Genomic DNA, 288,358 nt, shown 5'->3' on the forward strand with positions numbered 1-288,358 from the left:
TCACTCCATAAGCTTAGTCTTATTGATACTGGCTGTTTTTCAATTATGACTGACTGAATGCTCCCCCTAATCTACTCATTCCCCTCCTTTCTTAATACTGTTCTGTATTCAGTGAGATCTGGGATCTTTGAAAGCTGTCTTAGCAGCTGTCTCAGCAGCACAACTCAGAGACAACCGAGACCTTTTTCTTGGATTCGTCAATTTAAGTGAAAACATTCCTGATCTTACTCTAATTGATACAAACAAGAGCCAAAGGAGGACGGGGTTCTCATCAGTCTGTATGTCCCCATTCTTTAACACAAGTAATGTAGAAATGCTGGGCCCACACTCTGTGACAGCACAGGTAGGATGGCATACATCCTTTTCTGGATTTCATGGGCATCTCTAACCTCCACAGCAAAGGAGGTTGCTTTGCTTAACTGGCAAACCCCACCCTCTGTTTGATCAGCTTCTGATACAGTTCTACATCCCAAACACGAGCACTTTTTGAACTGCTTTACCTCTGTAAGGAGAGACTGATCAATTGCTACTCACAGATTTTGGAGGATTAAATTTTCCATCTTTCCTAAGCAGAAAATTCTGAATATGCCAGTTGATACTCAGATCTAGACTGCTGTCTTTTAAACAAGAAACATGGTGCACCACTTGCTTTTCCCAAGGAAACAGGAATGTTGCAGAGACTTGCTAGGTGTACATGGTCAGTTCACTTTATTCTTCCTTTCATCAGCAGTTACAGCCTTCCAGGCCAAAGCAGTCTCTGATCCCAGCTTTTGTGAAGGATAGTGAAGGTACCGTTGAAGGGGTTACTTTGCAGAGGCATTGGAAAGTGCTCAGCCTCAGCAAAAACTGTGCACTTCTGTTGCTGACCTTTAGAAGATTTCACTTTGGATGTTGACAGGACTCATGGAAGAAAAATGAAGAATCTGGTAGAAAGTGTTTAACCTAATACAAATGAGAACAAAGAAAATTCTTGTACCTCTTATCTTTGTCTCAAGTAAACAGATCAGACCTAAGACCTTATTTGCCACATTCTTCCATCATGCAGTCTTACTTGTCCTCCAAAGTAATACAAATATTCTTTTGTGCAAAAAACTAGCAGTATTTATGTAAGAGAATCTCATGTTGCTGCAGAGATCCTGAGTACTCTGGACCCAGTCCTGGAGAGATTCCTTAAGAAAAGGAGCACAGGTCTGTTTGTACTACTGGGCCTCAGCCCTCCAAGTTCCTGTAGTGTAACACTAGAGAAATAAGTGGTACCTTGGTCTCATAAAGGTTTTTTAATTTCACCTTAGTTTTCACAATATCCCTATTATGCATTTCTGGGAAAGGCAGAAGGGCACAGTTACAGCAATGCCCTTTTGCTTGGAGTGCAGGTTTGTAGGTATTCCACATGCCTTGGACCACTGAGCTAAAAATCTTGTTACAATACATCACCTCCCTTGTTGCCAAATTATGTTTCTTTACCACTACTACAAAAAAATGGGTACTAACGGGAATAACTGAAGAAGCAATATTAGATAATTAATTTATATTAAGTCCTAAAACGCTCTTTTTCTTCTAGAAACTTTCCCTTATTAAAGCTAAGGTTTGGAGTGGCATTCTCAGGCTGCCATGGGGATAGGTTCCCCATCTCCTCTTATCCCAGACAAATTCACTCCATGTGCCTGAGTCTCTCGATGGGCGTTAAGGAGCACACGTCTGAAAATCAGACCTGAGCCATATCAGTTGCTGAATGGAACATACATTGTTATTTAAACAAACACTAGTTAAGTCCTATTTTCTTAGCCAATCCTAAGAAAATATTTGCTTTGCTCCCATTACATGTAAGCGTAATATTGTACTTCTAACCAGTTCCATTCACTACTGTATAGGCAGGTGACTCTAGTCTGGATATAAGTAATGCATTTTCTGTGGTTTAGGGGTGATACCACACTTCCACGTTCTCAAGGAGTATTACAAATAACACTGTTCAAGCTTTTCTCAATTTTTGAGATAGCTGATATGCTTCTGGGACCTGCACTTAATGAAAGTATTAACAAAATCAGACAGATACCATCTGTCTTTATCATCAGGAAAATAACCATATTCATTCATAATGCAGGCCAGACAGATACGTCTTTTTTATCAAGCACATACACGTGTTAACAGTGACAGTTAGGGACTTTGGTGTATGCATTAATGCCACTGTATGAGCAGTATTTAAAAGGAAGCAATGTTGTAAACCTGATAAAATATGCTGACAAACTGCTGTTTGGCCAATTAGGCCCTCTGGCTTCTGTCCTCGGACTTCCAGAATATTGCTCATCCCCGGGCATTGGTGAACGTATCGATACAGATCTTTTGAGTAATGGAAACATGTCTGTCTGAATGCTGCAGATCAAATGAAGATGCCACATAAATCATATTAACTATCTTGCTTCTTTCACTAGCAACCACACAACAAACATGTCTTAACAAATCGTGTTCGCTGGCCAAAATGCCAGGAAGACCCTGTTACCAGTTAAGACTTCTGTTTTACTGAGAAATGAGGATTTCAGCTGAAAAATCTGAGATGCAAACAGGTTAGGATATAAGAGAAATGCACTAGTATTAATAAACTTTTTACATTTGACACATACTGTATTACAAAGAAAATATCCTTGTAAGACCATTAATTGCTGGGCCATAGGTGACTTCTGTCTAGTTTACTACAGTAGCTAATAAAACTTGTATAGAGCCTTTTTTAGATAATGCTTACATGTATGAAAATGTATGACACCCTTGTACTATGGCTTGCACTTTACTTGCATTAAACTGTGAAGTAGGCTGTAGTAATGTCTTTGTATATTCAGGGGTTGAAATACCAATGCACTAGAGTATCGTACTGCTGGTATTCAACCTGTACTGTTAATTATATCTGAACATGCCGACAATGTGTGTTTTGAAAACCCCACTCACTTAAAATCTTTAGCAAATAATGCTATGGGGTCTCCATGGTCTTTGTTTCTTTGTAAATATAGTTCTTACTGTTTCTGTAGCAATAGGAGATTATAAACCAAACTTTCACTAGGACTGTTTTCAATAACAAAAAAAATCTGTAGCGCCTTGTATAAAAATCATGGAGACTCCATGACCTGTGGGTATTTTTTGTTTACAAGCAGTATGTATATATGTATTAGAGGCAGAACTGTTATTTATCACAAAGTTATGTTGTGGATGATTCTTTCTAAAATAAATATACGTTTTCTGTCATTATGAAAAACCAGTATTTTAGAGCCATCTTGCAAAGGTTGAAGTGTCCAAGCTTCAAATACGTGTAATCTTTCCTGTTTCCACCTGGGTTTTGTAATCAGCTGTGAGCTGAGCTGAGAGGTGATGGTGAACCCCTGCCCGGCCAGGGAAGCGGGCTGAGTTACATCACAGCTTTTCTATAATCACCATCTTGCTGAAGTGTTTTTAGGAGCAGATGCTCTCCTGATACCGTAGTGAAGGCCTGCAGCTCGCTGATGCTACAGAGAGAGAAAATGAACTGCTCTAGACCAATACAGGTAAAACTAGGTTTCAACCCCTGGATAATACAGTATTTCTTCAGTTTCACAACAGTATTTTTAATTTTATACTTGTCTATGTTGAGAGATGATCCAATAGTTTATATAGGCAATGATCGCTAGGTTTCTTTTCTCCCCTCTTTTCAGATGAGTTCTGTGTGAATTACCGTAACCGGCTGCGTTTTTTCTATCACAGATTAACTTGTTAACTTTTTGTGCGTCTACAACGAAAATTTATGAATGGAAAACTTCACTGTGTGTTGCTCACTGGGCATATACCTCATGGTACATTGCACAGACGTGTAAGTTGTAAGTTGCACTGCAACATTAAAAAAGGAACATATTGCTCTTTTTTCAAAGATATTAACTTATTTAAGAGATATAGTCTGTACATTATTAAAAAGAACATTTATTCTTCCTAAATTGAAACAAAGCTTTTGGTTTGGGAGGGGGAGGGAAATAATGTTGTAAACTTCAGTTGTAAATTTGGACTTCAATAAACGAAATTATCTGCACTTACATTTTGTGCTCGTGTGCATGTGTGCGTTCTCCAGCACCTGTAAGCAGGAGGAGTCATTACAGCCAGGCATCACACCTGGATTTGAGCTGGGAGACACGGAGCTTAGGGCCGAGCCATTCAAAGGGCAGCTACAAAGAAGGCTGAGACTCCCTTTTTACAAGAGTCCCGTGGTAAAGAGGGGCAACGGGCACAACTAACTGCTGCGGGGATGCCAGCTGCACACAAGAGGTAACTCTTCCCCAATCAGAGCAGCCAGCCATTACAGCAACCTCCCTAGGGAAGCTGTGGACTCCCCAGCACTGCACACGTTAAGAGCTGCTGGACAGGGTGCTGCAACACCAGTCTAGGTCATGCTTGGCCTGGAAAGGTTGGACCAGATCGTCCTTGCGGTCCCTTCCAAGCTGGGATTCTGAGTTATGAGCTGTGCCTTGGGCAGACAGCACCTCCCGCAGCTCGAGCTGTGGCTGCTGCACCCGAGCAGCCCACAAAGAGCTTTTCTGGCCCTTCCCCTACACTTACATGGGGTTTTTCTTCTGTTTCGTGTTCTAAGCCGGGGACACTTGGGATTTGAGCTTTTCTGACCGGAACAGAATTAGTTACCTTGTACCCTGGAGCAGATGTTGAGGTCAGAACGTTACAAACCCCGAACACAACCAACCGAGCACCGGGGAGACGCCACATTAACACCAGCAACTTCCGTGCCGCTCACTGAGCGACGGCCCGTTCCGGTGCGGGAGCTGCAAGGCCGGCAGCGCCCGCACCTCCCTCCCCGCGCCGGCCCCGGCCGCTTCCCGGTCCCGTTACTACCGCGGCGGCCGGCCCGGCTGTGGCCTGAGCCCGCCCCGAGCGCTGCGGCTCCTCCCCGCGGGCGCCAGCCCCTCCGTGCCGGCTGCAGGCGCCGTCGCTAACATGGCGGCCAAGGTGAGTGCCGCCTGGCGCAGAGGAGCGCGGTCCGGCTGCCCTTCCCTCGGCCCGACTCCGGCTCTGAAGCACCCATGGCTCGGGGGCAGCCGGAGGACGCCCCGCGGAGACTTCCCCCGCCCGTTGTGAGCTCCACACGGGGAGCGGGCCGGGCCGGTTTGTGCGGCCGGGGCAGCGGGGTAGGCCCACGGCGTTGAGCAGTTCCATGGCGGGTCGCTCCCTCAGACCCTCGGCCGCCGTGCCCGGTGCTCCCCAGGGCCGGAGTCGTGCCGGCGGCACCCTGCGGTGCTCCAGCAGAAGGTCGTGGTTTGTCGGAGCAGGGACATCCCCGCAGGCTGTGAGCCAGGGCTCAGCGGGAGGAGGAGGGAAGGACGAGGTGTCGGGGTTGTGTTCTCCGTTGCAGGAGCAGAGGTAGAAAGAGGTTCAAGAGGGCAGTTCAGTGGTACAGCACGGAGAGAAAGAAGTGTTTCTCTTGTGGTAGTTCCCCACCTGCTTACAGCCTCTCGCTCCGTAAGAGATCGCATATGAACATAACTTATTTTCTGTTGGCATTGTAAAGTCGTGTTATGTATTCCTGAATATTAAAATCACGCTGTTACAAGCTAACAGTCACAAGTATCTTAAAAGGTTTTCCATTGTAGAGATAATGCAGTGTCTTTAAGCAGGGAGGGAACGCACCTGCAATGAAGGAGGCTGTCTCTGGAGTGGTTGGTTTTCCAGGTTTCACAGTGGATTTGATAAATAGGTTGCTCTCGCATGAATCTTTATATTTACTTTTGCAAAGTATTTAAAATGCCTGTGAAAAACGTGATGCAAAGAGGACAGAGGAGTGAAAATGAAGCATCTGACCTTAGTTTGTTACAAGTACCTGGAAAAAGAAACTTTGGCTTTGCTGTGTGGCTGGGTCACCTTGAAGCGGTGTAGTCTGAACGATTTGGTACCTCTAGTGAAGTGATGGACTTTTATGTGTGTTCTTTATTGTTTACTACGAAAAAGTAACAGTTTTATGTTTAAGGTTTTACTTTCCATTGGTTACCATCTGGCAAACGACGATTAAAAACGAACCCATGGAGTATCAGGAAGTCGAGTTTAAGCAGGAGGATGTTTCTGTTTTGAGGCTTCTTCCTACCTTTAGGGCAAGTTGCTTTACTTGTGCTTCCAGTTCTTGAAGCAGGTATACAGGGTTTGCAGTTTCAGTGGTACACAGTACTTATGGTCTTGGAGATGAGCATAAATTAAATATCTGGGTTTATTATGCTTTAGTTTGTGTTCTGTATCTTTTGAGTTGATCATGGTGAATTCTTTGTCGCAGTGTAGTGCTTTTAACTTTATTGAATCTTTTATCTTCGATAAGATTCTAACACTTTGAAATAAACTGGTTTTGAAATGCAAAGACTTGAAGCTAAAATCATCCAGGTACATTTGGCAGTTTTATTGTTACTTTTTGGTTACTTTTACTCTAGTTCTGCTATTAAAAGGCACAGCTGCAACAGTTTTCTGCTAGAGAGCGTGTGATAAGTTTCTTCAGCAAATAACTGCAGTCTCCTCATCAGAAATAAAGCTGTGCCTCATCAAAAATAAAACTCTGTCTGTTGGTAGTGCTTTGAAACCACCATTGTGCTTTTTATGCCACGCTCAGGTGGCACGTGTTGCAATGTGATGGCAGTGTTAGAGGTGCACAGGAATAACCCTTGCCACTGACCAGAGCATTAAGGCGAATGATTTCTAGTGTCTTGATTCCTGTGATGCTTACTTAGGTCAGTGTTCGTGTAGAACCTTTCTCCAGAAGATGCCATCTGGGCTCCTGGCTTTTGGAGCTGTGGATCTGTGGCCATTAAGGGCTGGGTGATTTACTTTTGTTAGCTTCATAGGGCTTAGGTTTGAATCAGTTACTGACTGACCTGGAGACATTGTGCTGGCTGACCATGCAATTCCAGGATTTTTACAGCGTGAGCTTGTTGCAGATGTTTTTCTTCATACTTCTTTCCTAGTCTTTGACATATATGCGTGATTCTTCCATTTCTTAATTCTCAGCGACTTCTTTAGACCATTTCATAGGTAAAATGACTTTCAGTTTCTTTAGCTAAACAATGTATGCTTTTCCTTGTTTAATTCGTAGTATCCTTTGACGTAATTTGTGTAAAGTAGATTTAATAATACTAGCTAATTGAGGTCTTTTTCATATACCTAGGCATTAGATAAAGAGGATAAGCAACTCAGTGCAGTGAAGCCTCTTTAGTGTAGTCAAGGTGACATTGCTTTTGGTTCACCTTGGTTCTTTGTGATTTCAATGGGAAAGAGTGAAACCTTGGAATAATTGTGCCAGCATAAATGTTAGTACAGATGTTCGCTTGGATTTTAAACATTTATGCATTTGTCTTCAGGCCTCCAAAAGCAAAGCAGTTACTGTCAGTCAGGAATTGAACAGCTTTCATCATTCCCAGGATAGCTTTCTCTTTTAGCGCAGTAAACTCTGTTGTGACTTTTTAAAACACATTAATCAGATTTGTTAAATGAACAGTATAACTTCCTCATGCTTTCTCACTTTTAAACTTGATTTTCCTTCTGGTATCTACTGAAAGTCAGTATGGTGTCTCAGTATCACCTTGTGCTGAAGTAAGTGATTATGATACATTAATGCTCAATGAAATACATTAAACCTTTTGTCAACATGTGACTGAATTTTTCCACAGTGCTGGTCAGCCTGCATGGTATCAGCATGGCTGTAGTTTCTTTTTGTATGTGTAGGACTTTCCTCTATGGATTTTCAGAGGTGGTATCGCCTCTGTCTTCCTTCAGGCTGTATTCACGATTCCCAGTATAGTTAGAGGTCAACGTGGGAAAACCAGAGTTCTTTGGTAACATGACTTTTGGGTTCTCCCCCTCTGCCCTGCTTCAGACACAGGTGTGCTGCTGGTTTAACTTGCAAAGTGTCTGCTCTGCACCTGGGAGCATTTTTCATCCTTGTTTTCACGTTTCTAGAGTTTCAAAAATCCTTCAGGTGGAAACCATCACACCAAAGTTGCTGGTGCTTCAACATGTGGCAAGTTTTTGAATGTATGCAATGCCAGTGTGCTTAATGCCAGCTCCCACGGGAACTGCGTGGCAGTCAGTTAAAAAATACTCGTGTGAAGCTGTATTTGAGTGTTACCTTTGTGAAACATACAATGTTTATTTCCAAATAGTGTTCTAAGTAGACATCAAAGTCTCATGACCAAAGCTGGATTTCTGTAATTGACATTGTAACATACTTGATTGTATGTTACAATGGTAATTCTTAGATTCAGTTGCTGCTGTGTATTTTCATTGACCGTCAGGGCGCAGTTATTCCAGGCAGACAGTAGTTGAGTCATTCTCTGCGTTGGAAAGCAGATAACATTTTTTTTGTGATGCCATGGAGAAGTCCTGTAAATAAAACCTAGGTTTTGCTGAAACAAGAGTCATTCGTTGCCTTGGAGCACCTGTGTGTTGTATAGATTAGAACTTAATTTACATTAAAGGGTGATGGAAGGATCAACATGGCTTTGAACATAAAATTCTTCCGGGTGTTTTAGACACCGCTGTTGCTGTCCATGATCTCTCAGCTTTTTCTTTACCATTGTGATTTGAGAAAATCTGTGTGTATGACAGAAGAGGTTCCTAAAGGGCATACTGGTGTAAAAAGGTTTTAAAACTCACTTGCTTAATCTCATATTTGATCAAGCACGACACGACAGTAAAATCCAGACTTTACTGGAGGGCAATTCTAATTTCTTCATTAAGACTCCCTTTTTTCACCTGTCTGTCCCAGGTGGCAAAGCTGGCAGCTCTTTCTTCGGGTCTGCCGTTTGCATGTTTTACTGTGTATGCAGCAACAGAGAAGGAATCAAAAAGCCAGCTGGTGAAACCAGATCAGGTAAGAATCTTACTGTGTGTCAGCCTTTTAAATAATACTAGGAGAACCTATGAAACACCATCTCTTTCCATTGAATTATATTACCTGGTATATAAAATGCATAGCTAAATAATGTGATAATAAAAGTTACCTCCTAAATAACTGACCAGTATAGAACAAATAAAATTGTTATACGTGAACTGTAGTAAAGTTTTATCTCATTTTCATTATTGTGTTATTTCCAGGCTGAAGCCAGCAAAGATAAAAGAGTGTAACACTGATCATGATAGTGGTTTTCTGTTGTACAGTTTCTAGTAATATGTGTGTGTCTTCCAACTATTCTTGGTCATGCTTTTTGCGAATAAAAGATTGCTTTTATCATAGTAATTCTATTACTCAGAAGCTATACAGTACTTTCAGTTTTCAGTTCTGTAACCTGTAGTCATACTTGTGTAAAAGTAAGTTTGTAAATACAAAAGAGTGCAATTCAATATAGAGCTTTTGGCTTGGGAACACTAAGGATTTGCGGTCCTGAAAAACACTAGTCAATGTAAATACGAAACTCTCCCTGTAGTACAGTTACACTTTTCTTTCCAGCTACCAGTTTACTGTCTACCACCTCTGAAATCGAAATACATTGAAGAACAGCCTGGTTACTTGCAGAAGCAATTCTCTTCAGTAAGACAGACAACTGGCCACTATATTGGATGGTGCAAGGTAAGAAATTCCTGCATCCAAAGTTTCCTACAATTCCAGACAGAACTAGAGTAAAACTTTGAAAAACCAGCATGCCTCATCCTGGAGTATTTTTTGCAGTTCCTTTTATTAACATACACCTATAATTTAAGACGCAGAAATGAAACTTTCTTTCATTTTTCTCTGCTGTGCTTGTAACAGGGAACATGCATGTTCTCTCTGTTTCCCACATCCAAAGACAGCAAGAAAAACAGGTTCCCTCCAGCCAGTGCTAAGCTGGATCTAGGTCAGCCCACGATGTCAGGTTCAGAATGTCTCTTGGTTAACTTCTACAGCAAGAGTTGTGCAGGTAAATTCTTGCTGGCAGAACTTGGTAGTGTTTCAGAGTCTGAAATTCCAGGTACAGACCACAAAAGAGCTGCTTCCAAAGCATGGGTTAAAAGACCTGATTCAGGTACTTCAGGAAAGACAGAGTGAGTGCATCCCATGTAACTGTTAAAGCAGGCTCTTAATAATTAGTCATCAAAAATGCCTGTTACTGAATAGTCTGGGCGCAGGAGAAGATGTGATGTGATACCTATCACCATTCTCTTAACGGCTGGTAAATGACAGCTTTACCCTGGCTGCTGTTACTATGCTTTTTTATGCATGTATTTTTCTCTTACAAACAAAGTAGACTTTATTATTTGAAAAGCCAAATAAATCAAAATGCCTTCCTGTATTTGCTGTAAATTCTTATTTTCTTGATCTGAACATTTTGTCAGTGACTGTGTAACTGAAACCATTTAGTTCCAAATCTGTATCAAACTTCTCCAGGCCCTTCATCATTGTTTCCGAGATTGACTAGCAGTGACCTCTGCTGGTACAAATTCTGCACTACTCCAAACAAATGATTTCGGTGAAATAACTCAAGATGCTGTTCTTTTCATTAAACTCCTTTACAGAGTTTTACTCAATTAAACTCCATTAAAGAGTTTGGCTCAATTTGTTTAGCAGTCTGAGGACAATGATACTAATAATATGGTAGGAGAAGGATTTTTTCCTTTATAAAGAAAAAACTTGTAATTAAATAAAACTCCTTTTAAATTGGTCAATTTAATTGCAAACTAGTTGAGCACATCTTTGTCCTAATCAGTATTGCTTATCTTTAGTGAAGGTGAGCGCCATTTTTACAAACTAAAAGACAAAGTCAGTTTTACTGGATAAGTCTCTAAGGAACAGGAGATTATATTTTATAGTTGAATTTAATTCTGTTATACAGCTGGTGTCCAAAAGTTTTGCTACCCTCCAGTTTTGTTCCTGAGATGTTAATTTTGAAAGTGATTTTGCTACATTAAAGAGATTTTTTTTTAATGAAATATGGATGAAAGTGTGTGTGTGTGTATATATATATATTAAAAATATAGATAGGGTAGTCAAAAAGGGGCTAGATATCCGCACACCTCTGTAAGAGTTCATAGATCTGGTTTGGGTTTTTTTAGAGTTACCTCCTATTTCTTTGTCTCATTATGCTAAGCCACATGTATCAACCAAGTAGTTTTTTACTGAAAGCATCTACTTTTGCAAAGATTTTACATTTGTTTCCTCTGGTTTTGTTTTGTTTTTTGTTTTTTTGGTAGGATGCTTTTCTCTTTGTTAAAAATGGAATCATGGATTCAGTTCAATTTGGGAAAGGTAGGCAAGTCTCATATTTCTGAATTAGGCATTTTCTGTTGTTTCTTCTTGTGGCTTAGATGGTTGAAACAGCAAATTCCAGTTACAGGAGGAGGAGAGGTGAAAGGGGAGTGCACGGAAATGCTTTCTGCAAGTGTGGAAGAAGCAGACCTGCACTACTCTTAATTTATGGTGGAGTTTCATTTCTGTTCTCAAATGAGAAAAATGACCAATGAAATAGTACTTCTCATTCCTTTGATTTTAGCATTGCTCTTAAAATCATAGTATCTAAGAACTGTTGAAGCTGGAATGTCTCTAGATCTGTAGGTCTCCCTGTAGAGGCACTTCTATAGATTATCTAGTCCAGTCACCTGCTTAGAGCAAGGCCAAAGCAAGTTGGTTGTCTCTGTCCAGTCAGGTCTTGAACATCTGTGAGGGTGGAAATTCCACAACCCATCTTAGTCATAAAAATGGCTTCTTAATTCTAGCACAAGTTACAAGCAGTATTTGCATTCAGGTTCAGTATCAGAAACTCTTATTTTCAGATAATTTATTTTCCCTAAAAACAGTATACTGGGAGATGCCAAAATATGTGTTGTCTCATTTAATGTATACTTACTCAGAGTGAAATGAAAGCTTAAATCGCTGCTTTCCCTATTAATGGCTTCTAAAACAAAAAAAGTCTCCAAGGAGAAAACTTTGTTGTTGTGTTTTGGGGACTGTGATTTTTAGTTCTGTCTAAAGGGCTGCAGAAGTGTGCATCTGCAAAATCAGACATCTTCAGTCATTATGGAAAAAAATCCAGCTTTAGACTGTTTTCAGTTTAAGATACTCAGCATTTTGCTTTTATTTTTATTTCTTAAGTGGGAAATAAAGGGTTAATACTGAAATGCTATACTTTTTTGTTGTTGTTTTTAATTCTAAGATGCTTACATTTACCTGAAGAATCCACCACCAGAATTTCTTCCCAATGTTGGTATCATTACAATGTCAGGCTTGGCAGGCCTAGCGCTGGCAAGGAAAGGTAGGGTTTTTTGCTTGTTTTCACTATTGGTGTGTTGAATATGTAGCATGTAATAATTTCAATGGTCAAAAGGCTTTTCTGAAACATAGGTAAAAAACTATCTAACTGATAAATTGAAGAGACATCATTAAATGCTGTTTTTAGAAGCTGCCTAAGACCTAATAGAACAGGATTATATAGACATTTTCAATGTGGTATCAACAGAAATTCTAAGTGGGACATTTGTTTTGAGTTTGCTTGTTATTGGTTTTGAGAAACTGTATGGTAGGAAATTGGAGACAAATTAACAACTAAGGTTACCGAATGCAGTGAAAACTAAGGGAGTTCAGAGGGAAGATGCTAAAGGGTGTTGGCATTTGGCTAACAAGTATAAGAGAATACATGTCAGAAGGCATGGTTTCAACAGTTTTGAAGCCAGAAGGGTAATTTTATAGACAGAGCTGAATGACACAGACCTTCTTATAGTTTTCACTATATTGGAAAATCTAGTTCGGGCTTTGTTCTCACTCAAGAAACCAATGTTCAGAGTATCAGTGTCTCCTACAAACATGACTGTACTAAACTATTATCACACCCTGTATGCTCTTCTCCAGCTGTTACACGGGTAAGTTTGATATAAACAATGGTTAGGGGTTAAACAACTGCACTTAGTTGATACAAGTACTTCACTTTACGTTTCTTTGGCATCTGATTATTTGAAATATTTGGCTTTATACAGGTTCTAGATGGAAGAAAATTGTTTATCCACTGGGACTTACTGCTTCAGGGATTTCTGTTTGTTACCCAGCTCAGTCAGTGGTATTTGCTAAGGTAAGTTTACATCTGTTTTAATACTGAATTAACAGTGAATTTGGTCTTAGTATTCCGATTTCTCTTGAATTGCAAGTGTCGTGGGACTAGGAGTCAGAATTAACATGCATCTTTGTTAAAACGTGTAATGCATCACAGGTGTTAATTGCATAATTATAAAAAAGTAATAAAATAACTGAATTTTAAAATGCATTGTCTCACTTTTTAATGGTCATTTCTCAAATAAATGAAGATGACTTTATCCTGTTGAAATGAAAATAAATAAAAAATAAAGCCTTGCCAAACTTGATAAACAGCAATTTGAGATACTATAGGATAACATCTGTAGAATTTCTTGTTTTCCAGTTGTTGTCATCTTGATGTTGTCTACTTGACATTGCCAAAAAACTGTTGGCTGATCAGATTTTGATTTAGAATCACAGAATCATAGAATAGTTAGGGTTGGAAAGGACCTCATTTTGAGTAGGTGGATGTAGCATGTGAGTGCTACCTGTGGATTTCTAGCGCCAATTTGAACATTATTTAGGATTTGCTTGACATAAGAGTAATATGCACTAGATCTTGCAAATAATATGAATTTAATTTAAATGGTCTGTGTATTTTTTTAAAAGCTGTTTTTAATTTACATTTTTTTAAATAGGTGGCAGGGAAAAAGTTGCTTTCTGCAAGCCATCAAACCTATGGGGCTTTGCAATCACTGTGGGCAGTAAATGAAGGTGTCACCAAGGTAGGCTTTCTCAGTAATTTCTGTAACTCATAAATGCAGAGGGTGAAAAAAGTACATTAGAAGGTCAGGTACTGGTTGCTCATACTGTTAAGGTCACTTAATTGTGTTAAGTGAGGCACCAGAACCCTTTTATAACTTCAGTGTTTTATCGATGCCGTAGCCATTACGGCTTTTGCACCAGTATATACCGAGATCTCTTTTGTAGTCCTACAAAACAGACAAGATGCACAAGAGAAAACCAAGTTTCTCTTACAGCTCTTTTTTGATCTTAACAAAAATAATCCATTTGTGATTCCAGCTTTGGTTCTAAGGAGACCACTGAATTTAGGATAGAGATACAAAGAATCACAGTAGGTATAACTGGCTTAATGCTTAAACATGTCAGTGTAAATTATATATGGAATTTGGGTTAGTACAATCTGGACTTAAACATGTTTTTTCTGCAACCTGAAAGGGCTTTTCTCCAGTGAAAATTTCAGCTTTGCACAGTGATTTGTTTCTTTTTCTCTTTTTAAAGAAGATGCAAGTTTCTCATTTATATTAGCATTTAGAAGTATTTTGCTTTAAATTTATGGTGTTCATTTGTATACAGCCCTCACCTTATATTTTGACTGAGGAGCACAAATGGAACAATGAGTTTTCAAAATGAGATTCAGATAAATGTCATTAAACTGAGAGTGAAACAAGAATTGATGTGATAAAGACAGTTTCTATCAATTTTTTTCCCCTCAGTGAAGCCTGTTCCCAAAACAATATATTATTTTTCATTACTAGGTTATTACCATGACTTATCTTTCTGTTTTCTGTTAAATAAGGGAGTAAGTGTTCTGAAAATAACTAAATGCTATTCCGGTCTTGTGCAAGGCTCTAGGTTCCTCATCTGTGAATGAACAGTGCCTTCCTAGTGAAGGACTTTGAGGGGGTCAGGTAAAAGCACAGTGTCAGACTGAAGTACGTACTGATGACAAAGTAAATTTCCTTACATGTGAATTTGAAGTTGTATGTGAACTGTGGGGTTCTTTCGTGCGTTTTAGTTTCTCCATCTGTGTCCCTTGCTTGCAGCTGACTTTAACATTACTAGTTGAGTATCATTGTATGATATTATATCTGAAAATAATGTCATAACAGATAAGCTTTCAGACTTGAAAGCTTTGTTTTGCCATGAAGTATTAAGCATATACCCTTGTGACTTTTTCTTAATTTTTGGTTCACAGATGCAGCAAGAGTCAATATCAGTTACTGGGGAAGATAAGAAAAAGAAAGAAATTTCTAGTACAAAACCTGAGTCTGCTATTGAGTCAAGATCATTTAACAGAACAGAATCTTCTCCAGTAGAGTCTTGGAGTAACGAAGATCCAGTGCCTTCATCAGGTGAATTAAACATTTCAAGTGTAATCTCAGGGCACCTTGCAAATCCAGTTACTTCATTTTGTAGTTACCCTTGCTTTAAAATAGAGCAGACTGTTATAGCATATTATTCTTGAAAATATATTGTAGACACTGTTATTTAGTACATACTTCAGAGCCTCAGGGGGATAATTTTCTCACTGTGGACCCTGTCACACTGTCAGAATACTTATATATTTGTTGTTCTCTCTCAATAATGTTTTGTTTCATTCCATATGGTGTGGACCATATCCCACATTGCTAGTTAATGAGATGATGTCAAGTACTTCCCTTAAATACCTACTTTAAAGTATCTTTCTGTTATCAGACTACCATAAGTATAACTTACAGGATTACTGCTGGACTTGTGTGAGAACATCTAATTTGAGTTACTGTTCACTTCTCCATATGGCTTCTGTATCTTCAGATACTGGTAGAAGAGGAATGTGTAATTGCCAAATGAGGCACTGGATTTTATTTGCTAGGTTTTTTGCAGTGGTGTTCTTTGTGCAGCTCAAGTGGTTGAGATAATTGCCTAGATCATGTAAAAGCATATTTAACATATGACTATTTTGATAGGCCAGTTGCTAAGAGAAATAGTGCAATTACCTATTAAAGGAGAACTAAATTAATTTTAAAATAGTTGCCTTTTGTAGGGGCAGTTTCTGACTCTGGTTGCTGAAACTTGCTTCCTTCTTTTTCCTGTGTTCTTTACCAGAGCATTCATTTTTTTTAAGCAGAAAATACTTGAATGGGGGTTTGATTCCCTTTATTTTCACTATAATATACATTCACATCTTTCTTTGCTTTGCATCCGTATTTTTCCTGATTTAGTTGTGGAATGCTTTGATCTGTTTTTACATTGGCTTCAGGCCGGACTGTCTTTGATGGTTTAACGTGTAGACATATCCTGTGTCTTTACTGTCGTGGCATTAGTTCTTGTCCCTAATACAGCCAAAAATGCCCATGTCCTAAATTAATTTGTGCTGTCAGAGATATTTATTTTCACTAGCCCAAACAGGGCAGAGCTTTCAGGAGAGCATGGCACCCTTGGCTAAACCAGCTGATGTAGCTGGAAGAGAAGCAGGCTAGTAGTAGGAGGTACAGTACTAGATACCCTGCCTTTATATTCTCTGAGACCTTCTGTATCACCAAGTATCACCAAGTATGTCATTCTTTGTGCATTGTCATTCAGGGTGAGTGTGAGGGTTCAATGCTTTAGTAAACAGTTCATTGGTTTTGGAAGTCATGAAGTGAAAATAGGTAAGAGTTTGTCATAATTTGGAATTCTTGCCATCTGGCAGCAGCTTCAGTGAAGATACTGATGTGGTTGGTTTTGGGAGACAGATCTGCTCCTGCAGTTAACAGGACAAGACTAGGGATTTTTTTCCATGTCCCAAACTTTCTCTTCTTTTTTAACGTGTAGGGCAAAGCCATCACTATTTATTCTCTCATTCTGCTGCATTCAAGAAGTAGTATTAAGGTATAGAGAGCAGAAGGAAGAGTGCTCCCCATCCACTGCTGTATGCTAATAATTAGAACATACCTTCATCATCCTGAATCACTTACACAGTTTTAACTAGAATGTACATATTTTGATCCTTTGTGTTTGCTAATACAGTAGTTCTCAAAATGTGCCAATATGTTGGGTTTTTTCTACAGCTCAAATACGTATTTTAATTAAATTTCTTTACTATCTCTAACAGGACCAGTGAAGACATCAAAATTTAAGCCTGATCCAAAACTTATGGACCATGGTCAATCCAGCCCAGAAGATGTGGATATGTACAGTACTAGAAGCTAAGAGAAATATGCTTACAAACCTTTGCAAAGTGTTACAGATAGGGGGAGGGAAAGAAGAGAAGGAATATTCCTTATGATACGTGCTCTGTGATGTATAATTTCATCAGGTATTTTCTTATATCCCAGTTTGTATTATTCACTTACATGGTTCTTAGTGGATGTTTTGTTTCTCACTACCTGTAAGTGGTGAGAGTTCACTCATTGTCAGTGTTGTTAGTGAGACACTGCGAAAGTGACCTTTGTCAGGGTCTTCTCACAGTGAGGTTTCTCTTTGCCAAGCTTGTTAATAAATGTCACTTCACAAAGGATACTTGAAAATGTAAACCTACGTCTGTAGTTCGGCTCAGATGTTCATAGATCTGAAAGAAGAATGTGATGGATGGGGTTTGCAGAAGCTTCGTTGTCTTTTTCTTCTTTCAGCTCTGGAATGAAGGGCAAGAGATTAGCACTAAAAAGTCACTTGTTAACATCATGCCAATAGCATTATCTTCAGTGCTTGCATAAACAAGCCACTTTGTTGTGTTGCTTTTTTTTTTTTTTTCATTTTGAAATCATTTCTTGTCTGCTCATGTTCATTTTCTCATCACCAACACCCCCAAGTCCTTCTCCGCAGGGCTGCTCTGAATCTCTTCTCTGCCCAACCTGTAGCTGTGCCCGGGATTGCTCCGACCCAGGTGTAGGACCTTGCACTTGGCATGGTTAAACTCCATGAGGTTGGCATCAGCCCACCCCACAAGTGTGTTGAGGTCCCTCTGGATGGCATTGCTTCCCTCCAGGGTATCAACCGAACCACACAGCTCGGTGTCATTGGCAAACTTGCTGAGGGCGCACTCAATCCCGCTGTCCATGGCAGCGATGAAGATGTTGAACAAGACCGGTCCCAACACCGATCCCTGAGGGACACCACTCATTACTGGTCTCCAGCTGGACATTGAGCCATTGACCACAACTCTTTGTGTGCGGCCATCCAGCCAGTTCTTTATCCACCGAGTGGTCCATCCATCAAATCGATGTCTCTCCAATTTAGAGACAAGGATGTCGTGTGGGACAGTGTCGAACGCTTTGCACAAGTCCAGGTAGATGCCATCAGCTGCTCTACCCCTGTCCATCAGTTCTGTAGCCCCATCATAGAAGGCCACCAGGATTTCCCCTTAGTGAAGCCATGCTGGCTGTCACCAAGCACCTTGTTGATTTTCATGTGCCTTAGCATGCCTTCCAGGAGAATCTGCTCCAAGATGTTGCCAGGCCCAGAGGTGAGACTGACTGCTCTGTAATTCCCCGGTCATCCATTTTCCCCTTCTTGACAATGGGGGTTATATTTCCCTTTTTCCAGTCATTGGGAACTTCACCTGACTGCCATGATTTCTCAGATATGATGGCCAGTGGCTCCACAACTTCATTCTCCAGCTCCTTCAGGACCCACGGATGGATCTCATCAGGACCCATGGACTTGTGCACGTTCAGATTTTTAAGATGGTCTTGGACCATATCCTCTCCTACAGTGGGCGCAAGGTCTTCATTCTCACAGTCCCTGCATCTGCCTTCCGAGACTTGGGTGGTTTGGTCAGAGCCTTTGCCAGTGAAGACCGAGGCAAAGAAGTCATTCGGAACCTCAGCCTTCTCCAAATCCTGCGTAGCCAGTTCTCCTGAGAGCTTCCTGAGGGGGCCTACATTCTTCCTCTCTGTTTTTTATTTGCTATGTACTTGTAGAATCCCTTCCTGTTATCGTTAATACCTCTACCTAAGTTTAATTCTAACTGGGCCTTAGCTTTCCTAACCTGGTCCCTAGCTTCTCGGACAACATCCCTGTACTCTTCCCATGCCACCTGTCCTTGCTTCCACTTATTATAAGCCTCTTTTTTCATTTGAATTTTCCTCAGGAGCTCTTTATCCTTCCGAAGCAGGTTCCAGAAGAAGCCAAAGTCTGCTCTTTCGAAGTCCAGGGCAGTGAGCTTGCTGCACGTTCTCCTCAGTGTCCTGAGGATCTCGAACTCGACCATCTCACAATCGCTGCATCCAAGGCTGCCCTGGAGAGTCACATTTCCAACGAGCCCTTCCCTGCTGGTGAGCAGGAGGTCAAGCATGGCACCTCTCCTTGTCACCTCCTCTATTACTTGCAGAAGGAAGTTGTCCTCTACACAATCGAGGAACCTCCTGGATTGCTTGTTCCGGGCCGTACCGTCCTTCCAACAGATGTCAGGGTGGTTGAAGTCACCCATGAGAACAAGGGCCTGTGAGCGTGAGGCTTTTCCTATCTGTCTATGGAGTGCTTCATCTGCAGGTTCTCCTTGATCAGGCGGTCTGTAACAGATCCCCACAGTAATGTCCCCCATAGCTATATTCCCTTTAAACCTGACCCACAAACTCTCTGTTAACTGCTCACCTGTCCCCAGTGACAGTTCCATACTCTCCAGCCTATCCCTAACATAAAGGGCAACTCCCCCTCCCCGCCTGCCAGGCCTGTCCTTCCTAAAGAGCCTGTAACCTTCCATTCCAACACTCCAGTCGTAGGAGCCATCCCACCATGTTTCTGTGATGCCTATTGTATCATACCCCCGTAGACATGCACACATCTCTAATTCCTCTAATGTATTCGTAGTGTTCAGGAAGTTGGAAACCATCTGCAGTTTTGAGGCTTAAAGTGCTCACAAATATTAAAAATGCAGAATTAATAGCCAGCCAGTTGTTTCCTCCCAGAAGTTTGTAGGCAGTGCCCATTGATCTTGGTAGGGTTTCCATAAAATTCTGTCATTTTCCATCGGAATGAAATTAGACACTAAATGTCCTAGGATTAAACTTTCCAGCACTGCTTTTATCATTGTGTATGGCACTCTACTGCTCTTCGATCTCCATTTCTCTTGGAAAGCACAAAACAACTCATATAAAGGTTGGAACAGATCTGCTGGCCTTCCTTGAACAAAGTGCAACTCACAGTGATGATCACCCTGCTGCATAATCTCACCTGTATCTACTATGGCACTTCCCTAACACTTAAACTGCAAAAGGACACTGTGCTTGTACTTTGTCCTTTGATCTGCTGAATTCTGTTACCTTTCATGAAAATACATGCTTTGTTGTAAAGTTGAGGGGGAAAGCAAAAGCAAACTTAGACAAACACTTAGTTTGGTTGGATGATGAATGGGATATGAAGGGATATTTGCTCATGTTCTCCATAAGAAGAAATTTTAGAACCTTATTCCTTCTTCTGAGGCTTGTAAAGGCAAATGACTAGTGAAATACAGGCAAGCAGTATTCCTAGTGTCATTGAGGGACTAGCAGAAGTTGTAAGGAGATGCACAGTGTGTTGTCTAGAAAGTACACGATGAATGAGCGAAAGAATGAATAAGGCTTTTGGGATGTGTCAGAAACAGAGAAGTATTGATATTTTGGAATCCAAATTTCAGGCAAAGTGTTGAACTTTGTTACAGAGTCCAAGTAAGGTGAAGTCAGTAAATGTGAGGTTTAAAGAAAAATTCTATTAGTGAAACTTGCTTAGGACAACTGACCTAGAATTTCATGTGTTTTGTTTCTTTAATCATCTCTTAAGGTCCAGAAAACTCAGAATTCAGGCAGCAATCAGAGGATATCAGTCTTCACAGAGCTCCTGAGCAAGACACATTTAGTGTTCCATCACAGAGAGAGGAGTAGAAAAATTAGTATGTGGGCTTCATATACCATTTCCAGGGAAACGGATGAAGATGTAAGGCAGGAAGTGAAAATGGGGAAGAAATTACTACTTACAAGTGCAAGACTGGATGGCAGAAATTGCATTATCTGTCTACCTTTTGGTCAGATTCTGGATTAGAAAACATGATTCAAAAACCATCTGCTCTACTCCTAGATTCTGTTTAAGTTCTAACTTACGTCCTTTGAGTCAACAAGAAAGGTAAGATGATGCAGGTTTGAATGGGTTTAGTAGGGCTTTACTGTGGTGATGTTTTTCAGTGGGGAACTGCACACAAGAATTAGTCTCCTGGGAGCAGGGAGAGAAGGTTCCTTGGGTAGCTGTTAAGGAACACGCATGTCTGCCCTTTCCAGGCAAGAGTAGGCCTTAAAGGAATCTCTGCCTGCAAAAGCTAGTCTTGTCCTTTCCGTACTTGTAAGGTTGTTATTACTAAGGTCTCATAATACACATGAAAGGGTCTGGTCTGCAAAATGTATGTTGGACTCTGTGCTGGTTAGGCAGTCAGGAATTAGATGTTCCGTGCAAGCAGTTTGTATTGCAGCCCTTGGTCTTAGAAGAAGGTTGTGCTATAAATGGACATGATGCACAAAGCTATCCTTAGGCTGTATTTTGGTCTGAAATGACTCCTTAGGGTAAAACTCTAATAGAACTATACCTTAGAGTTGTCATTCAGAAGTCTTAAATGCATTTTCTGGGGCATAACTTAAAATTAGTGCTCCTACCCACTTCGATGGGTGAACAGTATGAGTGAAGTGAACTCTTCTGATAAAATGGTATCCCTGTGCTGTGTCATATCTTCTTGGATGAGTGAGCGGGCACAGGTTTATTCCAGTACAGGGTTTGCCTGCTGCTATCACTTCTTGGTTAATTTTTTCCATCAGGTGACATTTCTCTTTTTCAGGTCTTTTCCTACAAGACAGGGTATGGTTTTGTTTGTTTTCTATCAAGTTTTTGTTAAATATCCCCACACAGTTGAAAAGCTGGGAATAAAATTAGTGCCTTAGGTGCTGGCACTGGAACAGCTACAGCCAGAGATGACTTTTTCCTATCTGCAGCCAAAGGAAGTGGGACAAAGTATTGAGAGGTTTTGTATCCTGACCAGGTGTGTTCTCTGCTTTTCAGAAATGCCATAATCGAGCTCTCAGCTGGTGTTTCTGTCCTGGAGCATAGGTTTAACAGTAGTGGGAAGGGATTTTTGGTAAAGCCTGGAATACGGTATATTGCAGTGGTTCCTTGCTAACATGACTTCTGTTGGAGTCAGCATTGTCTTGTCCACCCATGTGAGATACTTGATGAGAGAAATTTCTAGAGGTACCAAAAAAGATGTGGGTTATTATAGAGAGGCTTGGAATGTATTTGCTGAAATGAAGGCAGCCCAGATCAGGTTACTGATCTGCTCTTGTGTGAGTATTGGAATGGTGACTGTGAATCTTTATTCCTTGGCTGCCATTTCCTAAAGCGTTTCTGTGCAAAAAGGTGCCTGCTCTCTTCAGACACCTGAACCTCTGCTCTGCAAATGGCTTGTTCCCGATAACTACAAGGAGCTGTAGCCACATCTCCCTATCAATAATTTATAGTAAAGGTGCTATGCAGTGGCTTTAAAAAAGCAAATTCAAGTCTCCGTCGTGCCATGCTTGTGAGTCTTCATGTTAAATGTGTGCCTGACTTGATCTCAGGATCCCAGCCGCGGTACACAAACCTGTTCAACAGTGAAAAACTAATGTGGATATGCAGGGAAAGTTGCAGTGCAAGACATGGTTTTATTAATTTATACTGAAGCACTGAAACGCCTCTCCAATGTGTCATGAATGGTCACTTACAGTTTCTTTCATGGTGCAGTAATGCAGTAATATAATACAAGTCAGAATATATACTGTAATTTTTATATATTTGTAAAAAGTTCAAGGTCCTAACTGGGTCACATAATATTTTATAATATAGAAAGTGCTAATTTAATGCATGTTTTTCATTTACAATTGGGTATATTGAGATCTGGAAATTGTTGATATTAATTTTTTATTTGCATAAAACTGATTGTTATCCTTTATTTTGTCATATTGTTGTGAAGCACCTGAAAATAAAGGGTGATGTGATACTTTTCAAAGGTTAAGCTTAACTTTTGTGTGTTTTCTTCCTGTAGGGAAGATTGTCAATGCCCTGTCTCTAAAGTACATATTAAGAGTTGATTTGGTAAACATGACTATGTCACAACTGTTTCACTTACATTGGGGGGCAAAAACTTCACCTCTGGGGTACTGAAACATACGTTCCTGGTTGAAATCACTGCAGTAATGTACAGCACATGTAAAATCCGGGATGTTGAGCATTAATGTCTCTTGAATTTTGAGGAGTGCTTCCATTTTCTTTTCATGGTGATTTCTTCTCAAGGCTGCTGTAGCTCAGAGCTTGGGAAGGAAGGCTTTTATCTGTGCTGGAGGAACGACAGAAGCAGATAGCAAATACATTTCTCTCAGTACAACTCCATGATAATCTTGCAGGTAAAGTAATTTGCCAATCCAGGGGTCATAAATAATGTAATACATGATGTGACCTACAGTGTAACTACTCAAAAGAAGAAAAATTGTGTGAATAAGTAACGTGGCTGTTTTGATGGCAGATTATAGTTATGATTCTTGAGTAACTTAAGAAATACTGTAAAGATATTTTAATGCATCGGTGTAGTTACCTTGTGAAAGTTCAGAGTATCTGTGAATACACTGAAATACAGAAAGTGTATTTTAAATCTAAAAAGAAAGTGGGGTCCAAAAAGCCTGGACTTCATAAAAAGGAACACGAGTATGCACAAGGGTGTAGGTTTTATTTTAAGTTGCAGAGATTCTAAGAAGCAAAGCTCAGATACGTGCTGATGGTGAGCTGCTGTCAAGAAAGACCGTCACTGAACCATTCTGGAAGTTATGGTATCATTTATATTATCATGTGTTGATGTGCTCTTCAGAGCAAGCATACAAATCAAACTGAAATGCTAAGGAGGAGGAGATCTAGAAGTTGGGAAATCTTGTTACAGTTTTCATTTGAATTTCAAAGTCTGCTGGCTGGATCTATTTTATGTTGCAAAAAATGAGTATATGGGTATGTACTAGCACATTATAGAAGAAGAGAGAGGGAAGTGGAAATTTCATCACAGACTCGGAAGTGGTGAAAGGGACATGCACTTGGGAGTTCTGAGTTCACTGCAGGGCAGAGTCGGAACACAGCTGATCAAGGTGCAGTCAGTTCTTTGCCCTTCTCGTTTATGGGCTGGAGGAGATTGCTTTTACTCAAACAACGAAAAGAAACTCCTTGTGTTTCCCTTGCTGTGATCAGCTGAGAGATCTAAACTGAGGCTAGCATGGGTTTAAGTGTTGGTAACTTTTTCTGTGCTTTCTTTGTCGTAGTCCTTATATCAATATTGGAGAAAGAAGTACCTTGCTTGCTTTTTGTGCCTCCCTCTGAACCTTGGCTACACAATGGCAGTAGAAAGTATTCTCCAAAGCTGTCTTGAAGCAAATCTGAAATTAGTTAAGGTTAATGAGCAGTTGACTGGCTTCAACCATGAATTTTGGTCAGTAACTTTCCTTTAGTTATAGCTCTTCATTGGAGGAAATAAAATGAATTTAGGGGTAGTCTACCTGGACTGTAGTTGTGGAATGCATAACTTTACATTTGATTGTGCTGTGTTCCAGAAACTAAGAGAATAAGAGACAGAGCTGGGTACACTGTAAAATGTAAAGGTCATTTCTGTTTGTGCCTAATGGCATTTGTTGTGTTTGTTGTTACCGAAGTAGGCACTGTAAGAAGAAACCTGCTGATGGCCTCTGCAGCCCATTGTGAGGCCTGGTCCAAACCTGTTGCATTCAGCAAAATGCCAACAATATCACAGAAAGGCGATTTCTGCATCCCTGTCTTAATCCAGTGTCAGAGCCCCAGGTAAAGATGCTTGTTTATCACACAGCCTGAAGCTGCACTCGGCAGCTCTGAGCTGGAACCAGAGAGGACATTCCCTGTCAGCTGGAAGAACAAAGCATGTGTGTGAACACACGTTACGAAGGATCACGCCATTTCTTTTACTGAGGTGTATGTTAATTTCTCTGTTCTTTGTGAGTGTGATTCTGGGATCTGTTATAAAGAACTACTCTGACAGGGCTGAGGATCACTCATTTGTGGGTGGCTTTAACAGTATAAATGACAACAAAATACTTCAGCAGTAGCTGGGGTAGATGCTCACTTTGGAAATGATGAGCAGGGAAGATTCTAGTAAGCCTTTAAGAAGTCATCTAGGGAAGGCAGTATCTTGGGAGAAGATGTCACATTCCTGTCCATGATGGCTTTCTCCCCGTTATTCTTTGAGACACTTTCAAGACAGTCGTGAGGTGTTGCTGGGCACGTTTCAAAGCAGCTCATGGTGCAAACATCAAACCCAGGCTTGGAAGAAAATGCTGCAGCCAAGAATCAGAAACTTCCAGGTAGAAGGACGAACCTCTGGGGTATAACTTGGGCTATTGACTTTGTCATTCCCTTCTTTTACCCAAAATTCATCTCCCCGTTTTATGCAGGCAGATTTTTACTTTTTATCCCTTCTCTTTATATATGGGTATATACTGTTCCATCTCCCCATTTTATGCGCTCAGATTTTTAGTTTCTATCCCTCCTCTTTATATCTGGGTATATACTGTTCAAGGTCTGCTCCTAAAATTAAACGTGGGGAATTTTTTTTCCTATCAAATGTTTTTATTTTTAAAAAAATCTATATCTGAAAGAGAGCTGCAGCTTCCACTTGTGCTACATTTGGGTACCCCAAATGAAACAGCACTGAGCTGAGTCACTAGCAACAGAGAATTATCATTTAAGTTCAAGCAGTAGTCTTGGTATAGACTCCTATATCAACACTATTATTTGAAATACTTATTTCTCCTAGCTGTTAACAAATGTTCTGGCAATAATGAGGAGGAATATGCGTGATCCTTCATGGCAAACTGGGGGAGAAGTTTAGGTAAAGTCATGATACTGGAAGTCAGGAAATCAAAAGAAAACCAGGCATTGCAACCATGTTTTGTAATGGAACAGGTGGGTTGAAGGAAGAAGTGTTGGCAGTGTTCTACGTGCTGCAGCTGTGATCAGAGCAGCAGTAAGTATTGCAGCAAAACCTCATTTTTTCCCTAGGAGCAAAAACATCTTGAGAGCAGCCTGCTAATAACCTTTAATCATAATTTTTATACTCTTGATCCAGGTCTTTGATGTGTCTTTTAAACCAGTGTATATTCAAGGAATTTCATCGTCGAATACATCTGAAGTTTATCTTTAAAAGGTAACATAACCCTAAAATGAGACCAGATAAATGCTTGTGACAGACACTTTTGTGTGCTGAAGCTCCTGTCGTTAAAGGAATACTTCGTGTATGTATTTGAAAATTCAGAGATAGCAAGATTGATGAGACATTCTTATGGAACTACCCAGTTGTCAGAAAAGAAACATGCTGGAGAAGTTATCAGGAAGTATCTGCTCCAAGTTAATTAGTAATCCTTTATAGAAGAGGATGCTGTAAAACGAGCTCAAAATCCATGATCCTCACCTTGCTACAGTAAGGGTAGCAGAAAGGAGGGTGCGTTTTTCTTGCAAAAACGGGAAGAAACAGCTTCAGGATGTGTGCTCTGAAAGCCTTGCTGTTCATCCTCTTTGTGGCCAGCGATGCACTGGATGAAGAGGCTTTAGAACGTAAGGCATGGCTGCTTTGTGGCTTTAGAGCTTGTCAGAATAGGGACGTGTCTGTCAAATTCCGGGCTTACCTATGGTAGTGCTGCTGTGGTATGGCAATCCCAGGGGTATTGCTTCTGAGGGAATTCTCCTTGTGGTTTAGGTGGAGTTTATTTTGAATACCAGGAAGACAGTGGAAATGTCAAGACCTCTGTGTGACAGCTGCTTGCCTGTTTGCTGTTAAAAAGTGTTTCCTAGTTCTTGGGTTCGGTACTGCCAGGAGCATGGGGATATTTTACAGACACAGCTGCGTGAGGCAAAAACGCTTTTGCCTTGGCCAGTGGGGAGGAAGGGGGTTTCCATCTTTTTTTTGAGGTAAAGGCTGTTCATAGCATAGTTCCTCTACCTAATTATGCATCAGTCAGGAGTGTTAATCCTTTCGTTGCTGGTGGAAAATCTCTCTTACAATAGCAAACCGGTGATACTAACGATGCTCTGGTACTGACTTTCCCCCTGTCAGTTGCCAGGTAGGCTCAGAATGATCTGCTCAGAGATCTCTGCCAGTTCTAACTTCCTGGCTTCATTCTAAATGTGCATCTTATGATAAAAAATTACACAAAATGTTATTCAGCTGTATTGGCTGTTTTGGGGTTTTTCAAGTATCATAATGGTGCTTGGCCTTACAACGTACAGTCAGTTTTGGTTTTTCTCCTGGGCATCTCCAGTGATGTCTTGCAGTTGCTTGTTTGGTCACACGTTATAGGTCAGGATGTCAGGTTCATCTCCCTAAGTCATAGACTTCAGTGGCTTTGCACCAGAGCCTCTGTGTCAGCTCGTAGCTTGGTGGTGTGTGTACAACATTGTCCTGGTTTCAGCTGGGATAGAGTGAATTTTCTTCCCATTTACATGCTGTGCTCTGGCTGTAGTCTGAGAATGGTGCTGATAACACAGTTTTAGTTGTAGCTAAATGGTGTTTATACTAAGTGAAGGACTTCTCAGCTTCTCATACCCTGTCAGTAAGGAGGCTGGGGGGGGAGGACAGACATCTGCCCCAAACTGGCCAGAGGGATATTCCAGACCGTGTGGTATACTCAGCATATAAACTGGGGGAAGGCTGGCTGGGGGCTGCTGCTCAGGAGCAAGCTGGACATCAGCTGGCAGGTGGTGAGCAATTGCATTGTGCCTCACTTGTTTTGTATATTCTGACTTTTATCACTGATGATATTATCATTACCGTTTCCCTTCCTTTCCTGTCCTGTTAAACAGTCTTTATCTCAACCCACGGATTTTACTTTTTTTGCCAGTTCTCTCCCCCATCCCAGTGGGCTGGGGGAGCGAGCAGGAGGCTCTCTGGTGTTCAGCTGCCTGCTGGGGTAAATCACAAGCAGCATTCAGTCTGAATCCCACACTGGAAAGAAACAGGTAGGAGAGAATGCAGTGCTTGAGTGTCAAACATGGTGACTTTTGATGTCTTTATTAGCTTGCTGATGAGGAAGCTATATTTAGACAGCCCTATGCCTGTGAAGTACTGTTAGCACTTAACTTCTGGAACGTGATTTACAGCCCACAGTGTTTACACAGCAAAAGAGATGGAGGAGAACCGCCAGTAACACAAAACAAATCCTTTTGCAGACCAAAAAAGGGAAGAATCCCAATGCACAACACACAAAAAGGTTTTAATTTGGGTTATAATTAATTAGAAGGTTTGAGTCTCAAGTGGGTTTCATGAGTTTTAGCCTTTGCCAACGACAATCCAGAGATGATACATAATGGAATTCAGATACAACCATACTTCACTGATGCGATAAAAATCCTAATAACAGAAGCTGTACAGTTTACTGGCTAACTGGAAGATGGGTACAAGCCAGGGGGAAGTAATTTCAGCTACACCATTTCTCAAATGGTTTCAAAGCTTTGAAGGGGCAGGTCACTGGAAAGCAGGATTTAATATCCAAATAGCCAGAGTTTATCGTGTGAATTACATTTCTGAGGCAATTAAACCCACTAAACGGTATGTTATGGTGTAATTGCAGTAACTAAGTATTGGGTTTGTTTTCATTCACAGCCAGCTGCACTGGAGTTAAGGACTTTGGGGCCTGCCTGGGTAACACAGACAACTTCTGCCCTACCAGTATTTCTTGCCAGTGTAAAAATGAAAAACCTTTCTGCAGGTAGGGGTGGTGGTGGTTTCTTTGTCTAAATATGTACTGTGCAAGTGCAGCTCTCAAATATAGTCTGAATGATGAACTAAATATAGACTGCAGTGTTGTGATCCATGAAAGTAGATGTTGCTCATCATTCACGATCTGTATAAGCTCGTACAAAGCATCAAATCTGGGCTCTGGGTGCAGCATTTTCTTTTTAGAGTATGTGTAAGCCATGTGATTTATTAGGTAGGTAATCACTGTGATCCTCAACTTTCACAGCTCGCTACTGGCTTGGATATTTTACCTTAGAACTGAGTTATGCTGGGTAATGGCAACTTAACTTTTGCCTCCGGCTGACCAAAATTCCTTGAGAGTTAACAAACCCTCCAGGTATCTTCATCCTGTTCTTCATTACGTAGCGTTTTCTTCGTCCTTGTTTTAAAACAATCCAGTCACCTGAGCAGAGAATCTTGTTCCTAGATCCAGCATATTTCTTTTTTACATATGGCTTGACCCCTTGACAGGAAATTAGCAAGAAAATTATGCAGCCCATATGATTACCTGGTGGATTCGAGGCAATACTTTCTCTGTGGCAGTCTGTTCATGGATGTGCAGCTAGCCCCCAGTTGTAGCCAACAGAGCACGCTGTCTGAATGTTAGTGCAACTCCAAAGAAATGGAAAGCTACATTCTTGAAGCTATAATTGTGTTCCAGTCATATCCAGATGCATGCAAATGCTGCCTATGAAGAGAAGAATTTTCTGTAGTGGGAGATCAAGGGCAAACTTTCAGAAAAGGTTCCCCAAATCCAGCCTGTTTGCACTAACAAATGTTGCAAAATGCCCATCGAAAGAACCTTCCCATCATGAGAATTGCTGGGACAAAACCGGAATGTGTTCTAGTGATGTCCTTTGTATTAGCAGAGGAGGTGATGCTTTGGGAGAGCAAAACGAGAAGCCCTGAATTAATGAAAATAACTTGGCTTAAAAAAAAAAAAGCACATTCTTATCCCATTTGAAGTCTTGCTCTTAAAAGCAGAAGGGACATCATAGTCTGTGATCTCCTGTGGGTGGTGGTGCTGCTTTCTCATAGAAGGTGCACAGTGTTGTAGTGATAGGTAGAGTGTGATGTCTCAGTTACAGCTGTGTGGACTGGTTTGGAAGTGCAGAAGCTTTGCCATGCTTACAGCTGATAAAAAAGAGATCTTTGACCTGAATCATGACTCGAGCAATATACCCTGTTCTCAGTGAAGCTTATTATCTTGGACTTACCGGAATGCTAACTTGGACTTGGTTGACCTAGAGCCTGGCACAGTGCATTTGCATCAAATCTGGAATAAGTTGTATGTTACTAAGAGGAGTAATATCTTCAGGCAAGCAGGAAAAATATGGAATCCCTTGACCTCTGTGGCATTCAATAATAAATAATCATATAGCAAAACAGGTTACTTTTGTTTGGTATTGGTTATTTTTAAATTAAAAGAATGTTGCTAAGAAAACAGTATTTTCATTTGCAGATGTGATTACTACAGAGTGGACTGGCAGGAATATTGGTACATGGGCCCCAAATGTAATCACCGTTGGAACACTCTAGATTTCATTTTAGTAGCTACTCTTCCTGCAATAGCACTGGTTATCATAGCTGTTGCAATATTCTACTGTGTCTACCACTGCAAAAGCAAAAAGGCTGGGTAAGTTACTCTGGATGCAGTTAAAAGGGGTTTTATAACCAAATTGGAAGTAAAGCAAAATAAAAAATATAGTGGTGTTCTGATTAATTCTTAACCTCTGGATATTTAACTCAACATCTGGCATCCTCTGCTAAAATACTCAATTTAAAATCAAAGCATCTTACCAGAGCATTTAACAGTTCTTCAGCATTTTACCATTGCATACAGAACTTCTTACCATTGCTTCTCAGAATAGTTATGGTTGGAAAGGACCTTAAGATCATCCAGTTCCAACCCCCTGCCATGGGCAGGGACACCCCACACTAAACTGAACCATGCCACTCTTTTCTTCAGGGCTAACCAGGCAAGCTTTAAAATCAATAAATATGTCTACAACTTTAACTCAAGGCTACCAAATCTGTCTTGCTGATTTATCTGCTGTTAAGGGTTGCCTTTATCTCCACAAGTGTTTTGGCTGTTATTCCTTCTCTGGAAACAAGCAAAAAGCAAGACTAGTAAACACTGACGAGACTCTTGGTGATTAAACACAACTCCTCCCATTCTTGGGTCCCAGGCATTGGAAATTTGAGCTGCTTTTTGATTTCATCACTTTATCTTTTTCCCCCACCGACACCTGTCCCGGGTGTGTAGACACCATGCTCTTATTTCTTCCTTCATTGAGCCCCATTGGTGTGTGTCGCTGGTACTTCCTCTGTCATAGAAACTGTAGTTAGACATAGCTCTCGCATCGCCGTTGCCACAGCACATCTAAACCTATGCTGTGGCTGTTGAACCAACCAGCAGGACAAAATGATTTGTCAAAACCCTCAAAGCTGTCACTTATGCTCTGAATTCTCCTTGTTCCTCCAACCAGGAACCAGATGAATTCTCCATACCGAGAAGCACACCAGAACCATGCGTTTACTCCTGAAACAGCTGGAAACTTGGGGCACGGTTACCAGCAGTCACCAAGGGTAAGAGATGTTGGCGTGTGGGGATGGCAGAAGGCAGGCAGGGTTTTGTGAGGCAGCAGAATGGGTATGCAATGAGTAGCAAGAAAGGGTCAGCTGGTAAGATTAAAGGTAATCCGAGTTTCCTTTTCCTGCTGGGAGTGATGCTTTCCAGTGATGTTTTTGGAGGCTGGGGGCATCAATGGAGATGATCAGAAGGATATGGCTGTACTAAATGTGTTGTCATCTCTCAGCTGCACGACCTGTGAATGACAGCATGTAACTACTTGTAGCATGTAAACCCTTGCAGAGTTCTAGCTGTATTTGTTTAAAATTCACTGCCTACACCTGAGTCAGTTTTGGGGCTGGAATATTTGGCCATTTTCTGATTATTTTTTTTCTAGAAAGGAGAAATTGCCTAACTCAAATCTGAAATGAATTCCCTGCATCCCCTTTGTAACAGAAGGGTTTACTGGGACCTTTGCAGCATTCCTGTGGGACAGAGTAGACAGTCATCTTTTCCAGGGTTACACAGGTAATGTGGGACCGAGCTGGGACTTGAATGTTGGTCCCCACAGACCAGACTGTGAAAGCAGCCACCTTTGTGGCCAGGCTCGGGTGCTGCCATGCCAGCCTTTTCCATTAGGTGACATGTGCTTCATACAGAGATCATAGCTTGAACTAGTGGAGATCAGAAGAGGGGTAAATGCATCTCAAAAACCATACAGGAAATACGAAATACAAAGCAGCTTGAAAGGGAATGAATTTGTGTCTGTGTTCTTGTCCTCATTCGGGACTTTAGTGGTTATTCTACATATGAAGGAGTGAATAGCGTTTGAGAAGAAAACATTTTAGGCCGGCTGAGAAAAGAAAGAAACTCATCTAGTCTGATCCATCATTTCCTGTTAAATACATTTGTCAAGTATTGATACCTTGGATGCGCAGTGGGGAAAAATGGGGCATGAGCCTCCCTTCACCAGGAGATGGTGCTGTTTAATCCTTAACTAACTGAGCGGGCTGCAGCGCGTCCTCCTTTCTCCCGCTCCAGGCTGCACGCTGCAGTCCGTGAGATGTTTCTGCCTCATCTCCTGGTCATGAAAACGGGGGCTTGTAAAAAGCCATTGATCATTCTCTGAGCTTCTGCTGTCGTGCCAGTCAGGCAGCGGTGTCTGAGAGAGGAAACCAGAATCTGCATCTGAAAGCATCAGTTCCTGCAGATGAGCTCCCCTGAACTGCTGCTCTCCGGAGGGTACACTGGTTATGAAAACTACTTCAGGTCATTCTATTTTTAAACAAATGAATTTTATAAATTTATCTATAATATATATATTTTATAGATAAATTTATAAATTTATAAAAATTCTATTTTTAAGCAAATGAACATCACGTACTAGTTTTACGAACCACATGGAACACCTTGTTTCTTCATGGTGTTTTCCTTCTTTCCCCAGCAGTATGTTTGGTAAGCCAGCAGCCAGTCTGTAAGCCACAATATTCAACTGATCTTAATTGTATTTAGTTTAATTTTTGACCCCTTTTTGCATAAGTCGGAGAAATTCCCTGTTACTTGTGGAGTAGCAGCATCTTTCTGAAATGTGTAATCATAAAAGACAACAAAACGCCCAGGCCTTGCTAAAACCCTTAAAACCTGGTTTATTTAATTGTGCAGAGTCTTACTGGGCTGGATGTTTCTGTTATACCTTAGAGGTACGTTTTCTGCACTACCCAAGTATGTAAGGGCTTTTCTTCTGCTGAGTCTTTTAGGTAAACTGCATTTATACCTTTCAAAATGTCTCTAACAAGCATTGTATTTAGTAACTGATAAATGGGTTTATACAGGCTTTTTATCCCAAACACAACTGCTGACGTACCCAGTGAGCTGTTCTCTAACTTGCTGTCATTTTGCTCTGTAACCACCTGATCCCCTGCATACAGGATGTCTGGGTTGAAGGAATTCCAAAACCCGTCCTGAGAAGGCAAGATTTGGATGATGTCCTAAGCCTGAATCAAGCAGAGAACTGCAGGTAAGCTGCTGGTTTGCTGTCCTTTTGCTCATTTTCACTTCAGCTCTAGTTTGGAGACCTAAGAATTACTTCGTAGCTTTACCAGTGGTGCAGCGACTGACAAAGACCCAGTAAACAGTGAAGCTGTTGATGCATTATTCACGTAACTTCTGTGGCTTGAGGCTTTGATAGACGTTGTTCTTCTGGATATTTCCTTTGTTCTCCTGGACCCTGCATAATTCCAGCAGCACCGCTGCAGGAATGCTGGGGCTGTTTTGTACATCATTACTAAACGTGAAGTAGCACACGGGACCGGACTTATCAACTTGCTGCCTAAGACTTAGTCTGCTTCCCCAGTGAAAAAGGTGTGTTTACCTTGTTTCTGAAGCTAAATCCTGAAACAGGATTTATCCAAAGGCTCACACGGCTTTCCTCTCATAATTAAAATGGATTCATTTTCATTACTTTTTGGAAACACAAGTGTCCTTAGTTGTGCTGCTTTAAATTCACCTCTGTTTGCAGGATGAGGGTTTGACAGTAAAATGAACTTTAAAGGCAGAGCATTTACATGTCTTCATCTTATTGCCTCAGTGTCATGCATGCAGAAGTGAGCTTTGTTATTTTTATACTTCAGTTGAAACTAACCCTTCAAGTAATCTGCAGTGTATTATTCCATGTTTTTAATAACCTCTTTCACCTGTTTTGCACAGCCCCGTGCATCTTCAGCCATTAAGCAGACCAGATGCAGCAACAGACTATTTTTCTAACCAGCGACGTCCATCAGAGAGATTTGGCTATCCAAGTGCTAATCTGCCTTATGCAGATTATGCAGCAGGGAGACAGTATCAGGTATGTATTAATAACATAGCTATTTATATATTTATATCACCTTCTGTCTTGGTACTGAGTATGAATTATCATAATCCAAATTGTTAGTACACTAAGGAAAGATGTGAACTAATAAAAAGCCTAAACCCCATCTTTTACTATATGGGTGTTTTCTATAGGATTATTTAATACCTACTAATTCCATTCTAGACTAGGTCAATTCTGCAATGTTTCAATCATTTTCTGAGTCATTTACACTTAAATACTACACCTCCTGGTAGTATTTAAGTATTAACCCCAAAAGGGTTTTCACCAGAGAGCCCCCTAAGAACAGCCACTGCAGTCAATATAGAGATATCCCTGCAGCACTGGCAGAGGAATCGCTAGAATTCTATGCTCTCACTCTAAATCCTGAATAATGATACAACAAATTTCCACTGCTGCGTGAAAAAGATGACTTCATAGTTCTGTCAGGTACTTTCCTCATAGGAAGCATCCTTCCTTTGAGACTCTGAGGCTTCTGTTCGCCTCCCTCCAACACTTCATAATTCAAACTTATTAAAGCTTAACATGAAGTTGCTACCGTGTTTTACACACAACTAGTGTGACACACACAAATTATTTATTCCAGAATAACCAAGTGATCTACCAGGCATTTTTACCCCCTAACAATTGCATGATTTATAGACAGATGTCCTTACTGTAAGGAAGACCTTCCTGTGTCTAAAACACTCAACCATACCAAAATTGCTAAATGTGTTAGTCAACTACCAACGTCTGTCTGGCCCAGCTCTTGAGAGATCACTATTCAATCATTACAGTTGGTTTAAGCCTTTGTGTTACTTCTCTATAGAAGCTATTGATAACTGGTATAAATTATCAGTAAAAAAACAGGCATTTTTTTCTTCCTAATGGAGTGCAAAAAAAGACAAAATGGGTCGAGTTTATTGCAAAAAAGCATTAACATTTACAAAAAGAAACCCCACGGTTCAGAAAGTCACGTTTCAACTGCAGAAAAGTATTAGAAGGGTGGGGGCTTTGTAAGTGAGAGAACACTTAAATCCAAGGGAGTTGTGGTACGCTTTGACTGTCTTTAACGAAGGTGAGAATATTGCCGGTGTATTTTATTGTACAAGTAAATCTGTTGCAGCCATGCATTGTATCAGAGCCTGCAATCTGATTTATCCATCTGAGGGATGTTCTTCCCCTCTCCCTTCCTTAGTTTGTGTGCACTGTCTTAATACGTTCTGTTATTTGCATGAGTATCATCTCCCAAAGCTCTTAGCGAGTACCCATTCAGAAGCAGCACAATATTGAGATACTAATAAAAGAAACATCTAGATCTAATTTGATTAGACACACATTATTTTAATGGCAAGCAGACCGGGGAGCCTATGTCATGCTACTGATTTCATTCTAATCTCTTCACAGAAATACTAAGTACCAGTGCTTCTTATATCTAAAACGTTGTGGAATGCTGCATGATCAATGGACAATCCAAATGCTGAGAGATCAGTAAGACCCTGTGGGCTGGGACACAGAGGAAATAACCATAACTATTAGAAAGCACTAAAAATGATTGCAAAGAAAAGGCATGGAAGATAACTGGAGTCTGCTTTGTTTACTGTGTAACTGTTGACAACTTTTTGTGCACACCTGTTACACATGTGCTTCTAGGTGTTGCTTAACTTGTTGCACACCTCCTGGGACACGGGGTTCTGCTGTTACTAACCGCATGTCCTGTGCCTAAATGATGTGAAGTACCTGTCACAAAAAGCTGCCCTTACGCAGAAGAAACTCATGAGAATTCTTCTCAAATTACAGCATGAGAAATGACAAACACACACGTTAATCATCATTCTTCCTTGTTTGCCTCCCAGGATGGTTAACCTGTATCAGAAGGAAAGGGGTTGTGTGCGTTTGTATTTCTCAGGAAGGCTTGTCAAAGGCAGCTTTTGCCAAGTACAGTTTTTGTTTCCTGGTGTCCATTTGGCTCACCTGTTTATTTGTGATGTTTGTTCCACTCAGTGTCATGATCCCCCTCTGCATGCTGGTGAGCTGCGATTCCAAATGGATGCTCTTCGTAGGACCATGAATTTCTCTTAACTGTAACTATGACGGTTGCAGCATGCAGAGCCTATGCATGTACCAGCTGTACCCTGATTGACAGTGATTTGGTTTTCCCCTTAAAGAGCCAGTGTTTAACAAAAGAAAACAACAAATCAGACACAGTTTTGACCCGTGTAGCAAGATCTTAATCCTTGTTACACTGATCACCTGCAGAATGAGGTGGAAGGTGAGGCTCTGTTCTTGGGCAGAGCCATGGAGTTTCACTGACACCGGCAGCACTGTACAAATGTGACAGAAGTACTGGCTAATGCAGCAACCTCAGCCTCTAAGCCCATTCACTTGTCCCTTGATCCTTTTTCACTTTGTCGTCCTTTGTTATCTTGTTGATCCTTACAGAAATGGTTTGCCTTAAAAAATGCAGTGGCTTTGTCTGTAACCTCTTTTTGTAACTAATGCCAATAAATGAAGCTATGGAACAGCGCTACCTTCAACACTAACAAACAAATTAAAGATACTGAAGTCCTGGATATACCTTATCCATTTTCCCAAAAGTCTCAAGCACATTATTTTAACATTTCTATTAAATGGTTATTTTTCCTTAGTTTCACATATTACCTAATACTATCAGACAAAATCAGGATCTATGTTTTTAGAAAGGTGAAAATATTGGCATTTCAATTTGAATTTCCAGCACTCCTTTGAAAAGCAATGGGAGAAAGAGATAAGGCAACCCTGGCAAATACACAGATAACCTGGCAGGAGAAGCTACCTGGAAGGAGGGCCCTCACGCTGTTTCAATTGTGTTTACAGAGAATTATCAGTCAAATAAAACTCGCTGGTTTCTTTTTTTCCCCTCCTTAAAATCTTTTGCTGAAGGGCCCTGAAAGCTTTCTCAAGACAGAAAATTAAAATGTAAAAAGTTATTTTATAACATTTTGATGGGAAGAGCAAGCTAAGAGTACATCTCAGTGTAAACTGAGAGCAGTGTCTATAAGAGCCTGGGCCTTCCCAAGTTTCTCAGCTGTTTTGTGTTCTTGGTGCCAAACTGCTGACCCTTAGCTTTGATTTTAAAATACTATTTACAATAGTAATTCATTGCTTGCTGTCACCTGAGCCCTGTCTAAGGAAGAGTTTGGCCCAAAGAACTGGAACAGCCTCTAACCAACGAGCTTGTGAGAAAGAAAACGATGGTTTTAAAAAAGGAAAGCAAGTTCAGCTACATCCATGTTTACAAAATTGAGCCTCGAGCTGCTAATCTGGAGTCTCAGTTTAGAAACTGTTCCATTAAATCCTTCAGTTTGGGATGGGATGGTACTGTACCTTCCTGGGGCAAGGCAGCAATGCTACAAACAAAACAACCCAGCCAAAATGTTACTAGAGTGTTGTAAAGTGATTGATAGGAGTGTATTGGCTGATGCCAATAAAGCATTTTCATGGTATTTAAATACACAGAGGAGAATAGAGAGAAAAATCTTGAGATATTGATAGAGGCAATCGGAGTTACAGATAAGTTTAGGATTTTGACTGTATACCAAATTGTGGCTTTCTGCCTCTGTCCTTTTATTAAACATGAGTGGACCCCTTTTTCTATGGCTGTGAAGGAAAGAACAGCTCATCTGTTTACTAAGCAAAGCAAACCAGATTAATCTTTGAGTCATCCTAAGTAAATCAGTTGCCAGCCGTTAATGCTCAGTGCTTCTAAGTCACATGCAATACATGGATGAATTGCAGCTAGCTCTGTATTTCATAGGAGAATAAGCCTTCATTCCCTAACACTAGACCAAATACTGCTTGCAAAGACACCAGTAAAGCGTAACTTTTGGTAAGTCATATGATCTTGAAGGCTCATAGGATTCTATGAGAAGTCTCTCTTGGACAGAGGAGCGGTGCAATGAGAGACATCAGCTACTCTTCAGTCTGAATAAGGAATGCGCATAGTCTTGCTGAGGTAGCCATAACTGAGGGGAAAACCCCACTGCAGTAAAAGCATAGCACCATATTCCGTGAGAAAAGAGGTTTCGGAGCACTGGTGTTTCCCTCCTCTGTGTGCAGTCAAACTCCCGGACTTCACACTTGACTGCTGTAGAATGCTGGCTGTCTTGATTCACCCATCAACCCCACACAAACAGGTCTATGAACTTATCCTCCTTCACTTCAGGGGTGGCTAGTCTTAGGTAACAAAGGCTGTTACTGCATTTTGGTTACTACAAGTTCTTCATGCACACTTGGCAGCGGCTGACCCGCGTTCGAAGCTGTCCTGCTTTCAGAGTTTCTGAGGGAGGAGCACTGACAAACTGCTGCGACTGCTCAACCGTCGTCAGCCAGAAGCTGTACTTGTTTGCAAAGTAATGGCACGTTCCCCGCGCCCCGTTGCATTCAATGAAGGGAGTAGCACGGAAATCCTCCAGGCAAGAGCCAGGGGAGACGAGGGACTGGCCTCCACCTTCTGCACCAGCCGCGGTATGCTGAAAGAAAGATGGTGATTAGGAGGAGTGTGAAGGAACAGAGTGGGAGGGAAAGAGGGGAGTCCTCCAGTTGCATTGTTAAAAGGAATAAAACAGTCATCCACAGCTACAGCTGGGCTGTGTGTACCTGTTCTGAGTCAGGGACAGAGGTAAATCATCACAAAATCCCAGACTGGTTTGGGTTGAAGGGGCCTTAAAGCTCATCCAACTCCAACCCCTGCCATGGGCAGGGACACCTTCCACTAGAGCAGCTTGCTCCCAGCCCCTGTGTCCAACCTGGCCTTGAGCACTGCCAGGGATGGGGCAGCCACAGCTTCTCTGGGCACCCAGTGCCAGCGCCTCAGCACCCTCACAGGGAAGAAGCAAAGGCATGTGCATGGGCTGAGTCTACAAAGGAAAACCAGCTCGTCCCTTGCAAGATGGGAAAATTTGGGAACAATAATGCTGACTTCATTGTTTTCTACCACTCTTAACACTAATAAGCTTCTAGGAGAGTGCAGTGGAAAATGTTCTACTTTTTCTACTAAGAGAGGGGATTAAGACGATGCAGTAGCTTGATTAGCATTTCCATATTTAAAGGTTTGAAGAGCAAAGAGTATTTGTGACAATACAGTACTATGTCAACGGTACTACTGAGCTTGAGCAGCACAGTGAATGAGAACAAACCTGGAAAGCCTGCAGCAGGCCAGCTGATAAGGAAGACATGCATGAGGTGAGGAAGTTACAGGGCTCTAGTTCCCTGTAAGCAACTCACAGAATACAGTCTCAGTCACCTAATCAAAGAGGACATCTAGAAGTGTTTAAAGCTGCCTTTACCTTAGCAACAGTACCCTTACCATAAGGAAGGAGTATCCTATCCATAGGCTGCGCCAACCGAGGGGGCACTGTGGGATGGTGATGTCCTGGCTGTGCACAGCCACGGCCTGGGACGGTGCCTCACACACAGAGCAGCGGCTGATGTACTGCGGGATCTGGCCGCTGTCCACCGGCATCATGGGGATGGGAGCAGTGGTGGAGAGCCAGTAGGACTTGTCATTGCGGCTGGCGTAGTAGCACACTTCGTTGACGTTGCAGTAAATAAAAGGCATGGTGCTGAAGCGAGGCAAGCACGAGCCAGCAAAACCTGGAAAATGGGAGGAGTGGTCACACTGAGCATCTGCCAGTGCTGCAGCTGGGACACACCAGAGGAGTGGTGGGGGACGGCACAAGTGATGCTGCTCCCAGCAGAGACTGCTCATTTGAAACAGGGTTTTGCCCTACATTGTTCATGCCTGAGAGAAATCTGTCAGCTCACCAAGATCCTGGTTGTGTGACTTTTCCTGCCCCTCCACGTACAATAAGCTGTAGCCATCCCACAGCTTATTCATTCCTGTGGGACAAGGTGGGATTTGGTCTGACTGGCTGTGCTTCACTAACGTGTATCCAACACCCACGCTCCGACCGGGCATTCCTGGCAAACCAAGCAAGCCCGGCTTCCCAGCAACACCTAGAAGACAGAAAAGGAGTCGCTGTTACTGATCTGCAGTGCTCACATCAGCTGGGTCTGTACCCAGTTTTGGCATTGCTGCCATTGTGTTCATGTCAGTCTGGGACAACGAGGAACCCAGGATTTGATGGTTGTTACATAAATAACCAGACTTTGCACTTCCAAAAGCAGCCATTTCACAGTAGCACCTGCCTGTTTCCTACCTCGTTTCATTTCATCTCTTTGCCCCCAAACTCTGGTGTCACTGTCTTAGCACATATCCACACAGTACAATAATTCTCAGGATCTCTAAGTACCAACCAAAACCTAATAAATTCATTTTTGTTACAGTGCTCTTCATGATGATATTCCTTTGATACAGAAAGCCAAAAGTTTTACAAGTCTATGGCAGAATCCAACCCTTCTCTCTGTCACTGTGCCTTCCCTCTGCTACCCACCCCTCACAGCAGTGGTCACTGTCAAAGCCATATGGCTCCTTTAGATCTTCGAGGTGAGTCCCACATCCGCAAAACATTAAACCCAAAAGATGCTCAGAACTGTACCAGGGAAACACCAGCAGTGACAAGTGACATCATCTTCCTCACTGAAGATTTAAATGACTTCATTGCAGATACAAGGCACAAGGCCATGTGCATCCCCTGGTCTTCCTAAGGCTGCTGCTTGCTGGAGAGGGTCTCTGCAGAACCGGGAGCAAACGGAACTCTACTGATTGCACCCCTCTGATCTGTGCTCCCACAGCATAAAATTACCTTCAAATCCCTGTGGGCCTGGGGCACCCGAAGGTCCTGGATCCCCAATTGTGCCAGGTGATCCAGGTAAACCATCACGTCCTTTCAAACCTGATCTTCCTGGCAAACCTTTTGCACCTGAAATCAAATACAATTATTGCTATCATTGTTTCTTCTTCATACTAATGACTTCACTTCAGCAATCATATTCCAGAAAATATGATGTATAATTAAAGCCATTGATTTGATCTCAATGAACCTGTCTCTTCACCTTTCCCAATATTCAATGATGTGCATCTGACTGACCAATCTCTAAGAAGTCTCAGGGCAGTGAAGGGTGTTCAAAATACAAAGGCTTAGAATTTAGTGGTATCTAACAGGAGGTGTCTGCCTATGGATGTTCAGAATCCATTCAGGGCTGTCCTGACCCCAAACCAGAAAGCTCTGGCATGGGTTGGACGAACCAACAGTAAGTGTTCAGGAAGTTACAAGTTAAAATACAACAGAATGGTATAAAGAGGAGGGAGGGAATTGCACAGAACCAGATACTGAGCGTGTGATCAGTAATGGGGAAAGTTAGTATAAAGAAACATGGGAAACAGATGGGTGAACATTTGCACAACTTCTGTACAGACTGGGCATTAAAAATAGTATAAATCATTTCCCAACACACCTCTCTTTTCCCTGCTCTGCAGCACCTGTTACCCAATTGCCTGCCCAGCATTAACAAAGGCTCACTCAGCGGTTACTCCCTATACTAACATTTAAACTCCCTCAGTGGCAGAGCTGAGGAAGGAATCGTGGGCCCAGGAGAGCCACCTGGTGCAGGAGCCACCCAACTTGCTTTGCCAAACAGCAGGAACCACAGTGGTGCAGGCTGAAGCTCCCAGCACTTCTCAAGCTATAGCATCTAAGTGGCAGTTCAAATGATTCTCAGTGGTAAATCATTTTCATGACCACTCCACCTGCTAGTACCAAAGCTGGCATCACATCAGCTATGGCACAGGCTGCTGCAGCCAATGCTGGAAACCTAATTAAAAACACTATAAAAGTGCATGAATGGAATTTATCAAGTACATTCTAATAATAATAAAACATGCTATCTGTATTTTGCTGGAATTACTTCCTTTAGTAGGAAAACCTGTAAAGCTTTCTAAATCATTTGAGAAAGTGGTGATGTTCTTCCAGAAGGCCAGCATTTCAGTGGTCTGAGTGTACTTCTTACCTGGTTTTCCAGCTGGGCCCTGGAATCCAGGATCTCCATCAAAGCCAGGCACACCATCAATTCCTGGCAGACCAGGTAAGCCTGCAGGGGCTGTGACTTCTTCTGGCTGTGGGGTGATACCTGGAGCCCCTTGTCGGCCAGGGAGACCTGCACATGGTGCAAATGACAGTGTAAGTACCCCACATGAAGATTCAGGTTTGGTGATAACACTGACACAAAGGAGCAGTGTGTTAACCTGAGACTGCCTTAGTACATCAGCACTGGGCATCTTTGTGAGAAGTGGCATGTCGAGCTCTTTCTGATTTATTTCAGTCTCTAAGAAACTAAGTCCCCCAGGTAAGCCCATGAAGGGAGCTCTGAAATCTTCCCCAGCCCAAGCCATGTGCAATAAAGTACAAGTTCAAACCCCCAGCACTCACCTCGACGGCCCATTTCACCTTTCAGCCCAGGGTAACCAGGATCCCCCACAGGCCCATCTTTACCTGGCATCCCCATAAGGCCAGGCTCACCTCTTATACCTGCAAAGAAACACAGCTAAAGACCTCAGGCACTAAGCAGAGGGTCCTGATCCTGACCCACAGCCGGGGCACTGAGAAACACGCTGGTGGCAGCAATGGCAGCAGCATTTCAGCTCTGAGATGGAGAGGGACCATGACCCTAAGGAATCCTGTGCCCATTCCGATGTCCAGAATGGCTGCAGAGCCTCAACACAAGAATTTCCACTGCTACATAACCACACTTTATTGAAGTATTCTTCCCCTTCCTTGGGTAACCAGGGAAAGGTTTTGAGGAGTAGACATCATTTCTACTTGTAATGCATCTCTAGGCACAGCACAGAGGGATGGGGATCTGCCAGCCCACAAGGGCAGCATGCAGTTCTTCACCTTGCAATAGTGAAGAACCTGGCTTTTGAGGTGTGTGGTTTCTTTGAAACCTTGCTGCTAGAGTTTGTTTGCAGCTGTCCTCTCATCTTCCCTGGCAGAGACCAAAGAGAAAGCAAGCTGCTCTCAGCCTTAGCCCACAACAATCCCCTTAGCCTCTTGTGGAGAGCTAAATCCACCACACTATGCCTCTGAGCATACATGATAGGTGGAATGAAACAGCATATGCAAGTGAACAAAGAGAAGAGAAAAACATCATTAGGAACACACTGAAGAGCAGGTGGAGCTGCCCTCACTCTGCTGCCTTTGGAGGCAGTAGGTAAAACCTGCAGGGGCTGAAAGGGACGACTTAGACAACAAGCTCAGCAGTGCTGACACCTGAGCAGGGTCACACTAACCACACGACAGCCATTCATACCATCAAGGTGACAGCTGCCAGACCATACCCAGATCCTTTCAGGGCAGGATTACCTTTGAGTCCAGATGCCCCAGGGAGTCCAATTGGGCCAGGGGGTCCCACATCGCCCTTACTGCCTCGCAAGCCAGGAACACCAGGGAAACCTGGGTTGCCAGTGTCACCTTGGTCAGAAGCTGGGCCAGGGGGTCCTCGTGGGCCTGGAGGACCTGGAAGACCTAGAGACAGCAAAGGTAATTCACACAATTGCTCCCGGGGCAAAGTAAATGCTGGTGCCATCTGGCACCACAATGCTGGTGCGTGTCTGTAGAGGACAGTCATTGCTTGGGTGTCTGTATTTCCAGAGGTGCCCTCCCAGAGGAAAAGAACCAGACCCCAGCACCTACATCCACTTAGATCTCAAACTTTTAAGCCCTTTTAACAACAGTTATTCAGCAAGTGCCTCTTAAGGAGCAATGAAGCTTTGCTGCTTCCCAGATCAGATAGGACACTTCTAAACTTCACACAGAGCCTCTGCTTACAGCTGTGGAAACCACAGTCCAAAATGGAGCTGGTGTCCAAATTTGGACATACAATGCTGGACCAAAGTCCCTACCTTAATGCCCAAATCAGTACCACAATAGGTGAAATGAACATGGACCAGAGAGCTTTAATAACAGGCTAAATTATACCAAGATTCAATAAGAGGAATTGGAAAGAGAACTCTCTCAATCCCTAACCCAAAACCCAGGGTATTAAAGTGACAGTACTCATCCAAGTCATTTCCCCTTAGAGCTCTTCAAATGAAGTACATAAAGGAACAGTAATCGTCTCAGTTAGTCTGCTCTGCTCAAGAGGCCTCTCTTCATACCTGAGCTCCCATCAGTTCCTGGATGGCCAGCATCCCCAGGTCTGCCACGTATATCAGAAGGAGTAGAAGCTCCAGGTGCTCCTGGCAAGCCAGGCAGTCCCACAGGACCGGGGGGACCTAGAACAAGAAATGCAAAGTGAGAGCAGACCCAGAGCTCTTCAGTGATCTTCACAGATATGGACAGAAGCAGAGGCTGAATAGCATTTACATTGAGGAGAACAAAGAGACATCTCACTGCATGAGGGGGAATATCACACATTCTGCTGTTCAGGAGAGATACAGATACTGTAAGAACTGTGTAACCCACTGCTTCTCAAATATATAGCCACATCACAGGTTTAACATTTACCTGTCAAACTACTAACCACCTCCGTGGCTTCAGGAGTCCTCTTTGGTAATTCTGCTGACCATGCCACACATTAACCTGAGCTGCAATACTGCTAGGCTTCCAGAACATCAGCATTTACCCGTGTCTCCTGATGAGCCTTTTGGTCCAGGGAATCCTGCAGGTCCTCTGCCCAAGCCTGGAGAACCCTCTTCACCCTTTGGACCTGGGAGACCTGCAGGGCCTTTCAGTCCAGCTTCACTCAGACCTGATTAAACATGGTTAGCAAAGATAAGAGATCCCATTCAAATTGCCTAGTAGCAGCTAAATTACTACAGAAGCTGAGCTGCAATAAAGCAATTCGCCTTTTAGTACTCTCTCTGCTGTTTTCAGTAGAGCAACAGAAAAAGATTTGATGCCTCAGGTTGTGCAGTGAACTTACACAATCTGCAAGATGCTGAGAGAAGATATTGCCCTGCTAAAATCAAACATCCCTTGAAAAGGGAAGAGTTCTGTGATTTCATCCCATCAACTTTGCAGCAGTGACACAGTCCTTCAGGAATTCAAGGAGAACCGTCACCAGAAAAACCTCTTCAACCCCACAGGCTGCATCTGACTCTCACTGGCATTAAAGACTTTGTTCATGCACATTTCTGTATCCTGATGGTTTTTTTCATGTTATGATTAAATCCAGAACTGGGTGAAATAGGGGAATTTTGTAGAGAAAAACCTGCTCTTCTGATGGACCAGTGTATGCATTTCCCCAGCTATGACTTTACTACACATTTCCTTTACCTGGTGTTCCAGGAGATCCTTTTGTGCCTGGCAAGCCATTCAGGCCATTTAAACCTGGAAATCCATGAAACCCTGAAGGGACAGTGGGGAAGACAAAAGTGAGCAACTAAGCAAATAATCCAGGTAGGATGTTTTGTGGAGACTACAAAATATATGAGAAACCTGACACACAGGGGAAGGGGGACACCATGTAAAGGGTTCCCTCACACAGGCTCCCGTCATGGAAACTCTTCCCACTGCTCCCGTTGGTTTTACCCTCAGAGAACACCCATCAGTGATCCAAATCACGGGAGAGCCTCTCCCTTTCCAACCACTTCTCTGCTCATTTCAAGCAGCTGGTGCCTGCACTAACATTGCCAGGAAAGGAGCTGGTTTCCCACGCACAGCTGGCCCACACATCAGAGTGCTGTCTGCCTGCCTGCTCATACGCTTGGCTGAAACCCTAGTTTTCTGACCCAGTTTCTCCCCTCCATTTGCAGGCTCCAGATATACCCTTAGGTCCTGCTGTTCCACGAGCTCCAGGGAATCCAACAGACCCTGGCTGCCCTGGAGGTCCTGGTGGCCCAGGGGTTCCTCTCGGCCCAGCATTTCCAGGGATTCCTAAAACCAAGAAGAAAAAAGCCCCTGTATTACACATGCAGGCTGGAACAGCTCATAGCTCCCTCTTACAGCTTCTGTTCCTGCACTTAACTCGTAAGATGGGTGAATACACTACTCTTTAGATAAAGTAAACTAGATCCAAATCTCTCCTCACTACCACTACCAGCAGAGCACTTTCCAAACTGTTTGATAGCTTTTTCTTAATCATAGCAACGACATTCTCCACCATGCACTGAGTGATACACTGGAACAGTTCATGTGCTGAACCATTGCTTTTCAAACAAAACATTCAATAACTGTTCTCCCACCTTTAATCTTGATAACAATTTGAGGATCTACCTGTCACACCACGACCCATAGACACTCGTAGCCATCCCTTTGGGTGAGTTTGGGAGGGAATGAACAGAAGTGTTGCAATGGAAGATTTTAGAGCAGCTCCAAAGAAGCTGCTACTGCTTGTATAGAATCATAGAATAGTTAGGGTTGGAAAGGATCTTAAGATCATCTAGTTCCGACCCCCCTGCCATGGGCAGGGACACCTCACACTAAACCGTATCACCCAAGGCAAGGGGGCCTATAGGGATGCTGGGGAGGGACTCTTCATTAGGGACTGTAGTGACAGGACAAGGGGTAATGGGTTAAAACTTAAACAGGGGAAGTTGAGATTGGATATAAGGAGGAAATTCTTTCCTGTTCGGGTGGTGAAGCACTGGAATGGGTTGCCCAGGGAGGTTGTGAATGCTCCATCCCTGGCAGTGTTCAAGACCAGGTATCTAACAGAGGTCTTCCCTGTTTGCCAAAGGAATTCCTTTAGGTTTCGATTGTGCAGGATTTACCACATGTTTGACCCACAGGATCATTCACAACTGGATAAGGTGACACCTTACACTGATGTCAAAGGCAATCCTCATCATCTTGTCAACCTGCTTGTTTAAGCCTTGGCTAAGGCAGACCAACCAGGGCTAAGGTGCTGCTGTTCCACCATCATACCCCGAACCGCAGAACTTAGATGCCAAGTCCCATACCTGCTGGTCCTTCTTGGCCAAGATCTCCTGGGCCACCTTTGGGTCCATTCACCCCAGTATTTCCTGGGTAGCCTGGTTCACCCTTGGGTCCTTCTCTCCCCCTCTCTCCTGAAAGGATAAAAACAAACAGCATGGTAGAGCACAAGTCAAACTGGGGGAAGGTGTGAAGAGAATGAGAAACACGTTTTGCTGAGGCTGCAGCACGGGTGTCTGCTCAGCCATGGTCTGGGCCCTGGACTGGACTCCTGGATGACAAATACCAGTGTAAGCTCACAAGTTCCACCTCAAGAAGTGAAGTGGGACCCAGCACTGGAACTGGGCTGTTCTCAGACGTGTTCATCATAATCCAGTTATGTACTCCTCCTGGATTCTAGACTCCTTAAATCTCGCTTCCAGGAGAGGATTAAAGTTTTTGAATACATCGATTACAAAAATGCCCAAATTGGGCAATGCTAAATCCTGTTTAAACTCTAGACGTTTTCACTCTTGAAGTGAGCAATCAAGAGCTACTTCACCTGGGAACCCCGGGTCCCCTCGCTCTCCTTTTGCTCCAGCAATGCCAGGAATGCCAACAGTCTCTCCCTGGTCACCTGGAAGAGAAAGAGCACAACTGACTCTGGGAAGCAGCTTTCAGGGCTGCTCAGTACCCTTATTTATGAAAATAAACCATGCCCATACTTCAGATCCAAGGAGCAATAATAGTAAGTGATGTACCTGAATTTGAAAATGCTCATAAACAGCAGTGGATGCAAACTCACTCATGCAAATGCTTGATAAGACAAACATTTCAGGCTAATTCCACAACACCCTGTCTTTTACACTTTTGACACAAGGAGAAGAGAAGGGTGCCCCTCATCCTGTCCAACACGCTTCACACAGTGCTGTGGCCATAAAGTATTTAGGCTTGGGACTGGTCTCATCTGAATGAAGCCCCTTACAAGCGGACATGAACTTCAGAGTCAAACACTGAGAGCCATTTTTAGAACACTACTCATTCATTTCAGTCATGAATATTAGTACTGTGTGTACAAAATGATCATGTACACTGTGAAAGATTTCTTACCCTTTGGGCCAGGGAGGCCAATAGGTCCTGGGAATCCAAGTGCTCCTGTGATACCATCTGAACCCTTAAAAAAACAACCAAAATTAGCTCTTGCTTTTTATTCTTGCTGTTCCAAGTCTGGGTTGTGTGGGATAACAGACTGCAAAGCTGGAGGAAGAATGTCCAAATTGTCCTTCAACAGTATGAGCCAAACAGAAACAATCTGGAAGCTTTGTAAGGAAGCACCAATTAGAACACAGGACCTTCCTGAGACTACTTGGAGAAGAAGAAGATACTTAATAAGGTATTTACCCTTTCTCCCGGCATTCCTGGAAATCCAGTGATACCGTGTGTACCCTTCTGTCCTGGCAGCCCAGGCTGCCCAGGTGGACCAGGGAAGCCCAGGTCACCACGAAGACCTCTCTCTTTGCTTGCTGACCCAATTGGACCAGGGAGACCAGGCTGTCCACGGCTTCCTGGGATTCCTTTATCACCTGGTTTATACAAAGGAGTGTCACTTCATTTCATTAGAATCATAGAATAGTTAGGGTTGGAAAGGACATTCAGATCATCCAGTTCCAACCCCCCTGCCATAGGCAGGGACACCTCACACTAAACCATCTCATCCAAGGCCTTGAACACTGCCAGGGATGGAGCATTCACAACCTCCCTGGGCAACCCATTCCAGTGCCTCACCACCCTCACAGTAAAGAATTTCCTCCTTATATCCAATCTAAACTTCCCCTGTTTAAGTCTTAACCTGTTACCCCTTGTCCTGTCACTACAGTCCCTAGTGAAGAGTCCCTCCCCAGCATCCCTATAGCCCCCTTCAGACACTGGAAGGCTGCTATAAGGTCTCCACGCAGCCTTCTCTTCTCCAGGCTGAACAGCCCCAACTTCCTCAGCCTGTCTTCATACAGGAGGTGCTCCAGCCCCTGATCATCCTCATGGCCTCCTCTGGACTTGTTCCAACAGTTCCATGTCCTTTTTATGTTGAGGACACCAGAACTGCACACAATGCTCCAAGTGAGGTCTCACGAGAGCAGAGTAGAGGAGGATCACCTCCTTTGACCTGCTGGTCACGCTTTTACTTTTATTTCACTTCATTACACAGACATTTCAGCATATTTGGACCAACCGCCCTGTTCCCCAAAGCTCCCCTTAAGGAAGAGGAAGGACGGAATTAGCTTTGCAGAACAGAGCCTCAAAGCAAAAGTGTTTTCTCAAAATTCAGAACTGCCATAGGCAAATCTTGCTAGAATGTGAATGGCAGAACAGAAAACAGTGCTACTGCAGGCACTGTCAACAGCCAGACCACACTGCAGTGAGAACAAGCAGTTACTGAACAACCAATACCAGCAAATAACTGCAACGTGAAATACCTCTAGGCCCAGGGAACCCTCCAAGTCCAGCTAATCCAGGATCTCCTTTGTCCCCTTTGAACTGCAGTGCCTGCTCTGGAGGCCCAAGGACTGGAAGACCAGGTGGACCCACATCACCTCTGTCACCTGAAGAAATAAGTGAGGAAATCTCCTTGCAAAATAATCCAACATAGACAGGGTACAACACTAGGAGCTGGCAGACAAAACCAGAACTTCTGTGTCTCCAGATGTGAATTCACCAGTAAGTGCTCAGCATCTTCGGCAACCAGGCCAAAGTACTTCACCAGGAGGAAAAGAAAACATTATCTAGAAGAAAACATCAAATACAGAAGGAGGCGGAAGGGCCTCCTAAGTCCCTCTCTGCACAGCCACCTGCTTCTCACCTTTTTGACCTTGAAGTCCTACAATTCCAGGGCTCCCTTTTCCTCCAGCTGTGCCAGGAGTTCCTTTAAACCCATTCACGCCAGGGACACCAGGCAGGCCTGGCATGCCAGGGAAACCAAGCAGGCCAGAGGACCCTTTCTCACCTGCACAGGGAAGTTGAGAAACGGAAAGGGAAAATTAGTTCTTCCGGTACACTGCACACTCACCTGGCTGGTAGGTGAAGGCAGCATGGGGCTGGCCAACCACCCAATACTGGGTGGTTAAACTTCATGGCACAAGCACATAACGGCCCCTTCTTCTTACAGGTCTCCAAATGATGGTACTTTTGACCTGCGCTTTCGCATTCACCTTCGAGAGCCTGGTCCTGTTTCCACTGGAGACCAAAACCCAATTGATTTCCAGTCAACATGCAGTTACATAGCCCTATTGCTCTCCCCCTCAAACAACTCTGAATTCTCCATGTAGCCAACTACTGCATTGCTGCTTAATGACCATGCAGATAGCAAGGCTGTACTTCCCATTTGCTTTGTGCTTCATTCTCTCCCTTCTATACATTTTGTTTAGTGCTTGTCTCTTCTTCAAATTTCTTGATTTTCTACCTTGATTTACACAATGCTTTTTCCATAAGGGCCTGAGGCCTTTAAGATAGATCTCCTTATGACCACAATTGGATAATTAAAGCTATCATTTGTAATTCATAACTCAGCAGCAAAACAAATACCTTCCACCACTAGTCGGGATTCTCTTCTGACAAGTCAGGCCTAAAATCAGTATTAACAAGGTTATTTTTTCCATGGGCCCAGTAATCCCAGACTACCTCCATAGCAGAATACATACCTTTTGGCCCAGAGAAACCTGGACGCCCATCTTGACCAAAAGGCCCAGGTGGCCCTAAGAATCCTCTTTCCCCAGGAGATCCTGGAGCACCATCAAGACCTGGGAAGCCTTTCATACCAGCAGGGCCTTGTGGACCTACATCCCCCATCAAGCCTTTGATTCCAGGAAGCCCTGAATCAATCAACAAGAAAGAACTCAGTAGATTACCTCAGACAAGCAGGAGGACAATATGCGGACAGCTTCTCAAACTCTTTAAACACAGCACTGGTTTAATGACAAATCGACCTTATGGCACATGCAGCCTACTAGAAGGCATAAAGCTTAGAATTGCAAAAGCATTAGTCATCTAACAATAAAATACCTAGGAAGAGGGTTACTGCCTACATCACTACACAACTGGCAAGAGTGAAACCCCTTATGGTGTGTCCATTTTTGTCTCCTTTACCAGACCCTAAACTGTAGCTCACCAGTCTTACCTTTATCATCAAGGCTGCCAAACCAGAATGGGGAGCATCACTAATGCCAGCTTCTGCTACCTGCCCCATCCTCTGGGTGATCAGTTGGAGAGGCTTTTTTGAACAAGTTTCTTTTCCACCTTGGTAGTTGAAGCGTAGATCTCAAGAACAAATTGCTCACTAAGCGAACAAGCCTCTGGTTTTGCTGTCACAAAACCAACACCACACACACTGGTTTGCCTCTAAGTGTTTCAGAATGTTTCTAGCTGAAGCTTTGTAATGGTTTATCATTTTGAAGAAAGGCTCAAACCATTGAAAACAGAATGCTCAGGTCCAAAAGGAGGAAGAGAAGGAAAAATCAGGTGTCTTCTGGAAAATGGCATTCACAGCTTTAGCACCCAATATGTGAGCTTTGTTATACTCAGGGCTTAAATGCTTAAAGCTACAACCAAGCAGAAGATGAAATGGCTGCTTCATTTAAGACAAAACACACACAATTCAAATCTGTACATATTAAAGATTTCCTTATAAGCTTCAGGCTTTGTTACCGTCTGAGCATTCTCACTACAATGGTTCTTTGCCTGCTGGCTTGATTAGCAATAATAAGGGGTATCACCTATAGTCAATGCAATTCTCGTAGCATTTAAAAGCTAGGTTGTTAGTCCATGAGCTTTTATGCTACACTGCATTTTCTCACCTTGACAGCCTATGTGAAGAACCCACAACCAAACAGTGTGACATCAGAAATGGAGAGTTGATGATAAATGGAATAGAAACATGGTGAAGGAAAAAACAGACAAAATATGTAAACAGAAAGAACAAGGGTACAAAAGAAATTAATGATTCAGAGAGACAACAGCTGCAAAAAAACTTCATCATTTAGAGTTTACTATCCTAGCAATGGGAGGTTTTAAAAGCAGTTGAAGGAATGTCCTATATAGCAAACACTCCAAAAATGTAAAACAATGGAGAGGTAAACAGAATGTCAGTACCTAAATAATCTTTAAACCTCTATGATTTTCATCTCATATGACATATGACTGCTTTCATTCCTTTGCTGTCACTGTGCTCCAGCACTGTCATTCTGCATGTCAGAACAGACAAGTTATGTCACAGATCATTATCTACTAATTCCCAGGTCCCTCTTTGCTTGGTTCTCAAGTCTTGCCTATATTGTCATCATGAAACACTTCAGTCAGTGCAGCTTGAGCAATACTGCTGAACTCAAGTGGTGGGGTTTTCCCCCCTAAAAATGAAGGGAAATAGCTTTTTCTTCTGCCCCAGAAAAGAGAAAGAGAGAGGAGACAAGTGCTTGTTCTGCTGAAGCCAACGATTTTTCCATCTATCAGAAGTCACATTTCAAGCAACCTCATACATTAGATGTGCATCGTCAAGAAAATGGGAAATAAGAATTAGTCAGTGATACAGCAGCCAGCATGTGAGAGCAGAGATGTTCAAAATGTGAAGACATTGAAGATGCTTTCTCCTGCCTTGGGGCAACTTTTCTAGGCAGGAGCTGTCCAGCAGTCAAGAGGCGAAAGGCTCTAGTTCTGCCTTCTATTACCCCTGACCAGATAGGAGCTCACTCCTAGCACATACCAAATCTCTCCCACACTTCCTCAACATTACAGCATTCATCTTAGCTATTTGTCTTCATTTGAGGATGTTACATACCTGGTGCTCCTGTAAGGCCAACTGACCCCAAGGGTCCTGGTTTTCCCTTAATGCCAAAAGGGCCTCCAGGACCAGGAGGTCCTCGCAATCCAGGGACACCCACGTATCCTGGATTACCCTGTTCTCCTTTAATACCCAGGAGGCCTGGTCTGCCATCTAACCCTGGGAACAGAGAGGTGGGAGGTTACAGAACAAATAAAACAAAATTCACACTTTTAGTTAAAAACTGAGTTTCAATAAAAGCGTTTAAGTTACATTAGATTCAAAGAGAAAACTAGCAAACTGCCACCTGTGAGCAGCTTAGAGGACACCAAACACAGTATCTTAAAGAGAGGTAGGAAAGAGGAAAGCTTTCTGATAGGGAAACAGCTTGACATTCCCATACAGAAGCAGTATCAGTGTTTACCTTTTGGTCCTGGAAATCCAGGATCACCTGTAAGCCCTTTGTCACCTGGGTGTCCAGGTCGGCCACGCTCTCCCAGGGCCCCACTGTCAGCACCAAACACATCTCCAGGAGCTCCTTTTGTCCCAGCTAAGCCTGAAGCACCCATTTTCCCAGGGAAACCATCTGTTCCATCCAGCCCTGGAAGTCCCTGTGGGCCTTGCTCTCCTCGAGGCCCAGGGAAGCCTTAAAGAGAAAACCAGAAAATGTCACTCAGCAGAAGTGCAGATCTGCTTCCCACTGCATCTCTAACACCAAAATCAACAGCTTAAACATTTATGTGCAAGACAAACTTGTTTGGAAAGTTGCAGAATGTTTCGGTACCAAATTAGAAACAGTAATTGGTGACAGAAAGTGATGAAACCGTTTAAAACAGCTTTACAGGCTTGGTTTCACTACATGGCAGATTGGGCACAAAGGACAAAAAGGAGGAAGATGGCCATTTCAGGCTACGGACAGGCAGTATCTCACTACCACTATCAGCCACAAAAGCTGCAAAGAGGTTATATTCATCACTTTCTAACTTATTCATCACTTTCTAACTAGCTTTCTAACTCTGTCCTCTGTGCCAGACAAGTTCTGGCTCTGTGCAGCAGAAGACACTGGCAGCCTTGGTACCAGTAGAACAGGAAGTGCTCTCACTGTACTGGGCAGACACTAAACGGCACTGCTGTGTGCATGTGCCAGCTGCTCAGGGGTTATGCCATGAAATCAGCAGCCTCATTATGATGCCATCTCCCTTTGATAAAGTGAAAGGATAAGAGATTTCTTCAGCCATATCCAGAGAAACCTGATGGATACACAGCAGCTGGGCTTTACGATGCTTCCCTCACCACCTCAGCTTCTTGCTCTTTATTTACACAATCATCAGAACTTCCCACAGCTAAAATGAGCCCAAACACTCTGTGCAGTGTGCCTTTACCAGAGTACCACATGGCTTAAACAAGTGTTACATTAAACTTGTAGTTAACCGGAACTACAACATAGCACATGACTATGGTCCCTGAAGAAACAAACTGTGCTGCCTGCCCCCTTTCGTTCCAGCAGCAATGTAATAACGCTATAGGCAGGTAACAAGTATCTTGAATATTACTTTGGTTTTTTTCCAAGCTGCAACCATTTGCTTGCAGAGATTGGATTTGGAAGGAGCACAGTGGAACTCTCAGTGGAGCACTAGGAATGTACCAGGCAGAAGAGTGGCCTAGAAGGTCACACAACTCTTTTGACAGAATACTGTACACATTAATCAGACAAGAAAAAGAACTCCAATAACATCCCTCTTACCAGGTTCCCCTTGCAAGCCTACTATTCCTGGAGACCCTGGTTGTCCTTTTGACCCATGTAATCCAGGTTGGCCGGGAATGCCAGGAAAGCCTTTGATGCCTTTGGGACCTAAGGGTAAAAATATATTAATAAATAATATTAATGAACAAACAGTGGAAGACAAATGCACAGCACAAGAAAACAGGATCAAATCTTTCCTGCAAAGCTAGCGCTGAAAACACTTGCTGGATACACAATTTAAGCTAAATAAAATGTCTCAAAGCTAGGGCAGTTTCATCTGCTACACACACACAGAAGGAGAGGGGTTGTGTTCAGGGGCTACTAGAAAGGGAAAGAATGGCACAGTCATGATGATCCTCCACGGGATTTAAAACCAGTCTGAACAACAATAACAACAGGAAAGAACATGGTTGTGCCAGTTAACTCTCTGGAATAACTATCACTCAGAGGAGATTAATTAGCAGGTATTTTCTTCCTTGAGGAATAAGTGCTTCCTGGTAGTCAGCCAGTGCCTTACAATCAGCTTGTCCCCTACCTGGCAATCCTGGGAAGCCGGGAGTCCCTGGGGGCCCATATGCTCCAGGAACTATGCAGGGCAAGGTGATACCTGAAACAAAGAAACACTGACCTTATACACATCCCCTTTCAGAGAGACTGTTGGAAGAGGAACATTCAGATCCAGATGTTTTTTGCAGGACATATCAGAAGTGGCTGCGAGTGAATTTACATCAAACAGTGCTCACAGTTCAAACAGGCATTTGGAACCTGGTGAATCTCATCCCTACTACTTACTGGCTTACTGCATGACCACTGACAGGTAGCAGCTACTGCTGTGGACTACTTGTAGCATGATATCCATGGCTCCTACTCAGCAACTGGTCCTCTCCGTGGTAGGGGCTGGGACTCAGAGAGCTTAAGACTTTCACATGAATGGCACATGCAAGGTAAAATACGTATCTAGGGAATATAGACGGGTGTTTAAAAAACCTGTCACCCAAGAAGTTTAGGCCAGAGAGATGCACGCATGGAAGCTGGAATAGCAAGGGGTTTTATTACAACTGTACTCAAACTGCTTCTTCCACAGTGTGTCAGACTGAGAAATAACCACAAGACTTAGAAGTTTATTAGCAGCAGATAAGGCTCAGCAACTGCAGACTTCCACCTCTCTGTACCAGCAATGCCCCTTCAGCAGAATGGAATTTATGTGGCATTATTACAGTTGCCAGCACATCAGATTTACCCGAGATCTCAAACGCTTCCAGCATTCCTCCTTGCAGGTCACTGACAATTTCAAGCCACATTCCCAGAGTCACAGAAATGATTATCACAAAACCTGATTTGAGACTGTGAATCATGAAATGCTTCCAGTTACTTTAAGAGAAGTCTGTGTGAGAACTAGAGAATTAGCTCCTATGCTGTAACAGCTGGCTTAGCCTTAAACCCTCATACATGTACTAAAACTGAATCTAAAGGACTTTAAAAGCTATTTAGAGAGATTACATACAAAAGATGACTATGAAAGCACATCTGGGGAATAGAGGTGGGTTTTTTCATTACTCTGAGCACTTCTATATGCACAGAGAAGCACCTGCCTAACTGCATTGCTGCCCAGTATTTGCTAACTCACCTCTGGCATTAACCACAAGGCTGATTAAGGATGAGATAATCACGTATCACAGACACATTGTTTCCCATTTCCTTACAGCTCTCTTTGCAGGATCCTTCTATTCAAGCCCCATTCCCAGACTGAGAAGCAAAATTTAATTCATCGAGCACTCCAAACCGTGACTGCTTTCAGCCCTGAGGAGGTCATCTGCTCTAAACCAGGCAACACTGCCAGTATTTCTTCCAGCACAGCAGCACAAGTTAAACATTTCTGTTCAGAAAAGATTAACGTTTTCAGTTGATTAACAAATTTTATTCATCAAAGACCCTGAGTCAAACTATTTCCTAGCTAAATCCAAACAAATCAGTGCACTAGGTTCCACTGTCAATGTGGCTGACAAAGATGTTAATCAGCGCCAGTCCCAATATCAACCCGAGGAACACCACTTGTCATTGATCTACACTTGGACATCAAGCCATTGACTACAACTCCAGTCCAGCCAATCCTTATCCACTGAGTGCTCCATCCACCAACTCCATGTATCTCCAATTGGAGACAATGGATTACTTGAGCAACAGATATTTCATGTGAGGATAACTGAAATGCAAATAGGGCTGTTTCCTTGTGTGCTTTGCAAAACGATGTAAGCAAGGCTTAGTTTAAAATTACACAGGGAAAACAGTGTTGCCCAGCTACTGAATACCCTCCCTTACCACAGTTTACGCAATACTATTCCAATACCAAGCAAATGAAACAATTACAAAGAAATCCTGTCAGACATAAAAGCAAAATATGGGTAATTCCAACATTTTTAAGTAATCTCATAAGACCAGGTAAAATTAGTCTGGGTTTTTACAAAATACTGAGTTAGACCATCCCAAAGCAAGGCTATTTCACCCCAGTTTAACACACGTGGCATGAACTCAAGCAAAATTCCTCAGTGGTATCTTTGACATGGTAACTTCAGTAGGTCACAGCCTCTTTTTAAGTGTCTTTCCTCATTTTCATGGTAAGGCCTTTCAGTCTGAGCAGTATAAGAAATGATTATTTCTTCAACCCACACACATTTCTTTAATATTAGATGAAACTTACTACATCAAAGGGTCTTTTAATGTATGCAAATTATTTCGTAGTATGGAGGGAATGATGCATTCACAAGTTTTCTTACACATTTCTATGGAGGTGCAAACTGAACTGGCTAATGACTTAGTCACACTTTCCCACATCCTTTGACTATAGATACTCTTCTACAAAGGACCATTCAGTGCTAGCAAAGCTTTGATGTAGCATTCATAATAAGCTGGCTTCTGATGTGCTTCTCAGAATATCTAGAGTTCATATCACACATAGAGCATTTTACTTTTATTTATCTTATAATGCAGTTTTAATTGAGGTGGATTTTGTAGGAGGCAATTTACCAAACAAAGATGTATGCACTCATAGCTATGAATTAGTAAAGCCTTTAGCATTTAGCATGTGACCTGAAAAAAAAGCTTATGCAGACTGTTCCAGGGGGACATTAACACTAGCTGTCTCCTCACCCCATCCTAACAACAACCCAGCATGACACTGATGTGAGGTAACACGCCACCCAGCATGTCTGTGCAACCTTCCCAGTGCTATTCCGGCCTCACTCTCTGGGTTTAAATTCCCTCCACCAACTCCTTATACTGCCACGGTCTTACTGCCAAGGTTTCTGAATTCAGAACATCAGTTTATCAGCCCAGAAACCAATGCAACAATATTATGCTTGCAAATATATTACTGATTCTGCATTATTGATACTGAGAGAATTATGAATCTAGAAGCCAAAGTATACATAGAATGGAAAATACACTGAAAACCAGCAGCAGCAAAGAAAAAAAAATACTGTTTATCTTAAATTACATTTAAATGGCTGACATGGAATCAAGACATTAGGTCTTGCTCTCTGTAGTAATTTTGTTAGGAAAACATTTCCCATTAATGTTTAGACATTTGATTTTGTAAATCAAATGTAAATCACTTTGAGAATGAAAACAAAACCTTATCAAACCTGTATTTACTTATCACTTGTCATTATGGTATGCTTTAGGTACATGGAATGACGTACCAACTGAACAAGCTGTAGTGCCTCAGGAAGCAATCAGCTTCAGTCATAACTGAACTCCCCCCAGACCGGCTTATCCTGGCAATGTTTCATTCCCCAGTGCCTGTTCATACATACAGTGTGCTACAGTTTAAAGAAATCTGGACCTCTTCCTATTTCAGTAATAGCTCTGAACTGAATAGCTCTGAACTGAATAGTTCTGAACTGAACTATTACAGCAGTTCTGAATAATGCTCCCCAAGTCTCAGACACCAGGGAGTCACTAGTTGTATCTAGGAAGTAGGTTGTGCTTTTTAAAAAGGTCATTTTATCAGTCTTCCTAACTGCTGTTAGTGCTAAATGGTGCTCCAGCAGTAGGCAGTGGGTAGCTCCATCCAACACCGAGAATTTGAGTACCATTCAGTATTTGTTGCTTATTATCTGTGTCCTCTTGAGCATGACAACTTGAGAAAGCTGTGACTGCTGTGTGAGGTCTGGGGAGCTCACAAACCAGTTTCAATTAATTTAAAGAGAAATCTTTAACACAATCTTCTGGCCTGGGTACAACCATAGCAGTAAGCTGAGTGCCATTTGACTTGTAGCAGCTTTGAACCTCTCCAAATTAAGAGCAGACCCAGCAACACCTACCTGGAGGGCCTGGAAGACCTGCTTGTCCTGGAAGCCCATCCACCCCTGGGTCACCTGGTGGCCCACGGAGTCCACTGGCACCTGGATATCCAACACCAGGAGAACCAATTTCTCCACGATGCCCCTTGGAGCCTGGTAATCCTGGCAGTCCTTTTTCACCTGGGAAACCTAGCCCACCATCACCCTGTGCACAGCAAAGACAATGACGGCTGAAAGTCAAAGAGATGCAAAAGGATACCACAGCTATCATTTTAACTAGAGTTTAGCTGGTTCTGTGCAAGGTTCAGATGGGCCTGGGAAGGTACATAGAAACCACTGTACATTATCCATCATTATTTCAAAATGCAGGAAAACTCAGTGACTATTAAATATAATATTTTATATTGGTTTTGCCAAAATATAAATATTACATATTCTGAAAGACATTTAATTTCTTTTTAACAAGAAAGATTCTGGTATGATTTTTTTATTCCAAGATTTGACTCAGAATTACACCTACAGTTTCATTCATTTTTTAGGACACAACATAAACCAGCACTAGGGTCTACTCCAGTACTGGAAGTTTATCTTTTGAGTGGGCAGCCAAAGGCATAATGAATGCCAATTATTAATCCTGACCAAGACAAATCTGTGCACAGGGACTGTGAGCTTTTTATGTATTTGGAGACTTACCACAGGCTAATCAGGCCTTTTCTATTGTCTCTGATCCTTATGTGAATTCTGAAGCACTGCTGCTAAACCAATGTGAACTTACTGGAGGGCCTGGTGGGCCTGGCAAGCCTGGAAGTCCATCCCTGCCAGGAGTTCCTGGGATGCCTGAAGGTCCTCTGGGTGCTGTTGCACCGCGGTCCCCAGGAGCACCTCTGCCTGTTGCATAGGTCGAGTCCCCTTTTTCTCCCTTAAGGCCTGGAAGACCTTGCTGACCAGCTGAAGCCTACAGACCAAAAGATAAACCAACAGGAATATGAACGTGCAGAGAAAGCACTGAGTCTTCTTTCCTGTAACTTGGTGTGCTGCATTTACTGATGCTGATAAGGATGCTCCGAAGACAAAAGACTGGTATCTTTGTGGACTATGATTTTCAAAGTAAACACTGCCAGTGAGCAATGCTCAGCACTTTGGAAAATCCTGTTTGTTACGGGTGCCGTTTCATAAAACCACAGCTCAACTCTCACTAACACACATAGCATACAGCAGTTGAGAAGGAGACTGCATCTAGGCCACAGTTTTTACAGCTATGAGCAATGATGTGGAAAGATCCCACCACTTGATTTTCCAGGTCTTCTCTCCAGGCAGTTGTAGATCTGCTTCCCCAGCCAGCCCTTATTTAGGAAGACCCTGGGTCTAATCCATGTATGTCTATTAGCCAAGAAGCCCTGAGGTGAATAACGGTTACTGTTTTTCTCTTGACTGCTAAACACACAGTTCTCAGAACTTAAGAACAGCTTTTTCTCCCATTTTTTACAGGTGAGAATTTCTCTCCTTTCAGTTTCTTTTCACAGATCAGTTCTGGTTTGTCCTTTTTCTTTTTTAAAGATCCAAACAAGAAATTATGCTAAGAACTGTGTTCTGCTTTAACTACAATCAACACCTGCAATTGTCAGGGGCACTTTTCCTCCTCCAATTCATGACCAACAATATAAACTCTTCCTGCCTTACCGGAGGGCCTCGCAGTCCTGGTGCACCCACACTGCCTGGGTCTCCACCAATGCCTTTAGCCCCTGGCAAACCAGGGCTTCCTGATGGACCTGGTGGACCTGAGATGCCTTTGAGACCAGTTCTTGTAACTCCTCCATCACAAGCACAATCACCTGGCTCTCCTGGAAAATACAGTGAACACCCCAAATTCAGTTTCATTTGAATAAAACTCCTTTTCAGTTGCAAGAGCTCCAAAAGCAGTATTTCATTCCATTAGGACAAAGCCATTCTCATATGATTTGATTTTGTGCCTACTCTGCTCAGGTGATGTGTCAGGCAAATGGAGCCCAGGTTTTGTCCAGGTTAATTTCTATGCAATGCCTACCATCAAATCAACATTTACAGCATCAACTTCAGCACTTCTTTTACCTCTTCCCAAAGGTTTAGACTCTCCTAAACCCATCAGTCTCCTAAACTGATGGGTTTAGGAAAGTTTTAGGACAGAAGTCTTGCATGTTTTTAAAAAGGTTGTATGTTAAAGAAAGCAAATCCATACTCCCACTCACAGTAGGTTACAATAACCTTCACCTGGATGCATTTGTATTTCCCTGAACTGTAACTGGATCCAAACAATCACAAAGCACAGTGCTATCTGCATCATCATGGCTTTTGCCACTGGTTCTGTCACACGCTGGGACCCAAAGTCTCATCATTTTTAGCACAAGGGAGAATAAAATTAAGTTTCTCTGTCACTTCCAGCCTATATAGCAAAAAGCAGTGAACAAGATTTTATTTCCAAGTCTCATTACATCTCATGACTTTAAAGTACAACTTACTTGGCTAATTTTCTGGGTATGAGATGTTTATCTGCCATTTGCCTGAGCAGAGTAGGAAGTAGGAAATAGAATTTTGCTGGGAGTGCTGGGCACAACTCTAAATTGTAAAGGCTGTTGGCTCTTTTAATCCATCTCAGCCTCCTGTGATTTGTCATAAAGACACTTCCACCTCATCCCTTAGGATATTAGCCACATGCAAATATCTTTCTGAGGCCCAGTGACTGCTAAAAGGCTCTTTCCAAAACACGAGTCAATTACCTTTATACCCTTTTGGACCCAAAGCTCCTGGTAGCCCTCTTTGTCCAGGTTCCCCCGGGGCCCCAGTCCTTCCATCCAGGATCATGTCAGGGGGGAATGAAGGGCCTATATGTAAAAAGAAGGCAAGCAAAAGCCATGAGAAGGCTGGATTTCCAGCTCATTCATTACTCACAATTTCAGTTATGCAACCAACAGAAATGGCACCAGATCAAACTGCAACTGCGGAAGTTAGATGAGGAGCTGGAACCAGGGTTGGCATCACAAGCTGCAGTCCTTTGCCCTGTGTTTGCTTATAGCGTCTCATGCAGAAAAGCAAAAAATGTGGATGCAAGTTTCATTCCTTTACTCCTCTTCCACTGCACTTTAAAGAATTAACAGTTGGCTGAAGAACTCACCAAACTGTGAATAGGTTGCATAAAGAAAAGCAAATGACTCAGTTCATGCAGATGTGCCTTTACAGCTCTGGGAGACAGTGAGACTCATATGGATAGAAGCTGAGGGGACATACTGGTTATTGCAATGACTGGCTATTGCCCTTTTTGCTGGCACAGAAGCTATCACATGTGAGCAATGTCTCTGCTGCTTCTGGCATGGCAGAGCCATCCCCAGGGCTACTACCCTTTAAGCATTAAGTTGCTGCAGCTCAGGAAAGAGACTAAATGGCAAAAAGGTTAAGGGCCCTGTTCCTCACTTTGTAGCTGTAGCATTATTTTCTACATCTGTTTATATGCTGAATAGAATGAAACATGAGCTCACAGAAACAGCAGTGGAAATTGATCTAACAATCTAAAACTACAGGGTGGGAAAACCCTTCCCCTCAGTGACAGCAGTAAGATGGAGTGCTGACCAGCACCCATCTGATGTTCCATGAAACAAACTGCAACCATCAGCTAAAACCAGCTACAAGAGCTTTACAGACTCTGCAGAAAAACAAGCTGTATTTGACTAGCAAACAGTTATTGATAAGAGAGCATTTATTTCTTCTCCACAGAAAATCATTTCAGACCATGCTCGTTGGCTCTGTCTGGGAGTGTGCCCAATTTTGAAAGGCTGGCTCTCAAAAATAGAACTGGTTGTTTCAATTCAGCTTATGCCAGAGGGTAAAACACAGGGTTTGTGTAAAATCAACCCTTTTAATGTAATACTCAGCTTCTGAGGAAAACAAATCTATGCATAATTAATCCAATCACAAAACATGTAAAAAATGAAAACACATTTCCTTAGGCCTGAAAACTGTCTCTTCAGGCATCCTACCTGACTCCTGGTACCCAAATAACCTACTCACAAGACTAGACATATACCCTAGGTGCTCATAAGATCATGGTCTAGTCTTTATCTAAGCCAGTAGGAAAGTACTGCAGACCTTCAATGTCCTCTGTGTCATAACTTGTGCCCACACAGCCTTGTGCCCTGGTCTCTCAGGAAACGCTCCCCCAGACAATAATCAGCTGTATTTTCTTACCTCAGAGGGGTGGCTGCTGATACATATATTTAAAGTTGTGAGTTACGATCACAGTAAGGCGTCAATCAAACATTTGAGGTTTACAGATGAATAATCCTCACTGGCAAATAAATAACTTTATAAATTATTGTCCTGTTTCACTCTGAATCCAGCAGGAAAATAGACAATAAAATACACATACGTGGTGATCCGGGCAATCCTGGTGCTCCCGGCAGACCTGGTAAACCACCTCTGCCAGGAGTGCCTGGTAATCCAATCGTTGCTCTTCCTGGTTCTCCCACTTCACCCTTCACACCTGGAATTCCTGGAGACCCTCCAGGACCCATTCCATCTAGATAACAATGACACAACGATCAGCTCTCCATCAGCAAACACATTCTAGTATTTAATGAGTAACTGCTGTGCCCTGAACTGCACTCATGTTGGCACAGAACAATTTATAACTGCACGCAAAGGAAAACTCCCTAATCAGAGGCATCAACTGGAAAATCTTCACAGGGCTGCATTTAAGTCCCACTGATCAGTCAGACAATGAACTATATAAGACTGAATTTTATTAATCTTTGAGTGAGATAATATCCTGCATAACACCTAGTCTCTGGATCATTGCAGGCAAGGAGCTCACAGATGACATTCAAGTGAAACAGGAACTTTCACGTGAAACCTTTGATGGGACAAACGGGTTCCACCTACAGCATTTTTTTCCTAGCCAAATTGCAAATATGAAAAGTCATTAAAAATATATTTCAAAAACATTTGCTGTTATTTAAAATATAGGAAAGGTTCTGCCAATCAACTCATTTGAAATGGAAATCAAAGAATCAACCTCCTCTGTGTGCTGCTATATCACGTGTTCACACCTGAAGCCTTACTTGGGCTGTAATTATTGTGGGACTAATTCTGCTTCCGTTCCACTTGGTTTCCCTGTGTATATTCCTGCCTGCTATGTCTCAGACATTCGGAGCAGTCTGCAAATCAGGCAGCTGAAGAAGCAGGGAGAGGCTTGCTCCACCAATACCTTCACCATCTCCAGGTCACTACCCAGAGTCTTCTCAGCAACAAACACAGAAAACAGCCTGCTAAGGGCACTGTCAGCAGCTGCTTTACCTCTTTCCAAGCCTGGAAACCCTGGAGCTCCTGGAAAGCCTGGTAATCCACTGATCCCTTCATCTCCTGGAGGACCAGGTATTCCTGGGTTTCCAGGGTCACCCTGGGCACCTATTAGACAAATACAGAAAACAAGAAGGAAAATCTCATGAGAATTTCTGCTGAAAGACTGTTCGGTCAACTACTGATCTCATAGACAGCAAAGGCTGTAAAGCTGTTAGCAGTTGCCTGTTAGTCAACGTTAACAATGGGAGAATTCCTTCTGACCTGTTAGAGGTTGTTTCAAACTTGACTGCAAGTGAAGGAGGAAGAATAGGAGAGATCATATAATTTGTCCCCTTACCTTTATAGCTTCAGAGGCTGTTCCCATCCAGGTCTCATTCAGCTCCGGTGTTATTTAAGCTCATTTTCTCAACAATATCCTTACCACATTGTATGACAAATAAAAGCAGAATGACATTCAGAATACCTATTTCTATGCTACACAAGGAACCCATTTTTCATTGATTGATGGCTTGGCTTTGCGAACGAAGATTTGGGAAGGGCTTTACCCACGCTTACTACAAGCACAATGATGACTACAAGGGCAAGGTGGGATAGACAAATCCAGATGGAAAAAAGGCTGCTTGGTCATTCAGGATGTTTCCGAACAAGACTGATCTCCTGAGTCAACCTCGAGCAACCAATGACACCTTATCACCTGCCATTTCATCCCTCACCTGTCGCTACAGGGCTTTGCAAGTGTGAGTAAACCCACAGGTAACTATATAGCACTTCTCTGTGCTCTCACAGTCAGCCTCCTAGGCACTAAGTTTTGTCCTGCCTTGAAATATATCATTCTGCAGTGTGGGGATGAAAGTTTCATTGCAAATTCTGAAGCTATAAACATGGGACAATGGTATGTGTATACCAACAACACAGAAATGAAAGAAAAAGTAAAAGGAATGAGTTAGACCCTTGGGAAAGTGGTAAGAGGGAAAGCTGACTCAGAAAAAGGGCTTTAGAGGAGTTGCAAAACAAAATGGAAACATGTACCTGAAATGACTAAACCTTCCCTGTCAATAACAATAGGAGGGCCTGGGGGACCGGTGTCACCTAATTCACCCTGTAGAAGAAAACAGATTCACGCTGCATTCAGATGGATGATAGAGGGGAAGACTGCTTGTCCAGAAACAGACTGTATTATGGTAGCAATGTCTGTAGTCATTCCCTGACTAACCATTACTCTTTGTCTTGGTGAAGAATATACTTTGTTCTGCTCTTAACCACCATCTGCTGTCCTGACTGACCTACTTCCTGTCAGATGAAACTGAGGACTGCTTCAGAGAAAGTGTTTGCTGCTATCCAACTATCTGAAGGCATTCCTTCCTCTAACAGTATTGAATCCTCTTTGAAATAGCAAGTGCAAAATCTGTCCAAATCACTGATCATTGTCCAACCTGCCATCAGATTTATAATATAAACACCAGGCAGTGTACACGTTGTTGCTTCTTCCAGTAATACTCTTCAGCCCATAAACCTGTATTACTACTACTTCCACGTGCTCTGCACAAAAAAAAGGCCTTCAGTACTAGCATTTCACATGTATGCCAACATATACAAATCTTGGTAGCAGTTAAGTGTTTTCCACAACAAACTACTACCCAACCATTTCCCACTCAGTTTCCAGATGTCTGACTGCCCACACTGTGAGATACCCAGCAAATGTTTGCTACATATTGCCTATATATAGCACAGAAATGGAAATCCAGTATTTCCATGCGAGAAGCTACCTTCATGCCTTCAACTCCATCCAGTCCTGGATAGCCTGGAAGACCTGGATGACCCTGGGAAGTCACACAGGGGAACATTATTACACAGTGAGACAATAAGACGGCAGTATTCGTTAGCTGAGACATCTGCAGCACCTAGACTTGAATCACAAACCTAGTTCATTGTCCTACCAAACATCTGCAGAAGAATTAAACAGAAAACTGATTTGTCAACACTCACAAAATACAGGATCTCCTTTAAGTCTCCTTGTGCTGCAAAGATGGTGAGAACTGGTGAGCAGGCATGAAGAGGTCCAAATCAGGAGACCTTGGAGTTCTCACACAACTGTGGGAACGCTTGTGGAGTGAGGAGTCTAGAACATTATTTTCCTTGTCGCCCACACTTTCCCTTCCACAATATTCCCTTCCAATCAAAGCATTTAAAGTGACACAGGGAGATCCAGCTCTTCATTTCCTGGCAGCATTCTCAGGGACACCAAAATTCCCCTTCTGGTTGTGTGACTAGAAATTACACAGAAGTGATACACTGTTCTCTGTTGGGTGACATACTCAACCTGGCCCAATACGGACTGCATATCACACTGCCACTGCAGGCAAAATGGGATATTCCAAGAGCTCTGGAGCAGAGAACCTTAACTTTAGAGCTTGCCTGTGATTCAGAAGTCTCAGACAGCTGTAGGCCCCAATACAGACTATACACAGTACTGCTGAGGAACCTGGATTATTCCAGGAGGGAATTACAATTTCCAGTCTGTGGAGGTGGTCCTCTAGACATCCAGGGATAACTCAACAGTTAAAGGGATACAGAGTTTTACATGGACCTTCGACTTAGCTCTCACTAGTTTAATAAGGCAGATGCATTAACCTGTCAGAGAACTTGAAGCCACTACATAAGGAAGTCAGTAGATCTTAAGCACCTGGGTGGCTTCTTCAAGTACAGTTAAAAAATAAAAGAAATTTCACCTTTCTCCCTGGAATCCCATCGGATCCATCCAGTCCTAAAAGACCCTGGGAACAGCAAAAAAAGATTAACTCTCAGAAGCTCCATCTCAATCTGGTCTTATTGTATCAGGCTCCAAATATCTCAGCACCAAAGAATGCAAAGGTAAAACTTTCAAAAGGAGAAGCTACCACTGACTTTCCATACAATATTTTCCAAATACTAACAATCATAATCGAGAGAATTCAGCAGAATAACTGATACAAAAAGGCTTCTCTTCTTCAGCCATTGTCTTTCTAATCAGCAGCTCCAGGTAAGTAAGTCATGGAGTCCCAACCTTCTAGGAAGTCTGCACTTATAAAGCCACAAGAAACAATCAAGACTTTGTAACTTGACAATTTACTCTACACATACAGAACAAAGTGCCTTGGTCTTCCTGTTGTGTATAAGCCCATCTCTGCAGGGTCATGGTGCTTTGAAGATTCTATGACTGGCATGGGACTGATCATGCTGTTAACTCCCAGAGACTGGTTAGACCAACATCTATTGCCAGCTTGCCCATTTCTCCCACATATAGCTGTGTTCTCTCATGGCTGATCTGGTACTGGTTAAGAGCTTCCTAAAACCTCTGCAAGGCCCCTTTATTATCTTCATTTGGACCTCCTGGTTCTGTTGTTGTATGGCCCTGACTACTATGGGATAGAGTCCTATGTCTGAGACTCCTACATGCTTTGGGAATGGTTCTGCTGATGAAAGGCCCATTTCATGTGTTGGAGAACGAGCATTTAAGGACTTTGCAAAATTACCTACCCTGCCACCTGGTAAGCCAGGCACGCCTTTTTCTCCTTTTTCTCCAGTACCTCCAAAGCCCTGGGGAAAAATATCAATGTTAAATCTGAGATATATTTGGAATTGAATGGCACAGCCCTACAACTAAATGAGCACAAACCCATCTATTAACAGAGAGACAAGGGGGAAAGACTGCTTCTGCTGGGACTCTTTTGGTCCAGAAAGAAAACCTGTACCAACCAAATCGGCAGTATGTGCAGTACATTATCTTCTTCATTCCCATGACTTCTATCCACTTAAACCATGGCAGATCTCTCAGCAGCAAATGCAAGTAACCCCATGCTATAAACAGCAAAGTTCTGCCCACTGCTACTCTGTATTATATGCTAGATTTAGAAATTATTTCAAATCTCATTTCTTAACAGCAGCAGCTCAAGGGACTGCTCAGAGCACTCTTTTCCATTTCTAAAGCCTACGAATGACACAAACCAAGCATTTTCACACTCAACAATTGAAAACCTTTGGTGTTTTTCCAAGTCAGCAAGAAATATCAAACCCAGAGAGAGAACACCAGGATTTAATTTCAGGAGAGTTACAGTAGTTAAGCAATTTTCAGGCTTCAATCTTGAAATATCTTATAGCTATGGTTAAATTCACACGTATGTTCAACCCCACCAGCTAAAATGGGCCTCTTGTGATGCATAAAGCTAAACATGCAGATAATGGCACCTTTCCAGAAAGGCTAATAAACTGTGCTTCATGTACAGTTTTCTCTTGCACGTCCTACTAAAAACATCTGTACATTGAAGGAACTGGCAAACAATTTATCTTATTAGTCAGAAGTTCCACAAAATATTTATTCCCTAAACTGATCAAATAACCTGTGTTTACAAAAGGTTATAAGCTGGGAAATAACTCTCTGGAATCCAGGGATAAACTGTTGTTCTTGATTCATACAGAGAAGACACTACACATTGCTAAGTTTACGAGCACTAATGTTAAACAGCCCATTTTAAATCTGGATATATATCTAGACAGAAAGACCCAGATGTGCTTCACAGCTTTAAAGTAAAATAACAAGAATATGTTTAGACATAATTAAAAGACTAATTTTTGTTTTAAATATGTCTAGCTCATCAACAAACACTGCCATCAAGTGGCCACGTAAAGGGTACGTCTACTTGCAGGTCTCTAAACTGCAAATTACATGCACTTGAAATAACAGCTGCTTTGTAACGTCTGTAGTAGGACAACATTATCTTCTTTCGGTAGTAGGACGTTATCTTCTTTGTATCTCCAGGATAGAAAACGATCAGATTGCAGTTACACTCTTCAAAAAGTCTTGTGGACGTTTTTATCAGATTTTCAATGTATTCTGGTGCCTAGAAACTCCTGTAGAGACCCTGTAAGCTATTCACAGGGTGTTGTACCACCTAAATCACATTAGGCAGGTATCAAAAACTCTCCTCTGTCTTACCGGGATGCCAGGCAATCCTTTCTCTCCAGGGAATCCTTGGGGGCCTGGCTCACCCTGACAAGGCGAAGAGGTAAACACAATAAATCACTGTGCCTTTCCCCAATCCTCCATCATGCTCCTGACTCCTAAAGTAAGGCCTTGTAATTTATTTCTCAGCAAGTATACTTGACTTGTGTCATCATGTGTCAGATATAGCGTCCCTCAGCACAGTGCTGGTGCATGGAACAAGTTCTCTGTTACTACATCTCATGGCTTTAGAGACCTCTACTTGGGAGTTGTTCTACTGCCCTCCACGGCTAGAAGTCAAACTAGAAGCATTTCATAATGTCATCTAGGGAATTGGGACGTACATGATACTTAATGAAAACCAACAAAATAACACATAATAAGATAAAATAATGTCTTCACAGTCCTGCCTACAAATTCAAGAGTGAGCCAAAAGGAATGGCATTTGTTTAAATATCACCTCACACTAATGCAACTCCACCAAGCAAGACAGTATCTCTCATGACTTAGGCAGGGGTTTAGGCAAGCTCAGACTGGGCTCCAAACCAGTCCGTATAGGCCCCACATTAATTCAGTATACCTAAATTTCATGCATGTAAAGGATGTTTAACTCAAGATCTATACAGCTTCTATAAAAAAGACTGATGAGCTAAAAATATGTATCTCTCTAAATGCCAGGATAACAAAGTAAAGGAGAGAAATCTGATTATTTCAGTAGCGAACATCATGCCAAAGCTGGAGCCTTCTATTTGTTTTGCTAAATGGATTTAGGGTTTTTGCTTCAGTTGACACAATTTTACAGGTCAAACAGAAACAAAATACAGTTCATTTTGTTTTAGTATTAATAATGATACTCTTAAAATAGCTTCCAGATTTCTCCATCTGAGAGGTATGCATTCTCCAGTGGTCTGCAATGCTCTGAGCCAAGAAAGTTTTTATCCAATAGCCACCTAGCAGATTAAATTGGTACAGAAAATAATTTTGATTTAGAAATATAACAGCCCTCACTGTCTACTAACTTCATTCAGCCTTGAATGAAGAAGCATGGGGAGGGGGAGGGTTTGCAAATTGCATTTACAGACCTTTTCTCCTTGCTTCCCTTTTGGAAATCCCATGAATTCCAGTATTCCAGTGGATGGTGGGGGACCTGGTGGGCCAGGCAGCCCTACATCACCCTGTTGGCAAAAGGGAAAACTATTAACATAGGCAGAACATGTTTGATTTGAATCAGAAAAAGCCACTCTAATTATATCCACATATTTAATATCTGTGCTTCCGAATGTTAGCACAGACTTTGGTCATGGAAGCCATAAGATCAGACTGAAAATTAAAGTGAAGAGGAAAACATTCCAAAAAAACTCTGGGGACGAATATGAAAGAAAACAATAAACAATTAGAGATGTAGAATGTAAAGTGAATTAAGCCCCAGATTGAGAACTTGGAGAAGCCCATTATGCCAGTGTAAATTCTCACACAGTCTGCAGGACACCATTTAGGATACTCAGACTATAAATTACACATCAGTTGACCCAAAGAATATTCTGAAAGCCAAAAAGAATGAAGTCAGTAGAATAATTCAATACAAGAGGTGAGGGTCCAAAGAAATGGAAAGACAGAGATTCAAGATATCAAAGGACATCACTTCTCCATAACCATGAAAATATTGAACTGAAATGACATTTTCCCCCTTCCTCTCTTCATCCAGAAACAAGCTCCCATCATTTTGTGGTGTACCAACACGTAAGGAACCAGCAAGACTCTCTGGTATTTGGACTGTTAATCGGTCAAAGAGAAGAAAAGAAAAAGAAGGAAATGCTAGAACCTACCCACTTTCTAAAGGACCAAGCTATGATGGGAACACTAGAGTATTAGTTCATGCTCTTCCCATAACAGAACAAATTCACCTACCTTTTCTCCTTTCTCTCCTTGAAAGCCTAATCCCATGTTACCCTAGGAGAGAAAACCACCAATGATGAGCAAGCAATAAAACAACAGCAGCACCATCTATGCCTACAGCATTGTTAAAAAAGCCAATGATCAGGAGTAGAAAGAAGGCAGGTAGGTACTTACTTTTGGACCTGGTGGCCCAGGGGGACCCACTGGACCCTAAAAGTGAACAAGACCAAGATTTTATTTCTTTTGACTTCATTAGGAGGCATACAACTGGAGCAATGCTGGGATCTGCAGTGGTACCTGCATCTCTTGCCCCAGAGCAAAAGTAACCCATACACATGATCTTCAAGTCTTTAATAGACAGCATAGCCTTTTGGTGCTGTGGTTAATTAAAAGCAAACTTCAGTTCAAAAGCAACAAACACGTGGTTTGTTTTTACCTCTGCCCATTGGAAACTCTAGCAGCACCTTGAAAAATCATCTCTTTAGCACATCTCGTGATGACAAAGGTTCCAAACATGCAAAGGTCAGCATAATCCCTCTACTCCCAAAATAAGGAAGTGCTCACTACAGTATAATGTAGTGTTTGTAGACAGCACTCTAGGACTTGCTGGAGCCCTCATTCATGATTGCTGACCTGAGCACTACTCCAGAGAGAAGCCTTCTCTCTTGTGATTAGATTACACTATCTAAGTTCAAGTATTCTGTGCTTGAAGTCAGCTGTGCTCAGTCCTTTTAGATGCGCACACACACACACGTTGTAATGACAAACACAAGGAAGGAAAACTGCAAACATTTTGAACTGTTCAACAAGTGCAACAGGTGAGGTCTCTTACCTGCAAACCTGGTAATCCTATAGGGCCTGCAGAACCTATTGGACCTGGAAAACCTTTTGGACCCTGCAGGAAGAACATAGGGCAAATACAGAATGTGTAGCACTTACCCTATCAAACCCCAACAACGTGAGTCTCAGGAAACATTAAGCAATATCCCCTAATTAAGTATGCCAGTTAAAATACTGTAATAAAACCATTTCGTATTATTAGATGTATTTTGAAAATCAAAGGAATAGAATTCAATAGTAGAATGGAGTTTGATTTGAATAAGGAAAAAGTGAACAGATAATAGCAAAAATCTGAGTCCTTCTACCCTACTGTGGATTGACTCATACCACCACACATCTGGAACTGCTCATGCTAATGGTATCACACATGTAAATACATGGCCCACTAATGTGAAAAGCACCCTTGAGAACCAAACAAGAAAAATTACCTACTTAGTATTCTTTAAAATCATTATTCCCCAAATTAAGTAACTTACAGAAATTCCATCCAATCCAGGAAGACCATTTTCTCCCTAAAAATTATAAATGCACAAGTGAAAATTACACCATGTTATTGCAACAAACTATAAGGAACATTAAATTTTGTATGAATAGAAGTATTTGCTGTTAGTTAATATTAGATCAAATGTATACAGGAAAATATTTTTACACCTGTGCTTCCACATTTAAATTAGGTAATGGAGAGGTTCCAAAACTCCAGAGAAATTACAACCATTTTATTGATGGGTAACAAGAGAAACTAAAGTGGTATGCAGAAAAAAATACATTGATTGTAAAAACACTGAAAAATACACTACAAAAGATTTCATTACAAAACCAATATACATATCAAATATGTAAAAGCATTATTATACCAAATTATCTCTATTTCCCATAAATATTGAAGAAATAAAGATCTCTAACTTTTACCAACTACTAAGCATATATAATGTGGGTAGAATGCTATAAAAGTTCTTAATTTTGACCAAAGCCATATGACAGAACATTTCTTAATATTTTCAGTATTTAACAAAGCATGAGGCTGCTAAATATTGGGGTATTCAGTCCTACAAGAGATACTAAACCCTTTGTAGATTTATTCCACCTTTTCACAGCTCTGTATTCAGACATACCCAGGACAGCCATGTCTAACATCATGAGCAACCTGATCTGCAGCATCAGCCCTGCAACCTGCAGGACATCAATGTGCTTCTTGTACTTCATCTTTTCCTACATGATGACAAGTCTTACCTTCATTCCTTTCAGGCTGCCTTGAGCAAAAACAGGTTCTCCTTTAAGTCCTTTTGGGCCAGGGCGACCCTGATTAAAAACAACAAAAAAATCAAGTCACAAATAAATTCCAGGAAAAAAATACTGATTCAGTTTTGAAAGCCTTTATATTCAGCATAATGGACAAGGCAAACTCCTGGCTCCAGTAAACTGCAGAAGTGCCACTGCAGCTTTGTCAGAGAAGCTGTGTTAGTATGAGAACTTACAACTCACTGCAGCTTTATTAAAATAAGGTTCTGCAAGCATTTTCTCTGGTATTATCCTGTTTAGATCAGACTGCCCTTTTATTTTAGGTCTTCAACAACTTTTAAGCTCCTATTTCAATCTGTTTGACATGTGGCAGCCCTCTTGTTCCTCTATGTATCAACACTATTCAGAGTATTTTCCAACATCGTATGAATTTCAAGTCACCCAACCTGTGTTTTTAAGACCAGGCTTTGAATGTGAACAAATACTCAAATAATTTAAAGTCAAACATTTTTTGCTCACACTTCAAAAATAACCATGAACTATTATAAAAGGCTATAATTCCTAAAAGCATCTAAGAGTGCAGTTCTTGTACCTAATCCTACACTCTTGAAACAGAGCGTACAGAGTGGCCGTCCTCTACAGCCAATGGAGAAAAATGGGTGTCTCCAAAAACAGTTCATCCTGACAAATAGAGACAGAACTGGTCTCAAAAGCACCACTCCCTGTAAGAGGGGAGTGCAGATGAACAGATTCACAGGATCTCCACTTTACCCTCAGAGTGGGATTTCTATGAGACAATGATACTGAGCTCTAACAACGCTAGGATTCTTCCTAAGTACTTGGGAGTTACTTTTCCAACAAAGGCATGAAAAGCAAATTCCTGGCTTAGTGACTACAAAACAGCATACTCAAGCTGGGACATACAGGCAGCCCAGGTAGGCCAGGAAACCCATCTGATCCAGAAACACCAGGACTCCCAGTGGTACCATTGCAGCCATCAAGGCCGGGCAGACCTCTAGGTCCAGGTTGCCCAGGGTGACCCTGTGTAAAGGGGAGAAAGAGAGAATGACTGACAGGATGCATTATTTTATTAGTAATACTGTCCTCAGAAAGTGGATAGCTTCCAAATGGCAACATAAAACAAAAGAAACACACAACTCCCACTCAAGTTCAGTGTATGGCAGACTGCAACAGAACAAGCTTCTTCAGCCAGCATTGTGTATCCTCCCCAAAGCTTCAATCCTAGAACATTGGCTGTATTCATTTGATTACCTTTTTCTCCAAGGGATAATTTTCTTTAGTACATAATTTGTGCATGAGTAGGTCCCGAAAGGGTAATACTCATCCCAACACAGTCAGAAACATAAGGCATGTAACACAGTGTAAAACAGCATGCAAGGGTGCACCTGACATCAGGAATGGAAGCTGCTCATGTGAAAACAAGGGCAGAGGCAGACTCAACAATACTGAGCATTTATAATTCCAATCTGCTTAAAGTTTCAGTGACTTCTCTTCCTCTCCAGTGTGGATTCTTCCCTTTAATAGTTCAACAGATGTTACAGCTCCAGCACCAGGCCATTCAAGCAAAAGAGCTTTTCTTGATGTATTAAACTTAAAACTTTAGGCAAAGCAACTGGTAGAAAGATCTAATTAAACTAGAAGAAATTGTTTGTAATGGTCAATTATTAATCAAGCAGAGTAGAATACAATTCTACCTAATTCTGATTTCACACCTCTCTTGCCCAAATTAATAGCTCAATTAATTTGACTGGAGTTCACTCAGCACAGTACTGGTGCAAAGGAGATCAAAGTTTGAGACTTTAGTTACTTTTCCTTCAGTGTCATATGGGTATGCGTAGGCAGAACACAGAAAGGCAGAACTGTCAGTCACACTAGCCAGCTTTCAAGCAGCTTCTTATTCTAGCCTCCTTCTCACAGAAATCAGTTCTGTGGCACTCAAAGACAGTGTTTCGTGTAGGAAGAAAAATGAAACTCATGGAGATAGTATCAGTAACTGACAGTTCTCTCCCTCTGCTCAGAACACCCAGATCTTGACTCATCCCAAAAGTACTTTTGTTTGATCCTAAAGATTCATCCTTAAGATATGGCATTAAACAAGTTATGACTCACACTAGGAGAGTAAAAAAAACCAAACATGGATAAAATGGAGATAAAACAGAACGGTAACAATCCTTCATGTTTTAAGCCTGACACTTAAAACAAAACACATTTGTGTTGCTAAAGGTCTTCCCAGTCCAAGCCAATAGCACATGCTCTGACCAAACTCAGGATGAACTTTGCAGTAACGTAAATTCTCATATCTAAGGATCTTAAAATGCCTTCCAAAATGTGGGAATGCTATAATCTTCATTTTACGCATGAAAAGCTGGGGGTACACAGTAGCAGAGTGACTTTCCCAAGGATGCAGAGCAAGTTAGGTCATAGTTATGTAAATACTCAAGCTGATCGCTGGTCTCAGCTGCTGCCAGGAGAGCCATCGCACACTCCTGCTTACTCACACCTACATCTTCCCTTTGCTGGTGTAAGCACAGGCAGGATGGGCAAGTCAGAGCAGGAAACCAACACAGCAGAGAAGTAACTGTTCTGTTTCTTAATGGGGTTAATTTTCAGCCAGAAGAGTTCCTTGGTCCAGCTCATTTGACACCTGCACTGTGACTTGTGCCAACAAAATGGAGAGAAGGGGAGAGAGCCCAGATCTGTTCTCTGTCCATTAAAAAGGTGTAAACTGAATGAATGTGAAGTTTGTCTCCACTACAGGACCAAAGCAGCTCACTCAGACAAGTATAAATTTGAGATTAAACAAAGCCTGAGGACATGGAATGAAGTCATCCCAAAGCATTAGCATCAGGCACCACTACATACATTGTACCAGTTGCCATGATGATTAAAGTTTATTTGTCAAAACACCCACGTGTGTTGTGCAAGCAGAGACTTGCCAAGCCCTGGTAAAGCAACAGGAGAAGGCTGAAGCACCAATTTATTGCCACTTTTAGTCTCTTAGAAATTATTCCATTTGGTTCCCAAAGCTGAAACAAATCAGTGGCAACCCACCCTCCTGCATCCACGCAGGATGTCCCAGCCAGGAGCAGCAAGCCTCTGATGGGACAGGCTGTGACTGCAGAGGGAGGCCAGAGTGGTCAATGGCTACCAGGTCTTTCACCCTGTTTACAGCATCAACAAAACCAGAAGCCATGTGGGACAAGTGCACATGTATCTGGTTACAACATAAGGTGACCAGCTGCAAGGTTTAGTGAAGCTCAACAGCCAACATCTGCCCCTCAGAGCAAGATAAGGTGGAGCCAAGCTGCTAATCCTGTAGTGCTGGCCAAGATCCAGCCTGTGGCAGCCAGCTCACTGATGGCCTCATGTCCTGGGAAGCACTTTCGATCTCCTAACTCTTGTACCAACAGTCTGTAAGCAGCCCAAAGGATTTTGGTATCCTCTCCCTATGTGAGGAGGGGTCTCAAAGAGGGGACACAAAGTATGGTCACCACAGTGATTTCTTAGTGTATTAAATAAATCACAGTGATTTCTTATGTGTATTAAATAAACCTGTGGCCCTATCATGCATCCACGTCTGTGGTTCTGAGCCAAAGCGTGACAGACTGCCACACATGCGCACACACATGCTCTCTCTTTTGCTTTAGGAAATAAAAAATCACAGGATTTCCTACATCCTAGCTAATCTGCCATTAGAGTTCACAGTGTCTTAAGAACCTTACCTGAGCAGATACTGAGCACCCAGAGGTGACTTCCTGGAGACTTGTGAAGTTCTGGCCTAAATGAACCTTTTGCCCAGGGACTTAAAATACTGATTTAAAGAGATGATTTGACCAGAAAACCAGTGGTTAATAGCTTCACTGCTCTCACCTCCTCTAATTCCTGCTTTGGCAGATGTGCCAATTCAGCACAGGCACCTCAACTGACTTAAGGCAGAAGACTTTTACAGCCTTTTCTTATACATGGCAGGGTGACTAGTCTACAGACTGCAGTTAAAACACAGGCTGGAGAGATCACTTGTGCTCTCTGTTTGCACAAAGGGTGACATTCCCTGTGAGACAGATAAGGAAACACGAACTGTTCATCTAGGCCCTTGCTTTATCCGATTCTTGCTCGTACACTAATGCTGTGATCCCAAGGGGACTCTTTTCTAAACTCAAACAGCACAAAGGCAATCCCAGCATGGGAGCTCAGCAAGTATTTAAAACAGAGGAACAAATGCAATTAAGGGTGAACACAAAATTAACTGAATAAACAGTTGCACGGATCGCTACAGCAAAGTGACCTTTTCACCAAGTCAAGCCATCGCCAAGTCCTTGTGTTTCCTCTAGGAGGATCCTAAAATCCAGAACTTTGCCTCTCCATGAAGCTCTAGCTTTCATGGTACAGACAAGGACTCACTCACTCCTCACAGAGGTACTTCTTTCTAGAACTCCTTGGACAGCTCATGAAAAGCTATATACACCTCTTCTCTCCAGTTCAGGCCTTTGCCAGAGGTGTCCTTGAATCTTGTCCTATAGGAAAAAGTAAACTTCCTGAGTTGGGCTAAGGATTTGAGGGTTTCTTCTACAGCGTGACATAAAAGGCTAGTAATAAACACACATAGCTGCTGTATTTATTAGGTTAAAGGGATTAGTCAGGCCAGCTGCAACAACATAGATTACAGAATCAGACAATATCTCGAGTTGGAAGGGACCCATAAGGATCATCGAGTCCAACTCCCTGCTCCTCACAGGACTACCTAGCACTAAATCATATGACTAAAGAGCGTCCTCCAGACGCTCCTTGAACTCTGACAGGCTTGGTGCCGTGGGGAGCCTGTTCCACCTCCCCAGGGGAACTCTGTGGAACACCACTTCCCTTAAGGTCACAAGTGGGATTCCCCTCCAAACCACAGCCTTGCAGTCATTTGGCCTTGATTAAAATATACCTACCCACGCTGACATACCTGCATACTACAACCAACCTCTCTTCATGTTTAGATATTAATCCTTGTGCAGAGATAGCAAGATATTTTACTTTATCTTACATCTACCAGCACGCATGTGCTCTCTCCTTTACTCTGTATTTTACACATCCATATAATGCGTGTATGTTCATAGCCATTTCACAACAAACCTAAGCTACTCCCTACCCTGAAATGCAACTGGCAGAAGTATGAATATTCTCTCAAGCAGTGGTGGTGGTGGCTATTTTCACCCTAGAAAGGAAGTATTTATTTCAGTGGTTGGAATGTAAACAGTAGGAACCAGTTTCCCCTTCCCCTGTTTTCTGTCGGGCAGTTGTGGCACAGAAGAGCCACAGTGGTGAGCACTTTGCTGTTCATGAGCAGCACAAGCTGCCTCTTCCTATTCACCCACCTGCAAAATACAATAAAGCAGATAGAGTAGATCTGCATACGTTGGAGGCTTTGGATCCTCTCATCTACCTCCCCTACCCTCTTCGGAATGCCCATCGCTGCCAACTACCTGGCAATGACTGTTGCTGTATCTCTGCCTCCCCTCATTGTTGGGAATCCCCTTTCTTCAGAGCCTGGTCTGAAATAATACCCTGACAACAGCGTGTTCCCACAGTGTGTTCAATTTAATTAAGTATTATGGGAACAGCTTGTTCTCTTCAGACCTAGAGAGCTGGCTGGCAAGAAAAAAATAGCAGCAAGGGAGTAGAGCAGGAGAGAAAACAGGGAAGGATGAGCAGAGGGGGAGAAAAGGACCACGGCCAGGAAGGAACTGGAACCAAGGAAGCTCTTACAAGGCCAACCATGCATTTTCAGCCAATCTAACAAAACAATCCCATTTTTGATAGGAAGTAAGAAAAACACTGCTGAACTGTTGGAGCTCTTGGCCAGCTGAAAAAGTAGGGAAGATGAGAAAGAGCATGAGTATAGTCTGAAGGCACAAGGACACAGAAGATGGAAAAATGTCAACAAGAAAAGAAGAATTCTAATACCAGTAAAGAGAGCAAGGACATCTGGGGCAACTTCTAAAAGCTGTCCCAGCTAAAACTCCCCTGAGGTAAAGAGCGTGTAAGAATCTTTGGAAAACTCACTGGGGAAAACCAAAGCAAAAGAAAGCTGGTCAAAACACTCTTAGCACATAGTATTTTGAATGGTAAAGGAACCAGCTACACTGGAATGTTGAAGCTCTAAAGAATAACAGAAAACAGTCCTAATGGTCAGGGAAAGTGGTTACCTACCCCCATCACCTGAAAACGCAGCAATTGTCTCTTTCCCATCATAGGTTTCTGGAAGGGCTCAAATCTAAACCAGCACTAGCATCTACTGGAGAAGCAAGTACTCTGGAGAGCCTCAGCTCTAACCACTGTTTTCATTCACATCGTAAGAAGACTGAGAGAAACCTGGCAATAGCACATACAAGAAGGCTACTGCAAAGCATAAGGAAACAATCTCTGTGTTCATCATGAGTAAGATGAGAACTAAGAGGTTTAAACTGGAGACAGACTGGAATTAGGCATTAGCAAAGCTTTTCTAACACAAAAGTTAGTCTCCATCATTACAAAGTTTTAAGAATTGGTTAGGAAACACATACTAAAAATGGCCTGAAGCAGAGCTGATCATGCCTGCTTGACTGTCTGAGGTCCCTTCCAAAGCTATGACTTCATGTCATGGTGTTTTCTAGACATGGTGCTGAAAGAAAAGCTTATCAATGATGCAGTGGATTCCCATGTAACTCAGCTCACTTGCTGATACAGATCAACTTCCTATCATCCCATAAAAGGAATCAAACCTCTTATGAAACAGCCTGGGATCACCAGGTAGAGTAGCAAATGCTGCCATTTCCCTCCAGAGAGAAGCTAACACTTTCAAGATATACTATGCTTGTGCTAGGACAGTCTCATTGTGCTTATGTGCTTTGGGTTGTGACTAAATTCTGGTGATTTATATTTACAGATGCAAACTTACGGGGATCCCATTGATGCCTTGAAATCCTGGCACTCCCATTGGGCCCTGAAGAAAAAGAGTACACGTTGTATTTCACTTCATCAACCGTATATTCACTTACCTGTGACATACTTTTCACTCCAACATTTTTGGTCATGGACTTTAGCTTTCAGGAGCAGACTTTCCCATGCAGATTCTCTCTGACCACAGAGGTCAGTGAAGATAGGAACAGAGCATCTGGGCTTGACTGGATGCCAAATGAGTGTTTCAGGAATGTTTTAATCAGGCAATTTAAAGTAAAATATAATCTCCTACTGCACATCTGGGGAAAATAAGATGCCAGGAAAATAAACAATCCAGTGTAAGCTTAACTCTCAGTGTTACACTTGACCTTCCAAGATTTTCAACAGGACTTAATGGGGTTTTCTGCCTATGCTTGGATAGTACCACACAGAGATAGGCAGACCACCGTACTATCTTCAGACCACCCCTGGCTGAGTTGCAAGTAATTAACACTTTGTTGGTTCTACTGCTCTGCTCTGGATAGTAGCAAAACAGACTGTGTAAGCTGAATATCAAGCTTTAAACTCTTGCTTTGGAAAGGTAAAGGTATTGCTTCCATGAGGGATAAAAAGACAGAATCCTACTGCATGTTGGCATTGTGTTATGTATCCATTTCAGTGGACAGAAACAGCAGTTCTGGAGCAAATAAGGCTTTTCTTCAGTGCAAGGAAATTGGTTCCAATTGTTAGTTAAAGGCCAATTCCTATCCCAAGTTTCTGTAAGTTCCAAAGTCTGGTTCAATGGTTTCAGTTTTATCTGCTAGAATTATGAAAATGATATCACCTCTATCAGGTCTTAGTCCTTGTTTTGACTCCTCCATTGCCTCTCAGGTGAATGCAACACCAAAGCCATGACATTCCTTGTCACCACTTCCAGTTTACGTGGTTCTTTAACTTATGAGAAAGGGTAACAGAACTCCAAGGTGTTAACTAATATTAAACGAGAAGAGGGTGTAACTACAGCATATGAAAGTACAGTTAACTAGTTACATCGAGCTAGCTCACCTATCGGTAGCTGGGAAAATAGGGCAGACAAACTTTACTCTGCAGATCCTGGTAAGGAAACCTGGTAGAATCTGTCTTATTTGCACACGTGACCTGAGGACCTTGCATCAAGTAGATGATAAGATGCTCTGGAATAGTTCCAGAATGCAAGCCCTTGTCCTGATGACCCAGATGTCCTTCAGATTTTAGAAACCATGCACAGCATGCAGGACTTCCTCTGTCTTTGAAGCTTTCAAGCTGTTGTCCTTGAAACACTCCATTTGTCCAACCGCACAGGCATGGGAGTAAGAATCTCATCCCAGTCCTTGCATCAGACAATATCAGACTTTCTCATTTTACAATTCATTACACAACCTCTGCCGGGGTCTGTGGTGGGAGCAGATACGTGGCTCCAGCCTATGCGGTGGGACATAACGAGTCTTCTGCATGCAACCCAAAACTCATGATCAGACACGCCTGGTGCACAATGTCCTGCTCACAATGTAAATTTTCCTTAAGATGAACTACCCTTATGTAGCCACTCTTTATTACCAGAAGTATTTGTTCATACTTCCATTCATTTTTTTGCCTAGCTCCAAACTCCTCTTTTCATATTTCCTTCCTAAGAAGAGACAGCAGAATAGATCTGAAAGGCATTAAGATGTTTCTGTTTGCTGTTCTGCCCATTCTTGCACACTGCATTATTTGATACCCACACCTTAAAGATTATTCCATTTAATATGACATAGTTTATAATACTCTTTCTGTTATGAATAACTTTGGACCTGCAAAACTGAATTGCAGGTTTCACTTAGTACCCATTCCTTTGCTAGATGATAACTCAGGATGTCCTACACATGAACCAGCTCCAGTTCTCTGCACGTAGCATTAACAACACCCATCTATCCCTGGGCATGTGAAGTGAAAGACTATTTGCAACAGCAATGCTCATTTGGTGATGGTTCATCTGCCAGGATGAGTAAGTGTACAGCAGCTTTAGGAACCATGTTCTCATTCAAAAATAAAAGCAGGGATTCTCTGAAGATACCAGTGAAATACTGCTGTGTTCTTACCTCAGGGCACATAGTCCAAGATTATCTTTATTCAGTCAAAAATATATACAAGGCCACAGAAGTATTGCAAGGTCAGATAAGCCTCTGTTGATCCTACCTTGTCACCTTTATGTCCAGCTGGTCCAGGGGGGCCCACTGCTCCTCTCTCACCTTTTCCTCCTGGCAAACCTTCTGGGCCAGTAAATCCAGGTGCACCTATCGGTCCTTGAAGGCCAATCGGTCCTGGTCGACCCTAATAACAAGAAAACAGTAAGTCAGTGCATGGTGTTCACAAACTCCTTTGCAATTACTCCATTCAACTCATCTTTAATGCAATTTGGTACCTCTCAGGGAAGTGAGAACATCCTAAAGTTTTCCCTGTACGTTCTCAGATAAAGCTTTCAGAGGCTATTTCAGGCAAGTCACGAGTAACAGTAAGAAATCCCCCCTTTTTCCTGGAAGATTTATTATTGCCCATATTGCTGTAGGAAGGAACAGGGGAAGACGACAGTGTTTTGAGATCAAATTGGCTGCTGCTACTTGAGTTTGCACCTCTATTCCCAAGCTGCGTAGTACAAAAAGATCTTGCCTATACTTTAGATCCAGCACAACAAAAAAGTAACACAAGGTGCAAGAAGTGCATTGGTCACAAGCAGCCAGCAAACACACTTTTGAGTATTTGAGACTGGTACAATGGTTGGCTCAAGACTGGGGCTGATTCCAACTGTCCTCTCCTGGTTGCCTTACAGCTGGGGCGTGGGTTTGGACTCCCTGAGCACAAAAAGAAGGGTGCAATGACTGAGCAGTGCCCGGAGGTGGCAGCCTTTTCTACAACTGCAGAGGCTCATAGGGGAGTGATGAGCTCTTATTGTTCTATCAGTACATGGATGTGCAGGGCAGTTGGGTACTTGCTCCCAAAACAGGCTAAGGTTTAAAAAGAAACTGCTGTAGGTGCTTTACTTTTTCTTATCCTCAGGAGCTGCCTCTTGGCAGCTGAACGCTTTACACAGAGCTTTTTGTAAACATTTCTGCACTTCCTATTTGGTTCCTTTTGAAAGGATCTGAAAGAGATCCACAGAGCCTAAGGTCCCAGAGTGGCAGTAGAAAATGGCAGCTTAGGGCTATGCTTTCTCCTGGCAAAACAGTGGAACACATGAAGTTATCCATGCAGAGAATCAAACTTTCACACTGAAAGATACAGAATGGAGGAGGAAGTTAAAGAACCCCAAATCTCCCTCCTTTCAATCCTCCTCTACACTCATGCCCATGGTAGTGTGTTCCCATTCTCTTTCCCTAACTCCTTTAACCAGCAGAAGGAATGCAGCTCCCTGCTGCAAGTGTTCTGGTAATCTCAGCTGGAGGCATACACAGTCCTGACTCCACGAGTTGGCAGGTGAAAGGCTTTAGAGTGAATTTAAAAATGCATTGTTACACGGTGATAATCAAACAAAATGGAACAAACAGTAACTGATCTTAAAAATTCTTTTTCCAGGATAATTTTTAGTACTTATTCAGGCTAAACCATTTTATCCCATATTCCATGTTTCTTCGCTACTGAAGCAGCTATTTTCCTAGCGTCACTCTTGCTGTTGTGACTGTTTCATCCTGGCCTTTTAACAGAGGTCAAGCGCATGTGTTATACTTCATATCTTTTCTGCCTAGACACTGTCCATGCTGTGCCCTTCCAGAGGCACAGATTCCCATCTGAAAAGGCTTTTCTGTTGATTATTTTTAGCTTTCTTCACTCTGGGTTAATCATCAATGGAATCCTTTATATTGGGAACCATGGGATCATAACATTAATCCCCCCAAATCTTCAGTGGTCCTTGACAACCATACACAACAAGGAACATGTTACGTAAATCACATGCAATGCTCTCACTTTCAGTCTTAGTTTTAACTTTTTAATTTCCCCCAGTCACAAGCTACTCAGAGTCTTTCAGGCAACATCTCACTTACAAGACATGGGTTGTGGACTGTTCACCTTAAGACAATACAGCAGGGGAGAGACATACCCTAAAAATGGGCATGTTAGTGTTATAACCAGCCACCACTCACACAAGCAACAGCATCCAAAAGTGCACCACGGTTTCTAGAGGAAAAAATGCTGTGAATTCCTCACTTGTTTGACTTGCTAACACTTCGGTATTCAATTAGTTTGATTGCCTGGTTAACAACAGTGCCTTGCGATGACTGGAACTGAGAGGAATTAATGTTTTAGGAGGCTTTTGTTGTGCTCTGCTGAAGGTCACTTTGAGAAATATATCTAGATGAGACAGCAAAGACCAGTAACTACAAGCTCTGCAGCTCTCTGACAGAGGAATTAAGCGTGCTCTCTGATTTCAGGTCCCCTAGGTAAAAAGCTCTCTTTTGCAATAGTGCCCTACAAGAAAGATTCTAACAGCACTTGAAGATTCTGTCCAGTGCCTCAGAGTGTCACTAAACCATAAAGACACAGTAAAGTGCTTCTAATCTCTCTGGTAATGTGATTATGCCATGATAATCAGGCTCTCAAGAATTCCTACTGTTTCTTTTGAAGTCTCTGTGGATGGAAATCATGTTTTCTATGCTGAAACAAAGGACTTGCCTCCACTGCTAAAAACGCAGCATTTTTCGTCACTCAGTAGCACTCCCATGAACTGTCCCAACATAAAAGCATTATAAGGAGCAGGCCCCGTGGTGTGCAGGAGCAATCCCAGGGTAAAAGCACAATGCCAATGAAGACTCAGGTTTTACCACAAGATAAACTTAGAGGGTTCAACACCAGGTGGAGCTACTGTTTGACCTAAGTGAGCTTACCCTGTGGGTAAAAGAGTCTTAATATTTACTGGGCTTTGGCATCAGGATTGATCTTACTTATCCAAAGGATGAAAAGAATAAAACATCTCTTAGAAGTGAAGAAATGCTTCAACATAAAATGTGGATTACATCAAGCAGAAACTACAGTGAATCAACACAGCTCCCTGTTTTTATTGTTCAATATATACAGAGAGAGTCTGGTAGCCTGTAAAAAAGCCATTAGTAACTAATGCAAATGGTATCATTTTGGTTTCCTGGCTGTGTGACAGGGAAATTATAGAATGCTCCTAACAGCAAGCAAGGCCAAAGTCTATGAAATTACTGCAACTGGTGAATATCTTCTCAAATGCCCACTAGAATTTCATATATTTGAATAGCATGACCTGCATTCTCGAACCTATTTGTGCATATTACACAAGAAGCACTAAATGAGCCGCCTGCCTCCCTGTAATGAATACAACACTGGCAAAAAATTGCATTATTTCTTGATACACCGTGATGCTTCCATAGATAATTTCAGGACTTTGACCGAGTTTGTGCCACAAGTTCCATGTGAGTCATACACATCTCTGTTACACACATTAAAAACACAGCCATGTCTCAGACATTCAGGTTTCCATTCTCAGTGTGTGGTAACCAAGAGGGAAAAATGGCAGGGACAGACACCTCCCACTGCTTCTGAATCACCACACTGCAGAGAGCAGTAAAACAAAACAGTCTGAAAACGTAATTTGACGACAGTGTCTTTCAAGATGGAAAAGGTTCTGCAACATGTGCCGCCTTCCCTTCACCCTTTTAATTCATCTGCATCCCAGGGTGTCATGGGGAAAGGCCAGTGAGGTGGGTAACGATGGGGCCTCTCTACTGCTACACAATCAAACACATCACAGCTTCTCTACTGTCTCTACCCCTTTGCCAACTCTAATGCCCCACATAAAATTTCGCCCACTGAAGCAGAGCTGCTACACATAGCACTGCAAATTCCAAACATTCTTTTTTTCCCCATTGCCTCTGTGAGCCTGGAGAATTAAGCATAAATCTATTTGGTTTATCGCTGTGCAAAGGAACACACGTGGCAGTGGTATGGAACCACCGGACATGCCCCTTATTTCAGTGGCAAGAAAGAACACAAGTGCTTGCTTACTTCGGGGCCAGTAACTAAGTAACTAAGAACAATACAGGTAAGGTAGAACTGATCCCTGCTTCAGTTAGCAAATGTGTAGACTGCCATATTTCAAGCAGCGAAGCATTACTATTATTTTTCTAAGCAAAATTATGGTCAGTTATATGAAGAGAGCAACAATTTAAAGATGCTCGTGTTTCCTCAAACTAACACACAGTTCCTTCTCTATGAGAATTCAGTGACGAATTACTTCACAAGAAATTCCTTGCAGTCTGAAGAATCTTATATTCAGTTGATTAGATTAAGGCAAACCAAAGAGCCAAGCGTTGAATTACTATGGCCCTAAAAAAATCTATATTCTCATGTACTGCATACACTAAGCAGCATGCAGCCTGAAACTTGGAAGGAAGATCTATGTACCCAATTTGTACAGGATAGCCCATACAACAGATGGATCCTTCAAGATGCTTTTTCATGCAGACAAATGCCATTACCCACTTAAATTATGGCCATTCTCTCTGATCAGGGTTGCCATGGTACGAAAGACTGAACTCAGATAAAGTGTCTACCAGTGCAAAGCCGCAGGTCCATTAGAGAGTAGCATGACCTTGGGCTAACCACTTCTTTCCTCCACCATTTCCTCCCTTCTCTCTTCCATCTGCCCTGCTTTAGCTGCAAGATTCCTGCAGCAGTGGTTATCTCCTGCTGGATAGACAGTGCCTAGCACAAGAGAGTCCTGGTCTCAGCTGGGGCCCCACGGTTCTACTGTAACAATTACTGATGGAAAACCCTGCACTATTCCCCTAAATTACAGGTCAGGTGTCCAGTGCCCTGCTCACATTCCTGAGTAAGTAATTATTTTCCCTACTGAAAAATGCTTTGTACTTTTAAAGAAAATTATTATTCAGTTTTTCCTCTAAGAAGTTAGGGAAGGTCTTGTTCAAAATGGCTGCTTTTTTTTTTTTCCTGTCATATAATTTACGGTTCCTCTACACAGCTTTTTACCCACACAGCATGAGATGAATACACAAAACTGTATATGCACACAGAAATAATGGACCGGAAAAACCATCCCGTGCAACAATCCTATTACATTCAGCACCTTCCCCAAAATCTTCTTTGATGTTCTCTGTTTTCTAAGAAAACAGATCAGGGTACTAATTTGGTTTTAAATTTATTTTTAAGGACAGAGACAAGTTTTCCTTCGATACCATAATTCATTTCAGGAGTTCGCTGTTTATGCGAAGCAGCGCTTGGCATGCTCACACTGCAGACTGCCAAGGCTGCCCTGGTCATCTCAGGGGCAATCTTTTAACGTAGTAATGAGCAACTGCAGCCTGTTCTCAGAGTGATTTCCAATTTTAGTTCATGTGATAAACTCCATTTTCAAAAGATACTTCTGTTATTTCCACTAAGCATCACCAGACATGACCACAAGTAGAAAAGGTAGGTCAATATACACGTATATGTATATATGGTTAAATGTACATATATATGTATATATAACTGCTTAAAAAAAAAAAATCAATGAAATTTGATTCAATAAACCATTTGCTTTCTGAATCCTGTACTTCAGTAACATAAAGTTGCAATGGAAGATTTACCACATTATAAATACAGAAAGAACTGCATATAAACCCTGGACATCTTTATTTTTAAATATCTTCATTTTTAAATTAGATATTTAAATCTCTGAAAAGTTCTTTAGAATGCTCAGTTTCCAGTTAAAAACTTTCATGGAACATCCTGATCCAATCAATTCCACATATTTGCTATTTCTATTTATAGCACACAAAGAGACCACATACTGTCGTCTTTTTCCCCACCACAGACAATGCCAGGAGTGACTCAGTGTTAAATCTAAGCAATTATTCCAGCATATACTTCATAACCTTTAAAGAAACTACTTTTTCAAGAAAACATAAGAGTCAAAAAGGATAACTTTAAGTCTGATTGCTTTTTTGTTTGATGTACAGAAACATCTAAGACAGATAAGAAAGTAAGAGCATGTAGAAAAGCCCCAGGCCACAGAGAGCACAGATAACATGAAAGTAACTGCGAGTCATTTGTGGGTTGTAACATCCATGTGAGATGCACTGGCTGGGCAAGAGCCTTCCAGTGCTGCACTCCAGAGAGAAGGGGATCCATGAGCATCGCTGTGTGGCACACAGAACGACAGGCACTATAGAAATATAAAGGTATTTTTTGTGGGGATATTTGAAGTAAAGAACAAGCAGCAGGATTCACAAAGCATAGTAATGACTTATGTTGTAGTTCAGTTAAATTAATAACTGTTGTATGAAAATTATGAATTAAAGCTTCTTTTTAAGGCACTATGCTATATATTCTAATGACACATGCCTCTTCATGACGATCACTCAGAAATATGCCGTTATTTCAGCAGAAACTGTGTGAAACAGTTATTGTGGCTTGCAGCAAGTTAGATACTGATGACCTGTGTCCCAGGTATCACAGCAGCAGAGGTGATCACCCCAGAATCCCCAGCTCACCCACTGTTTGTTTAAGCTAATCGGCGATGAGGCCCAGGTGATACATGGTCATCTGAGATGAACTTTTCACTACTTGCCATGGCAAAAGGTTTTTCTGCCAGCTTGGTTGACACCTCGAGGGCCTTTTTGTGTTTTACTAGGTTCATACACTAATGGAGAGCAATTCATGCAGGCAGCACACAAGGCTAACAACTCGCTCTGCTCCTCTGAAATCACACACATGTTTAAGCCTGACTTAGAGGCAGCTGGGGAAATGAGGCATGAAGGAGGAGGTGAGCACCAGCAGGCAGGAACAGCTCCCACACCTCATGGGGCTCTGGCATTACATTAACCTCATCAACATTCCAAAAAACAGGGCTTGTATTAAAAGGATGGATTACACAATTATGAAATCTGTGCAAAAAATGCTGCAGCAAGCGAGGTCTGACTGACTTCAATTTCCTTATGAACTAAGCATTTTCTGATTTAACAAAAGGCCACAGTACAGCCAAAGGTTTGAGTGCTTTATGAGATTTTATGGTCTTTTGCAACCTCAGTTCATATTCTCTCCCTCAAGTCTTTGGTGCCTAATCTCTAAAAAATGTTCTAGAAAGCCTTTACAGTTCCCGGACCTGTTCACATAGGACAGCAGCTGTCATAACATTTTCCTGCCCTTAACTGAGGGAAGGGCACTTGTGAATATTGTGTACATCTCTCGACAGCAGCACAAGTCCCAGGCTGAATTTTAGCACAAAAGAATTAGTTCTTTCAGGAGAAAACACAGGGTTTCTCTAGGAGCTCTTTCCATTTCCCTGATGGCTGTACAGGAAAGCAGACAAGGCAGCACAGGAAAAGCATTCTTTCCCCAGTGTGCACAAGTTGGCCCTGGTGAAAGCACGGCAGTAGGAAACAACCAAATGACAGCTCCTCAGCTGTCAGTCCCCAAAGAGGAGATAGGGCGAATGAGAAGGGAGGGTCAAAGCCTGGCTTTGCTTGCAGGGCTTTTCTCTAACCCCAATGATCTGCAGATGCCACTGGCTCTTATCGTCAACTATTTTTTGGCCCTTACAGGCCAGTAAAGCCTTTTAAAGTGGTGCAGAACAGCAGGTATCTACATCTAGATGGTCTGCTCTAACAAAGGATCAGCAACTGGTTATGATTAGTTTTCACATTTACTGAAAACTGTGCGAATTGAAAGAATAATTAAAATTGCTTCATTCTTGAGTAACCCATAGCGCTATGCTACATGCCAGCATAACCCGTAATGGAGAGCTGCCCACAATTACACCCAGCTTCACTTTGTTTCATCTCCTTCAGCCATACATCCTTACTTATAGAATCATAGAATCATAGAATAGTTAGGGTTGGAAAGGACCTTAAGATCATCCACTTCCAGCCCCCTTGCCATGGGCAGGGACACCTCACACTAAACCATGGCACCCAAGGCTCTGTCCAACCTGGCCTTGAACACTGCCAGGGATGGAGCATTACTTTTATTACCGTCAGAAATACTTTGCAGTCTGCTTTTACATTTTGTGTTTGAAGTTGTCTCTTACTCACTAACTTGTTTCAATCAAGACAATCAAATGGGATCACTTCATTTGATCTCATATTTTAAATGTTTCTCTCTGTTGCTTTTCACATGATAAACAATGAGGATGAGCTTCAGACACACACTGGGGTTTATTAAGTTTATACAATTTCCAGTACCCAGCTACAGGCCTTGCAGTACATACTGTTTGTATATATATGTAAACACAATATATATGTGTGTGTAGACATATTGCCTATCCAACAAATTTACTAAGATCAAGCAAACTATTTTTCATAAACCATTATATGAGTCCTATATAACTCATTCCTGAGGATGATAACACATTAGTTATAGATGTTAGACAAGTTCCTTGGGGAAAACTGATATTGAATCACAGTGATTTCATGGGCAGTCACATCAAGACCTCTGCCCATCAAACTACAGCTTCCAACTCTCCTTCACATACACCCTCCAACACACAACTGTTTCAGGGATCTGCTACGGGCTCAGGAGGAAGGAAGAGCAGGCACTGTTGTGTTGTTTTCCCTTCCACTTATCCCTAGCACCCTGCAGAACAAACCAAACCAGCCCAATGTGTTTCTAAAGAACCGTTTAAGTGAACATCTACAATGACCGTTTTGCTACCTCCCCCTCTGGCTGGCATTTCCAAGCCGCCTTCCTCATGGATTCAAGTGACAGAAGATTCATTGTTGCAAAAAAATGTTGTCAGTAGAAAATTAGCTGTATTAAGTAGTGTACTGAATAAGTGAAATCTTGCCAGTGTCAGGCCTGTTAAGACTATTAAAGGGACATTGTATCTAGAAAGGCAGGGAGGGTTCAGCCACATGCTGAAGCCAAACAGACTCCAAACCTCCCCAGGCTCTGCTGCGTCCAGATCTGTTAATTTGCTTTGGGCTCCTCTCCAGTTCTCTCTTTTACAACAAGTCCAATTTTTATATTCCTAATTCCCCTTGCAAGCAAAGGCTGTGAAAAGTTAGCGTTTCCTCAGACACAGAACAGGGATGTGCACAAGGAGCAGATCCAGTGGGAAGACACTGCCCATACCAGCGTTTCCTAATAAATGTATTCCTTAGCAGATAGGATGGTTTGGTCTTCCCTGCTGCACTAAGGGGCACAGCTGCTGACTTCCATGCATCCCACAAAGGCACTGGCTATGACAGTCCAGGCTGTGCGCTGGGAATGTGACAACTGAACCCTACAAGAAGGAAAGCAGCATGAGGAACTTTAACTTCTCAGTGGACAACTCACTCTCCTTACATACAGAAATCTATCAGCCTCTATAGTACCAAACAAAAGCTGTGGGATTTTGAAAAGGAAGGAAGATAAGTGGGAAATGGTGTTAAAAAGCTCAAAAGTACCTCTCCACTGGCTCACAATTTCTAATACTACATTATACCTGCATTTGACTACTTCTCCCTTTCTGCCTGAGAACTGGAAATCAACCACAGCCAAGACATATCCTGCTCCCCCAATAACTCAGAGATAAGGAGCAGACCCAGAAGTGTGAAATGAAGAGACAATGGAGTTACGGAAGCCCCTTCTGCTCTATGGATAATACAGAGAGCTTTCCATTTCCCTTATGCTGTGGGAACAGCATCCTCTTGCACCAGAACTTCCCCAAATGTGGCATTCAAGCAGAAAAGAAAGGAACAGCAATGAAGAAACCAGTAATGAAAAAAATCAAAAAACCTTTGAGGTTTCCATGCATGGGCACAGTTACAGAGCTCTTATAATCACCTCCCATGACGTCCTCTTGGCCTTTCTAAAGGGCCTTATGCTAGAGACAAAAAGTAGTTCATGATTTTCACTTCATTGCAGTTTCAGCTACAGATAAGCTATTCCCAGCTTTAGTTTATATCAGCACCTAAACTAAGTTCCCAGTCTATTTAAATCTGGGCGCTTACCCGGGGGAACTCATTTCCACAAGATGCTTTGAAGGCCAGCAATTTAGGAGTATTTTTATAAGAACAGTCACAAAGAGGGGAAGAAGATGGAGATGTACAAGAAGAGTTGCAAAAAGTCAGTTAAATACTTCTAGCAAAGATTTAATGCTTCATGCACTTCTAGAGACAAACCACCCACTGAACAACAAGAGCCAGGAAGAAGTTCAAGGGTACCAGCCTTTAGGACAATTATTTCATGCTCACCAGCTGGGTCGTTTGCTAAGCACTGGAGTGGAAAAGCAGGATCCTGCCCTAGTTTTCGTATGGGCTAGCAATAGCAATATTCCCTCTCTTCAGGCAATTGTAGACTTCAGTCTGGAGTGTGCAGCCTGAGCTAGGCTCATCCATTCCCAGATTCTGTGATGTCAAATCAAATCCATTTTTTAAATTAAAGGGCTGGAAGGGTTTGCTCATTCAAAGAAAAGTCATGTAATAAAGTATCTATTTACTTCGCATACATTCAAAAACCTCCACAATGCTTTCTGCCAGGCAAAGACTTTCAATCTGAAGGGGATACTTGGACAGCCAAGAAACACTCGGCTCATCACAGCTACAGAAAAGAGTCTTGTCTTTTTTTCCAAAGGCTGTGTTAATTTCCACTTGATTTCTGCTTTGAAGGTGGCTCTCAACAAACCGGATCAGCAAACCGGTAACTGGCAATGTTGGACCTGCGGGTTATCTGAACAGATTATAGCAAAAAAATGGCTAGCTGGAATCTGAGCAAAAAGGGCTGATGTAGTGTATGACACAGCGAGCAACAACTTCTCTCAAGGAATCGTAACTGAGGAGATATCATGATATCATGTTAATTTGCAATTAGCAACTGCAGCTCTGTTGCTCCCCTAGTTTACATACTTCTCATGGAAGCTTCCTATGCTGCTGTCAACCTTTTCACTGTATTCCAGCTAAAGCAGAAAAACCTATCTTGGTTTGAATTCTGAAAAATTATCAACTAAGAAAACAACCTTCATATGTAACAGCTTGCCTTTGGATTTCATTGAAGTTGCTCAAGCTTTTCTTATTACTCTTTGCCTACCAGCAGATATTCTAGCTGGTAACGTGGCTATTTATATTAGAGTGATATTAGTCTGACTGCATTTCATATATTGAGGTGAGCTGGTTGCAGAAAATAATACTAACTATAATAGCACAGGTTTATTTTAGTATTTGCAATAAAACAGCTGTGTTTTTTCAGGTGGTAGCTAACATGATAAATAAGAAAGAGGACTTTCTAAATGTTTGTCATGGTGTTCTCTGTTTCTGCAGAATGTCAAGTGAATCATTAGAATGGGAACAATAGAGATTTGGATCACAAGTGTAACATTGGCATTCTAAAAGCAGTTTTAAATGCATGCCTGTATCCATTCGTGTCTTCCAGAGTTTCTCTCAATTTGTCTGAAGTTCCTGAAAGAACATGCTTATAAGATGCTGAGATAGCTGAGTTTAAAATCTGAACCTTTCCTCTAGCTTAGCTCGCAATCCAAGTCACAGCCTAACCTATTCTGGACCATGATCTTAAGACTACTTTTTGGCTCCCTTTCATCATACTGGATTTTTCTATTATTTTTCTAATCTAATTATTCTATTGAATTTCACCGTTACACAGAAAATGTGTATGTGTGAATTGCCATAAGCAGTGTTCCAGAAAATGATCTTGGCTTTTTTTCCTTTGTTCTGACTGATGTATTACTTACATCCCTTCCCTGTCCAGTATCCGGCCTTTGTGCTGTTACAACCAAATTTAAGTACTTAGTACAATGTAATGCTGAAACAAAGTCTGAACATGGTGTAAGATCTGCGCAGAACAGAGCTACTTCTAAGGCCTACTGACGTATCATGTATTAACATTATTCATCTGGTGAACAAAGTAAGCCTTTTTGTAAAAGAAAAAAACAATCAAAACAACAAAAACCCCATCTAAAACATACATCTCTACACATCTAAACCCCTCCATTTTAGTCACCAGACCATGTTCCACATCCTAAACATTCTGTTTACAAGACTGAAACACGGCAAAAGTTCTCATTATCCACTAAGGTCATTCAGCCCCAGAGGATGCTTCTAGTTAGAAGGCAGGCGGGGAAAGTAGGCCATTCACAGATCTGTCCAGGAAGGGGTCAGTGGTGAACAATAGATTCTCTGCAAGCAGTTTCCCCTACATTTTGCCTCCCATAGCCCTCCCAGCATGTTCCTGGCACTTCAGAAAGGTCTGAGCGGTTTTCCTTGCACAGCATTCCGCTAAAAACAAAATTATCTGTTGGACCAGATAATACTAGTCAAGATTTAAAACTCAGATGGGAACCATTTGCTTATGCAAGATAGCAGATTTAGAACAAAATCTCTTCCCAGAGACCTGCTACACAGCAGAGCCGAGGGGAGTTTTGCAAACATGCAAACAATTCACTTGAAAGGGGGGAAAAATGGAGTCTGTGAATTCTCATCTACACATTGCTTGGAAATATACAGACCAAAGCAGGAGTGGAAGGTAGTAGAGGCCTGCAAATCTACAAACATAACATTTGGCAGCATTCCAGTTCTCTCTAGAGGTTTAAACAGAGCAGGTCCAGGCAAAATTTTACTGCAGTGCCTGATAACAAGAAGCGCCAGTCAGTCAGGGGCTGCTTTACAAGGCAGCGCAGGAGAATAACTGCAACTGGTAAGAATAACTTCAAACCAAAGTCAGGGAGAGAGCAAAAAGAGAGGATTTTTCATTTCTCCTAATAAGTGTTGTATATTGGTCAAGATAAGGACGGAAATGAACTCTTCACCTAATTGAATTCCCACTGGCTAAGGTATATAGAATAAATGATTAATTCCAATGTTGCTTGTCATCACATAAATTGTATGTTTAAGTCTTTGGACATTTACTACGTGGCTGTATTAACACTCCAAAAAGCTTCATTCATTTGTTGGTATAAATCACACTTCCAGTCTGCTTAATCTTTGACAGACAGGTCTCATTGTCCCCAAAATCCCTTGCTACACAATACAACAAAGGCTGAAATGACTCTGTAGGCCTGCCCTGCTACCCACACTGCTCTGCGCTTCCTGCCCATATATCCCTGGAATTCATGACCATGCAGATTACTAAATTACACACTAGGCCAGGGATTAAGCATAGCTCTTTGTATGGGAGCATCTGAGGTCTGGAAGAAGATTTTACCTGTCACGGTCTGTGCTCATTGGGCCTTGATGAGAGACAGAAGGAAGCAGTGCTGCAGAAGATCACAAACACTGGGGTGTGATAATCAGCGATCTGTATATGATGACAGGATAACCGCATTGGTGCTGTCCTGTACACAGGTCTAGGGAGCTTTAGGCAGACAATAACCAGCCCACTACTTCCAAAGCAGTTCAGCAGCTTCTTCCCTCTTAAAATAAAAGGAGAAAACGTTCCCTGTTCTGACAGACCACAATCCAGATAATGGCCCTCACTGTACCCAAGCAGAACTGAAATGTATCCTGCTGTTAAGCAAACATACCAACAAGCCAAAGGGAGGCCTATGGTAGCTCATCAGTTGTTTAAAATTAGCTGCTAATCAAAGCTGGAATTGCTTCTGATTGCTTTCAGAATGCTTAAGAGTTATGTATGTGAAAGGAAAAATAAAACCACAGAAAAAAGGCCTCAAATACAGCATGAATTTAAATACCTCAAAGATATCAAATAAGTTTTATCTGTATATACATACAAAAGTCATGCTGCTTCTCACTTGAAAAATCAGAAGCCTTTGGTAGGCCTTATTCTTGATGTCTATATAGGACAGAGGAGAGTTGCCTTCACTCTGTTGTAACTTAGAGATGGCTGGCATCTGCAAGCTTTGGCTAAGTCTGTTTAGAAGTTCGGTAGTTAGAATTACTGCAGCCAGGACAGTATAATGATGGAAATTGGACAAATCTGTAGACAGAGACAGCACATTTTACAAAAACCAGTGTCTTGTCTTTTTTTCTTTTTCACTTAAAGATAGTAGGTGCTACCATCTTGTTTGCATGTATATTCTTCATTTCAAACAGCAAATACATCTTTTAGTTTTTATTAGTTACACTGATGTAGCCATACTGGTCTGAAAGATGATATTGCATTTCTCATTGTATTTTGCACTCATTTACAGTGAACAAGAATTATCTAAGGCCTGAGAGATACAAAGTTCACAACACAGTCACTTTTATGGGTTTGTTTCAGACAGCAAACTCTGCTAACAAAATATACCAAATGGGACCAGTGCCCCACAAGGCAGCGATGCTTACTGCATCAAAGAGTATCTTTGATGCAATATCATCTTATTGCATCAAAGAGTAGTGTTACTACATGCCAACGTGATGACACGTCATTTTAGAGCAACCAAACTGCCTCACATCTGCAAACAGCCTCCCAGCAGCTCATGAAAGAATTGCAGCCCCCCAGAAACCCTGGGAGGACAAGCACTGGAAGCGGATCTGGTCTGCACAGACTCAGCAGGACTCTTTGGAAGTTGCTGCCAGTGCTCCTTTTGCAGCCAGAACAGCCACTGTTGAGCTACACAAAGTACACTAAGCCCTTTCCCTAGAGCCACCAGCTAGGGAACAGTCATTAGACTGCTATTTGAGAAAAACAAGCAAAGCATACTTTAAATGAACAGAGAAAAAAATGAATCCTCTATTGATCAACTGCTGCAAACCGGCTTTGTATTTCCCTTGTTCATTAAGTGCCTCCAATTTCAGTTAAACCACAGCTATTTGCACTAGTGTTTTTATACAGGGGATTTTTTTAAAGCCTCACACCATGCTGTATCTGCATGTGCAATAAACTGTGCCCTCAGCCACACATGTACACACCAGCCCCCTTCAGACACCAGGCTGAGCTGCTCATAACCCTTGTAGGTATTTAGAATGGCCTATCTTTTAGCCAGCAAGAACAGCCAAACAGTGAATATGAGTTACTGCCTCCAGACAGTATCTGGATCTCTCAATAAATATTTGCTTCTGTGGAGTTTTGGATGATATGAAGACTCCAGCGTCTTCTCAACAGCATCAAACCAGACAAATACAGCTTCAGTGAAGTCCCACCCTGATGTCAGAGGAAGAACACAAGGGAAGCCCATAAAAGTCAACAGTTCTACACATAGGGTAAGGTGAAGTTTTGTCTCAACTTGTGCTAAGGAAATAGCCTGTGTCCTTGCTCCCATCATGAAACTAAGCACTGTGGATACACATGGGAGACCCCCGCTAATTGGTTTTTACGTGAACCTGGTTGCCACCTCCCTGCTTTTACTGTCGCTCCAAATGATAAAGCCAAGAAAACAACATACAAATGCTGACTGGCAGTTTCACACATGGTCATGGGAAAGGCAGGCTGCAGAGCCATGGTTTCATTTTCCCAGCCCTCAGAGAGGACATGCCCAAGCACAGGACCTGCGTCCTGAACACTGGGATTTTACTTGAGTCTCAAAAGAGGCATTGTCTTCTCTTTGCTTTCCAGAAACAGATTTTTTCTATTGACACAAGTAACACTGCAGTGCAAAAGCTCTTATCTGTCAACTGGAATACCAGTGATTCTATCTTGGGAAAGTGAAATTCAACTATCCCAAAACTACATCTTTGCTAAATAAATAAAGGAAAAGAAAAATACATTGTCTTTGTGTAATTGGATGCTACAGCAAGTGGGGAAGAAATCTGGGACTACTACTTGTTTGGTCATGATTTACCAGTATCAAATCAATGTTATTTAGTTTGATAGTTATTTTCCATCGCTACACCACTCTAGCATTAACAGCCACCCTGTATTTGTTAAGGAAACAACTAACCCTTAACACTGCCCTACTTTACTTTTCCTCTCCACGGAAGCAGTATGTGAAGTGAAGTGCATATCCTTTTCCAAATGTCAGCAGCTTCAAAGGCTTGATTTTTGTCTAAGTATCCCCAAGTCCAGCAGCCTTCCAAGAGAGATAGGATCCCCACCTCTGTTTAGCACTTAGCAGGGCAGTGCTTGCAGAGACAACACTATCTTGAAGATATCTTGCACCACTGACTGTAACTCTACCAAATTATGTCATCTGCATACATTCAGCTACCCAATAAAGGTCAAATTAGTGATCTATCTATCTTTAAATTAAACAAAGGAATGTTAAGACTCAATCCATGCTCTAATGATTACAAATAGCACGTGCCACAGCTTCTTGGGTTCGTTTTATGGTTCCTTAACTCTGCTGAGAGCCTCATGCTCTGAGAGCACACTCACTTTGTCATGGATGGGCAGCTCTACGCTGCTTCACTCCATTCCAAGCTTAAGAGTCAGCGCCAGGGTAGAGACCACTTAAACTTACATGCTTGCCTATATCAGACTGTAGCAACATACTCTCAGGGTCCTTTTCTGGCTCACATTTCTTGAGTGTCTTTGTTGCTTGTGGGATCATTTAATTTTAACTACATTGCAGATGTATTAAATGTATCTTTAAACATCCCTATTACATCTGCAGGGAACACCAAGTCCAAATGATCCACGGTTGAAAGCAGATGGATGAAAATCCAGACCTGGCCTCGTGTCCAGCTACAGTTTGGGAGAGTTCCATGGTTTTGTCCCAGCTGTGTGCTTTTCTTCAAAATCAGTACATTTAAGGCTTAGAAGAAAAGTTCTTTGGTGCAGGGCTTTTTTTGTTGTTTATACAAAGTACAACTGATCCTGATGTGTAACTGAGGCCCGAGGCCCTGCTGTACTATAAATATTGAAAACACTCATCAGACCAAAGAAACCAGTGTCTTTGTACAAATGCTCCTTTTTAAAATATGACCCGTTTGGATGGTGTCTTCCAATCCTGCTGCAAGTACTGTTTTACCTCCCACATTAATACAGCTGTTACAGGACAGATATATTTCTAATTTACCGGAATAATCTGATTCTTGCACAGAGATGGTGCAAGTAACCTCTATAGTACTTGCAGTAGTAAGCAAGTTCAGTGCAAGGAAAGAGCAGTCAAGTAACACGTAAGTAAAAAGTAACTGATTTACACAAAATCTCTGCCACAATTCAATTTTCCAGTTAGGTTTGAACACAAAAGTATTGGGAAATTCTGGTATTTTTACACTGATATAACAAGAGAACAGTATTTCAAACAGTGTGTTGCATGGCAAAAACCAGAAAAATAAAGTTAAGCGGTCAATTTGTATCTATACTTTTTGTTTAGACTGGAATACAAATTTTATACAGCCCATACAACTCTTAAATTCTATCCAAACAAATGCAGGGGCAAAGCAGAGTTTTCAAGAGTACATACCTACAACTGCAGGTTTTATTTATTTGCAGAACTTGTGCAAAATATTTGGAAATCAATTTAAACATAGGAAGCATTAGCTCAGAAAGACTCACCAGGAAACCGAAGAACATTATTAGTCATAACTACATTTCATTAGTTCTTCACATTGGAAGAATAAGGCTCCTTACTCCTGGAATACTGTGCCTAAGCAAAAAAAGCTAAAATCAAATCAAATGCTATATGTTTAGCAAAAAAAGAGTAAGCCCTACTAGTTCCGACAAGCAAGTGGTGCTTGCTATGGTCTTGGAAGCCCTCCAAAGTTTGTAACTTGAATAGCTAGTTATGCTTAGAAAGAATTAGGGTAGTGAGTTTCTGATATACAGGAACATTTAGTGACATTTAGGAGCAAGCAAAGGGCACTGCATCTTAGAAACGTGCGTAAATTTGTTCAGAGGCAATTTATATTCAAAGCTGCCTAAGACCCCAACCCATTATGCTCAAGAGAAACAGTTAACGTTCCTTTATGCTCCCATTTCATGGCAAAGTGAGCAGGTATGTGCTGGAGGTGAGTGCTGATCAGACAAGCTCTTGCTGGATTTGCAAAACGACTGGACAGCAGCAATGCTTCCAGTGTTGTACAGACTAAGATCAGGGAGCACAGTGAAAAACACCGACAATGACTTCATATTGTATTAGAGAGACTGCTCCCTGGTCCCTCTAATATAATGCACAACCTAGCAAGATTATACATAAATAACCAGCTTTCACTTTGAATAGCTATAGCTTTTGTTCTACACATCACAGAAGATTTTCACTCACACTTCAATAGCTTAAAAAACACTGAGGTTTGTACATGTTTCTTCAAGTAATACAACTGTTACACAGGCAGTCAGCGCTTCAACACGAAGAAACTGGATTGTCCTCTGCAAAGTAAGATCAGGCTTTTTTCTGCTTTCTGTCAGTGAACTATTCTCACACTGGTCTCTACTTCTGGATGTCAGATTCCATACGTATAGTTACACCTAAGATGGAAAAGAAGGCTAGAACTACAGCCTACAGAAGAGGATGCTTTACATATCCAGCACACCCATAACACTGTGGTCCAGGACCCCATTAATCTACTTTTTTCTACATAAACCTAGAGTAGCATCACTGAAGTCAGCCAAGTGACTACTTAATGCTAGCAACTGGTTTTCAGCAGTGTAAAGAACAGACCTCCCACTAAACTCAACCAGGGGAAACTCTGGTATTTCTCTGATACTTCTGATACTTCTCTATCTGAGAAGTGCAGGAATGCAGCAGAACCAGAGTGAAATCAAGCTCTGGTATTCACCGATATTTCGTTAATCACAATTTTGTACTTCTACAACTGATACTTCCCCACTTCAGACACTCCTATCATATACTCGGTAATTCTGTGAGCTCTTAAGCTTTAATTTGGAAAGTTGAAGCAAACTTTCCTTAAGACCTCACTAAACCCCAGGTGTTCTGAGTCTTCCCAATACAACTATACTATGAGGTGCAAAGTAAACAGTCTAGTCCATGTATAAATATTTAATAAGACACTTGCGTCTGGAGCAACATGGAGCTAACTTCGTGTTCCCTATTTATAACGTAAACAGATTAGTTGCATGACACACTGTTAGTACAAACTTTCCTTGACTATAAACATTTGCTGATGTATTTCACCAATAACCTAATGTATAGGAGCAGAGGAAGGACTTGCTCTGAAGCGCGCATGTGGATAAGGTCCAGTTTTGCAGCCTCCTCTCACCTTTTCCTGAAGGTTGTTGAGACAAGTTTCCTGTACAACATGTTCCTTTCTACTGGCAGCAAGGAAAACGACTCCAGATAAAAGTCAACAGCGGACACCAGGAGAAGATGCTGTCGGGCCTCATGTATCCCCACACAAACCAGATGCCACCACACTCATGGTTACTCTGCTTGCTGAAGGACTCACCAGCCCCTTCAAACAAGGACCAACAAGTTTCTTAGAACTGAACAACTTCAAACATGTTCACTAACTGCCTGAAGAAAACTGTTCTGAAGACCTAAGCCTGCAATGTCCTGGTTGCCCCCAGCTTTTGCTCATGACAGCAAGGCTGCCAATAGTATTCCTGGACTTGGGTCTGACAGCAACAGCTAACGCTGAAGATGACACAAGCAGCGTCAGGAGAAGCAGAACATCTTACCTTCCTTCTTGCACAGTCTCCCCTCTCTATGTATTTACATTGCAAGCTTGAATGTCTCTGTACAGCTCTTCTTACTGTTTACAATGCTGAGAACTCACATACTCACGTACCTAAGAGACTCGCACTGCCGACTTCTGCTGAGGGGATGGAAAAGCAGCTAGAAATCCCATGCAAGCATAGAAGTCTGAAAGTATCATAACCCCCTGTTCCCAGTTTACTTTAAATCTGTTCTCAGACCAACATTTCCACAGGTAAAATAAGTATGTGAGGAATTATTTAAACTCCTTGTGGAAGTGAATCAACTTACATTTAACATCCCAGAGGACTATTTTAAGAAATAAGAAGTAGGACAGGCAGAAAGTAAATTATTTACATTACCATGCATCTTGAACAGCCTTAGTAAGCCTCCTTGGGATGGTCATTTGCCATTCAAAAACCAGTTTTTCAATGTGTGTGCCCATCATTCAACTTACTTTCTAAAGTCAGACCAGAAACGTAAAATACAGACTTATCTGGAAGTGCAACTCCCCTTTTATTTATAGAACTTCCATCCTCAAACAGGACCAGGCTCTTTCCTGTGCTAAACTCCATCCATGTGGTCTGCCATTTTAAGTGGCAAACGTATAGACAGATGAACATTGCACTTTGAGTGTAGATCTGACTCCAAGTTGAAGTCCACACTTAGCTGGCACCCAAGCAGATTGAAACACATGTCTGCTTTGCTATAGGCTTTAGACAACTTTGGGTATACCATCAAAGGAAAATAATGCTCTCACTCTCATGCAGCTTGGAAGGGACAGGTCCAAGTTCCCAGCCTGAACCATAAAACTCAGCATTCCTTGCTGTTACATAGCATAACTGGTGCGGGAAGTAGAAGCAAGAAGTTAGAGAAGAGATCCAGAGCTGCCCTGTGGAGAAGGACATGGGGGTGATGGTTGATGGGAAAATGAACATGAGCCGGCTTCAGTGTGCGCTCACAGCCCAGAAAGCAACCGTATCCTGGGCGGCATCAAAAGGAGCGTGACCAGCAGGTCGAAGGAGGTGATCCTGCCCCTCTACTCTGCTCTCGTAAGACCTCACCTGGAGCACTGTGTGCAGTTCTGGTGTCCTCAGCATAACAAGGACATGGAGCTGTTGGGACAAGTCCAGAGGAGGCCACGAGGATGATCAGGGGCTGGAGCACCTCCTGTATGAAGACAGGCTGAGAAAGTTGGGGCTGTTCAGCCTGGAGAAGAGAAGGCTGCATGGAGACCTCAGAACAGCTTCCAGTATCTGAAGGGGGCCTATAGGGATGCTGGGGAGGGACTCTTCATTAGGGACTGTAGTGACAGGACAAGGGGTAACGGGTTAAAACTTAAACAGGGGAAGTTTAGATTGGATATAAGGAAGAAGTTCTTTACTGTGAGGGTGGTGAGGCACTGGAAAAGGTTGCCCAGGGAGGTTGTGAATGCTCCATCCCTGGTGGTTGAAGCTCCATCAAGGCCAGGCTGGACAGAGCCTTGGGTGGCATGCTTTAGTGTGAGGTGTCCCTGCCCATGGCAGGGGGGTTGGAACTGGATGATCTGAATGTCCTTTCCAACCCTAACTATTCTATGATTCTATGAAGCAGTTGAAGGCTCTTTCTTGCATGAAATGAGCACTCATGGGACTTATGAGCTACCTTTACTCCTGATGTCCTTATAGGTGTGCCAAGTCACACACCACTGCCTTATGTAGTCTGACCTACGCTCCTGAAGACAATCCAGACAGCCCTAGGATAAACAGCTGAGACAGCAATAAACGGAAATGGAACAGTCACAGAAACATGAAACAACTTCTCCAGGGGAACCTTTGCCACAGTTATTTGTTTCCATGTCCAGTTAAACCAGCGGAAACTTAATTGAGTGCAGGATTATCTAACAAGGATTTTTTTTTAATGAAAACACTCCCACTGCCATTTCCTTTGGGCCAAGAGATGCATTTACTGAAAAAGTGTTAGATGGAAGAAACTAAAAGACTGTGTGTAAGCTGCACGTTCCTCTGCAGGTCTTTAAACACTGAAATATCATTGAACCAAATACAACAAGCACCACAATTGCTCAGAAGTCATTAAGACGTTTTACAAAATGAACATAAAAATCCCAAACCCATTTTGTAAGGGCAGAGAAACCACTTTTAAATGCTTCTCCTGATGTGGCACTGGAAGCCATGGCAGAACTGTGCTGCTCAAAGAGGAGGTCTGGAAAACATCATATATCTGGAGGTTTCAAAGCAGCCTATTGCACAAGATGGAAGGACTATTCAAGCTTCACCACCCTTAAGGGACACACATAGCCTGTTCTTTTCTCCAGGGCAAACTACACCATGATGACAGGAAAAAAAACCCACAATGTTCCCTGCCCCTTCCCATTTGTCCATCTGCTGAAGAGAAAATCTTCACCTCTTTGAAATAAATTAAGCTTTCATTTTGCAAAGGAGATCAGGTTAATAAAAACACAGTTCTTTCAGCTATAGCACCCTGCCGACACTGTGCAGAGCTTTCACACTACTTTTAAGTAAGTGTGAAGAAAAATACATTGGAAGGTATTTCTCTTGAAACCACTTCCCCCATGCAAAATTCACTTAAAATTGCCCATGTAAATGGTTGGGTGAGCAGTCATTCGTAGAAGCCTGAAAGTAAATTGCTTTAAAGGTTTGGAAATTAAAATCCTGGCTTCCTTACAGCTGATAGGAAATCCCTCAGTAACACCAATGGAGCCCAACTTTCCTCTTCGGTATAGACTGAAGAGTTCATAATACTGGTAACATCAAATCTAAAGACATGTAAACGTGGCACCCCTGCCATGTGTTTGTGAAAGAAGAAAACAATGCAGAATACAGCAGCTACATCGATGCTGTGAAGGAAATCCTGACTGCTTTCTGTCACCCAGTGCACAAAATAAAGCTGCTGTAAGCAGAACTATTATTCACCCAAATGTTCTCAGGAGTTAACGCACATTCCGGCCGATAAAAAAGAAGGCAATGGTTAGAATAGATTAGTTCAGGTTTTAGTCCTGATGTTAGAAAAACAGGAGAAGTTCAATTACTTCACTGCTCTGGAAAAAGTCCGGAGATAACATTTATGTCATCTATTGTTTCAAGAGAAAACAGTAAATCTTAGGAAAACTCCCTTTAATGTCCCAGGAACACTGATCCAAGCCTACCAGGAACCACTGGGTGTCCCACTGCTAGTTTTGTAATGCTTTTGGATTTACAGCTCAAGTGCAGCTGGAGTGAGACAGGGAATGACCACCTGCTGCCTACATTTTGCATGCAGACTTTATTTATTTATTTAGAATCTGCTGTGAGACAAGCTGGGCTCCATTTCCACTGCTAAGAAGATTCCAAAGGTTGATAACCTCCCAAAACATTTTGTACTGTTAGGAAGTAACAGTACATGGACATGCCCTAATTAAAATGAGACTAGAACAACCTCTTCTGCTCTCTCCTCTTTCACATGTGTCTGAGTTTGGAGAGAAAATATATCCCATAAGAATTAACTATTTTTGGAGGTCTCTTATTAAGAAGTACAGAATTCTAGCTTTTGGGTGGTTTATTTCAAAGCAGTTTCTGTTAATTCACCTAATTTCCTGAAAAATAAAGCTGAATAAGTAACAGATTTCTTAGCTAAAACTTGAAAAAAACATATAACTAAAGTAATTCTCACAGAGTGAAAGCACTCTGGAGCACCAACTGTATGTTTGCAACTGCCCTGCACTGCAGGACCTTCCCCTGTCTCAGCTGGGCTTCTCAGTCATTAGTCATCATCATAAAAGAAATGCCACAACATCATCATGGAGGTATTCAGAATGGCCAACACAGTCACCATCAAGAGAAATCAAGCTGTACAAAAAGAAACAACATCTGCTTAAAAAATTGCTAGAAAATGCCCATTACTCATATGGGAATATCCTGATACACGTTCCAGCTGTTCACAAAGTGTGATTTGTGATGACAGGGTAAACAATCCTCAATGTATTTGTGGAACTACATTAAACAGTGTTTCTAATGAGAAGATTCCTGATAAGCATGCACTGTGATTCACAGCAAGGGCTGAGGGTGAGCACCACTCCAGATAATGGAGCCAATACACTGCACATCTCCCAGGAAGTATCTGCCAAAGTATACAAGCCATAACTTCTGCTTTTTAAGTGTGATGACATGGCTCATCAATCCAAATGTGCCATCACTGCAGTTAAGGGTTCAAGCTACAAACAATAAATTCATTATAAACAAAATACCCACTTTACTGAACAGGATTATTTATGAAGCTTGCGACCACAGGGGGACAGGACACCCAGACCCAAGACACTTCTTTGTTTCTTTTTTGCCACAAGGATGATCGGGGGCTGGAGCACCTCCTGTATGAAGACAGGCTGAGAAAGTTGGGGCTGTTCAGCCTGGAGAAGAGAAGGCTGCGTGGAGACCTCAGAGCAGCTTCCAGTATCTGAAGGAGGGCTATAGGGATGCTGGGGAGGGACTCTTCATTAGGGACTGTAGTGACAGGACAAGGGGTAACGGGTTAAAACTTAAGCAGGGGAAGTTTAGATTGGATATAAGGAGGAAATTCTTTCCTGTGAGGGTGGTGAGGCACTGGAATGGGTTGCCCGCAAAAGTTGTGAATGCTCCATCCCGGGCGGTGTTCAAGGCCAGATTGGACAAAGCCTTGGGTGACATGGTTTAGGTGAGGTGTCCCTGCCCATGGCAGGGGGGTTGGACCTGGATGATCTTAAGGTCCTTTCCAACCCTAACTATTCTCTGATTCTATGACCTACATTCATTATGTCAACCACAGCTTACAGTCTCACCATATGCTATCTATAGTGACTCTGCCTTACGGAGCATGGGCTCTGCATGCGTATCTAAGAGCTTACGGTTCTTCTACATCAAAATCTATTTCAATTGTAGCACTTTGCAGCAAACTTAGCTAGGGCAATATCTTGGCTGATGCATTTGTTGTTCTTTTTCCATGTTTAGAAACTTTGATTGTGTTTTGGGAACCTGAGAGGAAATGGAAATACCCAGACACACACACAGGCAGATGTTGCTGGGCTGGCAAGAGAGGTATGAGCAGAACAAACGCTGTGTTAAAGCAGGTTTGCTGCTGTGCTAATACAGAGCCCAGCTTTGGGAGCAGGTGGACAGAACAGAGCTTAACAGAACAGTAGAACAAGTTCTGCTGTACAGATCCAAGCAGAACACTACGGATGTGAACACAAGTCTAAGATCTATCTTGAAAGATAACAACTTTATAGAACTTTGGAAAACTTAAGGGCAGAGTTGCATCACCCTTAGTGCTATCCCTAGGTAGTAAAAAGTTCTTCACTTACTGTACACTGAGAATTCAGCTCAATCTGAGGCATTTTAGAGCTTTCTTTGATCATTTAAAAAGAAGTACAAGAAGCTTTAACAGGCAACCAGAGACTTCTTTTTAACAGTCCTTCAGAAGTTGTGCATCGTTTGTGATGTATTTACTAGGGATTAAAACCCGACATTTTCAAATTACAAGGACTTTTAATTAGTTTTAGCAACATTCTGCTGTTTCTTAAAGAAAGATCCAAAAAAATCTTTCAAAGATCACCCATGAATAATAATGACATTTGTATCGAGGCTCCTTTTCAGAGTACTAAACATTCCTTTTTCCAAAACCAGTAACAGGATGAGATACCTGGTGCAACTCAGGCATCCTATCCCTGATGTTAAGTCACACCTTTCCTCCAAGATTTTTAAGTTGGCAGTTCCACAGTTGGCCAAAGAATATGAAATATGTCACCCATTAAAACAGCTTAACATTAGGTAGTTCTGAAAATATGCTTGTTCTATGTAATGGATTAATGAATTATTTGACAGCAACAGCTAAAATGTCCCTAATCAACAGCTTAAAAGCAGGAGAGTAGCAAATACCTGAGTTTTTCCTCCTGTTTTTGCAGAATTAGGTCAAGGGAAAGGTCGATACTCTTCTTTCTTTACCTCATTTTACTGGCATCTCTTTCTCCACACTTTATGTCCTGGTTTCAGATTAAACCATGAAGCTTAAACCCGGGAGTCTTCCATACAGGATCTTTTAGAAACTGCCGTGTTGCACTCTCATTCCTATATACAAGCTCAGAACAGACCATTCCTGCCCACTGGTCCCTCATCTTTCTTAAGGATTACATGCTCCATCATTTTGTAGCTATTTTTATACAATTCAGGCTTATACCCAGATTCTCAGGCAGACTGTTCTGTATTTATCAGAATTTACATGTATTTATTATCATGCTATTCCTTCATTTCTCATTCCCACCATATTCTGGTATTAGCATTAACCTACAGTTACTTCACAAGTCTTACTCTTTTTTGCTGCAGGTATATATGTCCTTTTCTCTTCTGAAGCAGGGAAACCACCTCTAAACAGCTCTTCAATCTCACTCACCAGCTGAGAAATGTCATGATGTTCTCCTCTCTTCTGAAATCTATGATTTCATATCGGGAAAAGCTGTCATTCACACCAAAAATACTACACATTTTTCCAAAGAAACAGGGATTCACAGCTAGCCTGGGGGACTCATGCGTTTGTCTTTACTTCCAACTAATTGGCACTACAGCCTCTTTTACCACTACAAACACAGCTTTGCCTGGTTAACCATCTCCATTGTGTGCTCCATCTGGCTGCAGGCTCCATGACTGGCGTACTTCCTGCCTATCTGTTGCCTAATTAAGTTTGCTTTGTAGTAATCCCTGCTGTGGGCTGTCTTCCCGGCTCATGGATTGGCTCCTAACCTGACCCTTGGCCAAATCTCTTAGAACTGGGTCTTGCTCACAGATTGGTTCTGGGATCCTTCTGTGATTCCTTACTCAGGAGATCACACTGAGAAATCTCTGCCGTACCTTCCACTTACTGCCAAAGGAAACCCTTTCAAAAAGACTCCTTTCTTCAAAGGACACCTCTTCTAATTTTAAGCAGCTTTAAAAAAACAGTAAGTACCAGGAATATTCTGAAACATTCACACTTAATTAGAAGATAGGCAAGTTTGGGGATGGGGCAAGATAAGGGAGGTATGAAGAAAACGAGATATTAAAGAGAACTTAACCTGAAGAAAAAGCCTACTAAGAGATGTCTAAGTGGCAAATCCCATACACAAATGATATTGAGTACGATGAAAGAAAATGCCAATTTGGTCATTTCAAGGCAGGATATAAGTTAACCCTTCTTTTAGGGGTTGGAACTAGATGATCTTAAGGTCCTTTCTAACCCTAACTATTCTATGATTCTCTGTTAACTGCTTGGAGAGGAAAGGCAAAGTCTTGTGCCATTTCTCAGATGTAAGAGGTCATTAATCATCCCTTTTCAACTGAGACATCATTGCAGGAATCATTAGGAAAAAATCCTGCAGCTTTTAAGCAGCAAAATCCCGACTAGACTGGGCTTAATATGTTCCAAAGACTCACATTAGCATTTGCTTTTCCTGTCCTGGGTAGGACACCACAGAGTTTCTCTTCCTACAGGAATTCTTCGTTGTCTTTTCGACTGCAAGGTGAAGTGGCTGATAGAAAACAATTTTAAGAACATTTACAACTCTTCACCTACTGTGAATAAGCAAATGAACAAGAAAAAATGAATAGTGGTGGTAGCTCTGCTCTAAGGAGTTTTATGGTAAGCAGAACATCACGGATTCATCAAACACTTCATTCTATAGCCAAGAAAGACATAATTTTTGTAAAGAAAAGATTGGATATGGGGATGTTTTCACTCTCCAGTATTTAGGAAACAGGGGAGGTTACTTGGAAACTCTTGTTGAACTCTGGTTTGTCCATACGGATCAAATCTGTAGCACAAGCTGTCATATTGGTCTTGGAGAAAGTGCCACAGATACAAAGCTAGAACAGAAGGCCAGTTGTGGCAAGGCTCCAAAGAGGGAGGGAAAAGATTAGTCTGGTTCTGTCTTCCCATCTGTCTACACACTTAAAATGAAATCAATGGGAGTGATGGCATTGGCTTCAAGCGCTTTACTCACCCAGATTGCCAGTGGTAGCTGTGACAGCTTATATAAACAAGAAATAATAAAGTATCTATTCCCAGGGCAACATAGCTGTGCTCTCAGCTCACAATGCCAGCATCAGAACAGAGAAAATAATGGTTTACTACGTCTTCAGATGAGGAGGACATCACAACACACAGCAGAGCTATCTGACCACCACCACCAGCTGATCAAACAACTTCCAGTAGTCACCTCAGTTTAAACCCATGCCAGTAACTTCTCACATTTGAGAAACTCAAATTGAGAAAACCAGAGACTTTTCAGAGTAGAAAGGAGAAACAGAACAGACATCTCCTTGGTATAGTGAGACTACATAACTACTTCCCAAGCTAAGACAGCTCACAGCATTATAGGATGCAGCAGGGAGCTTTTTAAATGCTCCATTTGCTCCCAAAACACTGGAAAGACTTCAAAATCCTGAGTTACAACTCACATGAAGCACAATTATTTGAACAGTGATGGATACTTCTTTGCTTGGCTTTTCGAAGACATCTGGAAGTGCTCTATAAATCACAGTTTGAGGACCCATGTTCTGCCCGATTTCAAAAGTAAACACTGGTTCCCACTGCAGTTACAGAATATGCTGCCTTTGCAGGCAGGTTTAGAAACAGATTTAGTTTCAGGTCACAGAGTCCCCTCAGCCACCCCAGTGATACAGCAATGCTACAGTTTTGGTTAGTAATGAAAGCTGCGGAAGCCTTCTTCATGGGATGTGTTTCCTAGAATGTATTTAGACTCATTTAGTGCACATGTCCTTTTGGCCAAACTGCAAAAGAAAGCATGGAAACATGATTTCCTGCCAGATACTCCTGCTTAAGTACAGTTGCTCACCATTACTGCATTCTACGACGTCTGTAAGATTGATGCCTGTCCCCTCAAGAAGCCTTCAGAAATGTACTTGAGATTATGAGAGATGAGGCAAGACTGTACATATGAACAGGTTTGGTCTGATAGCAATCACATAAGGGATACTTTCAAATGCAAGGAGATCTATTTAAGTTGTTTTAGTCAGTATATGGTGTGGTTCCCATCACAGGGCTAGCCTCAATGTACTTAGGTTGGGTCAGGAGGACATGTACAATAACTGCTTAATGCCTCATTTGGCAAAGTGAGTTTTATTACTTCAATAAAACTAATCTTGGCAGTTGTTAATAAAAGCAGCTGGCACATAAGTTGTTAGACTTCGCTATTACCTCATCTTCTCTCAAAATATTGCCAGAACTTCATGACAGCAAACAGATGGTCAACATTTTTCAATGTTACAGATAATCCTCTTCCAAATCAAATGATGGCATTTTATTTAACCAGAAGAGGGGCTGAACAAAAATCAGGCATCATTTACATATATTCTATGAGCGGTGTTTACTGAAAGTACTGTAATACTGTCAAAACTGCAAATAGTTCAAAACAAAGTATAGCTCTTACATTCACATTTGGAGGAGAGGGGTCTGGTTGCTGGCTGATTGCTAGTGCTCAGGAGCCTTGGTAGACAGCAGCCCACCTGCCTTGACAAGCTGCTGTGCACATTCAGTTACCCTGTAGTCAGTCCACCTGAGCATTCAACCCAAGAACTCAATCTGTCAGATAGAAAGAAGGATGAGGAAAGGAGAGAAACTGGACAGGCTGATGGAGTGTCATGAAGTAGACATATACAAAAGTCCAAGACCTTTCGTCAGGAAATCCCTGAACTGTTCCAATTGGTGTTGATCCAGCCAAAGCAGAATTCAGCAAACACTACTGAGAAATACAACTTGTAATTATTACAATTCAATTGCAAAGAAATGGCAACCGAGCTTCAACTAATTTTCACAAGAGAGACACTTTGTACACTCAGTATTAAGTTGAGGGGATTAATTCTGGACAAAAGTTGATCCAAGATCTCTCGCCAATGTGACATTAGTTTATGCTAGACAGCGATTAGTTTAAATCACCCAAAGTTCTGACCTCAGGTTACGCTGTTCAGTGTATGGATGTTGGGGGTCTACCTTTTTTAGCTTGCTTGATCTGCAGTAATTCTATCAAAAACTCTTTGATTGCCCACAGATAATCTACACTCTACTTACTATCATCATTTTAACTTCAAAGAAAGCCTGTGGACTCCCACATATCTCTAGCTACACTAGCCTTGAATTCAGATAGCATTTTGGAGTATAATGTCTCAATCTTACTTAGTCCCTCCTACTTACTTCACACTGCAGTGTAGTTTTGGAGTACAAGAATAAGATTTCTTTTGACTGAGACTAGGTCAAGAGATGGGCTCCACCTGATGCACTCCAATGGTACTTCATTTCATGGGAGCAGACTCGATTTACTTACAGTGTCCGTCACGTTCTCAGACCAACTGCCTCATTCTACAGATACGCTCCTTTCCAGCCACATCAGTTGCTAGAAATGGCCTCTGTGGGAAAGAGGCTCTGTAATGCCATTAGTAGTTTTCTAATTGATCATATCATCATGTTTTAAACAGGCTTTAAAGTAGTGTCTTGGTTTCCACTGGGACAGGGTTAATTTTCTTTCTCATAGCGAGTACAGTGCTGTGGTTTGGATTTAGTGTGAGAATAATTTTGATAACACTGATGTTTTGGTTGTTGCTCAGTTCTGTTTACTCTAAATCAAAAACTAGTTTCTCATGTTCTGCCAGTGACCAGGTGCACAAGAAGCTGGGAGGAAACACAGCCAAAGGAGTACTCCATACTCCAGGATGTCATGCTCAGCATATGTACTGGGGGTAGTTGGCTGGGAGCAGCAGATCGCTGCTCAGGGATGGGTGGTGAGCAATTGCATAGAACTTTACTTGTGTTTCCTGAATTTTATTCCTCTTTCTGTGGTGGTGTTTGTTTCTCTTCCCCTATCATTCTTATTTCTATTATTATTATACTTTACTTCATTTCAATTATTAAACTGTTCTTAACCCATGAGGGTTTACCTTTTCCCAATTCTCAGCCCCCATCCCACCCAGGGGAGGAGGGTGAATGAGCAAGAACACACGATGCATAAACATGTATACATTATTTGTATACATTAAATGCATACATTATTTGACATGATCACAGGAAAAAAAAAACAAAACAGAATTGGTAACATCAGATTCTCCCTATTTACAGTAATGCTAAGCTGTCGAAGCTGCCTGCGACACAGCCTCTGCTGAGTGATTTGGGAAGCCTTGGAAACAATTCCTAAATTTTTTGTTTCCTTGAAATTCTTTTTTTTTTTTGTGGGGGAGGTGAGAACAGGACTCAGATGAAAAAATGAAAGATTAGTATCAGCTGAAGAGCTCCAGCACATGTTGAGCAAAGATTAAAACAATCCCTAATATTGTTATAAATTCCAAGATAAGCGAACAGGCATCAGGAGAGGCTATACATGCAGCAAGGACTGTGTCTGCTAGTTTATCTTTGTGAGTGTTTGAAAGTAGATGACAGTATATAAAAACAAAAAAGCCCACGCTATCATAAACAAATGCAAAATGAGCTGCAAAGATGAAATGGTGCAGGCTGTCTACTAGTTTCTTGAAACCCTCAAATAGGGAAAATGCCCTCCTGATCACTGCTGACTTATCTGCAGTGCATTTCTCAGCTAAATAGCCCTCAATAAGGCAAGAAATTTCCAAAGGGAGTTATCCCTGCCCATAAACTATGGACCAAATAGTGAGAAAGGGGAGGGAAAACCAATTTTTTTTTAAACCACAAAAATTTCTTTTGAGATCACTCACCTGCACTGGAACTATACACATTAGACATTCAGCCTTCACTAGATGGAGACTGGCATCAGAACCCACATTCACTTCCTCACTTACATTATGATTTCATACATCTGCTTTTTCCACCTTTCCTTTTGTGCTTCATAGTTTAATATTAAGAGCTTTCTCTACCCATCAAGTGTTGTTCTGAGAGAGGACTGTATGCCAGACTTGTATGCAAGAAGTAGGCTCAGTAAGGGTAAGTCTGTGTTCAGACTGTCTCCCTCCCACAAAAATTGCACCAGGGTGCATTTGGGTACCTCCATTCTTATAGCAGGCTTCCTTTTAAAATTGCCTTGTCGTGTTAGTTTGATAGGTGGTATTTCAGCTGGCCAGAAGACAGAAGTAGGGACACAGAGTTTATATGACCCACACGTTCACCTGGAGACCGCAGCTGTAGGCAGGGGCTCTCATGTTCTCTGCAGTGCTACTTGGCATTTTCTTTGCACAACATTATGTCAGATCTCACGTTAAAGTTGCTGTAAGTTCTAACAATGCAGTTTAGGGGAACTGAACAACCATATCCAAAACTGAGATTTGTAACTGGCCAAAACCAGTTTGGTGGACTACTCCTGCTGTTACATTTACTCTTAAATTGTCGTATGACATGTACGCTTAACAAGACATCTTGTGCGCTTAAGCAGTAAAAGCCACAAACTCAGGTTAATCTTTTCACTTGACCTCTAAGAAAACCTCCAGGAAAGGTCTTAGCTGGGATCTGTCAGTGAAGGTAACGCTTCCCCAGTACGAACTGGACTGCTGCACAAATCACTGGACTGTTACCCAGGAATTTTTACAAGGTAAGAACTGATAATGGCAGAATGGCTGCAGTGTGGCCCAGGAGTTTCGCCATTGCCCTGGGTTCAGCAGTAGCAGTCATTTTTCTCCTTCTTGGTAGCTGGTGCAGTGCTGTGGTTTTGACTTTCAGCCTGGGAACAGCTCTGATAACACCGATGGTTTTAGTTGTTGCTCAGTAATGTTTAGTCTGACCAAGGACTTTCTGAGTCTCATGCTCTGCCAGGGAGGAGGGGAAGCCAGGAGGAAGCAGAGACAGGAAACCTGACCCAAACTGGTATTCCATACCACAGCACGTCATGCCCAGTATATAAACTGGGGGCAGTTACCTGGAAGGACTAGACCACTGCTCAGTCGGGCTGGGTGTTGGTTGGCAGGTGGTGAGCAGTTGTATTCTCTTCCCTTATTATTTCCCTTATCATTATTATTATTGGTGGTAGCAGTAGTGACTTGTGTTATACCTTAGTTACTGGACTGCTCTTATCTCAACCAGTGGGAGTTATATTCTTTCACTTCTCCTCCCCATCCCTCCAGAAGCTGGAGGGAGGAAGAGGGAAATGATAGACTGCGTGGCTGAACTGACTGCATTTAAACCACAACCACCATCCAATTACATACAGCCAGGCTTCTCATTAACTTATCATTACATACGGGGACCTATTCTGAGGCACTGACTACAATGAAGGATGCTTCCATAACAGATTTTTTAACTTTTAACGTTTTTCTGCCTAAATTCACTTTTTGAAGTGTCTGGTCAGAAACAAACTCATCACAGCTTGATGTGATCAGAAGTGCACTCAGGGAGGAGGACATTTAAGGACAATGTCTATATTATTTTCACTGAGCTGTCAGCTTATTGTCATTTTTCTTGTGCCTTTTTTCCTTTCATTTCAAAGGAAAGCTTAGCTTCATTGTCATCTGGTTAACTGCACAAAATTGACAGCTGGAATATTTTTTTTAAAGTATGGATTCAGGGCATTGGCAAAATCCTGTTTCCTATTTGCCTGTGCTGAACCTAAAGGTTTTGTAGCAATGAAGGAGAAGCTAGGCAGGAAGCCAAGGAATTAGCCTCAGGCTGTACAGTCTCCTCCAAGAAACAAGCTGTGCTAGAGGGTACATAATCACACCAACTCTTTTCCCAGTTCAGCAGTCACCTCATCCTCTGGCATGGCAGGACTCCAGTAGCTGCCTGCAGATGTCCAAGAAGGTGTCAGCAGGGCTCAGTATGGCTTGATGGAAGCAGTGTTGTAAAAGGGAAAGATTACCACTTCTAGAAGATAGTTTACTCCACAGACAGACAGGTCTCAGTAGGATGGAACACAAGTTTGAAGGACAGAAAATGCCTACCAGTACAGGTCACATAAGAAACAAGCTAAAAGCCAAATGAGTTCTCAGGTCAGCAATAAAAACAGCCCAAAATCTTTGTGACATCTTAACAAAAGAGATGCCAAGAGCTCAAACAGCAAGGTCAACAGTGTTGTGGCCAGTTCAAACAATCAAGTTGAAGCCCGGGAATGTAAAGAGACAGAAGAATGATGATCATTGCCATCTAAAGGTCAAAGCATTTACAGGACACTGCGTGCCAGAACCAAATGAGGTCTGTCCCTTACTGTACCTATCACAAAAGGTGTTGAGCAATTGGCTCTTGTTCATATTCTAGGTTACATTGAGAACTTCCTTGCAAAGTTCTTCCTCTTATCTGTTGAGACAAGTTTTCACTCTGCCACATAATTACTTGAAATAATTTTTATACTTCCAGAGCAAACACATCATCAGTTATCAGTTAAGAATTCAGCTCAAGTCTGTCTGCAATTAAAGAAACACTTAAGCCCATGCTAACAATCACTTCTAAATAGCAACATTTTACTAAGTTCAGTCCTAGAAAGTGATGCCTTGAATTCAGCCGCACAGTGACACTGAAACACACAGAGAAAAATAATCAGGACTGCTTGTGTTTAAATAAGATTTAATTTCTTTTATTTTGCCCTTAGAGGATGACTTTTCAATATGATTTCACCAAAAATCACTGCTTTATTAAACAAGACAATTAGCATATTTCCCTTCTCCTCAAGTCCTTCCATGTTAATTCTTCAAGCACCTACAATGCACCTCCTTTCATCTCCATAAAACTTAAACCCATAAGATTCAATTTGATAACTGTTAAAATACTTTAGAGTCCTTAAAAGAAAAAAATCAAGTACATGGTATCTGGACCAAAATTAACATTGTAATTGAAGGCAGAGTCAAATCAGCAGCCCTGCATTACCCTAAGATAGGAAATAGCCAGCTGCATTTAGCTAAAATATTTATAACCTTCTCATAAAATCCAAATAAATTAAAGATTTTCACAGAAAACTTACTTAAACATTTGGTTTCTTCAAATGCAGACTTCAGAGAGCAGCTTTAGCTAAACAAAAGACTCTCTCAAAGGGAAATGCTTAGATTCATTCAGAGTTATTGTTCCTTCACAAACAAATGCTAAAGTCAAAAACAGTTCAACAAACAAAGGACTGAGCAAAATCTGTACTGGAAGCCCATACTATTCTAATTTTCCTTTTTAATTACTGTAATCTGCTTAAAAGCCATCTGACTTTCTTGAGCTAGGGCTCAGATACACAAAGAAATGCAGTTCCATTGAAGACTCGCTGCAAAGGCAGCAATCTGTAAAACTTTAGAGCAGCTTTGGCCAGGGACATTTGAAATGCAGCTGGTCTCCATCATTCCTCTTGCTTCATGAGGTCATTAGATTAAGAATTATACATATTAGCTTAGAGTTTATTTATTTATTTATAAAAAGGTTGATAAGAGACACAAGGACAAATTGTATTAGTGAAAACAAACTCACCCGCGCACCCTTCTCTGGGAAACATTTGCATCCAGCGCTGCAATCACGGCCCCCACAGGGCCCACTGTAAGACTTCTTCCCACCCTGTTAAAGAGTAAAAAAGAAGAAAATTTAATGTCATAGCTATTTGCCAGCTGAAGACCTTGAATTGAAACCTTTCGTTTCAGCACTTTCCACGTACATCACATCTGTCATGTGAATTTACTGGGAAGTAAGTGGCAAAATATATAATTACATTTTAGGTTCTCTATAATTGGGTCATTTTCAGAATCACCAAACAGACAGAAAGAGCTGGTTTAGAAATCTTTTGAGGACAAGTGAGTTTGCATAAGTTGGTGTTATTCTGCAAGGTGATGAGTGCCTTCTAAGGCTACCAAACCCCATAAAACTAGACGATGTTTTGGGATGCTCGGTACAGTATTAACTAGGATCACAATTGATAATCAGAACTTGGGCCTCAGCCATCCTGCATACTGCGTTTCTCTACATCACTGAGAACTACCAAGACAAATTTTAACTTAATGATCCTCACATTTCTAAGAGCAAGAAGCTGCACCCCCTGAACGTAAGAATAGAGAAATTCCTGAATGAGACAACATGGCATGTTAAACTAAGAATAGACGTGCACAGAAGATAGAAGGAAAGCACCATGGACTTGGATGTAATCTGAAAATACATTCTGAATTTGCTGTACTAGCATTAGTTATTTCAAGGCTAATTACAACATTTATGGAAATCTGAAGTCCCCATATCATAAACTTAATTCCCAGCTAATACAGACTGTGCCAGTGCATGGAAGTCAGCTACATGAGCTTACTTCAGAGATTTTGACCCACTCCCTCCCACGGTCAACAGGCTTGAAGTCCTGGGATAGCAAAACCCCTGCAACCTATGGACAACATCGTAACAGGCTTGGAGAAAAGCCCAATTTAGCACTGTAATTCAGCCTCACACCTCTCTAAGGAACACTGCCAAGTGTGCTCAGGTACAGTCCCTAGGGTTTGGAACTCTGAAAGGAATAAACATTTAAGTACTCCTATCAAGGTGACCAAACTAATGGCAGAAACAAGTCGAGACTGGAAATGGACGTTTCCTTACTAAAAGCACCCACAGAAAATATTTTAAAAGCCTTTAAAATTTCCTGACATCTGTCAGTGAGGAACGTGAAAAATGAAAAGCAATTCGGGCAAGTTCCTCATGTACTTCTGAACTGCTTTGCATTAGCCTTCTCAAAGTAACTAGTCGGATATCACTTGATGAGTTTTCTGCTCAATGTACATAAAAATCCCTCCGTGCACACTGGTGTTTGCACTGTTTTGCTAAATCAAATGCCTCTGGTTTTAAGGCAGCATAGAACAAACAGACACCAACAAAAAGCCTTAAATCCAATCTTCCATACTTCCCTAGCCTGAAGGGAACATTATCTCTTGCTGCAAAATAGTCATAACAACCTTCAAGGGATTCTAAGAAGCATTAAATATTAAAAAAAAAAAAACAAGCAAGCAGTACTTTTGCAGACTTTTTGGCAGCTGTGTTCAGATGAGATCCCATTAGATATGGGGCTTTTGGACTACCTAGGCAGAACAAAGAAGAGGAGAAAAATTGTATTTAGAGATGATATAATAGACTGTAAGAGCATCTCCAAACCGTCTGCTCACAAGGAATGCTCAGCACGAACTTGAGTCAGCAATGGTACCTTGGCAACAGCTCACTATATAAAAACTGGTCCCTATCTTAACAGACATACTGCTGAGAGGTCATTCCTGACCACAGGTATTAAGATTTTAGGATCTGGTCGCAAGGTGACTGAAGAGTGAATTGCACCAAGGCACACCTTTTGCTGTGATTATATGCATATTTAGCAGTGGAAATTTGGACTCACTGCTAGCCAATGTACACCTCTATTCCTGACACTTAACCTTACATTTACACTCTTAGCAGAGAGCATCATGCCTCCAGGCAATCAGATTATGCCTTCCCAAACATTTATTCAACTTTAAATAATTCAAAGATTTGTACTTCCAATTAATATTTCCTCCAGATCATTCTTTGTTCCAACAGCCATTTGCATAAGCCTTTGGGTCCCATGGCTCGGTTTATTCTGCTTGCCTCCTAAGAGTGAGTAGAGGCAAAGAAACTTCATTTCCTCACAGGTCTGGATTCCTTTAGGCTCACTGCATCGCAGTAGTTGCTATCTCAGAGCACTGAGGCTGACCTTGTTAGAAATCCCCCATCTCTGGTGGCAAATGGGTCCTTCCCAGTGGCAGAAGACTGGACAAAACCCAAGGATTCTTTCCATCCCCACTGCTCACAGTTAGCTAATATGGTTCTAGTCAAAATTCCCCAAAGTCAAAAGAAATCTTTCCACTGAGTTTATTGGAAGCTGGATGAAACTCTCACTGAGGTTTATTAGAAACTGAAAATATGTCCCTCTTTTGAGCAAAACTGTGTTCACAATGTATTTCCAACTTTCTTTTAACAGCACGGAGTCATTTTGCCCACTTGTGAATGAAAGCATTTGGAAAGGAAGCAAACCAAAGCCAGTTGGCTCCAAACCAGGTGTTACATGTCCTAAGTACTTTATTTAGGGGAAGTAGCTGACATCAGACACTCAAGAGCTACTTAAATAGCAAACAGCCATCTGCATAATATTTAGGAATACAAGTCTAAAGGCTTCATATAAGATTCTAGACCACAGTGCTCTCTTCTGAAAAGGTATAGTATGTTTTTCCATTCCAATGTATGAATGCGCAGGTCACCTGAACATTTATAGATTGTCATCTGAACACAAGCATGGGCCCTTCATATTTGTTCTCTGTATGCATGGAATAGATTTTTCCAGCTGCTGTGAGATATGTTTCAGATTGAAGAATATGGCTTCTCAGAAACAATAAGAACTAAAGAAAGAAGGGTACTAGTTATAGTGGTAAGCACTACCATTATAGCAGAAATGAATTAAACTATTGCAATTCCATTGGCTAGAAGTAGACCAAGGTTTTCAAAGCAGAAAACATGACCATAAAATAGCAGCACTGTTAAAAAAAAAAATACATTCTCTGAGATATAAATAACCGTAATTAAACTGAGTAACACATACTGATTTTAACTGAGTTATTTCAGGCTTCCACAAGAATAACGAGTATTATACTGCAGGAAAAAAAAACATTTTGTTTACGAAGTATTGATACGAGTGAGAAACTATTCTGAAAAAGGCATTTAAAAATAAGAACCAATGTAAGGACAAATTTCCTCTCCTGCTTCTGGTGTACCTCCATCAAGCATTTATGCACAGCTGATTCATTCAGATGGAGTGCCATTCCGATCTTTCCATTGACTTCAGCTTATTCTGGAATGAAGCCAAAGAGAGTAAAGAAACCTAACAGCTGTGATGCCATAAGAGGTGTCCAGGCTCACATTCATTCCAGCCTCTCTAGAGCAACACACAGGACCATGGAAAAGCTGCAAATGATCCAGAAGACCTTACCTGCACATGCAAAGAGAATTGTACCTGCAGCACAAGCAGAAGTAAATGAACTAGCACAGGATTTTGGTGGGAGATTTCCAGAAGCACAGCTCAGGTGAATGAACTGAGGCTCAATTTTGTCTTAAAACTTCTGCTCTGTATTAAAGGGTCAGCTGCAGACTCGACATGCTCTGGCTGAAGACAATGATTTCAATCAGCTAGGAGGGTGAACCCACAGCAGCAGAGAAATGTGAGCAAGGCATGTCTGGGGAAAGGCCAGCAGAAAGGTTAAAAACATAGTCTTTAACGTGAGGTTAAAGTAGCAGAGGTGATAATGGGAAAATAAATCAGAAGCTTTTGGAAAAGAAAGGATTTGAAGGAATGCCAGCATGCAAAAACTGGAGCACATACACCGAAAGAAGAGCATGTATGTGATAAGTGGAAAAAAAGATGACGACAAAAAGAAGTGGATGATGATAAAACAGAGAGTGAAAGAATCTCACACTTGCGTGAAGAGATATGGCAAGAATGAAACTTTTTTCCAAGACTTATTTCCAGTAACTTCGCAAATCCAGCTAAGGACTATTCCAGTCCAGAGCAAAATCCTAACGTGAAACTTCATTATCTAAAGCTGGACACAGAACAGAATGAAAACCTCTGGATACTTCAAATAAACATCTTTTATATGGTTCAGGATCCTGTTATCTGCTGATGACTAACAGAGAAGTTGTATTTATACCACCAGACATTCAGACAGTCTTGTAAAATGACACAGTGAGAAAGACTAATGAAACATCTCTGTCTACTTCATAAGCTATGCAATGCTGCTGTGTTAACCTTACTCTTTTTAGCCCTCATGGCCTTTAGGAACAAAATTCATTACAACATTTTCTTTATCTATTATTCTTTTAGTCGCTGAATTACAGAATTTAAAGCCCAATTCTAAAACCACTTATCCATATGTTCAACTCCTCCCTCTGAAATCAGCAGATGCTAGTTCGCTGTGCATGTGTTAATACGTCATTGCCTTACTGACATGAAAGAGCTTCTTCAAGGCTAAAACTGACAAAGCAGGAACCACAGCCACCTCTGCACTCAGAAATGTCAGTGTGACCCATCAAAGACAGCATAACATGATGCAGCAAATGGATTCAGTAATTCTTCCCAACATGAGGTGTCATGGAGCAGAAATAAACTGACAGTCTTGCCAGTTAGACTGTATGGAAGCAGTTGCTGGGATTTGTTTGGCAGTGAAATACAGAACAGGTGAGAATAAAATCAATCATGTCAGCAAAGCATCCGATAGAATTAAAATGCAAACACATTTTTCCCAGGAAGAACATCAAGAACCTGAACTCAATTCAACTCTGTCCTTAGTGAGGTTCCCCAAACCTTGACTTGCCCTGTCTGGTCTGGTTTCTTAAATAGTATTAAGAGCTAGGTCAAGGTTAGGAATAGTAGGAATGTTTTTCAGACTGTAGGGTTGGGTAAACAATAGAAGCAGCACATGAAGAGTAAGTCCCAAGTAACTGCCAAAACAGAAGCCTCTGAGCAAACTGCCTCACCTGACACATCCGAGGGACTCATCTTTCTCAGGCCACACCATCATACTACATCATAGCTGTACACCCAATCCAAGAGAAATAGTGAGCAGAGATTTGAATACAGCTCTGAACAGCTCCATCTTCTAATATGTTTCAGTTTTGTTGCTAGGATTGCACAAAGCTGTAGATGCTTTTTCCCGAGCAGTCTATTGGTCACTGAACACCTAGTTAAATCCAGACAGTTTATTTACAGCTTACATGAGCAAGGACACAACACAAAGCCACAAGCTTATCTTTTACTGCACAAAAGGACTTTCAAATGGCGCTATTAAACGTGAATTTGCAGCTAAGATACTAATTCATTTCAGGGTTCACCGACTTCTTTGGTTAACCAATGTACTCACATACTGTCTTTCATTGCATAGAGCTGGCAAACATCTTCACAGGCAGCTGAGACTAAATGATAGTTACTAATAGAACCCAATCCTCCTCCAATTCAGTGACATGTAAGGTTACAAAACCTGAAGGAAATCCTGGCCTAGAGGAATTAATGGCAAATTCTGACTGAAGCAAACCCAGTCCCATCCTCCCTCCCTGCTCTTACTCCTGCCAGTGAGACAGGAGTGCTGTTGCACTGAAAAACAGATTTAAAACAAAATGAACAGTAAAGGTCAATTCTTCCACTTTATACACGCAGCAAAAATGAAGTGATGTCTTTCAAACTACTCTCAGGTTTTGAGGACATGTGCATTTCCTATCGGGTGGAATTCAGCAATAGAGTTTGCAGACTTTTTATTCACGGAGGTAATTCTCAGTCACACCAGCAATGTGATCAATTTCTACAAATGGAAACTTTAAAGGATCTCCAAAGCCCAAACTCACCTCTGACAGCGGCCAAGTACGCTATTTATTACATCTGGGGCATACAAATGACCACAAACCTCATTATATGTGTTAGTACTTTAGAAAATTCATAAGCAGAGAACAAGTGATTACCTGGTCTGAAAACATGAGTAATAAAATTCCAAATAGCTCCATGTGGTTTAGAAAACCGAAAGCTTTATCTTTGCAGCTACACAGAAGGAATGTTTCTTTCCTCAGGTCTGCCAAGGTCTCTGTTACTGGCTAGAAAGTCACCAGCATCATCTATGTTTCAACCTGGTCTCCCCAGCCTGCAAAGCTTGCCAGTGCCCAGATTTCATGTATCATACAGCTACACCAGCAACAACCCGAGTGGCCCGTGCGCTGGACCAGCAGCTTCATATCTGGGCAATAAGCACTCGTCAATCTTAAAACCCTCAGGATTACAGCAAGTATTATAAAACATTATACACCACCCTCATGTCTTAAAAGACTTTAGAAACTGAGAAAGTTTCCTGATCTTTAGGATCCTGTCAGAGAAGGTTGCTCTTCTAAAGCAACAACCCCATCACCAGGTCCTATTAGACCATTTATAAACTTTAATACATAACAAATTTGTGTAAAAGCTTTACTTATTTTTTGTTTCTCCTGCTCGTTGAAACTCACAGTGTATTCCTTAAGAGATGAAATGCAGCCAGGCATAAAGAATGTGTATGTGGCTGTAGGCAGTACCCACACAGCCATGAAAGTGAACCTCTGTTAGAGGCCATGCTGTGGCTGGGAGGGCTGAGGTGCCCAAGGAAAAGAGGTTTTCATTCCCTGCACCCTGTGGAGTGGAAGTTCTCTGCATTAACTTCACAAAACGCCAGTGCAAAGGCAGCAGAGAGATATCCATGCGATCCATTATCATGCAAATACAGCAGCGCTAACAACAGGGACCAGCAGAATTACTGCATCCTGCTGCAGTGAAAAATGCTTGTAGAGAACACATGGTGTCACCTCAGAGAGAAAGAAATGCACAGTCAGCTGGTTTTAACTTAAAAAGAAGCTGCCACTGGTGGTTTTAAGCATCCCAAAAGGGGTCCATTTGAGACACACATGAAACTTATAAAAAAGTGATTTTCAAGACGCATTCACATACTTTTGAAGCACGTAACACTGAAAAGCACTAAGGATACTGGCAAAGAATCTTCTGTCTTTACATTACTGTCTATCAAAGCTAGGGATATGCCAGAAGAAAAAACACCGCTCCAGTTCTGCAGCCACACAGAGCTGTAAGTTATAGAACCTAAAGTAGTGATTCAAAAGTGAGATATAACTGTGTTATTTATACCATTTAGCACAACTATTTACCAAGTTTGTACCTGCCCAACAGCTTTCTAAGCCTCACAGAACTCTATCATAGCCCTCTGGCTAAATCTAACACGCATTGCCAACTGGTGCAGGTATTTCTTGTACTTAAGTTGCTGAACCGATTACCATTTAGGATACTAAAACCCAAGCTGCCAGATAGCTGGATATGATAAAACCATCAGTGATGTTGTCGTCGGAGGTGGGCCTTACGATCAGTACGTGTTGTGCAGTGTATGTAGATGATGCATAGCACCATGAACCAACCCAAGCCTTTCTAAACACCATAAGTAAATCAATTAAGTCTTAAAACCCCCAAATTACTCACAACAGACAAGGTGCACTCTTTCATCAAACAATACATTTTCAGACAGCTTCTCACTGTATCCTTAAATGTCCCTGTGATACACAGAAGATTTCACATAACCTCCCAGGTATGAATACAGCTTGGAACCAAATTTTCATGAACAGCTGCATTCATTCATTGACTGAAAGGACAATGTGATTCCAGCTACTCTTCTGCTTCTGACAGTACCTTCCAAAAGCTGTGTAATAGATGAAACATGACCTTTTGCCCCCAAAAAAACCCCTCATTAGTGCTTGTTTTTTCCTCCAAACTGCTGAAGTTTCCAGTGCTGTAGCCAGTTTTCAAGTTCCCTTATAGATACCACCCTCTCATACTAACATGGATCTTTTAGAGCCATCGTTAAAACAGTCTCATCTCTTCTAACAAGTTGCCAAAATGGGAACACAAACTTCAACAACTGTAAAGCATTTGCAAGCACTGTAATGTTTCACTTTCAAAAAGACATCCCAGGCAATTATAATCCTGCAGAAGACTCCACTGCAAAGTCACTAACCATGCCCTGTCACACACAATCCCGAGTTTTCTTTCTTTAAAGGGGGTGAAAAGTCCTGCATTCAGTATGTATTTTAAGGGCATTGCTTTCCAACAACAGCTGAGGTTTCCAAGTCTGCTTTTCTGTACTCAACATCTACACAGTTCTGCTGCATGAGAAGTCACTCATTGAAGACGTTTCCTCTAAATGGTATGAAGGGTTTGGGTTGGAAGACAAATGCTTTTCGTTCAACTGCAACAGAAATCAGAGAATAATAACTTGAGTAGTTTCATCCATTTCAACTAAACTGCTTGTCCAGAGGCTTCTATAAACAAAGTGAATACAACTGCTTGGATGTATTTTTATTACCTTTCTACAGTTTTGAATTCATTCCGGATACAGCTGGGTCAGTGGACAAGGATCAGCCCTGCAAGTGACTCAGCTCCTTCATCTTATTAACAGTTCTAAGAACTAGAAATACTAAAGGAGGAAAACGTTCACCAAAAGTCAAGGGGATGCTCACAGTGCTTATCAGCAACACATCTCAGAAGATAAACTGGAATGTGTCCATTGTGATTCATCCTCCAGTTTTATAGGTAATACAGACCACCCACTTGGAAAATATGGCAGCAATTCATTATTTGCATTTTATTTTCAAATGCATCATTCCTCAAAGCCATCTGTTAAAAAACATTTTGAAATTAAATTTTCAGAGCTGATAATCAAATGGCAAAGCCCAAGGAAAACACTGGTAGAAACTGGCTGTGATTTTGGTGATGCTCTTAGGAAAACGCTGATGGATTAAGAAGCAAGGGAGGGAGCTGTACCTGACCTTTCAGTCCAAAGCTAACTACCAATCTTCTGTGTATCCTTTGGATTTGAGTCAGAGATTACAAAACTATAACTCTGATGTAACTGCTTACTCCAATGGAGTTACACTAGGGGTCAATATAGCTTTGGGTGTAGAAGACAGCTGGTATGAGGATGCTTGATCTGCCTCCTGGGGAGACAGCGGAGTGGGATGAGCACAAGGAAACACATAACTACGAACATGAGTGGACCTAGTAACACAAGTGGCTTTTAAGCCACCTCTGCACTCAAGACAATGTGGCCTGCAGGCTGAGCTGACTCAGCCAGCACCAAAACACTACCTACAGAGATGGAAGTTGTAAACTAGGAGCTGCAGCCGGTTAAGCCATCACTGCACTTGAATAAACACATGCACTGATTCTAGTCAGGCTCCTTTTCCTTTGCTATTCAGTTTGCATCCTTCGAGAGAGTGTCAAAGTACAACTTGTGTAACCATCCCTTCCTGAAGGCATCACCAATCCTGTGCAGAGGAACACTGTTGGTTTCAATTCTTTTCATTCCAGTTTCTTCCATTAAATCCTCTCCAAACAGAATAAACCAACTAGTAGCAAAAGAAACTGACAAAATTCCCCTAGTTCTGCTTTGTTCCGACTTTGTGCACACACAGCACACAGATCAGCAGTATTCTGAATGTCTTTAATATTACTTTATTTCCCTAATGAAAACATTACCTTCCCAAAAGCAAAGCTCCACATTGCCATACACTGTTAAATATATCTTTAGTGAAATAAAGTAAAAATTGAAAGATTCAATTCCCCAGTGCACTAAGGTCCATGCTTCATTCTGATGACTCCACTGAGACCAAAGAACATAAGTGAACATCTAATTAACAGAAATCAACTTAGGCACACCGTGCCTTTGCTCAGGGAAGGTCTCAGGATATCCACTTCCACCTGAGCATAGAGCAATCCTGCAAAAAACAGAGTCTGTAGTATCTCTTTTTCTTGCACAGAAGATGAGAGCAGCCTCGGTTTGCTCAGCTCCCATGATGGTTCCCCTCAGACCAAAGCAGTATCACTGCCTGCCCTTCCCTGGTAGGGATCACTCTGAACATGACATGGAAAGAAAACCAAATTGCACTATTGCCTCCTAGGAATAACGAACTTGAGAAAGACAAAAATACTAGGTAACAGAAGCAGTGTTAGTCCAAAACATAGGGATGGAAGTGTGTGGAACTCACTCTTTTATCTGACACTTGCATTTTAAATAAATATGCCACTTAGCTTTTAGCTGGAATGTGGCACATGGGTTTTTGTGATCAGCCCAAAGAACAAAATAAGCTGTTTAGAACATTCCAGATTCCTTCTTTATCAGGATCAGGAAAAGGCTGCCCTCAGCACTGAATACTCAGGTATGCACATTTCCATATACATTCAAAATACCTAGACAGCTACTTTTCTCCACAGCAAAGTGATGAAAATAATCCTGATTTAGTCATATTTTTATGCCACTAGTATTTCCAGAGTACTGACACAGAAAACCTCCTGTATCCCTCCCCATGACAGTACGTAATAAAAATGCCTGGGGCTACCTTCAACAACCACATTATTTTGACATGTAATTCTTTACACAAAATTCCATTATTTTAGGGAAGGAATGCGAGCACTCCTGTTAGTAACTACAGCAGGGCTTCCAAATCTGCACTAAGCAGTCTAACACAGAGCCCTGCACTTGACTTCCTTGTCACGTTATCAATAGATGCTGATTAAGAGACACTTATGGCCTGTTCTTAATGGCGAGAGGCCTGTAGTTTTGAAAATGAAAATGAGGGATTAAGACCTGGCTTTACTTTTAACAAATGTTCCTGTAACAGGAAACTATTGCTGCTGGCAGTGTGTCATAAATAATGGGAATTATACACAGATGAGTTGGGCATTTCCATTTTATAGATAAACAGTTAGCCTGTATCCCAAATTAATGATTACAACTGTGGCACTTCTCTGCTCAGGTTACTAATACACCTACCCCAGATGAGATTTCTAAAAGAGGATGGCACACGTCAGCTGCAGACAGGGAGGACCCAACTAAGAACCGCTCCCATGTGCAGAAGTGGTTTCATTAGCAAAGCATTATGGCCCACAGGCATAAGGTTTAGCCAGCTTTTCCAGTTCACTTCCACTATCTAAACCAAGTTCAGTCATTCTTCTTATTGGGATGGGACAGATAAACAACTTAGCCAGCTCACTTTCTCCCAACCTCTCATCCCAATTTTTAAACAGAGGATGTGTATCACAAAAGGGCCAAAATGCCCCAAAAGCTGAAAGTCTATATAATCCCAGTCTATATAAATAAAAACATATGCAGCCATCTCCTGCTAGGAGGTGTCCCTGCCCTTGGCAGGGGGTTGGAACTAGATGATCTTGAGGTCCTTTCCAACCCAAACCATTCTATGATTCTATGATTCTAAGACTACCTGTTACAGGACCAACATGATTAACTCTTTAACCTCTGTTTCCATAGCTTCACCACTTTGCTTTCTTTCCCCATTCATTTACTCTCTATTAACCCTGTACTCTGTGACCCTGCAAATATGAGCTGGCTTGTACCTGGATACCTCCTCATTGATATCTCTAGAGGTTTTGTCATTGACTGAAATAAGAATAGACAAAACCCATGCACACAGCACAGTGAGGCGGCCCACTGCATCATGTTCACCAAGACTTACTACATAAACTCTGGAAAGTACCAAGCACATTGCATGTTCTTGGTTAATGAAATGGCAAAAAGAAACTAGGGAATCACTTTGTACTTCACCAACAAAACACTTCAAAGAGTATTATCATTGAGAAATTGCTGTCCTTTGGGGGAAAAAAGAGGTCTTCTACTTTTATGCTTGTTTTGGACACTGCACAATGGTCCCTTGTTGTTAACTAACATTTGGACACCGTAATAGTAAGCATAATCAAGAAAAATGGTTTTGGTTTTTTTTTTGTTGTTGGTCTTTGGAGCTGCTCCTCCATCCTCCATGCTATTTCTAGTATACTATTTCTGTTTTCAGGGAGTGGACTTAGCAAGTCAGAACATGCTTTTCTCACAGGAACTTGTAACTGTTGGCTGCTAACTACTTTGCCATCTTGATTTGGTCATTTACCCTTCAGCAGAAGGCAAGATGCCACTATGTCAGCTGTACCATCTACAAATGTATTGCACTAGCGTAAATGCCAGTGAAAAATCAGCTCCTTTCTGTTGAAATAAAAACAACGAATGATGCATATAGTATGTCCTTAAAACTGTATATACTTCTGTATGCACTCCAAACTGAGCAAACACACTAAAAACAATAAAAGGGTAAAATCAGACTTGCTCTTCCATAGCCCTACAACTCTGCAAAAGAGAAGTTTCATAAAAGGCCCATCCAAGCAGCAAATGCAGTCTAAATGCCCTCTGAAGTACAAAGGCTTCCCAGTTAGTGTCTAACAGAGGATAAATCAGTTGGCAATTAAGAATTTTCCAATACTATAAAACTATCAGAATTCCAAAAAGCAACCAACAGGCGGAAAATCAGGAAAACTAAGTTATGTTAAAAAAAAACCCAAGAGTATGCAATTGAGATGATATATCACCATGCAAGCAGGGCCACATAACTAAACATGGATTTATGCAACTTCCCTCTTCTAGCCACTGTTGTAGACAGTGACTTTGATGAGCCCTCTTATCGTACGGATGATAATAACCATGTGTTTCTAAGCACACCTTATCTGTAAGCACGTTTATCTCAAAGCCCTCCACAAACACAGTGGTGGTCCTGCAAAGCATTATTCAAACAAGCCACCTCAGGGAGGAGACAGGGAGGGCAAAAATTTTATCTCCTGGCAATACTGCATTTCAGGCATTGTTTTCATTCCACGTGGAACAAAGGTTAGGAAAAAAAATCCTGAAAATTTTGCCTTTTCAGGATAAAATCAAATGGATGCTTTTAACATTGGGATAAGAACTCTGGTCACACCTTTCATACTCTGCAGCATGTGAAACCTGAATGCCCAGGCTGCTGGGAAGACAGAAAAGCAGCCAGAGACCAGGTGGGTTTTCTATAGAGAAACTTCCTTCCCAGCATCCTCCCACATCAACAGATTCCTTGGCCTTTCAAGTTTTATCTGAGCAGCATTCCCAGTGAAAAGGAGCTTTTTCAAACCCATGGTGGCAAATAAAACAACCATCAGTTGGAAGCAAGCAAAAGCAAGTGTATCATTCCCAAACACAGATAAAAATGGCAAGGCTGAAAGTGTGCAGGAAGGAGAAAGAGCAGCTCCAGAACAGTCCCTGAAGAATACCAAAGGGCTGGAGAACACAGGGCTGAGGATTTGAGACTTAACTAACAGAGAAAACCCCTTTCAAATTCTACGCCTCCTTTGGAAACAGAGCTATGGCCAAGTCTACTTGCTCCCTATCCCCCCCCCCTCATTTCTGGCTTCGAGAGAGTCAGCTCCTGCCTTCTTCCCAGTTACCCTGCCCTAGCTTTGCTTTCATACAACAGCTTTGTGAGGACCTGATCCTGGGCCCTGGAAATTCAAAGAAGGGGACAAGCCAAACTTGCAAAGGCACCTCTAAATGAAAGTGTGTTTTTCTGCACTTGTTTCTGATCTATAAAGCAACAATGGCAGAGCCCCCAAAAAAGGTTCCAGGACCCTCTCTTTGAGCCTGGTTGGATGCATGTGACTGAACATAGTACCACAGTCCACAATTCCAGCTGATCACTCAAGACTTTGAGGACTGTGATGTATCTAAGGAATCCAAGACGTTCAAGCAGCTAATAATTTTATTACTACAGAATAACTCCCCTTTCATCATACCTGCATACAGCACAATGTGCACAACAGGATGCTGTATTTAGTATTACAGCTGTTAGTTCAGACTGATTTTCTGGGCTTCCCTTCTCATTTCACTGAGGCTTTGCTTTTGCAAGAGAAGGCAAGCAAACTGTCCTTTCATGGTAAAACAACCCTTCTAGTAATTCAGCCAGTCCAGCCCTTCCCTGCAGTGCAGACCTGATTTGCTTAAGGATTCTTCTCCTGTCTACCCAGAGAGTACATTACTACATGGTTAAGCCAGATGTAAATCAGACAGTAACTTGAGAAGCCAAAAAAGGATGTGTTCCACATGTTAGAGAAGGCCATGGCCCTCATGCTAACTCCTCTTCATACTGACACTGATAAAGGAGAAGTGACGAAGGGAGAAAACATAAACTGAGGCAAACTATAAAACGTCAAAGGAAATTTAAGTAGTTTCACTGTGTACCCATATATTTAATTTACTGTTTGGCCTATTTAATTTCAAGTAACACTTCTAAGCAGAGCAGATGTCTATTCATCAAGTGTGGATGTTGCGAACTTCTGCCAAGACAAAATGTACAAGCTCCATTACAGATAATCTTACCTGTCTGGAACAGGAAAAGACAGAATGCCTTTATACCATTTATCTAGATTAAAGAGATGGGAGGAGGTACAGCCTGATGCAGTATTTTGACAGGATGAGAGCATGCTTGCTGAGGAATAGGTACTGATTAAATCTGAGACAATGTGCGCCACAAACGTTTCTACTAAGGAAACCAAAAAAGGACAAAACATAGAACTGGCAGAATAAATGTATCGTTTTATTTACAAATATCTGATTTTTTTATGTGTATCTAGGTTACTAAGCAGACAATTAAGTTTAGAATGATATGTTACCAAACCAAATGTCACGGTTAGTTAGGACTGGATAAGGGAAGGAAAAACTGAGACAAAAGGAAACTATTTTTAGCAATAACTAGGAAAAATATCTTTTGAGACATCATTAACATAACTTCACAGATTGAAAACAACGTAAAGGATTAATGTAATCTTTTAATTTTCATTTATATAGATATATGTAACATTTTTTTAGAATTATTGTTTCTTGTATTACTTTCTATGTGTGTGGGGATGGAAAACCAGGCTTTAGTCTTCAGATAAGTCTTACAGACAAGAAAAGGCCTATCATGAGCATTTGCAACATCGACTTTTAGAGGTCTCATTTGTCACAGAATATGACACGAAATACGAAGAACTGTTTCTTCCAGTCTTTACTAAACCACGCAAAAGAAAATCTGTCATCAAACAGACTATCTACAAAATGAGATTGTGGAGTCTGATGCTATTTAGAACTGAAATGCCTACTTAATATAATCTCCAGAACTCTTTTTTGGCACAGGCATAGATCGTTATCGATAGGTGTGTGCCCTTGCGAGCAACTGTTGGAAACAGTGACATGTTAAAATGCTTATACCCTCTAATCCCCATATACCTACTGGGTACAGAACTGTCTAACTAAAGGCAGACTGCCTGGACTTCTCACACAGGTGGATGAGAAAAAGCAGCTCAGGAAGCGAGAGCAGCTAAAATGAAGTCTCAACCTGGACGTGGAGCATAAAGCTTTTTATTCAAATAGCAGTAACCACCATATTCAAAGTAAGTTCTGCTAAAAAAAAAACCCAAAAGATTAAATAGAGTTAATACTCAGGAGGGACACTATCACAATGTATTACCTTACAGAATCAGTACCACCAAAAAACTCATCTTAAGCTTTCAAAATGTCCTGAGCTTCTTTGTTCTTAGCTGGCAGGCAGAGCATGATAGCGGACAACCTGCGCTACACCCAGCACCTCCCAATGACACCAAAAGATGCTGTATATGCAGTGCAAAAAGCATACTACTAGAATATTCCTGGTAATTTAATATCCAACCTTGAACATCACCACTCAGAACAGCAACAGCAAACCCAGTAATTCATGAATAAACATAGAAGGAATAAAGATTAGTACTATAAGCAAAAAAAATCACCATCCAGTTGTGCAACATGCTGGTGAAGCACAGATGACTCTCCTCAGAAATTAACACCCACACTATTTCAAACAACTTGTTTTAAGGACTTGGCCAACTTTAGAAGCATTTCTTTTTGGCTACAAGCATCATAATAACATGACAAATATAAGCAGAAAGTCTAATGGAAGAACAAATAATTTTTCTCTATATTGGTTATTAATTCTTCCGTGGCTTTTTGTACAGCCTGCCTTTCTGTCCTATGTTCTTTTAGTGTGAAACTTTTGGACACAAAAATGGAAAAGAATACAGAAGTTAAACTGCAAAATAAGATAATAAAAAACCAAACAGGTGACAGAAAAGGACCAGACTTTCCAAGTTGCACTGCTTTAAGAAAGGACTAGTCCATTTTTTCCTTAGTTGGTAAACTGGATTCTAACCTTTACACTGGCTCTCATTGAAAAATACCATGGTTTGTGATGTGAAAGAACAGATGTTCTTAAAATACCAGACTCAGCTATTTCCATCTGATATCACTCACAGAGAAATGCCAGGAAGGGAACAGTTCTTACTGACACTGGGCCCACCAGGGATTAGCCCTACCAAGTGCCAAGCAACCTGTAGAGATTCTGTGAGACAAGAGCACACTCAGCAGTAGAAGAACTCTCTCAGGACCAATAGATAAGGCACCGATCAACACTGTTGAAAAATCACTATGTTTTACTGACCACCAGACTGATTCACACCTCTATCACCCAAGCCTATCATTCCCAGCACTGAACTCAACTAAGCAGCACTGCCAGACTTAAGCAGATTCATTCACATTGGTGCTACACTTCTTTTCCCAGTAGGCTGGTTTACTGGCTTGGTGCTGGCACCCCATCCCCAAATCATGCCACCCTATCTCTAAACTCTTCCAGACTGACAGGGAATGTGCATAGACTCATGAGTGGAATCACAGAAGTCAGCCTGGGTCCAAGCAAAATTCCTTTAGCCCTTGCTCAACTTTGCCCAACCTGGCCACAGCCAGGATCAGCCTCCCAGCTCAAATACACATTATCAAGTGCTACAAAGTCACACCTTCAGTCATCTCGTACTATCTTCCAGTTTAATCCCTGTTTGAACTCCAATGTATCTTTAAGAAAATTATTCAACCTCCATTTGAATATCTGAACATCAAAGTCCTACAACAGGACTAGATGCAAAGTGGTCTGACTTTATCAAAATGTTTATCATTTCCTGTACAAAAGGTCAGCAAAAATTGGCCCACTGCCTCAAATTCCTCGAGTTCACTGAATCAGCTTTTTGGCAGAAAAACTATTCCACATAGACTTTTAAACACAGTTGTATTAGACAGGATGCTGGTATGTACGGGAAAAATATGTAAATGTATGCATAGGCTTTATTAACATCATCTTGCTTGTAACTGCGTGGCCATTAATTACCATCAGAAGCACATGCTCCTTTTTCATCTAGGTAACTCCACAGAATTTAAAACCCCCAGCCGTACTCAGCGTTAACAGAGGTTTACTTGCTTTGCTTGTATTTAAGCCAACCAGCAGGTAAATCCATCAGCCTTTCTGTGTAAGAACAGCAGCTGGGAGTTAACATTTCTGGTTACCTGCCCTCCCTCTTTCAACCAGGGCTTATCCCAAGACTTTTATTTTCACTCCTCGTATTCCTCCATCTGGTTGATCACACAGGTCCTTCTCTGGCCTTCAGCCCAACCGAGGCCACTCACAAATCACCTGTGTTAATTTGCCAGAAGAGCTGCTGAGATTACAAGCAAGTATCATTCAGGAAGAAAAACGCTGGTTCCATGGCAACATGAAAGTCAATGAGCCCACCTTGAAACCTGGGAACAATGGCCCCTTTCAGACCAGGAGGCAGAGGGGAGGGACCGTGTCCTATTGAGATGCTGGGTTCTCTCAGATTAGTTGCCAGTGAGCAAGGGTTTTTTTTAAGGAGAAAAGGCACACCGTAGATTCGCCTTGCACAAGTTCATTTGGTTTTGGAGCCTGTTATTAAGACACTGTTGAATTTGCCACACACAACAACCCTGCCCCCAGAATCCCCAGCATACAGCCCAAGGAAAGCCACATTTCTTGCAGCCCTGCCAACTGATTGAGGGGATCCACACTTGCAACCAGGCTCACTTCAATTCTGACCCTACAGCTGCCAGGATAAAGGGGTGGCCTCCAGGATAATCTGGTATCCTAAAGAAGAAAATTTGGAGAAATTTTGTGTGAAAAATCAGGAAATTTAGCATGAAAAGAAACTCTACCCGTGTGAACTGACAGAACACTTGAGACCTGCACTGAATTTCCCAACGCTCTGTCCTAGCCATCAGAACAGGCTTAGTAACATTTACACACACTGCAGTGTAGGAGAACATTTCAAGACTGTGGTTGCTCATGGCAGCCTGCCTTTGGGGTTTGATTTTATGTTTTATCACTGCTTTTCAAAGACATATCCTACATTCTCTTTATTTGCCTTGAGATGATCCAGCCTAGGAATGACCCAAGCATTAGTACCAGCATACTGTTTAACCAGCTCAAAAGCAGTAATGTAGTACGGGGTTCAAAATCATGGTTAAATACAACACTTTGCTCCACACTGAACCATTCATGGTTGCTTTTCAACTCCAGTTTCTCCTACTTACACAGTAAAAACTGAGTGGAGGGTGACACTGCACTCAGACAGTCTGAGAGGAAGGGATCTCAGTCCCACTGCTTAGAACAGGGAGTCTTGATGCTGGCATGTAGTAGAGACAGAGGAGAAACAACCCATGTCTGCCTTGCCAGCCTGCACTGAGCCTTGTTTCAGCAGTTCACTGACTGTAGACCCCAGGGAGCATCCATGACACTAAGTTCTGTGGGGTTCCATGTTCCACACCGTGGTAGCACTGGTCCTTTACCTCCTGCTTTGCCTCCTCATAGGCCTGCTCCAGCACCTCCTTCCTCTTTGGTTGTTGTCAGGCTTCTCAGGTGCTCAGTGACAGTGGAGTACAGCTGCTGGGTGACAGGCAGAGCACGTGTTGTAAAGAGATGGCTAATTTTGCGTTGCACAGTCCTTCACACAGCTGAGCCTTTTTTGTCTTGTTCTGTTAGTTTTACTAGCACTGGGAACACACAGGCCATGTGTTAGATTCCTCCTCCCATCCAGGTGAAGACCTGCCTTGCTCCCAGTGCACAGCCTCTCCAAAGGGTTAAACATGGGAGCAGCACAGAGTGATTAGATCTGGACAAGAGAGAGACTGAAATTTAAGTTCAGTTTCTTATTCTCTGGAACCTGTGAAAAGGCAGGAGTTGAAAGAATTTATACTTTGTACTGGCCAGCAAGAATGAGTCTCTGCCAGAGTCATTTTGGTAACTTTGAATTGAATATATTTGCCTTTTTAGCAGAGGATTTTACTCATCAGCTCCCAACAGCTGTGACTCCTAGAGCTGCAAGACTACAGCAGTCATGTACCTACAGACAGACCTGGCCATTACCCTGCAGGTTATAATTACAGACCACAGGCACCTCACACCCATGGTTTGAACAGACCAGGTGTGTTCTGCCAAGGAGCACACTTTAGTTAAACTCCCCAGCCTCCTTTCTTCCCTACTTCCTTCTTGTTTCAGCTATGGATGGATGGGGAGATAGTAAATGCAACAAGGCAGAGACATCACTTTCCTGGGCTTGCAGTATGCAAACATCCAAGAAAGCTATAAAAGCTACAGAAAACATTCTCTATTATAATGGTAATAATTAGAAATCCCCAAACCAACCAGCCACGAATTCTGGCTGAGATTCTTGAAGATGACAAAAAAAAACAAACTATGTCTTGAAAGCCCTAGTTTTCACTCTTACTGTGTTCTCTACAGAGAGGAAAAACAGCAGGAAGAGCTGTAAGTCTTTAATCTAGTGAGGAAAACTAAAATAGCATTAGAACTACAGACCTACAAACCAAATCAAATCTTGAAAGTGGGCCATGAGTGCAACAACCATTTATAGGGACCTTTCCATTTAAAAGACCCCAAAAAAGTTTGTAAAGTTCAGAGGCTTCCACCACAAATGAAACAGACCTAACTCTGAAGCACAACACAGGCATTAGGAAGAATTTCTTTGAGCAATTATAAAGGAGAAAAAAAGATTGAAAAACAACTCCAGCTGAAATGAATAATTTTAAACAGCAGCGAAATGTAACTTCAAAGCCCATTCTTTTCCACTATACACAATCAAGCATCCTTGCCTCAGTGCACAGTCACCTCTTTTGCTATCACTGACTAGTGACATGAGTAAGAACCCTCACAGCAGGCATGCCTCCTATGGCATCCAGTGCTCCTCTACCTTCTTGCCAATACACACCTCAACATCTCAACAGTCAGCCTGAGCCTCCATGGCTACCTCCATGCTCCAGAGGTAGCGTAACAAGCAATAGTGACAAAGAGCTGTACAGTTCTTCAGTCCCTGAAAGCATCCTGCTAGCAGCAACCTCGGTCACACACCTCTGGGTATTTTGCCACAGCATCACCTATGAGAAAAGGACACGCAGCACTGCCTGGTTCCAGTGGCACTAGACAGAAGAAGCACGTTTGTTTGAGTCCCTCTCTATTTGCACAGTATTCTGGGGTTAAAGTTTCTGCATCTTACTCATTTGCTCTAGGAAAATTATTAATACAGTCTCCATTGAAACCACCATGCACTTGTCTTGTCCTGACATGAAGTGACTGGAAAGTTGGTATCATTAAATGAAAAAAAAAAGAAAGGATGAACTATTGATTGAACTATTCTTTCCACCTTTCCCACCCAAACTACATCAGTACGCATTGCTTCCTTCCTTTAGCTGAAATATAAGTTAACCCTATGAAAGGCTGGAATGTTTTTTAGCAGATTACTAAGAACAGTGTTTAAACAGCTATGAAACTTTCCTTGAAGAAAATAGCACATACACTTAGGCTAGTCTCAACCTGACGCAACTAGAAACTGGTGCTATGGTAGCCCTTAATACAAGGGACAAAACACAGCTGCTACAACATGAAGAGTATCTTCACTGCCACAATTCTAGCAGACTTTGCCCCTTCCCTCTGCTCAGTCAATAAAAGTTTAAGTTCTTGGTACCTTAACAGGCCAGACTGGGGGTTTGAGTTGGTAACTTTTACTCATATAATTATCCTTAGTTTCCCATTAATTCCACAGAACTTTGGGCTGCTGTCCCAAGCCTCATTTCCACTCTCAGATTCCTCTCCTCCTCTTCTGTCACTTCCCATTTTCACCTCTTCAGAGCCAGCAACCACGTGAGTCCCTGGGAACAGGAGGTCACATCAGCAGCAGGGACTAGTTTTCTGTCAGAACAATAAACTGATCCAACTCACTCTCTACTCAATTGATCCAACACAAGGGAGGCAGGAAATCATAAGCAGGACATAGGGTAACCCACACTTAGATAGGATTAAGTGCAATATAAGACTGCACTTCATAGAAGACAGGGTACACAAGATTTGAATTTAAGTATTCAATTGTATTTAGTTCCCTCACTTTGATGGGCTCAGCTCTTCACAGGATTAGTCTTTTTCTTTGCTGGGTGCACTGGCATGAAGGGCAAAGAATCTGACCTCACTAAAGATTTGCAAGCACTTGTGAATCCTGCATTCAGTGAAGTCAATGGAAACTTCTGGCTGACTCCAACAGAGGCAAGATTGGGCTTGTTATCAAAATGTCCTTCTCAGGCAAGTCCAAATGCCATTTGATCCAGTGACTGAGTATAGGCTGTGTCTCAGGGGCATATTTTGTACTGTGTGCCCAACCCTCAGTTGATATTTAGACAAAGCACGCTGCATGCACAAGAAATAGTATTTTTTACATATATACATACACACACAAAACTATACATACGTATATAAAACTACCAAAAACCAGTAATCCATACAGCCCACATTTTAAAGCTATCTATAAGTAACAGCCATAAGCAATATTTAAGTGGGTTTTGTGGGTATCTTCATCTTTACCAGCAGCTAGATAAGACCTATGGATTTTAAAGACAGACCTCAGCAAACACACCCCATTACAGGAAAGGAGTTCACAACTCAGCTCCCTGTTTTCTTTTTCTCGCTCCTTAGTGATCATGGAACAAAAGTAATTTTCCATCTCTTGAACTTTTACACTGCAGTTCCCTGGCATTTGGTAAGTCCTCCCAGCCATCTCCTGCCCAAGCACTGTGAGGGTCCAGGGCTATTCATCCCTTAAGATCAAGTGTTTTTAACACTATTCAGGGTTACTTTCAGATTTTACATTCCATTTAATCCATACCAAAAGCTATGTACAGAAGGGAGCAGTGGGTGGATCTGACACACAAGATGACTGGACAAAGTTGCTGCGCTAAGCTTGCCGCATGCCAGCAAGGGCTCAACAACCACGTGTTATGCAGGGCACGAGTCACTGTATATACATACTCCAACCTAGTGGTCTCACAACCCTGAACTGTGGTGTGTAAGAGCTACTGATGCCATTCCAGACTAAACTGCTTATGCTACTCTCCCCTACACAGAATTTAATATGAAGACTACATAAGGTGGAAAAGCATTTTTCCCAGCAATGCATTAGCTTCTAAACCATCAAGATCACCATCATAAGACAGTAAATAATTACACTGAGACTGATAAACTTCCCTGCCTCAGCTGTTGGAAGTTAAGCCAAGACTAAACACTTTTGTACAGCACTAGTAAACTTTCACCATTTGAATAGTTTTCCTGTTATTGTCAAACCTATAAGCAAATAATTCTTCTGACTGACCATATGGCAGGAGTACAGCAGCCCAGAGAAGCAGCAGTATGGGAGGGGAATTTAACAAGTCAGTAAAGTTCTATCTCAAAGCAAGGAACAGCCAGTCCTTGTAACAGAAGTTCCAAAAGTGTCATTTTAAGAACATACTGCTCTGGCCTATAGTACTGTTTAACACCCTCGCTTTATAAGCAGATGTTTTAAAGGTCACATTAGGTTCTTTTATAAACTAAATCACAATAGCAAAGCTCATGCATTTCGCAACCACATTTACAAAAGCAACATTTTAGTCCCTTACTGAATCCTAACCTTCTTGTGGATCCAGTATCTCTTAGAAGCTGGTTGCAGTCTGTGAGACTTACCCTTGCTGGATGGAGAATATTTAAACAAACTGGGCATCCACAAGTTCATAAGACCAGACAAATGCAGTCATGAGTGCTGAGGGAGCTAGCTGATGTTGTGCAGCTACTCTTGATTATCTCAGTTATGATGATCAGGAGAGGTTCCTAAAGTCTGCAAGAAAGCAAATGTCTCTCCAGTCTTCAGGAAAGGCAAGGAGGAAGATCAGGAACTTACAAATCAATCAGCCTTATCTCAGTTCCTAGGAAGCTAGTGGAGCAAAACTTTCTGGAAACCAATTCCAAACACATGAAAGACAAGAACATAATTGGGAGCAGTCAGCACAGATCTGTGAATGGGAAATTATGCTTAATCATCCTAGTACCCTCTGTGATGAGATGACAGGCTCAATAGATGAGGGGAGAGGATTGGACGTTATCTTGACTTTAGGAAGATGTTCAGCACTGTCTGCCTTAACATCCTCAAAAGGAAATTGATGAAGCACAGGCTGACCAAGCAGACAGAGAGATGCACTGAAAACTGGCTCCACAGCTGGGTTCAAATGGCACCTTAAAAGTAAATTGAGTGAAATTTGACTACTTATGTACATGAGGACACGTGAACAAAATCATGATTAAAGAAGCTCAATATCACACAGGATGAAGCCTGTTGTTTCAATTATTACAATTTCAAGAGGACCTGATCCAATCCAGCTCCACCTGGGATGAAGGTACCCAGTACATGTGACAGTCAGCTCTCTGATGTCTTTCCTTTTGAGCTAGCTTAGAGATTTCAGTTCTTTGCCATCCGAAGGCTAGTAAATAACTTGTTTCACTAAAGAGAGAAGCAATGGACTAGCAAAAGCCAGCAAAGGTGACTGGCTTAAAAGTGGACAGTGGGGTGAAAGAAATAAAAGTCCCATTTCTGATTTCATATCACTTCAGAAGTGAAAAATTACCACTAATGTCAGAAGGTAAAAGTAGTTCAGCAGAGAACCTACCATCCCAGATTTCTTGTGTGCTTCCACTAGTTTAAGGGAAAGCATAATTTCTTTTGAACATAGTTTACCAATGTTAAGTAACGTCAGAGATTTGATACTTAAATGAATCTGACATAAACATCATCTTAATCACACTGCTGTAAAAGCTCCTGACTAAAAGTGAGTACACTCTCCTAACACATTGCTGGAGCATCACCAGAAATAATATCTCTCTTCATGGTTTTGCAGTAATACTGCACTGCTTTACGTTGTAGAAGATAAGCTCTAGCACTGCCCAAATCCTTGGGCTGCATTAAAAACGTCTTCTCTGCCTATTGCACTCTACTGCACAAAAATACTTCAGGTAATTTACTTAGCTAGATTCCCCCCTCTCTCTGCAAATGCCTTTTCTAATGGTTGATTTTTGGATGCCAGCAGAAATAGCATTGCAAAAATCAGACTGCCATTTTAATATCAACATGCGGATGCAACATATGATTTGAGGACAACTTACACGTCAGTGTCAGCACAGTTAGATCTTCTAAACTTGTTTTCCTGGCAAAACGTTTCTCAATGTTAGCATCTGCTGACACTCAGAGCTTAAAGTATGTTGGAAATACTATATACTTCATCAGTGTAAGCCAACAGCTTTTCATCAGCTGTGTCACTATTCCCATTGACAGCTGCAGAGCAAAATGCAGAGGGGAGTTAGAAAAATCACCCATGGTTACACAGTGCTTCCACAGACACAATCTGACTTTTTGGATTCCAGCTTGGCACTTCCATGATGACTCAAGGCTGTTTCTCTTACAGCAGACCCATCTTCAAAGACTCCTTTTATGTCAGCAATGAGAAGCAAACAAGTGTTTTCAGAAAACAGGATCTGATGAGATGCAAACAATGACAAGAACACATCTGGGAGACTACCACCTAAAGGCACCATACTACAGTAATTTACATTCATTCACAGAATAAGGTTATTCACCTCCCACCACCCACATTTTGATTAGGCCAATTCTGCCTTCATTCATACATATATCTTTTTTTTTTTTCTCTAAACAAATATATAGTGTCACTGTTAAAGCAAAGCAAACAGAATTCTGTCAGGGGTATCTGTTAGGATTGCTTTTTGTTTCTCCAGTGAGGAATGCAACCAGCATGTTTAAAGAAGACAGCTCAAGGACAGTTTCACAAACACTGACATTTAGTGAACACACTCCAGGGCCTCTTAAATCATAAAAGCTCCCCATGCAGGCAGCTCAATAGATGGACTACAGGAAGAGCTGTGACTTCTACCCAGCTTGAAGGCAGCAGAACACACCAAGCAGCTGAAGCTAGAAGCATAAGAATACAGGCAAATGCTGAGGTCTTTTTGATCTTTAAGGCATCCTTGCCCATAGATTGAATGACTGCATATTGACAGATGAAATGTGATGATTTCGGATCCTTTTAATACACATAGCCCCCTTACGGTTTTTTAAATACAGTTCCTTCCAGCTGAAAACAGCATCTAAGAATATTCAAACTCTTACACATTTTTGCTAAAGAGCCAATAATTTTCACATGATATTCTATGAATATTCTATGTTCTCCCCAATATTCAGGTCATTCTTAGATATTGACAAAACCTGAAGAGAGTCGAGATTTGAAAGGAGAGACAAAATACACACACCTCATCCGGCCTTGTTATTTTGTCTCTAAGAAATACATATTTGCATAGAGTCTTTCATCCAAATTCACAACTGATGCAAGCAGAGGCTCTGAAGTCAACACAACCAAGAATACATTTGGCTCTTTCTTGCTCCTTCAGCCTCATGTTTGTTTGGCACTGACATGCTTGGAACAGAACACATAGAACTGGAGTACCCTTGCATATCTTAGCATTGTAAGTAATAGCACTGACACTCTCCAGCATGTAGCAGAAAGGAATGGCCTCCGCGGTTTTTTACGCAGGACCACAGTTCTACTCATTACAAAACACATTGCTGTGATGTAACGAGTCATTTAAATCTATCTAAAGCCAAACAGTCTCTCAGTACCTCAAAGTATCAACTCTTTTTTTTATCTGAGGACCTTCCCAGAGTTGCTATACCTAGCAACTATCCCCCTTTAAATTTAGTAACTACAAGACAGATTTATCTCTTAACAGATTTAAATAACATAGCAAGTGTATGAGCCTGGCATTAGTATAGCTCAACAAAACCCCAAAATAGACAGAGGTAGCCACCTCACAGCTTAGACACTGTAAACTATCCCTCCCTGCTTTTGTGCTTTATAAAAGTGATTAGAATGGTATATATAAAAAGAGTAAGAGCCAGAATACAACACGTTTAACTTTTCACATACCTTTCCTAACTCCTATTTCTGAGCAAAACCTACTATCTATGCTGTGCAGTAGGTACGTGCATCATCTTGGAACAATGGAAAAGTTCTGTTCAAATGCTCGTTTCATGTAAATTTAACCCTGAAGTATTCGGGGTATTCTCATGATTTTCCACTAAAATGTTTAAACAAATACCCATTTCTCATGTGGTTTAAACCAGAATTTTGAATAGAGGAAATACATTTATTTAGTCATTCTGTACTACCTTGACCATCAACCCATGGCTCACGTATGCTGAACTGGATTCAGAACACCTAACTGAACATGTAACTATCAGCTTCAAACATTCTGACTTCAGAAGCATGTTTCAAAGCTGCAGCTCCCAGTCCTCAGTCCCCCTTCAAAGGTCAGAATGAAAAGGAAAAGAGATCATTCATTTTTAAAAGAAAAAATAAATTGCATGCAGTTTGGAAGAGGGAACGTATAAAGTCTTGCTCTTGGCAGATTCCTCTGAGTACAAATGTAGCCGACCCTAAGGCATTTTCATGACAGATTAGAGCTATAAGAGCTGCATGAGCAATTACATTTTGACAGCAGCAGTACTGTCTTCTTGATGGAACTACTGAAAGTGTTCACATCACCCTCTGCCTTTAGTACTTCAGTTCCAAAAGTAACAGCAGAAGTACCCACCTGTACCTTGATTTTAAGAATAAAAAATGTACAGGACTACAACAGAGGTTAATATTGGCAATAATACTTTGATAATATCCAAGTGTCAAGGCTTTAACATACAATGGACTAGGTTGAATGCGCACCCCGATTCTCTCAGTGGATTTTGCCCTTGTTCAGGAAGAACTCTTGCTGCTGGGAGGAGATGGACAAGACTTGTGACCCCTGCCCTGGCCCTCTGACTCTAGCACTTGCTTAGAGGGAGGGCAAAGGTCACACAGAAGGAAGAAAGGTTTTAAGCTCTCAGGGGAAGGGCAGATGTGGGCTGGAATTTAGCCAGGGAAAGAAGAGGGGAATAAAACCAGGAAAAAACCAATCTGCTCACAGCTCTTCCCCAAATGCTGATGTATCTCAAACTGTTTTTGCAAGGCTTTAAGGATTAAAGATGTTCTTGTAAAGTACAGTATTGGCACTTGTATAAAAATAAATAAAATAGCTTTTCCATTTCCATGAACAGATATCGCTCTCTGCATACATCCACTGTAAAGACAGCCTCACTCTCAGGAGTGAGAAACAGATGTCCAGTAGTCATACATAAGGATCAGGTTTTGGCTGATAGAGGTGATTGCTCCCCTTTCTGCTTCTGGTTTGACTGAGTTTATGCGAACTAATTCACTGCACTTGCATTGTACAAGAGCTGCGGTGAAATATCCTGCAGTGCAGCAGGTGGTAGGATGACTCTTCACAGACCCGTTACTGTCCCATAATATCTATTAGTAGCTTTTTCTGCATATCAGGTCGCACTCACCACTAAGAAGAGAGATAACAGACTTTGGTTTTGGCACGACTCTCCAATTAACAAAGATGCATGCCACAGGATATGGCATTTATGGTACTTCAAAATAGTGGTCAAAGAGAAAGTTCCTACTTATTCACTTGGAAGATAGGTGGTCAGTTCCTGTACTTAAAGGGATCTGCGATGGCTGAAAACATGAACCAACTGCTTGAGGGCTCAGTAAGGCAAATCTGCTTGCTGTTCATCCTCCTTTCAAACATTAGACAGTGTCCAAAATTTCAGGGGCTGCAAGACATACATTCCTGCCCATACAGCATACAAGAAGGGAAGTTCAGAGAAAAAGACTGGTTTCTTAATAAACAAGGGTAGATGGTCATAGCCAGCACAGCATTCCAAGTTATTTAATGTGCCCAAACCATGTCTGGTTATGTGTTTCACATGTATCTAGATAGCTAAAGAAATACAGAAAGCACAAAAATTGGTTCTCTTTCTAATAAATGACTGGATTGAAGAAATGTTACAAGTATTTCAATTCACAAACTAAATTTGTTTTATCCTCTTGCTAGCATGCAATGTAATATAATCACTACTGAACCTAAGAGGGAAGGGAAATTAACGTATTTAGTAATAGTAAAGCATTAAAATATCCTTACTGCCTAAAGTCTGGAGACGTATTTCACAGCCTATTGTTCCTCAAGTTCCTGAGTGAAGGTGTGACACAGCAGCATGAGGGAACCACTCAGAGTGAAGAAGGAGCATTATTGTTCATATATTTTCCCTACAACACCAACAAATACACATCTGAAAAACACATCAGAAAGAAAACTTCTAAAGAAAGCTTCATGAAACATTTTCTTGTAAATGGTCAAGTATTTGACTGATTTCTTAATAGCTAAAGAAAAAAGGACAGCAATGAAGGCTCATGGAAGGAAGAGAACTAATAGTGAAAGGTCACCTTGAAATTACAAGCAGCAAGCTGGTTTCTATCAATTCTGGCCCAAAACCTACTTCTGAATTCATCACTGAGCACAAATCTTCATTTTTAAGACTGACCATTAAGTTATTCCTGAGGGAGAGCTCACATATTTTTTAAATCTTTCAGGAAAATGTGTTTAGATGTATTTTTTTCTTTGTTATGACAATAATCACCATAACCCTTGCCTTGACATGAAGGAATGTGTGTATCTCACAGGAAAGCTGCAACCTTTTGCAACCTAACCCCCATCAAAAAATCCCAGTCTCAGCACGAACGTGTTGTCATAAGAAGCTTCACCAGAAACGTGAGTGATAGAACTGGCAGGACTGGGAATTAACAGGAAGCATTTCTATCTCAGTCTATCCTGAGCTATCAGGGGTTCTGATGACTTTGACTTTCTTTCAGATGAGATAAAAACCACAGGTCCTGGCATCTGGTGGCCATTAGGAAACCAGAGATATTGGAGTTATTAGACATCACATCCTGGTCATATTCCAAGACAAACAATTATATTTGTCCTTCTTAAAATCCCTTACTGTTGCAGAAAAAAAATCATATATTCTTCTCTCCATTCAAGGGTGCTGTGCAATGTTTATGGGTATGCTGTAAAACAAACACTGCAGGAATCTAATACACTGTACTCCAGTGACACAACACTTGCTTCATCTCTTGTTTATTATCTAAAAAAGGCTATATTAGACTTAGCTACCTGCTTACCCATCCTTAGCCCTCATTCTCCAGAGTGATGGAATGTGGACAGGCTCACACATGGCAATGGGACACGGATTAAATCCTTTAGAGTTGCCTGAGTGTCACTGCAAGGAAAGAATAATTGAACATCTGCACTGTACACCATCCTTGCTCCCATTTCTGTTGATCTCCCATGTCCTGCCCCTCCATGCACCAGTTCACAAGAGCATTATTCATAGCATGTAGAATCTTTGTTTCAGAGGTAAGCAGTTACATGCCCTGTCTCAGTCAGTCATCTGACCTTGATGCTCCAAATTACCCCTCTTACCATCCTTCTTTGGCCATAAAAGGACTCAGGTTGTTAACAGCAATTCTGAGTCACACCTCAGCTAAACGGAGAAATTAGCTCAAAACTGGCTAAATATCGTCTCCTCCTTTAGCCTTCTTCCAGAGATCAAGAAAGTCAGTGACAGATACAGAACTAATTTGAAGATGATGCAAGATGTACCCTGAAAACTCTGTCCACCTGCTGTTCCTGTCCTTCGAGATTTCCAAGTTGAAAACTAAGCAATAGCTGGATATCAACATACACCCACACTCATTTTTACTTGAATCAAGTATAATAGCTTTGGAAACTCGAATGTTAATCTTACCCAAAGATCAGAACCCTGATTAATTACTCCCTTTGTAAGAGGCATGTGTATCATTCCTAGAGTGAACACTGGGATGTATTTTCTGGCTTGACCTGGTTTCCCGGTTTTATTTGGCTGTACAGGGGCAGATTTTTCCTGAGTACATGAAATTTTTTGATGTTTTCTGGAAGAGTAATGCTTCTGTTGTTGCAAGGAAGAGAAGAGAATGATCCCTTTGGATCGCTGATCACTGACTGAAAAGATTTATGACCTGAGCTATCACACCAACACTCAGCTTAACAATAAAACACTGCTCCAGGAAGGTTCCTTTTTTATGGTCTCTATTTACATGCCAGCAGCACAAAGCACAGCTGTGCTCTGAGCTCACCATCCTGACACTGCTCAGTTGAGAGACTGAGAAGAAAGAACATTTTTGGGAGCAATGACAATTGTTTCCAAGACTTTGCTCAGCTAACTACCATCATCTGCCTACTGCAATGAGTGATCTTAATCAGGCTTCAACCTCCATATGTATACCCTGAAAATACTTAGCTCAAGCATTCTGTGTTTTATGAGGCAGAGGAGCTGCCATCACAGAACAGAATGACTATCAGAGAAAGCAGCGCGTCCACTGCTCCTTAAACAGCAGCCGTGCAATCGTACGGTTTGTGTGATGAGACTGCCCCTTGCTGAGCAGTATTTTCCCATGATTTCTTGAGTTTTTACATGTGTATCTGGCAGGTTGCAAATCTTTTGGAGTAGGGTTTGTGTCTCAATTCTCATTTTTCGTGCACAAGAGTTCAGCAGGGTCAGGCCTGGTGACCCGAGTCCACAGGTGAGAGCATTGCAGAAGTGGCAATACAAACATGAGAAAGCTCACTTCACAAAGTGATGTTTCAGAAACAAATATTCCCTTATGTGTGCGTGGAGATACTTAAACCTCACAGATTTTTAACAAAGTCCATATAAGCACTGTTTGAAATGTAAAATCTGAACACAAATGCTTCATCTGGACTTCTGATAAGTGCTACATTTCCTTTAGCCAAGAGAAAAAAATCACAGCTATCTACACTTCCACATTCATCACACAGATTAAACTTTTGCTGTGATGGGTATAAGACCTACAGTTGCGATGGGAAAAATACACCCCGAGCTAAAAGCTCAGCCTATGAATTGATCCAAATATTAACTTCCTAACTCCCCCTCAGAGGCAAACAGCAACTTCCAACTGAAGAGCAGGGCTTGTACATTGTACACCCTGACACCCTGCAGATTCCTTTGTGCTACAGAATACATTAATAAGGGCAAAAGGTTCTTTCCAGCAAAGTTTGTAAATTAAATTCTATAGAAAACCAAACAAAAGGTTACACGGGTGTTCACTTATCCATGAGCAGTGAACTCAAAATATTTCATTTCAGATTTTGCAAAAGTGCCCTAACAACAGCAGCTTCTACACCACAGGCACTTGGCAAACAAGGCGAAATTCGTTCATATCAAATTTCAGTCAAATGTACGGACCTGAGAAAGATTTCAATTCCTTTTCTTCACAAAATGAATTCAGATTTTAAGACCTTCACTAACAAATTGTCAGCAAAGGCAGTTACAAGAGTAGCTGATTGGAAGAACACATTTTATTTCATAGAATCATCTCAAGTTGGAAGGAACCCATACAGATGATCAAGTCCAACTTCCTGCTCCTCATAGGACTACCTAAAACAAACCCTGTGATTGAAGTTGATTATTTTTAAAGCACACAGGCTTGCAGAGTGGTACAAATGGGAAATAAAGGGTGGACTAAGAAGTTTCCTAATGTATTTAGTTAGGTAAGTTATTTTAAGGTATAAATTGTCTAACTTACTTGGATTTAAACCAGCAACAGAATTATGCCTCACACTTAACACAACACTCAGTGTTTGCTGTGTTGGAGGCGTAGAAGTTTGCTCCAAATTATACATTAAACTGAAAAAGGGGACATAACAGAGGCTTGCTGAGGAGCCATCAGTAAAAGCTGCCCTCCTTCCTTCCCTATATACACAGGCAGCCATACACAGGGCATAGGCACAACCTCCTGCCAGATACTGACAACAGCGAACAGGATTCCTGGCACATGCACTGCAGCCTCCTCTGTTCCCTCTACTACAATGGCTTGAAAGCAGAATTAAATACATATCTCTTTTCCTTGATAAATAGACAGAGCCCCCCAGGATCAGGATAAGCATGGTTATTTTACAGGTAGCTACAAACACGTTATGGAGCATTAAAAAAAGTTACATGAAGTCTTTCATCAAGCTATGCTGAGAACAGAAACTAGGATTGCTTATTCCTTATACCACAACCAACTCCTCGTGGTTTATCTGCAAAATACTAGCTTCCTGCCCTAACCATAAAATACCTGCCAGAAGTCAGTGTCCCAGTACAGTTTCTTGCTACCATCAGACAGGAATTAGTAATTTCAAACTTATCAGAGGCTGCAGCGGATATAAACTGAGCAAGCATGGTAAATTTGACAGCTCTGCCAAGTCACTGAATGATTGTAGTGGTTTCATCAGAGAATCCGGTGTCAAACAGAATTTGAATTACTTTCCCATGCAGTTTTATGATGAACCTATCTAATGGATAAGTTTTAGTTCTCTTCTGCAACTTTTTCCAGATACAAGTTGATACAAGTGTTAGGCTGATACACAGTGTGAAGTATCAGGCATAAGAGGCCACTGACATTCAATACATAAGGAAAATAAGGATTAGTCATGCCAGACATGAAATCTAATTCCAAAAGTATAATCAGTTTGAGGAGGCCCTGAATGACATACTATGTAAGGTGCAGGCTGAATTCTCACTGACCTCAGTCAAACACAATGGCATAGAGTACACCTGGCAGCAGAGCGAGTATATTTTAATTGCCTCTACCTTTCTTAATATCACATCTACAACAATTAAGGGTCTTACAATACACTTTTACCACCTCTTTGTAAGAGGGAAATTAAAAATACCCTGATATGCATTACTTGAAAATTAAAGAAAATAACTTTCTTCGTAAAGATTAATCCTCCTGACTGTTCTTTGTTAAAACAAACCCATGCAGATAAAGAAGTGTTGTAAATCTGAGCTCTGTAAGCTGCTGTAAGGTTGCAGAAGGGCCCCTCTAAGCAAGCATGTCGTGGAGCTAGCCTGTACCTGTGTCTCACTGCACATTCCTCTGGCAAAGGAATGCAGGCCCGAAACCTGGTACCCCTCTGCCCTCCTATGAGTGAGCTCATCCCACTGGAATGAAGAGGAGGAAAATAACTTTCTCACTGGAATTTCTTTAATGGAAATTATAAGCACACATCTTGATGAAACGGATGTTGGGAATACTTTGCCTGGTTATTCTTACACACACAGAGCACTAACGTATAACAAACCACACAACATACAGCTACCTCAGCAAAATTAATGTTTGGTAAATTCAATGGTATCATAGAATCCAAACAAAATCTGTAACCAGTATCACTGCACAAAGATGACTGAGCTGACAGGCTTCTGTACAGGGTAAACTGTAAAACAACCACTCCAGATCGGAACAGTAGCTTAATAAACAGAACAAAACCCACCTCAAAATCTCCTTTTCCTGTTTCACAAGCTGAGAGGTAAGAAAGAAAGGGGGAACAGAACTGGACAGCTACAGAACACTTTTGGTACCAGCAGCTCAGAATGAAAAGTTATTCAATTCCTATTACTGTGTTTCTAAATAAAAAGAAAAACTTAAGTTTGCTGACATCTGTCCAGTATCTATTGATCTATTGTTTAATGTATCACATTTATGTTTGGAAAATAAAGAAAAAAACCCAAACCCAACCCAACCCCAAACCAACAAACACAAAACCCCACCACAAATCAGTCACAATCCCAGCATCTTTCATTTGTCTGTTTGTTTTAATATAGCATTACTGCTATCCAAAATGCTTGGCAAACATTTTGGTGTGCAGTTTATAAAGTATCCTTGAATAGAGCTGAAAAGTTGTAGTAGCACCGGAGATCTGATATAAACAGTAGTTAATTCTCCTCCACCACTCCACCTGTAACCGGGACTAACTAGCTGGGTTTTAATCCTTGCCACTCCTCTGTGAAACATGTGCAGAACTTGGCTGGAGAGCGTGAAGCTGAAAGATAAAACCCAACCAGATTCTTTGGAAGCTTCACAATACTGTGCTAACACATGGAAGAAAATTCACTTGAATGGAGAGCCTTTAAATAGCCATAAACATCTTTTTACAGTTTTTGTGTCTTGTTAGAGGTTCAAGCCTCCCAGATCTCCAAAAGCCGACTGTACAAGTCATTTCATTCACAGCAGAGCCTTAGGGCATACAAAAGCACTACCAATTATGGTGCAACAGTTCAAAGCAGCAAAGCTATGTAATAGACCTGTGATCATTATGAAAAGTGGTATTTTGCATCTCCAGGCTCTAATGTCTGTTTCCATTCAGTGGCTAGAGCACAGAACCAGGAGCTGCAGTCCAGTCCTGCTGCTGACTTACCTATGACTGGGGGCAAAGCCTTCTTCACGGATACAAGACAGTAATACTGGCATTTAGCCAGGCACAAAATAACACAGTCAGGCATGGCTGAAGGACATCCCAAATCACTCAGACCCAGGACTGAACACAATACAGTAGTGCAACCTATGTTTTTTAAAGTTAAAACTGCAACACATTACTTTGTATTTATGCAAAGGAGCAGAGTGAAATGCACACCCATGATAAATGAACCCTAGAAAAGGCATAAACCAGGCTGAACAGGCACGTTCACTTCAGGGGGCAACCTATCCTGCAACTCTCAGCTATCTGGAGGGTCTGCAAACGCATTTTAGCTTCAATGGCAAAATGTCACTGCCACATTAGAAGACGTTCTGACCCAGACCCTCACCAGTATGGTCTCAGAAGAGCAGTCTCTGCAAAACCTCTGAGGTGATTTTCAGCTGATTACTTGAGGTACAGGAAGCTCTTTGCTCCCAGAATCTGCTGAGGGCTCTCAATGCTCCCACATGCTCCCGGGCAATCCATTCATATGGAAATTGTACCACTACAAGATATTAGGTCAAACCACAGTTTGGAGCTCACTCTAATTATCTAGTCAGATTTCAGTTTAATCCTAACAAGATTATAGATTCACAGAGATTAAGGTTATTAAAAGTACCACAGAGCAAACCATATAATCACTACCTTGAAGAGACCATCTAAAGTAGCCCGTTTATGGTCACCAACTCGTTTAACTTTAAAACCTCTGTGGAGTTAAACTCTGTGGAGTATTTTCTGTACCTTCTTGTGGTAGAAGTAGGCTAAGGATCTAACATTTACTTTGGTGGCTAGAATACTTTACCTTTTTCCTAATTCACCTAACTCCTCATCTGTAGGAGGAGATTTCACAAGCAGCTTCCAGTTTAAGCCAAAACTACTTTATTAGGTTAAAAATGCACTACACCTCCTTTGTAAAAATGATCATATAAAGCTCACAAGAAGAGAGCGCTGCTAAAGGCTGTATTTCAGATGAAAACAGATGAAAGAACCTTTGCTAAATAGCAAGCAGTGCATTTGTGTCGCACCCATTACCCTAGTGAAGGCAAAAAGCATATGAATTCCAGGAGTTCAACAGTATACTTTTGGCACCCAGAGTTTACTGCAGACCACCTCAGTCATGTCCACAAGACCAAGACTCATCACACTTTAATCGTCTCCTGTAATAAAGAGTCAGCATGTCTATGTTCTATACAGTGCAATAGAGGACCTGCCTACCTCACCTTCCAGCTGAACCCACACTTCACACATGCTGCAGTTCATGTAGGAGGTATTTACAAAGATACATTAATTTAACAGATAATGCTCCAACTTTTCAACCCCTTCTCAAACACTTCGATGATAGCTTGAAATCGCACAAGGAGGGCTGAGGCTGGAAGCTTAGAGGCTCCTTTAATGGAGAAGTCTGAAGACTACTATAAATTCTCAATTTTCCAAGCTTGCTTTTTGCCAAATGTTTTTGCTCCTGCAGGCTATGTTCCTCCCGTTCAGTTACACCCTGCTTTGTGGATAGGTTTAATCATCAAAGTACAATACCGTGATTCACCTTCCTATTGTTTTGATGTTTCCACTGTAGCAGTAGTAATAATTCCAAACTGCTTTCAAATATATGTATATTTCTACAGAGCAAATGATATCTGAACATTGCACAGCAAAGGCTTGACTGATATAAGGAGAACTATTATAACTTTCAAATAGTCCTGCTCCTCTTTGACAAAGTCAAGCAGTTATCCAATGTACCAATGAACCTATTTAACTTTGTTACAGTACTGAGATGTGTTTATATATGCAGTTCTGAAAAACTGACTTGCCAGCTTATGAATTCTAAGCAAACTTAAAAGTATCAGAATAATAGAGTCATTACTCCTTTTATAATGGTGTCATTTCTAAGGAAACTCCTTTTCAGAGTTGGGTATTATTTCATGTCCACAGAGAGATAACCTTACTAGCTGTGAGGGCATGACCTTCATTAATAGAAGTTAACACCATCAGTGATTCAAACAAAAGGATAAAGAACATAGGGAGATGATTTGAAGACTCTCTGATGCAATGGGAACAGGTAAATTATATGCAGCACTTTGTAAAAGCTGGGAAAAGACAAGGCACTGACTTGTTACTATTTAGATAGGAACTTTATTTCCAGTTTCACTGACATCAAATTTGTAGAGATTTTAAGAAGCATGGGGAACATTTATAAGTCCATTCCAAATTCAACTGCACTTTCATTTTCCTCTCCTCTCCTTTTCAGATCAAAACCAACCTCTCCTAACAGTGCGATAAATTGATTTACGCAGTTGGCTTTCAGCTTACTGTCTACATTTCATCCCAATCTTGAGAAAGTTGCAGATCTTTATGTCTCTGCCAGCCAAAAGAAAAAAATACAAAAGATAAAAAAAAGTTAATGTTGCTGTTGCCAGCTTGTTTCCAATGTCTTTTCCCTTAAATATGACAAATACAAAAAACTGACGGAAATATTACTTTCATTCATACAGAAGCCTTGACTTATTGCCTTCTTTACCTAGTTCTTGATTAGTCTAGATGATGCTTAGATTTTACCTGTGTTGTACATCACATTGAGGTCTTGCCAAAAGCTGGTGTCATGGATGGAAACGTTTGTTCCTGTTAGTAATGGGAAAACCAACGAATGTTATGTGCAACCCTCTGAAACAGATTTGTGCAACAGATTCCTAGGTAACAGGCATAGACATGTCCTCACTGCTGCTAAGAGCGAGGCATCAGAGAAAGCACTACAGGATTAACCACCAGGAGTCATACTGGCAGCCTCCCTAGACTATGAAGGCTCGAAGGAGAGCTAGAAAGGCAGATGAGCACGTTGGGGCAAGGGCTGGAGGCTGTACAAAATACAGCAGGTCCCAGCCAAATAGGTTAAAATAGACCAGGCTGTGAATAAGCCAAACTCAGAATATAGTACCTGTTGACATCTCAGTGGACTGAAGCAAATCAACCCATATTGGTTCACAAGGTTGATTCTCTCAATATTAAGGTAACTGAGTATGCAGAGACTATGCAAACAGGATGGTGCTGCTTAATGGCCCAATGAAGTTGACACAACCAAAGCTAATGGAAATCCTGCAGAAGAAACAAGAAGGGAAGCTAGCATAGACAATAAGGATCCCTGCTTTGTATCTGTTTGGGTAGGAGCAGAATCAGAGGGCCAGCAAAGTCACTTCTGACCACCAAGAAGTGGCAAAAAATGTGGCAAAAGGCCAGAGAAGCAGCAGATCCATGGAACAGTTCCTCTGCATTTGTATTAATTCTGCCTCTTCACACCTCCTCAGACCTGAGGGAAGAGGAAGCCATTCTGAAAAGATGACTTTATACACAAGTAGTAAAATTAATGTCAACACCTTTTCAAAAGCAGAAAGTTAAAACCAGCAACTGGAGACTCCAGCAACATGAATTCCATATAAATCACACCATCAGAGAAGGTGAAGTTGTATGGAAAAACCCAAGGCAGGCTAAACTGCAAGAAATCTGTGCAAAAAAGCACAGGAACAAATTATTTACTTCCTCCAAGTATTTCCAGATTTATTGCCTACACCTCCTAATTCCCTTTCTGCAAGGAACAGGTAATGAAAACTGCATGATCCCACTCTAAGTACTCTTTCTTCTCAGACATGTAAACTGAAAGAAGTATATCAAGCTCAGCTGGGTTTTATAGCCTTCTCAGGAGAGTGAGAGCCTTCTTGGGTGATAGGAATATTCTGAAGTAAGGAAATTAATTTTAATGAATTAATTTTAGATCATTATCCACAAAAACCCACTTAGGAAGGGGGCCAAGTGCATCAAGAATTCTGGCAGCAAAGAATTTTTCATCTGTTCCTACCATGACTTCATGATCATCTCAAAATATTACTACACAACTCTACAGTATGAGAATACCTTTGTTCCTTTTTTCCCCCAGAAAGAATACCTTAAAATTATTATGTTGGGGTACCAAAAGACAGTGGAATTTTGAGAGCTGCAACTCTGATTTTAAATATCCACACTTAAACAGCTACTTTTTCCCTCTCTGTCAGAGCTGTGGGCCAAATTTGTTCTTGGCTTAAGGCCACTGAAAACAATGAGCTTGTTTCAATTAAGCTGGTCCAGTATTTATTAAAAGACATCATGAAACATTTGTATCATAGATATAAAAAAAAAAAAACCTCACACAGAAAACCTGGGATATATTAAGAGAAGCGAGAAATAAGATCACTTGGGTTAGCTTGTCATAAACTAGCAGAGCTTCAGTTACTCAAAATAGAGCTATAGAGCAAACTGCCAGAACTGGTTTTGGCACTTAGTTTTTATTTGCCTTACTTGGATACTGCAGATGTTCTGCTGAACAATCACTAGAAAAGGAGGGTATCTCTAGTTAATCTGCACATTTCTTAGCAAAAGAAACCCCAGAAGATTTGGAAGACTTGCAATAGTACCTGATCTCCAGACTCACAAAATAAAAGTTAACTGCACTCTTACCTGCAAACTCAGCCATTCCAAGAGAACATGTCTGACAATAAATCCTCACACTAAGTCCTAACAGTAGTTCCTCAGGATTTCAGATCAAGACCAGCACATATTCCAGGTGTGCTCAACCAGCTCAATGGCAGAAAGGAAATAAATGAGGAGCTATCATCTGTGTGTCAGGTATAAAGTGGACACAAAGACTGCTAGGACTATCATGCAGCTCAGCTGAGAGCCCTGTGAAGAGATGAGAATCTCAAATTTCATTGCAAGAGGCTGCCTCTAGATTTTGTGACCATTTTCATCTCAGGCTCCACCTCATGTTTATGAAAGAAACACTAGCAAAACTCTGATTATCCTTTTAAAAGTCCCTCCTCTGGAAAAGCCTCAGGGGTGGGCAAACACCTGCCTCATCTAATCACTGTTCCCACATTTTGTCTTATTCTCCCCCCAGGTCTGAACCAACTTTTGTCTTACAGGGTAATGAAAGTCAAGAAAATAGTACTATATTGGTGGTTTATTCTTGCTCTCCATCTAGTACTGACACTCCTGGTTCACTACTAATCAAAATACTGATAATAAAAGATTGCAAACGTGAATGAACCACAGCTTCTGGAATGACTGCAGAAAGATGTTAGGGGAAAGTCTTAGGTCACTCCCAGCAACCAGTCTACAAAAGAGGTAACAATCTGCAAAGCAGATCCATCTGTAACAGCAAGTCATCCATATTTTCAACATTTGGCTCAGGAAAACAGATTACATTACAAGACTAACTTTGTGCTGCCATTCAAAATAGATCATTATTTATCTCCAGGAAAAATAAGCAAAAGCTGAAAAATTAATTCAAATACACTTGAAAATACTGTTCTTAGAGAGGGAGGGATGACTACACCTTGCAACTGAGACCCCTGAGTCAAAGCCATCTTTGATACAACTTCATTCAAGATGCTGGCCTAACGTGCCAGCCACTGCCTGTTAGTCATGTCCACAGTAACATTCCTGAAGAACCCTCAGCAACTTGGTAAAATATTTTAGAATGTTGCTTTTACAACATTTAAAGTATTGAAATGAGATTACTTGAAAGAAAGAGATGAACAAAGTCACAAATCACATCATCCTCAGCAACAACTGCTTTGATAGTTGACTGTCTCTGTGAGCAGCCTTCTAGAAGTTATTTTAACCTAAAGTTTTAACCTCATTTTATTAACATCGTACTTCACTGTGCTCAGTCACTTAACATTATCTAGCAGAGGACTACTAAAAATTGGTTGAGAGATCCCGCTTTTCCTACAGAAGCTCTCCTCACTACAATCACCACTACTTACTCTAAACAGCTCACTTCAATGCAGGAAGGTCTTATGGGCATTTTTAATTCAGTGATACCAGAAAGTCATTTACCTACTATTACTGTATCTGAAATTGTTAAAAACATACTTGTACATCTTTCCTGTTGAGCATGTTTAAGAGCATTCTTAATAAGAATAATTAAACGCATTAACTGCTTAGACATCTAAAGCACTGAAAGTATTTTAAGGACCTATTTCTGATTCTTTTCCATACTTTTAGACTGATTGCACAAAGATTTTGCTTGTTTTCTAAGCCTGAAGAAAACTGGCAGGAAGACTTAGAAATACCATGTTAGTATTTCTCTTTCTCATTGAAATAGATGTAAATTGACAAAGTCCCCTTAAGGGCAATGAAACATGCCAAGGAACAAATACGAGTGCTGAAGAGATGTGCTTTCCAACAGGCATGCAGCAAAACTGGAGCAAACAGCTTAAATATGTGCCATTCATTACACCTGCATCCCTCAGGAATAATTACGCTGACATAGTGCATGAATTTATAAAAATGACGGCAAAATGTGACATATTTGTTTCCAAAAGCTTTGAAAACACTTGCTTTATAAAAGTCATTTCCCCAGAGATTCCACTGGAGCGAGAAGACTTGGAAGAACAGCTCTTGGTTTCGCTGAAGAAAACTAAGCTTTTAATCTTTGAGAAGATTAGCACTTGTAACTACCACCTGATCGGGATGAGGAAATTCTACTGGTGCAATTGATTATAAAAAGAGCAAAGCAGAATCAAGCCTTTCGTATTTATGAACAGTAGAAACCCCTCTGCTATTAAAGCCTTTTCAAAAGATTTCTCCTCAGTCACACAGGAAGAGTCTAAATCCTTAAAATTTTAATCAAAAGAGTAGCAAATGCAGTAGAGAAACACTGACTGACAAGAACCCACGTTTTAACTGGTTTTGTTAGAAGTTGACTTGAAATAAACATGCTTAAAAAATATTACACTACTTCCATTAATTCATTATTGCATATGTGCTATAAAAGCCTAAACACAAAAATTATTGTACAATCTTAATTTACATCCCAATGTAACAAAGAGGGTTTTTTGAACTGCTGCCTGTACATCAGTTGGACACTTAATTTAGGGTACAGACTTTCCAAAGGACTCTTTCCTTCTCTACAGTTGAGTGGGCTAACAATTTCAGCATCCCAGTTGCAGAAAATCTATTACAACAGCAAAAAGAAAAGGAAATATTACAAACATTTAAAAAGCCTGTGATCCCTTACTAATCTGTTCAAACATTAATTAGGAACAGCAAGAGAAAATCTGTGTTTATGTCATAAAATTGTCAGAATGACAGATCATAAAGTCACTGCTTCTGTATGTCAGCTTGGAATTTAAACCACATTTACTAATTCACTAGTCATGAACCTTCATACAACACTTAACAGCTTAATCCTTTAATTTCTCCCATCACTTTTACTTAGTTACGAGGTGTTGTAGGTTGGAACCCTTGCAAGTGAGGATCTGAAAGGTCAGCTTTTAACAGAAAGGCTTGAGACGAGGCTAAAGAAGAAGGCAAGGCAGTCAGTTCAGAGATACCGATCATTCGGTCAGAGTTAGGGAGGTGGTGCACTGAACGCGGGCGGACTTTGCAAAAACTGATCAAAGTCGAGTACACGGAAGGCACAAAGGAACTTCGGAGCAGAGGTGTACGGCAATTAAGAAAGCCCAAAGCACGTATCTCTGAGGGGGGTGGGAGGTGTCTGGTTTTCGGCCCAAGGATGCCGAAGCCCCACACGTTTGACGAGGCACCGGGACCTGCACACTTACCGCGCTCACCAGCTCCGTGCCCAGACAGAGGAGCCCCAGCACCAGCAGTACCCTGTGGGGAGGCAAACGGACACAGTCACCCGGGGGCCAGGCCGGGCAGAGAAGGGAGGGGACCGCGGCTCCTTGGCACTCACTCACCCTGCGCGCCCCATGCTCCAGGCAGCGTTGCGGGGCCAGCGGACAGGTCGCAGCCCAGTTACCGGCTCCGCACCGCTGGAGGAAGAGGAGGGCCCGCCGCCGTCACTCGGGGGGGCGGGCGGGCGGGCAGGCCCCCTGCGCGGCGCGGGCTGGGCACAGCGCGCTCACCCCCGCGCTGCGGCCGCTTCACCGGCTCCTTCCCCCGCCACGGCAGCGGACCTGTGGAGCGGCCGCGCTGCCCGGTCGGGGTCGGTCCCGGCTCGCTCCCCCTCAGGGCCCCGCCGCTGCCCGCCGTGTCGCAGCGTGCCCGGGCAGAAAGTTCGCGGTGTCTCCGCTCACCTGAGCGGGACGGGGCGGGACTGAGGCAGGCTGAGCACCCACCGCAGCCCCGCGCCCCAGGGTGCGACCCGGCTCCACCAGCAGCTCTGCCGGCCCTAGCACACTTGAGGTGCTTCCGGTGGGGAAATAGCCCATGTCCAGCGGCTGCCCACCCGGTGGAGGGGCGGGGCGGGGAGAGGCGGGCGCTCGCCCGCCCTTCGAGCCGACAAAATCCCGGCGCCCAGGGGCAGGGTGACGGTCGTGGGGAGCTGTGGTCCTCTCAGAGCGGGGCGCCAGCACCCTCCGCTGCCGGCTGCGCTCCCGCCCGCCCCTGGTGCGGATGAATACTGTTGGCAAGTAGTCCCGGGAGGACTTGAGCCGGGAGGAGCGGGAGAGCGCGGCAGAGAGGCGGGTGCTGGTGTCGGGGCGGCCGGCGGGAGCCGCCTGAAGGGAGCCGCGCTGCCCTGCCTGGCTATGCCCGCGCCGCAGGGCCGGAGCTCCTGAGCGGGCAGGATGGAGCCTCGGTGGTGGAGCAGCAGCCTGGCTGCCGGCTGTCTGGTGCTGCTGCTGGGCTGCTGGGGACCGGAGGCGGCGGTGGCGGCGGTGAGTGTGAGGCGCTCTCCTTGTTTTCAGGCGCTCCCCGGCGGCGCTGTCCCTGCCGGGCGCGGCGGCGGTGCGGAGCTGAGCCTCGGGGGGAGCTTTTGATCCCCTTCAGCAGCTGAGGGTGGGCTCCCCGCCGGTCGCGCTGGGGTTGGAGGGGTTGCAGCGGGCCCGGTCTGTGACAGGAGCCGACGGGGCCGGGCCTCGCGGCAGGGTCTCTCCTCAGGTGTCGGGGCCCGGTGGTTCTTGCTGCTGGCCTCGGCCCGGCTCCCCGCGGTACCCGCCTGTGCGCGGTGGGGGAAGCCCGGGCGAGCTTTGTGTGTCCTGGACCCACTGCTCCTCCGGGACAAAGGAGGAGGAAATTCTCCCGTCTTCTCCCCCATAGAAGAGCTGTCTTGGCAGCGAGCCTTCACCTACATCTGCAGGTCACACCTGGACGCGGCAGGGAGCTGGAGGCTTGTGGGCATGGTTTGCCAGAAGACTACGCCTCAGACTGTGACTTGGTTTTGCTTAGGGTTGTATTTCTCCTTCCTTAAAACCCAAGCTGAGATGCTAGGGGAGATGGCAGATGTGTGCGCTGCTGCAGAGGGTGCATGGTAGGTGGCCTGGAGAAGAACTTTGTTTTCTGCCTTTGGGAGAGGGATGCTATCTATCCCAGTTGTTCTGGAGTGCCTGGGCCTTGAAACTGAGAAGGAGGGAGAGGTGATAGCTAGCTTCCCCTTTCCAGCTACTTGACCAAGTTCTTCAGCTGTTAACTAGTGGTTAAATTAACTGAAAGGCATATTAGCATGAGTTAATTTCAGACTTTTACAAACCCCTCCTCTGGCTGTTAACTTTTTAAGAGGGTAAAAGAATCCTGATCTCTGTTGTTAGGATTACGCTGTGCTTGAAAAATCCTATGTTACAGTATGTGTAGAATACTTTTCTGCTACTCTCCCCTGCAATTTTGTTGCTAGAGCTGACAAAATCTTACTTGTCTTGAACTTTCCTTTGAAGCTGATTCCTTTACAGTGAAACTTTGTGGACCTTTCATCTGCTAGTCCAAAAACAAAGACTAGCTATAATATACTGCCTTCATCTTCTACCCCTCCTTCTTACCATGCCCAGGCGTGTACCCAAGTGTAAGTGATACTAGTGTGCCCCTGGTACTTGGTGATTTGGAGAACTGCTTTGTCTCCACTTGGTCTGTGATACTTGTTCTGCTGCTCTGAGTACCATCTCACCCCATGCCGTCTGCTGTGACTTTCACCTCCGAAGAAGGATCTGGCCAAGCCCACCTAGAGGGCTTTGCTGTTTTAGCAGGCGAGGGTTTAAGATGGGGAGGTCTGTGTGTGTAGCCCTTTGCTTTTTTTCAGGAAAGTGCCCCAGCAGAGTTTTGCACATTGATTGATGGGAATCTGCAAGGTCTGGGAAGGGGACTGGGCTGGGCTGATGCTGGAGGCAGTCCTCTGCCTCAGGAGAAATGAAGGAAGGAGAAAAGACAATGGTGGAGTTCCTGGTTCTTAACACCACCTGTGCTATACAGCCTCTGTTTTGGGATGAGTCCCTTGAGGGTTTACTAACCCACAGAGAGGTAAGATTAACTGAAGACCCAGTGGTTAGTGGGGGTGGGGAAAGAGTGACACTGCCTTTCCAACCTATGTAAATCCCCCTGACATTGTAATGGTTTCTCAATGCTTTGGTGTTCTGATGTCCTTGAATCCCCTGTGATGATAACAGTGGGTAATGATGTTCTTTATCAATGAGGATCACTCCTTTTCTCCATGTCAGAAAAGGATGAATTAGAACTGTGGCAGAATGCTTGATACACACTGTCTGTGGCTTACTAAAAAAAATAAATTGCCAAAGCTTTGTACTCCAGTAAGCATGAATTTCATTGTTCTGATTTTATTGCTGGATTTTCATAGCCAATAACCTGAACTTGGTGAGTAGTATATGGATCATGCTACATGCTGTAGTGCACACTTCACACAGAGTGAAGTGTGTAGCTACTGATGAATATCATAAAAGCAGCTGGCAGTTTGAGAATCATCTTTAGAGTGGGAGAATGAATGAGGTGGAAGATGTTGTCACTCTTATAGAAAAGTGATTGCAAGTAGTGACTGGGAAGCCTCTTTAATTAAAGAACATAGATTTGGTTCTTGAATTGTGCTGAGCTTAGTGACTGACTTGGTTTATATTGAATAAACTCACCCTCATAGTTAAGGCCTAGGTTTTTAGAGTGTAAATAGACTTTGTCAGCCCAAAAGTTATTAAAAGTGAAGTCACTTCTGCAATGTCTTCTTACTGTGCCTTCTGTTATAACTCCAGTTTGACTGGAAGCATGGGGGCAAAAGCAGCTGATCAAATATGGAAAGGAAGGCTGGCAAGATTGGTATCGTTTGTGTTTAAGAACATAATGTAGTATTCGTAAAAGTTCTCTAGGTTTAGTTCAGATTTCCTTTCCTTTCAGAGGTTACATGCCATCGTGCCAGTAATTGCAGTGTACTTGATTGATATGGCTGACTTGTAAATGGCAGTCATGCATGTTTCTCTTGCTTGTCCTATTTTTTTCATGGTATTGGTGGTGGCTTCCCATTTCATAACTGACTGTGACTCTTTCTAGTTATGAAAGCTAGGTCTGTAAAAGCAGAAAGAATTGGATGCTTGCTTTAAGGATTCAAAAAGTATTTCCTCCTGAAATTCTGTGGATGTGTCTTGATTAGTCATGCACAAGATGCTCTCTGTTGTATAACATAAAGGCTCTAGCCCTCCTGCTTGCAACTTGTCGTGTGTTTTGCTTTTGAGCTTTCATGGCTCTTGGTTAAAGATAGATAATAAAAGTTGTATATCAAGGTGTGTTCTGGCACATACTAAAATACAAACAAATCAAAGGAATCCTGAAAGAAACCCAGTGTAAGAGCCATTTGGACCACAAGAGGATTTTTGTGTCTATGTGCACAAAATCTTTATGGGTCTTATGACATGATGGAAACAGACTGATGGTTTAGTGAAAACTCCTAGGTTGCAAGTACATGAATCTACTCATTGAAAGCAATTTTCTTAGCTACCAATTTTTTGTCAAGTAGACAAGGAAATTTTCCTAGGACAAAGTGTTACCTTAACAACAAATGTAGATTTGCATAAGAATGTTTTTCTACAATGAATAAGTAATAATGCAGTTAGTTGCTGTTGGTTTTACTAGAATAAGTAGACTTTTCTAGATAACAAATCAGTAAGAACACCCCAAGAAATGTAATATGCACGTTCTCTCTGGGGCAAAGTGCAGTAATGTGGCTGTTCTGCCCCTGCAGTGAAGATGCATTGTGCATTTTTACCTTTCATTTGCTTAGATTAAAATGCTTCCTTCTCTAATCACCTTGATTTGTGTAAACTCTCCACTGATATCACCACATAACAAGATACCTAGATAACTCACACATTCTAGGAACAGTATTACGCAAGCGTGCTGAATGGAAAGCAGCTTCTGCTGGTAATGATATTTCCAGACAGATTGCTTTGAATGAAGACACTTTGCTTATCTGTTCCAGAAGGCTGTATGGACACAGTGTGTTTAAAACTACTGGGGTGCTTTTAAGTTCTTGCTACATGCAGTGTTTGCCTATCTGGTGCTGACAGCACTTTTCTGTACTGTAAACCGTCTCTCCTCAAGAGTACCTAAAACGAAGCTTGTTCAAGAGGTGTAGTGCTGGTACAGATTTAAGGATCCTTCAGCAGCATCGTCTACCCTTCTGTGAAAGCAATGCAGTTAAACCTTATTAGCTATCACTGATACAGTGCAGCTTCTGAAAAAGGAAATGTACCAAGCATCCTGGTTGTTTAATTGCAAAGTCTGTGGTATGTGGAGGAAAAGCTTCAATGTAATGTGAAATTATCAACAGAATAAATGTAGCTGAGCTAAAGAGGGATGGGTACTGTTATAACAAGATTTTAATGCTTATTTACCAAAAACATGCTTTGCCATTGTCTCAAGTCTTTCTTGCAGAGCTTGAGTCTTTTTGGAGAACTTGTGAGGAGATGCAAGAAGCAAAAAAACTGGGGGATATGATCTGCATTTTAGGAAGGATACATATTGTGCAATTAGATAATTGCTAAAGTATATTGTAAATTTAGCAATTCAGGTTAAACATGTCAATGCTTTAGTCTCTCTCCCTCAAAAAGAAATTGTACTTAAACTGTAATGTATTAATAGACGTATCTTTAGTCTGCTTGGAAAAGACTTTGGTGTTGTGCGAGTCTTCTTTTAGGAAACTCTTTCTCTGTTGCGATGACTGGGGTGGGGAGCTGGACTGAATAGCCTCCCAAGTCTCCTTCCAGCCTGTATTATCCTGTGACTCTACAATTATGTAAGAGTACAGTTGTGCTCCCAAGTGTAAGGCAATTTACATATCCTGTAGTCAAAAATTAATTATGTAGTCATAACTGTGTAATAAAATTGTGAGTTGGAAGGTTTGTATTTACTTAAATGCTCCTTTTTAGTTCCAGCTATTCAAGAAGCTGTCTCTTAAGCTGTCAGCACAGCAGCATTCAAAATTCCAGTTTTGTGTTTTATGGAGGGTGTCCTATACAATGTATTTTATGTGTATTATTCTGTCAAAATGTAAACCCAGCAAAATAAAGTGTAATGGCAATACTGACAAAAAATGACAATTTCAACCTGGAATGTGTGATTTAGGAGTCGGAAAGAGAGGAACTCTGAAGCTCAGGATTTCAGCTGTCTTAGAGGTGACAGCCTTCAAGGCTCTTCATTATTGCAGCTCTGCTGCTGGATTTCTCTCTTTTGTCTCCTTCTCTGATTCGGACGGGAAGGAAAATAGTTTAGTCTCATCTGTACTTGTTTCTTTTACCTAATCTCTACAGAGAATTAAAATGTCAGAGTTGAATTTCAATCTCTTCTCTCTCCTGGCACTGTAACAGGCATCTATATGCAATGCACTTAAACTAGAACCTGAAGTGAAGTAGCTGCTGTCTACAAAGTTAATCTTTTTTTGAGGCATATAGCTAGACTTGCAAAACTGTCTTACTGTAGCCTAATATGACCCCACTGTAAGCTTGATAAGCTTTGACACTGCAGCTCTGCTGAAACCCCGTCTTTCCCTTCTCTTAACTTTCCCTGAGATAAGCAAAGCTCTATTCCCTTCTCTGGCTGAAAACAGGCCAGTGGCTGTCTCTGTCAGGGCTTTCTGCTAAAATATATCAAATGTGTTGGAAAGTGTGTTTATTCTAGGACTGACTTCAGTTGTTACCAAGGTGAATCTTAGTTTTAGATCACAACATTAATTTAGAGAAAGGTATATCTGTTCTTATAGTAGGAGTCTTCTACTTTTCTGTCTTAGTCTGGAAAGATGTCACGCTTCTTAATTTGTATGCTAGTATAAACAGTGTGATGCAAAAAATGGTGGCTTGGAATCCAGGACTACTTAAAAGACCAGTGCCAGATGTGTTTTTTCATTCAACTGTGGACTTACAGGCATTCCTATTGTAATAACCACCTATTGCTAAGCAAAGTAACTTATATTAAACACTTTGTGGCAGTATTTCTCATCTCCATGTGAAAAAAAAGTTCCGTCTATATATATCACCTCTATCCTAAACGCTTTGCTGTTTTCCTGGTAGTCTCACTCTTTTTGCCCTATTTTTTTAATCATGCTAGGGAAAATAAGTATGTTCGTTCTGATTATATATATTGGACTTCTTGTTATTTCAGCAGTAGTACTATGAAAAATGTCAAAAGTTTACAGTGTATCAGAATAGCTGATAATATCTTGACAAGTCATGAAAAAGAGACTATCTAGTATCAGTCTGTGTCTGCTAAACACAGCACTGATTCTTCAGAAGCAAACCTTCCTCTTTATATACTGAAACCCTGCAGGCATCTGAGAGGAGAGGAAAATGACCACCCTGGGCAATGAACTGCACTCTTTCTACACCTTGACTTAAAGTAGCAATTGTTTAAACCCACGTTTAAATGGCTTTAAAGCAATGAAAACTAGCATGACCTCCAGGCAAGGCTAAACAAGGCTTCAGCTCCTGAAAGTTTGATTTCTTGACAAGAAATGCCACTGTACAACAATGTTTGGGTGAAGGAGCTTATGAACGCAGTTAAAAACCTTTTAAAAATAATCCTTTCTAAAGGGCTGTGATTTTTCTGAGTTAACTTACTTTGAACCAACCTGTTACAGAGAATGACAGCAGAAGCCATTGCTTCTGAAAGGCTAAGTAACTTCTAGCTGCCATTCAGACTATGAATTGGCTTAATCAGAGAAAATATTTATTCTGAATTAGTTTAAGAAACCTTTGCCCTTTAAGGCTCAAAATAGAAGCTATTCAGAAGGGAAAGGAAGCTTCTTCACTGGACTGAAAGATTAGAACCGTATCTCTCTTCATCCAGACATTGTGGGAAATGGCTTTAATCTGATGGAGGGAAGATTTAGATTAGACATTAGGAAGAAATTCTTCCCTGTGAGGGTGCTGAGGCACTGGCACAGGGTGCCCAGGGAAGCTGTGCCTGCCCCATCCCTGGCAGTGTTCAAGGCCAGGCTGGATAGGGCTTGGAGCAACCTGTTCTAGTGGAAGGTGTCCCTGTCCATGGATGAGCTTTGAGGTCCCTTCCAACCCAAACCATTCCATGGTTCTGTGCAAAACCTGGAGGTTTCTGCAAAACCACTTTTTTTCTTTTTAATTATTAAATCACTAAATATTTAAAATGACAAGGAGAAAATCTATGGAGTATGCAGAGTTGCAAGGCTCCAGTGTGTGTTTGTTTTGATAGCAACTTCCAGTATTCATCTGACTATTATGAGGGGAAGTAGTGCCGTGCAGATTTCTAGAAACCTGTGCCCAGAGCCTGCCCAGGCAACTGGTGAGAACATCCATCCAAAAGCTCATGTTTGTGTGGGTGGGTTTTTTGTGGTTTTGACTTAAGGGAAAATGTATACCTGGTGTCCTTTAGTTTCTATCCAGAATGCCCGTGGAAGCTTCTTGGCAATAGAATCGGTGAGGCTCCTCCACACATGCGTGCACATGCACAAAAATCTTGAAAGTGTTTTGTCTGTTTTAAATGCTTTCAACCTCTTAAAGCAATAGTAGTAACAAAGTGTTAAAATGTCTCTGACTACAGTATGAATTTTTGTATCCTAAGTGAACCTAGAAAATTCCTGAACTTCAGGCTTGAATGAGGAAATGCTTGTTGGCAGGTCTAGTCATGCTCAGAAAATGTGTATTTTTAGAATAAGTGAGAACAATCAAACAGGTCTCTTTAAATAAACCTTCAGTTACTAATATACTACAGAAGTAATTGTGCAGGAACAGCACAGCCAGTCATGGCAGCAATGGAGTTAGTATTACTCTTTCTTCTTTGTAAACAGCCAAATGTGTTTAACATCAAAAGATGATGGATCACTGAATGTATTGTCATTATAATCTTGTTTGTCACCCTTTTCTCTTCATGGCACATAATTTTGGTAGAAGATCATTTAAAATAGTAAGGAATCCCCTGAGCTTTTTGGTGGTGGTCAGGATTGTACCCGAGTCAAACTCTGAAGTTACCAAACACTGATGAAATAAACATGAAATGAAGTATTTCATGAAATGAACACTGTATCATCTCCACTTGCTAAAAGGGTTCAGAGGACAAATAGAGAAGGTGGATGTTTAAAGTGTGAAGGTGAATTCCTGAATGCTCATCCTTACAAACTGGTAATGAAGTCTGGAGAAAATATTCTTCAGTCATGCAAGGTTTTGCTGCACTTGGAAGAGTAGTTTTCATGGGTTGTCATAAATGTGCTGTCTAAGAAGCTTCAGTTATCTCAAAACACTGCGTCATGTCGTCTCCTGGAAGAAAACTCCTGTCCAAACCAGTGTGTGTATTCAAAATGCTGTAATCTTTGGACAAATTTCTCAAGCTTTTTTGGCTTTCTGCTTCAGGCTGAGTGTTTTATTTCATGTTTCATACTGTGATAACAGATACTGAACAAATGTTTGGCATACTTGATATCTGAAATGTGAGCTATAGTTGTACTTTGGCAGTTCTTTTGGTACTGATTCTGTATTCCAGAGGCAAAAACTGTATTGGGTTTGCATGGGAAGTTTTTGATAGCAGGGAGGCTGCAGGGGTGGCTTCTGTGAGAAGCTGCCAGAAGCTTCCCCCAGGTCTGATAGAGCCAGTGCCAGCCAGCCCCAACAGAAACCCACCACTGGCCAGGGCTGAGCCTATCAGTGGCAGTGGTAGCACCTCTGGGCTAACAAATGTAAGAAGAGGGGATGGGGGGAACCTGCTGTGCAACAGCAGGCAGGAGAGAGGGGTGAGAATACTTGAAAGAGCCCTGCAGACCTAAGGGCAGTGCAGGAGGAGGAAGGAGATGCCTCAGGTGCCAGAGCAGAGGTTCCCCTGCAGCTTGTCGTTCATTGTAGAATCATGGGAAAACTCTGACTGTATTCTTCCTGCTCTGGAGGCTAAATTAGGTGACCTTGCTCAAAGCAAACCTGGTTTTGAGCACCTGTAGTTGGTTATCTAATAGTTGCAGACTAAAATGGCATTGGAAAAGTATCTTCTTGCTGTAGGAATACAATTAAAACTTTGTGGAAATGCTCCATATTGAGTGCTTATAATTATCATACTGCTTACCTCAGGATGCAGCACATACATCACAGACTTGCAGCAGGTTATTTTCTTGGCATATGTTCAGCTCCAAATAGCACTTGTGGGAGTTGGTATACTCCCTAAAACAGTGTGCCTCAGGGAATACTTTCCCATGGAGAACGTGACTTTCTGTTTTGGGATATGTACAAAATGCCAGGGGCTGTTTCTTATTCCTGCCAAGCTTCAGACTGAACAGCGTCTTGAGTTTTAATAATGCTTGAGAGCTATTTCCTATGAATGGATCTCCTCACTTTAATTATTGTGCTAGGGTGTTGGAACCATGTGTGCTTTATCCTTGCTTACTCCCACTTTTTTAAGCTGATGGTATTTTAGTGCAATACTGCAAAGGAGATGGCTTACTGACATTCTCAAGTCTAGTCAGGGGGTTACTTTAACAAGATACTTGAGGTTAGAAATTGTTAGCTTGCTGCTGAGTAACCTCCAGAGTGACTGTGGGTAAAATCAATTGCTGGAGAAAGCAATAACTAAATTTGCATGTGTCAGGGGAAGGAAAAAGCTTTATGCTACTGCTGAAGACTTCCTCCCTTCCCGAAGCAAATAGTACTTAACTATTTACACAGCTTCCATTGAAAGTATCACTTCACTCACAAGTTTTAGGTGGCTGATATCCCTCCTTTTTTGGAAAAGGAATAGCTGGATTACCTGTTTTCATTTGTCTTTACTAAGGCACTGTCTGCTGCACTTGTATGTGTACTTACCATATTCTGCTGAGGTGTTTGTAGTACTGAACATCTCGGGCACAATACTCATTGAGACAGTTTCTTTGAAAAACTTTTTATCGTCTGGAGGTCAATAGAGACAAAATACAGAAGAAATTATTATAAGAGCTTAGACATCAGCTTCTGTTTGAAATAAAAATGTAGAGTTCATTTCCTTTCCCTCTGCACCCCCTTTCTCTAGAACTCATCAGATTCATTTTGCCTTTCCTATTACTGATAAAATGTTCATACTTCAGTAAAACCTGTTGGGTTTTCAGTGTTTTCTGTAAAGATCTTACCTATGGTCCTTTTAGCAAAGTCTTGGCATGGGCTCAGAATTTTAAGGTAGCAAGTCTCTGACAAGTGTGACTTAACTCCCAGGGGATGCAAACCAAATATAACAGTTCTCAGGATAATGTAATGTTCTAGCCTCTAGATGTAATCTCTCTAATGTGAGGGGATGAAATCTATTCTAATCAAGTTTAAGTATCTAATTCCAGTGTCTGTGTGTGCTAGTAGTTAGAATGATTTCTTAACACTAGCCTCCAGCTGTCTTTCCCAGGATTTTAAAGGCAATAAAATACATTCAGACCTCTTTTTCTTTTCTCCCTGTGGGAAGTGGCTTTTGTTATTCTCCATATTGCTATAAGGTCCTTTTTTCATAGCAAGTGGCTTTTGTTATTCTCCATATTGCTATAAGGTCCTTTTTTCATAGCAAAGTGCACCTTGCTGTGAAGCACCTCACTTGAAATTGCAGGTGATATGAGAAGACCCTGAGCTCTTGCTAGCACACAGCCAGTACATTAGTAGATGAACTGAAGAGGCTGACCCTGGGGGCTACTCTATCTGCCGAAGTTAAGCTTGTGAGTTCCTGAGAGCTCCCACTAAATACCCAACTTTTATCAGCTTTAGGGATTTCTGTACCCATGTGGATAAAAGCAAAGGGCCTCCCAACTCATCCCAATGCTGTGTTTTGGAAGTGCCTCTGACTTACAGGGTTAGCACAGCTGCTTTGTCTTTGTTGCTTTCTTGTTTAACTTGGCTCTTTTCAGTGCCACTTTCTCAACTTTGATTACCTGAGGCTGGAGAGTAGCTTTTAGTTAGTATTGAGCAATATAGAGAAAATGCTGCCCATAGTGCTATTTTCAGGTATTAAAATGCACACAGAGTATGCTGATGCTACAGGCATAAACAAATGATAAACCAGCTTTAACTAGAAGAACCTTGGAGCTATGATACTTGGTCCAAGAACTGAAGGAGAATGGAGTTGATAATCGCCTCCACCACAAAAAATCCCCCAGACACCCACCAAGCCTTAAGTGAGTTGGGTCTTGTTCTGACAGTTAAGAGGGCGTGTGCTTCTTCAGATAACATCTTAATGCAATATCACTGTGCACAGTCTCTATTCTCTCTAGCATGTATGCTTGCTTAATGTTTGGTATTAATTTAGTGCTTCCAGTAGTTTCAACATAGAGCACAGTGGAGTTGGGTTAATCTGAAATGCTATTTCATTTTGCTTCTCCTTCCTCAGAGGAAGTGGATTTCTGGTTTTGTGTGGTCTGCTTCATGCACTTGATGCATGAAGGTGCAGTTGCCAGTGACAAGTGACTGATATCGATTAACAGGACACAGGGGTTGAGACTTCCTTTGTTGCATGTTGCATGGATAAAGGTGAGGAACATGAGGTTTTTCTGGAGCCTGTATCTTTATTCCACCCTTAACCAGGAAAGGTTTAAAAACAGGCTGCTGGAATGACTGGTGTTGACTCTAATACCTGGCCTGCAAGCCTAGCTGAGGCTTACAAGTTTAGCTGAGTTAGGTCTAGGTATGTGTTACATGTGGACGTGGTTATAGAAAGTGGCAATATCTAACACCTGTCACTCAGGAGAGGTCCTAAATGACTAGTAAATCTTGACCTGTAATGAGTACCATATGGTGGTACTTACTTGCAGCTGGAAAAAATCAGGAAGCCTCAAGAGGCTGGTGATTAGAGACTCATGTGTAAAATTCAGTTAATGCTGTCTTCTTGAAAAGCCAAGTGGCTTACAGTGTGCTGCCATTGCCTGGATGTCAGGTACTCCAGGCTTGTTTCTCAGTGCCAGGAATGCATAACCAGGCAGGATGGAGGCATACTTGAAACAAACCATTTCTCTAATCTGCTGTGTACTTAAAGGGTTTCCTTATGGTATGTATAAAAGCTGGAGGATGGCTTGCATTGAGTTCTGCATTTAGAACTGAAATGAGCAGTAGTGTAGACTGCCTACAGACGTGGCGTAAAACTTGTCCATCCCCAAAGTCTCCCATTCCAAAACTGAAAAGCCAATCAGAGTTATGTTTAGGGGTTTCTCTATTAATGCTGCCTATTTAGGGGTCATGCAGGTGCTGCAATGCCTGCTGAAGAGGGAGATATGTTTGGCTTATGTCAGTTCATGAACCTGGGGAGAAAGTGGGCCAAGACCTCCCTTGTAATTTATGTTCTGTTTTCAGTGCTTTTTGTTTCATTGTTTACCAAAAGGAGTACTTGCCATATCTAAACATCGATGCTTTTTAAGGTGCTGTCTCTGGATGGCTGCATAAAGGTAATACACATGCTGAATTGCTATTAAAGGAAACTTTTGAAAATTCCCACTCCATCATGTAGTGGAATGTTTGGGAATTTGTGTTCATCAGGACAGGAGTGAAAGTACTTGGTTTGTCAGTTCTCTTCAATTTTAGCTTTGAAATGCTTGTGAGAAGGGCCCTGGAGCATGTTATGATTATCTTGCTTTCTGTCTCACCCAGTGAAATATACTGAAGTCCATTCTTCATCTTGTAAGGCACAGATGTTAATGGTTCTCAGAAGTGGTGAGAACTGCCCATGTCCTTTTCCTTGCGTGTGGTTGAGGGCCAGGCTGGCAGCGCTCAGTGCAGTAGAGTGGCAACAATCATTTCCAAAGATGGAAAGCTTCATAGAAAATGAGACTGAGCTATTGTGAGTTGCAAGGTCTAATTTTGCTCCTTCTACAGCCTGCTTAAAGCTTCTTCACGTCTTAGGGTTCTCAGTCTTCACCTTCTTAAAGCCCGGTATGGAGAAAGAGCAAGGTCTGGGATTGCAGGGAAGCTGACTGGATGTCCAGCTGGGCTCTTGCAGCGTGTCCTTTTCTCAGGTTCAGGAATCTGGTACAGGAAGACGCTGTCAGGCTGCAATACCCCCTCTTCCAGGGGGATAACTTATCTGCAGGTTTGCTTGTTGCTTTCACCTCAGTTGTTAAAGGGATGTGGGAACCTCTAACTTCTACAAGGCTAAACTGTTTCTGTGTAAGCCTCTTCCTGATGACTTGCAGCCTTTCTGCAGCTTCCTGGGGATGAGTCCTTCCTTTCTTTTCCTGTTTCTAGAAACCCTGTTCAGCAGTTCAGGCATTTGTAATAGTTGCCCTTCCACTCCCCTTGTTTGCCTGCGAGTCTTTTGTGCAGTAGCTGCTGCATGGCAGGTCACTGCACTGCCAGAATCTATCTGTAGGTGAGTGCTTATGTAGGTCTTTCCTCTGAACCTTTCTTAGGAGCTTCCAGAAAAGGAGAGGGATTGATCCTGTGATGCTTTCAGGTTTATGGGGGGAAAAAAATCTTTATGGGCCAATGGTTGCTGTTTGGGGATGAAAGTTAAACAAACTTTGGGAGGCTCAGTAAAGAGATTGAGTCTGAAAGTTGTGCTTTGACTAGGTCAGCTGGTTTAAGTTGGCAGCAAGTATTGCCTTGTGTTTTAATTAGAAACTGCTGTGAAAGATAACCTGTACAGAGAACAGTGTGTTAAAAATGATGGCTCAGTTTAAAGCAGTAAAATTGCATATAATTTTCTGCCTGTACTTTGTACTAAAAATTCAACCCTTTTTAGAAAAGAGCTCACCTCTGTTTCTTGTGGCACTATTTTTAGTGTGGATGTGATTGTTCAGAGTTTTACATTTTTTTGAAGGTAGTTATTCCAACCAAATCATAGTAGCTGTATTTGAAGATAGTTTATTGATCCGTAAGCTTTCTGTATAATTGGAAAACTTGTTTGGGATGTGGGAACTACATTTAGTGGGTCTCCTATGTTTCATGTTACTGCAGTAGACTAAATAGCAAACAACCTAGTGCCGTCCCTTAAAAGGAAAGAAGGGTTGTTTAGCCATCACGTGTCTCAATGTTTTTAACCTGCCTGGTTGTGTTCTCATTCACAGTGGCCAGAACTGTGGCTACTACAGGTAAGAGCTTCCTCTGCAAGTCTGAACAGATCTTGTGTTGTGCAGACTTCAAAGAAAGATAGTGCCTCGAGGTGTAACAGGTTAAATTACATGTCAGAAGTTCCCTTTCTTTAAAAAAAGGGTCAAAAACTTCTGCAGATGTGTTTTAACTCTTATTTTTTAGACCATGAAACTCTTTCTCTTAGTATATTTAGCTAGGTAAATGGAGAGAAATTATTACTTAATCTTCTAATTCTGATTCTGCTATAGCAATGCTGCTGCTTATAAATACATCAGTGAGAAAATGATGGCCATTTGGATTATGGAGCTGTGATGGGTTTGCTGCCATAGTTGACTTCACATAGATATTTGAGACGTTAGCTGCAGACTTGTACTCTTGTTAAGCCTAAAGAGCGTGTATGTGAAATCATAATTAGAACTCACAATAGTAGCTTTAACTCTGCTTGTCAAATCCCCACAAAACCTTTTGTTTCTTGGTTATATTCATGTCCAGGCAAGTGAAAGGAAACTCAACTTGCTGAAGATAAATGGATGAAATCTTTGACCTGGATGAGTAGTAAATCCTTAACTAGATAACTCTGCAGGTGTTTTGTTACACAGATCTTGGCAAGCTAATAAATGTATGTTCTTCAGGACTATCACCAAAATAAAGCTTAACCTTTGCCTGCTTGCAACTGAAAGGCTGAATTTCTTTTCAATTATAAATAGAGGTATGAATAATTGAATTAGGGTTAAGGTTCCAGTAGAAACAGTATTGTAGTCTTCTGGGCAAAGATATTTGTAACAGATGCTTTTATATGTGTTGAATTCACTGTTTTTAATCAAAGTGAATTTCTAACAGCAGAGTCAGTCTTTATATTGACAGTTATCCAATATTTGTGTTCCCTTTTTTTCTCTACTGTTAAAACATTGTATTCCTGACTGTATAAGCTGTCATGTTTGAATGCAGAAGGTGATGTTAGCAGCAGACTTCAAAACCACAGATTTTAGCCTATATAACGCTATTGTTGTATCTCTTTTCCCTCCTCCTCTTTGTCAATAAAAACCTGGTGATGTTGATGCATGCTGTGCAAGAGCTTGAAGGGTTTGATGTACCTGTACTGCTTTTGACACCGGCCTTCATGGTTTGATATGACAGAATGCAGGACTTGGTGTTTTATTCAGCTTTTTTCTTTTCTTTACTCTCCAAAGAAATGAGTACTGTTAATTTTGTTACCTGATGAGCTTGCTGACAAGAATAGCTGGTTGTGTGAAGCTGGTAAATACTGAAGAGAGAGGCTTGAGGTGCTTGATAATGAATCTAAAACTTACTAATAAGAGCAAGTGCTCTTTGTATTAGCTTTTTATAATACTTGGAAGGAAAGGATAAAATAGTCTGAAAGTAACAGGATCTATACAACCCCCTGCCCTGTGTCTTACAGGAAGGAATCTGTTTAGTCCACATCTATGCAGCAGTTGAGGTTATACCTTTGAATAACAATAATTCACTGCCTGAGTAGCTGTACCGAAAAGCCTGCTGCAATTAGTAGAATGACTTGAGCACTTCAGCCCTGCAGAAGCGCTTCTGTTACCTGTATCTCTGAGAAAGTGTATGGGATTGAACTGAAAGTGTCAGGTTCAAGTACTGTTAGGAGAGACGGACTGTTTTCCCTTCACAGTTTTAGCAAATCCCAAGTATCCGTTCTCTCCAGCAATAGCATTCATCTACTTGATGGTTTTAAAAAGTATTTTGTCAGATGCTGTTGTGAATGGCAGCTGGGATTTGGAGAGGGGGTGGAATATGCTAAAATTGCCTTGTCACTGACAACTGTAGGCCTGATGAGAAAGGAGGGGAATGTGCCCAATGCATGAAGCAGGCTCTTAGCCAAAACAAGCCGAAGTTAGCCTCAAAATTTATCCATTTCACTGAGCTGACTATAACAAATCTATGGCCAAGAATAAGAAGTGACTTTGATTTCAAATGTGTACTTTTTTTCTTCAAATCAAAAAAAAAACACAAGCCCCCATTCTGTTGGTGGCATAAAGCAGTCTTCCTCAGTCCATGTAAGATACAAAAGACTGAGCTTGTTCTGAAAGATTTATCCTTTGACCAGTAAACCAATACCATCTTGCCTTTTATATACTAATGAAAAGAACTTGCTCTCCACACAGACTCAATGGGGTAGAGGCTGTCAGGAAAATCCAGTGAAAGGATTAGCTAAACTCAAATAGATTAATTAGACCCCTTGATTGTGTCTTACTATGCAAAAGTCACAGCAAAGGAAATGGCAATGATAGTGAGTTCATCTTTACAGGTACATGGAGCGGGAGGCAACAGGGTTACGCTGGTAAGAAACTAACCTGAGCAGTTTCAGTCTTGTTCTCAGAAGCTGCCTTGATTCCTTATCCATCTTCATGTAGTTGAAAACTATGTGGAGACTGACCAGCTCTTTATGATCAAGCCACAACTCACTATTACATTCAATATATTTTCCTCATCTTCCCTGTCACATAAGACACTGTGTCTTTCTGGCCAGAGCTAGGAATTGCACTATTACAGAAGGCTTCTGCTGCCTACTTCAAGGCAGGTGACTTGTTCTGTTCCCCAACCTGTAACAAATGTACCTAGTGTAACTCTGAGTTCCACTGACGTTTGAACTCATTTAGTTTTCCGTGTCTGAAAATACAGTAAGTTGCCTAATTTTCAGAACTAGTAATGGTTAAACTGTTACTAAGGGAAAACAACTGATTGTCACCATCTGTATCTTGCTTTTAATATAGATGTATTTTTTTCTCCTGTGCTTGAAATGTTGTACTGATTGTATCTGCTTGCTTTTATTGAGGCGTAGATAACTTATTGCTTATGTGCAGGAGAAATTCCAAGTGTTGCTATGCGTAGTATGGAGCCTGGATTTTCTTTGTATTAATGTGCAATACAGAACTTGTGACATCAGACATCTGTAGCCTGTGGCTGCTGAGTGGCTTTCAAACTTGTACTGGCTTGTTATGTGCTATGCAGCCTCCTGTAGCACAATTTTTGCACTTGCTTTCCCAAGTGAAAAAGGCCTTGAGATTATGAAAAGTCTAAACAAGAAGCAAGTTTTCACTTAGAATAGGTCATTAAGCTTATTTTTTGCTGTGCCAACATGTTTTAGTTTTTATGCTGTATTGCATTATGACCTGTACGAAGCATGAATTGTTCTTGGTATAGGACAAATTCTCAGGGTTTTTCCTCTTCAAACTGTTTAGTTACCTAAAAACCTTAATTTGGTGGGGAGACAAGCTGATGCAAATAAGAAACACAATCTGCCAAATACAGCTTTAGTACAGGAAGATAAGTGCTAAAGGAATACTTCTTGATAAGCTTGTGCGTGAGTAGATCTTCCCAGGATTTAAGCCAAAAATTGCTACCATTTGATTACACTGGGTATTTGTAAAGTTTTCTGATTACAGAATTGTTTTAGCTTCCGTTCACTGTTGTCTGGGAAAGACCATGTTGTTCCCTTCGTGCAAGTAATGCATCTGAACCTGGTATCCAAGCCATCTGTCCAAAAGGGTTCAGTGACTACACCTGACTTTTCAAGACAGGCTGGCTGTGTATGTTAAGAGACTGCTCAAAGAGCAAGAGATCCAGTCTGAATATATAAATGACTTTGGAATAGTCAAGGCTTAAAAAAAAGAATCTACATTGGTTACATCAAAGTACACTTTTTCTTTAAGCTACAAATAGAATAAGGAAGAGAAGCACTTCCTTCAAAAACTGTCTCTTTGTCAGCCCTTTGAAATCAGCAACAGTCAGTGCCTGATTCTAAGCAAGGTGACTTCTCTTTGCTTTATTTTGGGATCCCCAGAGCCGAGAGATTAGGTGTATGGGGAAGTGCTGAGACTTGAGAGAAACGGGCTTCAGGGGAGGAGGTGAATCTTACGGCTGTTGTCTCACTGTTTATGAGGGTGTGGGAAAGATGGAGCCAGAGACCCTCCTCATCCTGCATAGGGTAAGAGACAATAGATACAAAGGGAATCATGGTGAGATTTTTGGGGGTGAATGAAGATATTCAGGCACCAAATCAAGGTCCTGGAGAGGCTGTGGGATCTCTACCATTGTAGTTATTCAACATGCTTCTTTTTCTTCCTCTTCACACCAACAGTTCTCTTGTACCTGAAAACTCAGGATCTCTATTAGGAACCTTCTCTGAAAGCTGTGAGGAAGATTAAATGAGTCTGTTCTGTAACCTAAATAAAGCCTTCTTATGCTGTGTTGGATCTCGATCCTGCTTTCCATGTGTGTTATTTTAGCCTATGTGTGTTTTACCACTGCACAGCTTTTGGAGGCTTTTAATGAATACTCATTTATTTTTCTTCCCCCCCCTGCCTCTTGGAGGCAGCAGAGGTTTTCATGTACCTCTCATACACTACCCTTGTGATCAAGAAACCAGGGCTGCTGCACAGTGGTCTAGGTAACCTGCTATTGTTTTGTGTTAGGCTTGTACTGTGAGGCAAGGGAATACTGCGTGTAGCTAAGGTTAATCCCTTTTAAATGAAGCTTTGTTAACAAGATTAATCCTAAAACTGGTTCACAAGGACCATGCTTTTTTAAAATTCACTTTTAAAAGTGAAAAGGATCTGATGCCGTATTTGCAGGATAACTTGGCTTGGAAGGGGATTGGGTCTAACCAAACACACTGCTCCGAACAAGGTCAGTTAGGAGGTCAGGCTAGGTTACTCAGGGCTTTGTCCAGTCTGATCTTTGAAAATATGAACTGTCTAATGAAGTTCAATTTCACATTAGGAAATGGCTTAATAAACCCCTGTTAACTAAGAATTTTGAGTTTCCACATACATTAAATAAAGAAACGGATTAAAAAAAAAGCCATATGAAAGATTTGGAGAGATGCCCTACTCACGTCATACCACTATTCCTGTACTTAAAGCTCTGCCTTTTGCTATGAAATGCTTTAGTTCATCCTGGGTTTATGTAGTCCAGGTAAATTAAGCTATTTCTATGTGTCCACTGTGATGCTTATTGGTGTGTTTAGGCCAAGAGCCAGGACATTCCTAATGCCAGGCAGGTGATGGGTCATGTATCTTAATGCTTCTGTGATAATGAAGACCAGAATTCAAGTGTGGGTGTGCTTTAGCTCTGACACACCAACTGGTTTCCTGCTTGATTGAAGCTTTGTACATGATGTCCTCTGTGGATTACTGGAGGGGAGGACCCCAAATGCTTTTCAAACTTTTAAGTACACCTATATTTTTTTTTTTTTAGTACAGTGTTCACCAGTCCTCAGAACAAGTTAAACCCTGAAGTATTTCTGGTAGTGGATCTTGTAATGTGGTTCATGGGTTTTAACTATAAAGTAGTTTGGAAAATGGTCATATGTAATATGTAGAGACATTGAGGAAGACAAATGGGAAGTCTCACTTGTGCAAACTCCTCTGTTCATCTCTGAATTGACATGGAGCTCTAATGAGTTGTCCCATGTTGGCATGGGGAAGGAATATAAAGTAAGCAGATGTGGTATGGAGAAGTTACCTAACTTGGATCTTCTCTGTGAATTAAGCTTCTCTGTCCCTGTCCTCTGACCCTTTAATATTTGGCTGTCATTCCCCTTGTACTTAGAGACTGTTGTAGCAGACTGGTCATGCATTGTAATGGAATGTGAATGCAGCTAGATAAAATCTAGAGTCTTTAAAAAAAACCTTTTCTCAATGACTGAGCTGTGGAGGGAAGAATTAATGGAATAGTAAGGATTTTTCCAGTAACTATCACAAGCATAAGGTTCAGGCTTGGTTAAACTCTTGTGCAAAACCTGACATCTACTGGTGGAACCGCAATTTTACTCTCCTTAGTGTGAAGGCATGTGCTTGAAGAGCCTATTTTATCAAAGTTCTGGCCCTTTTTGGCCATAGGTGTGTTGCATTGTGCCCTACAGTAAGCAGTGTTTAAACGTAAGTTTAAAAGTCTAAAATTTGTCAAAACTGCAATATGCTTACACGCAAGCATAGCCATTAATGAAGGTAATTGTACCTTGCTAATTGTATCTGCTTTGAACACCGTGTACAATGGATAGATGACACTTTGTAGGCTTGTATTTTAGGCTAACTTTTGCAATAGTATTAAAAACTTAATATGGCTTTATGTTTAGTAAAAACATGTAATGTTTTTCTTGTGTCTTTAAAGGCTTGCCATGGATGTACATCTTTATCCAAATGCGATTGCAGTGGAGTAAAAGGTGAAAAGGTAAATATGCTTTTTTTTCTTTATTTTTTTCTTGCTGGTAGACCAACACATACCACTGAGCCGTGTGTCAGCTTCATATAACTGAACCTTATAGATAATAGCTGTTGTTTCTTCCTCATGTCTTATTTTCTTTGACTGTAATGTAGGCATGCATCAAAGAGCATAGCTCTCATAAGGACTTCAAATATTGGGTCAGACCAGCTGGCCCATCTGATGATATACAGAATTTCATATAATTTTCTCAAGAATGGGAAATAATGGCACAAGTCCTTCCAGCTATGTGGAAGGACTAACCAGAAAAGCGACAAATTCTAGTAAAAAGGAATGAATTCCTATTTACTGTCAAGGCCTGACTGCCCTAAATATTGTGGACAAGCTAAGGTGTGGATTGTACAGTAATGGGTATACTAGTAATGCTTCAGTGGCAATATAAAACCAGAGTGAGTTTGAGTTGCTTTCCCATTTTCTTTGCCTTTGAGGCTTAAAAGTAAAGTGCTCTAAACTTTCAATTTCTTACCTTCTAACTTGTATGGCTGTATACAAAGATGAGTGCTCTTGCTGTCTAGATGTTCTGCTAGACTGTGGAAGTGACACAATTCAGATATAGCTTTCCCAACATACATAGTTGCCACCCAAGTTAGTAGCTAGTTAGTGGCCAAACACATATTGTTGGAGTAAACCCCTGCAAAACAACCCTGTGTGGTTCATTCAGTCCTACAGGCTGGTTTGGGCTGCCCTAAGACCAACAGATGCATGCTGACATCTTGGAGCTTTCCTGCTTCCATAGAGCTTTGACTTCCAGTCTCACTGCCTGAGCTCAGTGTATCTGTGCAGTACTTGATTTTTCTATCACCATTATTTCTTATTGTTTTGCAGTTTTTTCCCTTGAGTAAATGGCATATGCCCAGCATTTCTTTTTAGCTGCAGTGCTGTGTAGATACATGGCTTAGTACTTGCTTGAATTGAGCCTTTCTGAAGCGTGGAAGACTAGTTGTAAGTAAATTGTGGTTAGATAGTTTCCATGTAACTGTTGTTGTCATGGGGAATCAATGTGATGTGGTCCCTGCAAGGGGAACAGACTGCCTGAAACATTTCCACTCTCAACCTTGTAAACAGTTTGCTTGAGTTACAAAGCAGTCTTCTTAAAGATGTGAACTGATAGCTAAGAGTTTGATAAGCCTGTCTTATCAAACCACTTACCCTCTCTTAGCAAGGTTCTAGAAGGGCTTCAGTGCTCTAGATTAATTTCTGACACATTTCAAAGGCGATTTTTGACATTGCGTAAACAAGTGTAACCTCAAATGACTGTAAGTATGCAAAGTAACCAGTTGCTGCATTGGCGCTGTAATGTGCTGACACAGGATTTTACTATTGGCTGAGGTTAAACAAGGCAGATGTCCAAAATTCAGAGTAATTCTTGGTGCCACACCTGCCATCCAGGTAGCTCCAGACACATGAGGTCATTCCTTGGCATTTACTTGCTTTTGGTTCAAGTATATTCCTGATTTACATAGCTGGTGAAGGACAGTATCCCCTCAATAGCAAACTTTGAGTTAGATTTGTTTAGCCAAAATGGGCACCTGGTTCATGTGTTCCTACAGGATCTTCTAACGCAGGTGGCAGAATCGGATATATCCTAACACCAGTCACAGGACTATTCTGGGTTTAGTTTGAAGGCACTGAAGCCTTAGGCTTACGTTGCCAATACACTCACAGCAGGTACAACTTTGAAGACCCTTTCTGTATTTCAAAGTTGGCCTTTTTCTGGACTAGTCACAGCTGTTCTGTGAATTTATGGGTATTGTCTGGCTGATGTGGATAAGGAAAATGTAGAAGTGAATCTTCTGGCTTTCTAAATAACATAAGTAACTTTCTCTCAGTGAGTCAGCTTTCTCTTTATACAGCTGTTGCACATACAGGGACCATGACCCACTGGATATACTCTAGTCCTTCAGTGTCATTTAATGAAATCAAGTCACCTTTCTCTGGTAAAGAATATCTTGGGACTGTTTGGAGTCAGAGAGAGCTTTTTGTCCAAGTACAGTCAACAGCTGGAGCATATGAGCCTTGCTCAAGATCAGGCTCTCCAGTGCAATCAGGTATTGTGGGTCTTGTTTCTACCCCTCCAGACTGTCCTAGCTAATTGTTAGCTGCACAGGAGAAACTCTTCCACATTTAGTTTCCAACCTCTGCTGGCCTTTTCTGGAGGGAATTATAGCAAATCTAGAGCAGGAGAGTGGAAAGCCTGGTACCTTTTTGTGGAAATGAAGTGGGGAAGGAAGAGAAGGCTTCCAGTAAAACAAGCATCACATCTGCATCTGCCTGGAACGTTCTTAAGTGGCTGCAGATTGATCAAAATGTAATCTTTTTATAAAATAAAGAATAATTAAAAAAAGAAACCAAACCACAAAGGAAACCAGCTTCACCTGCAGTAAGACTGCTTGCTCTTTTCTTTTGTATGCCCAAGTCCCCTTAAGGATGGGAGTATGGGTCTGAGACTCGCACTTATTAAATGGATAAATATAAGGCAAGTTTCTATCCTTAGAATAAAAATCTTAAGGATGGATTTGGGAACTGTGACTCATTTTCCATCTCAGTCAAGGTAAACGCAGCATGATCCTGAGGAATGCCAGAGGTTTTATTGTGGGTGGGTTTTTCAAACCGTCCTTCTGAAGCTTGTTGTAGGTAGTCATGTACATTATGTAAAGGAACAATGGAAAGCAAAGCCCATAGTTCTTAAGTATGATGTGTTGCTAGTGGAACTCGTTTGATCATATGTGCACACACCCCATTATGTTAGCTGCCCTGTAATTACAAAGCCCTCAGCATTTTGATGCATTGATGGATTCAGCAGTTGAGCTCTGGAGAACACAGGAGTTCTCTGTCATGCACATCCATGAGGTTTTTTCTTACAAATTCTTTGGTTTTATTTTATATTTTTTTTAACAGCCTTAACTTTCTAGAGTCTTGTAGTACAAGACATCAAGGGCTCCCTTAAGATGAATAGGTTGATCCATCACAGTGTACCACTTATACATTTGATGTAAGCTGTCTTCAACCCAGCTTTCTTGTAAATATTAGCTTTATTCCTGCTGAGTGTAAACTGCTGCTACAACAACATGTTTCAGGCTTTTGCTTTGTACTTGACACTTCACATTTGGTGTTTCTGCTTCCTTCTGCAATGACCTCTGAACAAGGAGTGAAACTCTATAGCTCCTTACCTGGTTGGTGTATGAAGAGCCTTAGACAAGCAGTTGTTTAGATAACCTCTTCTCTCTGATTTTCCTATTGAAAGTGTGACAATGTACTTCTAGAACTACCAGAAGTCAGGTGTATGGAACCTGTTTCTGTACTGGGAAGACAAGAGCAGCCTTGTCAAATGCATTCAGCTGAGCCCTGCGCTTCTGTTCCAATGTGTTTTACTTCTAGCCTGAAACCAGCTTCTGCATCCAAACCACTGTTCACTTACATTAAATCAACTAAGAAGTGCTGCTTTGTTCAGCTTAGCAGAGCCTAATATGTTCCTTTTGAGCTTCAGAAGTAGCCTTTTTCCTAAGCATCCTAGCATTCTATTCAGGATATCCAAATTTTAACAGATCACATAAAGTAATACAAACTGAACTGTAACAGGAAAAGTACTTGGTTTTGGGAGCCACGGCTCTCATTTAACTGCTCTCATTCTGCCAGTGACACTTGTTTAACTTTGTCTCTGCCATGAGCCCCTGCAGCATCAGTAGCATGTTATCTGTTGGAGAATCAAAAGCGCAGTAAGTTGGTAAAATTAAAACGTGTCTAAAGTGGTATAATGAAGAAATGTGAGGAGTTTACTGGAGAAGTCAGGAAAAATTGGTTGCACTGGGAGCCAGTGTGCTGTTACTCACAACAAGCTGCTCAGTAGTGAACTGAATCTGGTGAGAATATTAAAACTGAAGTAAATTATTAAGCTGCTACATACTGTTGCTTGTAGGAATTGCTCTCACTTTGCAACTGCAGGAGAAGTGTATAATTGCTTTTCACTTAAGGAACTGGATGATGGTCGGGCTTTAAATAAAGATTGTTTGGCACTTCTGAGATTAACCTCCTTTAATGCTTAAAAGCTAGTTAATGAGTAAAAACTAGCTAAAGGAATAAACACAGTAGACACTGCACATGGAGCAATGTCAAAGACAAACCAGTGAAACTTGTAGATTACTGGGCTGCTTTTACCTCAGCTGAAAACAAGATTCCAAGATGCTGATAAGATCAGCTCTTCTGAGACTGGGAGGAGGTGGTGGTACTGAATCTCGGCTGCTCTAGCTGATGAAGACTGAGAGCCATGGGCCACAGCAAGCAAGCTGCATGCATCTTAGTCACCAAGAGGGCTTGTGCCCCAGGATTACTGTGGTTTTGCTTTAAAGTGGTGATATGTGCTGCTGCTGGAATAAGCTTTCTTACCTTAGCTTAGGTGTTCCTATTTCTCCTTGAGACTTATGTGTAGCAATGTTCAGAGGTGTCAGTGATCTTGCTGAAAACAAGTTTTGTTGTAAGCTAGGTTATTTTTCAGCTTGATGAGTTTCTTCATACAAGTTGTGTTGGAGCACAACATGTGCTGTAAGGTAGCTTGCTCAAGGAAGGACCGTACTTTTCACAGTACCTAAGAACGATTCTACCTCAAAATAACTGCAAATGCATGATACTGGTTTTTAAGAGCAGGACTATTGGGCTCTATTCATTCAAATTGAGTTAAAATGATTAATAAGCTGTTATTTAGTTTTTATGTATGGTTTGTCCATAGCCTTTTAGAAGAGAATTTCAGAAGGTTCTGAGTTTACTGGGTTTGTTGATGACAATGTAAGGGTTGCAACTCAACTGGGTTGTAAGCTCCTAATATACAATCTCATACAAGCTTGGTGCCTGGGATTCTGTGAAGAACAGCTTGGACTATCTGAGCTCTGAAGGCATTTGAGATACTTTGCCTTTGTAAGCAGATACAAGAAATCCATGCCCCTTAGAAAGGAAGAATTTCATATTCTTGGACTTTCTGAATATATGTTCTTGGAGCTTGAAGTCTAAGAAAATTGTGTCCTTAAGATCCCTATTGCCTTCTGCTTAATGTACAGACATTCGTATGAGTCTAGTTTTAAGTAGCCACCCATAGTTAACTCTTTAGACTCTGTGATGTTCATTGTTTTTGTAGGGAGGGCAGGAAGCAGTATGTGCCTCTATTGCCAGATGTTACAGCCAGGTTCTTGCATGTATTTAGGCATTGAAATGGGCTGTCCAGCTACAGCTTTCCTGAATGTTTTTTTGATCCCTTTTTAAAGTCTCTATTTTTTATGGGTATGCCCCAATAGTGCAAATATCCTGGTTTCTCTCCCCATAATGTCTGTTCATAAGCATTGAAGTTTCAGCAAGAAATTCTAAAAACTTAAATTACTTGTATATGCTTTAAATCCCCGTCTATCCCTGGTTTCTTAAATACTTGTGACCTATTATTAGAGTACGTGGAACTATGCCAAGTTTTAGTGTATCTGTGTTTAATTGGCTGTATCTTGCTGCTGCCTAAAGCATAATTTTAGGGTGTTTCCCAACCCTTTTTTTCTTTCTACCCCCAAGCAGCAGTCATGTTCAAGCTTATAAGATGACAGTTTTGCCACATCTGTGTAGTTGATTGAGGGCACTTGCTTTGCCAGCTACTCTGGATTTATCACTAAATGAGATCGGAATCTGACTCCTCACCCATTCCCCAAGGAAATGATGGTTTATGGCTGCTGCATCTTTATTTTGCTATGGAAATTATCCTGTAATTTCAGGAGTAGAAGATGGATGAGATCAGAGCTGACCTAAACCTTTCCTGTTCATGTTTCTCTGTATTTTCTAGTCTGAAACAAAAAGTTATCCAGACTTTCTCAGTTCTTTCTATGCAAGCAGAACTGGCCAGTGACTGTCAGTCTTTGCATCTGCAAGAAAATACACTGCATGTTCCCCAGGGAAGTAAATCTCACTATACCCTAAATAATACCATTTTTGAAATGTCTTTCCAGTTTCAGTATGTTTTTGCAAGGCAGCAGGCAGTTTTTCCTGGTATATTTGTATCCCCTGAATCCTCATGAAAACAGGATGGTATATGCAAGGTGTACAATAGGAAAATGCTTGGAGGCAGAAGCAATGTCTGACAACCATTCTCACTTATGGACTTCTTATACACCATTGGAGTAGAAGGTGATGAAACAATCCTCCCCAGTATCATCCATATTCCAGAGAGCTGGATCACCTTGCTTTCTCCCCTTACCCAGCTTGCCCACATTTTTCTCCAACCACTTTTTTTGATCAAAAGTAGCTATTAGAGTGCAGCTACTCCTTCTGTAATTAGTTTGATACAGTTCCCTTGGGAAGTGTCTGGTGTAATCTCTCAGCTGTCCCCAGGCATAGTCCTTCCAATCATCTGTTCACTCTTGGGTGTAATTTGCTGGTAAAATCCATTGAAGTTGCCCTGGAAACAGTTTCCTCAGGCAAATCTCTCATTGTTGCTGCTCACTTTCAAAGTGGGCTTGGAAAATACTTGGAGTTTCAATAGTGCAGTTTAGGAGCATGGTCTGTTGCCTTCCTGTATGTCTCTTGCTTAACTGTTTGGCTTCAGGTTTCACTTTGAAGGCCTTGGCTTCCCAGTTCTGTGACTGCTCAGAGAGGAGACCTCAAAGTATCTGTGTTTTAGAGAACAGTTCTGAAGCCTTAGATGACACCCAAGGCCAGCCCTGTGCTAAAACTCTGTTCTAGTAACTATGTGCAGATATTCCTTTCTCTAACAAAAGTGTGAAGTGTGACCAAGTTGAGATTAGCAGGCATTGAGTAGCCCAGCTAGCCCCTGACACGACTGACATGCCTCTTGTAACACAGGTGTGTTTCCTAAGTGTGCAAAATCAGTTCTTGCCAGCGCTTGCTCCAGAGTCTGGCTCTGTCTAATGTTCTTTCTTGTCTGGCACTCCCAAATTCCTTATTCTCTCTCTTCAGGGGCACACTAACCCTTTCATATCCTGGACTGACAGAGTAGTACTCCTCCCCAGTCTTGCTTTTTCAGATGAGTTAGCACACCAGCTGTGCTCCATGTGGTTTGCATGGCAGGGTTTGGGGGTGGGGGGCTACAGGGATGGCTTCCCCCAGATCTGAAAGAGCCCATGCCAGCCAGCTCCAAGATGGACCCACTGCTGGCCAAGGCTGAGCCCATCAGCAGCAATGGGATAACACAAGAAGAGGAAAAAGTGCAGCAGCAATTGCAGCCAGAGCGAGGAGTGGGAGAAACAACTTTGCAGACCCCAATGTTAGTGCAGAAGGAGGGAGGAGGTTCTCCAGGCACGAGAGCAGAGGTTCCCCTGCAGCCTATGGTGCAGCCCATGATGAATCAGGCTGTGTCCCTGCAGCCCATGGAAGTCCATGTGGGAGCAGATCTCCACCTGCGGCCCAGGGAGGACCCCACACCAGTGCAGAGGGATACCTGAAGGATCCTGTGAGCCTGTGCTGGAGCAGGCTCCTGGCAGGACCTAGGAGCAGAAGTGATGAGCCCACACTGGAGCGGGTTTGCTGCAGGACTGGTGACCCTGTGGGGGACCTATGCTGGAGCAGGGTCACGGAGGGACACACACTGGAGCTGTTCATGGAGGACCCCACGCTGGAGCAGGGGAGGAGTGTGAAGAGGAGGGAGCAGCAGAGACAGCGTGTGATGAATTCACCACAACCCTTGTTCCCTGTTCCCCTGCACCATTTTGGGGAGAAAGAAGGGAAACTGGGAGTGCAGTTGACCCCAGGAAGCAGGGAGTGGTGGGAGAGAGGTGTTTCAAGATTTGGGGTTTATTTCTCATTACCCAGCTTTGACTTTTGACTGGTGATAAATTAAATTGATTTCCCTGAGTCCAGTTGGCCTGTGATGGTAATTGGTGAGTGATCTCCATTATTATATCATTATAATGTCATTATATCAACCCTTGGGTTTTTCGTTCTATTTTCTGTGTCCAGCTGAAGAAGGGAGTGATAGAGTGGCTTGGTGGTGACCTGGTGTCTAGCCAGGGTCAACCCACCACAGTACAGCTTGCACTTGGTGTGCAAGAGCCGGTCTGGACACTGCCTGTCAACCTAGCCTCAACTTATTGTGCCATTTCAGCATTTCCCCAGGGGACAAAAGCTGTCTGTCCTGTGTAAGAGAGCAGTATGTGACCTACAGTACAAGAGGAGTATGTTTAGATTTAATTAATAGGAAGCCAACTTTAGCAGACCAGTTAATGAGCAGTCTATTTCTATCCAAGGAATCCTTCTGAGTATCACTGTATGGTTAGGACTAAGTAGAGTGCAACTGTACAGCTGCCTGTCTCATAAGCAGTTATATGGACTGGTTGATGTAACAGAGCTGTAGGAAAAACCTGTTTATGCAGTTGAAGAGTGTACCATAAAGTAGATACGTGTAAAAAACGTGTATTCTGATACTTATAACTTTACTGATTGAAACCTTAATATTTACTGGTTTTGGGGGGAATCTATGAAATATGAGGAATAAAAGTAAGTATCTTAGGAACTTTCAGCTATGCATATTTTGAAACTGCAGGTAAGTGACATTGTTGACTGACACTGACAAGTTAGAGGGTAGCATACCATATCTGTTACATTGTTGATGGGTTACCATGGCTCATCATTGTGTAAATATTTAGCAAAATATGGTTGCTAATTGAAGGCTTATGATTTTAGGAGGTGGCAGATAAAAGAAATAAAAATGTTATTTCTTTGCTGTCTTGTGTGTGTCTCACTTGGTTTATATTGTAAGTGCTGTGGGCTGGAACACTGTTTGTGTTCTATATTTGTACAGTGCTTAGCCTACAGCCCAGGCCCAGGATCTTAGTTGCTTTTACATTGTCACAGAATGGTTTGGGTTGGAAGGGACCTTAAAGCTCATTCAGTTCCAGCCCCTTGCTATGGGCAGGAACACCTTCCACTAGATTAGGTTGCTTCAAGCTCTGTCCAGTCTAGCCTCAAATGCTGCCAGGAGTGGGGCAGCCCCTCTGTTAGTTGACAGACATTCTCCCTTGTCCTCTCCTTTTGTCAAAAGCCTCCCTCCAGATATTTTATAAGCCCCTTTAGGCCCTGGGAGCTGCTCTAAGGTCTTCATGGAGCTTTGTCCAAGCTAAAAAAAAACCCAGCTCTCTCAGCCTGTCTCCAGTGCAGAGCTGCTCCAGCCCTCAGAGCATCTCATGGCCTCCTCTGGACTTGTTTCAGTTGGGGTCTTGCCAGAATGGATTAGAGGGGGAGAATCCCCCCCTCTCCATCTGCTGATCATGCTGCTGGCAATGCAGCCCAGGCTTTCTGGGCTGCAAGTGTACATGGCCAGATCACATTGAGCTTCTTGTCAAGCAACACCCCCAAGTACTTCTTCTCAGGGCTGCTCCAAGTCCAGTCTCTGCCCAGCCTATGTTTGTGCTTGGGATTGCCCTGACTCAGGTGTAGGGCCTTGTACTTAGCCTTGTTGAACTTCATGAAGTTGGCATTGGCCCACCTCTCAAGCATGGTCCCTCTGGGTGGCATCGCTTCCCTCCAGCGTGTTGACTGCATCAAGCTTGCTGTCATCAGCAAACTTGCTGAGGTTAATCCCACTGTCTTATGTTGCCAACAAAGATGCTGAACAGTACCACTTCCAATACCAACCCCTGAAGGGCACCACTCATCACTGATCTCCACTTAGACATTGACCCATTGACTACAACTCTGAGTGTGACCATCCAGCCCATTCATTATCCACCAAGTGGTCCAGCCATCAAATCCATGTCCATCTAATTTAGAGACAAGGATGTCATGCGGGACAGTGACAAATGCTTTGCACAAGTCCAGGTAGCTGGTGTTGATCACTTTTCCCTTATCCACCAGTGCTGTAGCCCATCATAGAAGGCCACCACATGTATCAGGCATAATCTGCCCTTTGTAAAGCTATGGTGGCTGTCACCCATAACCTCCTTATTTTTCTTACACCTCAGCATGGTTTCCCAGAGCATCTGCTTTACAATCTTGCAACTGTGAAATAATAAACAACAATCATGGTATATCAGCAATCTACATCCTTCTGAGAGCTTTTATAGGTATTGCAGCAGGGGGGAGTTTTCAGGAGAGACTTGTTAAAATAAGGCTGTGTTTTTATAGGAAGGGGGAGAGTTCTATGTGTTTAAGCAGCACAGGAGAAACAGATGGTTGAATTATTGTGGTAAATGGGTGGCTTAAATAATGCATAAACATCCTATGAAGCCTGTGTAAGTGGTCCAATTAAAGGCAGTGTATGTGTATGTTCAGGAATCTCTGTAGCTAAGCAGGGGAAATGTTTAATCGCTGTGTTAGGTTTTTTTGCCTGCATCAAAAGGAGCGTGACCAGCAGGTTGAAGGAGGTGATCCTGCCCCTCTACTCTGCTCTCGTGAGACCTCACTTGGAGCATTGTGTGCAGTTCTGGTGTCTTCAACATAAAAAGGACATGGAGCTGTTGGAACAAGTCCAGAGGAGGCCACAAGGATGATCAGGGGCTGGAGCACCTCCTGTATGGAGACAGGCTGAGAAAGTTGGGGCTGTTCAGGCTGGAGAAGAGAAGGCTGCATGGAGACCTCATAGCAGCTTCCAGTATCTGAAGGGGGCCTATAGGGATGCTGGAGAGGGACTCTTCATTAGGGACTGTAGTGATAGGACAAGGGGTAATGGGTTAAAACTTAAACAGGGGAAGTTTAGATTGGATAGAAGGAGGAAATTCTTTACTGTTAGGGTGGTGAGGCACTGGAATGGGTTGCCCAAGGAAGTTGTAAGTGCTCCATCCCTGGCAGTGTTCAGGGCCAGGCTGGACAGAGCCTTGGGTGACCTGGTTTAGTGTGAGGTGTCCTTGCCCATAGTTGTGTGGTCGGAACTGGATGATCTGAATGTCCTTTCCAACCCTAACTATTCTGTGATGAGTTCCTACAGAAAACCAGAAAGATAATGTGCTTTCCGAATATTTCAGTCATAACTTGAACTTTTGTCCTGTTACACCTCTACTGTCTCTTACTCCTTTTGTAGGGTGAAAGGGGATTTCCAGGCTTGGAAGGACAGCCAGGTTTGCCTGGATTTCCAGGACCAGAAGGACCACCTGGTCCAAGAGGCTCGAAGGTAAGTCCCTATTCACTTGAACAGCATGAAAATACTGGGTAGTGTTAGTTTGCTTGTGGTGCTGATCCTAAATCATTCCAGCACTCCTGATTACCATTGACTTAATAGTCAAAATCTTCAGATATTGGAGTATGACACAGGGTTTTGGTTGGTTTTCATAGTCAACCATAGGGAAAAGATTTCCTTTCAGTTTCTTATTCTTTACATGAACGTGCTAGCAAACACTAAACATGCCCTTGCATCCTTTCAGTAGGCACTGCAGGTTGAGGTGAAAGAACAGGTTTGGCCTGGTACTGTAATGTAGTTTTATTAGTCCCTGCATAGTGCACTCCATCACTTGGCTTACTGATAAGAGTGCTATTGGGCTGTCAGTTCTTAGTGATAAGAGTGCTATTGGGCTGTCAGTTCTTACTGATAAGAGTGCTATTGGGCTGTCAGTTCTTACTGATAAAGAGTGATATTGGGCTGTCAGTTGCCTGCAGGGGTCCCACCACATGGGTAAACTGAAATTTGCACCTGGTGGCATTCCTGGGCTGGCTTTGGAGAGGCAATGCAAATTAAGGTCTCACAGGCAGTGCACACAGCTGAGGAATGAATGCTCCCTGCTTTCCTTGCAGGGCTTCAGTTTTTATTTGTTACTGAATTACATTGTTACACTCAGGTGGTACAATACAGCATTAAAATGTTGGAAAGCCTTCCTCTCATTGTATTTATGTTCAATACATACAAGATTATCCAGGATCTGCCATTTCTTTTGCAAATACAGTCTAAACTAAGAGAAGCGCATCAAAAAGGAGCAACGAGAAAATAGGTAGGTGACAAGAAAAAAATGAAAGTCTATGCTGAAAGAAAAGATTAATTAGATGTAACAAGAGTGAAACAGAGGGGTCCTGGACTAGAAACTTTGATTATATTTTTATTCCCTAAATGCCTTCTCAAGAAAAGTTCAGCGTTGGAATACAAAATAATGATACAGTGTGATTTACATTTACTCTTGTACATCTCGTTTTGCCCACAAGAGGTCACTGTAGGATATTTGACCAAAGCACACGACAGGTACCTGGTGATGGGCAATCTTAAATTGCTTTAATTTTTTAAAACACATTTCCTGTAACTCTGGTTTGTCAGCTGTAAGGAATACTTTTCCGTTCGAAGTCATTGCCCAAATAAGATAACTCTGAACCTTGTTACTCAAGAAATAACAACTGACACGACTCTTAGTGCACTTACTATAAACATGGAGAAGAAAGTTTGTGCTTCCAGTTTACTTTGATAGAAAGGCAGACTGCAAACTTGAGTGTGGTTTTTGTTTTGGTGTTGTTGGTTTTTCTTTCAGGGTGATGATGGACTGCCAGGCCCTGTTGGACCCAAAGGAATCAGAGTAAGTATCGGTGCAGTTTTAGGGGGATATATTGGAATAATAGATAAAGACTGTGAGGCACTGAATGGGTCCTCACAGAAGTCGTGATTTACTGGGGGCAAAAATTAACTTCAATCTGAAGAGTAATGTTCCTACTAGATAGGAGAGATTGTGTTACTTTTTATAAGTAATGTAAAATTGCATACGATCTTACATAAACTCATTAGGGGGAGTAGCCCCAATACTTATTTCCCCTGTTTTACTGTGCAAGACATAAAGAAGTGCATGTGACTTTGCCTCAAATTTATTCTGAAGCAGACACAGTGTATGTAGGGTCAGTATGGGAAAGGCTGATTTGTCTGCAAATGCTTTAGGCTTTGTGCCTTTGCTTTTTCTTTTTGTCAGAACCCTCAGCTGGTGACATTCAATGCACCTGACTTCATTAGGGAACATCCGTTTTCCATACTAAGAGTGTTCATTTATTTTCTCTGTATGTCTTGATACTATTACTTTAGCTGTTCTGCACTTTCTTCTCTATGTTTTTGTGGGTATTTCCCTGAAAGAAGGGGAAGAACCTTGATGGCTGTGCAGCATGGCATTTTTTTTACATGTGATTCAGATGTTTCTCTTTATTTAGATATGCACAAGTAGGTTACATTGAGTAAAACCTTGGTAAATCCTTTTGCACATCTGTTAGTACCATACTGCTTAAAACATATGTGGCTAATTTCCTTATAGGGACCGCCAGGACTTCCAGGATTTCCAGGAACACCAGGACTTCCTGTGAGTAGGAATGGGTTGTATAGCTATGAATCTGTTTCCTTTTGTCTTTCAGGCCCAGAAGAGCATCTTACAAGCTAACTCTTCTTTTCTATTTTCCACTTTAAAGGGATTACCAGGACAGGATGGGCCACCAGGACCTCAGGGTATCCCGGGATGCAATGGAACAAAGGTGGAACCCCTTTAAAATTCTTAACAGTGCACCAATAAGATGATAAAGAGCTCTTGTTCTGGCTGTAGCGATAGATTTAGTTTATTATGTGCAGCAGTACTTGCTGTTACTGACTAGTGCAGGTAGATCCAAGATGATTCAGACTTGCACCCATATGTGAGAGAAGGGGTCACCGGCTGGTACTTAAAGCACAAGTTTTCTCAGAAATGGCCAGCACCAAGGCACAACATTTATCCTATACAGTCAGTGTAGTTAAATTCTTTGTTGTAACCCTTAATTTTATAGCTAACAATTGAGAGTAGTCTGACAGGAAGATTATATATTGCATCTCATTGTAGAGATGTAGACTCACTGACAGGGAAAACCCCTTACATAACAGTGGCACTTTTAATTATTAATTTTTAATAATATTGCATTGAAAATACTGATTCTGTATGCTTGTTGGAAGGAGTCTTTCATCCTAATATGTTGCTTAACTTCACATTGTGATCCTTCCATAAGAGAAGCTGATCTTCTCTAGCACTGTGTGTGTTTTCTATCTCTGTAGTATTTTGCCTGGAAGCATGTGAAAATAACTGAATGTGGGAAGTTCTGTTTCAGTCTGTGTGATTTAACAAACTATTTATCCTATAGCTTGTTGCAATATCATTTGCTACCCTGGAGTCATAAGCTAACAAGGAAACCGGACTTTTCAGTCAAAATTGGTTTATCTGTTTTTGTTACGTTTTGCTTTGGTTTTGGCTAAATGTTTTCTTCATCCCTAAGGGAGAGCGTGGATTCCCAGGCAGTCCAGGTTTTCCTGGTTTACAAGGGCCTCCTGTAAGTAAAATGTTTCTCATTCAGCTGTATAATATCAGCCTCTTTTTGCGGTTGTTCTTTTAATAAGTAAGAATACATTAATTTCTTTATGGTTAATCAGCATATTTTAGATGTCCAATAAAAGTGAGCTTTTTTGCTGCATGCTGTGGTAAAGCTAATAAAAAGCCCTTTGAATCTTCACATGCTGAGATGCTTTGCCACCTGCAGAAAATACAAATACATGCATCTGTGTCAGGGAAGAAAGATCTTGATAGTCTCATCCGGTACCTCTAAGAGTCTCACTGGTGATTAATGGGGCAGAAAAAAAAGGACACTGTAGGGTGTTATCATTATAAAACACAGGGATATACAGCAAAGTGACTGTCAGAACCAAAGTACAGACAGAAAGAAATGTAGTAGACAGGACAGATAATAGGAGATAATTAAGAAACAAACTGCTAAGAAATGGAAATGTGGTCCCTTTAATGCTCTAATTTTTTCCACTTAATTCTCAAGTTCATAAAAAATGTGTTTTCTCCTGTTCCATGTCTTTTTTTAGGCTCTTTAATGCTTTCCTCATGGTCTAGATCTGATTAGTGGTTTGCAAATAGCATACCAATGATTTATTTCTATTGATCTTTCTTTTCTTTTTTGTTTCCTTTAAACAAAGGGACCCCCTGGTCTGCCAGGTATGAAGGTAAGCGTTCTGTACTCACACAATGAAGTACTAACCTGGCTCAGGTATGCAGTATGGCATAGGTAACCTGCTTGTTTCCATGCAAGACCATGCGCATCCACTGGAATCTGGAGTGACATTCTGCAGCACTTCTAGGCCACCCCAGTGCAACTGACTGTAAATTCTGCAGTAGCTTTACTCGGTTTGGGTCAAAAGTAGCAGACTTTTCTGAAGCTGGTTTCCTTGGGAGTGTGATGGACAGTGCCTGATTGTGTTGTGGGGCATCATCAAGTTATCAAAATTCCCATGAACCCCGAAATGCACCAGTAGTCTACCTGTGTATGCTCAAGAATGCTACCAGAGACTAAGCAGTAATAACTTAAAATATCCAGTTAAGAGTGCAACATCTTATGTTCCTTTTGAAAATGTGCTTCCTACTGTGTAGATTACTACGTGGATGGCTCTTTTTCTCCTAATATAAATAGGTTTATAATCTGATTTTGGACCTTTAGGAACCCTTTTATTTTTTAAGGGTTTTTTATTGCATCCTTGACCTGTTTGAGCATTGGCCAAAACATCAGTTTGGGTTCAAAACTGTTTGAAAGGGAAATTGACCCACAGAATTATTCCAATAAACTCTTGAGAGGGCAGCATAACCCTAGTACTGGCAAGCTGAATTGGTTTTCTCAGCTCCTTTTCTTCCCAGTTGTTTTAAAGATATTCATATTAAAAGGCAAGCCAATCAGAACATATACTTTTAAAACTAAGTTATTGCCCATAATCAGTAACAAACTGTGCTTTAACATAGAACATGAAGCACAACTATAACGGTATACTCGTAATTTGTTTCATGAGGTGGGACCCTGGAAGAAGCTGAACGAGCCTTTTTTCTGTGGTTTCCTATCTACTGCTTTCACATGGAGCTAGAACATCTTTTTCTTTTGTGAAGCATTTGTATTTCAGTCCTAATCTTTTGGAATTTAAGTCAATCATATTTCAATATATTTGTACATATAGGAAGAGAGCTTTTACTAGTTGATAGTTTAGCCATTTAAAGAATCCTCTCCTAAAAATAAAGCTATTCTTGGAGAATGTAGTACTGCTATTAAAGAGTACTTGCTAGGTTGCAGCATAGCTCCAGTCTCTCATAGTCTTACAAGTCACACTGTGTTCTTTAGAGTCAGAATGGTGATGAAGAAATATGCTGTTAATTAAAGTCATCTCTTTTTCTCCTAGGGTGAAGCAGGTGAAATAATTGCCTCCTTGCTGCCAGGACAGAAGGGCGACCCAGGATTTCCAGGTCTTCCAGGGATACCTGTAAGTTCTGTGAAGTACTATAACGCTGTGTTCTGCCAAAAAGATAACATGAAAAGTATTTTCATTACAGGACGATTGGAACATTGGTGCTAGGGATCCATATGTTTATGTGGACAACCAGGGCTCGCACTTAAAGTACCTGTAGTTTATGGCTTCAGGGAAAGTAAATGCTTTAAATGCTTCCGTACTGCTCTTCATAGTGTGACCCACAGAGGCCAGAAAGGTCCCCTAGTCAGGGAAGCAGTATCCAACAGACAGTGGTACTCATTGACTTGCTTCTCTCTTTCCGCTGCCTTGTTTCCCCTGCCTGTTCCCCCTTCCTAGGCATTCTCTGTCAGTTCTGGATTTCCCTTTCCTTCTTCACCCTGAGGTATATTGTATGTAACATCTGCCTTTCTGGGCTGTAGCCACTATTTTGGATGGTGGGAAGAGAGGGTGATGTCTCAGCTGTTCTCCTTATGCTGCACCTCCTGAGCAGTGTTTCTGTTCTCCCAGCAGTCTTCCATGAAAACAGCTAGTGACTCCAGGCCCTGTGCTTCCCGCTGAGCCACTCGCTGCTGCAGTGGAAGAGCAAGGGGAGCAGGCCTATCGGTCTGGACTGGACAGAAGCCAGAGACTCCCATTTCCTGGTGCAGAGAGACAACCCCCAGGCCATTCTGACCAGACTGAGCCTATTAGCATTTCTGTTCCTCTGATCTGTGCTTCCCTATTGTCTGTTTCTGGCTGGGAGGAATCACAAATACAAAGTGTTTTGTTGTTCTCTCTCAGTGCATAAAGAGAAAGAAAGTGCTAAAGTAGTTCAAAACAAACAAAAAAGCATTCCTTTATCCAAGCCAGAGAGATGTATTGATGAGAGCAGAACACTCCTAACACTAAGTACCCTCCTTTAGACCTTTCCACAAGGACAGATGGGTGGGTTAGTGGTCAGCTATTTTGATTTGACGTGTATGGGGTGCCAGCTATTGGTGTTTTCTGACCTTGAATGCCTTACTGTTTGGTTTTTGTTCATAGAAGGGTGCCTCTATCATAGCCTCCTCCCCTTTCCCAACAGGGACCACCCGGTGCCATGGGAATACCAGGTCCAGTTGGCCCTCCAGGGCCCCCAGGTTTGACGGTAAGCTTCTTTAACCTGTTACCCATAAAGTGTTAAATGGGACAGTTACTTCTTTGTTTAATGTTCTCAGTGGCAGGTTGTTGAAGTGCAGAGATCTTGGTAATCAAGACTTGGTATGAAGACATCAAGAACCAAGCATTCAGCTCATCCTGGGGCTGCTACTGTGCACATTTAAATGTGATACATTTGAAACAACCTGTTCCCAGACCTTTTCTTGCTTTAAATCAGGCTGAATCTTTGTGCAGCGTCCTTGTGTGAAACCTGAGGGGCAAGATTTGGCTTATTTTAGACAAGGATGATTCTTTCATTAATGCTTAATACCTTACTGTATAATTTTATTTGACTCTTACTTAAAGGAAGAGTTCCCTTCTCATATATTTGTGAAGTTGAATAGCATGAGGAAGAGTTATCAGAGGAAGGCAAGGTGCCTTGTCAACATGGCTGTAATGCACAGGAGTCAGAGTAGCGACGTTAGTTTTGTTGGGTTTTGCCACACAGGGGCATTATAAAGTGCTTGGAAGTGACCTTTTTTTGTTGTTTCCTTTTTTAATAGGGACCTCCTGGTCCACCAGGGCTGCCAGGACCTAAGGTATTTTCTTTCTCTCATTGATGCTGGTGGTGCACTGTTCTGTTTTTCTTGCTGTTCATTTGTAATGTCTAAGGGCTGATGAGTTATACTTTTTGCAGGGTAATATGGGTTTGAATTTCCAAGGACCCAAAGGTGAAAAAGTGAGTAGGTGATCATGATGAGATTTTTGCTTATTACATTCAAAATACTTATGCATGCCATTATGGCTTGTCTCACCTGTAACAAACTGCCATCTTCTTGCACATCAGGGTGAACAAGGTCTTCAGGGACCTCCAGGGCCACCAGGACAAATTGGAGAACAGAAGAGACCAAATGACATTGAGTTTCAGAAAGGAGATCAGGTGAGTTGCAAACTGTCCATCTGCAATGAACCTGTGATCAAGCTGAAGCCTCTGTTGCTTTGGCTCATATATACTCACATCCTGCTTACTGCAGAGGCTCTATTATTTTTCTTACCGTACTGAATAGTACTTTTAAAGGCCTGAGTACTTTTCCTTTAATAGAAGGTGTGCCAGTCACATTACCTCAGTTACTTCCCTTGGTAAAATAGCTATTCTTAAGAAACTCTCTTAAAGGAAGTTCATAGTAACAGTAGAAGCAGTTAAAGTACTCTCTTTCCTTGGTACACCCAGACTGTGATTTTCAAAGCTGTCTGGGGATTCAGATTCCCAGTAATGAACCAGCTGTGTCATCCATTGTGAAGAAGTCTGTCAAAAATTTTAACTCGGTTCCTTTCTTTCTTCTGTTCTACTTTTTTCTCTCCTTTTTTTTTTCTTGTCATTATTAATCACCCCAAGATCTTTCTTCTGCATGGTCCGAATGAAATGCTTCCCCCATTTCTGGCCTTTTAAAAATACATCTCGAGCCAAATTATGACAGTAAGCTTAAACTGTTGGTTTGATTTGTATGGATCCTTCCTCACCCATAAATGCCAAAAAGTCATTGGGAGAGTTGCCATTTTTTAGGTTATTATGTTTCCTTCTGTACTGGGGAGCATTTCACAGTACCCTGGGTGCCAGTCACAGACACTGAGCAGCACCAGCAGGATCGTGGGTACCTGGATTTCCTGTTTTCTTTGAAGTTTCTGTGGTATTCTCAAATACCACCCCGAGTAATAGAAGAGTTAAGAGTGGTGAGTGATTGGTTGTTTTGCAAATATCACTGTAGTAACTGAGCTTTAAATTTTAACTGTTAGTTTCCTCCATCTATATTTGTATCAGTTTCTTCCTTTCCACCTTTCCGTCTTGAGTAGCACAGCAGAGAAGAAGGCTTTGGTACTACTGTCTAGCCGTGTTTTCATTTAGGGAAGTTCTGCCCTTCATCTTGATCAAACCATTTGTTACTCTTCCTTTCAGAGGAACATTAGGCATCACTAAGGCATTACCTAGAGCTATCCACTGATGTACATTTGCAATGCACAGTCATCTTAGAAGGGTCTCAGTCTCTGGTTTTGTCTCTGTTTTACTCGATGGTAGGACAGAAGGTAAAGAGCAGCATTATGTGTCTTTATAGTTCTAAGGAAACACAAGGTGACATTTTGACACACTGTAGTAGAAACAAAATTTCATCTGACTTTATTAGGGTCAGAGTAATTTGCCTCTGTCATCAGGGATCTCTGAAGGACTAATTATACTGGGATTGAGTTATATAAATGTACAAAATAAAAGCATTCTAACTACATTCCTTTTAAAGCACTATGACTTACAAACACTGAGTGAGTGCATTGCATTTGACCAACACTAACAATGATTTCAAAGCTTACATATTTGGTCTTACTTCAACAAAGGTTATACTCAGTAGTACACAATCAGTAAAATCCTTCAGCATTACACTTCTTATTTTGTGAAGTACACGCAAAGTTCTGGCGTGTACCCATACCTGTGCTCTGACTGAAAATCAAGTAAAAGTCTGGGGGGCCTCCAAGAAAATAGCAGAAACTCTACACAGAAACCTATTGTGGATTCAGCAGTCAGCAGCCTTTCTTTAGGTTAACGGTGAAGAGATTTAAGAACTTGCACAAAGGTGTAACAAGAAGTACCAGAAACCGTAACTTCTTAACACTTTTCAGATGAACACCCTATCGATCCTGATGGTCTCACAACTTCAGCAGTTACCACTAATCTAATGACTTTTGCTCCTCTTATTGCAGCAGGATCTGGCATTTATTTATTCTACTTTCTTTCCTGGTTTGGGTTTTTTAGTTTTCCTTCTTTTTATTATTGTATAGCAGCTGCAGGCCACCAAACCAGCTGCTGCAGTGCACGCAGGAGGCAGTTGTATCTTAGAGTGAATCATCTAAATAAACAGGATGTGCAGTTAATAAAATTTATAGATGCTCTTGAAGTTCCACACAAAGAAAGAATAAATATGATCTTTTACTGTCCATAGTACTTGGAAATTAAAGAAATTGACTGAGCTACTATGGAGTGATGGAGGCTTTAATCCTTTTTTTTCTTTGCCATGCTTGACAGGGTATTCCAGGTGATCCAGGTCCACCAGGACTTCCTGGGCCACAAGGCCCTCCTGTGAGTAGTCCTCTTTTAGTTCTTTTTTTTTTTTGTTGCATCTGTATCAGAACTGTAAATTCATTCTGCACTGGCTTGTGGGCTCAGTTTAAGATGACCTTTGTGTGTCCAGGGTCTTCCCGGTGGCGTAAAAGGTGAAAAAGGTGAGCAAGGAGAACCAGGCAAAAGAGTAAGTAATCTGTTTAACCAAACATTTATCTTTCCAATCAGTGTTATCTTTGAGAATTAAGCAAATGTTGAATTCAGGTGGGGCCATCAGCCTCTGGGTAAGAGACTTTTTTTTCCATAACCTGACAAAATAGTGAATGATGCATCTGGTTCATGAAAGTGCTTCCAGCTATGGATCTCTCAGTACTTTTTGATCTGCTTGTAGATCTTAGTTTTGAGGGCAGGAGAAAATAATCTAAATTATGTTGCATGTGGAAACCTTCAGAGTTGTTGGACTGCTTGACTGAGGCAGCAGGGGTTTGTTTCCTTGTAGAGAGGGTTTTCTTTCAGTTTGTGATGTACTGGGCTGTCAAGCAGCACAAGATTGGTATGTATTTAAGCTGGTCTATGTAAACTCATCCTCAGTGCGTTTACTTGTGAGTCAGAAAACCAAGTCTCCGAACACTGCATTAAGACCAAGTCCATTTGTCACTCCCCAAGAAGCTACTTCAGTTTATGTGCTATCGGGATACATGATATCGGGAGGGGATAGTCAGGAAAGCTGCTGCATCTATGGGTAGCATGGGTCACTTTGTTCCTGTCTAGATTCAAATCCATCCTGGAATTGAAATTTACTTGGATATCAGAGCTCAGAAAAACTGAGGAAGATCATAGAAGTGCTAAGAAATAGGATGAAAATGACATGGCTGGACCAGCAAAGAAAAGGCAAGCTGCTACCAGCTCAAAGCATTCTGTATTTTCACTTTCCCAGCTACTGAAGCCATAGTTTCATCAGTGTAATGGGCCCCTGCGAAAACCAAGACACAAGTCTTTCTCAGGTTAATTGGACAATGTATAAACACTGTTTAGAAACATAGTAGTAGTAGGTTTTCCAATTAAAATAGGAAATAAATACAATGCAAACAAATCTTTGATAATCCAGACAAAATACTCCTAGTTGCTGAGATTTAGAGGAGGGCTTTGGTTTGCCTTCACTAAGGAACATAACAAATGAGGCAGATTGACAAAGCCAAAATTCTCATTGTATTTTGAGTGGGTTTGAATTGCATTTTCCAAGTTGTTCCTCTCTGCAAAAGGAAATGGGAACTACAGAAATTTGCAGAGATCTGAAAGGAGAAAGGTCCTGAGGGGTATATAGCAGGTGCCTTTCGCCAAAAGCTTGTTTACCAACATTTTTGTTTGATTTTATTACTCTGAATTTGGGCATGTTGCATACTTCAGTTTTGCTATTGCATTACTTTAAAGCTGCCTTTTTGGGCCTCATATGATTCTGCTGGGAGTCAAACCCATTTCACATATAAAGACATCAGAATATGTAATCAAACAGTTCTGCAGACTCACATGAGATCTTAAAACTTCATGTTTGAGAATGAGAATTCATCACTAAATAAAAAGAATTCACAAATCACGTTATACTCTAATACACAGTATCTGCTGTTAGGTCTTACTATCGACTTCCCAGTGACTGAGAGCTAATCTTGGCACTGTGATGAAACTTGGTCACCTATTCTTGTCATGTTCCAGCAGGTGTCCCCCTTACATAGAGCTTCTGTAACAGTCACACTAGAGTTCTGTTGCCCAGTGAATGATCTGGAATAAAGTGGAGCTTGCACTACTTTTGTCACAGCAATGAGAAATCTGTTGTTGAATATGTGGGGTTTGGAAGCGTTTTAGCAAGAATATATGGGTTTTAGAAGTCAGTGCTTTGAGCAGAATTGCACTTTATATTTTTGTTGATACTATTCTTTAGAAAATTGCATTTGGTTTAAAGGAGAGTTAAAATTCAAGCACATAAATGCTTGTATTTCATTTCAGTGGTCACATTATACCAATTTCATAATTAAATGTAATGTTCTGGTGTTTAGGGAGCTAGGATCTGTTTTCCAAATAAAGGCTTTCTCTATTGTTAAAATAAAGGGAGTTAACACAATGAATCAGCAATAGTTAACTGAAGATCATTTTGTGCTGTACTCACACAACATTTCTTTGAAACTTGCCATGTTATTGTGTTCTGGTTTTCAAAATGAACCCCTCAGTTTAAATAACTCCATTGATTTTATTTGATCGATGTCTTTGACATGTTTGTCCCAAGGACTGCATTCTAGAGAAAGTCTGGCTTATTGAAAAATGGGAAATAAGTAGCACAGTTTCCATAAGAATTCTTCACCCCTGAAGCATTTTATTTCAATGAATGTTTATGTCTTTGAAGGGAAAGCCTGGCAAAGATGGAGAACCTGGTCAGCCTGGTAGGGATGTGAGTAACTCTTACATTTCTAATCTGACTCCTTAAAAGCTTTTCTTCTGATACAAAGATCTGAGTGTGATTATCTTTTTATTTTCTTGAAGGGCTTACCTGGTGGGCCTGGAATAAATGGTGCTCCAGGAAGAGACGGTGAAAAGGTATGCCAGGTTTCTTGTCATTAGTGCTGTAGCAGCTTGAAAATACGTCATGACTGGGTTCAGCTGTGGCCGAGTAGTAATTGCGTTGCCTATGCTATTACAGTCTTGAGGAATACTTGCAATAACTTTCTTTTGTACTAATACACGGTTTAAAAAAATGCTCTTAATTTCTTTGATAGGGTGAAAAAGGTGACGTTGGTCCCCCTGGTCCTCCTGGAATTGTAAGTTGCTGATCGTTTCTTTTCTTCTTGCATTTGGTTGACAGTGTTGTTTCATCAGGGTGACTGTGGGTCCTGTCTCTGGGTATAACAGTAACAGAACCAGCAAAGATTTCATATATTCACTAATAGAAATGATTGTTTCCTTCTTTCAAGATAGATTCTGTGCCCTAGGATTTGCTAGGTTGCAAACACAAGGCTAGACGCTAACCTCAGACCAGCAGAAATTGAGTCAGCTTCACTGAAGCCTGTTATAACCATGTTGGCTTGGCAGTAAAAATGCTTCTTATTGGGAAGTGCTCTTTACTGGAATTTTACCTGGTAATTCAGTGGAGTGGGAAAAGCATCTGTCATTGGTATGAGGTTCAAAGTATGTTGAACTTTTCCTCCCTCACTTCTCTTTACCATTCCAGTGACACTTTCCATGACGTGTCGTTTCACATAAACATGAAACATTTACAGGTCATTTCAAGACCAGGCATTGATGCAGCAGTGGGACCAAAAGGTAGCAAAGGATTGCCAGGACTTCCAGGAGCCAAAGGGGAGCGTGGATTCTCTGGTAGGCCTGGGCCACCTGGCTTGCCAGGTTCACCAGGTAGGAGAGCAAGCATTAAAATAACTTGTATGCTGAAATGTCTGAATGTATATTTAGTTTCACAGTCTTTTCACACTCCTTTGGATACATGGCCTGAGCAGAAACTGATGGCAGAACTATTTAGAGCTACTTGTGAGCTTGAAGGGTGGTCCTAAACTTATGGGGTCATGAAGTTCTGAGAAGCTCTGAACACTGATTGCCACTGCTGTGGTGACCAGAGGATGCTAATAATCAAGGCTGTCAAAACAGATACTAACATAATGGTCTTAGGGGTAATTTATCCCATATCACTTACCTGTGTTCTTTTCATCTTAGGGATCACTACTGTTGGACCTCCTGGCCCACCTGGCTTACCTGGTGAGAGAGGACAGAAGGGAGATCCAGGTTTACCTGGTATTTCTATTCCTGGGCAGCCAGGACTTGATGGACCACGAGGACCTCCAGGACCACCAGGTCCCCCAGGGCCACCTGCACCATCTGTTCCTACTGGTAAGTGATGACCACATAGATAACAAGTAAAAGAGACTGGAGAGTCAAAAGAGTGATTTTTCACAGAATTGCAGTTTCATTTCATAAATATTCTCATTTGTAGACCACAAAAAACTTTGGATGAAGCTCTTTTTTGGTATAAGGGAAGTGGGGAATGGGAGATGGAATATGAGAACTGTAGTGGAGAGGGGGTAACGTGGTTCAGGGAGGAATTTAGTGTCTAGATGTCTTTGGCAACTTAAGTCCCCTCACTGGTGATACTTCATGCACATGCTTTTAGGATATGAGGCTGAACAGCAGAATGTAGTGTACAGATGGAAGTGTGTAGGCTGTGGGAAGCAGTGGGAGGCAGTTGAGGTTGTAAAGGGGAACTGATGATTGTTTCCTTTTGAGTTTGGATTACGTTGGTGGGTTTTCATTAGCAGTCCTCTGTCTGAATTGCAAAGTGTTTGGCCTGTGATTGTGTGGGTGTATTAGAATATTCACACAAATACTAGGGAGTGCAATTTTGTACTGAATACATGTGTTCAGTGCTGCTGTCAGTCTGTAACAAATCGATCATTAAACCTCTCCTGATTCTCCTTAGGTGAAGGGATATGTGAGCAGGGGCCACCAGGTCCTCCAGGAATTCCAGGACAACAAGGCTTTACAGGGGAGCGAGGCCAAAAAGGTGCAGTGTCCATGTCTATCTCGTTTCTTCTCTTTTTGTAAAGCTTGTTACATAATGTAAAGCCTGCATTAAATAAGGATAAACAGTATCTCTTGCCAGTAGGGTTCAGTGCAAATATTTTCTTCTTCTGAGTAAGAAATGTGGTTTTTGGGGTGTGTAGGATAGTCCCTCACCCTAGTGTTAAAGCACAGAAATCTTCAAGTGAATGAGGCTCCAACCAATGCTAGGGCCTAGCATGGCTCGTGATTAAAGTAAAATGGAAGTTCAGATTTATGAGTACTTCCCAATTGCAGAGCAGCTAAGTGCTTTATAACAGCAGTTTCCAACTCTATGTGGAAAAGTTTTATTCTTATTTCATAAATAAATTGGACATTTTTTATGGAAAGCAACATTGAAATTATAAATGCAAGATTCCTGATTTGAGTTGGTCAGTCTGCAATGTGTGTGTGTGCTTGTTTGGTAAGCAAAAGAAAGATATCTTTAACATGTATCCTTATTTCCAAAAAGACAACCTTGCAATGAGGATGCTGATATGGGTAAGTGAGAATTTTTTCCTAGCTCAACCATGGACATCCTACATGACTTTGGGCATCTCATTTTATTTTGTACTCCTTTCAAACAGAAGCCTTTTTTCTCATGGAAATTGTAAGGGTTAATTAACCTAATGAAGTGCTTGAATACTACATTGGCAAGTGTCAGAAAAGTCTATATGTGAAGCAAATTCCTCAGCTTCTGGAAACCATTATTTCCCCCCCCCTCTTCTTTCTATGAAATAAGTTTAGCCTGTTGTCAAATCAGTGAAACTTTCCCAGTATTTATTTTGCACTCAGAGTTTAATTAAAGTTTGGATTTTAATATATGGTTTAGAATTCTTTTAATGTTTTCTGAGATCTGGTTTGCAAGTGTGCTTTTTCTGTGCAAATCTTTTCAGGTGATCAAGGAGACACATGCTTCAATTGCATAGGGACTGGAATAACTGGGCCTCCTGGGGAGAGAGGACCACCAGGACCTCCAGGTAGTCCAGGTAAAGTTATGGTCTTCACTATTTTGCTTAATATATTCCATGAAGTCACTTTGTATCTGAGTATCTGTGTATAATGTGATGTATATAAATTCAGATGCACAGTTGGCAGCTCCAATATATAGGTGATGCTTGTCCTGTTTTGCACAGTTGGGGAGTGTAAGGAAGAGATGGTTGGATACATGTAAAACAATCACTTCTTTTCTGAAAATCCAGTCTTCCAAAATAAATTCGCTCATCAAAGACAGACTTGCAAACATTTTGTGTATCAAAAGTTTAAGGTCTGCTATAGATTTAAGTGAAAGAGAGAAATTAACTTCTACTTGCTATTCCTGAAATGATAGAGGAGCTGGAGCTTTTTACAAGTGTGACATTTTTTGACATTACTGATTTAACTTAGAGTTGCAAATTTGGTTCTCAAATAACATCAAGCTCCCCCAAAAAAGCAGATTAAACCTTGCCTGGTTTTAGAACAACTTGGCTGTTATCTTATGCAAACAGCATGCTTGGTATTTACAGCTTCTACAGTTTTATCTTTTTCTTTTGTGTTTTTGTGCTCTACTCAGGTTCTCCTGGTTTTCCTGGACCAAAAGGTGAAAAGGGGCTTCCTGGATTAACTGGCCTTGTAGGGCCACCAGTAAGTGGTGGTGTTGTGTTCTGGTCTCACTTGTCTTTCATGTTTGGTAGATCTGTGCACAGTAGATGTGAATTTGTGTATAATAACTCTTTTTTGTCCATAACTAGCTTGAATTTATAATTCTTGTGCCAAACTCAGAAAAAGAGTGAAAGAACAACTGGAAAAACTGAAATGCTTATTTTTCTTTTCTATTTTTTTTTTTTTCCTTCCCCTCAGGGATTCCCAGGGTCCCCAGGTGCTCCTGGGAGACCTGGTCCTAAAGGAGACCCAGGGGATGTCCTGACATCTCCAAGAATGAAAGGTGACAAAGGAGAACCTGGCTTCCCAGGACCTCCAGGTCTTCCTGGCATAGATGGCACTCCTGGGCGAGATGGACTGCCAGGTCTACCTGGCCCTAAAGGAGAACCTGTGAGTTCCATTTAATGATGTTTCTGGTTGGACAGATGTGTTGGGAAGTCCTGGATGCGTTTGTTATAGTGTACATAAGAGGAGTGGCAAATGTGATGAACACAGAGTGATGATGTGCAGGTGTACTCCCTGAATCTGTCAGTGCCTCTAAAAATAAGCTGAGACTTCTCTCAAATAGTGTCAGATGGTCCCTTCTACCACTGTCTACATTTCACCTATGAGGCATGAAGAATTAAGTACCCAGGTTTAGACCTTATCCCTGCTATGTTAGTAAGATGTAGGCAGCTAATGATCTTGAGAGCTAGAAGGATAGAAACTGCCAAACAGTTTCAAAACAGAAACAGTGAAACACTTTACTCCTTTGCTGGTAAATGCATGTTCCTCTTTCCCACCCCGCTCTTCCTTTTACAGGGCAGTGTTGCATTCAAAGGAGAAATGGGTATTCCAGGTGATCCAGGATTACCAGGTCTACCTGGAGACAAAGGGCTTCCTGGCCCTCCTGGGTTTGGTCCACAAGGTTTACCTGGTGAAAAGGGCATCCAAGGTGTGTCGGGCCGTCCAGGGCCTCCTGGAGTTCCTGGTGAGTTGGTCTCTCTGTGCTGTTGAACAAAAGCTGTAAAATCAAGTTTTGTCCTTTTGCTCCAGATAGTTCTCAGAACATAATGCTGCTTTTAAGCTTTTACCAAAGGTGTTGTAAGATCTTGTATTTATAAGCTTCCTTACTGAGGGTCATCACAGAATCATGAAGCAAGCAGAATTTGTACTCTATTACTGTAGGCATGTGAGTCATCCTTGTGCTTCTCCTTCTTGATTGACTACAGTGAAAATGCATTGTAACTACCATCTGGTTATGCTTAATAATACTGCAACTACAACAGATTTCTAAAACAAGGGTTTGCTCTGAACAAGTTTGCTTTTGTTACTTCCTTGTCAACTACTCGGATCCTGATCAAGTTGTGCTGGTGTCAGCTATGGAGAGTACTATTCACATGACAGTACCTAGGAGCAAACTAGAAGAAATAACATTTCAAGAAAACTATTTTAACATTAAATAGTGCTTCTAAGCCTGTAAGTTCTGTATGGGGCTTGGGGGTGGATAGCCTGTTGGGTAAACCATTGCTGGTGTTCGTTCTTTGTCAGCTTAGGATGTGGCTAACACCTTTTACTGCACAAAATAAAACAGACAAGAAACTTCTCCTGAGTGATACATATTGCTTCTTTTTGGTGTTAGGTCCAAAAGGTGACCCTGGTCAGACTATTACAGAACCAGGAGTACCTGGCCCCCCTGGTCCTCCAGGAAGAAGTGGTGACCCAGGTCTTCCAGGTAAAGCAACAACTAGATGTCCAGGGAGTTCAAAGAGCTTTTTATTCTGATTCTTGATAACTACGTTGATTTTCTTCTTTTTGCAGGAGATCCTGGTCAGCCAGGTCAGCGTGGCTTATCAGGCATCCCAGGTGCAAAAGGAGAGCCAGGTATTCCTGGCATTGGCCTTCCAGGTCCACCAGGCCCAAAAGGTATGTTTACACTCATGTTGCTGTACTGCACTGGCTGGAAGAGGGAACACAGGGATGTGTCTCCTCACTTTTTCCTAGTGAGTTGATTTCTGGTTTTAGAATCCTTCAAAAAATGTTTGTCTTTGATTTACACATCCTTATAATAGTTTAAGAAATAGGAGGAAAAAGCCTGCTGAGCTCTTATTCCTCTGTTCACTGTACTGCTCCTTCACATTTACACTATTCAGTAAACCAAGGGCACTAAAGAAAATAGGTAAAACTTTGGTATATGATGAATGTCTGAGCTTGGGTCGATAAATGATCTCCAGATGCTGTCTCAAGGTGTTAATGGTTCTGATGTGAACTTGTCTGTAATTCCTATTAGAGCACACAGCATGGGGAGTGCTCCCCTCTGTGAGGAGTCCCAGAGATCTTCTGTTTCAAAAACTGTAAACCCAAAAGTTGTTTCAGCCAAACATAACTCTCAAGTATGCTTGAGCAGAACCTCTTTTCAGCTATTGCTTTTCATGGGCCCTAAGCACTTCTGGAAGAGTTGTTCTAATGCTCTCTGATGTCCTCTCCTCTGCTGCCATAACCTCCATGTCATACATAGGTTTCCCAGGGACTCCTGGCCCCCCTGGAGCTCCAGGAGCTCCAGGTCGCCCTGGTCTAGATGGACCTCCTGGACCACCTGGTTTCCCAGGACAGAAGGTTTGTGTTTGCTTGTTTCATATAAAACTTCATTTTCTTAGAGGTTCTTCCATGTCAGTAGGAGCTGGTGGGGGGAGGATTTCACCTCTTGTCAGGTTCTCATGGTGGGGAAGTCACATTCTCTACTAGAGGTTTGAGTGAGGGTAGTAAAAAAGAAATAGAACTCTAAAATGATGGGCATTTTTTCTTTGCTTTCAATGTTTTTAGGAGAGGCTAAACTTAGAAAACTCCTTTTTAAAAGATTTCTTTTTGTTACAGGGGGATCGTGGATTTGGGCTTCCAGGACCACCTGGACCCCCAGGACCACCAGGCACAAAAGGAGTTCAAGGACCTAAAGGTGATCCTGGCTTCCCAGGAAACCCTGGTCTCCCAGGACGGGCAGGTTTTGATGGAACTCCGGGGCCCAAAGGTATGGAGAGCTCTCCCCTTTCCTGTTCCCTGCTGAAGTTTAAAAAACATACATGTGCTGGGGGTCCTATGGCAGTCAAATACCAGCAGTGCTTGACCTTAGAGCAATTACTACAGGGTCCATATTTCCAAGTCAGACATACCTGTGTAAATGAAGCTTGTGTTCTCAAAAGACAAGCAAGCAAGGGAGTAAATACCAGTCTGTGGGTCAGTATTTGAAAGTCTGTATTCTGAAGAACAGATCATGTTAATGTGGGGGTAACACTTTTTCAGTAGAATAATGGTTATTTAGATGTGCTGTGCTTCTACATGCAGAGGGTTAGCAGTTCATGAGTTCCTGTTGTTGGTCGTTGTCTGTATTCAACTGTGGAGCGTGCCTGGTTTGCTAGAGAGCATCTGTTGGGTTTGGTGGGGGTTACAATGCAATAACATGTCTCTGTGTAGCCTTGAAATGTAAACTGCATGCATTCCACACTGGCTTTCAGATACAGCCTCTGAAGTGTCTTTTTCCTGTGTCAGATCCATATTTGTTTGCATGCAAGGATGAGATTTCAAGTACAATATGCAGGCACTCTGTTTCTGCAAGCAAGCATTTCTGGACTGAGTTCACTATTTAACTAAAAAGGAGTGTTCTTTTAGGTGACCCTGGACCAAGTGGACCACCAGGACTCCCAGGCCCACCAGGCATCCCCGGCATTGGTGGTCAAGGTCCACCTGGATCTCCAGGACCTCCAGGTCCTGTTGGTCCCCCAGGTAAAACTCACTTGAATTGTACCCTTATGTTATTTCTGTCGTACACCAAGCAGGTACACAGAACACTGAAGGTCCCACTGAACAGATAGGCAAGGAAATATAAGAGACTTCAGCTTGGCTGTTTTGCCAGTCAAGTGGGCATAACCTGGTACATCTGTTTTTTTACTGAAATCAGAATTGGAATTACATTCAGGCCTGGCATTTGCACAACTTAGAGGTTTTAAGGATGAAAAAGCCCACTTTGGGAAGACTTGAAGCCTTGGCAGAAGCTCTAGAAAGTGCTATGCACAGACAGTGACAAAATCTCTGTGAAGGAGTTGACTGCAATACTCTTGAGGACAAGACAGAAGGGAGCACAATGTCAGTGCAGAGGTTTTGCGGTTACAGAAGCGGGGGAAAGCTGTCTTCAGCTGCCTGTGCTGTGCAGTCTCCTGTACAAGGCTACTTGTCCTCCCTCTGCTTATACGATAACTGCAAAATGAAGGAAGGAGCTCAGGTTTTCCTGAAGTGACTAGATACCTGGGGACCTTTTTCCCGAATGGAAGCTGAACCACATTTTAACTTGGTGTGGAAAGCAAGAAAGCATGAGTATTCCAAACTAGCTGGTTCATTGTTTTGTAGAGGAGAAAATGTTCTCCGGGCAGTGACGTGATACTACTTTAACAAAAGCCTGTCAGAAAGAGTTGTACACATTCATCTTGCCATAAGCACATCTGGAAAAGAGCTCTTACGGAAACCTCTAAGTTCTGGGGTTCCTGATTCCCTCACACACTTTTTTCTTCAAAACCAGCAAGTTTTATGAGTCCTGGTAAGTTTAAAGTAGATTGACAAAGTAGAATCTAAGGATAGTGAGGATTAGAGTATGTCTCTGAAGGGAGCTTGTCTGTCTCTTGTCTAAAATACCGGGTGACTGATGAAGGTAACTTGTTCCATCTCTGTGTACAAAGGATATACATGTACATGCATGCATATCATTCTATTCACAAGGTTTGCTCAGGGAAATTCCTTTTCCCCCGCATTCAGTGAATGGGCTTGCTGTGCACCAGCTCCTGATGTTACAGACTTGTGGCAGTCACCACAGTGGGAACATTCTCTGTGGATTTAGCATGCCTGCTGCTGAACACTTCAAACCCCATGTGGTTCCCACCATGCCTGTATGACTGTTTATGCTGCATGTTTGTGAGCCATACTTTTTGAACGTGTTTGTATGCCAGCACCAGGATTGGCGTTGTTCACAATCACAATGCATGCAGAAAGATTCACGGCCAACTGTAAGGCCATGGGTCGCAGATTGGTTGATCAGATTCAGTTCTTGATGAACTGTGAGCTGAGATTCACCAAAGTGCTTAACATGCAGGTAGGCAAGCGCTAGAGAAAGTAGGCCATGGAGTTTGAATTCTACTCACATATAGAAAGCGTAGGTCATGTTTAAGCATATTTTTTCACAAGTTTCCCAGTGAGGGAGAGGGAGGTGCATTCAGTGCACCAGCAAGTCTTGAATGTGTCTGGTATTAAGAGCTAGGGACAGAAGGGTCTGGACAAGGTGCACAGGAGTTCCCTAAGCAAGCAGGTGGGTCCTCTGCCTGGTTTACTGTGCTGTCCTGAACCTATGGCTGCACTTAAGGCTGAGCTGAAACAGAAGGCTACACCAGTGTGTGTTTGGCATGAAGGGATGGGTTGCATTGGTATGGGTTTGAATGTTTCATCCAATGCATGTTCTTTTGTCTTCCTGTAACATCCCTTCTGGTTTTAGCGAGATTTGTGATGGCTGATTTATCCCAAAATGCCAATCTTGACAAATGCACAATTATTACTAGAGTTGATTGGAAATGCTTGTGTTTTCACTGCTCTTGTCTGTAACGACTAATCACTGTGGCTACTAACAGCATAGTGGCTCTGGAATGTAGTGCATCACTAAAGGTCTTGCTTGAGAAGTCCTTGTTGCTTCCCTCGGCACTGCTGTTTCTGTTTTGTGCAGAAAGCCTGCATTCCCATCTTCCATCCCTTGTTTGTTTTACTAGGCTGTTTTGATCCTGATCCTTTGTGCAATGTGGAGTATCTGGGGCTCTGTTTTTCAGAGTTTTTGGAAAATTCTTGGAAGGATTTCCCTGTTCAGAATTTCCTTTCTCCACACCACCATTTCTTCAAATAGTTTGCAATAACTCAACGTTCTTCTTTTTTTTTTAAAGCAACAAAGTATTTCAGAACTGATTGTGTTGTCTGTATTGCTCTATAATTATGGTATGGTTGCCTTTTTGAGAACTAGAAATTCAATTAGAATTCCATTTTTTGTAAGAAACAGTTCAGAAAAAGCTTGTTCCCAGTTTGAAGAGAACACTGGACAAGGAGAGAGGGAAGAGAATTCTATTTTTTAAATATACCATGAAATATCTCACTGAGTTTCTTGTTTCTGCATACAATGGTGGCTGCACTTTGACAATACCTCCAGCTTCCCTTGCAGTCTGGTTTCTCTTGACTGCGCTAGTGTTGTTCTTTGTACTTAGATCTGTTTTTAGTAACTTCAGTGTAGATTTTTTTTCTTTGTTCTAACTGTATGTGCTTTATTTTGTTTCCTAACTTAACGACTGTTACAACTCCTTACTGCTACCTGTCTCAACTTCCTGATGAGCTCTAACTCGTTGGCTTTTGAACCCCAGGTTCCCCAGGTACTGTGGTCTCTTTACCAAAGCCTTTTCTTAACTTCTGATTTAAGAATAATCCTTTTTTGTCAGCTACATTTCCAGAATGAGCATCTTCACTGGTACAGTGCCCTGGAGGGAAACAAGCTGTCTGCTTGCTGCAGCAATGCCTCAAGCTCAGTACCGTTAGCATTAAACCATCTTAAGCATATTTTGACAGTTCACGTATTTCATTCAGGGCAATGTAATGCAACGCAGATTTTGCCATCCTTCAAAAATACACAGCTGTCGTTCACTTAGAATGTAACAAAATGGAATCATTGATGGAAGTATAATTGTAAGAGTCTCAGTACTGAGTGATAAAGTACAAACCAGCTTAATCGATCTTGGCTTTTTGATTAATCAGACTTAACAGGTTGACAAAGTGAGTTGTTGTTCTGCTTTTGAAATTTTTTTAATTGCATTTGCTATATCTTGGTAAAATGTGAGCAATACTTTTTTTTCAGGAGAACATGGCCTTTTAATACCTGCAGGCATTAAAAATTAAATGGCTTTAGAAGAATTGCAGGGGTTTCATCAATGTTAGGAAAGCACCCCAGATAAAATTTAGCTATTCCTACAGTACTTGTCCAGAGACACACACAGATCTCAGCTTTGCCTTACCTTGTGCTAAAAGGTTGTGTCTTAACAACACTGTCTAGGGTTGCAGGGCGTTCCAGGGGAGAAAGGGGATCCAGGTCCTCCTGGCTTCGACGTTCCTGGTCCTCCAGGTGACCGAGGAACCCCAGGATATCCAGGACCCCCTGGTCTCCCAGGGCCTCAGGGTTCACCTGGACCACCTGGCCGGGATGGAATACCTGGATTTCCAGGTAAGTTCGTCTTTACCTATGGACAAAGACCAAACTGTAGTTACAGGTAGATGCTCTTTATGCTTGGGCATGCCAGTTTAATGAGCTTTGATGTTTATCCTACCTATTTAAAGTTGGATACATGTAACTGTTACATCTCATACTTTAAAAATAAATGTAGCAGAATTTGTTGCATTAAAATCCTTGTAAAATCCACTCCTCCCTGTAACTTGGTTCAAATGTTTTCTACGTTATTTTGTTTCATAATTGTCAGTTGTGACTTTGATCATCGTCACTGTGATGCTTTCCTAATTTATAGTCTGATTTTTTTTTTCCTAGTCACTGATACAGTTTGGAAATAGAATTTGTTTAAATGAAGTGGTTGCAAATACTAACAATTGGATTCAACATGGTTTAAATACTAACTCCTTTACTCTGTGTGTTAGGTAGTCTTGTTTCACCCTCTGGAAGAGAAATACCAAAAGTGAATTTTGCAAATCTTTGTCTATGGACAGAGGGGGCAATACAAAAGACTCTGCAAGCAGTGCACACCTGATTGACTTTCTGGCTTTCAACAATTCAAGTTTGCTTTCAAACAAGTATTTAGGTTTCAAAGCAGGGAACTCAACTTACCAGTGGTATGAATACGCTTCCTGCCATAAAGAACAGCACACTGCAGATTTTCTTCCCAGGACTTAACTGTGGAAAATATCCCACAATTTTCAAGCATTGTTTTATCCAACTTAGATATATACAAGAACTGAATGCTTGTGATTCCCTTAAAACAGGCCTTATATCATGTGCTGGTTAATAAATACCCTAGAGATGCAGGGAATTAAAAGTTAGGTACTGATATGTGCTTTTGTTCCGAATGACAATGGTGATTCAATGCATTTAGGTGCCAAAGGGGAGATGGGCGTCATGGGAGCCCCTGGTCCTCCAGGGCCTCCAGGAACTCCTGGAAGAAATGGCCTGCCTGGCTTGAAAGGTAATGCTTGTTTTATCTGCCCCTGAAGGGAATGCAGACTGCTGTTTTCCATGTCCTGTGTGGAAAGGGGCTTTGTGATACTAACATTTAGATCTTCATTACTGGGATCTGCCTAGATTATCTTCTTTTGCCAGTACTGATACTCAGAATTGCTTTGCAGTTCTAAGCCATAGCATTCTGTCACTCTTTTTTTAGTTGATGTCATGAAATGTTAGGTAATTTAAAACATTACCTTTACATTGATGGCATTAAAGTAGGGCAAGATTTCTGAAGCCTGTTGTAAAGTCTGCTTTAAGCAATAGAAAGAAGAAAGTCAGTAGCTTTGGATTATGGAGTCATCCAGAATGAGCTCTGTAAGTATTTGCAGAGGAACTGTTCGATCTACATTTTCCCAACTTGCTTGTTGAGATTAATTTTGAAAGAGTTTGGTAGAAATAAAAGCCACTCACTCCCCAGAACAAGGAGGCAGTGCATCCAAAGCTGCTATTGCTGTTGCAACTCCTTTGTGCTGGTGGCACAGTGTGGTGGAGCTCTTGGGAGCTCTCTTGGTGTGGGTCATATAGACAACTGCTTCTTCTGAGCTGGGCTGGCCAGATACAGACAACCCCATGCAGTCCACTCACTCAGCTTTGTTCCAAGGCTTAAGATGCTCTGGTGACCCTTGAATAAACTGGCTGATCATTTAGTGAATCCCAACTGCATTAATAAGTCCTGAACTCCCAGTGTAAGAAAAACCATTACAAATGTAGTAGCCTACCTCAAGGACTGTATTTTTTTTCCCTTTTGTTGTCTGTACCTGCTGTAGGCAACAGTGGATTACCTGGTCCACCAGGGCCTCCTGGACCAGTAGGACAGAAAGGCATCAAAGGCGAAGCAGGCCTGCCAGGTCCACCTGGAAAAGTTGATCCAAAACAGCTAGGAGCAAAAGGAGAAAAAGGCGAGCCAGGTGTTCCAGGTACAGAACTTTGCATGTGGGTCTGGGGAGGTGGTTTGCCTCTACACATTAACAGTGACCTGTAACTGAATCCATTACAGTTCATTCTTTCTTACAGGAAACTTAGATTCAGAATATAGAGGTGACTTAAGGTTCTTATTTGGGGCACTTTAAGTGGTTCTATGACCAAGTTACTCTGTGCATTAGCTTGCAATGTCTTGCTCATTAACTGTTGCTTTTATTTGGCATATAGCAATACTGTAATAGCACGAACATGCTTTCAGCAGGATTGCAACTCGGTCTTCTAGGTGCTATTCCTAAGCATGATGAGACTGTTGTCATGGCTGCTGTGCCAGCTGCATTCTTGCTGTCTCAAAGTCCCTTGGGCTTTTGCCTTGTAGGATGGAACTGCACAGGTCATCTGCTCATCCATCACCTTCAGATTCTACCTTTGGGTATCTCTGTAATCTTACCCTCACCTGAGCTAAATGTCATCTCTCTGTGTGTTTCTACTTGGGAAGCTGGCAGCCTGGAAGGTTCCCTTGGTTCACTCCAGTCTGTTTCTCCCTCACTTGCTGGCTTCCCTCTCATCCCTCATCAAGGGTTCTGATGTCTCCTTTGATCTCTGATTTAGTCTTGAGAAGAGTAAAAATATTCTACCCTAGAGAGCAGAGGATGCCTTTATCTAATGTTGGCCCAGCCCTTATTGTGCTAATTTATCTTTTGTATTAATTTCTGGGGAACCTATGCTGGATACTAAAACACTTTTCTTCTCCCACCCCCCCCCCCCCCCAATTAAGTAAGCACTGTAGAGGGTAGATTTAACTCTGTCAGCAGAGCAGCACAAAATTATTGTCTGGGACAATAACCACACAGAATATGTCAAACTCTGCTAAAATACTTGCATTACTTTTTGTATCAGTTCCGAAGTGCTAATTGTGTGGCAATGGCATTAAATGTGTGCAAATAATCTGGATGAATATAGAGCTTAGCATGGGGTGTGCTCACCCAGAAACAGTTGCTTCTGAATGGAGTATATTTGCATTAGTCATAAAGTTTCTTTTTCCTCTACTTACTTATATTATTCTTGTTCTGTAGTGACTTTAAACTTTCCAGAAGCAATATTATGTATTCCGTGACACTTTTCTTTGCCAAACTAGGGGGAATTATATTTACTGAAGAAAAATCCCTATTTAGATTTTTATTCACCTATAGCTACATCTCTTAAAGTAAAAGAAAACATGCAGTAATAGTAATAATAATAAAATATATCTTTGTCCTTTGAGGTATTCCTGGTTTATCAGGACAGAAAGGTTATCAAGGTCTCCCGGGTGACCCAGGCCCACCAGGACTTAGTGGCCCTCCGGGTGTGCCAGGATTGCCAGGTGAGTAAACAGGGCCTCAGATGGACAGTTTGATGTGTAAACATTTGCATGTGTTTTTATCACATGGGATTGGGATGTTAATCCAGGTGTATCTAAGCAAAGCCTAGGGATTTACACTTAAATCCACGGTACAGTTTTGGGACATTTAAGTTCATCATCCAAACAGCATCCTTTGAGCTCTTTGCTTCTGAAAGACCCAAGAGCAGTTTTAAGCTGATCCCACTGAAGATTAGGAATGCTTTTAGGACGACTGGAAAAGTGCTTGCTGCTTGAGCAACCAACATGACTGCAGAATCTGCCAATACGACTTGTCTGTCTCTCTTGTTTATTTCTTATATTGTTAGTCATTGTACTCATACTTTGCTAATGGCCAAATGAATGTACTGCAAGGTCTGGCTGGGTGTCACAATTTAGCTCTAAAGAACTGCAAGGATCAAGAAAACTAATTCTCTTTTGCACTACTTCTTCCTACAGCTATAACAATTTACCTGAAACCTTGAATCTTTATTCACTATGTCTAATGTAGGTCTTGCTCTAAATGTCTTGTTGGGCTTGGGGAATTTTATTAACCTTCCAGGGCTCAAACTAGTTTGAGCATTGTAGGTCACATATAATTCTGTGACAGAAGCTATGAATACCTGTTGTAGATGAGAAGGAGATAATGTGTTCATTCTGCAGAACAACTCAGGAGAGACCAAGTCATGCCAGTATTAAATTGTTTCAGATGGTTACTAAATCCTGGATTGAGGTTTGACCTATTTCATTCAACTAATCTTCAAAACAAGAAGTTGCCCCAGTCAACTCTTGGCTCAGAACAAACTAAAGACGTTTGATATTTCACTGCAAATGGGTGTGAAAAAGCATGTCAGAGCAGCATGAGGCCTAAAGAAACTCCAAATCCATTGCCTTTGTAATTGCATGACAAGCATATTCATATGAGAACTCATGAATATCGGAAACTTTTAATTATTGCCATCAATTGACTAAACCCACAACTTTCCTAGGCATCAAAGGAGACACAGGGCTTCCTGGGCCACCAGGACCAGCAGGACCTCCGGGGTTAAAAGGTGCCATGGGAGAGATGGGCCTGCCAGGTTAGTTTCTGTGCTTGTTTTACTTCGTTTTGGCTAGTGTTTTTCTTTTACATAGCACAAAGATGGATCTGCTGTGTGCAGTATCTAAGATATTTAAAGGGTATGCAGATGAGGAATACATAAAGCCCTACATACATATTTGTTGAAACAGTGCTTAAGAAGTAGGAAATGCCCATTAAAACAGAAAATACAAATGATGAATATATTGTAAATACATATTATTTTAAAGCGCTTACGGATGTCGAAACAGAATGATCTACATTTTGTAACTTCCATATTTCTCTGGTTTCCCAGATCATATTCTGTAAAAGTTAAGAAACAAGATCATTCTATAAACCCCCTTTTAGACATCAGGCACAAGCAAAAGGGGAAGGAGGAAGTGAAGGCTGTTATTTAGAAAGATTGCTGGAACAAAAATTCCAGCTTCTGAGGATTCTAGCATTAAATTGTGCCTTGATATGACAGAGATTTGTGTGAATGAACAATAAAAAAGAAGGCTTACAAATGTCATGTTAAAAGCCATGAAAGAGCTGTAGATCATTGTCTTAGTTTCTTTTTAAAACTAAAGCCACGCTAGGTATTCAAGCCAGCCAGTCCATTTGTTCGTCCTTTCTACTTCAGTTGCTGTCATTTGAGTGATTTCTCTAAACCACTGCAGAAGTTTTCTTTATATTTATAAAACTTGTATTTTCTCTTCTGGACAGGTCCCCCAGGAGTTAAAGGCAGCCAAGGAATAGCAGGACGTCCAGGGCAGCCTGGGCCTGCAGGATTTCCTGGATTGAAAGGGGACAAAGGGGACCCTGGTATTTCAGGCATTGGTATTCCTGGTCTTCCCGGACCAAAGGTACATTTACAAAGTTCTTCAATAGAAAATTCCATGAGGAAATTACATTCTGTGTTGATTGGTTGTTGGTTGGGGATTTTTTATCACCTCTAACTAGGCATATATTACATATAGCTATAAATATGTGTATAAATACATTAGTAACAAGCAGGGTTGACTGTGGTTTGTTCTTTGCAGATGGGAGCAAATAGTTGTAATTTTAAAGGTGAAAGTATTTCTATATCATTTAATCTGGTTAAAGGAGAAGATTTACCACACCTTTCAAGTTGGGCTCAGTTAGTGGCCCAGTCCACACTGTGACACCCTCTGACATACTGGGATTGGGTAGGGATTTATACAGTCAATATCATTGTTCCCATGTCTAATTATATAGTTAAGTGTAAAAAAAAAAAAATGAAGACTGTATGCATATAGAGTAAATTACCAGTTCTATATCAGGGATTCTGCTGCTAAAATTGTCTGTATAAAACACTTGCACTAACGTTTACCTGTATCATTCTTTCTGTCACCCACAAGGAAGTGACAAAGACCTACAGGCAATTCAGCAGCCTTCACTGGTGCTTTACAATTGATGTGGAGCAGCAATTAATTCAGCAGAAACATTGCATGATTAAAGCACTGCAGATTTCTGTTTGAATTCTGCATTGTCATGGGGTAAAAATCTCCCATCTCTTCTGCAAGAAAAGAAAATGCTTTTTTCTTTATCATAATTTCTTCAATGTTCTGGGGAAAGCTATGACACTCTACACAAAATCATGGGGCAAAGCTGTTAAAATCTTTACAATTGCTATTTCCAATGAATTTTCTGTGAGATGGTTTACGTTGACTGGATGTAAGAAGCGTACACAGTACAGTGGTGCCTTTTCATGATGGTAAGACTGGGAGCATACAAGAAGGGCTTACCCGTCTTACAAAGACTGGGTTCTTACTTCTGCTTCATGTTTTCTAGGGTGATCTTGGTTTGCCTGGATACCCAGGTAGTCCAGGCAGTAAAGGTATAGCTGGAAGTCCTGGTTTGCCTGGATTTCCAGGCAGCCCAGGTGCAAAAGGAGAACCAGGCCTTCCTGGATTCCCAGGTAATTCTGAGCAGGATCTTCTTCCTTTCCCTCTTGCTTATATCGGTATATACATCTGAACACAGCGGGTGATTGGAGCAGCTTCTGTCAAAGTTTCTAGCAATCTGCTGCAAAGCTTCGTGCTGTTGGAATTGTCTCTGCAGGTGTAAGTCTGTGAATGCATCCCCGAAGAGTGCCTGCTCTGAGGGGATGTGGCAGTTGTGCTAGCTGATGCTGCCCACGCACAGCAGTCAGACTCTCACCTCCTCTGACCCACACAATAGCTATGTTTGGCTTCATGCTTTTTCCTCATGAATCAATAAAGAAGTGTCATCAGGAAAAGTGGGCATTTTAATAGCATTCATTGCCAAAAAATATGTTCTAAGGAGAAATCTCTTTCTGAAACATAATGAAATTAAGTTTTGCATTCCTCTCTAAGAAAATATTAATAGAGATTGTTTATGGGTGTATGTCAATTCTTTCAGCCTCAGTTTAAAGAAACAAGGTTTTTACCTATGCTGCATTTGCAGAAGTAAAGGCTGTTCTGCTAGCATGCTTGAGCTACTTTAATGTATGAAGTTGGGGAATTTATAACAGTGTAGTCATGGCAGCAGGAAGCTTAGAACAGAACAAAACCTGGCCACAAACTGACATTTTTTACCCTCTGCTTCATGTCATGCCTGAAAGATTGTGAACAGTCGAAGTGGTGTACTGAGACACTACTTTGGTCAGGTTCAGATGCTGTTCAGAACAGACATACTGCAATGGATCAGTTGCTGTTCCTACCTCCCACTCGGTTCATGCTGCAGGGGTGAGAATCTGGTGTAAATTCCAACTAAGACCATTTTTATTAAGATTCTTTTTGGGGAAAAGACAACTGGGGAAGGACTATCCAACAACAGTTCATAATGCTTTCACTTGTCAAGCAGAAGAATGGGTATTTCCTAGCAGACTCACTGTGTCCTTAGCCGTGGGCACTCGCAGTTGAGAAGACAGTCTTGAGAGTAGCAGAATGGACAGTTGTGCTCCTGTGTTCTGTTTCGGTGTGTTCTTTGCTTTATAATCCATCTCCTTAATCAACTGTAAATCTGCAAAATGAACACAAACACAGTATCCTGATACAATTGGCTCCTTTGTTACTCAGGACATCTCAGATTGTAGCATTTTGAGATCAGCTGAAAAGCCAGTTTCGTGCCTAATTTGATTGAAATGCCTGTACTTCACAGGAACGCCAGGAATTCCAGGACCAAAAGGTATTGAGGGGCCTCCAGGTAATCCTGGCCTGCCTGGACCACCTGGACCAGTAGGTGAGCATGAACAGTGCAGCAAAGGTCATCTGCTTCTGTGAAAAACACATGAAGCCATCTCCTTTCTTCTTATCTTTTGTAACACCTGTATGTATATGGATGCTCAGACACCATTGCACACAGTTCACTGAAAACCAAAAGAAAGCAGTTTTAACTCCCTCTTGATGACTTGTATCTGCTGTGATAGTAAAATCATTAGCTATTGAAACAAGAAGTTAACTGTTCCACTATTTACCAGCTTACTCCAGTGGTCTAACCTGCTTTTATAGGAGTAAAATTCTAACTGCTCCTAAAGGGAAGCATTATATTATTTTCAGCAAACACTAACTGCTCAAAAGGTCGCATGCATAAAAGCCTTTTCTAAATTGTCGGGGGGAGACAAAGGTTTTAAGATTACACTGCTGTGAATTTGTTATTACATTGTCACACATCACACTCAGATGAGGGAAGTGGGGAGATTGGGGGTTTCTACTGCATTACTGTGCTAATGTGTTCTGTCCCCCTCTTAGGTGATACTGGTCGTCCTGGCCCTCCCGGTCCTTCAGGGGAGAAGGGACAGCCTGGTCGAGATGGTATCCCTGGACCAGCTGGTCAGAAGGGTGAACCAGGTTGTGTATCCTTCTGTTGGTTTTCTCCTTGTCACTCTGCGTTGTGATGTCCTGCTTTCTCTATTCTGTTTTTCCTGTACTGTCCATACACCTTCAAGCTGTTCCTGTGGTTCCCAGCTGCTGAATGGGTCACAAAGGGTGCTGCCCATGAAGCACAGGGCAAGAATTCAGTCAGCTCTTAGATTTTTATTACCTGACTTCAACACCAGCCCCTGTTCCTGGATTCCATGGTAGCTATGTTGCTTCCACTCGGAATGGATAAACAGTGTAATGTCTACCTTAGACATAAAACCCCGACTAAAAATGGGAATGTATGAACTCACAAAATCTGAAAGAGCATTGTGAAAATATTTATTTAGAGATGCATTTTGTAGCAAAACCTCTAACTTCGATGTAGACTGGTGAGTGAACGAGAATGCTGGTGACTACCAGGAGACAAGAAATTAAGGAATCAGAGATTTAGGTGAAGTGCTAACGTCATCATTCTCAGCCTCGTATTCCTGTTCCTGGAGACTTGAAAGCTAAATGCTCATTATTAACTCCATCTGTTTCTTTTCAGGTCTACCAGGTTTTGGGCGCCCAGGACCTCCAGGACTCCCAGGATTGTCAGGTAAAGGCTGAATGTAAAATACATCTATACACCAAAAAAAATGTTGGATGTTCTACAACAAACGGATGCCATAGCAACAACCAAAATCACTTTTTCTTGGTTCTCAGCAGACCATTTTCAATTAACCACAGTAATAACCACGCTCATTACTGACTGCTGAACTTTGTAACTTAGCAGTTATGCAGACAGAATGAATCCACACAGGATAATAGTCAGCTGCATTTGTGTGGAACTTTGCTGATCTGTCTCAGTAAAGTAAAGCATTCATACAGCAGATGACAAGTGAAGCTGCTTTGAACGTATAGTTGCTTGCTGTGTTTTCAAAAGCAACATCACAACCTGAGCTGTATTACTTTCCAGTACCATTAAAGCTCCGTAATTCCTCAAGCTTATTGGAAAATTTGCAAGTATGTCTTAACTTTCATCAGTGTCTCAGAAAAATGGAGGCTTCATGTTAACAATTTCTTCATATAAAGCATTGCTTGTAGGCTTACAGACTCAGAGGATGTTCATGAATTGCAGCATCACTGAGTAGTCAAGTGAGACTTAGACATTTTATCTCTATGTGCTATAGCACTTCGTCCTGCAAGAATTGTAAGCCCTAACTCTTTCCTGAATGTTTTGGCCAGGCTTGCCCATTCTGCAGGAGAGAGAAATGGCTCTGCTCATTGACATTTGAGCTTCTTTGCCTATCAATTTGTAACAGTATTTCATAAACATGGCTCTTTGCTTTTACAGGGCAAAAAGGAGAACTAGGGTTACCTGGCCCACCGGGGCCCCCTGGACTTCCAGGTCTGAAAGGAGAGCCAGGTTTCCAGGGATTCCCTGGTCTACAGGGTCCACCAGGTCCACCAGGATTACCAGGGCCACCTCTGGAAGGCCCTAAAGGTAGCCCTGGCCCGCCAGGTGTTCCAGGACGGCCAGGTAAGAGCGTGATCCATACCTATCAACATCTGCCAATACTTTCCCATTTTGCTGGTAGGTTATCAGCCTTCAAACTTTGTCAGTTTATTTGGATGAATAAGTTCAAGCCTCGTGGCGTAGGTCTTAATGTTTGTGTGCAGCCAGAGGATTTTGGTTGCCAAAAGTAGCTATCTGAAAATAAACCAGCCTCAGTTTCTATTCATGTCTGATACCTGGCAGCAAAACCCTAACAAGTTGATAACCGGGAGAAACTCCGCATGCTGTCACAGTAATCACCTAGCGCGCACGATACCGACTCCTGAGCACCTGATACCTTTGCAGTGCTGTCCCGTGATCAGCAAACGTCATCGCGCCCAAAAACCCCAAAGTAACAAACCCCATCATTTTAAGAGTCCTGACAATCAAATTCCTGCTAGCATCACAGCATGACCAAATTGGATAGCTGCCTCTTCATCTGCGTGTCATGTAACATAAGTCATTGCTCCATTGTGTCATGTGGCTCCCACGGACTCAGTGCACCATCATGCCGTGTTCATCTTTCCATTCCATGTTTGCATTTTGGTCCTGCACCAACTAATCCTGGGAATGAAAGAAAGCACTATTCTGAGTTAACATTGCTGAGCAGCTCCCTGGCGTGGACTAGAGTTTGAGTTCTGTTTTGTGTCATGGAATGCTTATTTGCATTTAGATACTGCTGAGGCAGCAGGAGGAGGAGGAGTGAAGGGATAGGAGATGGTGGGATGCTGGGCTCGGGCTTTGTAATTTAACTGGGCCCAAAGAAAGCCCTAAGACATCCTAGATGTCAAGATCTTTCAAAGGCAATTTTTCTGTCTGTAGAGTGCTACAGCAACTAAAATTCTGGCACAGGAAACTGATTGGCCCATAAGAGTTTGGGCTTTCATTTTGAAAGATTCTGATACAGAGACTATCTCCAAGCTCCTAAAACAAAGCTAAGCAGCTCCTGATGTATAATAGAACTGAGATTCTATGCCCTGCTGTAGCACTGGTGTTTTTATGAAGCTTCTCTTCCGGTTCACACTTCCCTATATAAATCAGATGCTTACTGACTAATCAGCTGGAGATGTAGAGGAATGGTGGGACTCATTTTGTGCGGTTTTGTGAGCATTGGCAGGGGAGAAACAGCCAGTGAGGTTCTGCTCAGCCATGTTCTCTCGCTGCCTCTTTCTCTCTTTCTCTCTCTTATTTCCAGTTTTGTTGCATGCAATGTATAAAGTGAAGCATTTGTTTTGCTCAGTTATGTGTGAACTAATGTGGATAAACCAAACTATTATTGCAGTTCTGGTACCATCAGCACCCCAGCCTTTTGTTTCAAACAATAACACAGTCTATTGTTGGAATGCTGAGTTTGTAACATTCCAACATAAGGCAGTTAGTCATAAAAGCAGCTGTGTGGCTGTGAAATTGCCCTCCTTCTAGGGACATGAATGAAACCAGAAGCTCTATGTGTACGCTGTTTGTTGTTGGCTTCTGGGTATCTTCTAAGATAGTAAAAGTGATGAGGTCAAGCATGATGTAGCTCTCTGACTTCAGTTGAGCTGCGCCTAAAACAAGCATTGATAAATGTGTTTGGGATGTGTTTATTAATTAATTATAAATTTAAGCCAATTTCCAGGGTAACACAATATCACTGTTACTCTACCTGTCTATTTTCATTGCTATGAATAATAATAGTTTGGTGTTTTGCATACTCTATCTAAAGGAATATTGAGCTAAATCTATAAAGAAGGGTTTAGTTGAATGTGTTAGCTTGTTGATATGTCTAACAATTTTGATGTTTTTCCCCTTGTTCTAATGATGACCTTGGTGAACTCTGATCCCCTACTCCCAGGTCCCTCAGGTTAGCCCCTTAACTCCAAAATAATAACTTTGCATGAAAATGAATGTATAAATACTTTAGTAGTGTCTAGATGTAGATATGCTGAGTCATTTTTCAGACATGCCTTTTAATCTCTGGTAGAAAAGAAAAGCTCAGAGTTGGCTGTCAGGTTCTTCCTCTGTGGTGTTGTAGGACTGACATGGAAGGACTTAGTCTTGTTCTCCCCATGTGTGACCAAATTTGCAAGGCTTTCCTAGGGTGTCCCCAGCTGTGAAGCTTGTTTTAGCATGTTTATTCTCACCACAGTTGAAAACAATAAATACTGTTTTCCATCCTGTTTAGAAAAGCAGCTCGTGCTGTCCTCCCATGCCTTTGCTGTGTAGTTGTGTTTTGCAGCTTGGGCAAGTGGCAGTATTCATAGAATCATAGACTCATAGAATAGTTAGGGTTGGAAAGGACCTTAAGATCATCCAGTTCCAACCCCCTTCCCATGGTGTGAGGGACACCTCACACTAAACCGTGTCACCCAAGGCCTTGTCCAACCTGCTGCTCAGCTACTGCTGTTGATTTTGGACATTCTCAAGTCACTTAAATAAATTAGATGCTTCTTTTATACCAACACTGTCTAGGAAAATTTATACAGAGTAACAGTGATGCTTTACATTCCTAACTTGGAGCATTGTAGCTTTCCTGCGCAGAGAAATCCTTATCTCCATTGTTTTGTTTCACCAGTACATTTAGAGGAAATGAGGAAAACTATTTCTTTAACATTTGTTTAATGAAAACAAAGCATTACAGCCCTCCCCTTCCTTATGATAAGACAGTGGAATAGGATTGGTAAGAACATGGTCATTGTTACAAGCTTATCGTAATTATAGCACATCAGCATGTAACGTGAGCCAGCTCTTGGGAAGGTTTTCAACATCTGTGTCTAGACTGAAAATGACTTGGTATATCTATTTAATAATAATGATGGGTTTAGGTTTTGCTATGATGACTTTCAGGAATCACGGAGTGGTTTGGGGTGGAAGGGTCCTTAAAGCTCATCCAGTTCCAACCCCCTGCCACGGGCAGGGACACCTTCCACTGGAGCAGGTTGTGCCAAGCCCCATCCAACCTGGCCTTGAGCACTGCCAGGGATGGGGCAGCCACAGCTTCTCTGGGTACCCTGTGCCAGCGCCTCAGCACCCTCACAGGGGAGAACTATCATGAGAATTCATAGTACATTTCAGTTTTTGGTTTGCTGTCCTAAGCAGTGGGAGGCAGCAAATGAGGGAGCCCCAGATGGTTGAATCCAGGCTTTATGCAGTCCTGTAAAAAATGAATATGACTTTAATTAAACTGTGGCTGCACGACCAGCAACCAGTCTTTCAGGGAGGGCTACCACCATGGGTATGCTGAGAGGAACTCTGCAATCACTTCATGTGTTGTTCCCCTCTGTGATTGTGCTCAACCAGAATGCAGTGATCAACAAGTGTAGGACAGATTTATAAATCATAGCAAAACCTACCTAACAGTGAAATATAGTTTTTAAGTTCTTAACAGTAACAATTAAATGTCCAGGTCATTATTTTTAACAACTGTATTACAGTTAGTATTTAAAGTAATTTACCAAATGTGTAAGAAAGTTCATTGAGGTAAACCTGACACGTATTTATTGTAGTTTTCAGCTGCAGGTTGCATGGTGATATGTGGATATATTTAAATCATTTCACTGACATGAAATACCAAGTTGCTTATAGCATTTGCAGCCCTTTTCATCCACGTCAATCCTCCTTACCAGTTTGAAGAGGGTATAAGCCTACTTTTCAGTCCTAGAATTGTATTCACTGACAGTTGAGGCTCATATCCAATTACTGGTGAGAAGTGCTTCTGTTAACCCACTTCCCTTCTGCCCAAAGCAGAATTGTGCTCAGGAGTAAGTTGTCATTCACCATTTACCTGCCTATTTGCCAAGCTCCAGGCTCTGTGATGTTGCATATTGTCAGTGAAATGGTTACAAACCCCACTGTGAGTAGGACTAACCACAAAGGCCATAGCTGTAATGTTAAAGCAATAACACATTCTTTAGTAAAGCCTGAAGTTTGTTGTTAAATGAAGAGTCAAATTAGTTGTAGTAGAGCCTAGTCACCAGAATAACTTGTATCTGAAAATACACATCGTATATTCATGTATGGTTTTATGCATGCATGTGGATTATATTGTAAATACAAAATATGCTGGTGAAATGGGTTGTTGTGTAGTGTATATGCTGTCATCTGTACTATTTCTAACTAGTAATCTTGTTTTGTACTGTGTGATGTCTGACCCTTCTAACATCGATCATGGGGCTTTGGTGAACTCTGATCCTTCCAGGTCCTCCAGGTTAGACTCTGAACTCGGGCAATTTGTTTTACTGCATTGCACTTGGTGTAAGAGAAATGGGTGTTTTGCTGTAATGCTGGGTTGTCTTGTTAAGGACTGTGGTTACGCTGCAGTTCCTTTGTGTTTGATCAGCATGCCTCACATGGTAACCCGGTAGTAGTTTTGCATGTGTACGGTACTAGGCCAGTATAAAAGAGCAAAATGAAGATGAAAAATCCTTGCATGATGGGATGTTTTCTGTCGCTGGAACTGCCACAGGATATGTGTGAAATGCGCTACAAAATTGCTGTTGATTTAAAAAGAACAATTTTGGAAGGGATTCATCCCCAGATTTGCATGCAGAAATACAGCTCATCAAATTTAACCACTGAGTATAGACTGTGAGGATGCCAAAGGAGATGTTAAATTATTCAAGGTTGCAGCAGCATTGAAAATACAGCACACTGATAAATGTATTACATTTGTTGTACTATAGGGGAGAACGTCATGGCACTGTCCTGCAGAGAGATCCTTTTGTTAATCCAGTTATGAGCTCTAACTTGTAAAACGTTATTAGCCGTTGCTGCACTTGCTTCCTGTTTGTTTTGCCACAAATTCGTATTGGTTACCTTCTGTTTAGATGGTTGGAATAAAGTGGGGCTCTCATCTGTCAGTTCTCCAAATACCCCGACTTCTTTTAAATCCACTGCTTTGGATTAACGTGGCTGTAGCAAAGGCAAAGTATTTAAAGACCAGCCCAGCTCCTCTATTGGATTTACATAGTGTAATTCTACTAAGGACAGACAAATCAGTTGGAGGGAGAGTCATAAGGAAGTTTCTGCACCTCCAATTGTTACTTTAGGCAAGGCAGAATGATGGGCTGTCAGCAGGCAGCACATACCAGCTTCTCCAAAGGCATGTCAAATTCTAACAGCAAAAAAGCAGCAATTTTACGTTGTTGAGATTGGCTTTCAAAAGGAATTCAGTCTATTAAGGTAACACCTAAAAGACGGTGAATGTGATGCAGGTCAGCAGAGGGGATATTTGTACCATCTAATTTTGGGGTTCTTGGCTCCTCCTAAAGGCACCAATCTGGTCACTGGTAAACTTCTATCGCAGGTGAGTTGCAGTGCCTTCTGGAAAGATCTGCTTCCCTTCATCAGCTAGATAAGGAGCCTGGGTTCCTGATGTGGGTAGTGCAAATAATCCCTCTGTTTTCCTGTTAGTTTATCCTGAATTCAGAAGTATTGCTGGGAAGTCAAGCCAAAAGACCTTTATTTAGGTTTTTTTATGCTGAAGGCACAAATATGGGGAGGATGTTTGACATGTACTGATATACCTGTATTTGTTCTGCAACGTTAAGGTCCACCGGGCCCAGAAGGCCCACGAGGGCCACCAGGCAGTGGAGGACTTAAAGGAGAAAAAGGGAACCCAGGTCAACCTGGCCCCCCTGGCCTGACTGGTCACAAGGGAGATCAAGGACCCCCTGGACGCCAGGTAGGACAAGGAATGGAGTTCTCCCCCTAGTTTAGTTTTAGATGCACTAAAAATTGAACATATTTGGGTGGAAAATGCAGTTTATTGTAGTACAATAAAAGCTAAATTGTGGTAGCTAACACCCTGTCTTGTAGTAAGAATGTATCTGAGTGGGATGTCCCCATTATATTCCCATGGGAGCTGGAGCTGTCAATGCACACTCCTGTTACAGCATTCTCTGACAGTACCCAGTGCAGTGAGCAGAATGCATGGCCTCAGCCCTTCAAAGCATGAGTTGACAGACCCAAAGTGTGTTTATTTGTCCCCCAGCCACCTTTTCTGTTTATCTGACACTGCTGAGGAGATGAGTGAATAACGTGAAGCTGTTCTGTTCAGGGGGATCCTGGTCGTCCAGGTCTGAATGGAATGAAGGGTGACCCCGGGGTTCCAGGCGTTCCAGGATTCCCAGGTATTTAACTGGCATTGCAAGTGAAAACCTCCAGACACAGTAACAGCCCCTCAGGGAGGAAAGAAGCCTGCTTTTGGCCACTCCTGCAGCAGTTTGTAACACAGCATGTTCTTTCACTGGGTAACTGTGTGGATTTGATGTTTCAGGTATGAAGGGTCCCACTGGACCTGCAGGACCCGCTGGCCTCCCAGGCAGTCAAGGGCTGCCAGGCCCACCAGGTAGGTGTCATGTGTAGCATTATTGTTTGTCACTTTTGCTCCCTGACAGCAGAGTTTGCTACCCAGATGTAGGACTGAGTCAGTCTCAGCCAGCAATGAACGTAGTTAAGTGAGCAAGGGCTTAAACACAATCCCAGGCTGTACTGTTTTAGCCCTATGAGTAATCCTGCCATTTTATACTCTATATCCAGCCGACATGGATTAACACCTGCAAAAGGTGTCTTTGGAGGGGGGTAAGTGATAGGGTGATATCACCCAGAGCACTTTTTTGCTTTATGTATATACACTTTGCATTGATAAAGCTCTTGGCATCAGACTTTGCAATCAAGAATAACAAAAGCTGTTTCCGATGCTCTCTTCCACCTTGGTTTAGCTAACACTGAGCTGCTTTCTCTCAGGTCCACCAGGTTTACCAGGCACCATTGGACGAAGCATTGTTGTCAAAGGTGACCCAGGTCCCCCGGGTCCTCCAGGACAGCCTGGGTCAAAAGGGCCACCCGGATTGCCAGGGCCACAGGGACTGCCAGGTATGGTCCTAGGTGGCTGCAGAGAAAATGACCAAGCAGAGTTGAGTGCAGGCTGCAGTGCGAGTCACTTGGCATAGGCTGCAGGGACAAGATACTGAATGCAGCTGGATTCAACTGAACTGTATTTCAGTTATGCATGTGTCTATTCTAGGTCCAATTGGTCTTCCTGGTGACCCAGGGCGTGATGGACTACCTGGTTTTGATGGTCCAGCAGGACGTAAAGGAGAGAGAGGTCTTCCAGGCCAGCCAGGTATGGTGTTTGTCCTATGCGAACCCAGTGAAAAAGAGATGCTGCCTTTTGTGAGTGCAGGCTAATACTGGGAACTGAGATCTTTACCTCATGGGAATAGCAATAGGATTATAATTTTAGGGTTTTCTTAATGTAAAAATACTAAATTTGAATATCTCATGAACCAAACATACTCCAGTTTGGAATATTCCTGGAAACCAACACGTTGCCAGCCTTTGCTGAACAATCCTGTAAAATGCTGTACCTCAAGCTTAATGGCATCTCCTTGGCAGCACAGATGATAGTGAAGATAGTAAGAAACAGAAGAGAGAGAGAAGTTAAAATAATTTTGGTTTTGTGTGGAAATCATGAATGGGGAAGAGCAGACTTCATAAAGGAAGGAATGTCACCGAAGGCAGAGGCCAGGCTGCTGTGCAGCTATTGCTTAGAATCACTGAATTATAGTTTGAGAAGAGAAATCAGGCGAGGCAGTGGGCCAGTTTCCTAAAGAAGAAGATACATATTAAGTAGTTGAAGATTACATTCTAATACGTTTCCTCATGAATTGCAAACAGTTAAAGCAGTACAGAAATCCGTAATGCCTGTTCTCCTTTGAGTACCTCTATGAAATCTGTTGGCATTATTGTAGTGGGAAAATGTAACCAGTAATGCCTGGCATAACACAGGCTAAATATTTGTTGTTGTGTTTTCTGATGGTTTTGCTGTTCAGGAACAAATGACTTCTCTGGTACCCTTCTCAGTCATAGAGAGCAATCTCATTCTTGCTCTCATTCAGATTGTTCTGTTCTACTTTCACTGCAGCTTTTCTGTTCACTTTGGTGGGCTTGACTCAAGTGTTCTCATAGCGTGCCTTAGGGCTCTGCCATTGATTTTGTGATCTTGAGCAAGATGTTTGTTTGTTATCTTAATGCTTTGGAATTGGGAATCTGATTTGGACTCATTCCCTCGGCTACTGCAGTTGTTATCTTGGTGCCTCGCAGCTCTGAACATATTTAACTTCACAGGAGCCCTTCAACACAGGGAAGCTGCACAGTTATTTTATGAACACCTGTGACAGCCTCAGTGATTTAACCAAGTTACATGAAAAAATACTTGGAGGAAGATAAGTGTTAGCAGATACCAGGTCCCTCAACTCACAAGCACCTTAGGCCCAAGACTGTGCTCCCGTTCAGAGCTACATTAGTCCATACAAGAAATGGTGTTAATAAAAACTGTGTGGTTTGTGTTTCTCATGTGAACAGGTTCACGAGGAATACAGGGACCTCCTGGTCCCGATGGCTTACAAGGCCCACCTGGTCCTCCTGGAACAGCTTCTGTGGCTCACGGATTCCTTATAACTCGTCACAGTCAGACCAGGGATACACCGTTATGTCCACAAGGAACATCAAGAATATATGATGGATTCTCTCTTCTGTATGTGCAAGGAAATGAGAGAGCACATGGCCAGGATTTGGGTAAGATATGCTGGATGCTCTGTCTTTAAGGGGAAGGAGGTTGTAGCTGCTTCATCAAATGCTCCGATTCTCTGAAGAGTGACAGTCTTGGTGCTTGCACACCCAGATCTGCTGCCTTCAGAGGCTGCACGGTATAACTGGGGGTGAAAGAAGGTAAACCAAGGCTGGGAAGTTAAGTTTTTGCCACATGTGACAGTGTGATAGCACACGCTGTGCACCCACAGGTGGAGAGGAAGAAAACACAATTAGTGCTCTCAAACAACTGCTGTAGAAAGCAATGAAGTGAAAACTTTGCTGTCATGTTTTCTGCATCTTACTGCGCAGGTACTGCTGGGAGCTGTCTCAGGCGTTTCAGCACCATGCCCTTCATGTTCTGCAACATCAACAATGTTTGTAATTTTGCATCGAGGAATGACTATTCCTACTGGCTGTCAACTCCAGAGCCAATGCCCATGAGCATGGAGCCACTGACTGGGCAGAGCATCCAGCCATTCATTAGCCGGTGAGACAAAGCAGGCTATCAGGTCTCTCGTTTCAATATCTGAATAAATAACCCATCTTACCCATGTATTTCCAACGTGCAGGTTGGATATTAGGAGGTGAATCTGTCTGGGAAATCTAGGAGAACAGCTTGTTTTAAAGTATTCATTGTCTTAAAAGGTTGATTGATGTGCCACAGGGATCATTAAAAGGCTCTAAGAGCTCTCCTCCTTCCTCCTGAGCAGCAGCCTAAGTTACTAGGACAGCCTCTCACAGGCTGGATTTCCTCCCTTTCCCTGTGTAAGAATTCATAATAAAACATATTACATTTTAATATCACGTTTCTCTGATACTTCCCCTGTGTCCAGATGTGTTGTGTGTGAAGCTCCTGCTATGGTGATAGCTGTCCACAGTCAGACCATCCAGATTCCTGCGTGTCCTCCAGGCTGGGACTCCCTTTGGATCGGTTACTCTTTCATGATGGTAAGCGCTGCCTCCTACTCCACAAGTGGGTAGTACGCACTTGTGTTCTCAACTAGCTACTTTAGGACTTTGTTTTCCCCCTTTCTCTGCAGTGGTTATCATTTGAAAGCCTTTACCTCCTATGACTAACCCTGGTAGCCAAGATGAACAGTGATTTTCCAGTACACAGAGCCCAGTGTAACTGATACTTATGGAGGTGTCTGACACTGCAGTATCTAAACCAAGAGCAAACAGGGGCTCGTGTGGTGTTTGAATGTTGTGCTAGGTAATTCTTAGCACCTCTCTAACATTCTTGTCTGTGTGGTTTTTCCCTTCACCAGCACACAAGTGCTGGAGCAGAGGGCTCTGGACAGGCCTTGGCATCGCCTGGATCCTGTTTAGAGGAATTCCGCTCAGCTCCCTTCATTGAATGCCATGGTCGTGGCACCTGTAATTACTATGCCAATTCCTATAGTTTCTGGCTGGCAACTGTAGAGGTGTCAGAAATGTTCAGGTAAGAAAACCTGTTTCTTGGGTATTGCTTTATTCCAGAATAAAAGCTTTGGAACCTGAATTTATTCCAAAGATCAAAAGAGATTTGTTTACAGGGGTATAGGGAAATAATTTCCCTTGTTTTCCCCCTCACAACCAGTTTTTCAAGTGTTTCCTTGGTAAGCCTTTAATAGTATGTAAAAACTTGCTGGGGCACATTCTGTTTTGGAAGGAGTCGGATTCTTTCATGTCAGTTCTCACTCACATTTAGTAGTACCTTCTCTAGTTACTGTAATTGGAGCCTGAAAGATCCATTTTGTTGGGTTTTTCTCTTCTCAGGTCTTTAGACTCAGATATTTGGAAAGGTAGTTCACAGACATACAAAGGACAGGTATGAAGGGCAAAACCAACTGTACTTTAACCATTTAAGGCAGCTGTTCACATAACCTGCTTCTAAAAGCCTTGTGTGACAGAGGTTTCATACCCTCCATGGCAAGCATTTTTCCCAGTACTTGGCAGGAGAATGAGGATGATGTTTGGCTGCAAAGAAGCCAGTGCACATTGTGTCCTCAGCTCCACTGCAGTCAGCACGTCAGCTGGAGGCTCTCAGCTCCTCAGGCTTTCTCCCTTTCCAATTGAGTAGCAAAATCACTTTGGTTTTGAAAAGTCATCTCCTCTCATAGAATCAGTGGCTCCTGCCCTGTTTGTGTGCTGATGGAAATCTCAATGTGCCCACTGCCACCCAATTGCAAAATGTAGCTTTGGGGTACAGGGCAGCCAGTATGCACTGTGATGCACAGCAGTAGTAGCCCCGAGGTTGGCTTTGTGTAATGTCTATAACCATGTTGTTTAATGTGCATTAAACAGCCATCACTCTTTCAGTTTTCAGCGTGGTTACTCAGTTGTAATTCTCTAGTGAAAACTGCCTACTGACAACTACCATGCACCCTGGAGTTTTTTGTCTCCGATAAACACAACTTCCTATTTTATCCTATTTGTTAAAGGGACTTTTAAGAATTGGACTTACTGTGTCCATGTGTATTACCCAGATTTGTTACGTTCATCTCCACCTCCCTGATCTTTCAGAATATAAAGAAATCATTTGGGAAAGCCATCACTTACAGACAAAGCAATTGTAGCAATGTTGTTTATGGGTTGTTAAAAGTGCCCTTTAACTAAGAAACCCCAAGGCTACAAAGACCCCAGAAATACTGTCTCAAATGTACAAAATTCACCTTCCACTTGGTTTGGTATTTGTGCTACGCTGTATGCTAGCCTGAAGTAGCAGTTCAGGATACTGAGACATGGGACAACATTGAACATCTGTCAGCTGGTGTTGAGGACAAGATCCCTCTTAAGGAAAACTCTCAAGTACATAAGAGGGGAGGTAGTCCTGTATTTAAGTGTTATCTTAAACTGTGAATGAAGTAGAAGTTTAAAGGAGTGGTTCTGTTAGCAAAGGAAAGGCTAACCTACCCTTACCTTTGTGTCTGTCAACCAGTAAACCTCAGTCAGAGACACTGAAAGCTGGAGACTTGAGGACGCGGATTAGTCGTTGTCAAGTTTGCATGAAGAAGACGTAACGTCTTGGAGGACGTTTATAAAACAGTTGAGAATTGCTGAGCTGCACTGTTCCAGCTGCAACAATGGTGCTACTGTGCAGAAAGAACAGAAAACACACATCCAAACTGGTTTAACCACGCCGATTCAAGTGTACCTCACTCACGTGCCAAACTCTAAGGGTTGTTCGGTACATATCTGACAACAGGACTAGGGTGAAAGAATTGACCTCTTGGAACCAGCAAGGAACGCTCGAGGTTCACAAAGGATCAGAAGATGAATTGTTTCATTTCTCTCCCTGTACCAAAATGGCACCTTTTTGATCAACCATGAGAATAAAGAAAACCACGACGCACTGAGGATGTTTAAAGTAACAAGACTGCAGTTTTGAAGAACATTTTTCATGGTGCTACTAACCCTACTGTATCCCAGGTTTTTAATATGAAATGTTAAGCTTATTTCTCTTTGTAAGTAATGAAATGTGTATATTGTGTAAACACCTTTTTAGTTGAAACTTCCAGTCAGTTAGGAACAAACTGATATAAAAATGCTTATGTTTAAAGTTAAAAGATACAGCAGTATTTTATCATGAACCTTATGGTACAGAGACAATTTACCCCTCTTACGCCAACTTACTCATTTTAGATTTAATTGCCTTCCTCAGCTGCCAACCCGCTGTGTCTGGGGAATGCACAATTATCCTGAAGTCATTTTGATCAGGGTTTAAGTGTCGGACACCATGCTACCCATGGGTTTATTTGCGCTTAGAAAACCCAATCCACTTCAAAAGGATTTGTTTGTATCTTGTGAAAACACGTGAAGGTATTAGCCATACCCTATAGCCTTCTTCTCTGAGTAAAAGTCACATTCATGTTTTAGTTATCAGTTTGGTCGGACAAACCTGTTCCTTGGGAATATCCAGTTACCAAAGCAGTTAAGATTTTAGTGCCAGTGAAACCTCTACTCAGAGGTGGTGTCATGCCTTTTATCCACACTAGTGTACGTGCTAGGAAACCGGTAGAATACAATAAAGCATAAGCTGGTGGAAACTTTCCTATTTACAAATTTATCTTTTAATCTTATGTGAATTTATACACACCCACCATATATTTACAGTACACAGTGACTCTTGTGTATGTATAGTTCACATAAGGCCTCGAACAATGGTGCATGCAGCCTTTCTGATGTTGTTCTGTAAGAATCCTACAGTGTATGTGTCACTACTTGTGCAATAGCTGGGAAGTGATTGCTTTTTGTACCTGTGACTGTTCAGCTCCGGTGGTCAGTGCTGTTTCATTTACCCTTTTGTAGAAATGGAGCTCCCTGAAGAAGCAAGACTGTTTCAAGTGACAGTACTGCATTACTTCTGTTGCATATTGCCACCTCACCTATCAATACAACTGAACTCGTGAGTTACCACCTGCTTTACACAGGTGAAGTGTAATGGTTTATGATGACTGTTAAGTAATTTATCTGCCAATGGCTATTCCTCCTTACCTTGCAGTTATGGTAAACACGGAGCGTGAGGAATTTCCTTGTTTCATGCACAGTTGACGAAAGACATAGGACTGGTGCCTGACCAGATGGCAGTGATTTATACATTGAGATTGGTGCTGATTTCAAAAGCTTTCCATGAAGTATGAAACTGAAGTTCTTTAGTTTTAAAGTGCATCATATTAATAGCTTTGTCTTTTTCAAATAGCTGCAGTTATCTGTGTTGGTAGAGAGTGGGCAACTCAGCAATGTGCATCCTTCAACTCATTTTATCTTGGTTTGCTGATGCATATACAAATAAACTGAACCTGCTGCTACCTCCAAGTCAAGAACTTGTTACCAAAGCTGACATACAATACCAAGTCTCTCCTTGTAAACACAAGCCCTTATCTTACCGCTGGCTCCTCAGAAGCCTAAACTGAACACAGCAGCCTATCCCTAGCCCCCAAAAAGCAAAACAGATGCTAAGGTCAAACAAAAGAGCTCTCCCAGCCTTCCCTACCACCACTGCCTGCCTTGCACTCACCAGCAAGAAGCATTCACTCGTGGGGGGAAAGGGCAGAACGTGGTTGTTCTGGTAGGGCATAACCAGAGCTTCTCTCTAAGCTCTGGGCTTTCCTTCCCAGCACGTCAAACAAAGCCCACTGATCGAAAAGACAGGAGACAACATTCCAATCTACAGTGGAGAGCACTCCAAACAGCTCATGGTGTGGCAGCTGTAAGTCCCAGAGCTGTGAGATGCCCACAGGAAATCAAAGTATGTGAAGCAGCTACACTGATACAGATACATTCTCTGTTCTGATCCTGCAGTGCTCACCCTGACCTGGGGAACAGGCCTGAACCTTAACCTGTTTCAGGCTGAGATTTCCAAAGGGGCTCATTTTTATTAAGGGAAAAGTGTCTGGTGAGGAAGGAGCATGTTTTAACTGAGACCTGCAGCAGAGACGCAGGAGGTGCTGGTTTAACTCCCACCACACATGCTGTGCCTTAGAGCAGGTAAATCACTTGCCCTGTGCTGGATCCCAGTTACTGATCTATAAAAGCACCCACGGTTGTTATTTTCTCCTACTTCTTGACTGCTTAGACTGTAAGCTCTTTGGGGCAGAGACATTGAGGGGGCTCAACTGTTGATTGGGGCCTCAAGGTGCTATCATTCAGTATATGAATATTAAACTACAGGTAAAAGTTTGTGTTTCCAGATTTATTATTTAACAGTAAAACCTGGTTTGAATATTAGAGCCTTGAAAGTTTTCAACAGCCTAAATATAATGGGCTCAGAACACCACTTCTTCATCTACAGTTAGAGCTCTTTATCCTGATGTCTGAACTCAAGCTTTCATTCTCTCAGCTAATCATGTAAAGTCGGTCTCTTTTCAGTTGGTTCCTGCTTATGCTTAACTAAAAGTGTCTTTTAAGTTGCATAGGGACAAGGTGCTCGCTTTAGCCACCCGAGGGCACCATGGAGCTTTGAGAGCAGGACCAGAAAGAGGAGTGGGTTCCTGGAAGCGCCCCCACGCAGCAATGACTTTTAGAAGCTTACTCAAAAAGCGAGTGCATTACCCCTCTCTGCTCACTACCCAGTTCCTGTGGCTTGCTGCAGGTGCTGTACTGGCAATTGCTACTGGGATGATGAGTGGAAAAGATGCAACTTCCTAAAGGATACTCGTTTACAAATCCCCAAATCAGGAACCTTATGCATAACCTTGGATTGATGCTATTCTAGTATTAAAGAATGAAGTCCTGCTTAAGACAGGCTTTTCACTAGCTTCCTTCATGCTGGAAAGTACTATTATAATCCTTGACTAAAAGGGAAAAGCCTTCCTCAGCCTCTAGCTCGTTTTAAGGTGGGATTTAAGGGATTGGAACTGGATGATCTTTATGAAGGTCCCTTTCAACCCAAACCATTGTGTGACTGTGATCTGAACTCCTGAAACGATTCTGCAGCCAAAGCAGAGTGGGCACAGGGCAGGGCAGCAACGTGCCATGGACTACGTCACTACATGCAAACTTCGTGCTTCAGAAGCTCTTAAGCGTTTTGTCCTGTTGTGAAGGTCAAGTCCCTGCTACAGTGAGGATTTCTCCCATTAATGGGGGGAAGAAAACACCTATTCTAAAAGCAGTTTCAGAACTTGCAGGAGTGACGCATTGATTTTGCAGGCAGCAAATGCTCAACTGCTAAAATTTGATCTGCAATTAGATTTTGCTACCCAGCTGAAGTATTCTGCAGTGGATGTGCAGCCTGAGCTGCACTGCAGCGCCGTGCTAGGGGCACCATTGGGGGTGGGTCACTGCCACATTTAGGACTGTTCTGCTGTGAGCAGCACTACAGGTTTTGAACAGAAAAGTTCTGGTTTTACCCTCTGACAACCCATCACCATTGCTGGACACACAACACTCCTGCTGCTAGGGCTGCTGCCGCTACAAGCACAGGCCCAAAGTTGTGCTAGAGGACAGGATAACCTAAGTCTTTCCAGGCTATCTTACTGGCAGAAAGCAGGACACTACTGCTGATGGAAGCTGGGAGCAGGGAGTAGCTCAAGGGAGCAGTAACAGCGTTCTACATTTAAAATGTAGGGTAAGTATCTAGAACTACTTGCTTTAGAAAGAAAGGTTATTAGCTTAACCCACTTGTACCAGACAGGTGCCTGGCCACTGCCTAAGAACAGCGAGATGAAGAGTAGCTACTTGGTAAAGCAAACTGCTGTCTTTAGCAAAGGTACTCACTGCAGCCTCTGGGTGTAGCACAGGGTGATGGCCGAGGGGACAGTGCCAGCAGGCAGCTGCAGTGCCCACTAAGCTCCATTGCCTGACAGTCTCCTATAGCTGTAACACTGCTTTAAAAGCTCTAACTTAGTAAAGGAAGCAAGCTTGGGGTGTTTCTGTCAAAAGAGGATGTGAGAAGCAGCTCTTTCTTACCTCCCAGATCCACACAGCAAGCTCCGTGTTCCTGTTCTCCCCCTGAGACGTGGTGCTTCACAACCCCTCATGGAAAAACAAGGGGAAAACTTCTTTATATTCGAGGGAACACTACTGCTGTGACCAACAGAGGATGCAGGGATGAACAACACGCAACAGAACTTGTATCATTACCTGGTAACTCTGAGAAGGTCCTTCCCTGCTGCTCCTTCCAGTACTGCGAGGTCCATTAGAACTGGTCAATGCGTTTCCGAACAGGCTTTCAATGTGTATTTGAGTGCCTGTCTTCAGATCGAAAGCCTAACTTGCCTTCTGGTTTTAATCGAGGCCTTTCACCATCCCTCAGCAGCCAGAGCGTTCTGTCAATGGCTCACCCAAAGGGTTTGAAAAATCAGGGCAGAACTATGTCACCGTTCCCCCCCAACACTAAAGCCTCCAGCAGCCAGCCCATTTGAGATCAATGAGACATTCAAGGGTCTCCTAGAGCAGTGATTGTGAGACTGTTGCAACAGTCTTGACAGTGTTTGGATAACTCTCAGTGTTTGTTTACTGCTGGGAGGGCTGTTCCTGCCATGGACCAGCAGCACCGGTCTCTTTTGCTTCCCCCTATAGGCCCCACGCTGTAAAATGAGGCCCTGAGAAGGGGGGTTTGTTGGAGGAAAACCCCTTTCTTACAATAAACCTGACTCTCACAGGGAGCTGTTCTAATGCACAACCCCCAGGAACAGGGTGAGAATTACATCAGGTGTTTTTAAAGAAACCTAATCCCAGACGTTTCACAGTACTCACCCACGTTTATGGCACTCAAACACACTCAAACCTATGGGACAAAACCTCCTCCTGTACACATCCTTCAGGAGGGTAAGGAACTTGAAGTGACACTACATTTTGCTGGTATTTTCCAGCTGAAGTTCAGTTGGTTTTGGAAGTGGGGGCATTACCCGAAATGATGAGGTATCTCCACAGGCTTTGGGTTTACCGAGACCCATTAAACACATATCAAACCTAAGTATTCCAACAAAACTCACAACAGCAAACCACACTCCTTCCCTTCTGCCCTAAAGACAGGAACATGCTTGATCCCACAACGCTAAGAATTCCTGCCAGGACTTAGTCCTTTTGATCACGAAACCTCCAAACGCAGTCGCGGACAATGATTAAAGCAGAATAAGCAGGAATGGGGCAGTGGCCGGGTTTGTTCCATTCAGAAACTCGGTTGTTTACCAGCACCGTGACTGTGTCAAACTGGGTGTTGCGCTCTGTGTTACCTTTTACACCAAGCATAAAGGCAGAGAAAACCGGACAGGCTGTGACTCACCCCTGACATGCACTAAAAGCTGCTCCAGATCCTCCAGGACACAGAGTGACAAAGCCACTTGGAGAAGGAACCGGCACGCACAGCAGGAAATGCTCTTTGGGCGCACACACACACACACACACACACACATCCACCCAGGTCAGTTAGAAACAAAACACAGACACGGAGCTACATGAACACGTATTTACTGCAAGTAGCTCTATGGAAAGCCAAGTCAGATAAATATAAACACTATACAGAGCTTCAAGCCAGTCTCCCAGAACCGCCAACGCGATGTGTTTTACAAAGAAACCAACGGAACGCTATTTACAATGGAAGACAAAGCCAGATCGATCAGCTCGACTCTCAAACAGATCTGTGAAGCAGAAATAGCAAGTATAATGAACAGTTTCAACCATATATGTTTTTAGTTTGTACAGACAAGAACTGTCCAATATCAAATTAAATTTACAGGACAAACATTGTTCTATCATTGGTATTCCTGTACTATACAGCAGCATAAACGGGTAGCTGGAAGGTAGTATAGAGAGTGATATGTTTTACATCATCCAAAAATGTTCTTCCAGCACAATACTGAATAAATTAGTTGCTGTAAACTAAGAGATTCAAAAAGATTGCATATTTATTATGCCGTACCTATTAGTATTTGTACCACTACACTTGAGGTTACCCATTTACTTATTTATTCAGCATTTATTAAATCAGTGCTGTATATTGTACAATGGCAGCCTCAGGGATCTAATCTGAAATAAGTATGTAACAAATGTCTTCAAAACGACCTCTTCCTTTCACATTAAGTGTTTAGAACGATCTCCATCCAAATTTTGATTTCTTAGAAAAGATGTAAAGCTTTCTGAGAAGCTCTGTATGTATTGCAGTATTAATTTAAGAGACCAAACAAAAGCTCTATGGCGAGACAGTAACATGGTCTGTAAGAGTGGTCTTATTTTCAATTCATGTTTAGCAGCAACAAGTATCTGTACCAAGTGAAACTCCTCTTCCAGAATCCAAAAGGGGACTGTGCTTTCAAACCCTGTAGCAACAGTTTTGCTTGTCACTAGATACTGTGTAAACTGATTGCTACCATGTTTCCCAAACAACAGCCTTTGTATTTTAATGACGTGTACACTTCAATACTACTCAAAAATAGATTTGGGTACCCACCACCGAGCAATCCAAGCCGACAGTGCCCGATTGGTTGTGCGAACTCTCCGAGCAACCTTAAGGTTGTACGTTGGAGGTGAGGCAGTTGTACAATATACACCGAGGAGGATTCACCAGCTGTGTGGTGCAGAACAGCATGAGGATTCACGTACCACTTCCAAACCCTTCACCAATCATCAGTGGTTTTCATCACACACCGCACGTACCAACACCTCGTGTCACACTCTATAGCAGTGCTCAAAACTCATTTCACCCCCCACCCCAAAAAATAAATCAGTACAAGAGTGAAGCACTTAAATTGTAGAGCAATCAGGGCTTACTTCACATGGTCATCGCTCACCTTTGTGCGAGTGGGACACAACAGCTGATGAGCCCACCTTTCCCTCCCCCCCACCATTATGCCAGGAAGAACAGAAATCGTCCCAGATTTAAGATGGGACTTTGCTTGAAAATAAGATCAATCAGGGTGGTTCTTCTTCAGAAAGCTACAGCTGAAAAGTATAAAGCAGGAGTCACAAACGCTGGGTCCAACCCTGCAGCTCCCCATTCGAATGCACCAACAGAAACCTCATTTTACACAATCGTATTTATAAACAAGCATCTCGAGGGTAAGAACAGAACAATTTACAAGACAACCAGCCCATTAATCCTACCTTGTACATACCAAGATTCTGAGCAAACAAAGAAAGTAACTCAGTTTAAGCTCTGACAGACATTTGAGTTAGAATACTCTAGCCTATGATCGAGAAATACCTCTTGTACCATAAAGCAAAACCTTAAATAAAGAGAGGGGAAAAAAAAAAGGCAGAAGAGGCCTTTCCAGACCCAATCAGTGCCTGGGGTCACCCCCAGCTGATGTGCACCTCTCCATCCATCCATCCATGCCTCCATGCACCCCTGCTTCTGCCCGGCCACCTGAAAAGATCCAGAACTGCCAAAAGATTCCTAAACAATACGTGTTTTAAGCTAACCACTTGTTAATGTACCGGAGGAGCAGCCCCCATGTTCAACAGACAACCAGAAACCAGCTTTGACTTCTCAGAATATAAATAAAAACAATTATTAACGGGAGAGGCAGGGGGAAGAAAGGGGCACACAGGGATCTCCTATTAGCATTCACGCTGCCTCCCAAATCGATATGACATGAAAGACCAAATTCCATCACCAAAGCACAGCTATGACAAAAAAAATATCTCAATTCAAATTAATTCAACTGTAGAGAGCTGATGTCTATGAAAAGAAATTAATTAAAAGGATGTGTGTCCATGTCCGTGCTGGTGGAAATGAAAGTAGCCGGCTGGAGCTGAGCTTTGCTTCCAAAAGCACCACACAGTTTCTGGAGTTACCAGCAGAAAAGTCTTCTCTTCCCACAATGGTTTCCATGGCAATGCAGTCAGTCTAGGAAGGAGGGGAAAAAATAAGTCAGTGACATTTGAATGCAAGTTATATTGGAAATAAAGTGTCTTCTAGTGAGGAGAATGCAGAGCGCTTATCCACTGCAGGAGTGCAGAGCACGGGTCCCTCAGAGAGCCCGGGGATGCTTCCAGATGGCAACAGGCTCGGGGATCCTGAAGCCAGCCCTGAGGAGCTGCTGCAGCCACAACCTGGCATGTGTATGCTCCATCCCTGGCAGTGCTCAAGGCCAGGTTGGACACAGGGGCTTGGAGCAAGCTGCTCTAGTGGAAGGGGTCCCTGCCCGTGGCAGGGGTTGGAGCTGGAAGAGCTTTGAGGTCCCTTCAAGCCAAACCAGTCTGGGATTCTGTGACCTGGTGGGAAGGACCAAAGCCTGCAGCCACCCATCACCATCTCACCAAGCCCTCGAGCCTCTGCCCACACAGAGCAGGGGTGATTCCTAAGCACTGGCGCAGGATGAACGCAGAGCCCTTCTGTTCACCCAGGTGAAATTAAGGCTGTGGCAAACGCTGCCATTGACAGCAGGTACAGAACTGCAATGCAAACACTGCCTGCAACGCCAGCTCCAAACAGGGAGCAGCAAGCCATGACAGCTGCGTGCCCCAGCCTCAACTTTTCAGGAAGAAGCTTAATTTAGTTATAACAAGAAACACCTCAGAGTACAGTTTCCTCTCGTTCAAGGTAGCCAACAGAAGCACACAGCAATGGCAGGCGGCCACCTTCACTGCTGTCAGCAAAACCAGTGGTTCAAGCTGACTGGAAAAGGCAAAACACAGAGTGCTTGGTAAAATGAGGGAGGGGGAAATACAATCTTGTCTTAGAGGAAAATACTGTTGGGTGATGAGACAGAAATGGACCCAGGGAAGAGGACCTTGAAGCAGAACAGCAGCTCTGCAGTTAACCATGCACGTGCCAAGGTGAGGGTGACTCAAAAGGTTCCCGACAGAATGAACTGATGAAGAGGATGTGAAGCTTCCTGCAGCCGTGTGAGCACAGACTGAGGAGCACACAAGAAGCTGGGTTTCAGCTCACTACAAAGCCCCTTCTGCTCCGTAGAGAGCCACTGTGAACACAAACTTTAAGTGTGGAGCAGTACTATCAGCCAAATGACCAGGCTACACTGGCTCCCAGTCCTGATGGGACCACTTCCATCCCCTTGGCCAAGCCTGAGGGCACTGTTCTCTGCCCATCAGGTGGCTTTGGCCACCTTCTCTTCAAGGTTTGACCAAACAGAAGAGCAGGTTGCTCTCACTGAGAAACAACAGCTACATAAGAGATTCAATCTTCAGAAAGCAACACAGATTTATGTAGTCTACTTTTCCCCTCAAAGCCACGCAGCACAAGCTCTCTCAGTGCCCCTGAGGAGAACTGGAGAATGCTCCATCATAAAGCACAGCAATGGCAACATGGCCTGCTGGAATCAACAGAGGTATTTCAGAGCTTAACCCTGCCCGTGCTCTGCTGCAGGGTCACAAGGCACTCAGTTGAGCCTCACTGCTGAAGGAAGCACAGTGCTTTGCTGCCTCTACCCCAGGAACACGCTGCAGAACACCTACAGAACAAGCATTATAGGTAATAACGCAAACCTGTATGTTTACTTGCATAACCCATCATACAGTATGCACACACCAACTCCACCCTGAGCTGAAGAAGTGCTGGTTTCCGTCCAGCTAAAAATACCAGCCCTTCACAAGAGAAAAGAAAGGAAAGAAAAAAGCCAGGAGCAAAAAGAACAAAGCTGAGCTGAGCTCCGTGCCCCTGGGACTGCCCCAGCGCCGGGCAAAGCCTGCCCATTGCTCCAGAGACAGGGAAGCAGAGACCGTGGTGGAGCTGGACATGGTGCAGAAGCACAGAGGGCTCCTTCCACTCGAGGGGAAACTCCCTTTCATCCCCACTCAGCCCACACCAGGAGCCGGGCTGCCGAGTTTCATCTTTCAAATCCACAGTGATTTCATAAACGGCACTAACTTGGGTTTCCACAATTCAGGGAGGCGGCAGCCAAAACACACCCGCGAGCCGAGGATCTCCGTTTGTATTATTTCACAGGCATCACAAGATCACCACAAAAAGCTCTTGCCTGGTGCGTGCAGAGCGTGATGTGGTTAGGGATGGCTTTGCTTTCACAAAGGCCAAGAGAAGCTAGTATTTTTGAAATAGCTTTCCTCTTTAGAAAAAGGACCAAAGGATGGAAATAGGCACCAGAGCCGGCAGTGAATCACACCTCAACCGTGCACGCACGTCAGGCATCACAGCAGTTAAAGCTTCTACATTAAACTTATATTCAGGAAAAATTAACATTTACCAGCATCCCCCCACCCTCTCCTTGCTGTGGACCTGTAAGCTTACATGAAAGGAACTTCAAAACCTGTCTCTGCCTTTGTCAGGACATTTTTCCTCCACGCCTAACACACAAGGCACACCTGAAAGCCGTTTGACAAGTTATTCTAATCTCTCCGAGCACATCCCCAAAACGTTTTGAAGAGCAAAGGCCCAGTGGTTTGAACCAGACAACCCCAAGTGGCAGAACCCTAGACCTGAAACGTGAACACTTCAAAAGCTGGAAGCTTAATCAGAGTTATGTTCAAGATACTTGGAGGAGATGAGGAAGAGCTTAAGAGCAAAGACCTGCTTACCTCCTAAGCCTGATTCTGTGAACAAGCCTGGCCTAACTCCAAAGGCAGCACGATAACCAATTCCACAACAAGCTCAGCAGGTAACTCAAATCAGAGGCCAGACTAACACAGGAACCAGAAGAAACTATCCCCACCTAAGCCTCGCTACAACTGATAAAACCCATGGATGTCCTGCCTTAAACACAGCATTAAACCAGCATAAAGGCAAGCTCAGGGCCTTCCCGCAGCATCCCTCGTCCCAAAACTCTACTTGTTAAACATCATCTCAGTTTAGAATCATGGGACGCACACAAATTCCACTTCAGCGTGTTTCCTCTTCATTTTTAAGCCAAAACAGAATTGTGGGAAGTGTAAATAAACATAGGGGAGTTTCACATAAACTTTACCTGCAAGCTGGTAACAGTCTCATAAAGCCTCGAGTCTCTCAGAACTGGAGTTATTGGTTGTCACCACTTCCCTAATCCCCTTGTTAGAGCTGGAAATTTCAATCCTGCAGTCGGAGCGGTGCAGCTGGCTGATGCCCTGAGTCATCAGCTCTTTGCTGAAAGCATCAAGCATGTGTATGTATATATAGCTACGAAATTGACTTAAAAGATAGAAAAGGCAAAAAGGAACTCGTGAAACTTGACCACGTTAAGAAAAAACACTTCCCTCTGAAATCTAAGCCGAGACTGAGGTCTTGCGAGATCCTTCCCACAAGGCATCTGCAGCCAGCACCACTTGTACGAGTGCACTGAGGAGCCTGTTCCACCACTGAGCTCCAGGCACCAAAGAAATCCCATGTCACACCCAGGGGCACGCAGGGTCTCCAGCAGGGCCAGGGAAGTTTCTGTGGTCGCAGCCAGAAGCCCCAATACCGATACGTGACCGATGAAGCTGGATGAGCTCCCACTGATGGGGCTTCCCCCGCCACATCCTCCCAGACAGCAGAGCTGAGCTGAACCACCCGCTGGACTGGGTCTCCTAGGGCTCAGCTGCCTGCCAGGAGCGAGCAGGAACGTGGCTGACAGCAGAGCACTGCTTTTGTTTGGAGAGGCACCTGCAGCCAGCTCTGACCACACCACACATGCACCACAAGCAAAGTTAGTAGTCAAAGAGGTGTAAAATGGGTTTAACACAAGCAAGAACAAGGCCCATGTCTGTTGTGCTGTTGATACCCAGAGCTAATCTGTGGATTTCCACCTCTGCAGTTCCTCGCTGCAAGGAGGATCCTCCAGAAGTGACGTGGGTTTATTTAGCAAGGTTGCAAGAGTGCTCATGCGTTAAGCTCCTTGGTGGCTCCCGACAGTGCTCAAGTGGGGCTTGGAACAACCTGCTCTAGTGGAAGGTGTCCCTGCCTGTGGCACAGGGTTGGAACTTTAAGGGCCCTTCCAACCCAAACCAGTCTGGGATTCTATGATCTTCTGAGCAGAGAGCAGATGAGGACACAATGTGCACAAAGAAAACAACGCAGCTTCTGTGAAGCTGGATGATCTTATTTCAGTCTTCACAATGTAAGATTCATCACCAACATTTTTCTATGTTAATAGTACAAATATGAGGACTGCTGATCACCACCAAAAACCAGATCAGCATTTCATTACAGATACCACGTGTCTTTGGCTCAACACTGACTGAAGGGTAAAGGAACTGTCAGCAATGGGTGAAATAACTCTTGTAAAAGGAAAACCAATTGTGAGATACAAACTGGCTGGGAAGGGAGGGACAATGCCCACAGCACAGCCCAGCAGACCCTCAAAGCGTAAATGCCACCAAACAAAACCCAGTGGCCAGATGAGACGCAACAAGCCGGGAGATAACCTTCACTTGCAGCGTAAGCACACGGCTGTTCCTGGACTGTCACGAGCTCTTCCAAGAAAATCTGCTCAGTCTACCCAAAAAAACAACATCTGATCACTGATCATGACAGATAAGCCACAAAAACCTGAACCCAGAACCCCCCCCCACTGCTGGAGCAGCCTAGAAATGCACCCTACACTGAGCTTTTCCATGTATTCAAACTTCAGCTCCATTAACAGACACTGTACAAAAGTTTCAGCCTTTATTCAAAACCGAGCTCTGCTGCCTCAGAACACAGAAAACAACATAAATGCCACTTCCTACACACATTTAACACGGGAAACTGGTCCAGGAAGCATCCGGACATTTCCACAGATCACCTCTCAAAATACATGAAGGTCAGACAATTAAAACAACGTTCTCTTCGTTACACAATTGCATTTGAATTCCTCAGCAGAAGATGGGATCAGATTCTAAAGCTACACAGAGCTGCCAGAGCCCTTCGGAGGAACAATCACAGGAAAAGGATCGCAAAGGCAGAAGAGAAACCAAGAGGGCAAATATTTAAAATGGGATGGCAGTATGCACTGCTCCAAAACGTCTGGTTTCACATTAAGGAACACGCTGACAAAGTGCTCTGCAAGCTCTCTATGCTAAAATAACCTACAGCTTTATGGAAGTTGGGGCAGAGGATCAGATTAGTCTGAACTCACTGGGCTGCAACCCCAGTGCGTTCCATTGGAAAACACATCAGGTGAGAATATATCCAATTTACACTTCGTGCCCTGCATCTGAGTTAAGGTCATACAAGTCAGGCGGCTTTGAAGGAAAGCAAGAGTGTTTAAGACCGTTACAGACAAATCCCGATTCTCTCAAAGAAATCTGTACTAAACAGTATCTGTTTTTACAGGAAAGGCTTTTACTGACATAGTTCTGCAACTGATTCCTGAAAGGATAAAAGCTTTGCTTACACGAGATATTAATCTAAGATAATTAAATGATTAAAATCTCCACGTCAAAGACTAAGACGGCTTAATGCTTTCTGGAGAATGCTACTGAAGTTCTCCATTTCCTGAACTTCAGGTTAGGGGGAAATGGGAATTCATCTGACTTACACACATCAGAAGCAGGAGAACAGCCCCAGACTTTCTGGTGCACGTGGCCATGCAATGTTCCTGTTATGCAGGGAAGCACGAAATGCCTGCGCAACCTCAGACACGACATGTGCCTCCAAAAGCACCATGTCCCCACTACCAGGACAGGGCAGGACTACAAGGAGCTCCATTTCAGGCCTTACACATGGCATGCAGGTTGTGGAGAAAAAGGTCATTTGCCCAGATGAATTCTTCATGAATTAGTGATGGGTTTGGGGTTTTTTTTACCCCATATCTTACCAAATACATAGTTACTGTCCTGTATCATTGCTCTGTTTCTTTGAGGTCTTATTTTAAAGGCATAGCCTGCTAGAGGCAAGTGGTGTTATTTGAGGAAAGCAGAACTCCACATACTTCATTCAACAAGCTAAGCATGCTCAAAATTGAGCTGATAGATGTACTCTGTGCGTACGATTTTACTGACTTCCCACAAGCAAAACAAAGCAGCAACATTTGTTTTAAGAAAACCTGTTTCGTGAAGCCCTCTTCACCGGATGAATTATTTAAACACCGTGACTGGTAATAACACATCCTTCCCAAAATGTATTCCTAAAATTGAGAAGGCAAAGTTACTCTCACAAATAATCTTTACCCACAACTGTTCATTCAAAACGTGGTTCTGCTGTTCTTAGTGCTGAGCAATTTCATGAGCTAAAAAACCTCTCCTTTGCTTCAAGATCATCTTTTATTCCCTCTGCAGAAACACCTTATCTTTTGCAACAGTGGCTTCTTTCTCTGTTTTAATAAACAGTAGCGTTGTTTCTAGGAAGGCCTTACGCACACTCCCTCTTTTCATCTCTTACTGATACTGTTCCTAGAATTAGGAAACTTGCATGCAGCTTTGGCAGGGTCTTAATGCCAACTCAAATTGCACTGGACAGCTTGACAAGAAGGTGCTGAGAGGCTTGGGGATGGTTTTTAAGCTAAATTTCTATTACAATACAGCAAGACAATACTAAAAGAATCAACCTCTCTCTACTTAAAAATCACACAAAGTTTCGGATTTTCAAGTTGCAAAAGATTCTTCTTTTCTGAAAGCACCCTGAAGGCAAGTGTGCAGCATTCCACAAATGACCTCCTAAGCTGCAGAAAACATAGGTAAATCATAGCCAAAAAGGAGCTGGAATAACTGGAGAGTTTTAGAGCACTGCAATAAAACTCATGCACGGTGTGAAGCAGGCTGCTGGTGAGGAACAGCCGGGTAGCAAGGTCCCTTCAGCCTGCAGAGAAATATTTGGACATATCAGGAAATTAAAGAGAATATTCTCTCACAGGTCCCTGCTGTGTGCGGTGCAGGAAGCTGCTGACAGCACGCTGGTTACATGCACAGCAGAGGAGGATACAGCACCTACACCATCCTAAGTGCATGGAGAGACAAGATAGGGCTTGTTACCTCTTCAGTACACCACCGAGGGGCTGCCAAACAAAGCTGCTATGGAGCAGGGTCCAGAACGGACCCAGAGAGGACTGCGCAGCATGCCCTGCCTGACTGACCACAGGCTGCTGTGGATGCATGAGTTTACGCGGGATCAAAGAGAGACTGGAAAAGTACTTGGATTAAAGACCCATAAAGGATTATAAATCCGACAAATGACATCAGGCTCAGGAAATCCCCCAAGCTGAAGGAAAAGAAATAAGAAAATAAATCAGAGGCTGGGTGTATGTTTGTGGGAAAGTATTATACCTGCCCTGCTCTTCCTCTGCTGGGTGGCGTCTGCTTGCAGGCACAGGTCTTCCCTTGGAGCAAGCCAAGCTGTTCTTACGAACACAACTAAGAGACAGGCCAGTGTCACTCGTGGCTAATCAAACAGCTCCTCACCTTTCCTCATACTTCCTTTCTACATAAGGTTTTTCCTCCCTACAGGAAGTTTCACCTGTTCCAGTTCTTCCCAACCACTTCAGCCACTGTTGCTTGGAAGCATTCAGTGCTACCTTCTTCTTTCACTTCTACTGCCATAAATGACTGTCAAAGGCAGAAACTTACTACATGGCCACATACTCAAGCAGTTACTCCCTCCTCAGCCCTACCTTCTGCCCTACCTTCTGCCCATGCATGCCTACACAAAAGAAGCCAAATAAAGCTTTGCCATCAGCCACCTTCTGCTACCACACACACAGTAGTGGCACACACCCATTTTTCACATTCTCTAATTATCAGATTAAGTCTGCATTACCATTAGGATACCCAAACCCCTGGCTTATGCAGGGAAGAAGAAAGGTTCAGGTTGCACTGCGTGTGTGGAGCGAGATCGTCTCAAATCACAGCACACGCACAAGAGCCAAGGATAGGGCCTTCAGGTTCCAGGAGCAGCTCAGGAGCTCCTAAGGACAGAGTTAAACTGCCCACACAGACCACTTGTAATCAACAGCGTGCACCTCTCGTTTGGCATTTCCTTGTGGAACACATCAACATCAATATTTCAATCGCTTATACCCTCAACAGTGAATCAAGCCTTGCTGCTGCCACCACTTCCAGACTCACTGCAACCACTACAGTGCCTGCCCAACCTGATCTACCCACACAGAAATAAATGGACTTTCTCCTGTCTCAGCCATCATTTCACACTCCAGTTTCAGCAGGACACCACAGCAGTGATAAGTGGGTGCCATCCACACTTCCCTGTCTAGAGCCAGGCTGCAAATGCCACAACATGCTGGTTACAAATCCTAGAGGTGAATATACCTCTCAAGCCATGCTGCTGCCTCCTCCCCAGTGCTAGATTACCCAAAACTCAGAGACACCACCTAAAATAGCCCTTGCAACATCAAGAAGGAACCAGCAGTAGTGCCAAGGCAGCTCCATCACCCCAGCTGCTTCTGGATCAAAGTCTCATAAAGAAGAGAGGATGCAGGTCCATGTGACACTAACAGCCTGGGGATGCTGCACTGTGGTCCAGCACACGTTCCTGCACCCTGCTTGCACCAAATCCACCAGTCACATGGCTGCAGGAAAACTGACTTACAGAAAGGAAAAAGAAAACAAAAAATGAGAAAAGAGAAAAATCACATTCCACGTCTAAAAGGGAGAAGTAAACACTAGGACATGCTCCTAACTCGGAGATACATGTTGGCCCACATTCCTCTTACTAAGATTAATATCCTGGCCGGTGTTCTGACATTTACCTCATCCTTTTCAAGTCACTTAAACCATTACAACCACTGTATTTATAGCTCGCTACCTTCCATCACTCCCTGCTGTGTGCATACCCTTCCAAGTGCCTCCACCAGCTTCCTCTCTCCCAACCACTTTTATCTCTTCCAGGCTGGCTCTTATCTTCACTCTGCCAATGGCAGCAGCCTTGATCTCTATCTCACTCTCCACCCCAGCACATTAAGTTTCATCCATCTCCTTAGCTTCATCTTTTAAATTGCAAGCTCCTAAGGACAGGGACCAACACATTTACATTTGTGGCATGGTACAGGGACCTCCATCTTGCCTACCTGTTCAGGTTCTGCAGCGAGGAGAGATCATGTCTGGAACAACAAGCTTTCATTAACAGACTCACTGTCATAATACCACCTGAATGAGCTCAAGATCAGATCTGTTCATTTTTTCCCTCATTTCTAACTGATTTCCTGTTCACCACAATCTGCCATTTAAAAACATCTTGTTCTAAAAGCAAACAAACAAAAAAACCCACCTACCCCACCCCAAAAAACCCACCATGGAGTTAAATACAGGTGGCAAGCACCTCCCAAGGTGTCACAGGGACAAAAAGCAAATATTCGGGAAGTCTGAACTCAGCTGTGGATATTCCTACTGCAAACTCAAACAGCTTACAAAGTTTTCTAACAGCCTAACTTAAAATACAAAAAAAAACCCACCCAAACATCCATATAGCAAAGAGTTCCTTTTTGCCCCTTAAGCCATATTGGTTCAGACTTCAGAAACTTCATTGGTTTAGACTTACAGAGTTTAAAACACGTTCCTTCATCTGTACTGATGGATGTTTTACCTGCATCCACCTTGTGCTGAAGAATGCCCTCGGCCAACCCACCTGCAACCAGCCTCCAGGACCCAGACCAGAAAAGCAAAGGCTGCACCATCTGCTGGTTTGTCTTGGCCAGTTTGGCCCAATTGTCAACAAGGTGCCACAAAAGACACCGAAACACTAATGCCTGTTGATAGCTAAACCGGTTTCACACAAGTAAGGTATCACACGGTTCACATTAATACCTTCTCTAGGTTTGGTATGCAATAGGCTCTCATTTATCTAACCATGCATCTGCTTCAAGGTCACGCGTAACTCCCCAGACTCCTGGAAGGCCAAGAGATCTGTGCGAAAGCAGCACCAGTTCCCCAGAAAAACAGTTCAGGCTCAGGCTATCCAGCATCACAAAAAGTCATCCTGCAAATTCAGCTGTTCAGCAAGAGCCACAAACAATAAAGCAAGCGGGCTTGGCATGAGCATAGGAACAGAATCGCACTATTCCCTCTGGAAGGGGGATATCATTCATTAGTGCCTCTCTAAATTCAGAAGCAAATTTTACCAGGTTACTTGCACACTCCTTGGTATCATTTCCCATGATTTTCAGAAACAGAAAGAAACATTTTGATATCTTCAGTCATTCCACAAAATCCTGTTCTACTGAAAGGAAAACCTTACTCCAAGTCGGTAGCGTATTTATGAGCCTTTCATATCCTAGCAAAAAGAAAACGCTTCTTACCTATTTTATGCCCTAAATAATAATGCAGTTTGATGTTTAAGTTCATAATATACACATGCTACACAGTGAACACAAGCACTGTTCACCTTTCAGCAGTAATTTTAAAGTTTTTCATTTTCTTGAGTCACATTAAATTGTATCATCCACCAACCCTGGAATCACAGCCAAATCTTAACTACATTAATTTCAGTGTAAGCCATCTCTTTCAGAAACCCTTTCATCTCAGAAGAATAAAAAGGATTAGACCTTACACTTAACTCACACATCACTGGCACACAACATACATATATACACACACACAAGCAGTCTGAATTGTTAGCATTCGACCACATAGCTAAATTAATAGGAAAGTCATGTTTTGAAGTTAAGCAGCCTTTGCCCCTTGAGATACAGCTCAGGACTAGACCAGGGCAGAAAATCCTTGCTAGCAGCCTACTACACTGCTGCTCTTGGGGTAATGCTACACCTGAAGCAAAACCTCCGCAAATCCAAACACTTATACGTTCAAGATCATTTAGGTAAGATACTCAGCAACACCTCTGAGATGCCTTTGATGAGTCAGGCTAATTTACCTTTGTCTTCCCTCTGCCCTCAAGTATGTCACAAATCCCTATTGATCAAGGTTCTCAACTAAATCCTAACCGTCCCTAAGCCGAGTGACCTTTACCGAGATGCAGGCCTTGATTAAAACCAGAACATGCTTTTTCCTGCTCTCCTAGTCATTGCTTTAACCTGTAAGACAATAGTGCAACTTGATCATTGCACTGCTGTTAACATGCAAATGCTAAACGTGAAAAGAAGTCAAAGAGCAAATCTGCAGGGTGGGCCATGGGACAGCTCTCCAGCCAAGTCAGTACATACCACTGAAGGATGTGGCATAAGATAATGCTACATTTTTAGGACAAAGCAGTGGTAATAATACATCCCCAGGCTCCACAAAAGCAGACTTGCTCACCTGCCTTTCAGTTTTATCACTCCATTTTCCTTTAAGTGAGGAACACCACATCTGATCACAACAGTACTTAAAATTGTAGAGTTTGTTTCCTGCTTCTGCTCAGAAAAACAAACTCGTTAGCACAATCAACATACTGGACACCATTCAGCATGGTTTTGGGAGCACCACAGACCCACAGAGAGCGCACACAAACACACACCAAGGTACAACACAGTACTATAAGCTCTTTTTAGTGCCATCCAAAACCTCAAGGTATACCCCACCCCAGCAATCAGTATGAAGAAAACTTTATTAAAGATCCTTTCATTAAAAAAAAAAAAGAGCATATGCAGAGGGGAAAAAACCCAAACATGCCACTGGACATACAAAAAACCCCAAAGAAATACCTCGCGACAAACCACCCCAGTAATCCCAGCCTGGAATACAGGCACTGGAAAGACCAAGTAGGAGCTGCAAACCTCCTGCCTCTTGCTACTCCAACCGCCCACCCCTGGCGATGGGGAACAAGGGGCCCTCAGACGCTGGGGGAGGAAGGGAAGCTGTGAATGAAGTTTTAGAGGGAAAACTAAAAGGGTAATAATGCATTTAAGATTTCACCAAAAGACTTTCAAAAAGGCAGCAGTATGAACCGGCACCAGGTGACTCCCAGAGCTCCATGTGCCCAGCCAGCAGCCATGCTTTAACCTACAGAACAGCTACGAGCAGAAAGGTTTAGACTTCCAAAAAAGACATGTGTCACCATCAGCTGCAGCCATGGGTTTGAAGTCTGGGAAGCTGATTCCCAGAAGCATTTCAACACTGACTACAAGCGTGTTCTCTCAACGGCAGGGGAACATTCTTGTCCCAGCTTTCCTCACCCAAGCACAAGTCAAACCCAACCGATTCCTGGTCAAATATGTCAGAATTAGCTCACTCCCACGCCACACGACAAAAAGCTGTTCTGCCTTCAGCAGCTCCCATACTACTCCAGAAAGTTACCTTGGGTATTTTTAAGCATAGCTGTAAGTCACTCAAGACTGTTCAAGCGGCATCTGTTACAGCAAGATTCAAATGGCTTGGGATCTGTGTGTTGTGTTAAAGAATTATTACCCCAGCATTCCTTCAAAGATGCAGGACACACGGGCGCTCGGATGTGCTCCAGCAGGGTTCTTCAAGTTATTTTTAAATGGGCCCAGGCCTTAACTATTCTGCCAATACAAAAGAGCCTCAGTTTGAAGCAAACTTTGAAAAACCACTAGTCTGAAACCCAAAAGGGGCAGTTATTTGCCTGGTATCCCACGAACTGTAATTTACTATATTAGTAATAGCTAAAACTTCCAGCTTCTGAATTTCTCAAAGTATACATTGTCCATTATATTCTTCAATGATTTTGCATTTGAAACATGCAAGTTACCAACTGGACAATTTGGAACACAAGTTTTGCTTTACAGCTCTTCTTGTTTTCCATCCCCTCAGCTCCCCAAAGCGAACACAGCACTCGTGCCAAGTGTAGCACAGAAGGAGATTAAAGAAGTGAGGAACATTTAAATTATAATCCCACACTTTAGAGACCTTCTGAAATAATATCTTAGCATGGTGTTAGAGTATCAGGTAGAGATAAGATTAAAGAGTGGGTGTAAAATAGGTGGCCCGACATTAAGCTGAACATTGTATTTACTCTGAACAGTGTGTTTTGTTTTTGGAGTGCAGGGTATCTTTGCAGGTTGAATGTTTCTAATTAAGACTGAAGAAACCTGCATTATACAGGACCCATTATGCAGTTTATTGCCATCCCATTCTCATTATCCTCCCCAGTTTCTACAAGGTCCAATAACAAGGTATACATTAGCTAAGCCCTGTTTGAAGTAGCTTTAGTGTTCTGTACTCCTAGCACAAAATTTCATGACTCAGATTTGTGTAATCAAAACTGCAAACCGCTTGCTTCAATATTGTGAAACAATTTTGTGATGAAACTGTTTTGCTAATGACCTCCTTCAACTTCAAACACTAAAAATCAGAACCTTATATGCTTTTTATCATCATCATTATCAACATTAACCCTCAGCTCAATTCTGCCTAAACCTGAAATAAAAGTTTAATAACAAGACAGCCCTGTTTACCATTTCACATTAGTGCCCTCCCACTCCCCCATCCATGTCACGAATGGAGAAAGGAAAAACAAAAAGTTTGATTCACATCAGTGAACCTGAACCGAGAGGAGTCTGGGAATTACAATGTGGGGGCAGCGATGCATTGGAAATCACGCTACCCCCCTCAGCAGCCAGAACACAGCTGAGTCACAGAGCACAATATCCCATTTAAGCAAACGAAAACAAAACAAAAAAGCAAACAACATGGAGCTGGGAAGTGTTTTCCTTCCAGCAAAACTGTAGTTAAGGGGGAAAGACAGAAAGTTCTCTACCTGAAAGAATTCAGTAGCTATAGGATAGCTCCTTTCTAGGAAGGAAAGGGTAAAGGCATCTGCTAAACATATTCCTTAAGACTGATTTTAACCACAGAGGATTTTTCAGGCAAAAGGACTGAAAGAGTGGGATGCAGAGGGGAAGAAAAGACAGCACTCGGTTCCCCTAAGTCTTCCAAAGTATTAAAACCATCAGTTACACACAGGCACACTACAGCTCTTCAGGGTATAAGAGGTTTAAGAGCAAAGCTTCATTTCCACTATTTAAAATGGAACATGAAAGTGCTTTTCTGTACTACAGAAAAAATTTAAATATTAAAAGCTTTATTGAAGCAGAAATTGTTAAGCTCTTTCAGGAATAGAGACTTCTACAATCATACTTGCTATAGCTTAGAGACGCGATTTACCATGTGAATGAAAATGGTACCTTTATCATCCAGAATTTTAAGTCATTACTAAGGAACAGATATACACCACCAATTTCCAATGCTGTATTCAAGTCTGGCGAGCTACTTTTAGCCTTGGACTATTCCAAAATCTGCTTGTCCCTCCAGAAGCCACCTACAAGTGAACACCCCCCCTGCTCTCCTACCATATACCAGAAATATTTTATTTAAAGCTGCTAGGCCTTGTTTGGGAGCAGTGATTTTTAATTTTGTTTCTCTTTTTAGGACTAGAAAGCAACCACCAACCTAAACTCTTACTATTTTCATGCTTAATTTCCTGCCAAAGCCCATGTTTTTCTGCACAGTTTCTTTCACTTCATGTTTCGTTTCCAGAAAACTTTACATCACGGTGAAAAACAGCAAGTCCCTTGCCCCTCTGCAACTTGTAAAAGACAAGGGGGGAAAAAACCCCAAGCACAGGGCTGTAAGTATTTTGCTGTAGCAGTAGTAAGCAAAATGTTCACTAGAAATACAATTTATAAACCCATTCTCTCTTGAAAAATACTTTCAAGTGTAATATTTACAGTACAGCTGAAAGGAAATAACCTCTGGGGTTTTCCCCCCGCCCCTCTCCGTTTAGTAAGTTTTACTTTACTACACAGATTGTAGTCATGAGGGGAATAAGATCAAGCAGGAATTCTGGTGTCTTTGGGGGTGCTTAAAGAAATAATCACAAACCAGCTACAGCAACCAGAGTGCCTTTGACTTAGCAGACAAACCTCTGAGGTGCTGAAAGACTAACTTTGGAAGAAAACACTTCTTGGACTGGCAGTTTTCAACGTCTTCTAAATTTGATTCCAACCAACAAAGCAAAGCAGAGGAAAAAAACCACTGAGGCAAACCACACATTTCTGAGCAGCCCCAAGCAGTGCTGCCAGACTTCAAATGGCATGCGAGCTGAGTCAGGCTTATACCTTCCACTATTAAAGGCTACACAATTTTAAGCTCCTGCAATACCTTCTGCCTTTAGACACTGAGTTTTAAAGTGAAACTAGGAAAAAAAGTCATTTTGGTGTTTAAGACTGTAGTTAAGAATGAAGAAGCCAGCAGTAGCTGGCCCCTTTACTGCCTTCCCTGTTGACAGAGAAGTAGACAAGTATCAATGTCCAACAGCGATTAAATATTTCCTCTTAGTACTCATCAATTATTGACTACGCATACATTTGCACAGAAAGGAAAACAGCATTTCCAACACACACAGCTTTCTATCCGGGAGGGTGCTTTACTGTAAGGAGTTCAGTGGGTCACTAACACCAGAAGGAGGATTATGCTTCCCAAGTTACAGGGCAATGCAGTGCTTGCACAAACACTGCCGTGCAGGCGGTGGACACACAGAGTACCACTAACAGCTAATTACTGGTTTTTGCTCCCACCATGACAGCTTATCATACTGGGTGTCCCTCCTCCTCCCATCATCTTTTCCCTACCCCCAACACCCTGATTTTTTATGCACACCTCCAACAGCACTGCCTTAAACCGGGTCAGAGCACTGATCACTTGAAAGCTAACAGCTTCCCTCTAAAGGTTCAGACCTGGAACACACTGCTCGCAGCCTGATCTGATCACAGGCATTCCTCACCTGCTATGCAAAAGGCAGATCCCTCTGCAGAGCAGGGAAGGGCTATGGCTCAGCTACTTGGATATTACTAACTGGTGAAGGTAGAGGGCACAGGCTGCAGGAGCCCCCCACCACCCCAGCCAGCCAGGGGGAGATGGCTTCTCCAGAGGTTACAGGGGTACTTTGGAGACCAGAGCAAAAAGGAGCACACTTCAAGGGGAAAATAATCAAGGTCTGCTTGCGTATGACTAAACTCCATCAGCGTGGGCAGACCTGCACACAAAACACTCTAAACCATGCATTTCACCTACATGTATGAAAAGAACAGAACTAAGCCCTGAATTTTGATGTCTACGCCTAATGCAGCAATTTTCAGCTTTCCCCACCCATGACACAAATCACAAAATACCAAGTTCACCAAAAAAAGTGAAGTCAGTTGTAAGAAGGGAAGAGGAGAAAAGCAAAAGCAAAGGGAAAAAAAGAGCTACCATAACCTCGGGACAAGGATACACAGTATGAAATATGATTAACAGTTACACTAGCAAAATTCTTTTATAAAAAAACAAGGCTGATGGCATTCTGGTAACAGCTCTAACTGCCTAGAAAAGTCACATGCATCCTTTAGGCCAAGGACCAGGTCCCCTTCCATAGTGGCTCAGTGGGTAGAATGCTGTACTAGAATGATACAGAAGATTGTAAGAAACATTTACCTTGCTCTTAATACCACATTTTAGCACTCCTACAGTTAAGCAAGCAAGAAAGGGAAGTGGTTTTAAAGTTACCAACCTTTTCTCGCAGCGTTACACTTGAGTCCATCGGATCTGCTGAAGTCTATGCTTACGTAAGCTCCACTGTCCAAACCTGAAGTACCATTTTGGAGGTGGCAAGTTGGCGCTGTAGTACTCGCCTCACAGCTTATAGGATCATCGCGTAAATTCAGAGCGATGTAGTTTAAGCCATTCTGAAATCCAGTTGAGGTGTCCCTGGACATTTTGCTTTCCTGACCATCAGAAATGTTTTCATCCGGTTTTAACCAAACATTATCAAATGAGGCAGAGCTGTGTCTTTTGCTACTATCAGTAAAGAATGAGGAGGAAGTTGTCACAGTCCCAGCAGAAGAGAATGTTTCAGAACTGTGCCTCCTCCTGCCTTGAGGATCGGCTCGAATCACTTTCGGTCCCATTGGAGGTTCAGAGCTAGGAACAGGGAAGCTACTGCTACCAGCATATCGATCGACAATGCAGAGTCTGTTAACTATGGAAGAAGGGCTGTCAATCTTTACACCGGTGTCAGATTCGGCAGCGAATGGTCGAGGTGGTGTTGCTGCCATGTTGAATGTCATCTCCGTGTAGTCATCAGTCCTGTTACTGGCGGTGCTCACACAAGCAGTACCGAACGAGAGCCTGGCATAATCAGGATTCGGCTGGTTTCTAGGAATACTGGAACTTGCATAAATTGAAATATCTGTTAGAGAGTTGGACAGTTCCTTCGCCACTTTCGGTGACTGTACATCCAAGTCAACGCTCATATAATCAGAAAGCGGGGACTGCCTGTGGTCACTGCTTGAGCCTAGAGATGATGGGGATCCTTCTGCAGATAAGGAATACGGAGTATTACTCGCCTTTTCATTAAAATCGATATTTATGTATTCACCAGGACTCGCTGGCTCAGGTGGAACTGTACGATCATACATTCTGGGGATAGTGTTACTCCCTCTTGTACCCAGCGGGAGCCGTGTGGGCCTGGTAGCCCTATTTTGCACAAGTCCTTCATCTGAACCTTTCACCACCGGCAGTTTAGAGATGCCATTAGCCAGAGCCTCACTGCTGACCCCTTTTACATTTTCTGGTCCACCATACAAGAGTTTTCCAGGTGAAGACATTGGAACATACTCACTGTGGTCACCGTTCTGTCCTGATAATGCCTTAAAACTTCGGGGCAAAGAAAAATATGAACTAAAACCTTTGGGAACGGAAGCGGTGTGAATATAATTCGAATCACTGGGGTGCTTTGGAGCTGAGTTACCAGGTGACATATCCATATACTCATTGTTGGCAATTTTCTCATTACTTCCTTTAGAAACAAATCCAGTTAAAGGACTGCGTACAGGTGAGGAGCTGGCCTTCGGAAACATCATCATGTATCCTCTGGAGTCAACCTGAGACGGTGACCACGAATTGTTAATCTGTTTTGGAACAGACATACTTTTAGGAGTCATTGGCAAGTAATCACTGTTGCTGGATAGAGAAGATGCAACTCCTGGCATCATGGGCATGTACCCATCATCCCTGGCTTTACTCCTACTTTGGTTACATATGGAATCGAGGTTTGCATCACTGTACTCCAACTCATGGTTATCTTTCAATTTCGGGGTTTCAGAGTAAAGCAATCGTCCATGATTTCCTGCAGAGTCTTCATCTAACAAAGCTGTTTGCGTTGTCTTCTGCTGCACTGCTACAGAAGTTGGTTTTGTTAGAGAGTAAGTTCTTTTCCTGAAACACTTTTCAGCCTCCATATAATCATCTCTTGAGCTATCATCTACCTGTTGCTTACTCATGGACATGTACTCACTCAGGCAGTTCTCCTCTCTGATAGGTGGCGTGTTTCCCAGGGAATCCGGTGTATTACTCCGGACCCGGAAGTACCTGAAGTCTCCAGGGCTGGAGCCATATTCATCAGAAGAAATAAATCCCCCATCGCTCGGGGAACCGCAAACAGAGGAGCTAGAAGGCCTGGTCAGCATGTCCGAAGCAGAGCCATGGCCACTACTGGAAGAAACACTGATGGGACTTGTAGTGGAGGGAAAGTGAGACACAGGCAGTGAAGCAGACCTGGTGTGGTAAGACGAGCTGAAAGCAGCTCTCACGTACCTTCCGCTCCCCTCTTGCCGGCCCAAATTCATCCTCGCAGTATTGAGGTGGATCAGACTCCCAGTCACTGACCTGAAAGGTCTGGTCATGGTTCCTTCTCCTTCGCTGGATGTTCTGAAGCGATACGAGTTGCTGCTTTTGGTGGTAGGAGGAGTCCCTCCAGCAACGCTCTCAGTTCTAGACCTCCTCTGCAAGCCTGTCTGGCTGGGGGGCAGGTTGCCCAGGTGCCTCCTGGTGGTGATGAAGGAGATGGGATTCGTACCACTACCACCACCAGAAGACTGGCTTTTGCTTCGGGGCCTGAACTCTGCAAAGGCCTTTAGAGCTTTCATGGTGTCCAGAAAAGTCTCGTGCATATTCTGGGCAACCACCGAATCATCCACTTGCATCCAGAGCTCTCCAGGCCCAATAGAGGCAGATCTGCCCACTTCGATGAAAAAGAAGTTCTCCGAGTGTCCGCAGCGGCGAATATTCATTAGCTGCAGGTGGACAGAGGGCACCTCCGAGTTCAGCTTGACGAGGTGGATGGCCTTGCTGGAGAGGCACAACCTATACACTCCAGTCAGGTTTTTTGTCTGTCCCAACCCTTTGGGCTTAACGTTGACCTGCCACACCTCCTTGAAGACGGTGCCAGGCCTCAGGGCTGCCCCGTAGTGCTCATCATCCTCATCCACCTGCTGGTCGGCGTGGTCTTCCTGCTCCAGGAAGCCCCTCTTGCTCTGGCTCATGAGCTCGCTGATCGCCTGGTACCAGGCCTCCTGCTCTGCCTCATTCTCTGCCAGCATAGCGAAGTACTCATCCTTGGTGTACAAGGCGATGATGTGCTTGTGCTTGGCATCGGCCCGCCGGCTGACGGTGAAGCACTGGTAGAGGGGGATGACCCGCTTGGGCGGGGGACAGCACAGGGAGCCCGCCCCGCCGGACCCCGCCGCCCGCAGGCTGCTCTTGAACTTCTTCTCGCTGTCGTAGTACTCGAGCCGGGCGGGGGCCAGGTGGCTCTCGGCGCGCAGGACGAAGTACCGCTTGTGCCCGTGCTTCTGCTTCCGCAGGTAGCCGCACTTCCTCACGTCCTCGCCGGCGGCGGGCGGGGGAGGGCCGCGGCCCGCCGGGGGGGGCTGCCCGCCGCGGCCCGCCGCCGGAACGTTGCGGCCCGCCACGGGGGCGGCCTCCGGCGCCAGGCAGAGCGAGGCGCTGGGCGAGCGCCGCAGCAGCAGCAGCAGGTTGTGGGGCTGAGGGGACGGGCAGCGCCCGCCCTCGCCCGCCGCCGGTTCCCCCTCGCCCGCCGCCGAGCCGAACACGCCGGGCGCCTGCTGAGGCACGGCCCCGCCTCCCGTGTGGCGGGCGCCCAGCTCCTCCTCGCCGCCCCCGGCCGCCGCGCCGCCGCCCGGACCATTCATCCCACTCGCCATCTTAGGGGCCAGGCAGGGTCCGGAGAGCCGGGAAAGGGGCACCGGGCGGAGCAGCGGAGATCCGCGCTCACCGGGGAAGCGAGCCGCGCATGGGGCCGGGCGGTGCCGTACCGGGCCGTGCCTGCGCGCCCGCACCCTCCCGCCGCCCGCACCGCGTCCGGCTGTACTCGCACTCACGCAGGCGGCCTCAGCGGCACCACGGCGAAAACATCACGTGACCCCGCGGAGGGCGGGGGCGCGCGCCGGGAGGGAGGCGGGGGCGGGGCCCCGGCGCTGAGGCGTGAGGGGGGGGGGGAGGGGGGGTGCGGTGGCCAGCGGGGAGCCGGCCCGGAGGCCTGTCGGAGTGACAAGAGGGATAGCCAATAGGAAACGGCGGCCTTGCCCCAGCCACCCAATCAGCGGGCAGAGCCGGTGGGGAGGCGGCCTCCGCGGGGGCCCCGGCGGATGGGCAGCGCAGTGAGCCAATGGGAGGAGGCGGCAGCCCCGGGCGAGCCGCGCGCGAGAGGGGTGTTTCCCGCGCGGTGGAGAGGGGTGAGCGGGGAAAGGGGCGTGGCCGGCGCTGATTGGCGAGAGGCGGGTGAGCGGCAGGGCCGTTACCCAATCCGCGCCTCACACACACCGATGGCGGAGGCGGGGAGCGGCGTGTATTCGGCTGCGCGAGTAAGACGGAAGGCGGGGCCTTGCAGAGATGGGCAGGCTCTGCAGCCAATCAGCGGCTAAGCTACCGGCTGACGTCTCCTTCGCCTTAGCCCCTTGTTACGGGGGCGGGGGGAAGTCTGCCCCTGCGCGCGCGCGCGGCCGCCGGCGGCCCTGATTGGCCGGCGGGGGAGCTGGGCGGGGGCCGCCGCGCGCGCGGGGCTGTGGCCGGGCGCGCGCCTCGGGGGAAGTAAACAAGCGGCTGTGGGCGCGAGAGCGGCCGTTAGTGCCGCGTGCAGAGCCGGTGCGTGAGGGGACCGGCCGCCATGGCCCGCGGTGCGTGAGGGGACCGGCCGCTTCGGGTGCAGGCCTCTGTCGTCCTGCACCGCCACAGCCCGGGGGCTGTCCGCCGCCCGGCAGGCTGGCTTTGGCTCGAGCAGCGAGCTGCGCTGGTGCCGGGTGCAGCGTGTGATCTCTAGCCTGTGGTAACCAGGCAGGCCACGGGTATAGTCCCCGAGTTTGAGATCAAAACGAGTGAGGAGCACAGTCACTCTGGCAGTCAGATTGTGAAGGGACGTTTGTGTGCTGTAAAATTCACTCTCCTCCATCTACATTGATTTTTGTTAAAATACGGGGCTAGATGTTACTGGATGATCCATGTTCTAGCATGTTGCACCATTTAAGAGACAGTACTGGAGAGTATGGGGCCATCTCTAGCCCTTCACCGTCCTAATTCTTCCCCTTGCCAGCTCACCGGGTGTTCTGGCAGAGGCACTTAATTGCCGTTAAGCAGAGCAGTTGTGACCCTACCCAGAAGCTGTCAAGCCAAGAAGAGAACCAGGTTCCCACCTGCATGTGCTGGGCCGCACTGCTGCAGCAGTTGTGAGGCAGTGGAGATCGAGGTGTTGTCTACTGATGCCATCCCTGGAGCTTGCTTATTTCTAATACAGGTGTGCCTGCCAAAGGTATATTCAGTTTGAGGTAGGGGGTTCCCTGCACTGGTCGTGCAAGTGTAAAAGTAACTTTATTTTTCCCATAATAAAACTGCAAAGATAGTTCGCTAGCCGGTGATACTGGACATGTGTCTCTTTACAAGCTCACTCTGTCACTCAAACCTGATGTTCTTCACTTGCTTTCAAGGTCATTCTTTGGCCTCTTCACCTCTGATTGATTATGTAGATGGCATCTGTCCAAAATTCCTGACACCAGCTTCCACCACCCGCTTGTTAAAGTTCAATAAATACCTCTGTTTTCTTTCCTTCTGCCTCTCATGTGAGAAAAGATATTCCTTGGAGTCCCCAGTAACTCAGTTTGGAAGCTGGCACACCACATCTCATACTTCACATATTGATTGTTTGATTGTTAATGCCTCATTATTTCTTCATACTTCCTCATTCTCTGTCTGTTCACTCCCTGCTCATCATGTGTTTAAACCACAATCTTTCTTTTATGTTTTTACAGTATCTAACACTGTGTGTTCTTATCCATGATTATAGCTCATCAGTGTTACGGCAATACGTAACTACAGAAAGTAATTATTCCCCAAACAAATATTACAGACAGTAGGAAACTGAGATTTAATTTAGTTTTTAAAGACATTTAAACATGTTAGTATGAAGATACACGACTAAACACAATAGCATTGATTATGCCATGCAATGCTGTCATGAAATAGCTATACAATTATACTGCATTATATTGCTTGTAGCCCCTGGTAGAATCAAACTGGTTTTTGAAGATACATTCCTTTTGTTTTTCATTGTTTTCTACTTGGTCCTTCAGTTGGGTGGAGCTGAGACTGCACATTTCCATATATTGTTTGGGTTCCTTTCTATGCTTTATACATGAAAATTTGAAGTGGTTTTAAATATAGTAAAGCCTTAAGACTTTAGAGCAAGGTGAACTGCGTTCACTCCATGCTTATTCCAGCTGGTTGCTGAAGGATACATGTGGGAGGAAGAAAGGAAATGATCTGAAAGAAAGGGCTTGGGTTTTCTATTTTGTTTATGTTTTTTTTTAGTCATCAACCTCTGGGCTTGTTTGACAGTAACTATGAGTAAGCTGCCTCTGTATGCAAGAAGAAATGTACTGGTGTTTTCTGGTCTCTCTTAAAGCCTTTCCTCTTACACTGCACTTTCAGTGTTTTTACTAGGGAGTTGAGAAAGTGACAGATACCTAATTCAGTTGTGTAGAACATTAGGGTGGTTAGCATGTGTGCTCAGACAAACAGACCTTATGGAAATGGATTTTTCTGATGAGCCCTCTCTGGCTTAGAAAGAGTGCTCAGCCTTCCTGAAAACATAACTTGTTCTTATTTTTCTATGTGACTATTAGGAAATACTTCCCTGAACTGCAAACTGATCTCTGTTTTGCATATGCTTTCTCAACTTTCATTAGTAGGAAGAATAATTCATTTGTTTTCTCTCTTTTCAGATAAATGTTGTTTTGATGCAGTTATTGAATCAAAATTAATCGCTTCTTTAGTAATGCTTTTTTATTTTTATCTTACATTTAAAATATGTAAGAATACCTATTAGTGTATGAGATCCATCCATTACTGAAATAATAGTTATGGGATGTGATCTAGTTTTACTGTCTTTTTATGTCACAAAATATTACAACTTAAGCTTTTGTAGGTTTCTGTCTCAGTGTTTCTCTGGCTATTGGTCTGGCACATCACCATAGTTTACTCTCTAAAGTCAGTGCCTCACTGTTCTGTCGAGTCAGTTCTGTGTTCTTCAGTTTTACTTACAGAAACAAACATAGCCTGAGCATGAAATGCTTCCTTAACTGTGGTTGCATTGTTTTGCAGCAGCTGTAACGGGAAATCAAGGTGCTCTCTGCGTGTCTCTTGATCTCAGCCAGACTTGAAGAACCTGTAGTTCATAGCAGTGGAGGTATGTTTGCTTTGTGTTTCATTTATTTGCTCTTTCTACCCACCAAGTGTCTGCATGAGGCATGCACTGTAAAAGACCAGAAATTTGCAACCATTTCTTTCATTTGCACAGTTTCCACAAGTGGCTATAATGTTGGTAATGTTAAGTAATTAAGTGATTGGTATTTGTACCATTGAGCCAGATGGAGGGTTGTGTATGTCATCTGCTGCAGAAGTATTGCGGGACAAGCAGTGGGTCTGTATAGGTGCCCGTGAAATTCCACAAAGAGCAATATTATTAATTCAATTAAGATATAAGAGGTTGTGGCTACAATGACACATGATTTGTTGCTCATTTCTTCTAGATTCACTAGCCTATATTATACTCATCCTCAGTTGCATCTACGGGAATAATTGCTCAGTAAAAGGGAAAAAAAACGTTTTCTTGAGTAGCAGAACACAATCCTAGCTCAGTCTTACACATGGAGTGTTCACAGAAAGGAAAGGAACTCCACATTACCTCTCTGTAGAAATTTAGAATTAAAATATCCCAGAAGTATTTAGCAACCAAAAGATGCTGAGTGATAGGTAAGCTCCGTAGTGTTCAAGTGTTACACTGTTTCACTAATTTATAGATTTATATACTTTTCTAGCATTTTATTGACTATTTTAACTTAGTTTCTAAAAGTAACTAATGTAATTCTTCATAATACATATTCATGGCCCAAACTCTTCCCTGGAAGTCAGTGTCAATGGAATGAGAAAATGGATGTTTGTAACATTTCTTAACCAAGATGAGGACAAAAATGCCTCTGTTTAAGGCACGGATTGGGAATTCTAAACTGCTGCTTCAGTTTGTGGCAGGTTTGCCCTACATCCTTGGGCAAATCTCTCAATCTATGTTGTTCTTCAATTCCTTAGTCATTAAATGGAAATAATTCCTCCCTTCCTCAAAAGAGTGTCTTTGGAGATAAAATCTGTTAATGACTGAGAACCTCAGGTATTACGATATCAAGGGTATATAAAAATCGCTGAAAGCCAAGCACTTCCTTTATCCCTACAACTGCATGGAATCCATTGTGCATGCCTTAAATGTGCATTTTTCCAGGTGTAAGGTACACAAACTCTTACTGCTTTCATCCAAGCCCTCCTTACTGTGTTGAAAGTAAGATACCAGAACCTTCACAGCACTTGCTATGATGCTTATTTATGAAAATGCATTGATTTAAATTTAAGATTTTTAGGCACAAAGATTAAAGGCAGACATGTTAATGAAAGTTGCCCAGTTTAATTTAGAGGGAGCAGTGGGTGCTCAGCACCTCTCTAATAATGAAGATCCGGTTGTTTACTTGTTCCATTATTCTCCTTTCACCATCTATCTAATCCTGGCACATAATTGTCTACAGAAACGCTTGGTTTCTTTACTGTTCTGTATAATTGGGGATAGTGTCACCATGCAGTGAAAAGAGCCACAGAATGCTGGTTTTCAAAGGCATACGCTCCAATCTGCAAAATGTTTTCTCACTGGATCAGGGATGAATAGTAAGATTATTTTGCCTACTTGTTTTCCTGTTAACGGATAGTTGCTATTTGGGTTATATAGTGATGACAGCTTTGGGATTGTGTGAAATATTATGCAACCACTTTAGTGAAAAAAAAAACCCACACCATAAATGTGCCCTTTTGCAATATACAGTCTGTTGTCTGTCCAGGTCAGTAAGATGTGGACACTACTGAACAAACCAGACTGCTACTCACTAATTTCACAGGTTTTCTTTGGAGAATAGCAGGGTGGAACAGAAATCAAAGATACACATTTATGTAACTGGAAATAAAAAGTGGTACAATTAGCATTAGTTTTCAAGCATTAATGAGCAGAAAGGACTGTTTTCAGAACGGAAAGCAATATTCCCCCAAATTGAGTGCCGATGTCCCTTTCCTATTACTTTCTTTGCTAGCGCATCATACCTGCTGAAAAACTGTTGTGTATCGATTAGCCAGCATGTCTTTCATTCTTTGGTTTTAAAAAGTCATTAGTGGAAGTTGAAGGAAGTGCGCCCAGGACAGTTTATAAATAAGAAGTTCCAGCTTTATGCGGGATGATCCAGCTACTGCAATCACCATCTCCATCCTCACTTTGAAAAATCAGTTACTTTTCAGTTTCATTTTTTGAATTGGAACGTTTTAGGTAGTTTGTGTCTTCCCTTCCTAGTGGAGGTTTCTTTAGCAGGACAGGGAGCAACCACAGTTGTGTGGTTTTGTACTTGTTTTTTCTCATGACAGCTCCAGTCTCAGAGTGTCAATACTGGAATTCCAGTGGAGGTCAGATTGTTTTTAACCTCAGTTTCTCCAGCGATACCTGTCTTGGGGAATTAGTGTGTTTGTGCTTGTCGCAACCACAGCCACACTTAATGAACTGACTATTACTTAAACAGTTTCATGTGATGCTGTTTTCATTTAGCTTCTATATATTCCTCTGTTGTCTAATTGGCAGAAATTGTCCTTTATTTTTGGTGTAAGAAAGAAAGAACTCTCTCATATGCATGGCGAAATATGCTGAATTTTTAATCTAGTCATGGCCAACTCTTGAAACGCTTCCTGTGGACTCCCCTAACTTTGTCTGAATTATCATTCCTTGTTATGTAAGGGCATATATTTTTAATATTTATGAACAATTTAATGAGAGAAAAAATGCACAGTTGTTAATCAGCTAACTCTTTATTTAGATTTCTTTTACTTTCTGATACAAGAGCATAAAGATGTTTTGTTAGAAATGTGATGTTGTGTAATGGAGCAACAAGTGATCACCTGAGTTTAAGAAAAGTATTTATGAGAAGAGAAAAGATCCATCTAACTTAAGGGAAAATATTTTAAAGAAAGAATCCTGGCATATAGAATCCTTCTGCACACAGAGGCTGGCACAGCCACATGTTGTTTTCTTTTTCAGCTGAGTCTGAGCTTTCTGTTGGAAAAGTTGGGCTGGTATTTTTGCTTTACACTGTCTTTGACTGACAGCTCAGAAATGCCTCCATTTGTGATACAGAGACAGCATAATCCATTTCTGAGGATGCCAAACCTTCTGTCAGTAAGAAATAATATTGTAACTTCACTATTACTGTGTTGGGGGGGGTTTAAACAAATATGGCCAATTGCCATTACAAAGAAAGCACCAGCTTAGGGTTACATTTCAGCCTTCCTCAAACAGTCAGTATCTGTGGTAACTGCAGTCATCAGTGCTTGGCAAAAGCAGAGTGAAAGTGCCTTTGCCCCTGGCTATATGAGCCAGTTTAACGTATTTGCAGGAAGGGCTGACAGAGGCTTTGCTGTGTCTCTTCCTTAGACACTGTTACCTAATGCAGGTAGCCCATGCAAGGTAGTAAAGGAGTGGTTTATGTCTCTTCACTGTATTGAACTGGCCTGTAGTAAATGCCACTATCCCCATAACCTTACCATTCTGAAGCACAAATGCCTACAAAGAAGTAAACTAACCGTGTAGAGCTCTGCAAGAAAGCATAGGGTGAAGCAAAGAGCTCCTCTCTGCTGTGATTGCAAGGGGGGTGTCTGTATTGGCATTTTAGGTTCAGGAGTTTGCTTTTGAAGAAAAGACTTTTGGAGCATGCAAAGTGAATTCCTTTTTGATGAATCTAAACCAAAAGATGCATTCCAGGAGCACAGCCACGATGTATCTACGTCAGTATTTTAGTTTGGATTAGAAGTTAACTTGGAAATCAATTTTTCAATTGTCCCTACTCACCTGCTTTCATTTGCAATGTGTAGCAGTCCTGGAGTGCACAAACTGAATTCCTTTCGGATGAAATTAGACCAGAAGCTGTGATACAGCAGCATGTTGATGGATTATCTGTTCATTGAACCATCCATGAGCTACTGTCAGGTAGACTGCAAAATGCACGTAGAGTGGACATCAAGTTTTCAGCACCGACTCTTTGCCGTCTACTGCTCCGTGTTTTCTTGCTAATGCAGACACAGTTGTAATGCAGTCCAGCTGCTCAGGAAGAGTCAGACTACAGGATCGAATTAAAGTTGGGATGAGGTAAAACCCTGGAAATCTGTGTAGTATGGACTGTGTCTGCAGTGCTGTATCTTTCCACATACTGCACTGTTTGGTGAGGATAGCTAGTGGTACATTTCAGGCTAGCAGGTAGCCTCAGGGAGAAATAAGGAGTAAACAGGGCACACCGTGTTTTTGTTGTGTCTTTTGTGTGATCTCTTGGAAAAAAAACATTTGCTGTGGACAACCTGCAACCTTTGCTCTGTAATGCCTCGCTTATCAAATGGGTTATCTGTCTTGTGGGTTGGGTATCTCAAGTTTTGAAGTTGTTTTTATGAGGTCATCTAAAAATGTAGCAGCTTTTGTTAGGATTTCAGGATACTGCTGACTTTCAAGGAGTATGTGTGTGAAACAATGAGGCAGACAGCAAAGTCAGCGAACAGAGAAGGAAGAGGAGTTTGATCAACACCGGGTTGGATGGGGCTTCGAGCAACCTGCTCTAGTGGAAGGTGTCCCTGCCCGTGGCAGGAGGTTGGAACTGGATGAGCTTTAAGGTCCCTTCCAACACAAACCAGGCTGTGATTATATAAAGGTGGTCCTTTGGCAAAGAAATGGGAGGAAGGTGTGAGAGCAATCAGAGGGAGTGGGGGAGGATAAGGGATCCCCTTGGGCTTGTTTTTTCCCTAGTGGCTGTTGCTCTCTCAGGGAGGGCAGAGCATGGTTCCACCTGTCTGTCTCTTTCTCGGACTCCCCAATGCTCCCTCCACCACCTTCCTGCTGCCTCCCAAATCTCTGCCACAGGGCTGAGCAGGTCGTCGGTGCGGTCACACCTCACACTGCCGTGCCGTTGTCGCTATCCGTCACCCGCGAGGGGGTCCGGCACAGCCTGGGGTCTGGGCAGCGGCTCGTTCTTGTCGGAGCTCTCCCGGGGTTGCCGCATCCACCTCTGCCGGGTGGATGCAGGGAGGGCGATGCCCACGAGTACCACTCGCTGCTGGAGCCGGCGCACGCTGCCGCTCGGCAGGCAGCCCGGGAGGGGCTGATGGGGTGGAGGGCTGGTTGCCCCAGTAACGGCCAGGCCTTGTCTCTCGCGAGATCCGCGGCAGGTCTGTCTGCGGCCCGGGCCGGAGGGGTTGTGACAGCCTGGCAGGGGAGCCCTGTGGGCTTTGTGTGATGAGCGGCTCGGCTTTCCGCGTGTGACCGACAGACCTCCTGTACATGGGTATGGAATCATCTCAGACGTGTAGCAGGACAATACAGACATTCCAGAAAACACTAGCACTAAACCTACTGGGTTACATTTTAACATCATTTGCAGTGGGTGGGTGGTTGGTTTTTTTTTGTCAATATACATTGGTCCTGCTTTATTGTCGCAAAGTAGTGCTCAGTAGAAAACAATTTGTATTAATGCCCCTCACAAAGTGAGTGCTTTTGAATTTTGCACACTTCAGAATGTAGGCTGAGATGGAATCGTTGCTTGTTCCCAGTATGGGACAAAACCTTACCAGTTCAGATGGAGCTCAGAAAGAAATTATGACTCAGAGGCAGTCCTCTGAATCATATTTCCCCTGAGCTGCAGCATTGCACAAGCAGGGAGTATGCAGGCAGCCCTTGCCAGATGGAGCATATTCCCTCTGTTGTGTCCAGTCAGCTCTCTGCTGACAGAGGAGGGAGTGAAATGATTATGTTTACTTCCAACCCAGCTTCCCCCAACTTCTCCACTTGCTCATGGAAGGAAACCTCTTTGAGGTTTGCTCATTAATATAGTGTGCCCTTGGTAATAGCTTTCAGCAAGGATGGCGTGATGACACAGCAGAATGCAAGAATGCCTTACAACCTCCATACAGATTTTTGAGACCATCAGGTGTCTGATGTGTTGAGTGTGTTATACTGCTCATTTGTAGGCAGGTGGGACACAGTACTCACTTGTCAGGTCTGAAACTAATGCTTCGTCCTTGGACACTCACTGTTCATCCTGTAGGGAGCAGATCAGTTGAAGTGGGAGAATACATCAGCAATATCTACATGGCCTTGCCAAGTAGTGTTTGATTCCAGGCAGATTTGGCAAGGGTAATAATCACCAAGTAAAATGTAATTAAACAAATCAGAGTTCTTGGTATTTTCTTTTTGAGTTGTACTCGTATGTAAAACAACAAAAATACTTCCTCTGTGTTAAATTTAAGAATTTAAGGCTAGCATTAGCAAATAATCAGCTGATGAACGAATTAAGCTTTGCAATGGCTTTTAACAGATTCATTCAGCAGATTTTACAGATGAACAGTGATTTACCTGTAAATAATTGAGATTAAAGTATTCATTTGGTAGTGTTAGATTGACTAGCAATGCAAAGGTCCATTGTTAATAGTTAAAGAGGTTAATGATTCTGGTAACCTACTAGGAATCAGGCATTTGGAATTCCTGACTTTGTAGCACCAGTAATTCTGTGTGAAGCCTAGCAGTGATTTCTTTCCTGGTTTATGAAGGAGGAAAATCTAAAGCAGATAGGATAGTGTATGTTGAAATTGGTCACTTCAATGTGAGACATCTGAACTTTTATAGTTTAGTGTTTTTTTTTCAAATTACCTGAACCATGTACTTAAGGAGCAAATTACACACCTATCAATACAGGAGGAAATGCATGAGGAAATATCAATTTGTTCAGTTTAGCCTGTAGGACTGCTTGGGTAAGTAGCAGCTCACCAACACAAATATGGATTGTGCAATCTCATTTTAAGCATGTAACTTGAGATTTCATTTGGTATGATCCTTACACCTACGTTTGTTCTTCAGAAAGAACTTTCACAGAGTCACAAGTAGTTTTCACAACAACTAAAAATTTTTTACAAAAGAAAATAGTTTATAATAGAGCCAGCAAACATTATGTTGCAATAAATTAAACAACAGATTGTCACTGAGTATTTGCTGTCTACTGATACTCAGTTGTCAGGGCTGTTCTGTTATTCTGGTTAATCTTTTATGCTTGCCAAGCCTTACTTTTCATCACTTCACAAAATAATAAAAGACTGAGTAATAAATTATGATTATTATAAAAATTATGATGTGCCACTTTTTTTTAGGAACCTAACAGTCATTCTAAAAGGTGTACCCTTATGGTGTGGAAGGTAAAGCTGCAAAACCTGGTCTAGGCTGTCTCTGTGATTGGCATAAAGTTGACTGAAAGAACAAACAAGTGCAACAGATAATACCTCTACAGTTACTTTTATTTAAATATTTAAATGCCTGTTGTTAGTTTGATAATTATTAGTTAATTGTTGTTAAATAAATTAGACTATAAACAGGTGTCAAGGGATTATGAAGGGAAAGTCACATTTGATGTGATTCCTTCATACAGTAATTACACATTTGAGGGGTGTTTGCCATAATATTTTCTCTCGAAAATAAATGAAATACAAACAAATGGCCACAATTTCACTTGAAAATAGTTTAGTGAAATGTTTTAGCTTGAATCAAGACATGACCATTTGCTTGTTCTTGAATATGCTATGGTTAGAAGGCATGCTAAAGCCTTCTGAATGCCTAGTAAAACAGCATGATGTGTTAGTTGTGAGGAGGGCCATTCTGAAAAGGTAACTGACATACTGTTAGGAGAGGGTGGCGAATACAGATCTCACACATGTGGAAAGAAATCAAAATAGCCATAGAGCAACAAGAGCAACACTAATACGTCATAACTGACAAGTGGATTGGGTCCTCTTCCTTCTCCTTCCTTCTCTAAATTCACTACTTTCAGCCTTCAGGTTATTTTGCCATGTGTCTGCAGACCCACATAAAAGCACTAATACAGCTGTATGATTGAGAGAAATCTGATAGTTTATTCTAGGGTGTCTCATGGGGGTTTTCTCCAGAAAGCATCAGGATGATATTGTTAGCTAGAGAGACAGTTTGAGTTAGTGTATTTTCCTACTAAGTTTATAGAGTTTACATATACAGGTGTAGGGCTTCTTCAAGCACATCAGGAGCAAAAGGAGGATTATGGAGGGTGACAGAGCATTGACACAGGCTTCCCAGAGCAGGTGGGGTCTCTCTTCTGGAAATACTCAAAACCTGCATGGACACAATCGTGTACAGCCTGTTCTAGGTGACCCTGTTTTACCAGGGCTGTTGGACTAGATGATCTTCAGAGGTCCCTTCCAGCCCCTACCATTCTGTGATTCTGTGATCTGTAGGTGTAAAAACATTACAGTAGTAATACACTTCATTTTCACACTCAGCATTGCAAATACACTGAGTTTTGACATACCTGTAAATGGTGTGAATTGTATCTAGATAATACACAATGTACAGACTAAAGAACATACCACGCCAGCTCCAGTCATTATAAAATTAACAGTGTTGGTTCACACACACATACATTCACACATATATATATATATACAAAACAAATATATGTACATCCAGCAAAACAAAAGATATAGCTCAGACATCAATAAAAAACAGGTCCATACAAATGAGACACTAGTTTAGAATCATAGTAAACTTAGAATCTCTGTGTACAATCAAGTAAAGAGGGGGCCTAATTGCATAAACCTTGCATTTTGCTGGAATTAAAAAGCAAAAGAACTATTTCCAGTGACTGAAAGGACAAAATAAAGTAGACCTTTCGGTGTGTAAATTTTTAACCCCTGAAATAGTTCATGAAGTAAGAGCATCGCTCAACTGATTGCTTCGTTTGCTGCTAACCCTAAAGTTTCTCCTTGGATTAGGGGAAAAATGTAAATCAGCATTCACACTGTTATAATTTATTTATTCTAAAACCCAGTTCTTATTTGGGGATATTAGAAAAGGAAGGCTCAGGTACTTGCTCAAGTACACAGAAACTGCTTTTCTTTCAGAAACTTGCACTAAAGTTACCTGCTCCACTTGAAGATGTACCTGGGTACTCTCTGTGCAGCAATTTGAAGCTGACTCAGAGCAGCTCAGCACAAAAAAACAGAGTGACTAATCTCTTTGTAGAACTGAGGCTTTGCAACTTTGCTCTGAATCATCATGACAACTCAAAGTGCCTGGACTTAGTACAGAAATAAACAGATTAAAACAGCACTCAGTTTCAAAACAAACATTACTTCTGGTCCTTCTGTCAGAATGACCTTGGTGACACTATTTAACATCAAAGTCACTGATATAAAGGGTAGTTTAAAATCTCTAGAAGACTATCAAAGTGGAATCTGATAAGTTAGTGGAAAATGAGGAAAGAAAGAATGAAAGGAGGAAGGCAAAAATATTTTCTTACCCATTAAGTATGCCATTCATAAAGACAGTGGGAGCAATCATTTATCAAGTAGCAAAAGTGGAACTGAAAGAATAAAACTTGATGGCATTAGGATGTGCAGGGGAGAGCTAAAGGAGATCTGTGATAATTCACCTGTTCTTCACATACTCTTGCCACCCTAAATTAGGTCTTCACATTCTACGATCAGATATCTAACTAAACAGTAACATTAGTCCTACTTTATTCAGCAAATATCTCTCTGTTAAAAATCTATGGTCGTTTATCTTTGTGCTGCTATCTTAAAGGTAAATATTAGTATAGGTTGGGCCAGGGTCTCTTCTGAAATGGATGAGTGGTTGCTTCTGCCACCTCTTAAGTTATAGGAGCAGATCTTTCAGTGGGAAATTTGGAAAAGCAGACCTGAATTTAATGATCTGCAGATTAAATGGTTAGTCCCGATTTGCTCTTGTGTAAGCAAGAGTTCTGTTTGGCCATATATATTTATTTCAAGACCATAAAATACATTTTAACCATTTTGAAATCTTCAGTAGGATGGGTCTGGGCATGCCTGTGCAGACAGACCCAAGTTTTTCTGCCTGTAGTCCAAGATAGCCACGATCTAGCTCTGACTCACAAGTGTTAACTCTCTGCTGTGGCAGAGGTAAGAAACCCTGCGTGGCATCCCAAAGCCATGCAGATACGTTAGCACGATGCTGTGCCCACTAAGAATCCAGCCATTCAGCAAGGTTGGTTTGTCTGTGCACTTTGTTTTTTCCAGAGTTGGTTTACCTCAGCATAACATAGCAGCAGCGTGAGTTAAGTCTGCCAGCATGTCTGTTGGTCATGCCTAATATCCATATGCAAGGCATCTTTGCCAGGGAATAAGTATTCCAGAGCAGAAAAGAAACCTAATATAGAACTTATAAACATAAATTATGGGTATCTAAATGAATAGATTTAGTCATTAGATAATCAGCGGTAGCACTGAGTGTATTACAGGGTTTGAGGTAATAATTTGGTTTATTACGCGTATACTACTGCATCTCTGTAATTAAAATATATATATTTAGGTATTGAAAAGGATTTTTATAGAAATGGTGTTTCATTTAATGTCTCATTTCATAGAAGTTGTGATCGCTGCAATAGTGAAAAAAGTAAATAAATGTAACAAAACTCCAGAAATGGGCAATGACGAATGTCTTGTCCTTTGAGTCACAAATTAGCAAGAGGTAACATGTTAATCACTTTAACATGAAGAAAGCTAATAAGCATGTTAGTTAAAATGCTTTTGTGCTCGAGGTAGGATCATGTAATATCCCAGAAACTAAGCAGAGCTGGTCCTCGTCTGTACTTGAATGGGAGATGGGCAAGAAAAATTCATCGTGTTACGAGAAAGGATGTCAGTGGTTTCAGGGGTTTCATCATTGCAGCTGAGTCAGTTCTGAAGCCGTGCCTGCAGTGGTGGTAAGGAAGCATGCTGCTGCTGGGACTGGACCCCAGGTTCATTCAGTGGTTAGACTTAAATTTGGATCCACGATCTGTGGCATTACATTTAGGAAAGGTTTTTGTTTTGAATTTACATCAATAACTTCACTACAACAACAGAAAATGTGTGAAAAGTTTGCAATGGGATATAATACTAAATGAACAGAAATTAATTTAATTGAATAATTAGTATTAATTGCTCAATACCTTTTGTTTTGTCTTCAGCATGAGTCAGGAGGCGGATATGGTCATCATGGTCATCAGTAGTTTCTCTGCCTCATGTCTTCATTGCTCCCAAATTTTTACTTGTAAAAAAATAAAGATAACTGATAAAAGTAAAATAAAAAAAAAAATCAAGGAAATGTTCATTGTATCATATCTACAATACAAATATAAACCCAGAAATAGCACTTCAAATGGACTGAAAATGAGGAATTGCAGAAAGCTGAGATGGGAAGATAAAAGGCCAAAGTCTGTTAATGGCAGGGCTAAAAAGAATTTGATGGAATTTGAGCAGAATCAATCCAAAAATGGTTTGAAGTCTGTTAGTACATTAGTTACAGGAAGCACAGACCTTTTCATGGAGAGTGCAGGCACTGCACTTCTGAAATGGCATTCTTTCTGAAAGAAAACTTGCTCCAAGTCTGAAAATTAGAATGTGATGTAAAATTCACCTTTGGCAATACAGATTTTCAGAACCCCATTGTAGTCCAGAATTTTTTTCGTGGTTTTATTAGATTGAATTTGATTTTTCTTGTTTTTCAAAGCTTCCTTGAAACCTAGAGGATTTATTTTCTATTGATTGTTAGCTCTGTCATTAATGCATCTATCAACCTAATCTTTCAGACAAAAACTACATTGAGATTGCTGAAGATAAATAGGAAAGTAAATTTCAGAAACTTTGGAAACTGAAACTTGCATGGAAAATTTCAGGATCAATTTTTTTCATCTATTCCTGTTTAATTTGCTCCTATTAAGTCAAAGCCCCTTTATGTTCATCCAGAGAACTCTTGTTCCTACTCACTTGAGAGTCATCCTCCACTGTTTCATCATGTTTCTCTGTCTTGAACTATATCATTCCAGTCATAGGAAATCAAGACAGATTCCTGAAAGAAGAGGTCATTAATATTTCTTTAAAGATAATACTGTTTACATCCTTTACACAATGTTTGCTGTATTATCTGCTGTATTTCCTGTTAATGTGAGTAACTCAGAAGACTATGTGTGTAATATAGTGTAGAATTAACCATTTCTGGAACTGTTACATATTCAGTCTGTAGTTAGTGGGATGATGAACACTCTTCAGTTGTTGTCAGAGCAAATGCCTGATTCCTGGATTCAAGAGACATTCTGCCATCCCAGTGGGTTTAGGTCTAAAAGACACTCACCTCAGGAGTTTCATCTGTTGATTATAAAAGACTCAATGTCTGTGACCCACCAAAGCTGCTATCTCTGGAGATTAACCACATGTTTATGAACCGGTGTTACACTTCTTTGTAGACGAGCCAGAAGAAACTATGATTTATAGCTCCAAAGTACATAAACTAGTTTGTTTGTTTGTGGCAAGATTTAAATGTCATTAATGAAGTCAATTAACATTATTATTGATCGTAAATCTGAAGATTTAATAAACAGAACAGTGTTTCATAAGATCTTTTGGGAATAGTCTGACAAGTACATCTGCAGTCAGGTATCACTTCCTGACTCCTTTTGGAAAGATAGTGTAATACAGTGTTTATAATGGGTGTTGGATTATATTCAAATTTAAGTCGCTTAAAGTGTATTTGCCTCTGCTTACTTATGTGGAAAAAGGAAAACAGTATTTTTAGAAAAGTTTTGACATGTTTCCAGGTTTTTGGAGTGAAGGAAGTTGCTGCGTAGTATCAGCAATGTGACTTGGACTGGGTGGGGTTTATCTGTAGAAAATCTGAATTTTTCTGTTTCATGGGAGAGGTGTCAAGAGATTAGTTTTCATATGAACACCCCATAATATTCTGCAACAACATCATGTCACTGTGATATACTTAACACAATTCTGTGTTGGAGTACTGAATAAGTTGAGATAACAAAGATTGCTACAGGCTGCTCATGTTTGCATGGGCAAAGCTGAAATACGTGTTTAATTGTATTCATTTTCAAACTTCTTGTAAGCAAATATTATATTTCTTAGGCAAACATACTTGATTTTCTTAGCCAAGTGTCAATTAAAATTCACATTTTTACTATTCACACAGTTAATAACACACTCTCCTTGTGTCTGCAGACCGTAATAAATACGTATCCACTAGAGCTGCTGCGAAGTGAACACTGCGTGGCACAAGCACTGCTATTTTGGGAGTGGGTGCAGCCTAAAATGGGAGGTAGGGTGGAGTCATGTGCTATGCATGTTAGTTAATTTTCCTTCTGCAAGCTGTGGAAAGGGAATTCTATCTGATGCTTTTAAGAGCAAAAAGGGAAGCAAAGTTATGCTTCCATTGCAAAAAAATAACTTACAGAGTGTGTCAAAGTATATGAGTGCACTTCATTCCCCTTTCTCTGAGACTTGTTCTGTTCTTAGCAGCATAGTAAATCTAGAGCAGCCTCATAGAAAGTAAGATCACTTACCAAAGATAGGAAAGGTTTTAAAAAATATACTAAATTATGGTTTCTGTGTCTTGAAATTTGGAGTTTGTGTTCAGTTTGTCACCTGCCTGAACTTTGGTGCCTTCACACAGATACAATGCTGTGTACTTTTCCTAGGGTCATGTTTGTGAAATGATTTCTTGATTACATGAAATACTTCTGAAGATTGTTTAACAAGCTACAGCTGGTTGGGATATCAAATAAATGAAAGCTGTGATATCTAAAGTTGCTTTGCTAAAATTCATATAAATTTGCCCAAATTTGTTGAATGAGTGACCAAGACTTTTTTATTCCAAATACAGTATGGAAAGTCTACCCTGTTGAATTTCTGATAAGAACCTTATTTTTCACAAGCATCTTCTCAAAGGTTTGACACTCATGGATGTTTAGACGCAGTCTGGATTTGCGTGTCTAAATTCTCATGCAAAAAACTGCTGCACTTTATTTCCATTGCTGCTGATAAGTTTGGGAGGCTTGCTTTTGAATCTGTAGGATGCTAAAATATTTCCTCATGATCTGTCTGTGTGAATGAAATGTTTGTGGATATGTAGCAATCAATGCATGAAAATATTAAGATTAAAGTAGTGAAAGTACCGTTTTTAAGATGACGTAGATATTTAGAATTATAAAAAGATAAGTGCCCTTTATTTTTCTGTCTTCCCATGTGTTTAGGATCTCATTTGAAGAGGATAAAGGGTGCTAGAGCCTGCCTGTAAGGCAGAAGCAAGTCAGAGTGCTAAAGATTTCATAAGTTTCTCTAATTTTAACAGCATCTAACAGAGCTGTTCTTCTGGATTGCCAAAAAGGGCAAGAATTTGACCCTTTGGCAGTGTCTGTAATGAGAGGGACTCCTCTTGTGTACATTACCTGACCGAAAGGTGCTTTGGTGCACTCTTGAGTCAACACAACTGTTCTGGCTTGCTTTTTAAATATTTGCAGGGAGTTCACACATGATTAGCTGACTACCAAGAATGAGCCTCTAGAAATGTATTGTTTAAGAGAATCCTAAGCTTTTGTGCCACACACAAGAACAAGGTTTTGTAAGAATAACAGAGGGACACTAAGTTCATGAGTCAACATGTTGGGCTGGAATGCAGCCAGCTGTAGTCATGGCACAACATCACTGCACTCCAGAAGTTGACTAGGTTTTGTGACTTTGTAAAATATTTCAGAATTTGCAAGAGAATTGAATCTAGAAATAGAATTTTCTTTTTGATTATAATAATACAAAGTGAGTCTCAAAAAGAATCTCTTTTTTTCATAACTAAAAACTGGACATTTACACCAGAACAGCTCTTGTGTAATAATACTTGTGTCTACATGTGGTCTGTCTTTATTAGCTGTATAACCCAGAGATAGTCATAAGAAAGACACTCCAGAGAAGGGAAATAACAACAGCTATTACAGGTTATGTTGCTTCACAATTGGACAGAGCTGCGTAAGTCTGCAGCTCACTCCCAGGACATCGAAGTCTCTGCAGCAGAGTATTGAAACACCTACACTTCAGTTGTCAATCCAGTGATGTAGGTTTGATACAGAGCCCCACTCAAACTGTTCACACGTCATGTGTGATGCAAGAGCTATATATATGTTGGCAATAATGTCTTACACAGACCTACAGTGCTCATATGGTCATGGGTTAGAGTGGGTTAGAGCGAAAGGCCAATGGATTATTTTGTTGTTGTTGTTACTCCTTTTAGGGGCAAATCCTGCCCAGTCATGTGCTAGTTAAAGGTCTAGAGCACACAGTCTCCTATTAGTGATGCACATACTCCTAAGCATAAATAATTTTATAAAAGATTGGAAAAAAGTTCTGAATTGTGAAAACCTAACAATATGTAACAATATATATGAATATGTATGGTAACAATATGTAAGAATGCCATTGTAAGCTTTCTGGGACAGCTTTTATTCAAGGAAAGCTGCAAGTGAAGGGTTTTCTAATCTTCTGAAGACAATAAATATGAATAGTTAAAAGATAAATCAGTATAAACTAAACTGTAAATTAAATGAGGATTAATATAAATAATTTAAACAGATAAAGAATCTTGATTTCTAATTAGATACTATGCAAATATGGGAAAAACTAATGAAAGGGTGTGCATGGGTCCTGTTAGAGGATGTGGGCGTGTAGAGAACACAGCACTTACACCCCATGCAGTGAATTTCATTCACAGAGATGTTGTGCCCAGCTCAGACATGCTGATAGGCTCAGGCCGTCCAAAATCTTTCAATGCATTTTATTACCAATTACTTTTCCAACAGTCCATGAGCTGTATCAAAGCACTGTTTGCCTAATAGTGAATAAGGAAGCTATTGTCAGCTGACAGCAGTGATTGGTTATTTCAAATGTTGCATTTATCTTGCATTCAATCACTGGCATGCTTGTAATTTGTAAAATACAAAATAGCCGTATCTACCCTAAGGGGAAAACTGGACTTCTGTTTCTGCAGAAAGAGAATACAAGTTCCTAATTGTAATAGTATTCTGTTGTCCCTCTTCCATCCTGTTGGCAAGAAAGGATCATCTCCTTTTTCATGCAAGTTTAAAGATGCAATTTATCCTGCTACGGAGGTGACAGTGTTTACAGTGAAAACCTTTAGGCTAAATTCAGTTGCAGGTGGTTTTAGTTGTATATTAATATATCACTTTTTTGTAATTAAATGTAAATAGCACTGGCTTAGATTAAGAAATGCATGCTTCTTGAAATACTATTTCCTCTTTGCTGAAAGCATATCTTTGCTTGCAACTAAATATAGGATTTGGAATTATTGATTCTTCTTTTCTTTTTCTTCCATAGCAATCTAACAGTAACAGTAGGACTAAATAAAATCAATCTTCTGATATCTGTGGCGTAACATTTATTGAATAGTCAGTCACAGTTCTTTGTTCTATATCAGTTGTGATTCTGCATTTTATGACCTCCCATCTAAATGTTAGCCAGGGTTAGTAATGTTTAGTTTTCAAGATCAAATGTGATTGAGTGCTTTCAGTCTGTGTGGGCAGACTACCAGGAGAAAAAAGATGCACACACTGATAATGCCAGGTTTATTACTGTGCTTACAGTGATTTTGTTTCTGTCAGTATGTACAGAATGGAATAGCTGGTCCCAAAGTAAGGCTGTTACACATTCCAAAAGGGCTATGTGTACTTAAGAAGAGCATTTTTAGTGAAGTTACTACACATCTGGATGAATAATACTTGTACCTACAATGTTCTGGAGCACTGCATAGAGCAAACAATGATTCACTCTTTTCTAATACACCTTTTCTTGAATAGGATGATTCATATCAATACTTCCCTGAAGGAATGCACTGTATCTTTATTTGTTACCGAAACCAGACTGCAAGACCCAACAGCAGATCTTTCCAGTTTCTCTTAAGACAGAGCTCTGGAGTTTTTGTTGTTGAGTAGAATACACAAACAAAAATTTAACAGACATTTAAGTGCGGGTCTGATTTAGATTCTCAGCTGACAGAAATGCCATTTGCTGTTTTTCAGTAGACATAATGCTGAATGGAGGATAACAGATTCTGTGAGTTAGGCTTGTGAGAAGGAATGAAAACAAGACCATCTTAAAAGGGCAGGCTGGGATTTAAGGACAAGCACTAAGAACCTTTTGTTTGTCTGTTAATGTCCCACCACAGCTAAAGTAACAATGAAGTTGCTCAATGCCTCATTGCTAGTTGCTACAAGACAAAAATGTCCTGTGTTTCAAGGGCTAGATGAGGCAGTGGGTCTCTGATTCCTTTCATTCTTAATCTAGAAAGATGGTTTATGGGGAAAGCAAAAAGCATACCTTGTATTCAGTTCTGTGTCAAGGTTTGCACACCACCAGGCCCATAATCTCAGTTCATAGTGTACTTTCTTAATGTTCATCTCACAGGCTTTCGGCAAGATGTAATGCTCCTTTCAGTTATCTTTCCCAATTTGAGAATCATTTTTGCTTTGAGCTATTACTGATGATCCTGCCCAGTAAGCAAATCCTTCTGCAAATAATGAACTGCTGTTAGCCAAAAAAAACCAAATAATAAGCAGTTGTTAATAAAAAAACCCACAAGATCATTCTAAAAACAAAGAAGCAAAGCTGATTTTAAAATAGTGCACTTTGTGTCCTGTTTATACTCTCAACCTTTCCCTATGCAATTCTCTACATATAATTGTGGTGCGCTGTTAACCTTGGAAAGATGTGTTACAGGAAGGCAGTCAGGAACAAAGGACTAAGAGCGCAGCATTAGAAGCATTTTTTTTTTTTGCAAAAGAAGCCACTGTGGGATCTGGTCAGAAAAATAAATGCATGTTTGTCAAGTAAGGCAAGCCTTGGATTTCACAGACCTGATGGGCAGAAGATTCTCTGTTGGTTATAGCAGCAGAGATTGAGCAAGACCTTCTGCTTTGTAACTACTGGAGTTGTAAGACACAAGTGAGCAGTTTGTATTTCTACAATAGGAATTTAGAAATAGGATGTCAAAATTGTGAGGCTTTTCCATGACACAAAAGAGGTTGGGAATGTGGGGCCAGGAGCTGATGGGCAGGGATGCTAACTGTTTTTGGCACAAGCTAACAGTAAATAGCTGTAAATAAACATGAGGCAGCCCCTGAGCTGGTACCCATCATAGCTTGTCTTTCCTTAAAAAAGCAGTTGTTAGTCTCAGTGAAGATGCATAAAATGGGTGGATTTAAAGCCTTGGTCTGCCGCCTTCTTGCCTACAGAAACACTTCCTCCAAAGGACCTTAGGATGTATTGGAAAGGTGACCTGAGAAGCTAACCTGGCTGTTATACCTGCCATGCCTGATCTGGGAGTAAACAGAGAGGTCTCAAGGCTGTTTATGTGGTGCTGTGCAGTGCAGAGATAGCTCTGGTCCTTAAAGAAGCATAGCTATACCAGCAGAGCATTCTGCTCAGACTTAATGGGTCAACAGCCTTTGCAAAATAGCTGTGCAGCTACTTACTTTACCCAGCGCTGGGCTGTGTAAACATTCCCCATAACCTCCAGTTCAAGTATAGCTCAGGTAGGGGCAGGTATTCCTGCAGTGCCCTACTGTGGGCAAATCTTTGGTTTCAGAAAGTCTTCATTTTAATATGTTGTCACTAGATAAAAAGCCATGATAGTTCCATTGTAAACTGCCCAGCATTCCTGAGTTCTTGTTATAATGGATGATTTGAGTCATCTTAAACAAGGGTAGGGTTCTGTTTGGTAAATTGCCTAACTGAATTCCCTGACACCCCAGCTAGACTGCTTTTGGCACCTGAGCTAACCCTCTAAGACAGGTTTGAGTATTTATTTCCATGGTGTATTTCAGCCTGCAGGTCAGAGATACCCTGTCCTTTTGACACCACTCTGATTTTATTAAACTCCATGCCTTGAAACTGAGCAAAAAAGAGTATAGTAAAATATACAGAAAATACTCTAATTAACTTACGCATGTTCATGTAAAGCTTTTTCTAAGTTTTTTTGGTTGAGTTCTCTTACCCTGAATGACTTCCTGCACTCTGTCTTCAGTAGAATTGCTTTTTATGAACTAGTATGGCATTTTGAAAGTTCTCTCATCAGCCACCTAACATTCAAGTGCAATGTACTGGCTTATGCAAGAGCCCAGCTGCTAACTGATGTGCAAATGAAAGTCTGTCTTGGAAATCTGTCTTTGTGATATGCAAGAGAAAGTACACATAATGTTTCCCTCTTAGGATAATCATCCTACTGTTGAAAACTGTACCAGGCAAATGAATAGAAGCTACTAGAGCAGTATTGCTACTACTAGAGTGGAGTAAGTTCACACAGTAATAAATGTGATATAGTCAGGAAAAGTCAACTCAACTTTAGTCACAAATTTATCATGATCTCTAAAGAAGTCACTGAGCAGGTGAATGAGAAAACCCCAGTTGATACAATATGTTGTATTTTAGTTGTAAAAGCCAATTTAAAAAATCACACATGTCAAAGGCTCCCTTAGAAGATAAACTGTCAGAGGTTAAGAGGGAAGATTCTCGCTTGGGTGAATAAGAGGTGAAGGATAGAGGAAGAGCCAAGAATCAGATTTCACAGTGAATTTTGTAGCTGTAGGAGTATGTAGCTCAGTGCATCTCGTCAGTCTGGTATGCAGCTCAGTCTGGCCACCTGGTTATTTATTCGTCTCTCTGAGTAGGTTTCCCATGTTTGTGACAGACAAGGCCTTTCTGAGATGTCTGTTTCTCAGACTGGGGCAATTATACTACGATTTGGAAAAGAAATGCTACTCAGACTTTCCATCCTTAGATCCACAAAGGAAAACTGGCTCAAGCTGTTACTGTAATAGTAATTACATTATAATAAGTGAGAGAATTTCAGTTAATCCTTTTTTTTTTTCTTCCCCTTCTTTTCTAATGTTTCATGTTTATGAAGCACATTAGATCAGGCCAGTGTAGTAGGAAAATCAAAAACTCAGCAACAGAAAAGCAACTGAGAGTCAAATTTTAGCCTCACTATAACTGTGATTTAAGAACATATGTAAGTGTGAATGTGATTTGTAGTTGTGGATTGAATCCACGTACTAGAGCACTTTTGCACAGAGCCAGGATGAAGAATTGCAAACGCAAGAGGAGAATGTATTTATCTTCTTTATTTGCACTCCTACGGTAAGAGTCTCAGTGAATAGTATATGGTATAATACCAAAAGAAGAAAAATTGATAGTAACTTTATTAAACAATTTTTGAGATCATAGAGTTTTAAGACCAGCATTCCATGATAAACAGCTGATACAGGTTTCTATTGCTGTTTCCAAAATCCAAATGCTTGTGGTTACATACTGATGGAGCCGGAATCCCACATCCACAAGAGGAGAAATTTTGACTAACTATATTCCTAAATTGACTGTGAGGAATCAAGAAAAGACTCTTCGTTTTATTTTAACATTCAGTTGCTTTAGGGCTTCAAAAAACACATCAAAATAGAGGAGATAATACATGGAGACAGGGAAATTGGTAAGCAGCCAGCTCCAGTCCTCATACAAGTGGGTACACAGAAACAATGCAAGCAGTAAGTGGCAAACTAACTTGTGCCGGTGTGTACAGCTGGACTACAGAGGCATGACATCAATGACGTTACTTAAAAATCCCCAAAGCTGCCTGACTAATCCATGTATGTTTTCTCTCTCCTGTGTTTTCCAACATTTACTCATTAATGTAGAAATAATGGCATATAGAAGATGGTGCATGATTAAAATATTCTTGGCATTCTTACAGTCATATTCTGTATGGAGTGGCCTCCAGAGGCTTCTGCTGTTTCTAAAGTCTGTTTAGGAAGCAAACCATCCCAATTTAAATTGTTATTCTTTCCTGAATACTGCAGGTTATACCTGCAATTGTGTGAATTGATTTAGTTCTGATTCTTAAGGGTTTACCCTCCTTGGTATGACCACAGCACATGTTTGGGAGAGAAATCTAGGTAGCTGTAAGCCTCCTAGAGCTAAATCAGTAGTTCTCCATGTATTTTGACATCCTTTTATGAAATGTAACATGTGGCATCAATAGTAACACTGATGGATTACTTTCCAAAGCACTTTAACAGTTTTCATCTTCATTTTTGTAGTTTTCTGATCCCATTTTCTAACATTAAAAACTAGCCAATTTTTGGCAGGTCATCATTTGGTCTGTATGCTGTTATGCTCACTCAGACTTAATATTCAGACTTCAGCTACTGGTTTTGCCTGTGTGTTCTGAAAGCAGCACTGAAATTAATCTGATCTGAAAAGAAAAAATGGGTTTCTTCAGCATTTGCTTAGGTACATTTAAGTGCATTGCTAAGCCAAATGGTTAACATTAAGGCATTTCCTATTTTAGAAGAACATAAAAGACAATCTATGCAGTACTAATTTACACCCCAAAAAATACTGCTTTACGTTTATTGAATACTTTACAGAAAGTGCCAAAGCCTTCAAATATACAAAAGTTTAGAAAAGGTGTTTTCAGTTACAAGAAGGCTGAGAGAAACAGCTGAAGTGTTGCAAGATGCTTGTGTGTTCCTTCCAGTACCACAGGTACTGGCTATCCCTGTTAGCATTTGGTATTCAGGCATTAGCATCCTAAAGCTGGGATGTGTGCTCATTCAAAAAGACTGAAATTCATTAGTCTGTGGCTGTTCTTGTCAGCCTCCAGCCAGCATTTCAGTGTGGCAGCACGTCTATGGGGAGACGGGAAAGAAGGAGTTAGAATCATAGGATGGGTTGGGTTGGAAGGGACCTTCCAAGCCCATCTAGTCTAACCCCTGCACCTTCCACTAGATCAGGTTGCCCAAATCCACATCCAGCCCAGCCTTGAATGTACTGCCCAAGCACAGTGTGGGCTGGCCCTGGGTGTTGCACCCCAGGGCACCCCTCTGCTTCATGGATGGTTCTGGGTGTGCAAACCCCACACATTGCGCTGTGTGTCCCCAAGGCTGGGTGGCCAGGAGGGTCCTGGGCTGTGGCATGGGGCTGTATGGTGGGGTGTCACTGTAGTATGTGGGGGAACTGTGCATGGAGAGGGGGACTGTGCACAATGTGTGTGGCTCGGAGGGTCAGTATGCTGAGGTTCATGTATGATGGGGGGCAGTGCATGGCATAGGG

The 288,358-nt window shown here is 42.1% G+C and overlaps 4 protein-coding genes across 8 annotated transcripts; 2 read left to right on the top strand and 2 right to left on the bottom strand.

The window, feature by feature from the left end:
• The first annotated feature begins 4,928 nt into the window (after positions 1–4,928).
• Positions 4,929–20,766, top strand: APOOL (apolipoprotein O like). Of its 2 annotated transcripts, none has more exons than XM_061445705.1 (9): positions 4,929–4,968; positions 8,759–8,863; positions 9,440–9,559; positions 11,158–11,212; positions 12,117–12,215; positions 12,934–13,025; positions 13,666–13,752; positions 14,967–15,123; positions 16,845–17,265. In XM_061445705.1, exons 1-9 carry the CDS (start codon positions 4,957–4,959, stop codon positions 16,940–16,942), a joined length of 825 nt encoding a protein of 274 aa, XP_061301689.1. In that variant the 5' UTR covers positions 4,929–4,956; the 3' UTR covers positions 16,943–17,265. The 2 variants fall into 2 exon arrangements, with proteins under 2 accessions (XP_061301689.1, XP_061301690.1); XM_061445706.1 differs by lacking the exon at positions 8,759–8,863 and adding an exon at positions 20,489–20,766 and having other exon boundaries at positions 4,933–4,968; positions 16,845–16,895.
• Positions 20,767–37,345: 16,579 nt separating this feature from the next.
• Positions 37,346–158,900, bottom strand: COL4A6 (collagen type IV alpha 6 chain). Its single transcript, XM_061445708.1, has 45 exons — positions 158,781–158,900; positions 158,643–158,694; positions 116,626–116,709; positions 81,999–82,133; positions 79,804–79,848; positions 73,785–73,901; positions 72,852–72,920; positions 72,098–72,133; positions 71,614–71,676; positions 70,956–70,991; positions 70,794–70,835; positions 69,968–70,060; positions 68,880–68,933; positions 67,424–67,483; positions 66,637–66,681; positions 65,674–65,727; positions 64,937–65,006; positions 63,902–64,012; positions 62,976–63,125; positions 61,333–61,437; positions 60,260–60,420; positions 59,355–59,534; positions 58,601–58,784; positions 54,814–54,885; positions 54,279–54,386; positions 52,959–53,180; positions 52,553–52,714; positions 50,424–50,594; positions 49,586–49,729; positions 49,203–49,328; positions 48,133–48,314; positions 47,842–47,905; positions 47,294–47,368; positions 46,779–46,886; positions 45,646–45,753; positions 45,154–45,225; positions 44,501–44,626; positions 44,034–44,150; positions 43,240–43,401; positions 42,307–42,405; positions 41,888–42,034; positions 40,684–40,800; positions 39,743–39,934; positions 39,285–39,571; positions 37,346–38,448 (listed from the first exon to the last, which is right to left on the bottom strand). The coding sequence occupies exons 1-45, from the start codon at positions 158,792–158,794 to the stop codon at positions 38,188–38,190; spliced, it is 5,082 nt and encodes a 1,693-aa protein (XP_061301692.1). The 5' UTR covers positions 158,795–158,900; the 3' UTR covers positions 37,346–38,187.
• A 456-nt stretch (positions 158,901–159,356) lies between these two features.
• Positions 159,357–236,784, top strand: COL4A5 (collagen type IV alpha 5 chain). Of its 4 annotated transcripts, none has more exons than XM_061445709.1 (51): positions 159,361–159,701; positions 179,439–179,498; positions 190,543–190,632; positions 191,969–192,013; positions 192,731–192,775; positions 192,882–192,944; positions 193,710–193,763; positions 194,413–194,439; positions 195,655–195,735; positions 196,787–196,849; positions 197,403–197,438; positions 197,537–197,578; positions 197,687–197,779; positions 199,910–199,963; positions 200,076–200,132; positions 202,341–202,385; positions 202,478–202,531; positions 202,711–202,752; positions 203,212–203,344; positions 203,660–203,833; positions 204,420–204,503; positions 205,435–205,527; positions 206,091–206,161; positions 206,378–206,569; positions 206,981–207,149; positions 207,801–207,893; positions 207,980–208,084; positions 208,677–208,774; positions 209,033–209,183; positions 209,822–209,935; positions 213,276–213,443; positions 214,321–214,410; positions 215,216–215,365; positions 216,631–216,729; positions 217,734–217,823; positions 218,528–218,667; positions 219,617–219,743; positions 220,949–221,029; positions 221,539–221,637; positions 222,197–222,247; positions 222,986–223,171; positions 228,715–228,848; positions 229,224–229,296; positions 229,443–229,514; positions 229,913–230,041; positions 230,193–230,291; positions 231,533–231,745; positions 232,070–232,247; positions 232,594–232,708; positions 233,029–233,201; positions 234,681–236,784. In XM_061445709.1, the coding sequence occupies exons 1-51, from the start codon at positions 159,612–159,614 to the stop codon at positions 234,760–234,762; spliced, it is 5,067 nt and encodes a 1,688-aa protein (XP_061301693.1). In that variant the 5' UTR covers positions 159,361–159,611; the 3' UTR covers positions 234,763–236,784. The 4 variants fall into 4 exon arrangements, 3 of the variants coding, with proteins under 3 accessions (XP_061301695.1, XP_061301693.1, XP_061301694.1); XM_061445710.1 differs by lacking the exon at positions 159,361–159,701 and adding an exon at positions 171,584–171,637; XR_009741924.1 differs by lacking the exons at positions 232,070–232,247; positions 232,594–232,708; positions 233,029–233,201; positions 234,681–236,784 and having other exon boundaries at positions 159,357–159,701; positions 229,913–229,953; positions 229,998–230,041; positions 231,533–231,671.
• A 5,415-nt stretch (positions 236,785–242,199) lies between these two features.
• IRS4 (insulin receptor substrate 4) lies at positions 242,200–263,155 on the bottom strand. The gene is made up of 2 exons (XM_061445717.1): positions 259,425–263,155; positions 242,200–243,029 (listed from the first exon to the last, which is right to left on the bottom strand). Exons 1-2 carry the CDS (start codon positions 262,915–262,917, stop codon positions 243,025–243,027), a joined length of 3,498 nt encoding a protein of 1,165 aa, XP_061301701.1. The 5' UTR covers positions 262,918–263,155; the 3' UTR covers positions 242,200–243,024.
• Positions 263,156–288,358: the final 25,203 nt, after the last annotated feature.

Source organism: Pezoporus flaviventris, unplaced genomic scaffold (genome assembly GCF_033815535.1).
Source record: "Pezoporus flaviventris isolate CSIRO_AGI_PZ_B2104156 unplaced genomic scaffold, CSIRO_AGI_Pfla_v1 ptg000005l, whole genome shotgun sequence".
Classification (NCBI taxonomy): Eukaryota; Metazoa; Chordata; class Aves; order Psittaciformes; family Psittacidae; genus Pezoporus; species Pezoporus flaviventris.

Excerpts from the sequence above, each read along its gene's own strand:
- APOOL (XM_061445705.1), top strand. Across the intron at positions 12,216-12,933 it reads CCTAGCGCTGGCAAGGAAAG|GTTCTAGATGGAAGAAAATT; the intron begins GTAGGGTTTTTT and ends GGCTTTATACAG. Across the intron at positions 13,026-13,665 it reads AGTCAGTGGTATTTGCTAAG|GTGGCAGGGAAAAAGTTGCT; the intron begins GTAAGTTTACAT and ends TTTTTTAAATAG.
- COL4A6 (XM_061445708.1), bottom strand. Across the intron at positions 73,902-79,803 it reads AAGGCATCAATGGGATCCCC|GGTCACCCTGGGCAACCTGG; the intron begins GTAAGTTTGCAT and ends CCCTTTACACAG. Across the intron at positions 52,715-52,958 it reads TGGATTTCCAGGACCAAAAG|GGTTAGATGGCAGACCAGGC; the intron begins GTAAACACTGAT and ends CTCTGTTCCCAG.
- COL4A5 (XM_061445709.1), top strand. The coding sequence starts at position 159,612 with ATGGAGCCTCGGTGGTGGAGCAGCAGCCTGGCTGCCGGCTGTCTGGTG. Across the intron at positions 223,172-228,714 it reads AGGTGTTCCAGGACGGCCAG|GTCCACCGGGCCCAGAAGGC; the intron begins GTAAGAGCGTGA and ends TGCAACGTTAAG. Across the intron at positions 232,709-233,028 it reads TCGGTTACTCTTTCATGATG|CACACAAGTGCTGGAGCAGA; the intron begins GTAAGCGCTGCC and ends TCCCTTCACCAG.
- IRS4 (XM_061445717.1), bottom strand. The coding sequence starts at position 262,917 with ATGGCGAGTGGGATGAATGGTCCGGGCGGCGGCGCGGCGGCCGGGGGC.